At 36.5% G+C, this 254,755-nt stretch overlaps 2 protein-coding genes and 1 long non-coding RNA gene across 6 annotated transcripts; 2 read left to right on the forward strand and 1 right to left on the reverse strand.

Moving 5' to 3' along the window:
* Positions 1 to 8,943: 8,943 nt before the first annotated feature.
* LOC138707406 (dual specificity protein phosphatase CDC14AB-like) lies at positions 8,944 to 149,618 on the reverse strand. Of its 2 annotated transcripts, XM_069836788.1 has the most exons (13): positions 148,854 to 149,618; positions 126,761 to 126,933; positions 106,712 to 106,804; positions 69,093 to 69,172; positions 64,651 to 64,780; positions 56,598 to 56,685; positions 55,946 to 56,176; positions 46,809 to 46,947; positions 42,592 to 42,871; positions 38,905 to 39,029; positions 34,772 to 34,969; positions 20,511 to 20,714; positions 8,944 to 11,576 (listed from the first exon to the last, which is right to left on the reverse strand). In XM_069836788.1, exons 1-13 carry the CDS (start codon positions 148,900 to 148,902, stop codon positions 11,528 to 11,530), a joined length of 1,839 nt encoding a protein of 612 aa, XP_069692889.1. In that variant the 5' UTR covers positions 148,903 to 149,618; the 3' UTR covers positions 8,944 to 11,527. The 2 variants fall into 2 exon arrangements, with proteins under 2 accessions (XP_069692889.1, XP_069692890.1); XM_069836789.1 differs by lacking the exon at positions 20,511 to 20,714 and having other exon boundaries at positions 148,854 to 149,614.
* A 10,084-nt stretch (positions 149,619 to 159,702) lies between these two features.
* Positions 159,703 to 235,178, forward strand: LOC138707407 (deubiquitinating protein VCPIP1-like). 3 transcript variants are annotated; one of them, XM_069836790.1, is made up of 17 exons: positions 159,703 to 159,839; positions 173,922 to 174,186; positions 178,716 to 178,831; positions 186,447 to 186,596; positions 189,158 to 189,305; positions 192,031 to 192,232; positions 193,559 to 193,690; positions 195,407 to 195,511; positions 199,337 to 199,468; positions 204,883 to 205,097; positions 211,002 to 211,091; positions 221,000 to 221,085; positions 223,929 to 224,073; positions 225,266 to 225,398; positions 226,700 to 226,821; positions 230,713 to 231,453; positions 232,735 to 235,178. In XM_069836790.1, the coding sequence occupies exons 2-17, from the start codon at positions 173,962 to 173,964 to the stop codon at positions 232,927 to 232,929; spliced, it is 2,937 nt and encodes a 978-aa protein (XP_069692891.1). In that variant the 5' UTR covers positions 159,703 to 159,839; positions 173,922 to 173,961; the 3' UTR covers positions 232,930 to 235,178. The 3 variants fall into 3 exon arrangements, with proteins under 3 accessions (XP_069692891.1, XP_069692893.1, XP_069692892.1); XM_069836791.1 differs by having other exon boundaries at positions 159,729 to 159,807; XM_069836792.1 differs by lacking the exon at positions 211,002 to 211,091.
* A 6,970-nt stretch (positions 235,179 to 242,148) lies between these two features.
* Positions 242,149 to 254,078, forward strand: LOC138707408 (uncharacterized). Its single transcript, XR_011334226.1, has 3 exons — positions 242,149 to 242,370; positions 246,163 to 246,244; positions 253,754 to 254,078. It is a non-coding gene; the product is annotated as an uncharacterized lncRNA (long non-coding RNA).
* The last annotated feature ends 677 nt before the right edge of the window (positions 254,079 to 254,755 follow it).

Here is a 254,755-nt window from a genome sequence, read left to right on the forward strand (position 1 = left end):
TTATATGTTTTCTACATAGAAATAATTCAATATTATTTTAAAATAATCGTCCATTATTATGCAAGTTATATTTCACTGTTACTAATAAATTAATATGCCACATAATAAATCACCTACACACAAAGGTGGGTAAAATGAAACAAGTGGACTATGATCTGCACCAAAATGAAGTAATACAAGTGTTTGAGGATGTTTCTCCGAAATTTTAATTCTGGTAGAATTTGTTTATTATATTATTATTATTATTATTATTATTATTATTATTATTCGGTCTATTATATGACAGTGATAATTAATAAAGAATGATACAATAACATACTGTAATTACTCGAATATAATACGCCATTGAATATAAAACCCAACCCAATTTTTTTATCCTAATATCCAGGAAATAATTACTGCCAAATATACTGCTTAAAACAACTCAAGATTAAAATCACATTATCACGACAGGTTATAAAGGCACCCTTACCTCTAGCTATACATCTTATTCATCCTCACTTGTAGTATCAGAACTGGAACTTCCAGTCAACAAGTCTGGATTGATGTCAGAACACTGACAATGACTAACGTCATGCCACTCTTTCATCATTATTAATAAATTCGTTTGGTTCATTTAAAGACGTGCTATTGTTAAAAGTTGTACAATTAAAATCTCAGGGTAAAAGAAAAGTGTTGATGAGCCATTACAGCAGTTGAAAACAATACTAGTACTAATAATGTTTATTGTCAAAAATGTAAATGAAATTAATGAATGAAAAGTGCACAAAAGACGAGAAAACATAAACCTGCAATGCTCATTTCCATCAGCAGCTTCCCCTCATATCCTGTAGTATAAATAGAGGGTTAATTTAAATTTGTTCGAGTCTGGGTGTTTGCAGTCAAATATAATACGTTGTACCCCAGTTTTCAAGGCGACATTTTGGAAAAAAAAAAAAATAAATAAAAAAAAAAAGAGTGTATTATAATCGCGTAAATACGGTAACATTTTTTCACTTGATGGTCAGAATAAGTAGAAGAACCATTCTGTAGCACAGCTTTATAAGTGGGGAATTAATACTACAACAAAATTCACACATTCAGTATTGCCAAACTTTCAGGTACAGTATTGTATATAGATTATTCATCACACATGTTCTGTTAACATTCACTCATGTTATAATTCTTGTTAATATTCTGTAAAATAATGAAATTATTATCAACTTTCTCCACTCAAAATCATCCTGCCTCCTTGGCAGAAAATAGCACTGTTACACCAGCTACAAACAAGTCATCCAAGCACCTCACCCATACCCAGATCATGGTCCTGCACTCAATCATTTAAAACTTTCTGTTATCAATCTGTTCTCTGCCTTGGACCATGAGCAGCATTAGGTGTGTTACACAATTTATACATTAGTTCATATACATAAGTTTACATCATTCATCATATTACATATTTATATGCATCTATGTATGTATAGTTTATAAAGAATCAACATTTCTTTAAAATTTATTTTGTCTAATTTACAACAAGGTATTATAAAGTAAAATAATAAGTAAAATTTTACTAAGAGAATAGTGTAGGTGAGATATGCTTGAGAGATCACTCAAGCATTAGTACTGTTAAAATACAAAAATAGTCATGATTTCAAACTAGACTTTTTAAGTTAAAAGGACACCCTTTGAGAAACAGCATGTAAAAGAACATAGCCCAGATATGGAATAATTTCCTATATGCCAAATGAGATATGAGCAGTGACAATCACTTGTGCTCAGGGAGCATTCCACAAAATTTTAAGAGATTTTATTAATTAACACAATAAAAAGTAAAAAGAAAAACACAGATATTACAGTAATTGAAACTATTTTATATTTTCTCTCTAAACAATGTTTTTAACTGATTTTTTAAAATAAGGAACATTAGTGAATTGAATGTTTGGTAATTTAACTGCTATCTTACTATAGAGCCTTGGGCAGAAGTTGCTACTGTGATTATAAGCTACAGTTGTGGTACATTTAGATTCTGTCAAGCATATGCTGTCTGATCTTTTAGTTTTATATTTATGTAAATACAAATTAAATATATTTCGGTTTTTATGAACGAAATTCAATAAGATATTGTCATAAATTTGATGGTATTAAAAGCATAACCCCATCCTATAATACCATATTGTAATATAGCTTGTACTAATGCGAGGTAAATCAGTCGTAAAGTGTGGATAGTCAAATAATTTCGTAGGATAATAAAATAGTGAATTATTTTTTTTAATTTGCTTCAAAGAAAATGAACATGTTTACGCCAATGTAAGTGTTGGTCGATTATTATTTCCAGATACTTAACTTGAAGAGATTAATTTAGAATAGGACAGTTGCAATTATTGAAAGAACAATTGGATGTATGAATTTCTAAATTCAAGAGCGAATTAGGAGATTTCATACCAATAGATGTTAACAAAAATGGAACAACGTTAGTTTTAATACAATTTAAGACAAGTAGGTTGGAATCAAGCCAATTTTTAAACCAATATTCAACAAAATTATATCACGCGGTACAGTATTAACATTAATACACTTATTAACAATAAACATTCGGCTCCTCTTCTTCAATAGCAGTAAACTTACTTCATGACCAAATAATTGAGTTGAACACCCTAATATCCTCTCTTTCTTGTTTCCTGTAAAATATTGAAAACTTCCTTCAGTGCTATGCATGTCTGAAGCTCAGAAAGGTGTTTAGAGTGCAACATAAGTGTAGTTTGGACAATATCCATTGCTGTTGAACACGTTATTTCGCGTTTGGAATTTGTTTCTACTTTCCTCAGTCTTCAGGTGAACAAAAAGGAAAGTGACGAGAAGAGATTCCTGCATGTTGGGGTGCCACAACCTGACTGATGGAAGTTGATACAGACGCCATATCCATAACGATAGTACTGTTCGCGCAACTTATCTGGGCAGCTAAAAGAGCGGGACGCGGGGTGTAGCGGGGTTGCTTCTAGCGGTAGCGGGGCAGGAGAGGGAAGGATGTTCTATGAAGCCGGTAAAATACATTTGCTTGCTTAGAGTGATCTGTACTTACAGTAATTTTGCGTTCTGTGAAGACATATTTATGCAATGACCGGTAGTAATACGAGATGCAACAAGATTATATGCGCCTTCTAGACTCGAGATTGCTGGTTCGATCCCGGCCGAGGTCGATGGCATTTAAGTGTGTGTAAATGCGACAAGCTCATGTCATAGATTTACTGGCATGTAAAAGGACTCCTGCAGGACAAAATTCGGGCACATCGGCGATGCTGATATAACCTCTGCAGTTGCGAGCATCGTTAAATAAACCATAATTTAATTTTAATATAGCGTACACAGTAAGGAGAGGGAGATAATAAGGTCAGTGGTTGTTTGTTGCGATCAAGAGGCAAAAGAGAAATGTCTTTCTTACTTACTTACGACTTTTAAGAAACCCGAAGGTTCATTGCCGCCCTCACATAAGCCCGCCATAGGTCCCTATCCTGAGAAAGATTAATCCAGTCTCTACAGTAATCATATCCCACCTCCTTCAAATCCATTTTAATATTACCCTCCCATCAATGTCTCGGCTTCCCCAAAGGTATTTTCCCTCCAGCATCCCAACTAACAGTCTATATATATTTCTGGATTCGCCCATATGTGCTACATGCCCTACCCACCTCAAACGTTTGGATTTAATGTTTCTAATTATGCCAGGTGAAGAATAAAATGCGTCCAGTTCTGCGTTGTGTAACTTTCTCTACTCTCCTGTAACTTCACCCCTGTTAGCCCCAAATATTTTCCTAAGCACCTTATTCTCAAACACCCTTAACCTCTGTTTCTCTCTCAAAGTGAGAGTCCAAGTTTCACAACCATACAGAACAACCGATACTGTTTTATATACTGTATTCCGACTTTCAGTTTTTTGAGAGCTAACTGGATGACAAAAGCTTCTCAACCTAATAATAGCAGGCACTTCCCCTATTTATTCTGGTTTTAATTTCCTCCGAGTGTCATTTAACGTATCTCTTTATTTGCTTCAAGTGTTTTCCCTAATAATTTATGGATTTTATAATACGTCTAGAAGACACCAGCAGTGATGACTATGATGATGATGATGATGATGATGATGATGATGATGGTGATAATGAAGAAGGGAGGAGGAGGAGGAGGAAGAGGAGGAAGAAGAATAAGAAGAAGAAGAAGAAGAAGAATATTGATAATGACTGTATGTGAAAGTGAACTTTTTGGAAACCCAACAACACAGACCTGTGCTTCTAGTTAAAGACTTCATGCATCTCTTACCATCAGTAGCTCACGGCCAGATACGAATATTGTAATAATTGGAGTTGTGATCATACTGTATAGCACACAGAAGAAGAAAAATATAATTTATTTATGTTTGTTATTTTGTGAAACCATATACTTTCACCTACCATATCCAATAGAATGCACTGAAATTAAATACCGAATGATGTTTTTGTAACTGTATGTACAACTGCTGCAGCGACGGTCAGGAGCCAGCAGATAGCTACAGGGCAACGAGAGACACTAGGGAACCCAGGTGCCTAGATAAGTTGCACGGACAATATAATATCGTTCTGAATTAAGGGAAAAGAAGTTCGCGGGTGTAGCTGCAGTTTGAACTTTCTTCATTGCCGGTGAAAAATTTATTTCACAAAGTCTTCAGGTGACCAAAAAAGAAAGGGACAAGAAGACTTTACCTGCTGGCTGGTGTTGTCATAAATGGCTAAGTCAACTTAAATTAATCTATTTTAGCTCATGGAAGTTGGGATAGATACCTATTGCATAGGCTTGCCAACCATCCCGTATTTCCTGGGACAGTCCCAATTTCGACCATTGCATCCCACATCCCGAAATAATTTGCACATGCATCAAAATGTCCCAATTTCATGGCATATTAGACATTTACAGCTGATTTTCGTTCCTATTATATTGTTGGATTTAGTCTGGATCGCACAATCTCATACAGGCATGCTTCCATTATGTGACGAAATGGAGAAATGACTGTAGTATGAATGTTCAAAACAAAAATTTAATTCTCGTTAATGTGTCAACAGTAACGGGTGCAATGATCATAATACACAAGTTAGGGCAGGTTTGATCACAACCTATAGGTACTTACTGAATATCTATCCTCTGAGCTCATCTTATGCACTTTGACCTTAGTTCGCATCATTCAGTATTATGTCCACTTTGTTCCACTTGATGTGTCATTCATTGGTTTCGGTGGAAAAATGGAGAAAAAAAAATACGACCACTTCTACGATAGACATAGATATCAACAGGGTCAACAACAAAGACTTGCCAAATACCGCAGGCCCTCAAGTGTGATAAGATCTGATAGCTCTGGTGATAAATCACGTAAATGTCTCTCGCCCGTGTGCACCATTCTCGATTAAAATTTGACCATGGTTAAGTCGGCACTTGACCATCTTCAACGCCAATTTGCGGAGTATCAATCTCGATCAAAGTTAAACGAGTTGATGATGATCAAATTTGATCACGGGTGTGGGACCAATTATCTTGAATTGAACATGGTCAAGTCGAGAAAACCAAAATGGCGGCACGATTTGACGTACTTGATGGAATTGAAGATGAAATGATGTATCTTGAACACGCAAATCACTGCGGAAGTAACAGATTTGGTGTTATTGTGGAAAGAGTAAGTTTGTAGATGAATAATAAAAATGTTCTTTTTTCTCAAAATAGACTAATGTTTTATATATGTTTCTGCTTTGGAAGATCGGGACTTCACTTGAGGACAAAATTTTGTTAACATAATAATAAAGTAGTTATTCTATGCCGGTAATAATATAGCAAAACTAAACGACCATTTTGTAGAATGCGAGATTATCACTTATTAGCTATAGATTTCCCGTTTGAAATTATTAGGACCTACATGACGTTTTGGACAATTAGGCTTTTACGCTTGAATTAAGAGAAATTACACGGATACCTTCCTTTCCCTCTTACTCCAAAATTCCAACCTTGTGAACACAAAATAAATGGATAAATTTCAGAACAAGGATACTTTCCTTTCCCTCTTACTCCAAAATTCCAACCTTGTGCACACAAAATAAATTGGCACTAAAAACTTCCTTTTCGTATGCATGATGATGCGTATTCGACATTCACAGACGAATTTTTTTTTTTTTAAATAATTGTTAGCGAGGTATCCGTATACTGAAATTTTCCCAAATAAATTATTGACACTGAAATGTGTCTTTTCATAAGCAAGATGATGAGCATTCGACAAACACATACAAATCTGCTTTTTTAGTAGCCTATTTCAAGATAATTGTCAGTGAGGTATCCGTATACTGAAATTTTCCCAATTATTATCAATAATATGAAATAACCACTGTATAAATTACGTTACAAATTATGTGGAATTATGTAAACACGTATAACTCATGTGAATTGTGAGGTTAAATCCAACCAGGTAGCCTGCTTTTCTCTTAGAGAACTTCAGTCAGTACTTTTATTCTGTAATATGGATGCATAATTGCTGACGAGTTCTAAAGGAATTCCCACTTCGAACTGTGAGAAGTTCGGTGCTCTTTTCTTTTTTTCTTCCATGATTATTGAAACTTGTTATTTGAAAACTGGGAGGATGTTTGAAAGCAGTCCGACAAACAAAAACGAAGCGATAATTGACAGAGTGCGTTCGTTCGCTGTTTTATACGCGGTTACCTAGCGCTCAGATGATTCTTCTTAAGCGAGCGTACCGTCAGCTGACGGTACTGAGTTGATCGAGGGAAAATGTCGGTGCACCGCATCTTTAACTTGATCATTGTCAAGAATTAACCATGTTTCCGTGATTGCTGATAAATGGGCTAGATGATCGAGAATGGTGCACACGGCCATCTGTGTTTTCCAAGAAGAGTGGTTGGAATCTTTTGTGTAGGTAGGTTAGGTTAGGTTAGGTTAGGTTAGGTTAGTTTGGGTTAGTTCTGGTTATGTTAAGTTTGTTTAGTTTATATTAGGTTATTAATTATATCAAAATGATGATTCCTAGTTTCCAACGAATTAACATATCTTTTTCAACTTGTTTTGTGGTCATTTTGGTAAGTTTTTGTAATTTTTTTTACATATAAAATGAGGTGTATAAATACATTTGCAATACAAAACATAGGTGGTTCCCATTTAAAAACCGAAAGTTGACTAATATCTAGAAAACTATTTCATGTACAAAAAATACATTACTTAGATCAGATGTCCCCTCCGATGTAATTTAACTTGTAATTGTCAGTATAACTTTTGTGTATATATAAAAGTAGGCTACTATTGTTGAATATGTGGATTGATAGGTGGAAACAATTAGTGCAATAAAATTGTCAGTAATGTTTGTGTCCCTAATTTTTACATACAGAAGTTGGCAAGCCTACTATTGCATGGTACTGCATGAATAAGGGATAAATAAATTAGTGGATTTTTTTTAGAACAGGATTGGTTTTTTCCATTTCCGGCAAAGAATTGATTTCATGGCTCTTATATTCTTCAGATAAACAAGAAAGCAGGAGATGAGAAGAGTTGCCTGGTCAGTCAAGTGTAATTTTGCCACCTGTATGATTTAAGAAACTTTTCTTGTCCCTTTCTTTTCTGTTCACCTAAAGCTGAAGGTGGAACCAAATTCTGAAACGTTGAATATTGTTTCATCTCTTCTGAATAACACAACATTGCTTTTTCAGGTCACAATTGTACTGACACATTGTCACCTCTTCAGCTTCAAGATATTTTATACAAAAGAATAAAAAATTCCAAGAGAGTCAATGAATTCAATGTAGATTTCAACTGATGGTTAATATTTTCAATGGTAAAATAAAATATTACTCACAAGACATATAAAAACTCACAAAGTAACTGGATTAATAATTATATCCCCAAGTGTATAATTGTGAAGTTTTAACGATTTAATGAAAATAATGTTCTTGTATTTAAAAAATAAGGAATATATCCTTTTATGTGCTTTTGATAACTACAAAAGCACTAGAATTATTTATATCTTAAATAAAAATGCTACTTATATTTAAACATTACTTATATTTCACGTTGTGGAATTTGGTTCCACTTTGGAGACATATCTGAAAAGTGCAAAAAATAATGTATAATTCATATTTTAAACCAGTATTGACATATGCAGCAGAAACTTGGACTATGACAAAAAAAAAAAAAAACAGAGCAGAATTCAGGTGACAGAGAAAAAATTTCTTAGAAGTAGAGTACAGAAAACCTGAAGAAGCAGAGTTAAAAATTACGATATAAGAAATACTTTGGGAACTGCAAAATTGCAAGATATATATTGGAGATATATTAGGTCGTTTGCGCATGTTATGAGGATAAGTAAAGAGAAATTACCAAAGAAAGACCTTAAGCAATAAAATTGTGGTTCATGTATCATATTGAATTACAAATGTGTTTATGTCTAATTCGCAAAATGTTTCTGGCCCCTAATACAGTGCTGCTTAGCAATGAAAGAAGTAAATCAGTGACTCTCCTTAAGAGACAGAAGTCAATGAAGTAATCCAAAAGTGTTCCCTTTTTCGATGGCATCATTCATTCATTCATTCATTTATTCAGTGTTCTGCCCAAGGGCAGGTCTTTCACTGCAAACCCAGCTTTCTCCAATCTTTCCTATTTTCTGTCTTCCTCTTAGTCTCCACATATGAACATATATCTTAATGTCGTTTATCATTTGATATCTTCTTCTGCTCCGAACTCTTCTCCCGTTCAACATTCCTTCCAGTGTATCCTTCAGTAGGTAGTTTCTTCTCGGCCAGTGACCCAACCAATTCCTTTTCCTCTTCCTGATCAGTTTCAGCATCATTCTTTCTTCACCCACTCTTTCCAACACGGTTTCATTTCTTTCTGTCTGTCCATTCTTCTCCATATCCACATTTCAAATGCTTCTATTTGCTTCTCTTCACTTCGTCGTAATGTCTTTGTTACTGTCTCAATGGCATCATCATCATAAATGACTCGACAGCCCAGTGTGGGTCCTGGCCTTCCCCAGAATCTTCTTCTATTCCTCCCTATTAAGAGTCTTGTCCTCCCAGTTCCTTTCTCTAATCAGTTTAATGTCTTGGCAGATACTGTCTTCCCATTTCAATCGAGGCCTTCCAACTCTTCTTGCCCTCTGGTTTTGTTCTAAAAATTCTTCCTGTAATTCTGTCATTATTCATTCGTATTATGTGCCCTGCCCATTTTAGTCTATTAAGTTTAATGAACTTAACTATAACTGGCCCCTTGTACAACTGATATAATTAAAAACTGTACCACCTTCTCCATTGATCTTCTTCCACAGCCCCAAAAAGCATCTAGGAATTCTTCTCTCAAACATACCCAGTCTTCCTTCATCAGAGCTAGTAAAAGTCCAGGTTTCAGAGGCATATGCCACCAATGGTCTTATAAGTGATTTGTAAATTTATAATTTAGTATTTCTTGAAATTAAGTGTGATTACAATTGTTTCCTGAGTCCAAAGAAACATTTAATTGCAAGAGGATCCTTTGTTTAACCTCAATACTAGTGTTTTTCGGTGGAATGTCATTCTTAAACCGAACCACATTGTTCATCATTAAATCATAATTAAATTACTGAAATCATTTTAACAGTCGACATTCCATATAATGTACCGGTATGTTCTTTTGCAGGCCGTTGTAATTCAACTTAAAACTTAATTTAACAATGGTACCGTAGTCAGGTTCTTCAATTCAAATGGACTACCAAAACCATATCGTGATGTGTAATTTTTATTCCATTCGATCTTGTACCATCTGAGAATTGAATACCTTCATACACATGATTATATGGCAATGAATTATAGGAAATAAATACATTAAATCTGTGTACTTCATTCGTAATATTTACGGTATGTTTTATGTATAAGAAATGTTATCAAATGAAATACGTTCTATACAACAGACGATATTTTATGAAATTAAAATACTGTAAAACTATATACACTTTAAGGTGTAGTGTGCTTTATGCACATCATATTTCTTCAAGACATACAATGATGTACTACAAAGGTTCAGATGTAATTCACTAAAAAAACATGGACGATTTACACAATATTCCGACCAGAATGAAGGTACCATATATTCATAACAGTCCCTCCCACATGAATATAATATTGCACTCAGAAGTTTACCTCAGTATTATTTCACTGGATTTGGAGATCCTACTTCAAAATAAAGACGTCAAAATGGTCTGCTTGTGCAATGTTATATTTTGGTAATTTTCTATATTCTATATATTAAACTTTCGAAGTTTGCAACAGTCATTCTAATACCAATTACTACTGGTAAGAGAAACAAATCACTTTCAATCTACAACACACGTCATATGACAGTTTAAACTTTGTACTTTGCCATGCAAGTATGTATTAAACAATCACATAACCCAAAGTGAAATAAAGCTACATTTACAGATGGCACAAAATGAATGGCAAGTTTTCAGAAAGATCTCCAATTTCTCTACATTCTTTTCTCTCCCCGTATCTCTCTCTTCTACCTCTTCCTTTGTGGCCACACCCATGTTTTAATAGCAAATGTTATAGAACATTTAAACATATCATGTCTCCTTAAAACCATAAAAAGAATTCATTTAAAGTATTAAAGAAATATGTGATATATCGGTATTTACTATAGGCTACTCTGCCTGTCGCAGTCCCATTTTTGCTAACCTGTTCAGACTTGTCACTCTGGAAATAGCATTTCCATTTTTAACATGAAACAGAGCTCTTGCTCGAGTGGAAACTTCCAATCAGATATTAAACATTTTCCCTGGTGTCAAGAATAAGAGGCTAGGCATAAAATGAGTTTTAGACAATAACTATGTAATTCAAATATAACTATAAAACTAATCAGAGTCTTTTTCCAAGGAAGTCTTTCTCCTAAGAACCTTAGAGTTGAGAACAGTCGTTCTCTTAATGCTAGTGATGGTAGTTCTCTTTACCATCCTATGTTTAAATATATTAGTGCCAGTTTCCAAGTCTTTGTGCATTAATTTCTCTCGTAACCTAAGCTTAGGCAAAACCAATTTCTTGCCTAAAGGTTCTAGGCTCTCCTCTATCATTGTATCTGGATTAGATACAATGGCAGAGAAAGTCTGCAACGAAGAGTCTGAGAACTTACTGGACGGGAATGGGGACGGTGACAGGGTGACCACGGAGGTGTCTTCCATTGCTGACTCACCCTTTGGACGACAAATAGCCTTGGATAAACGGGGCGATTGCTTCTCCCGGCTGCTGCTGAGAGCGCGTTTTCCCCTTATGCGATCGTCCTTCTTGCATTCAGATGATGTTGGGATGCTCCCTCGGGCTGGAGCGGCAGTGGTAGATGGTGATCTATGTCGCCGTCCCCCCACCGTTACATTGGAACTTGTCTTCACCTCTTCCACAGCAGAGTCTTGTTTGCGTAAACCATTACTCCTTCTTGGACGAGGACAGCTCCTGCTGCGGAAATCATTCTTCACAAGAACTGGTGCTTGATTCGCAATGGATGGTAATTTGGTTAGTCATCTGATAAAAGCTGTTTTATAACTCCGGGAGGAAGAGGTTCGAGCACTGTAAAGGAACATAAAGGTGAAATAAGTTGAAATATTCAGAGTAAATGAAGAGTGAGAACACCGTTTAGTAGGAAAACCACAGATATTCCAAACTACGACCAACAGCATGCTACATAGAACGAGCAAAAGCATGTAAGGGTCATTGATACTCAAAGTTAGTTGGCTTTAGCAAACCAAATGTTCTTATTACAGAGCAAAAGTGCATGCCTTTTAGTCAGAGCACAAGCACGGACGCACTTGCTCACTCACTCACTCACTTGTAAGTATGTATGGTAAGTTAATTAAATCAGCTAAAACTGAAACTAAATAATTATCACACGAAAACATTATTAACAACCACAAAGAAACACACATGGATGAAGATAATTTGAGATCCATTACGTATTTAACCAACATACCACTCTACAATTAAAATGACAAAAATATTTGCCACAGCATACCATTACATCATAAAATTAATGTAATATTGTACAAGTCATATCATGTAATTGTTGTTATTTATCATAATCTTAAAACAGAGTCCAAAACAATGAAATTAAGATAAGGTGAAGATAATGGGATAGGACTGGTAGTACTCGGAGAAAACACGCACCACAGTTATTTTCAAAAGACAAAAATTTACAGAAAAGTGAACAATTTTCAGTGCTCACATCTGACATTATACAAAATAGTTCTTTTCAATTGTGAGGGTTCTCTGTCCTAGCATTCTCAATGGTTATTGCAGAGCTGTGTGGTCGACCCTCACTTTCCTGTGCACGTGCTTTTCACTGATGAAGCCTGTTTCACTAGAGATGGGATGCTTAATATTCGGAATAGTCATATGGGCCGATGCACTACAGGTGTGAGGAGTTGCAGTGAACATGTGGGTGTGCACAGTCAATGATTATATAACAGGCCCATATCTTCTTTTCTCCCACACCACTTAATTGCAGCAGTGTACTGTTTTTTTGAGAGACAACCCCCTAAATTACTGAAACATGTTCCACTTGATGTTTGTAAACACACGTGGGTTCAATATGACAGGGCCCCAGCTCATTTTACATATCCTGCTCGTGAATAACTTAATTAGACATTCCCTGAAAAATGGGTAGGAACAGGAGGTCCTGTTTTTTGGGCAACTCATTTGCCCGATCTGCCCCACTTGATTTTTTTCTTTTGCGGGGATGTAAAGACTTGTCTACTAGAAACCTGTAGATAATGAAGTGGACTTCCTGGCAAGAATCCTAGCTGCCTGTGACATCGTTAGAATGACGCCAGGAATATTAGACTGAATACGACAGAGCTCATTGCGACATTGTCATGTCTGCACTCAAGCTGGAGAGGGGGGGGCACCAGCTGAAACAACTGTCGTAAATGTAGCCTTCGTAGCTTGAAGATAACGTAGGTAATGTAATTAAATCTACAAAGATCTTCAAGTTTCCTTATTTCACTTTAACAGGCATCCCAAAATAGTTTCGGTTTATAACTTTCCACTGAAATTTCTCATCTCAAATTGATGCTTTTGTCCTTCCTCATCATTACTGAAAGCTCCTACATCACCACGGAAACACCCTTTACATCCCACTATGCTGACAACATAGGCCTAGTATTTATCTCAGAAAATGGCAAGCTGCAAAAACTTTTATACCAATTTCCCATGAGCTGTGGAAAATATGGACTGAAGACTTCTTATAAGAAAACAAAAACAATGGCAATAAGTAAATGACCTTTATGGTAAAACCTGGAACTGGATAATAAAATAACAGAACAAGTGATGACTTTCCACGCACAAGAATAATTCCAAGTGCAGAAACACTACAAAATGAAACAAAAAACAGATCCTAAAGCAGATAAAGTCTCTGTTACTTAAATAACACGATCTGGAGAAACTAGTACTTACACCAAGAGCTAAATGTGAGAATATATAAAAATCATAATTAAGCTTATCCTCAACTCACGCATTAGAAACAAAAGCTGACTCATCCAAGACTAAAGAAGTTTTTGAAACAAGAGAGATGAAAATGTTAAGACAAATAAGTTGCGACACGAATAGGTCATGTAAGAAATCAATCACTAAGAAGGCAGTGGAGCACACTCATACTAAAAATAGTAAACTGACACACACACACAAACACAAAAAAACCACACACACGCATGCACGCACACACAAGGACGAGTGAAATGGTCATGTATAAAATCAAGAATGGACGAATGTGAGAATTATAATAGATGGAGGCCCTATGAAAAGAGGAGCCATGAAATCCCCCTCAAAAAAGGTGGAACAACTGTATTTCGAAAGAAAAAAAAAAACAAAACAAAAACAAATGTTCATATCCTAACATATGAGGAAGAATTACTTCTAATGGCCACTGAAAATTTAGTATTAACCACCGCACATAAAAATACGCATTAGGAAGGTGGATCTTACTGTTGACTAATGGTCGTCAGTTGTACACTACATTATGAACCAGTAAAGCAAAATTCTAAATGAGAAAGGTGAATATATCTGAAGTCTCATTATAAACTACAAGACTAGACGGCATTTCGGAAGGCGGTCAGCTGCTACATGCGCCGCAGCATTTCTGGCATGTGATGTCACAAACTTGTACAGTAGAACCAATCAGAATCAGTCTATAACAAGTACTTCCAGAGTTCGTTTGTTCACATGTACATTGAATAAGTAAAACTAACATTTACTGTGTATGTGTAAGATAAATAAATGGAAGAAGAGACTGTAAAAAGACAAATATTGCACAGGCAGGCACGGAAAATAGTGTTTAAGGTGTATAATCATTTTAAAAACATTGACGAGCAGAATGCTGCTGGCCATCTTGATGCTGGCTGCAACAATGCCAACGTGCAAGAAACAACTGTAGAAGCATGTGGTGTGGATTGAGAAACGTGCAAAGAATATTGTTAGTGAAGGAAAGAGGGTTTGGTGTCAAGCTTACAGTAATCAATGGCTAAGGACATTATTGTCTTTTGATAATTTAAATTCTCTCCTGTGCTATTTGTATTGCACATGCTCGTGAAGTACGCTGTGGCAATGTTGTACGCTGGCTTGCCCTGTCTATCTGTCTCTCTCGACACAAACGCTAGCAGACTACCGCCTTCTGAATTGCCATCGACTCTAATATACTTACTTCTAGATGCAGATTTTAGCAAACAGGAAAATAATATTAGAAAACATTGCAATATATGCCACTTTATCTTATGTAAATATGTAAAATTAAACACATATACAGTATCTAATTAAATTGTACAAGGTTTAAATAAAGTCAAATCTTACTTTTCGGATTGTGTGCAATAAAAATCAAATTGTTTAATTTACTGATGTTCGAGAAAAACAAATTTAAAAAATGTAATATCATCTGCAATATGATGTACAAAGCGTGTGCGCACATGCACATGCGCATGCACACACGGCGTCACTGATGACTCATCTTACAGGAAATGTGGGGTGGATGTTGAGTTATCACCAGGGTTCAGAATTTCAGAATTTTTTTAAGGACCATGTTAGCCTTTCTGTATAAGAAAAATAGCCTCTTTATATATATATATATATATATATATATAGATAAAGCGTCGTAAAATAACCCAATAAAAAAAAAATTTATATATATATAAATTATAACACACAATTCCTTATTACACAAAATAATGGAAAACAGGACAACTCCTCTTTTACCGATCAGTGAACTGAAATATAGCCTATTACACTTTTTTAAACTAAATATGTTGATTACAATATAGGACAAGTAACATTTTCAAATTTTCTGGCGCTAATCTTTTTCTATTGTCTGTCAACAATGCTTTGTATGCTGAAAATATCCTTTCAACAGCCCAGAATGTCGTGGAAGCAAACTTCATCATTACCATAGATGTTAGAACCCAACAGACTCTCAATTTAAATGAAAAATAAAAGGGGACAAAAATTAAATTGCTTTGAAAATAATTGTAGATATAAGTAAAATCTCATGATCAGCATAAATACTGAATGATTGGAAGAGAAAAGTTCAATTGTGGACTGGGACTTAAACTCAGGTCTGTCAGGTTTAAGTGCTGGTATTTTAACCATAGAGCTATCCAGGTTTAACTCCCAGTCCAGGAATTTTCTCTCTCAATTATTGAAACTAGTCAAGAGAAGGCTTAGTCTGAAAGCTAATATTTACTTAATTATTTATTGCATAGTCTACTTACTTTCTTTTGACAAGTCTGACAGAAGATTTTTTCACCATCTGTTGTGAAATTAGAATCATCACCTATCCATTTCTGACGTAAATTTGCCTGTGATTCTGCAAATTTCGGCATGTCTAAACTATAAATGTGCCAAGATGTAACAACTTAATCAAACGAACATCACCTGTGAAATGACAGTGAAGAACTAAATGAATAATTTTATTGTACAAGTGTAGCTTGATTCCAGATTATGTTTGATGCAACAATGTATATGTTACTTACTTACAAATGGTTTTTAGAGAACCCAGAGGTTCATTGCCACAGTCACATAAGTCCACCATGGGAGCAAGATTAATCCAGTCCCTACCATCATATCCCACCTCATTCAAATCCATTTTAATATTATCCTCACATCTACATCTTGGCAATATAAGTAAAAATCAAGGTTTTCATTTTCTAAAATGTTAATTTTATTTTGCCTATTTTTATTTTTTTCATTTTTATTGCCTATTTCTCACATTTAAAATGCTTTTCTTGCCTGCTATTTTTGCCAAAATAAATGCCTGAACTCCAGGGCTCTATGAAGTTTGACGTATGATCCTAATAGTGCTGTTAATTCTTACTGCATGCAATCATTGCACATCCTTGACCCCCGAGGTCTTTAATTTCAGCATGGTACCATACATAATGGACGGAAGTTTCATGTAGACCTATATTAATGTAACAGCTGAATTTGTGTCAAAATACTTAACCATGTTGCAGAATGTGTGGTACCGATATGCTGCCTATCAAGTCGTACTGTCTTTCCAACTCCTGCATATGAAGTTCAATGAAACAAATGAAGTCCCCTCTTTAGTGTAAACACTTTATTTCATTCTCCTGTTTATAGTAATGGTTACTTGTGAGTTAGTTTCTCCTTGAAACACATCATTTTCTTGGTTACAAATTCGGTTTTAAAAACAGTTCTGATCAAGCACGTACTTTAAACTTATCAATTTATTTCTATCTGCTAAAACAAGATTCCCATATCACTACTAAAATTTCTTCAAGCTTAATCTCATCATAACTAGATTTAGGCACATGAGTTTCTTATTTGCTGTATATGATATCAACTGATTCAGTTACGAAAGCCAGCTATAACGGCTGGGGGGATCATCATGCTAACCACTTGATGCCTCCATTCTAGTTGGATAGTCGTCCACCTCTGTTTCAGCATGTGGACATGAGGCTAGCAGCTGGATGGTTGGTCTAGGCTCTTAAAGGGCTGAAGTGTCAAGGATTATTATTATTATTATTATTATTATTATTATTATTATTATTATTAATAATAATAATAATATCAACTGAACTACAAGTTTTAACCCTATGTTCATGAAAGTGTAGGAAAACAATGTTCTTAATGATGAAATCAGTAAGAACTTACAATTTCTGACTACAGAAATGCACACCTAAAATAAAGCACGAACTCCAATAACAAAATAATTAATATCAATAATCTGAATCAGGCACCAGAAATGACTGAGGTTGACAATGCTAATGTTATGTGTGTAACAACTGAGAAAAGTCCCCATGTCTGGTAAATTGGGACAAATTTACTAGAAGTTAGCCTGCTTCTTCCTCTACAGATGTTAATTATCGCTGATTTGCGTATGTATAGCCGCATGGAAAGTGTTCATGTGTTACAGACGCAGAAGTGAGGGCAGTTAATTGCTACATGCATTGTAGACTCGTGGACATTTATGAAAATTATGTGATGTTAGTGCAGATGACTCGGACATGGTGTCAAATGTATACTGAAAAATGAACAAACACCTGTGACAATTTTGAGCTGGTAGTTCTATGACTACCGATAATGATGTGAGAACTAAAGCAGTCAATGAAGTCAAGAAAGAAGACAGAGCAATTAAAGTAGCCAAAACAGTCAACATGTCAATTCTGTCTGGTTACTCAATCATCCATAACACTCTGGGCTACCATAAAGTTATGTTACATTGGATTCCACAGAAAGCCACTCCTGAACATCGAACCAAGCAAACGAGTGAAGTCTTCAACATCTAATGGAAATGTCTTTCCCCATTGTGTCATGATGGTTGATGAGAGTTTGGTGCACCATTACACAATCTCAGTCTCCCATCAAAGAAAAGTTCACACTGACTCACTCCATGGAAAAAAATCATGATTGTTGTTTCGTGGCACGTCAAAGGCATTTCTTCTTCTTGATGTTGTGGAAGAAAGATCAGTGATAAATCCCACAGAATATTAAGAATTTCAAAGCGCATGAACTCTTCACCACAGGTGATATGCAGAGAAGTAGTTTAACAATGTATGTAATATTCACTACAAAACTATCATATGCAAATAAGTTTTTGTCAATTCATCAGCCCTGCGATACTTAAGCTGTGTGCCCACTTACGTGAGGCGAAGCAACGTGATGCGACAAGAATTTCTTCCGTCAGGGAAACTTACATGTATTCATATGGAAGCCCGCCTACTGGAGCGGCACAAGGCAAGGTGAAGCTAAGATTGTCGCTGGACACATCTAAGGAGCAACCAGGCAATATCACTTCCCGTCACCTCACTGCAATGTGCAGGGGTAGGAGAAGTGAAGACACAAATTTTCATCCTCATCACGATTTGGACACTTTTGAGTCTTCATCAGGTGACCTCCTTCTACATTGTCGCTCGGTATCCTCGTTATTTCATGCATTAATTTATTGTTATTTAGTATGTAATACACATGCAAACTGTGTCCGGCCTGGAAGATCATACATTCACTGCATAGTGTGCCAGCTCTACATCATGTGTTCACATTGTGAGGGGATACACTTCCCATATATATCAGACTTAAATTGATCGAGAAATGTTCTTGAGTTTTTTACAAGCAATATTGAATATCGAATACTGTCTAAATAACGTTAATACACCTGCTTGAACCTGTCCTATAGGACAAATATTTAGAAACCATTGGTTAAGTAGTTATATTTTCCTGTTTGAACTTGATCTAAAATATTTTTTATAACCTATCTGTGACCAAAATACATTTTATGACCCATCTTAGGACTATACATTATTACGGTCTCATACTAAAATAATGTGCATGAGGAGGACGTTTATAGCAGTGCCATAAAGGAATCCCTTATTACTGTGACAATTTTGCAACAGGCAATTGTTCATCACTACAGACCTTGTATTATATCTCTGCCTCTGTGCAATCACGTCTGCGATATTGAGAAGGAAGATAACGGAAATTCGAAATGCTTTTTAATACTCTCATGCCCATGACTAAGATAAGCTATTTGAAATTTGCGGGTGAGTGACTGGTAGAGATATAATAAAAGAACTGTAACAATCAAGAGTTTGTGGTTGGTGAAGAGTCTTGTAAACACATCTATTATAAAAGTTTCAATTTTTCTTGGTTTTGTTGGTCTTAAAACGTTTACAATAGATTAGACGTGCTTTCCTCTTGTCAAGAAATACATTTCTACAGCATTTCAACATTGAGTAAAAAGGGGTTTAAATTTGACCCTCATGCACTAAAATACAACTCCAAGGGGAAATGTATTTATAATATGATACAATTTTTTAACAATACCCCCAATCACATATTAACAGACTGATCAGCCTTACAGTCTTTAAAGGCAACAATTTTGATCAATTTCACTATGCTGCCATCTAAGAATTCACTGCAGAAGAATTCACGTTATAACTCTCATTTGAATTGCATGGAGCAAATGTACTTCCATCTAGGGGTCATTCCCAATCGACAGTGGTGATCCTGGTAGTTGTTCTCTTTACATGTTACTGTTTTTAACAAGGGGATGGTTAATCTGATCAGGGACAATAATGATTTGAGATGTTTGTCCTTGTAAAAAATATGTTCTTTTTAACAAACTAAATTGCTGTGAGAGTTATTAGAACTCTTTATTTGTGTGGATGCACCTGTTTCACGAGGGCATGGCTTCACCTAGTGTCGACTTGCCGCGCTCCAGTGGGCGGACAACCCAAAAATGAATCTTCTCTTAGCTTCACTTCACCTCACCGAAGTGGGTGCCAAGCTTTACTTACTGTACACTCTTCATAAGAAGTCAAGTAGCTAGCAGTTTTCTTGCTTAAATGCAGACGTTCATAATGTGATCATTATATTAAATCATCTTTTTATCAATTTCAATTTTCTTCTTTGTTATTACATCCTATATTTCGCTATATATTCTGTTCTGCTAATAAACAGAGGTAATACATTTGCTTAACTTCACAAGTATCCACCCTGAGTTCATTTAATACACATGGAAGTAAATTTCAGTCAACGAATTCATAGACAGAAAAAAATAACACCTTAATAAAGCAGTAAATAGAAATTAACACTTGTGAAACGATTTAAATAAAAATAATAATGCATTATTATCATACTTCAATAAAGATACCACAGTGTAACCATTTACTCACATTTGAAGGAAAGTGGTCAAATGTTTTGTGACATGTAGTAATGTATGTAACATGTAGGCTACGTTTCTGGCGATTTAGTGCATTAATGCACAGAACACAATATTAGAATTATTATTTTCATAACTCACATTTTACTGGCTGCAAGAATATAAAAAGAATTTCTTGGATTCGTTTCCTTAAATATAATCAACACCAGTACTCTCATGCAAAGCAACATTCAGAACGACCAAGCACGTGCAGTAAGGTTTTGAATATGAAGGTAGACACCATATCCTTACAAGCCTACCTCACATAATCACAGAGAAGTGCAGGGAGAACGAAATGAACTTACTGGCGAACAGTATGATATCTGGTGACTCTGTCTGCACTGCGCAATGTCATCCCCAAACCAGATGATGAGGAAGGGCTACTTGAGGTTGCGGGCGTAGCTTTCACCGTAGCACGGGTAACTGGTCTTGTGGGATGGGTTAGGTTAACTTTGCTGATGTTAAGTGAACGATTTGATCCATACATTGAGTTTAGAAGCCAGGTATTTCTAAGAAAGAGAGAGAGAAAGAGAAAGGCACTGAAGGAACGATTCATTTGTTTCATTAATAGGAACAGAGAAATAAGGCTATATGCACAGCATACACACATCACTGTTCCATCCTTTTCCATAGATATCTGTATCACTTCGGAGTACACATGGATAGAGGAACTATGACTAAATGCTGAATGCACGAATTCTCTTACATTACATATATTAATAAAAGTAACCATTAGGAAAGATCCTCGATCACTTTACAGACGAGTTAACCACTGATGTTGAGAGTAAGGTGAAGCATCTGTAAGATGAAATTTACAGGAGCTACGAAGATAGAGCTCTCGAAGTCGGCATTCGAAGGAGATGTAATAAGCACCAAGCCCCAGTTGTCTCTGTGAAAAATTCGGCACTCAGTTTTATAGAAGGCTAAATGGTTGGGTCCTAGAGTGACGAAAGAAAAATTAAACTTCCAGCTAGGATTAAATCTCAGGCTGAGTGGGACATTAATTACAGAATGTATGTATGTCTCCATAATTTAGCACAAAGTAGTTAACTTTATTCATTTCCAGCACATAATAAATTAGTGCTCCCCACTTGGCTGAAATTTTGTCTCCTTGTGTGCGTCATATTTCTGTTAGTCAAAAGTGTTTCAATTGCATGGGAGGAAGGTTACAGCCTCCCACATTTGTTATAAATTACCGTATATACGTGAATACTCCGCGCCATCGAATAATCTGTGCATCCTAATTTTAAGAGAGAAAGTTGAAAAAGTGGGAAAATCTGAAAGAATAGAACACAGAAACTCCATCCACTATCTCCTCAACTAGGAAGTAGGGGTTTAGGGTGGGTTGACACTTAGCAGAAAAAAAGGAACTGAAAACGTCATCTAGGAAGCAAAAATAGGATTCCGTTCTGTGTCTCCCTTCTTCTCTCCTCTCTCTCCATCTCACAGTGGGATTAGATCCGTCGAAGTTCCCTATCGAACACACGCAGTGGGTAACGAGTAACATTTTAGATCGCACATCCATGGCAGCAAATGCTGAAAAGGGAAAAATGGACCCACTTATGTTCAATGGGGAGATAACGTCTGTGAGTGAGGCGAATTTGGGTCTCCAACAGTTACTTTTACAGGTGAGTGTTGTGTTATGCTAAGTACGGTCATTTTAAATTTGTTATTGATGTAATTGTTACCATGTAAGGGCTGTCGAATGCACACCTAATTTTTTCGGAAGTGAAATAGTTAATACATGTAATTTTTACCACGTGAGTGTCGATTGCACATTTAATTTTGGCGGAATTGAGCTACTTAATATGTGTAATTTTTACCACGCGAGTGTCGAATGCACAGCGAATTTTGCTGGGCATTAAGTTTGTTAGAGTGAGCCGCCAGGGCGGAGGGTAGACAGAGAGAGCAGCTGTGAGAGTGGGGATAAGTTTCGCTACCACTGTTCTGTTCTTTCAGATTTAGCCAAAAAGTGTTTGAGGCGAAGCTGTACCAACCTTATTTCAAATAATGCGCGCACTCCAGTTTTGTCTCGCTAAATTCCGAAAAGAATATGCGTGGAGTATTTGCATATATACAGTATTATGTACTGATCATCTCAAATTGATTGATTCATTCTTTATTTTCCTGCAGATTATATTTTCAGGGATGATCAAATTTATAATGTAATTGTCACTGCACATGCCTTTATTATAATATTTTTCATAGTAAGAGAATACCGGTACAATTCTAATTGGTGGTTTTGGTCATTGATTAGTTCCTGGGTAATATTATTAGTCTCTTGCTCTTAAGTTTAGTAACAGGTTTCCTGTCTCAAATTCTCTAAACTAGCTAGTCAAACGTCCCAATTTAGGACACTCAGAACTTGCTCTCATTCTCTCCCACCAGTGTTCCGTCAATAAGGTACCAAAACACAGCTGTTTTCATGGATATGAAAGCATTGTTAGCTAGTACAATTAGCAGTGCTTTGTTAGATGGCATTTCACACAATTTGATCAAGTAGCTTCAACAAACTGTATAGACAGATTCCTGAAGGCAGATCAGGCCACATAGTTTAATCCTGGCGAATATATTTTTATGTGGGTTGCAAGGAGTAGAGAAGTGCATGCCATAATTTCTCCTACTCAAACGCCATCCTCACCTTTCCGTGGTGCAACCTGTTTTTAACAAACGAGGCTCTAGGAACTGAGTCACAGCAGTATAATTGTTCCATCAACAATGGAGGCAATGTCATTTCAGCACGCTGACCTGCCATGGCATGTATAAGCATCCCCTAAATGGTGAAGAGAGGCTATGACTGGTGGAAATGTCTGACAATCCTCACAGCTAAGCCATATGGATCCGCTAACCAACGGCAGGTGTGGTCCTCCAAACAGTCAGGGGGTTGCGTGTAGGTAATATTATCGCCGTAACATTAAAATATGGTGCCTACATTAAAATGGTTATACATTTTACTGCATCACTTTTCTACATTGGACAGCATGGCTTAATTTCCAAGAACTCAGCATTGGTTAAGAACATATTTTTATGTATGATAACCTATGTGCATCTCTGTATGTAGATATCTTTTCATGTCACGTATGTTTCAATGACATTTACTGCGCAATATCAGAGATAAATGATCGCAGCCATTAACACTGACATTTGCATTCGCAAACTTAGACCCCATCAATCACGTGAAGTTCCAATTTGTATTTGTTAATATTTTCCTGAACTAGATTAAACAAAACTAATGCATCTTCTCATAGAACAGCATCTTTGAAAAGTGACAGACGAAACAATTCTGCTTTAAACTTTTCAAGAAATACGTCACCATGTTATAACCTTCAACAAAGTACCGAAATTATATTTACTTGAAATACTGTCAAAGAGCGTGTAGAATCTTTATATAAAATATTACCTGATTGGGTTTTTCCGAGGTTTCCCCAACCAAAAGGCAAATGCCGGGTAATATTTTGGTGAATCCTTGTACCTCACCTCATCTCACTACATCTCGCCAAAATATTGTAAAAAATTGCACAAAATTGTAAAAATTGTAGAAAATTACTAAATTGTAAAACTGTAAAAATTTGTAAAAATTGTAATTGTAATATTGTAAAATTTTGACTTCTTCCACATCTTAAAGCTTCATTGCTCATGTAAGATCTATGGAATAAAATAAATGTATGAATTAAGTTATGTGCCGTAATAGTGGAGATAATGAAATACTTCTTTCTGTGCAAACTGAACTTCAAGCTGTACCAAGTTCCATCATACTGGTACAAAATCACTGTGCAACAGATTTAATAATATTCTGAAATGTAAATATCAAAGTGTAGTAAATTACTAACATTTATAGTCCTACAACAATGTTCCTGAAGGTGTTAATGCAAAGTCTGATACAACAAGAGTTGTCTGTCAAAGTGCCTAAGGTAGTTTATAGCTAAAACTATTTCACAATATATCGAACTTCATTGTTTCTAAAAACTAAAAACTGAACATATTTTCGTAATATGTGCCTCACAATGAGTCACAATCATACTGAATACACTCCATGTCACACAGGAATAATAGAAATGTTAATTTTTCACTCAGTCATGACACTGTTTCTGTAATATTTATAATTGTGGGTGTAAAGGGGCCAGTAAACAAACACTGCACCCACATACGATGTAATCATGAAATCGTTGACATATCAGCAGACTCTGCAATTCAGGATTGTTTATTTATGGATACTATCTAGTTTTGATCATCTGATATTATCCACTGTTCAAAATGCCAATATATCAGTCTTTTACAGTGTGGCAGAAGCAATGGCCTCATTTCACTAGCCTGTTACAAGCAGGAATTCAGTGGAATGAAGGTGTATCTAAGTGCATATTTTGCATCCCTCTTATTATTACAGAGATGATAAGAACGCACAAGCACACTGGATATCTTTACTTCACACCCAAACCTCATATCGTTTATATTCACACACAAATAATGTTGCTTCTGCTTGCAGAATGTCATAAAATCTGATTGTTCATAGTGTTTTGGTAGTACTGTAGTAATTTTATAGACAATCTATACAAAATGTATAATGATCTTCAAAACGAATGTCGTGAAATCTGAACAATCCGAATTACTTAGTGATTCTGAGTGACACGCTCAACTGAAATTTCTTATATTCAGCTTCTACACTATTCATGGATAATATCTGCCACACGTATCTGAGACATTCCACTTCACAATGACAGTTGAATCTTTTATTCTCGAGCACATTGGATTGTGGTTAACCAAATTAAGTTGAAACATCCAAACATGCTTTTTTAATTTTACGAGAGCAGTATTTGCATCAGTATGCCACTCCTTAGGCATGGTAGGCCATGACAAAGGCATTCCCCATAATCGACCAACATTCAAACCATCGATCACATTCCTGGGTTCCAAACTCAGTTCTTCCTCAATACCATCTAAGCTGTGGTGTTGACTTCAAAATATTTTTTCAGAAGCAAGATAGATGTAAACTTTATAACCTACATATGACAATAAAATCATGCATAAAGATATTGTGACAGCGACGTGAGATTCGAACTCACGACCAGCGTCCCGCAAGAAAGCAGATCGCGCGGAGCACTTTGGGATGGTGCGATGCGAAGAGGGGAAAGGGCCAACGCGGCGAGAGAGTGGAGAGAGAGTGCGCGCGCATCTGGTGCTGGTAGAGAGGAGAGGGCTCGGGATTTTTCTGGAGTGCCATCTCTAGAGACGCGTGGAACCTTCGAGGCTACGTCGCTGTGGTTATAAATTACGGACGCGAAGGAACGACAGCAGTTTTCCAGAGTTTTCAGTTGATTAGTCAGCCAGTCAGTGAGAAAGCCAGAGCAAGCAAGCCAGTCTTGTGTACCGGAGTTCGACTCGAGTGTGCGTCCGCATCTGCGTCAGCATCCGAAGGCCTGAGTTCAAGTGCAGTGGACCGCAGTTGGAGGGACCTGAGTTCGAGTGCAGTGGACCGCAGTTGGAGGGACCCGAGTTCGAGTACAGTGAACTGTCTCTGAAGGTCTGTGGTTCGAGATACTGTGAACTCGAGTGACTGAGATAGAAGAACTGTGAACTGAGAACTGGTAGTTCTGATTTGTAAATAGTGCTTTGTAAATATTAGTTAAGAGTAACAGTTCATTGTTGTGCGTAATAGTCCAAGTAAATTGTCATTGTCGTCGGTGGAGTGCTATAACGAATACTGTGTTGAGTGAAGATCCAATTGTTGACGAGAGCGTTTAAGGTGAATTGTAGAAAGGAATTACTGTTGTGACGAATAAATTACATTGTTGTTACTAATAAAATTCACAATATACTGGTACCTATTATAACGAAAAATCGAAGAGAAATTCGCTGCATTCTACCCATTCAAGCTCCATATGGCTCATGGATAACAGTAAGAACTAACAAAAATATTTAAAGAGAACTTTACTGAAATTAATATATATATATATATATATTTACACATTAATGGGAGAAAAGTACAATGATAAAAAATTGCATCACAATAAGTTCTCTAAAGCTATGTCCGCTTCCTTTGTTGACTTCTTGATATGAAATCATCTGCCATCTGCTTCAGATCTAGCACCTTACTAGACTCCTTCTGGAAATCCAGAATGCTCATAGAACATTATCTCAGCTGCCTTATGATTGAACACAAGTACGTTCAGTTTTTAAGACATGACAAAAACCTCTTCTGCTGTTGATATTGACACAGGAAGTTGCTTGAAGTTTTCTGACAATGCTCTCTATGTTTCCAAGAACTTTTCCTTATTCTGTAGCATATGATGAATTCCTCATCATTTTCTAAGAATTGTACAATTAATTCCTTGTTTGCATCATTTCCAAGTAGAAAATATTCAACTTTCAGCAGGGATCTGAAAGAATCGGTTTCAAATTGCAAAACAAAACAATTGACAATCCTATCTATGATTTCAAAGAACAAATTCCTGTGCCTTTCCTCCACTGAATCAAATTGTTCTGCTGAACTGTCTTCAGAGTCATTTCATTTAGAAATCTTTCTTCTCCTGGGCCACATGAGTAAATGAACTTTTGCAGGCTTGTTTTCTCCATAACTGAATGCTTTCAGGGTCATGAACATTCTATGAGCTTTTTTTTTTTTTGCAGAGCACAATTCACAGAATATATCTGGCCAAATAGTTTGACAAGAACAGTAAGAGTAAAGAAATAATCAAAGGAAAGCATTAGTCTTAAAATATGACAGCTTTAAATGCCGATTCAGTTGAACCACTTTCTGAAATATACATAAAAAAAACTCCACTAAAAGATTGTATAATTTGAAAGGATAGACGGAAGTAACACACGTATATCCGGTTGCCTATCTTTCAGGACAATGGTCGGAGATGAGATGGTCCTTTGTTTTGTTTGTTTTGTTTTGAATATTTTCGTTTGCACTCCATTATGCACACAAGCAATATTGGCTGCTCCATCAAAACATTTATTTCTAAAATTTGTGCTGGACAAACCAAGCGAGCAAGTATGTCACATGTAATACATATAATATATGAGGGATTCACAACCAGAGTGGACCAAGTCCTTCTGGAATAATTTTGAGAAATTGAGTCTTAAAGTTCCTGGCTCATGCTTAGAAACCTTAACCTTCCATAAGAAATGCTGTCCTCTGTGGAGTAACAAATGAGTTATGGACTTGGTTTGTTATAGCAATGAATAAATCTAAGTTTTCTTCATCTGAGATTGTATTAATCCACAAACTGACTACTAGTGGACTTGGTCCACTCTGGTTGTGAGCCGCCCATATATATACCACCTTCAGAGTGAAATGTACAAGAAAAGTAAGCATCTTTTACATGGATTCGCAGCTCGTTTTACGTATTGTTATGTATGGACGCACAAGAACACAATGATAAAACTTTCGACAGTGAAATGTATCATGGATTAAGTCTATACACTACTGCTGTCCACCACTGTGGAGTAATGGCTACATGCCTGACCATGAAACAAGTGGGCTCGGCTTCAAGTCCTGGTTGGAACAAGTTACCTGGTTGAGGTTTTTTCAGGGGTTTTCCCTCAACCAATTGAAGCAGAATTGCTGGGCAACTTTTGGTGCTGGACCCTGGACTCATTTCGCTGGCAATATCACCTTCATCTCATTCAGGTGCTATATAACCTTAGCAGCTGATAAAGCTTCGTAAAATAACCAATTGAAAAACACTGTTGCTTGGTTTATCAGCTACAGCACTAGCCACACACAACTATATTTAGATCTATATCGTAATATATTTACGTCAGATATGTAGCTGTAGTTCTGTAGTGTATTTATGCAAACATAACACAACAGAATTGAAGAGCAGGATCAATATTGCTGTTTGTAAATGATAAGTGTTCAGATGAAATTAATTTGTGCAATGTAACTTAATTAGGTGGAAAATTTCATTGGTTTGTAGTTTTTATATTATATGCCCAAGTTACACATGCAGATTAAACAAATTCTAGTCAGAAGAATAATTTAAATCTCTACTCATTTTAGTATATTCTCACAAGAAACACACACAGTATTCAAATCAATTTTACTAGCCATTATCAAATAACGTAATTTTTCACACTGCTTTTAAATCACACCTCTGCTAATTTCAAGGGAAAAGGAAAACCTTTTATTCTGCAGTAATGCATGTTTCACACCATAGGCAAACACTTCCATGCATTCAACCCAAAGACTGCTATACTGTCATTGTTCAATGCTCATACAATAAAACTAGTTATGTGAAACACCTCAGTGAAGTACTGTATCTCCATATTACGTATATAGGTACTATTCAAACAACTTTTTTCCAAACCTGTTAAATTTTATTTTATTTTATTACATATTGCTGAATTCGCCAGTCTGACCAGGTTTCGTGCTATTAGAAAGAAACATAATTTTTTATAGCTCTGCAACTTATAAAAAAATCTGCGCAAATTTTGTGACGTTATGGCATGCATGCATAGTAGAGGAGGTAAGACCTCTCCTGTGACCTTATCATGCACAGTGGCTATATCATCAGTGAGTATGGGGAGAATAAGGTTTTAGTCTGAATTGAATTTACTTATTGGTAGATTCATCTAATATTAACCACATCCAAACAAATTTTGTTTCTGATCTCCCATCCTTTTCCTTATCGCAGAGCTTACATGCCAGGTCTCACCTCTCGATCTGTACCTAGTGTTAGAGATAAGTTTCACAGAAGACGCATTACTTTAAGTATTGTGTGCGAACATGTACAGTTTACACGTATGAGTTTGTCCTGTGTTCATTGAGAAACCAGGCACGAAATAGTTTATAATGTTCTGAAGCATTTGAAGGACAATAACGAAGAATTTACCTCAAATAAAATGTTACAGAGTCAATCAATGAAGCACAATTTAGTGAAAATACTAAGTATTGGAATGATCACTGGCCAACAGCAGGGAGGTGTGTTCTTTAAAGTCCAATGAGTGACTGACGAATTTATTGAGAGAGCAGTGGAAAGAAAATTCATCATCTTTATACCCTAAAAACAATATTCCCACAAATTGAAAGCAAAATACAATTTTATATAAAAATTAAATTCTAGAATGCAGTAAAGAATTTGTCAGGAAACTTACCACAAATTTAGGTTTCAAATGGAGGAAATGCAGGAGGGGAATGATTTACAGAATAAATGAATCAGAAAAAATTCACTAGGTGAGTCTAAATACAAACTTCTGTTGTGGCGTGTAACAATAGCTACCATTTCAATCATATGTTAATCGACATTTGTCAGTGAAAAATATCAATGAATAGTTTGGGGAAAACACACATATTGAGGAAAATATGGTAAAGGCAGACCTATGACAGGTACAATTAGTGAATAGGAGGTATTGAATGGTAAAAATTATAATACAAATTATTTTTACGGAACCTGGAGATTCATTGTGACCCTCACATAAGCTCGCCATCCTGAGCAACATTAATCCAGTCCATAGCATCATATCCCCCTTCCTCAAATCCATTTTAATATTATCCTCCCATCTATGTCTCACCCTCCCCAAAGGTCTTTTTCCCTCAGGTCTTCCAACTAACACTCTATATGCATTTCTGGATTCATCCATACATGCTGCATGCCCTGTCTACCTCAAACGACTGAATTTAATGTTCCTAAGTATGTCATTTGAAGAATACAATGCATGCAGTCCTGAGTTGTGTAACTTTCTCCATTCTCCTGTGACTTCATCCCTCTTAGCCCCAAATATTTTCCTAAGCACCTTATTTTCGAACATCCTTAACCTCTGTTCCCCTCTCAAAGTGAGAGTCCAAGTTTCAAACCATACAGAACAATCGGTAATATAATTATTTTATAAATTCTAACTTTCAGCTTTTTTGAGAGCAGACTGAATGACAAAAGCTTCTCAATCGAATAATAACAGGCATTTCCCAAATTTATTCTGCATTTAATTTCCTCTCAAGTGTAATTTATATTTGTTACTCCAAAGTACTTTAATTTTTCCACTTTTTCAAAGGATAAATTTCCAATTTTTATATTTCTATTTCGTACTATTTTCTGGTCACGAGACTTAATCATATACCTCGTCTTTTTTTTTTTTTCGAGGTTTATTTCCAAACCTATCTCCTTACTTGCTTCAAGTAAAATTTCCGTGTTTTCTCTAATAATTTGTAGATTTTCTCCAATATATTCAAGTCAAGCTGCTGATATAACCTATTCAATTCCAAACCCTCTCTGTTTTCCTAGAATTTGCTAATGGCACATTCTAGAGCAAAGTTAAAAAGTAAAGGTGATTGTGCATCTCTTTGCTTTAGCCCACAGTAAACTGAAAAAGCATCAGACAGAAACTGGCAAATTAATCAGAAATTTATTAATGTCAATAAAGATAATTATAATGTTAATGCATATGAATGACAGAACTGCTGTGACCACAATGAAGAGGAATTTTGATGGAAGTCCAATGCCTTGTGTAATTAAAGCAACAGCGATTCTACAGACAAAACAAGCTCTCTTATTCTGTTACTGTCAACTGCTCTTGTCGTCTTCTTCTATCACGTGGCTGTAACTGCCTACATAGGTAGAAAGATTTTGCTTTTAAGTTCAAGTGCTATAATATTGTATAAATCAAAGAATCCTCTAGATATAAGCAATTTTATTAAAAGTTATAAAATTCAAATAATAAACATTACTAACGATTTTCGTCATACTATAATAAAGCATACTTTATTCTTAGTTTTACTAGGTGATGAAGTGACCATTATTCAGTTATTTTTACATGCAGAACAATGCTGTTACTACTCATAAGAAATAATATTTCATTTTCTAATTCGTTTCGATTATGTTGTTTCTTGTTTTGACTGTATTCTGGAGGCTATTTTTCAAGTATGGCACTAAAACTATTAACAATCATAAATTACAATGCTTATATTATCTAACTACAAATTATCCAACATAATTCAGCATTCATATATCTGACGCTCTACACCATGTTACTTCCCTCCTCCCCCCAAAAAAGTTTATTCAACATATTGACTATTACTTCTGTATTTGACTAACTAAAACTTTTCAAAGACCTCAGTTTTCAAATGTCCTGAGATAACATTTTTTGTTATGGCTTATTACTGATAGTGTGTCATATGTCTCTATTTTAATTTCATCCAAACGGTATTGAAACAGAGTTCGTCCTGACAAAGTGGACACTAACAATGAAACGAGTTTGGTGATACATTTTCATAATGCTAATTACCATATTCCAACAAAGTACATCCACGGTGACTTACACTTAATCTGAACAGGCAGACAGGCAGGGAGAGAGCAGACAGACACAATGATAGGCAGGCAACAGGGAGACAGACATAGAGGCACGCAAGCAGGCAAGTAGTCAAGCAGACAGACAGACAGACGCTTCTTTCGTCAAAATGAATACTGTATTCATAATATTCCTACAAACTATTCCGGCATTATAAGGTCAAGGTAAGTGAAGTGATGAGTACAACTGCATACGAATTGCTAAAATGTAAGGTAATTTATAAATTGTATGAAAACAGTTTAATATAGACGAGGATTTAACATGGGAAATCAATTATTTTTAATATTATTTTCCATGTATACTTCTCAGGAAAATTTTAGAAGGAAATGTTTTAAGAAAGTAAAAATACATCAAAATGCACTGAAAACTATTTTATTTTCTTAACAGGTTCAGAGCAATTAATTAAATACAATTCTAAAATTTAACTTCATTTGTTTCTTGTACATTCAATTATTGCTTCTTATTTCTGTTCTATTTAACATCGAGTTTCATGAGGCCATGGCAGAAATAACAAAGTTAAGTAATATTAAATAATGCATGCTCTCAGAACTCTTATTTCTAGTTAGCAAACATAAGGAGAGCATTTTACAGTCTAGGTTACTCCTTGACTGCAGAAGATGGCTTGATTGAGAATTTATTTTAATCATTAATATTCTTCAATGTTTCGGTTTTATTGGACCATTATTTCTCATTCACAATGCTTTCATTTATTTCATGCCATTAATTTTAATTAATGTTAATTAATATCACTAATTTTAAGTAACAGTGTGCTATATCTAGGGACCTGAAAAATCCGCAAATTTTTAAATTTTGGGATAGAAAGTACTTTTCTTCATCTGTAAGGTGATTTAGCATGATTTTCTATCAGAATTGAAAGTGCGAAAAATATGAATTCCCTATCAAATAGCGACATCACAAGAAAAATGCTATTTAATAGCGATTTATCAGTAAAATCGCTATTTTTCAAACAAAAACAGCATTATATATATATACAAAAAATTAAAGACACTTTTTAAATACTCAAAATATGTCGATCGATTATCTATCTACCCATTATTGTCCACTCGATTCGATAAATATCATATATTGATAATGAAGGTCAGATGATTAATATACATATTGTAAGTTCTATGTTCGATATGGGCTTGGCTAAAATGCATCACTTCAGTTTACTCGGCCATTTGCTTTTGAGATCACAGCAGAATTGTATAGTTGTTCTAGTTATACTGGCAGAGTTGGTTGAATTTGTGAGACACGTGCTCCTCCGTAAAATGGGCGAACAACTGTAACTGCTCATGAAAGAGTGCAGCATTATTCCATTCATAGACTCTATTTCAGATGCTAAGACAGTCTTTTGTAAATTCTGCAATTGCCACGTTGGAGATTAAAGCATTTTTAGAATGTTGTTTGCAAGTATTGTGGACACCAACAAACAATGTCGACAGTGAATGTGCTTTATCACAGTATGATGCTGTTGTTTCAGACAGACAATGTAATTTGAAGGATGAAAACGCTGAACTGTTCACAATGTTATCTTTTCAAAAATGAAAAGTAGATTGCACAAAGTTTCCTTTGGAAAAAAATAGATGCTAACTTAGAGAAAAAGTAGATGCTAATTTTGATGAAAATAGATGCTAAAAATTTAGGTCCCTAGATATCTACCATGGTCCCATGTAAAAGTGTGAAACTCGATGTTAAATGCAAGAGAAATAAAAACAATTGACTATAGAAGAAACAAATGTAAAACGTTAAATGAAGTAAATGAACAGATTAGATTACGCTTTGGATATTGCACCATGTCCTGAAACTCAACTCTTTCAAATTTTCCGAAGTACATGCATGTTCCATCATCGGGGCAGATAAGTAAGACCTGGCATAATGAGCCCAGCAGAGTAGGCGATGATGGAACCTGTAAGTAGTTCAGTAACACTGGAAATGTTCAGTTCCAGGACACTGTGGAATACCCAAAAGCCTAATATTTTAATCATATTCAGCGTGAAAGTCTTAAAATGCATATAAAAGCAAATTAAGTTACATTTTAGGGCTTTATTTAATTAATTTATTTGAACTTATTATGAAAATAATAATTGTTAGTGCAGTTCCAAGTATTTTTATTCCATTATCATTTTTCCTTATAAAATTTTTCTGTGAAACACAAAGGGAAAGTAGCATTTAAATTTAATTGGTTTCCCATGTTATATCCCTATGTGTTACACACAGTATAATAAAACTGTAATTGTTTATTGCACTCTATAGGTAGTGTAAACTAAATATTTTTTCTCTCGTTAATAAGCCAATCTCTCGAAGCAAAACAGAAATAAATAGGTATATCCTCGTCCTGCATATTAATTTAGAAATTATGTTTTCCTCACTATGTTCCACATGATGCAAGTCTGACTAAATTGCTGGGAAATATTATGTAGGAACATAAATGTGCAAAAAAAGAAAGCATAAATAATGAATATTACAGACTATGTGCAAAAAGAGTTTAGAGTATAAAGAGCCTATGTTACTCTTCCTCAAAAAGAAAAATAACCGGGAACCAGACAATCTCCAACCCTCTACAACATCTGCTATTGCCAAATAAAGAAGACGCTGCCTGCCTCCTAACAAACATAACCAAATAGATAAATAAGCTCGACCAGTATAAAGAACTAATTGTTGAACTTGTGAGTGGTAGGTGAGGGGAAACACAGGGCACAACAAGTATTGGGTTTCAGTGAAAATTTAAGTCCCATGAAGAGTGCTAGTAAAATTGGTTTGTAATACTTTCTACATTCTCAGATTTAAAGCAGCAATGTGATTAGTTACACTATTTTCCTTATAATAAAACTGGAATATAATGTGTACGAAACTGGATATTAGTAACTGTATTTTCACAGAAGATATGTTTCATTTAGCAAAATACGTACATATAAATTTGAAAAATGTGAAACAGTGAGATTTTACACACCCTTTGTGGGAATCTGATACAGAAAGAAATGAAATTCTATTCCTTCTGTATTTTCTGTCAGAGAAAGTTAGGTTCAGAATAATCATATTAGCAGGCACAAAGGTATGTTAGTTCTTTTTAAATTTACACACATGCACACTAAATCACCGATATATTTAGAGTAATTTTCTATTGCTCTCATCAGAGAGTTTCAGACTCCATTCCCAAATCCAAAATAATTAATCAATTACAAGATGGGTGGAAGTGAAGTAAGCAAACTATATCACATAAATATTTCCTGCCTTCATATTCAACAATGGGTGAAACATACTAGAGTCGCATACATACCTCTTTGTCATGGCAGTGGTAGTACGCGAAATCCTCTTGGTGGAGACAGTCTCTTTGTCCTTGTTGTGGGCAGCCACAATAGTGCTGCTCACTTTTGCTGCCTTCAAAGGTGATAGAATTGTGTGAGGCATCTGTTGCTGCTGTCCACTTCTAAATGGCTGTGACTTTGCTCTTGTGTGTGGTCTGCCATCTTCCAAACTGCAATCATATTCGCTTCTTTGTAATGGCCCTTCCCTTATCAGTGCAATACATCTCAATTCTGCTTACTAATTTACATTGTTACGTTTGGAGCCTTTCAATATCAGTATGTCATACACATGGTGCCAGATAAGCTCACGAAATCACCTGAAGAAAATGGTGAAACAAACTAAACCATGTAAGGAGAAAGGCTCTGTACCATACTTTCATCAATACATATTTCCTCATGGTAACCGAGCACAGGATGAAACTTTATGTCTCTTCTGAAACTCTCTCAATTCTCAGCATAATAATATGACATGATTGCATATATTTCTCATAACTTGATAAATGATTGGAATGACCTACCTGCAGCGGTCTTTGAGGGCTGTCCTTCCTTAAGGAGTTTCAAGAATAATTAAAAAGTTGTGTATCAAGTGCAAAGTAAAATTAAGGTGACATTTAACATTTAATTTTTTAAGGTGACATGTATTTATTTAGCCTGACGAGTTACTTCCTTGGTTTGAATTGTAAATTATTTAAAAATAGCGTGTAAGAGGGCCTTAGACTAGAAACGTTTAGTTTGAATGTAGTCCTGTTTATAAGTACAGTATGCATAAGGGTGTAATTATTTGACTTATTTGAACTGATGTATCAGTGAAGTGAGGTGAGTCAGTGGAGTTATGGTTTTACAGTGCAGTGAATAGTTACGATCAGTGATAATTTATAGCGTCAATGAAATGTGTTCTACAGTGTCAGTGAAATGTGTTATAGTGTGTCAGTGAATTGTGTCCTAAAGTGTCAGTGAAATGCGTCATAGTGCCACTACAGTGAGTGAGATGAGAATAAAGTGAAAGACTATTGAAACTTATGTAGGGCCTATACATAATAATGTAGGTTGTAGTGTAAAATTAGGTATTTTATTTACAGTAGCGTGCAAATTAATCCGAACAACGTAATTACTTATGCAAAAACACTCAAACGGGATAAAAAAAGGATCTAAGACATACCTCAGTAATCTATGTGGCCTCCCTTGTTACTAATAACAGCTCTGAGACGATTTGGCATGGATTCCACTAATTTCCCACAAATATTCTTCATTTCTTCATCGCGAAACCATACACCAACGAGGGCAGAAATCATCTTCTCATTTGTAGAACAATCCATTTTTTGCATTCTTCTTTTGCAAATTGACCACAAGTTCTCAATGGGATTGATGTCGGGTGAGTTGCCTGGCCAGGGGAGTACCTGAATATTCTTCTTGTTGAAGAATTCTGTAGTTTTTCGAGACGTGCCAGGTCTTGTTGGAACATACCTCTGCCATCCGGAAACGATTTTTGCAGCTGGGGTACGATTCTGGTTTCCAATAAGTGAATATATTTGCCAGAATTCATCATTCCCTTGATAGGTATTAATGCTCCAGGCCCTTCATGTGTAAAACAACCCCAAAAACATTACTTTAGGGGAGTATTTGGGTGCTTGTTGGAGATGAGCTGCTGTTACTTTTTCGGATCCTTTCCGTACGTAAGAAACACGGTGGCCGTGGACCTCGAAATGAGACTCATCGGAAAAAAGTACATTCTTCCAGTCATTCACTGTCCAGTGTTGATGTAATTTTGCCCACATTAAGCGTTTTTTGCACATAACAGGGGTTAGCAGTTGCTTCTTAATAGGCTTACGAGCCCTTCGTCCAGCTTCCAAAAGCCTACGCCGCACTGTTGTGACGTGAATATTCGCCCCAGTGGTAGCCATTAACTCGCGGGTTAAGTCGACAGCAGTTAGTCTAGGATTTAATTTACTTTTCCTGACAATTAAACGATCATCTGCAGGTGAAGTCTTCCTTTTCCGGCCACAGTTTTCTTTTTTCTGGGGTGTGATGGATCCAGTCTCCCTGTATCGTTTTATGATCGAATTAACAGTAGCGAAACCGATGTGACATTCTGCAGCAATTTGCCTCTGTGTCATAGAAAAATGCTCTGCTAATGTTATAATTTTAGACCGTTTTCGTGGAGTTGTATCCATTTGTGAAGACAACAGAATGTACACAGGATTGCAGTATTAAAGTCTTCAACACAACTGAAATGCTTATAAGTACAAAACGACAGGCAAAATATCACATATTATAAAAAAAATAATAACGACAGACCTTCAACAATGGAATTACACGTACAGTACTACAGATGTCAATTAAAGCGGTATGAGCAGCTGTGAGGCCAACAATGACAGAAAATGTAAAAATATGTCGTGTTCGGATTCATTTGCACGCTACTGTATGTGTTATTATTATTGTGTTAAATTATATTGTGTATTCTTATTGTATTGTGTATAAAATTGTATTGTGTATTGTGTAATTGTATTGTGTATTGTAAATTTATTGCGTATTGCTTATCATTTTTTTGTGTATTGTTTATATTGTGTATACCACTGCCACGGGGTGCTTGCCCACTTGCAGTGTAAATAAATAAATACATACATACATACATACATATAACTAAAATCCAGTCATTTGATAAAGACATGTTCAAAAGCACTCTTTACTGATAAAGCAGTGAACTTTAACTTGAGACCAACAAGCTGTAAACACTAACAAGTTCATCATTTTTGGTGTAATGTAACTGAATAATGTGAGTCACATACTGAATGACAACTAAAATGTAACTTCAAAACGTACTGCACCACAGTCTGGAGTGATGATGTACTATATTAACTAAGTTTTGGAGTCCACCACTGCGGAGAAACTGTTAGCATGTCTGACTATGGAAAGTGGACCTGGTAACCTAGTTGAGGTTTTTTTTTTTCCAGGGTTCGCCCTCCACCCATTAAGAGCAAATGTTGGATAACATTCGGTGCTGAAAGTTCATCTCTTCCAGACACTTCAGAGAGACAGCCACTTTAAATATCTAACAGTACCGGTAATTTATAGCAGTGTATTAACATGAAGTTTTATAAGAATACCAACAAAAATGCCGTGAAACTTTAGAGCCGTTAAGAGAGGATTGTGTTCAGGATGCTATGAAAAAAAAATAAATAAGAAGTTTTTTTAATGGCACAAGTTTTCCAAATACTGGTAAGAAAATATTAACGATGTTAGAAGTAAATAGTCAAAAGCACACATGGCAGATGAGAATGTGAACGGAGTGGAGACTTATGTTCAATCAAACGATTAAATATGCGACTAGCAGTTGAAGAACGAAATATGACCAGGAAAGAACTGAGAGAGATTTACACAGAAAAATAGAGAATGGGAAAATGTTCTGCAAAGGTCGTGCAACACTTTAAGTTGCAACTTATCTTTTGGAAAATTACTAAAGACGGAATTTCGGATACAGATATAAAATCGCGTACAGAATGGCCATGAAAAATTGTGGGATCTCTAAATTCAATCTTGCAGGTCAAAAATATTTGTAGAAAACGAAAATCCATATACGCAAGCACTGAACAAGGCTGTTCTATGTTATAACAGTGAAGTATTGACACTGAATGCTGATTGAAAGGAAGACTATTGGAACTGGAAATGGATTATTTAAGAAGTAGAAGTGTGTCACGACTATAAGGGATAAGGAATGAAGAAATAAGGAGACCAACGAATACTGAAGATGAAATAATTCTTCTCAGTTCTCAGCCAAGTGAATTGGATTGTTGCTTCCAAGCTCTGCCATCTTCTTCAGGGAAGAATTATTCCTATCTAATGCTGGGAAAGCCTCAAGAATACTGAAGAGATTGTAACTCATCATATAGAGAAAAAGGAACTGAGCTTGTTTGGGCACCTTATGAGAATGGAACAACATCGATGACCAGTGGATTCCGGATGACAGACCAAGGAGAACATGGTTTGAGAGCATCAGAAGGGCTATCAATCTTCATGTTCTAGATATACACACATATTATTATTAAAGTAAATCTAAGTGTCTTGTACTTCAAAGACAATAATGATACCGTGTGCAGATGTTACTTACTGCAAGGCCCCTGTTGTTACGGATCTTGTATGTCTTCTCAGTGCCTTGATTTGATTCAATTTGTCTCCTTGTGTCATAATGGCAATACTTCTCTTCGACTCCTCAGTATTTTGGTTAGCAGCATCCTGTATGCAAGATACATGCAAAATGTTATTATTACATATTACACAATCAAATCTTTTTTTTTCTCACAGATAAGATGGGAATATTTGTGTTAATGACTTAGCATACAGCGGTATTATAAGGGAAGGATATGACTGCTCAGAAAACTGCATCTAAACATATGCAATGAATTACTGTTGAAAGATATACAAGGTCTAATGACTCCTACATGCCTTCGACACTTGTGTCAACAATTCCAATTGAGAAATTTCACGCGCGCACGCACGCACACGCACACACGCGCGCGCACGCACACACGCATTAATGTTCCAGTGGATTATAGCTAAAATATCGCCTCGTACACCATGCATAATAAAACTGTTGAATATAAACAAAACTATTTTCCCTGTTCCCTTATCATCACTATCAAATTAATATAGAGAGTATCAATCTAACGTAGTGCATATGCACTGCAGCTTTCATATGCATAGCAATGGTACACCTACTGGCAATGCAACACACAGAGTTGATGCTGGTCGTATGTACTCACCCAATGCTCAACTGCCCGCAATTCTTATCTATACATTTATGGAATCTGCTCATTATGTCCTCCATTTTCTCAAGTTCCCATCGAGAATTAGGCTGAAGGGTATTATGCTTCAGATGATCTAAGGTTTGTGGGTTTATCCTGTACACTTTTATTTTTCAATTATCCCCAAATATAAAAATCACAGTGTGTGAAGCCGATGAATGAGGGACCATAGATTAACATTAATGACATTTGATTATTTTCTTGAAGGGAAATGTAACCTGTCTGAGTGGTGGCAGAATTCTGTTGAAAGAATGCGTAATTTTGTCTCTTTGTCCTGTCCGAGAATATGAGATAGATAACATATGCACTTCTAAACCCCACGCCTCTGCAGTCAGATTCTTTGTTTGTGAGAAACTGACACGCACTGCATCATAAGCTAGTCCTTTAGAAAAATTATATACAGGAAATACCATACTCCTAGCTTGTGAGTGTAGGACTATTCTTTTTTGTATAACAGATGAAACACCAGAGCCAATTGCAATCCCTTCAAGAGACATTGTTATGGTAAGTTACACATCACACAAGAGAAAACAGTCCACATCTGAATTTGAAAGTAAACAGAATCTATCTTCGTTTACAGAGAGGGACTTCAGAGCAAAATATGTTCTATGCTGTAGGTTGGATATCTCTGTTCAGTCTTAAAGCATTAACACGGGAACCAGTTGACATACAATTGCCATTCTTGTACAGTTGATTTCAGTATGTGTAGCTCTATCGAATGGCACAGCTTAAAATTCATTCCTAGCCATAAGTATTGTGCGCGCAAGAAAGAAACTAATACGCGATGCTTCAGTGAGACTTCACGACAACTTACCTAGGCAACACCGCTTCACTGTCACTGGCTAGTCGACATAGACCAGCCTGAACTAGCTCCGCCTTATATGCCTTCTTATTCTGAAAGCGCTCTAGTGCCAATCTTACATGCAATCAATATGAAATAATTACGATAATGCTCAAGAATTAGGATCACACATTTATCTACCATACACATTTTACGTCAGGCAAAAAAAGCATGCTACCCTCCAGAGGACAGTATTTCGGTCACAGAAGTAACTGCAGAAAATAAATTACAGTCAATACTGGACCAAATGAAAATAAATTAACTTTTTAAAGTGGGGTTGTGATGGACTTTTAAGGAGGAATAATTCTCAGACGAATATTTATTTATTATATCTTTTGTACCTTTACAGATGTATGTTGTATGTTGATAGAAAAGTAATTGTGTGTATTTATTTTCTGTCTACCCAATTAGTATGTACAGTATGCTGCTGCTGCTGCTGCTACTGCTACTGCTGCTGCTACTACCACTATTATTATTATTATTATTATTATTATTATTAAAAAATGTTACTTATGAGTATAATTTCACTGCGTTACAAATTACAGCTAACATTATTTGTATATTTCCCTACTGCTGTACAATAATATCATTTTATATATTTTTATTATGTTCCAAAGTGTGATGTATTGTGAAAATGTTAAAGATTTTAGATGTTAGGCATATATGCAAATGAAAATAAAGTAAGTTCTTTTATATCTGTTGAGGCAACGATTAAAATGTGTACGTGACAGTATTATAATTGTCTGAAAATTATCCTTCCAACAAATAATGCCAAATAATTATTTCTGGTTAAAAAAGTAATAACATTATTTTCAAACCACTGAACATTACCTACAATAATTTTTCTTTCTTAATTGGCCAATTTAAAAATATTCTATGCCAACTCTATAATGTAACATAATTTTCTATAATCCGTAGAGGCTCGAACCGACATCATTGCGAGTTCAGAAACCTCGAGCATCTGAAATTGTAGTCAAATGATACAGTAAGGATAATATCATATTATTGTAACGTAAAATATTACTACATGTGCTTATAGAAGCGACAAATATTTTTGGCCAGCTAGAGTGGCGAAATTTCACACTGTGCGGCAGCTGAATTGCAGCAAGAGGTGACAGACCAGTAGTGGGTGATTTCATAATCAGAGTGCACGGTGTATCACAGTAGCAACGCCCAAGAAAATCGAGCCTTTTTGGGAGAGGTACATAACTCTTTCTGATGCCAAGCACAGTTACGTGAAAATCATAGGAGCCTACAAAAAACGTAGTTTCGTTATTTCCAAGAAAGGCATCTTGTGTGTACCTAATAAGACTGGCAAAGCTCGGATGGGATTAATTCCAGAGTGGAAAAAGCAAGCAAATCCACCCCGACACAAGTCACCACACCCCATGAGATGATACAAATTCAGTCCATTCGAACTTCACCATTCTTATTAAGTACACAGAAGATGCCTTTCTTGGAAATAACGAAACCTCGTTTATTGCAGGCTTCTTTTATTTTCACTTAACTGTACCTGGCATTGGGAAGGGTCGTAATGTACCCCTCCCAAAAAGGCTCGATTTTCTTGGGAATTTCTGCTGTTAGTCGCTGTGCACTCTGATTATGAGATCACTCACTACTGGCCTGTCACCTCATGCCACAGTTCAGCTGTCGTGTGACTCCTGACACACATGATGTCATTCAAATTCGTTATCAGAGATCGGAAACAACCTTGTATGTCGTAGTTTGACCTTCATGCACTATGAACAAACTAGTACTGAGAAACACCATACACCACCCACAATGCACAGGAGATAATTGGTACTTATGTGCATGTTTCCTTCCTTTATGATCAAGTAATAAGTCTTGGTTGTGAAAACACGAACAAAAATGGCGTAAGATATTAGCTCAAGGGAGAAAAAAGAAAAAAAAGGAGATGATAATGTGTGAAAAAGAGTTTGGATTTTTCAACTATGTGTTGAGATTTATTATTCCGAAGTTTCCGAACTACTTACAATTTCCATAAGGAGGATTATAAAAATTAAATTTTAGTAGTTATAGAAGTTAAAGTTTTAAGCTATTATAATTACAAATAATGTTAATGCGATGCACAAATGGTGAAATTCAATGGATAAAGCAATCCAGCTGTCCATGCAAAATTCGTTCAACTCACCTCTATCAACTCCATTTTCCTCCTACACCTTCTTTCGTTCTTATTTTCATCTTCTTGGTCATCGAGTTTCATTGTGTCTACTTTTTGTAATATCCTGGAAACATTGTCTGGAGTCTTTGTATCTTTTTTCACTACTTTACCATTTTGAGTGTTTAATTCGAAACTCAGGGACTTGCTCTTGAGACTATATATGCCATATGCGTGTTTTGGGTAAACATTTGTGTTCTCGTTGTTTTGTGAGCGGTGTAAATCACCTTGCAACCACATGTAAGATTGTTTTCTGGAAAAAAGAATTATACAAGGATAGAATTATTATTAGGCATATAAGATGATATTTTAAAATAAATATTCGCAATTCTTATTATATTATTCGATCCAGTGCTGTGGATTGAATTCGGCTTAGCTCAGTGGTCAGAGCGCTTGGTACATATAACCAAGGACCCGGGTTCGATCCCCGGTGGCGGAGCGAATTTTTCTCCTCAAATATTAATTGTCAACATTACAGAGATTATTCTGTAGGACAAATTAATAAATCCATAATATTCTCATAGCTAGCAGTGCATCATAACTACGGATTCCCAGCCAAATAAGTCACTCAACTGAGTTCGCTCCTAGTATAATGGCAGTTGACACTAGACATACGTCAACATATATGCCTAACTTGGAGTCAGGCCACAAAGGGAAACAATGAAGGAGGAAGGTTCGATCCAGGGCTGTGGATTGAATTCGGCGAAGCTCAGTGGTCAGAGTGCTTGGTACATAGAACCAAGGACCCGGGTTCGATCCCCGGTGCCAGAGCGAATTTTTCTCCTCTAATATTAAATATTAATTTTTATATATGTCTTCAAAATATATCTGCCTTAAATTTTCGGTTAGACTGATTCATACATGTGTTCTGATTTTACATTACGAATACCATCTTTGTATTATGCAAGAATTATGATTATCTGTTACATATTCACAACAAAGAACACTATGCAACATGTTTATCTGGTTACTGTATACTAGTGTGTTCATATGTTTTATTATTGTTGCACTGTAATACAGTTCATAACAATACAGGAGTACTGTATAACGCTTTTGGATAACAGAAATGGAAAACATAAATATTGTATTCCCATTGCAATGTGTTTTATGTATCTTTCTACCTCAGGGGAAGGGGAGAGTTAAAAAGAAGACTAGAAATAGACTATGAATTGTATGCATCTTCTAGCAGGACAAAGTTTATAATAGTACATTATGCAACGAGCCTATAATGAAGGTAATTAAGAAGTGAGTATGGACATTTATGAAACGAGCGCGAGTTTCATAATTTTCATACGAGCTTCTTAATTACCATTATAGGCGAGTTTCATACGACTTTTTATGCTCGACCATATTTCTAACTTTATATTATTAATTTTATTGTATCTGACCTGGAGCAATGTCCCGTATGTTGTGAGTTGTGTGCAGACGCGAAAGTATTGATTTTTTCCGAGGAACAGATGTGCACATTGACCTTGCTAGGCCATAAGAACCTACAGAGATAACATTGAAATAAAATTAGACATTGAAAAACGAGATGACAAATTGAATTTATTTGAATATTATTTACAATTAACGCTAATTATTATAGTAACAGAACATAACCTTCTGCGACAGTATTGGATTTCCAGCCTCCGTGACTTTTCGCTAATTCTCTTTCGATTGCATATCCGAGAATAATCGATACTTGCGGTTTTATAACGGTAGAAAGCTGACCTGTCATTGGCTGAACAGTTGTAACCTGAGTCGTCATTGGCTGAAAGACCTGACCTTTAATGAGTAGGTGTACTTTAATGACATGCATTAAAGGTCTGCTACCAGGTGTATAATTACTACATTTCGGCATGGTCGAGCATAAACACTTATATAGGCCTACCTCCACTTTCAATTCCGTGAATTTGCAAATCTTTGTCTGCAGGTTAAGTAGCCTTTAGATTTCCTCTCCTTTTCACTAATTCGCGTTTACGGATTTCATCCATTTTGAATTGCATGCATTACAAGTGTTAAGAATGCTGATCATTATGATAGGACTGCGAAAGTAGACTGCAGGTTGCTAAACTTTGAGCTAACAGTGAAGAACACGGACGTGCTATAGGAGTAAATCTCGCATTTGTATACATAGTAAGCAGTGAAGCTTGCGTTATTTTTAACAACAATGTGCTTATTAGAATAGCAGTTATGTATGAACATATAATCATGATTCATGAATAATACATTGTGTGAAATAGTTTTCAATACTCCATTATTTTCAATATGTGAGATAATGCCTGGTTCTCGGAGTTGTTGCACTCCCATCTGATGACATGGAACACTAAATGATGTCACTGTTTATTCTTCACCCAGAACACCACAAATATTACAAGTTTTTATACAACTATTTTTTATTTTACACTCTATGCATGTCTACAACTTAACAAAAACAATTATTAAACATTAAAAAAAAAGAAAAGAAAATTTTACATGTTAAAAACTTTAATATAATAAATGTTAATCTACAAATATTAATTGTGGGATGTAAGTAAATAATGGGTCAAGTGCCAAAAAGTTGAAATTTGAGTTAGTGATGAAATTAGTGTTATAAACACCATCACCATTAACACTTATATTCTCATCTAAGCATCAGACCAGAGGCAAAATACAGTAGTTGTTGAAAAATTCACAAAATAGTGCATGAGTCATTCACCAGTGTTCATGGTCCAATAATGAGCCAACCACCAAAATATAATTTCTGACTATTTCTCACGAATTAATGTGAACAGCTTGTCAGATGAAATGGCTGTATTGTGTACTTGCGATTCGTGCCATTGGAAGTAAACAGAACCTAATACTATGAAACTGACAGGGACGGGGGAGGGGGGGGGAATGGAGAAAGAGGTAAAGGTGGTGCTCAAAACGAGAGGACAAAACTAAGTACGAAGCAAGAAAAGAATATCAAACATTAACACAGTTCATGAACAGTGGTGCAATTATCTATGAGGAATGACGAGAAAATAAGAAAAACATAGGAAGTATACAGATGAAGACGAAAAGTTGGTTGTTGATCATATTAACACAGGGCTGGGCAGCAAGAGCGGATTCTACGCTCTCACGGGGAGCCATATGATTTTTCTTCATCCCCTTTCTTCCCCGCCGAATACCACGCAGCGTTGATTCAGTCACAGATGAATATTAAGCATCCCCATTTAGAGCTGGCTCTGCTCCCAATGCCCAGCCCTGTATTAGCAGCATACCAAGCCAAAAGAGCCACTATTCGAGAGAAAAATCGGCTGAAAAAATACTTTACTGAAGACCTGTCCATTCATAGTTTATTTAAGGAATTTCAGGAACTACATACATACTGTAAAATTACATATCTCTTCTATAATCAAGTCTTACCATGAAAAATTCCCACATTTAAATTTTACTATCTGAGAAGTAAATGTTCAACAAGTGATCCTACAGCTAAAGTAAGGAGTTATCTTAATAGTATAGAGAATGAAGTCCAACTAGAAAAACACCACCGATAAGCTAAGAAAACCATGGATTCCATAAAGACTGACACTATCAAGTCACAAGAGCCAAACTCAGAAGTCTGTACAGCTGCAATGGATTTACAAAAAGTGATTAAAGCAAGGTAATATTTATGGCAGCTCTCTAATTTTGATTTTTGTATTCATATTGGTGGGGTAACCAAACTGGGTAGACCTACATGTCTCTCTGGTATGAAGCCCTATGTGGTAGGAATGGGAACGAAATTATTTCCTGCACGTCAGGGTGTAAAGACTGAAGAAAAGAGAGGGGACTTAACTAAAACAATCCCCCTATTAAAAGAAGAAAGTAAAACCTAGTGAAGTAAAGTAAAAAACCATATCGTGGCAATTGAATAATTTTTTTGTTTTGTTAATGCCATTGGACATGCACTGTTACATTATATTATTTTCAATTTTGTATTTTATTTGTAACTAAAGTTACATAGTTACAGTAACAATATATACGTAACACAAAGCCCAGTCAATATTCTTTCTGCTTTTCTAGACTGGATTACATAATTGTTTTTTTAAATTTTGTTTCTGGCGCTTGTCCCGTTATTTATTTACATGCCTCAATTATCGTATTTGTGAATAATGCAATATAACCATTTCTCCATTGATATAAATATAATTTTGATAAATATGAAGCACTTAGCTGCAACTAATTTTAAGTGATTTACTCACTCTTCAAGCCACTGTTGCTGATGTCCAATAATTGATCCTGGACGACACATCCTGATCCAGGCAATTGTCTCGTGAGCAGAGAAGTGATAATGTTTCATTATGTAGCATCCAATTAGAGATCCGGTTCGACCAAGTCCAGCTGTAAAAATGAAAATAAAATGATTACATGTTCTTTTCTTTTTTAACAGAGAAGGGGTCCAAAAGCTTCAACTGACTGCAGCCTGAGGCTTATTGTGCATACACTCCTGTTCTGTGAATGATTTTGTCGCTGAACAGTCGCGTTCTTGAACAGCAGCACACAAATTAATCTGAATGTGACAATTTTCAGCATTTTCTTTCATTGTTGGTCTACCATCTGCACATTCCTGCTTAACTGAGTTCTGTAATATCACAACCTTTAATTGCTGAAGGTCTGAGGTTTATATTTCTTGCAATGTGTTAATTATTTCTTCTCACTTTCATCCCAAAAGTTTTTTAGTTGTATTGAAGTCTTATTACTGCATTGCTATGTTCGTTCCGACGTCTTCTGAAATACAATCACGAAAATGCTCTAAAATTGTAACTTTAGCTACCCAGAACTTCACGAACGTGAAGTGGATAAAATTAGATCCCTCACTATCACAGTGAGTCGATGAGCAAGACAAACTGCCGTACATATAAGTGAAACCCAATACTTTCCAAAATCCCATTGAAAAAGAAGCAGGTCTGTATGCAAACTCCGCTGCCTCAGTACTGCTAGCTCGTGATTTAAGATACTCAAAAGATGTGTCTACTGAGATGATATTGGTTTATTTTTCTGCTCTTTCCTTTTGTCAGTGACACCAAACTTTCTAAATAATCAGTTAGTTTTCAGACGTTTTCATGTGAAATGGATGGTTTTGCGATGTCTTTTGATTTTAACAGTCCTGATTTCCATTCTGTGGTATATTTATTGAATAACAGTTTTGCTACTTTAACACTTGAACCAAAAGATCACGTTAAAAAATAAAATAAGCAAACCCAGTTTAAATTTGTACCAGAATGATGGAAAATCTATTCGTAAATTTATAAAGAAACCACAAAATTATTGAACCCACTGTTGTCCATCTGTGCCAGTTACTTCTGCTTCTAATGAGTGTGCAATGAGTGTTCCAGAAAGGGTGAAAATATACTTAAGGAACTATAATGTGACAAACAAAAGACTGCCGAATCTAAGCATGCTCTCTATAGAAAAAGAACTATTCTGAAACTTTACCAGACTGTCAGAATTCAAAGACAGGGTAATAGACACCTTCGCAAAAACGAAGGATAAGACGCATCAAACTTATTTACAAGACAGTTAAATAAGGTGAGATGTCAAAATTCATACATCACGATTTTATTACTGAGCTTCCTTTTGCTAAAATACTTCCTTAGAATCTGTGTACCAAAGTAAATTAATGGAATTACATTGTCAGTACCAAAATAAAAATTATAATATAGGCCTATAATACGCAGCAGCAGCAGCAGCAGTAGTAGTAGTAAAGCCTTTATTAATGATAACTGCACCATAAGCTATAACATATTCAAATTTTAGAAAGGCATGTTATATGAATTCCGATACGCTAAGATAAAGGAATTAAATTAATATTATATATTTCGCGGGCTCAGAATGACAAGGTTCTATCTGACATTTTTAGCAAAATTGAGATTTCTGTTTCATTGAATTCTGCTACTTCACAGTTATCTACCATATAAATTATATGTTGATGTCTCAATTATTGTTTGTGATAAAGTTAGTTTGAAAAGGTTTTTATCTGCATTGATTTTATTAACATCAAACTTTTAAAATGCTCTCCTGTAAAATTTACTAAACACTACATAGAAACTTGTCATTCTGAACCCTCGATTTGCTGTCTTAGATAGCTCATCAAATGCTAAGTGAAAATTTATTCACTAAGTTAGGATAACTTGTAGGACACAGTTAAATCGATGAACGTTTTCGGCAATAATTTGCCATCTTCAGATCATTGAGATGTGAATATTACAATGCATGAACACTTTACAAGTTTAGAGTATGAACAATGTCAAGATTAAAATCAGTTAATATATGAAATAGTTAAAATATATATAATAACACTAGTCTGCGATGAAATTCCTGCCTCCAAAGTTTTAACGTTTTTAGGGTATTTTTAGCATGCTGAAATCAAATTCAAGGCCAAAAAGTTCCTATCACGTACCATTTTTTTGTTATTTTTATTTTCTTATAATATATTACGACAATTTATAGCATAATTATTTAAAATGTAATACTTTAACATATGTAGGTTTAGTATGTTAGGATATGAAAACCAAATGTATTCAACATATTTTTAAGGTGTTTATATTGAAAACCAAGGACACTGGATGTTTCTTAGCAGATAGGAGGTGCAAGCACATAAGGAAGTTAGGGCGAAATAACGTGCAGCCTTGTCATTATTTTTATTTGTGGAAGATAGAAATGTCAGCCACTCCTTGGTGAGAGACTGAACTCAACTCGTGTAGTTTCTCTCACATTTCATTGGTGAGAGACTGAACTCAACTCGTGTAGTTTCTCTCACATTTCATTAGTCTGCGTTTCATCTGGAAACGAAACGAAATCAGTTTGCAGTTTTATTGTGGAGTAGAATGTTGAAAGTTTTTAGTTCAATAAGAAAGTATTTACCATGTTGCATCGAGAATGTCTAAATAATCCAGACCACTTTTGTTATATAACTTATGTAGGAGATACACATTGCCTAAGCAGAGGTGTTTTATTACAGATTTTGTGAAAAAGTCATACCATGCCTATTTTGGAATCAAACTTGGAGACCAAAGTAAAGCTTGGGCACCACACAAAGTATATAGAGTATGCACTGAAGAATTTCGTCATTTGATCAATTGGAGAAGACAGTTGCTATCTTTTGGAGTACCTATGGTTTGGAGAGAGCAGTCGAACCATAGTAATGACTGCTACTTCTGTTCGTGTGATGTGAAGGGGTACGATTCTAAACATAAAAATCAAATCATGTATTCAGTTGTTCGGTCAGCCATTTTACCCGTGCCTAATGTACCAATCCCTGTGCGACCAGAAAATCTTAAACAAACATCATTCTATTGGTACTGACAACGTGAAATAGGTTTTATATACTTTTTCTCCGAAGATGATAATCTTGTATATTGCAGTAATGTGAAAGAATTTATGCTAAAACTTGGACTTCCAAACTATGACCTAAGTGAATGGAGACTGTTCATTGATGCTTCCAAGCGAAGTTTAAAGGATTTCCTCCTTCATAACGGAAACATTTTTGATTCAGTGCCCGTTGCCTATTCAGTGATCCTAAAAAAATCATACACAAATTTGCAACTACTGTTGTTGCGACTAGACTATAAGAACACTAGTGGCAAGTTTGTGATGATTACAAAGTTCTTACTATATTCCTGGGTCAACAATCTGGTTTTACCAAATTTCCATGCATTTTTTGCCTATAGGATAGTAGGGTATGAGTTGATCACTGGACTATGAAAGACTGGCCACCTCGAAAAAATTTGGAAGTCGGTTGTAAGAATGTTGTGCGTCAAAGCCTCGTGAGTTCTTCTAAAGTTGTGCTGCCATCTCTCCACATCAAGCGTGGCTTAATGAAACGGCTTGTAAAAGCTTTAAATAAGGAAGGAGGCTGTTTTAAGTACATGTCTCGTGCAGCATTTAAAAACAGTATGAATGAAAAGGAGAAATCAGCATGGATTTTTTTTGTGAAGTTGTTTTAAAATTTCTTGGCAACAAGGATCCTAATTACCGAAACATTGTGGCTAACATGCTTGAAGCATACAAGGAATTTGGTTGTAACGTGAGTATCAAAATTTTCTGTTTTCTCAGTTAGATTATTTCGCCGAAAATCTAGGATTTTTCAGCTAAGAGCAAGATGAACGATTTCACAAGGATCTGCAGGAGTTCGAAAGAAGGTACCAGTATGCTTGGTGATTATTGTTGGATGTTAAAGCGTGAAATACCTGAAGAGAAACATAAAAGAAAGAGGAACAGGAGGACTTTCTCAACTAAGAAGCAAGTGGTGTAATTTTTTGTGTGATACATTGTGCTAATTTATACATCCAATAGTGAAGTAAACAAGACAAAACAAAGCAAAAACACTCTAGTGACATGTATGAACAACCATACACATAATTTCAGCAAGTTGTGTCTTTTAAATATTGCTTTTGAATTTGAAATAAAAAAGTGAAATGAAAAAGTTGGTGATGAAATTCACGTAATTATAAAATACATTTAAAGTGATTTTGCAAACAAACCTGACGTGATAGAAGCAAACGGATTGAAAATTCGGATTCAGCACATCGACATTATATAAAATCACATTACTTAGTTTAGGCAACAAACACAAAGTTGAAATTCGCAGGCTAGTGTAATTTGTGCTAATTACTAAGTCATTTAAAATGTAACAATAAAACAATGGAGAAAATTAATGTGTGATATCAAAACTGGTATTGTTTTTAGCTGTTTTCATGGTACTATTTGTTGATTTTTGTGACTAAAGTTAGTGGCAAATTCTTCCATTAGGAAGATCATTGCATGTTGTGTGGTTAAACCACGCCATATGTAACTGAATATATTCAAACGAAAAGAATCAAACAAAAGGAATTAGTATTGTGTTTAACTATGACCAATAGTTAATGCTGTTTCAAAAAAAAAAAATTTTTTAGTATATACCAAATTTACGTATTATGTTGAAAGCTATGTAAATATTCAAACGAAAGGAATGAAACAAAGAGAAATAATTATTGTGTTTAACTATAACAAGTGGTCAATGCATTTTCATAAGAATTTTTTGTATGCAGAACTTACATATTATGTTGGAAGCTGCATGGTTATGTCTTGGAGTGAAGTGAAGCGGCTGGACTGAAGGACACAAGCATGCTTACAATCTGCATATGAAGATGTTACGTCAGGTGGGAGCGGTTGAGTGGAGTGAAGTGAGGTGGAGTGGGGTTTGGAAGGCACAGATTATAGAGGGTTATAATTGTTGATAAATTTAAATAAATTAAACAAAGGATTATGTATGTTAGGAAGTTGTTCATTGAGAATTTCCTGGATTAAATTCTTTTGCGATGAAATACTCTTCAGTGGTTTCTATTTTTGAAGTTATTTAAAGTTTGTATTATAGTTAGGGCGTCATTAATGTTTGAGTTCATGGCCTGCTTCAATAAGATAGAGGGCAAATTTTAACTTATTGCGATTATATTTAAAATCGGATTTATGTTCATTATATCGGGTGTAGAAATTTCTTTGAGTTTGTCCTACATATTTCATGAGGCAATTTTTGCAGTTTAATTTATATATTCCACTTTTGGAAAATTTATCGGAATTATTAGGTGAGTTGGTAATATTATTTAACATATTATTTGTCTTTAGGGCTATTTGAATGTTCTGGTTTTTGAGAAAGTTAATTTTATTTGAAATTCTGCCATAATATGTCATACTATGCCAGCTTTTATCGTTCTTTGGGTTTATATCAGGGGTTAATGTAGAAAAATCATTTTTCTTAGTTAATTTCATTTTCCTTTTTCTAAAAATGTTTTCTATTGTTGATTTGGTATGACCATTTTCCGTGGCTAATTTTAATATGTACTGATATTCTTTGTTAAAATTTGATTTAATCAGGGGAATACTTAATAATCTATCAATTAAAAAACGGAATTTACTGTTTTTGTGTGTTGCAGGGTGGACGGAAGAGCTGTGTATAATATGGTTGGTGTTAGTAGGTTTTCGATAAATATCAAAGGTTAGTTTTGGTTGCTTTATGGTGATTTTTATATCAAGGAAATTTATAGAATTATTTATACTGTCTTCAGATGTAAATTTCATTTTAGGATGCAACTGTTTAAAATCATAAGCTATGGATTCAGTGTCTGAGGTAGTACTTTCATACAATATGAGAGTATCATCAATGTATCTATTATATGAAACAATATTATATTTATGGGATAGGTTTGTGATATGCTTGCTTTCTAGATTTTGTACGAAAATCTCGGCTAACAGACCAGACAATGGGTCTCCCACGGCTAGATCTTGTTGCTGCAAATAGAATTTATTATTAAATTGAAAGTAATTTTGAATAAGTGAAGTTTGTAGTAAGTTAACAACTTCTTTAGAGACCTACTGTACCAACCACCTATTAATGTAATGTCTATAGCTGCCTCTCTCTCTCCGGCTTTGCTACAGCAAGGACACGATATACTCATTCCACTCCTGATAAGAATTTTCCGATCCTACCTATCTACAGGTTCGTTTACTCTAATTTGCAACAGGTTAGATTGGTATTCATTCCCAAGCCTGGTAGAAATGCCTACCCTGTACCAAAGGATTATCAACCTATCAGCCTGACCTCTTTCCTTTTGAAAGTTTTGGAAGAGTTGGTAGATAACTGTATTAGGAACCATAGCTCTGGCATACAGAGCACCAGGGAGACAAATCTGTTGAGACAGTGCTTCATGGTGCTGGATCAGGGAGAGGTGGCTATGTCTGTCTTCTCGGACATAGAAGAGGGCCTCCAACTTTACGTCTCATGGCTCCATCTATGAAGGACTTACTAGATATGGGGTCAACCAAACGGTGATCCAATGGATTATGGCTTCTCTAGAGCACCACCGAGCAATAGTCTCACTTAATCAGTGTCCACTGATCTTTACTGTGCCCAGGGGATTCCCTCAGGGGGCAGTTTTATCTCCACTTCTATGTTGCCTGGTAGTTGATGAACTGCTTTTCAGGCTCAATGAAAGTGGAGTGTATGCCCAAGGCTATGCAGATGATATATGCATTATGGTCATGGGCAAATTTCCTGACAGTGTAGGGACTTGTTCAAACTTCCCTTAAGACTGTGGACAGTTAGGTCGCGAGGTGAAACTGTTGTCAATCCTGACAAGACTTGCTTTTAAAAGGTTTGTTCGAGCCCCTCTTCTTTGGAAAGTAGTTGCATCGCTCCATGTCAGTCAAGTACCTTGAAGTTATTCTGGATTTTCGGCTGACTTGGAGACAGTATACTGAATACAAGGTGACTAAAGCCTGCAATTCTTTGTGGGACTGTCAAAGAGCCTTTGGTAAGAGTCAAGGACTAGGGCCCAAAGTGGTCTGTTGGATCTGTATCTCTATCATTATGCCTTTCTATCACCTTTGCATCTTTAGTTTGGTGGCCTGGTGTGTTGACAAAAATAAGCTAAATAAAATCCAACACTTGGCATGTTTGGGAACAACAGGGGCGACATGCACTACTCTACTTGTGCTCTTGAGATGCTACTGGGCCTCTCTCCTCTGGACTTGATAATTCAGAAAGAGGCCAGAGTGGCTGCTCATCGACTCTGGGGTTTGGGCTGCTAGTCTCTGCATTCGGCAGTCCTCACAAGACTTCAGAAGTCACAGCCAGTTCTTGCGATGGAATGTGACTTTATGGGGCCTAAATATAATTTTGAGCCATTATATGCGGTTGTTTTTCCACCCAGGGAGGAATGAACTCGTGACACAAGGGCTCTTAACCACGTCAAGGAGTTGGTCTGGTATACAGACTAATTAGGGGACAAGGGCTGACTTCATGGGCCCAAGACGAAGGTATCTGATTCTCTCTGTTGCTACACTATGGTGTTTCAGGCCGAAATATTTGCTATTTTGTTCTGTGCATATCATTTATTATAGAAATGTCTTAGCTTAAGGGCCAAATTTGTATCAGCTCTGATAGCCAACAGCTTTAAAGACATTAAATGCTGTCCAAACAGTGTCCAAATTGGTATGGCAATACCAGAGAACACTGAACTTTCTCTGTTCCTGATGCCCTGTAATGCTACGTTGGGTACAAGGACATCCTGGGATAAGAGATAATGAAATTGTCGATAGATTGGCGAGGGAGGGCTAGGCAAATACCTTTATGAGGCCGTAACCTGTCCTTGTTATCACTCCACGGGGGCCAGATGGGAAATAACGCAATGGTGATTCACCAGCATGGCACACTATGGAGAAATCTCACGACCACTAGGCGAGCACAAACATTGATAGAGTGTCCTACTGGAAAAACCGGTAGGATACTCTTATCCTTGAACCGTGCACAGTTTAGAGGTATAGTGGGTCTATTAACAGGACACAACACCTGCTTGGACTGACTATAGACCCGACATGCAGAAGTGCAGAAGAGAAGTGGAATCTTTTTTCCACATATTATACGATTGTGAACCTTTGTTCACAATCAGATATGTCCTCTTGGGCTAGGATAGGCTGGAACCGGAGGATATAAGCAAAGCAGACTCAAGAGCAATCCTGGCTTTCTAGGCTTCGGGACTTGGGTAAACTTTACAGTTATCTGGAGCACAAAAAGCCCATTTAATTGCCCTACGTTCACGAGACCGAAAGGGCCCGACCCATTTCAATTCATTCATTCATTGCCCGCAAGCTTGGGTGAAGAACAAAGGAGGTGTCAAACGATGATTGGCAAAGTCCAAGATTAACCTTAGTTGCCATGAAAAACCATAATCCACGTGGCTAGCGAGCTGTTAGAAGTCGAAAGAAACGTTAATTGTACTATAATAGTGAATTCTGACATTCACGTAATATGGCAGTACTTAAAAAAAAAAAACTTAAAACTAAGGGAAAGCATCAAGGCCAAACTTTTTAAATGAGCCCTGTAGATCTTGAAATATAGTTTCCAAGGCTGATGCACACCCTTGTTAGAGATCCTTTCCCCATTGTAAATGTCGGAATAGACCATTTGCTGCTATCTATACCATAAGTTAGAAGATAGAGGAATTTCTCAAGAAAACAAAGGAGGAAAAGTATAAGATTCCTAGTGAGTTCTAAATACTGGATCCAAATCAACAGTTGTGACATGAGGTGGTGACATGACTAGCAATTTATACTTACCACAATTAGCTGTGTACAAGAGCAGATTTTCCGAACACAAACGAAGAGTGTGTGAGTGAGTGAGTGAGTGAGTGAGTGAGCGAGCGTGTGTAAATTGTATGGAGAATTGTGCTGACAGTAAAATGAAATGCATCCTGTCATTTAATTTACGAGAGACGACCTATGTTTACATTTAAAATGTATTTTTCAAGATCTAATATAAGCAGTAGCAGCAGCAGCAGAGGTTAGTGCACACTAATGACCTTACCTTTGCAATGAACTGCAACAGCTCCAGTAGCACTCTCAGCGATGGCAAGGAACTGCTTCATGATGGGATCACTAGGAGTGCTACCATCTATGAAAAACAAATCTCTATGATCAAATCCAGCCTCTGTGAACCTATTTGCATCGTATATCTTTTTGTTAAGTCGGATAACTGTTGTAACATCATTCCTTCTGAAGTATGCAAAATATGATTCCGGTGCATGCAAGGGATAACCTGAAAGCAACACAAACACATCACTGTTATCACCATAATCATCGCCACTACCATGAAATACATCCAATCTTGAACATTTTAGCTTAAAATAAAGTTTATTCTTGAAATGACAAAAATGAGTGTTAGCTATTAGATTTGGAATTTTATTTCCAACATTTGGACAAAAGTATCATAATAAATGGACGACGAAAAGAAGGATAACAAGGAAAGAATTTTAAATAAGTATTTCTTATTGCTTCAGAGAAAATAATTTGTTACTGTAGACAAATATTTAGAAGATTGTTCTTAGCCAGTAGAGCATGTTACTCAGTTTTTAATGGACAATTGGCGAATATGAAGCTTGTTATATATGCGTGAAAAATAGAAATTGCATACTAAATTAATTGTACTTAATATAAAACCATTCACGTACAGTACGTACCATTTTCTATTTTACTTTTTGCGTGAGGTCCACAGAATGCTAGGAACTTCTGTGGCACAATCCAATTCAGGTCACCGTTTTCCACTCTCTGAAGCACAAAGAAATTCCAATGATTTAAGTACAGTATGATATTCACTGATATGATACAGTAGAACCTTTATTAGTGATAATAGAGAAGGTGGACTGAATGGTTAATTGGGAAAATGGGATTATCCATGAGATTTTCATAAACTGAGTGCATAGGCATTTACAGTTTCGTAATTCTAAGATCCTGCTATACTGCAACCACTGGCATCTTCATACTACACAATACAATATTATGCTGGTTATAAATAATGGGAAAACTTCGGTATACGGTTACTTCACTGCCAACAATTATCTTAAAATACTAAAAAGAGCAGATTTGTCCGTGTTTGTCGAATGTGCATCATCATGCTTATGAAAAGGCACTCTTCAGTGCCAATAATTTATTTTATCCATGTTGGTTTGATAATGGATAGTTACTGTACCCATCGTCATATCACCATGGTAATAGCATTCATTACCCCACTGAGTGCGATATGAAAATGATTACCACACTGTTCATATCCCACTAGTTGCATAAATAACTATTGTGTGCACAAGGTTGGAATTTTGGGAGAAGAGGGAAAGGAAGGTAACCATGTTCTGAAGTTTATCCTACATAATAAACAAAATTAAATACCTACAGTAATACGTTGCACTTTAACGTTATTTTTTATTAAATCGCTCACATTTGTAACACCAAACTCGTATTCTGATGCACAATGACACTTCTTTTTTTTTTCATAACACAACATGTTTTCTTTTGAGATCCCTGGAAGATATTTTACATAGAAAATGTACAGTACGACAACTCGAACAATAGGATGACTGAATGATGTACGGGTTTACAATTTTATTGTGTGGAAGTTCATGGGGTCATTTCTTTCAAGGCAGGTAATGAATATTTCACAAGCTGGGAAAATCACCCCATTCCACAAGTAACCATTTTTGATGCCAGCTGCGGCAGCATTCCTACTACATAGTGTGTAAGAGTAAAGGCTGGTAATAACAATAACTCTTTCTAGAAAAAAAAAATAACATAACATAGGGTACTTAAATTTTTTCTACGCCAAAAAGAAAGCAAGTGAAGAATTGCCAGACAATTCACTGATCATTTAATAGGGTAATGGACAATCAGAGTTCTACTGTATTAGTTTAGTTACAAAGCTTTAATTCAGTGTCACCAAATTATTATTTCATTTAATGTAGGTCCATTAAGTACAGTAGAACTGCATACAATTTCATCATGTACTTCCATTCCTTCTCTAAAATACAGGAATAAAGTCATATAATGCTGAATGACAGCAAAACTAAGCTACATAAAGTTAGAAATAAGGGGAACGAAAACAACACAACTTAAAAATTTACCTAAAATATGGAACATTTAAAAAATTTCTCAAGCCAGTATCGACGCACATGCATGACACACAACTATGTTCAAACCTAGTAAAACTCAAATAAAGGTTTGGGTGGAAAATAACGTTATTTCGACCTGATTTTTTTGGGTTACTCTCATTTACGCTGCTGAAATTCAACCAATTGCTCCAAAAATCATCACTACCACATTCGTTTACCATGGATTGACCAATGGCAATCAATGCCAAAAGCAGCAAAGAGATCTTCAATTCTGGGACATTAATCTTAGAGGGGAATACGTGAAGCTAATGATTAAGAATCAAAGTAACAACTGTTGAGGGGAGGGAGAAGGAGTGACATCGTCTGGCTGCCACGACTTTTTTTATTTTAAGCAGAACAAAATTTAAAGACTTTCTGTGAAATTATTTTCTTTTGTTTAAGATTACCTTGGCACCTAGTTACAATGCTTAGTATTTTTATGAATATGCATTTCCTTTCTTTTTTCTCCTTTTGCTAAGCCAGAAACATAACTTTTATAATTTACATACTCAGCAATAAAGAAACATATTTTAGTGTGTACTTTTGGTCGATGTCATTTTACATATTTTGCTTTGTTTTTAGTTCTCTTATAATGCCATTCACTCTGTGTATTTTTTACGTCTGATCAATTTTTAGTACCGTAATTTCACACAACTATGGTCCAATATCTCATCACTTTTTAGATTTCTCAATGTAATTTACAAAATAAAACTATTAGATGAATTTTTTTGTTGATATCAACTTTAGAAAGGTCAGGAATTAATATCAAACACTTTTGTTATTCGAAATGTAGTTGGTATATGGAACATCTTTTCATAAACTGTGGACTATAGTTGTGTTATGAAGTCACAACTATAGTCCATTGAATATATGCTAATATAAATCGCTCATGGACTACAGTTGAGAGGATGTTTTGCAACTGTGTCATACAGCAGTCAATAATTTTTAATATAAAATACAGATTTTGCAGAAGACAGTGAGAAAAATTATTTATTTCTTAATTTTAACATAACTGCTGTTTCTTTAAGAAAAATACAATGGAATATCCATCTTCACTTTCACGGTAGAACTCTCTACTGCCTTCCCCTTGCAATAAGCTTTGTTTCTGCTTGAGCAAATTGCAATTTTGGAGGTAGATGGTAATGAAAAATTTTCAATATCTTCTGCTGAAATACTTTTACCTGACTCAACACCAAGTTTCTTCTTTCTCCTCTTTATGGATGTTCCTTGTTCTATTGCTTGATTCGTTGTCATTTCTATATATTTTATGAATTGTCTGAAACAGCATTCCCTTCTGGGTTTCTGACGTTAGGATCAGAACATGATGGCACACTTTCTAGAACTTCAACTGCACAAAGAGGAAAGATTCCAACGTTCCTAAATCAAACTTGCAAATTTGCTTGTGATATCAGAATACAGTAACTTTATTCCAGAGCTTATTTAACAATGGAGGAAATACATTTTTGGAATCTGTTGGCATGCTTCTTCCATCTGGTGTCCCTTTTCATCAAGTATTTGCTGCCAATGGTATTTCAATTTCGAAAACAAGTTCTGTTTAGTGGCTGCATCAGATCGGTCACATTTGGAGACTGCAAAACCTGTGATAATTCATTCTTGCGACGTTCTGAAAAGCATTTTGGCCAACGTCTTCCAGGTAGATTCTTAGTGAATGCTGGTACTTTGCGGTCTTGGCTATCCAGGTACATTTTCACATTACACCTGAAGTAGAATAAAGTTATCAGAAATCCAAGATTGGAATGGATATAGCATGTTCGACGAATGCTTTTTTTTCTGAAGACAAGAAGAACCATTGTCAATCAGGTGAGTTTAGTTTATTTTCATGCAGTGCTCTCGATTTAGGTATTATAGAACTACAAGGTATTTTGTACTTTTCTGCGGCTTCCCGCTGCGTCAGTACCTTGTTGGTGATATCTTTTATACAAAGATCCATTCTTCTGTCATCATATGGCTTATAGGAACTTCCTGCCAAATTTCTACGAAAAATTTTATTACGTGGCACTACCAAAAGCTATAAAAACATTCTGTAATGTGAGAACCGAAACCAGAAGTCTGGACACAACTATGGTCCACAAAAATGATAGGACCATAGTTGAACTCCAAGTATCATTTTTTATTATTCTTCCAATAAATATGAAAATACATATGCAACTGTAAAAATATTCATTAAATGTATGTAAATACTAAATTACCTGTCATATAGACCATCAAGAACACAGAAATCCTTGTTGTGGTAACTGATGGCAAAGAAAGTTTCCAGTGGACGAGGTAACATGCAAAACCTAACTCCAATTGACAGTTGACTAGCGACGAAACATGGCAGACAGGATGAGTTTCATAACCCTCACAATATTACTATATCTATGCTCTATGCTTTAGTATTTAAATAGTCACTAACTGTCACTAGGAACTGAGATATCACTGTTTTCGTGAGCGCGTGTGTTTGGGCCATAGTTGCGGCTTAGGACCATAGTTGTGTGAAATTACGGTATTGTCTGTAAAATTTTTAGATATTTTCAGTTATGTTATTTTGTTTAAGAGTTATTAACATAGGAGTTTCAAATTGTTAATGATAACATTGCTAGTTTCATTAGTTTCACTTTGCATTGTTCTAGAACTCAATTCTCCCCATAAAAATTACACTTGTCCTGATCATTAACACTAGAGAGTCCGGAATTTCAATCATTTCAAATTTCACCTCATTAACTAACACTTCAGATAGCAACATCCACAATTCAATCGTTTAACAAACAATCTAGATTTATTTAATTAACGGTATGAATCTATCTCATGTTTTAATCAGGCATTATGCCAAAAAGTAGAGCCAATGCCACATTAAAACTGAAGCAATATCTATCACAAGTATGATCAAGTAGTCATTGGTAAAGACAGGATCATTTTCTTATATTGTTGTGATGAAAGAATTCTGTAGACACTTCAGCATACATTGTTTCTGAAGAATTTTAGATAAGGGCGCAAATAGCCAGAGTACCTGACACGTCCTTTTTAAATCCCACTAACTAATTTCAGTATACAACGAAATTCATGCGGAATCTATTTGAACAGTCTTCATCGCATCACTCGCAGTTTCACAAAGAACACATTTCCGTGTGCACTCATTCCTCTCAGAATTAAGTAAAGGCAATAGTAAATTGAGACAAAGCACTATAGAAAACTGTGACCAGACGCCACCATCATACCATACAATTATGAGAACCTATACTATTCTAAAACAATCTGTGAAATTCGGTGAAGGTTACTGGAGAAAAAAAAATTAATGGACGAAATCAAATGAACAGTTGGACAGCCACGTGGCTTCTAAAGGACTAAAGGGGTGGTGACAATGGGCCAGGAGAATGCTTTTTCATACATTAAGAATTTCTGAAGAAAGTGGATTACACTTCAAACTGCGAACTATTTGAGGGAGAAATACACCTCACAGAGAGAATACACTTAACACGACGTCACATTCTTCTGCTTGTAACAGAAGTGGTGAATACCCACGTTTCATTGAAGATACTTTATTCCAAAATGTTTCATGTGATAAGCCTTGCACATGCCTGTCACCTAGTCTGTTAGGAAATGATAAGCCAATCATCCAGCATGCGCATGGTGCAACCTGATGGAATTATAGTTTTTCAACAGGACAATTCCTCCATCCACACACCTTTGTTGTATCAGGGATAGTTCCAGACTCATGAACATGATATTGCACTCATCCCTTGGATTCCAAAAAGATCTGATCTCAATCTGTCCGAAAATGTTTGGGCTGAGGTTCAGGGTACGGTGAATGATATCCTGCATAATACAAGAGCCCAGACATCACAACAGTTATGGGAAATACTACAGAATTCTTGGGATAATGTCACGTCTGAACGCTATACAAGGGGTTGGTGATTTTTAGGACAATAAGAATGGATAACATTATATGATATGATGACAACTGGAGTGGCTATTGATTAGATTAATCAAAACACATTAAAAAGGAAAACAGTATTTCATTTATTTGCTACTATTATTCATTACAAAAATTGCCCTTTATTAACACTTAAATTGGTGAAAATTCAATTTTTAAATAAATGTCACAAATCCTGTTGGAGTGCAAAGATAACACATAATGAAATTGATCTGTAACATACTATAATTTGATTTTACTTGAAATTAAACATTTTCTCCGTTTCATTATATAAAATACACACATAAATATGTTTTGCATGTTCTAAATCAGCATTTTTTTACTATTCAGTCAGTGTTTGTTGTTTACAAGCCAATACCATGTTTGGTGTTTAAAGCACGGACATTTGCAATTTTCTATATACTTGCAAATCTAGTCTTTCAGGTGAAGCTCCCTGTAAAGCAGATTTGAATAATTTCAAGGGAAAAATTGTTCCGGGGCCGGATATCGATCCCGGGACCTCTGGTTGAACATACCAGTGCTCTACCACTGAGCTACCCGGGAACTCCACCCGACACCATCTCAACTTTTTCCTTTATATCCACACAACTCGCGGGGGCTGACGAAACGCCAGAGACCCACAACGAGTGCACACAATCTCTGTGTGACTTGGAATTGTGGTTTTCTGTTAACGTACACAGTAACGTATATATTATGAAAATCTAGTCTTTCAGGTGAAGCTCCCTGTAAAGCAGATTTGAATAATTTCAAGGGAAAAATTGTTCCGGGGCCGGGTCACACAGAGATTGTGTGCACTCGTGGGTCTCTGGCGTTTCGTCAGCCCACGCGAGTTGTGTGGATATAAAGGGAAAAGTTGAGACTGTGTCGGGTGGAGTTCCCGGGTAGCTCAGTGGTAGAGCACTGGTACGTTCAACCAGAGGTCCCGGGATCGATACCCGGCCCCGGAACAATTTTTCCCTTGAAATTATTGAAATTATTCTATATACTTTGTTTATTTTTAGTTTGTTACATCCACATTTTCGTTCATTACTATATGAGAGAAATATGGAAACTTTTTTGTATGTGTGCAAAATGTAAATTAAACTGCTGTATCCTATGGGATACAAATAACAATTGAGGTTTAAGTTATAGACATAATTACCCATAAAAATTTGTCTTAATAAAATTATTTACCCCATTTTTTTGGAATATTAATCAGTTTAATTATTAATGTAATTAACATAGTGTTATTACTATGACAACAGCCAAAGGAAAATAGTTATAGGTGGATCATAACGCAAAAAAATCTTGAGGAGAGGAGCTATACAATATGCCGTGTTTATTTACATAGACCACTGGATTCTCTTTTAGCTTTAGAATCAACTTAGTTCAAACTTTCTGTTATGAGGAAGGGTGGTTTGTTACCTGCGGGGAGGCTAGCTGTCACCTACACTACTATCTTGGAGTGAGTACAAATACCAACTTACAAACGAGGAAAACTGTACAGTATATCGGACAAAAGTTTTGCGAGCCAATGTACCTGATTTGCTCACTGGGTCGTTTTCGACCCAACCTGTATCTGTGTCCATACATTGAAAAAGGCTAAAACACCATTTGGCATTAATTTTGGTATAAGAGCTTACAAATATTCGGTTTTTGTCAAATTTTTACCAGAAAAAAGTTTTGGGCATAAAATGGGTTAAACATGTGCTTCCAAAAGAATTCAATGAAAGTTTAAATTAAATCTACACAAATATCCATACGGAGGGAAATATGCTGATAATAGAATGAGTACATGTATGGCTGAGCAAAGGGCACTCAAATATTTGTTTCTGTAGGCCTACCTAATATTTTTCTTCCCTACAGACTTGTGAAAAATAAAGTAAATGTATATTCATATTGTAGTGAGGAAGGAATTGTGCCAAGTCCGTTATACAATACTCCTTCATAGGACCTCCAAACATACACTTACGATCGCCATGGAAGTCAGCTCCAAAACAGATATACAATGCTGACCTCCATTAATCCAATAATTTGCAATAGTAATTAAATTAAGAACCTAATTCCAAGAATTTAATATTGAGTAGCAATTGGAATACTAGTCTTATTGACTAAGACAAAAAATTTGAATTTTACTCCATTTGAAGCACCCTTACAATAATCAGAAATTGATGCTATTCGATGTAAACTAACAACTGAAGAGATGTTTGAGGACACACGCACAGTAAGCGCACTCGAAAAATGTGGCCTATTTCCCTTCATTTCTGCCACAAGGAAAATAATGGCAGCATTTTATTTCCAAATCGAACAGAATATTTTCCCTTTTCATATATTCATTATGTAGTACAAAATCTACTTTAAATATGTGATAAAATAAGGATACGGTACCTAGTGTCAGAATCTTCAGATTTTTTTCTTAATGTTAACTGCTTTGTTTCTATCATAATAAACTGGATGTTGATTTTTAAATTGCCACTACCCAATTAGGAAGTGAATGGTAGTATTTCAGCTGTACTAACAATAACTTGAAAATAATGTAGTAGTGGAGCTTCATGCAGTAAAAATAAACATAAAAAAATCGTATTTAATATACAACATGCATTGAAGCCAATTTAGAAATGAACCATTCTAAATGATAAAAAAAAATATAGGCTTACAAAAGCGTTACAAGATGTGTCTTACCTCATAGTACTCATACTCATCCACATCAAAATCCTCGAAGTTAAAAAAACCCAGATTTAGAGCTTTATGTACCGCATGAAGGCAGTCCATTAGTGTAATGTGATACACTGACATTCCAAAAGAAGCATCCCTGAAATAAACAAACTTTCACATCAATACATTCAATAATGTACAGACCGTTTAAAAATTATACATTCTATGCAACATACATGAGTGAATGCACATTATCTGAGAACAAGTGTTGTCTAAATTTCACGATTATATATATTAACCAATGTAAATTGTCGACTACTCACGCAGATTTAAATATGTTTTCACAAAAATTGTGAGCGACATACGAGACACAAAGTACATATGTTATTTTCTCATGCGGATTATAAAGAAAGATTACTGCAAACAAAATATTAGGGATTTTGGCGTATGGTGTTACAGAGCATTCAGAGTTTAGAAAATACCTTTAGGTATGGTGTATAGGCATCCTATTAGCGGACATCTTCCGCTCTGTAATATAACTAAAATAATTATTTAGATATTTTTAACGTATATAAAATAACAGAACTAATCTAAATACTGTAACTAAGTATTTCTTCAAATGTTATTAATCTGTAACCAGTTATTTGCATTTCATCACTTGCTCTATTACTTTAATATATAATCTAAATTTTCTTTTATACTATTAAATGCTTTTGTTTTTGTTTATCGAGATTTTCATGTTATATTTGCTTGTTATCTATTGTTGAGTAGTATTGGATTATAACTGTTTAAGTTTAAATTACCATTATTATATATATTACTACTGTTATCATTATTCTCTACTCTGTAATTACATTGTTGAGTGGATGAAATAAATAAATAAATAAATAAATAAATAAATATTATGCTTTGTATTATTTATAAATAGAATTATATATTTGTTTATCTGTATTTCCAAATAATCGAATAAATGAAATAAATACATATACGCCTATATACCAAAAATGTATTTTCTAAACTCCGATCGTACTCATAATCACGAATAAGGAGTGAATATATGTACTATGTACATATTAATGTGTGCGTGTGTGAGAGAGGGAAGGGAGGGGAAGGGGGAGTGGGAAAGGGGGGGAGAGAGAGAGAGCATGCATACGTGTGAGTGTGTGTAGTACAATTTAGAGGAATCCTGTACCCTGGCTGCTATTCCATCCCTGGAAACAATAGGTTGACTTAAACTAGATAAAAGAAGAAATTTACATTCACTTCTCCTTCTCTTCGAAACCTTGAACTCTTCTATTCCTTTGTACCCGTCATCTCGCTTCACTTACCTTTCTTCTCACCATAATCTGAACACAACGCTCTCACCATGAAACAATACTAAGAAGTAACAATACCATTCCATCGCACCTCCTCATACTTACCCCTTCACAATAGCACTGCCAAGACTCTGGAATTCGCTACCTGCTAGGAGCAGGGACTGTCGAAATAAAATTGAATTCAAACGCAAACTTACTAGGCACTTGGTTAGTAATTGAGACTCATTCAGACATGGCTTCTTGTAAATATTTCTCTTATTCTAGCATAAAATATTTAAATATCTGGTAATTTCATCACTAAATAATTTTATTATTCTAGGTTAAATTTGTACTACAGTAAAAAAAAAAAAAATTTTTTTGTTCTTAACTACTACAATAAAGTGTTTAGCCTTTATTAATCAGGTAATATATTCATACTTAGATTTTTATTGTAAATGTAATTGTAAATTTAATATTAATTGTAATTATAACTGTAATAAATTATTGTATTCTTCATATTGTAGCTGTAATCCTCTGGTACGGGGGAAAAGAAGGCCTGATGGCCTTATCTCTACCAGGTTAAATAAATACTATTACTACTAAAATTCCAATGAGAGTGAAATAAAATTCCAATAAATTGTTAAAAAAAAAAATACGCATATGAAATCAGTGGTTTCTTTTCTTCCTTCACTGCATCATCTTTCTTTTGCCGTGCTTACAATATTCAGTGTTTGTGCACTAATCAAAGTCAGTAATGGTCATTATGGCTTAAAAAACTTTTCGTAGTATAGGAATGCTGCAATAGTAAGTAACGCTATTAATTCAAATAAATTTTATCACACTGACTTTCTAAGTAATTATGTCGAATTCTTCTTCTTCTTCTTCCATCCCTTATGCTGTCAAGCATCGGGATAACCTTGGTCTATCCATCTCTGCCACTCCTGTCTATTATTACTCAATCTCTTCATTTCTCCCATTGTCTTCCTGCTTTTCTGTCCAATTCTCTCAATTCTATCCTCCCATGTTATACCGTACATGGTTTTCCTCTTCCATATCTTCCTTCCACTCGCATTTCAAAAACCTGTTTTGCTTTCCTTTCCTCTCCCATTCTTTTAACATGGCCATACCACTTCAATTGGCATTCCTCCATTACCATGTTCATAGCTTCTCGGATTCTTCTGATTTTTCCTACTACTCTCCTTACACATATAATTCCCATAGCAGTAATCTTACTCATGTGTTTGTCTTGTAATGCAAGGCTCTCCATACCATACGCCGTAATCAGAGCCATTATCGAGTTGTAAATCTGCCTTTTTGTTTTGTTGCTGATCTTTGACTTTCCTATGAAAGTATCATTCATTTGGTAGTAGGCTGAAACTGCTTTCTTAGTTCTATTTAAAACTTCTTGTTCAATTTTCCCATCACTACTTATAATAGTACCGGGATATTCAAAAGTTTCTACTTTCTCTAGAGGCATTACATCACAGACCATATTCAATTCTTCTTCCTTTCTATCCTGCTTTGATACCTACATTACTTTACTTTTATCTATGTTCACTACCATGCCTTTCCTCTTCAATTCTCCATTCTATTCCAATATCGCATACTGAAGTCTCTCTGGTGTATCCGCTATTAACATGATGTCATCTGCATATAACAGTAAGATATACTGGTCTCATTCTCCTCATACCCAACTCCGTTCTCTGGGTTCGTCGTTTGTTATTTCATCAAAAAATATATTGAAAAGCAATGGGCTGAGGCTATCCCCTTGTTTAATTCCTTTCTCCATTGAAAATTCTCCGGACATTTCACCATTCATTTGAACTATTCCCACCGGTTGCTTATAGACATTCTTCACCGCATTCAGTAGTCTCATTGGAACTCCCTTTGTCATTAATGCTTCCCACACATGTTGTCCTGGAACAGAGTCAAATGCAGCTTTCAAATCGAGAAATGCTAGATATAGATCCTTATTCTTAGCTATGCTTTTCTCCATCATTGTTCTTATGGTGTAGATGTGATCCTGTGTCTGCCTTCCTGGTCGAAACCCACCTGATCCTCTTCCATGTCTTCTTCTACCACTCTTCTGAGTCGCCTCTCCAACACACGAGTATACACTTTGTATACTGTGGATGAGAGACAGTTGGCCCTGTAATTATTATAGTCACAGCTGCTCCCTTTCTTCCATTCCTCTGGAATTCTATTCTCCTCCCATACTTTCTGGAACAGCTTAGTAAGTTGCTTCACCATACCTAATTAGCTCCGGGTTATCCCATCAAGACCAGCTGATTTTCCCATCTTAACTCGATCAATTGCTATTTCTACTTCAATTAGTTCTATATCTCCTTCAATATCTAGATTTTGCACATCTTCATATGGTCCTCTTCTTCTTGTCCCACTTCAGTTTCTTGGAACTTTTCTTCATAGTATCTTCTCCACGCTTCTAGCACTGCTCCCTTCTCTGATATAGGATTATTTTCATCCTTGATTGTTCTTGTCTGCTTTCCATATTTCCCTCTTAGCTACCTTTAATATTTTCCAGAAGTTTCTTGTGTTCTCTCTAGTTTCATTTTCAATCATATTTCCAAACTGTTTCCAAGATTTCCTTTTTGCTTCGTTCACTACACATTTTACTTCATTTCTTCTTATCAGGTATTCTCTTCTGTCTTCTTCTGCTTGAGTACTAATATATCTTTTCCATGCATCCTTCTTGTTTTTCACCTTCTCCTTCACTTCCTCATTCCACCAGCTTGTTCTTTTCCTCCTTGTATCCACTATTGCTTTCCCACACACTTCTTCTACCACTCTTCTGAGTCGCCTCTCCAACACACGAGTAGTAACACTGATTTCATTGATATCCTCATCCTCAAATCCTTTTCCTTGCATCCTCGTCATCACCACCTCTGCATATTGGGTCTTTTTACCTTCACTCTGAAAATTCCTTCCAACTTAATCATCTCAAACTTCTTGTTTTTGGGTTTAATTGACCTCTCAAACCTAGTATAACCATTTAATGACGAATTCATTATATTCGGGGGGGGGGGGGGAGAACCCCTGATTATATTAGATGGATGCATTTAAAATGCATTTTCACATTAACATCAATGCACTAAGTACTGAACACTAGACACGTATCCCTACGACCATAATTTCGAGTTAGATACTAATAATTACCTGAAGGGAAGAAAAGGTGGGTTTGTGCCCCCTATCAATGGCCGGTATGCTTCTTCTGGAGTCTTCTTTAGGTAAATTATCTGTAAATAATTATTCTGAATTATTATAAAAATCGGTTTACAATAAGTTATAAGCATTAACTGTAAAACTTTTTATCTTAATGTTAACAAAGAATATTTTATCCATAGCCCTATAGTATGTAATGACACGTAATTTCGTTAAATTCGTAGAGTATGAGCACATTATTGTGTTTTATGCATTTTCTTGTATAAAATGGAAACAACAACAATAATAATAATAATAATAATAATAATAATAATAACAACAACAATAATAATGGAGAGGAGATGGTGCGTGGCTCGATCCGAAAAGGAGGAATTCTTTCTCTCCCATCTAAAGGTGCATCTACACAGTTCAACTTTTCTTTCAACTTTACGCATTCTAGCAATGCACCAAGTAGACACAAAATCTTCATGCATCTTAATTGAAAGATGCGTCTTAAACCTGATTTTTTCAATATTCTTCCCCCATTGCATGCGTACGTGTATGGAAAATTGGAGCGTGTAGATGCAGCTTAACAGATGCTACACTCTTGCAACATAATTAGATATGGACTTGTCCATGAGAAATTGTCCAAAATATTTAAACCTAACCTAAAAATGATTCTAATTAAACTTAATTTAACTTTAAGAATATAGACAAATATTTCTGGTGGTGTATTCAGTAACTGCATATGAATTTTCAAGAATTCAATTCATTCGTAACTTCTGTAACCATACCAAGGAAAACAACAGCAAGGTCACATCACTGATACTTTTGGTAGGCAATTTTGTTTGAATTCTTGTATATTTTCAACAAGTAATAATTCAGTGAAGTAGAAGAATAAATAATGTTTCACTCCATATTAATGTAGTTTACTGTGAGAGAACAATAAAATACAATCATGTTGTTTGTTTAAATGTTCCAAATTTTGTCATACCACTTTCATGTATACAAAATCATATTTATTTTAATACATCAAATATTCATTATATGAGGTCTCGCTATCCTCACTGAATATTAACACGACTACTATGAAGTAGTCAAAGTGTATTATCACCATTAATCGAGAAAAATTCGTTCCATCACCGGGAATCGAACCCGGGACCTCTCAGCGCGCAGAGCTGAGAGGTCCCGGGTTCGATTCCCGGTCCCGGAACGAATTTTTCTCGATTAATAATCATATTTAATGCATTACATATAACATTAACTGTGCAGAACATGAATTATATGTACAATAAAGTATAATGATTACTATAGTATAATAGATGAACTTTGGAATGTGGATATGGAGAAGGATGGAGCATGTGAAATGGACATTTAGAATAAGAAACAAAGCTGTGTTGGAAAGAGTGGGTAAAGAAAGAATGATGCTGAAACTGATCAGAAAAGGAATTGGCTGAGTCACTGGTAGAGAAGAAACTGCCTTCTGAAGGATGCACTGGAAGGAATAGTGAATGGAGAAGAGTTCGGGGCAGAAGAAGATATCAGATGACAGACAACATTAAGATATATGGATCATATGAAGCGACAAAGAGGAAGGCAGAAAATAGGAAAACTGGAGAATTCTGGGTTTTCAGTGAAAGATCTGTCCTTGGGCAGAATACTATGAATGAATGAATAGATGGAAAAGCCCATATATCGACAAAGAAAAAAAATATGTTAAAACGACTATTACACTTTTACTACGCCATACTACTTTTGAACAATAAAACGGTACGAAAGGACGTGTTTCAACCAATCAAGGACGTGTTTCAACCAATCACGACTGTGTATCACTACAATTTTATCACTTCCCTAGCATTTGTTTGATTTTACAACTTCCCTAGCATTTGTCTCTTTGTTTGCTAACATTTCAAAATGCAAATTCTTTACGATACTATAAAACATGCTTTTCGATCGTCATTTGTTTACCGCATAGTCAACTGAAAATGGCGGCTCCGTTCAAAGTTTTGGTGAAGCTAACATTGGTGAAATAGAACTATAGTAAGTCAATTAATATTTTATTGTATTAGAGTGCTTTATGTCTTCTAATCTTTATATACTTTCTTCTAATCGTGTAATAGTCAATTAAATCCCACTCGAGTTTTGATTTTCTCTAGATAAATCAAAATCTCTAGCGACATTACTGTTGATAAATTATCATCTCATGCTCAAGTTCTAAAATTGTTGTCATATTCCTTTCTAGCGTCTCAAGGAAAACTACTGTATTGACAGCGATGGTGCAAAATGTTATTTCGAAATTTAGACTGAAGGATGGAACCAGAGTTGGGAAGTTACGCATCAAAAATTAATTTTTATACAACACGCAATATACGCATAAAATGCGTAATTTATATCGTAAATGTAAAAATTATAATACATTTAAAACTTGATTTAATTCATTAAATAAACACTGTGTTAAATTAAACAAATCTGGCTTATTCAGGTATAGCACCCTTTAAAGCTGACTTGAATAATCTCAAGGGAAAAATTGTTCTACGTCCGGGCATCGAACCTGGGACCTTTGACTGAGCGCGCCAACGCTTTACCGACTGAGCTACCCAGCAACTTGAAGTTTTTCAGTGGACTTCATTGTAACTAGTTCCAAAATGGTCAGGTGTACAAAGCAGCACGGATTTTTTTTTTGCCAGGAAATAAATTTCACTGATCACTTGAAATTAAATACCCATTTACTAAAGCAAATATTGTGGGAGAAGTATAAAATGTGAAATGCTTCAAAAATACACATTTAACTTACTCTGTGGACTAGCAGGTATATTTATGTTTATACATCCATCATATTTTGTTGTCAAATTGTTACTTATAGTTCTATATTTTAAAACTATAAATTAATTTTTAATGAAGTTATAAATCAACCAATATTTTACTGCTTCTGGACGAAGTCGCGGGTTTATAACAGCCTACATTAATAAGCAGTAATGTACTGATTCACATGTTAGTTCTTACTACTATCATGGGCAATAAAATCATCGTCGACTTGTAATTTATGACGGTGTTGATTGAAGGCATTTAGACTCCCACTTTGACTTCCAAAATTTCTGGTCACTCTAAGACTTTATCTGAATTGTTTTACGGAAAATACAGTTTACCTTCAATTATGATTATAAAGAACATTTCTCTCGCTAATAGAAAACAGCTTTAAACAGTCCCCCCCCATTGATCATAATGAATAAGTTAACAGTACCGGTATGTCCAAAAATCTCCTTGTTCAAAACAATTATTTATGCCAAAATATTTCCCGAATAGAAAAACCCTTCGAATGAAAATAATGTTTCAAAAGTGTAAGTAATTCAGAAGTAATTCAACGGGAAGTTAGTTACTTGAAAATTACCTCATTTACGTACAGAAACAGTGCAGGACCTAATATCATTTGTAATTTGCTTTGACTGAAATGGCAATAAAGCTGTGTCACAGTTAGGGTCGAATTTAAGGTGAATCACGAAGACTGGAAATGCGTTAGTATGCATAGCTAACAGTTAAATTAGGTATTTAAATGGTTCCTAACTGTTAATACGCACCTTCATAGTAGCGATAAAGCACGAAATCCTGGCTTTTTCGCGATTTTTTTTTTCACGAAATATTTTTTTATGTATTTGTGAATTCGGCGAATTTTGACGTTTTAAAGACATTTTGTACAAGACAACTGCATTTCAGCTACAGAGATGATCACCTACTTTCAGAGTCTATCTTAAGCTCTTACCTACAAAGTAGATTCAAAGTAAATTGAGCTCTGTCGAGTACAGTTGGTGGAAAGGCCAGTGTTGAAACGCACTTTGATAACCATAAAAAAACTGACACCAGAGACCAAAGTTGGTGTAATAAAGCGATTCGAAGCTCTAGGCGTAACATATAGGCTACAGCAAAACTGACGACATACTACTACCCTGCGCATAAAGCTTCTAAATCACTTTCAACTTCATTTCATTTGTCTCAGCTAGAAATTGCCAAGATTGACTGTTCTCATGCTGAGATAATTAAAAATGTTCCCATCCTAGAATCAGTAAACAAAAGGATTCCTTAAAATTCTATTTCCAACTTCAGACTGAAGTGAAATCTTTTTCTGGTGAAATCACTTGCTTTTGATGTGCTTAAGGAAATGTTAGAGGATCACAATCTTATAACTTTGAAATGTCTCCAAGCATTTCATATCTCAGTTTCAAATGTAGAATGGGAAAGGGTACTTTATTCATTTTCTGATACAGTATATTTTCAGGTAACAGAACCAAACTTCTCTTAGAGGATCTGGAGACAATGCTCTTTCTCTGTTTAAGCAAGAATATACTGAGTAGAACTTAATTAAATAAATTTGTGTCAACAAATTTTATTGAGTGTGGAACATGCATGTAGTTTTATTTATTTATTTTTATTATTATTATTATTATTATTATTATTATTATTATTATTATTATTAACTTTCTGAACCATTTTTAGATTTTTCTTGTAAAAATGAGTGTTTAAATTGTGTTTTGAAAGATATTCCTAATATATCAGACTTAAATGTGTTTCTGATAGGCCTAATTTCAAGTAAATATGCCAAAAATTAAATTTATCGATTACGAATAGTTTCAGGTACTGAGAAGTAAAATGTTATTTTAACCACACTTTTTTTTTCTACCACTTTAATCCCGTACAAACAGATTCTTATACGGATACTTCACTTTTTGTTTACCGATTATTCGTGTCTCTTACACAAAACAGAAAAGACTACTGAGAAATTATTTTCGAATATTTACCTTCAAAACATGTTTAAGTAATGGAAATTATATTTCGAAAATTCTAGTTGACATTCGACATATGAAGCTACGTGGACTGTAGCAGTAACCGCGGAAAAAGTGAAGCTTTCAATACCAATACTATTAAACAAATCGGGAAGAAAATTCAACAGTATGTAAACAGGAAAGTGGCCGTCACAGTTCATGAACAATAGGAGGAACTGCAGGCAGGCCGCGACCTCGTTCAAACTCACATCTGCGCCTATCTGACACTTCATATTTAAAGTCTACAATTATATTGCACAAGACCAACAAGATCTGATAGGCCTGCAAACAATACAGTACATGTGTTGTGAAATAATCGGTACTCTCGATAGGTCTACATATTTCAGATCTTCCTTGATAATATCCTAGATCATATATAGATAGATAGGTCCGTCGGCCTTGTAGGTTTTGAAGTTAACAACTTTTGTCAGGTTTACTACGCTGCCATCTAGTTGTTACATAAGGAGTCACGTCATACTTCCCATTTGAATTGCATTAGCAGCTGTACTGCCATCTCGTGTTAGTTTACGGCGGACGGGTGGCGATACTGGCGGTTGTTCTCTTCAAAGTGCAAACGATTTTAACATAGCGATGACCTATCTGTTACATATATGATCTAGGATAATATGCAAATCGTAAGAAGTAATCTTTAACTTTCACGGTAATGGCTTCAAACACCAAAAATCTTCAACATAATCTCAAACTTGGTAGCTTTGCTGCTGTCCGTAACGCCGTTCTTGAAATTCTCTGCGCACATGGTCACCACACAGCTTTAAGTCACTTTCTACTAGTAGCTTCGTACATCACTGGTGAATGTGAGATTACTGTTTCTTAATTCTGTTGGCAGTCTAGTTTTGCCTGAAACAGCGGCAATACCACACATTATGTCTTGACACTTTCCAAACATTTCTTCCACGGGAAATACGCAGTTACTAAGTTCCTACAAACTGGTTTAAGGAATAACTTGCTTTCAATTACCTGACGATTCGCTCTTGTACGACGATCTCTGTCATATTCTTGTAGAACAGAACAATGCAATCGTTATTTGCATGAAATAAGTGGAAGAGGCTTCAGAACGCATTTCAGCCATTATTTACTCACATAAATTTCACCTTACCGGATGATGTTGCAGTTGGAATATTCACTACGAAAGGCAAACATAAAAAAAAAAATACCACAATAATAGTTCAAAGCATCGTTACTGATCTTTTATTATATCTGTCACTGTGCAAGGTCACAGTTTACAGTGAGGCGGGGAAAGCGATGGCAGAGAGTCGTATTGCTTTTTAATGCTCTGTCGCCCAAGACCAAAATAACGGCCACTCTCCGGCAGACATACAATAAATGATCTGTAGAAAACATCTACATTATTATTACAACTTCTATCTGACCTAACATGCGTGGATGATTGTTGTCTCTAAAATGACTATGACGATTTTAATAAATCTTGTAATATAAACCTGCATCATATGCGGAGACTAAGAGGAAGACAGAAAATAGGAAAGATTGGAGAATGGAGGGTTTGCAGTGAAAGACCTGCTATTTGGCAGAACACATTATGTACATGTATGTATAGCTGCATCACCGTCATTAAATTTCGGCATAGCAGCAGTACGAATTTGCTCATCGGTTTCATTTTCTGGATTGCAACGAAGACGCGAGAAACACCTGTAGTCAATTAATGGAAAAGTTTTCTATGATTTTCAAATAAAACACAGGCAGTACGACTGTTACAAAGAAACAAATAACAACTTAAATTAATTCAATCCTGAGATTTTTAACAGTAGACAAATTCCTTATTTCTTTCCTTTGATACACACACCTGTGGTTTGTAGTGTAGACTTCTTGCCACACACTATCTATATGGCCTAACAAAAAATGTCAGTTTTCAATGAAAGTAATCGATTACAAACCGTTGGATGTGTTACTGTATTGCTAGCTGGTGAGTAAACAAACGGGAGCCACCACTAACTTAATTTCCCGTTAGTTGAACCCATGTCTTCTGCATGGAAAGCGAAATAATTTTGCAATCAATAGTTGTACTCCATTAGTTTGTCACAGACCAACCATATACCGTACTGCACAAGACAGAGCAGACCTTCCGATTCAAGTCCTCGAGAGGGTAGAGGGAAAACCGGGCTCTAACAAGTCCTCTACGTTTCCAAGCTCGTGCTGCAATATCGCGAGTGGGATGAAAACTGAGAAACGTGAGGGGGAAGAGAACCTGCATCCCTGCAAGGTCGCATGACGTAATCGACTAATCCGACATTTAAACTACCAATGGAGAAAACAATAGACGCACCCGATGTTGCAGCACCACTTATGAAGGATGACACAATGAATATCCGGAACTAAACCGAAGCTTTTACCGGTAATCTCTTAATAAACCTTTAATTGCAAATTTGTTCAATCTACATTTACGGCTCTATGCGATGCTATGTTTCCGTGAATTTACAACGGTCACAACCTCATTTCAGTATTTGAAAGAAGAAAGGCTGAGAGAAGAACACAATGATAATGATAATAATGATGATGATGATACTAATAATAATAATAATAATAATAATACTGTAAAAATAAGGTAATTTAGGCTAATATATCCTGTTATACACATAAACATTAAAAATGTTTAAAAAATTGAAACTATTACCCCATTTTGCTTAATTACCTCATGAGTGATGACCAGGCTTCGGCCTAGGGACACAGAGTAACCAGTAAATATGAGGTTTAGAGTGCATGGAGTATAAATGACGTCATGATCCGTATGGAGGGGTGACTGTAACAGCACAGGTGGGTCCGTAATGTGCACTACTGTTGTGTGTACTGCTGCTTGGCTGCGGTACGTGTAACAGGCTTCGGCGTAGGGACACCTGATTGAAGGTTACAACTCACGTTAATACTTTAATGGTAGACATTTATTGTCTACACTAGGAATGTACTGTATATACTGCATCTGTACAGGGTGAAATATATTTTGTGACGGACTGTTTACATGTTGAGATACGAAGTAACGGCGCGCTCCATCTCCCACTCCACTCGACCAATACAACACTATCGTTCGTGCGTTCTGAACTTCATGCGTTTCTGTGCCCAGGACCGAAGCCTGGTGATGACTTATTGGTGTCACTTATGAAGTTGAGACCTGTCTTCGGTCTTCGGACAGTTGACTAAACAACAACTTTTGTTAACGAGAATTGCTAAATACTTCCTTAATCTATTCTTAAATTCGTTTTGTGCCTTACAGTCTCTGTAGATAAATGCAAAGTAGAGATAGTCACAGTGAAAGAAGATGAGTATGAGGATGCTCAATGGAAGTATATAATAATACTGAGTGCTCCGATCGTGTGTCTAACTTATAGTGAGTGATACATTTTTAAAATGCGAGTGGAGAAATGCATTATATGAAAGTGGAGGTAAATATAGTAGATTTTTCTACGATCTTCCAGACGAAGCCAAAACAACATTTCGAGGGATGGTGTTATGTGACCATCTCGGCGAATACTGCAGACGAAACGGACGCACATATTATAAACACGTGCAGGCTCTACGCCAAGGGAATGTTTAATTGCGATTAAAAATTAATTTTATGAAATTGTACACGTAAAGTTTCTGTTAACTGAATTCAAGAACCATTATAACGGGTCTCCACTACATTGCTCAGTGATGGCGTAGTCGAACGATGAATCCGACTCTCACAATTTGGACTGCCGTCATCACTACTACACAGATGCTTATCTTTTATATTTACAGTTTCTACAATTCGAGTACTTTTTGTATTGCTTGCTCATTCTTTGGATTCCACGGATGCAAGGAGATGATCATGAACTAACAATAAAATAATGAAAAAAAACAAAGCGGTAGTGGTATAGTTCGAGGTAAGGCGTGGAAGTCATTGTTGGCGCGTGGGAGGCAAGAAGGTAAAACTCCCATGCTTTCTGGACCTCGGCACTAGGTGATGTCAGCACTACTTGTATTGTACTACAGTTTTTTCCTCCGAAAATTTCAGGTCAATTTCAAAGGAGGCTGAGTAGACGGAACATTCCACTTCGGTCTCGGATCGAACCCGTGTTCATTCAGTTGCTTTTAGAACAGACTCGATATACAGTTCGAGGTAATATTCTGAAATTTGCCTGGAGAATAAATGAAAATCATAGCAGGCCATCTGTCTGCAAAGCCGGTCTCGAAATGCAAATCCGAAGCTTCTGAATGCCGATCCGCCTAATTGTATCACTGTACCTACTTCATAAATTTAAGTACAGTTAAGAGATAGCTTCGGAATTTTGTGGAAATCATGACTGCGGGCTTCAGTATTAGTGTTCTGCAATGTTCGAACATGAGAGAGACATTACAAATTTCGTCTTCTTTCATACGAAAAACTAACAGAAATTTGTGTGCTAAAATTCTTAAGTAGTTAAAACGTGAAGGGATGTGAGTGTAGGACAGCGAATATTTTTATAACAAAGTGGAACAAATACGACAGGCCTCCTCCTGCAGAGCGAACATCGGCGAATATCGAACTTCGCCATACTCGACAAACGTGAACCGAACATAGCGCCTGTAATGCACAACGCTATTCATTACCGCCTAAACCAGAGTCTAGAAGAGCATGAATGTGCACACACCAGCCATGTTTGTTACACCAACAAATTTTAAAATAAGATGAGAAACCAGAAAGGTCGCGTTGGTGGACACTAAAAATCAAGGCGTTTATCACGACATTGTCTTAGAAAATGGATATCGTTGTCATAGGTTTATTGCAACTTCGCAGAAGTAAGTAATGCAATATTTTCGTAGAAAATGTTCTCATCCTAAGACCTTTAGGACACAAACCTTAAGTCAATAGTTTTGATGAATTATTACGTTTCGAATACGAAATTGTGTCAAGATAACACACAGTTATACCCATGAAGTACGCAGATGTATTTTACTGAATAGCAATTAAGGTTTTACAATTACCACCTTCTTCTTGTGTCTTAATTTGTAAGTCCATTCCAATTTGAAAAGACCTCTCTTTCCATCTCTTAGCTCTTATGTCACACAGCCCGTCCTTCAATTCAATACGTTTACTTAAAAAGTCAACAACTTCCCGTTTTTCGGTACTACTGCAATCAGTTCCGTGCGGCATCGAAAGCTTTTAGTTCGCGCTCATCAGTGGACATTGCTGTGCTAACGCCCAACACGAATTCAATATCCGTGTAGAATGGCTCTTAGGCGGAGATCCGCCGTCGTACTGACCACACGCCATGGGAGTGCCCTCTGCACTGGATTCCGGCTTTTGTGAAGTGGTTTTATGGACGAGATGGGTAGTGGAGTACGGCGTTGATACCTAAAGGAATGAAAAATATTCACTCAATTTTTCGTGCATGTCTTCTGCTAGCGGTAAGACGGTGCAGCAAAATTTATCTCGCTTTGTTTATCATTTAGCTTGTTTAATTATTACCGCTATTAAAGTTAGTAGTTATTCAAACAGTTTATAATACTCGTACTTCAAATATACCATTAACAATCTAATGCACTGAAAAAGCTTTGATTATCCGCCATTAATCAGCCCACATGGCAGCAATGTGGCTAAGTGATAATGATAACTCATTGCTTATAGTTTAGTCGTCTCGAAGAAAATAAAGAATTACTATATTGACTGGCTGAAGAAAGTTCTAAAAACTTTAAAGCGTAAAATCTGGTATCTTATGAAAACACATTAGTGGACATGAATGCTGAAAATTCATCAACTCATGACGAAATCCTAAATGGTAAAGTAGCCTACTTAAGATGATTAAAATAAGCAGACAAAATACATTAAAATGTAACAAATATTGCAGCTAATTAACATTTAGCTTAATATTTCAAAATATATCAGAAAACGTAATACAGTAGTACATTTTTTTTTTATTCTTCACATTGTCAAAACTCTGTCTCCTATCGGACAAAACTGCATTCATATTACAGAAACAGTAACTGATATGATCAAAGCATGTTTGAAGCAAACTTTGATAGAGAAATGTCAGTATCAATGAAAGCCATGCACAAATCTATTTAAGGGTTTTTTTTTAAAGAACCGTAGTCCAAAAAATACAAATTTGAGATATTAAGTACGAGGTGAGCGTATTGTAGCGGCCATCTACTGAATTAGTTGTTAGGGGGAAAAACACCATAGGCCTATGTTACATGAGTGGAAATATTCAGTGGTTTTCATAAAACAACCATAGTCCAGACTTCTTTTTTGTGAAAACAGACACTGTCCAGCCAGGACGATGGTGGCATTTACATTTATCCCATTCGTATAATCTCGAAACATTTATCCACATAATTTTAAACTGTAGTAGATTGGCAGTACTGCTTCTTACGTATGCGGCAAAAACCATCTCAGAGAAAAAAACTTTAGCACGTGAATTTTTGTATTAGTTATGGAGCCATCTTTCGGTGCAGAAGTAACCCCATAGAAGAAATGTAAGCAACGAAAGAAGAACAAACATGATACAATAAATAAAAAGAAGATTAAAGGAGAGGCATACTTCAGCCACAAAGGAGTATTTTGTTTCTTAAAACAACCTTTGTCCACGTTACCTACATTTACACATGTATTTCTATGAAGCAATGTAAGTTATAAATGTACATCAGCTTTCACAAGTTTCTACAACACCTTAAGAAATGAAATGATAACTTTTATACTTGAAGTGTCAACTTCACCCATGCCAGATAGTTTTTTTGTTTCTCCTGAAAATGTATGTTTTTTGACTATGGTTGCTTTTCCAAAAAACTCTTCAATTAGAAATACAACTGACAGGCAGCTGTGGCAACTGTTAAAAAAGGATATCTACCAGAATATACATATCCTTAAAAGCCCTGGGTTTAAATTTTGCAACTATCAATAAATATGCCATTGAAATATTAGAGGATTAAGTTAACGTTCTCAATCACTACTTATACTTTAAAAGTAATGACAAATTGTTTAAAAATTCAATTATAAATTCAATTTGTAGGCCTATACAGAAATGTATGTCTTCTGGATCTTTTGGTCACCCATGCTCTTCTAGGGGCAGATGATTTGTTTTCAATTAATCTCACTACTGCTTCCTTTTCTTAAGAGTTTCAGACCAATGCAGATTTGTCCATGGTAGCCGATGTATTGAGTAATATTTATTTTCATGATTATAGTTACATAACAAAGCTTAGATCTACATAAAAAGAACCACTCTATTAAATTGAAAATACCAGTACTGTATTTGTAAGGGGCCTACATCGGCAAAACTTTGCAAACATAACTAATATATCCGACGCCATCAAGAATTTTGGATGGTTCATTCTCATCCACTCCACAAGGACGTTTCTCCTACTCTACTGCTAGTAATGAAAACATTTCACTCAACAGTACAAGAACGAAGTAACTGAGATCCTCAAAATTATTTTAAACAGGTACTACATAACTCAAGACTCCTCGTCCAAGAGTGGCGCAGATTTCACTCAGGGAAAGTATCCGATATTTTACTCTCCAATACTACGCAGACTTCTGGCATGTTCTTCCCTCTTAAAGCCAACCCAACGATATAGTGACAGCCCTGGGAGCTGTTGTAATTGAAAAATTCGCGACGACACGTACAAATAATTCCGTATCTAATAATTAATTTCTCCGAACATAGTTCGCAGCTCATTCACCTTATCACTCTCTCGTGTAACAAACAACACTTAAAAATCATAGAATAGAATTAGAGTATTTCCTTAATAAAATAAGATTATTTTTTTCTGGAAGTTGTTACTTCATGTACCTGATTCCCAAATAAATTTTCTCGCCGATACTGAATATGAACAAATCAGTTCAATAGTTTGTAGGAAATAAACTCTGTATACAGAAAGACGGTCACCTTAATGAAAACCATTTATTTAAAGTTAACGACGATTCTGAAAACGCTTATTCTGCAAAAATGTTGATATATATATATCCTCTGATTGAGGTTCTGGCTAATATGTAGAGCTGTCAAAAAAATAAAGTGGCCGCACTCGTGAACAGCGAATATTTTCTAAGTCCACTTCGGGTCACGGCGATGTTACAGGATGCATGTGCTTGTAGAAGCAGTTCCGGAACTATAGAATTATTCCATAGCTGCGTCTCGTAGACCAGCGGTAGAGTGCTCGCTTAATTATACGAAAGTTTTTTTAAGTCCGGGCCTTGTTCAAGTTTCCATTTCATTTTTTAATCGTTCTTTAGCGGTATAAATAATATTCAAGTTATCATTTATATTGTGTTATCGTTCTTTAGCGATATAAATAATATTCAAGTTATCATTTGTATTCTGTTATCGTTCTTTAGCGATATAAAAATATTCAAATTATCATTTGTATTCTGTTATCGTTCTTTAGCGATATAAAAATATTCGAATTATCATTTGTATTCTGTTATAGTTCTTTTTACGATATATAATATGTTATTTGCATTATTATCGTTCTTTAGCGATATAAATAATATTAAAGTTCACATTTTTATTCTGTTATCGTTCTTTAGCAATATAAATAATATTCAAGTTATCACTTATATTCGGTTACCGTTCTTTAGCGATATTACTTAATACAAATGGCTTTTAAGGAACCCGCAGGTTCATTCCCGTCCTCACATAAGCCCGCCGTCGGTCCCCATCTCGTACAAGATTAATCCAGTCTCTATCATCATATCCCACCTCCCTCAAATCCATCTTAATATTATCCTCCCATCTACGTCTCGGCCTCCTCAAAGGACTTTTTCACTCCGGCCTCCCAACTAACACTCCATATGCATTTCTAGATTCGCTCATATGTGCTACATGCCCTGCCCATCTCATACGTCTGGATTTAATGTTCCTAATTATGTCAGGTGAAAAATACAATGCGTGCAGTTCTGCGTTGTGTAACTTTCTCAATTCTCCTGTAACTTCATCCCTTTTAGCTCCAAATATTTTCCTAAGAACCTTATTATCAAACACCCTTAATCTCTGTTCCTCTCAAAGTGAGAGTCCAAGTTTTACAACCATACAGAACAACTGGTACTATAACCGTTTTATAAATTCTAACTTTCAGATTTTTTGACAGCAGACTAGATGCTTCTCAACCGAATAATAACAGGCATTTCCCATATTTATTCTGAGTTTAATTTCCTCCAGAGTGTCATTTATATTTGTTACTGTTGCTCCAAAATATTTGAATTTTTCCATCTCTTCGAAAGATAAATCTCCAATTTTTATATTTCCATTTCGTAGAATATTCTGGTCACGAGACATAATCATATATGCCTACTTCGTCTTTTCGGGGTTTACTTCCAAACCTATCGCTTTACTTGCTTCAAGTAAAATTTCCGCGTTTTCCCTAATTGTTTCTGAATTTTTCTCCTAACATATTCAAATCATCCGCATAGGCAAGAAGCTGATGTAACCCGTTCAATTCAAAACCTTCTGTGTTATCCTGAACTTTCCTAATGGCATATTCTAGAGCGAAGTTAAAAAGTAAAGGTGATAGGGCATCTCCTTGCTTTAACACGCAGTGAACTGGAAAAACATCAGACAGAAGCTGGCCAATACGGGCTCTGCTGTAAGGTTCATTGAGCGATATAAATAACATAAATGTAATATTAGGTTTGGAACAATACAATTGCATAATACTAGTGTTAGTTTTTTCTTTTTACATTATTACATTATACTATATTGAAACAAAATAAAATGTAAAGGAGTGACGAGGAATTGAACCTGAAACGTTGACATCTAAATTCAGACGTTCTTCCGACTGAGCTACGAGGACGCAAGTGTAGACACATTTACGAAAAATTGGCCCAATCCCCCTCCAAGAATTTCTGAGGATTTGCAGAAGCTCGTCCAGGTTGCGGGGGGCAAAGGCTAATTGGGATTTCCCGGTCTCTGGTGGGGTCAAAAATCCTGATAGAGCTAATACTTAACCCTTGCGGTGAATTTCGGTGAAGTCCGGAGGGCTCAATTAGTCAAATCCACTCTCTTCGCCTTCACGCTTGGGCCCCTAGGATCTATTAAGATGCGAAAGAGACAGTAGTGTGCGGAAAGCAACGGGAAGTTACCGCATTTATCCTTCCAAGAAAAACTGCAAACATGAGCAAAGGAAGCTCTGGAAAAAGAACTAAGGAAGAGGCTGGTGAAGTGCTTTGTGTGGAGTGTGACATTGTATTGGAAAGAAACATGGACATTATGAAGAAATGAAAAGGAACGAACAGAAGCATTTTAAATGTGGATGTGGAGAAGAATGGAGCGTGTGAAGTGGACAGACAGAATAAGAAATGAAGTTGTGTTGGAAAAAGTGGGTGAAGAAAGAATGATGCTGAAACTGATTAGAAAGAGAAAAGGAATTGGCTGGGTCACTGGTTGGGAAGAAACTGCCTACTGAGGATGCACTGGAAGGAATGGTGACCGAGAGAAGAGTTCGGGGGAGAAGAAGATATCAAATAATAGACATTAAGATATGTGAATCATATGCGGAGGCTAAGAGGAAGGCAGAAAATAGGAAAGATTTGTGAATGCTGGGTTTGCAGTGAAAGACCTGTCCATGGGCAGAACACTATGTATGTATGTATATCCAGGATGCCTGGAATGTCGTGGCTGAGAACAGTCGCTATTTTAAAAAACTAGTCGATTCCATGCCCACTCGACTGGAAGATGTGAACGAGATGTGGGGAAGATAGACTAAATATTGAATCGTGGCTTTTTGTTTTGTTTTTTGAACGCTTAATTGTTTGAATGCTCTAATGCAGACGCCAGTAAGTTTTTTTTGTTTATGCCACGAAAGATATTTTTGTTGAGAATAAAATATTTTTTTCTTTCCATTTGCAACCATAATGCCGCAATATATAATGATGAAGTCATGGCATAATACATTCATGAACCTGATGTTAATTACTAAAATAATCATAAAAGAGACAGGAGCAATTATGTATTTTTTCTTTCTCTCTCTTAAAAATAAAAGAAAAAATAACATAAAAAGCATTAGGTTGTGTTCGAACGCAAGACCTCACAAAATACCAGGCCGGAACGCTACCATTACGCTATAAAGTAACACACACAATACTTTACTTATAATAACTGTAGATATCAGGCAACGTGGTCCAACAACATGTAACATCGCCTGTCTCCGAATTGTAGCAAAGGTACCCGAAGGGAACTTTGATTCTAGAGAGCGACCACTTTTTCTTTTGACAACTGTACATCTATTATCAGGCAGTACATCTCATTTGACGATATGTCAGAGGAAGAACAATTGTTTGTATGCATCTAAGTCTGTCTAGTGTAATATGTAACTAGTCGGCGATGTATGCAATGGAAGAGGAAAGGAACTGGCCACTCTACCACATTATCTCCTTGCCTAGTTCCTTCATAAGTGTTGGCTTGTTGGTATCACTTTTGAGGTTCAGACCTGTCTTCGGACAGTTAACTAAACATGTGTGTGTGTGTGTGTGTGTGTGTGTGTGTGTGTGTGTGTAATGCGGTATCACAATACATTCTCCAATGACAAAGTAAAAGCATAGATCAGAGCAGACCTGAAGCATTTTACACTGTATCTAACAAGCAAGACACTAGTAGGTGTGGTAGCAATAATCGTCGTACCTGTGTATTGGCAGAAAAACGGTGTTTATAGTTGATCGCATTCAAATTAAGAAGTGACCCGGAAATGAGCCAGCTGTGAGTTGAGAGTTGCAGATTACGGTAGTCTGTCAGGCAGCCAGCCAGCGAGCCTACTTGAGAGGCTAGAGCAGGTCAACGACCGAAACCACTAGACTGGTTCAACCACTTTCTTGATTCTCAGTTCTCATTACATTCGAGAAACAAATAAGCCACGCCCACATAATTACAATTGTAAATAACTGAACTAAATTCTCACTCCGTATTTCTCGAAACCAACAAGATTTTGTCAAAGTGATTCTCTTCTTAACAGACCTAAACTACAATCGTGTTCAGATTGCAGAATTTCTATTTTTCATTGGCCTGCTCAGACCACTATTCGTTTCCAATCAATATTTTATGCACAAAAATCCGACTTTGACGATGATTTCATTCATTATAATCATTATTCGACAAATGTGGAAGGTTCTCAATGGATATTGTTATATAGTTTTCGAGAGGAAAGAAAAGATCAGACCTGGGAATGTGGTGTGGTGTAGAGGGTGAAAGTATCAGAAAATTCGTCCTGCGTTTGAGCGTATATTCCTCAATTATCATCATCATCATCATCATCATCTAATTGTCATTTCTACATACTTACTGTTGTAGTTTTCTGTAAGTTTTTACTGTGTGAGCATAACACTACGTTATTGTTGGTTGTGTTCTAGCGTTCATGAATTCTTATTCTCATGTCAGAGATTCACAAAAAAGGGTATACAGTTCGTAATATGGAAACGCAGTCATTAGTGAAGTTACTGAACTCTGCAATCGAATAAGAGACGAAAATGTGTTGCTTATCCTAATTCATAAGGCAACGGAGAAAGCAACCAAATATTGCACAAAAGACTATAGGCTACTATTAACAACACCAGAAAAGAAAGCCGGGATTATCCTAATGGCGAAATGCTTTCGTCTCGGGAAGAAGAGGACCCGATCAGAGGAGCCAAAGTGTCCATCGATGACTTCGATTGCCACGTTATAATTAATTCTATCTAGAAATTTTTATATCTATGAGAACACAGTACCATTGTGCCGGAAACTATCATCAATTTTCAAAGAAAGGTAGATAAATATTTTATAAAATGTATTTTAAACAGTTGTTAGATCTGATTTTTTCATAGCGCCTTTTCTTTTTTTACAAATTACCATCGGTATGAATTATGGAGAAGCTGTGAAATTAAGATTGTGAAATGACAGTACCGAGAAAAGGAATCCCACTTGGACTCGCGGGATTTCAACTTGGGACTCAAATTTTAAATCATTTTCAAATCATGGCACAACTTGTGATTTTAAAGAGAATATTTTGTAAATAAATAATCAGTACTAAAAATAGTGTTTAAAATTTCTACGCATAAGCAATGTCCGAAAAATTACTTAAAAACGCAAAATAATAATAATAAAAATAAAATAAAAATAATAATAATAATAATAATAATAATAATAATAATAATAATAAAAAAATCATTTTCTATGAACACCGAAAGATAGAATTAGTATTTATTTAATAGTCAAAATGATGGATTAAATCCATTTCCGATTCTGTAAGGTTACCGGGGTCCACCGCTGTGGAGTAACGCTGACCGTGAAACGAGTGGGCTGTGGTTCAATTCCTGGTTCGGACAAGTTACCTGGTTGGGGGTTTTCCGGGGTAGTCCCTCAACCAATTGAAGCATTATTGCTAGGTAATTTTCGGCGTTGGATCTCGGACTCATTTTGCCATCATTAATTCACACACAGGTGACGTATTTCAAAGTTTTGAAGAAAACTGTATGGAGCTTGTTTCACTATCAACAAGGGGATGCGATGGCATTCCTGAAAAATCTGAGTATAAACATAAATTAAATTGTGGAAGTTGTTCAGTTGCTAATATATTCTTAACATATTTTGTGCCAATTCAGTTGTATTATTTTTTTAATCTGATAAAAATTGAAAGAAATATAATTTGCCATAATCCTAGGCCATCCTCTCCGAGATACGGGAGACCAATTCGGTTGCAGTTTATTCACGAAACGAGATATAATTTAAATCAGAAAAAGAATATGCAGTGAATAAAATTGGAAGTGTGAAGCAAACAACAGTTTGAGTAAATGAAAAAAACAACTAAAATAAACCACAAACTCTTATTTATCATGATAGATGATAAAGTTCGTAAAGCCATCACATCTACATTTTCATCCCAAAGGTGTTTGTTATATGTAATATCTCGAACATTTAAGGAGATAGATGAGATCCCAAAATTGAATATCGATAGAGTTTGTCCTCTCAACTTTGTACTCCTGGATAAGGATTTTCGAATGTCAAATACAGGGGTGGGGAAGAGCTGCTCACGACGCACACTTGCATTTCCTTCTGCTCTTCTGCAGTTCGCTACCTACACTGCCAGACTCGGAGTGAACAGTGCTGGATCGCCTGCAATGTGAGTCCACGCAGGAACCCTGTGTCTAATTCTGAATTGCAAGAGAAATATTTTTGTGTGCCAGAAGACGGAAATGGGCGTTGTTTAGTGTGTGAAACAATAAATTATTATTAAGTACTCATCACTTTATAACGTGAAAATACATTTTACGAACGTGCATATAGGCCTATAGGATTATGGTACCGACAAATTATCGGGGGGGGGGGGTCTGAGGAAAAAATGACTATGGCAGTGGCGGCTAGTGGCTGAAAATGAGAGTGTGATACAATATGGGAAATTCACTTTAAAAAGTCGTTAAATTTGGTTGATCTGCTCACTAGTGGAGTAGTGTGAAGTCCAAGCTGCAAAAGCTGTCAATCAGTTTCGCCAACACATAAATTGTATCCCTGTCAGTCTAACACCTGGAAATCCGTCAAAATCCGTCACAATTAAAAAAATTAAGACCCACTCGATATATCTATATACAAATGGAAGCAAATATTAACGCAACTTCCTTACCAATCTTGATTAAAATAATAATAATAATAATTCATCCGCATCACCTGCCTCTATTTCTGCAGTTGATGTGCTGGGTTGGTCTACTAACTGCTAACTTTCGGCGCTGGACTCTGGACTCAATTTCGCTGTCATTATCACCTTCATCTAATTCAGACGCTAGATAAATAAAACAGTTGATAAAGCGTCGTAAAGTATCCAAATGTTTAAAAATACTCAGAGACGTCATTTCGGTTGAGACAACTGTCCCTCCAGGAGTTTAAAACTAAAAATTTATAATTGAAACTTGAGTAGTACTACTAAAGGAAAAAAGTGTAACAACTGTACGTTTTATACTATCATATTAAACTTTTATAATAGCTTAAGAAATAAAAAGGGAGCTAGTTAATGACTTTGCTCAAATGAAACAAAAGCGTTACCTGTGCTGCAATATTGGTTGTAACCTGTTGTAAATAAAAGTACAATTTTTTTCTATCAATTGAAATTAAAATTTCTCTATCAGTAAAACTGAGGGTTCATTTGTTCTCACCTACGTCATATTAACAGCAGTGCAGGTAAATTACTTATCGTATAAGTAGAATAATTTAAAACTGCACCTGTGGAAAGTTGAAATGTACTGTAAAGTAGTGCAAACTTGAACGTAAAACAATTAAAAATCCATCATATCTGCCCTGCGGTTTAAAACAATAAAAAATACTTAAGAAATGGAGAGAAAAATGATTTTTAAAAATATGTCGAGTGCATATTATATCTCGGTTTAAATTTTTTTAATGGTCAAGTTTACCCTAGTTTACGGTATAAAAAATAGTTAATTTCAGAGAAAACAGGGGGAGAGTACGCCACGCGATACACTCTATAAGGTCCTCCCTAAAAACCTGCCGCCTGAAACGACGCCCCTGTCAATACTGCACACTGTAACCAAATCGACATTCGTACAATTCTTTCGATAGAATTTTTTCATCCATCTTTTGTTCGGTGAGTAAATGTTATTAATGTTTCAAAATTACCGCCAAGTACAAAATCTTTAGTGCAGGCAGACATCAGATGAGTGCCAGCAATAACATCGTGTTGCTACAAACTTCATCTGAAACACTATATACCGTACCTTAGGTTCTTTTCGGACACATTAAAATGGACCCCATGACTTCCTGAGCACATATTTTCTTTCATTTTATTAAGCCGGTTATTTTTTATTTGGTTATTTAAAGACACTGTATCAACTACTGGGTTATTCAGCTTCGATGGAATTAGTGATAGCGAGAAGATATTTGGCGAGCCGAGGCAGATAATTCGCCATAGATTACCTAACATTCGCCTTACGTTTGGGAAAACCTCAGAAAAAATCCAACCAGATAATCAGTCCAAGCGGGAATCGAATCCACACTCGAGCGCAACTCCAAATCAGCAGGCAAACGCGCTACTGCCTGAGCTACGTCGGTGGCTAAGTCGGTATCAAATAAGAGAACTATGATATTTAGAGTCAACAGAATTGGTGATATCTGGCAAGATGATGCCAGGAAATTGCAATGAAAACACCACTTTTCTGCTATTTCGGAACAAATATTAACTTCAGTACTGCAGTTTCTCAGATTTTGCACTCCATAATTCGTTTTGCGGATATGTAATGTTTGAGAAATGCAATGCAATCTTCTAGGTTTCCTGATTTTTTGGTGAATACAATCTGTGTGTTTGGTATGTCTGATTATTTCATTGAAGTCTATTGAGGCCCAATTTATGATGGATGAGTACGAAGTAGTTTAAGTTATTCAATAATAGTTAAAGAAAAAAAGCTGTGAACCGTATTATACCCGAAAACATGGTAAAAAGGATTGAATCGTTGCGGTTACATGCAGATAACACTATTTGCTTATTATACGTACAATGGTAATCGATTATTCACTTGCAAGTACATTACGCAACATGCTAAGCTGGGTGGCAGCAAAGAGTAAGAACTATGCTTCTAAATGTGCACAACCTTTCAAAAGAAGATATTAGAATAATAATTGTGACACCCGAACAGAGGCATAATTATATAACCAAAGTGAAGGACACTGACAAAAGCATGTGGGATGCAGATGGTCTCGACCGTGTAGTCACATAGATGATATATCCTGCAGTGACGTGGGTGTCTTGAAACATAATAGGAGAGTATGATGTTAAAGATTTATGTTATCACTCCTTGTGAGTGAATTAACTACTCTTACTTTCTCACCGAGAAAGTATTTTCATGCTGCTTCAAAATAGACATGAATGTTTTCTCGAAATCACACGTTTTCAGCATCTATTATGCTGAAAAAAAAACTAGTTTTGCTCATGTCATAAGCCTATCTACTTTTTCTCCTTCTGCGTAAAGGTATTTCTCCTGAACATTTCATAGACCTTCGTTCATACTTCGTACCTACGAATGATGCTCATGAAATATAACTTTTAGATAAATATTAACCGAGTGGGCTAGCGGAGTGCTAGAGGGCTAGCCTTGGATTCGGGAAGTCCTTCCCTTAATCCTTTCATATATGTGAGTGGATGGTGTGCGGTGTCTTAAATGTTTGTGTTGTATCGGAGGAGGCCCTGGCATTGAGCTCACCCCTCATCCGGGGAAGCCTTCCATGTCCTTGTGTGGTCAAAAGAGTATGTACACTTAGCGGCAAAAAGAATGGGCCGACTCTTGGTCGATATAAATGATAAGTTCTATCGCGCGGTTCACTCGTGTAAACGTAACCCACTGCAAGGCATTGCTGTGGTATCTCTTCATTGAAAGTCGTCCGTCTATAATGTAGTAAACCTTGCGAGCTGTGTGTGGCCCAGTGGTAGGATGTTTTACATTCGTACCAGAGGTTGTGAGTTCGCCTCCCGATATAGTAAAATTATTTTTTTTATTTTAGTTTTTAATTAATTTATTAGTTTAAATGTGAAATGACATTTGTTCATAAACTTCGTTACGCCTGCCTTGTAAAAATATTATTGACCATCATTTATGGACTATTAATAGACGAGACCCGGCCTGTATAAACAAAAATACTTGTTTCACATCCTAAAAAACCGGACGCATATCAAACATAAATAAATAATTAAACAAGAAAAACTATTTGTCAATATATTAACAAAAAAAAGGCCTGTGGTGGGGAAACCACTACGTCAACAACTGCTCTCATTCTGCGCAGCCTGGAGTCCACAAGATTAAGGAACAGGTTAAATTCATGGCCACCTCCCACGCATCTAGAACTCTGTCCTACAATTCGACAGCTGTCCGAACGGGTGGTTGTTCTGCCCAATTACAGCGTAGGATCCGTTTGACTGTATCCTAAAAATTTTCAATCGGATTCATATCTGATGATATTCGACCGTCTCCTCGTAAACCATATTTGAATTCGGTTGGTGGTGTGTACCAGGTGATTATCCTGCTGGAAGAAAAGTGTTCCTTCTGAATATCGTTCTCGGGCAGAAGGGATCATTATATTTGCCTAAATGTGTTCGTAGACTTCTGCCGTAAACCGACAGTGGATGCGTTCCAGAAGTCCTGCCCCATCGTATGACCTCTACTCCTAACATGCGACGCTTACGCGACCCAACCTGTTACGTCGCCCCACGAAGCGTTCATGGTATCTGTGGCCATCCATAAGATAAACTAGAGCAGGACTATCGTTGCAACTGGAGGCAATTATCTCGTCGGAGAAAATGACATTTCTCCAATCGAAGTCCTGTCGGAGAGTAGCATACGCTAGAAGGTCCACGCATGCTCTATCGTCAAATTTTCTCTTCTCACAGTTCGACGACACCGTATGCCACGCACTCTAAAACGTCTCCTCACGGTGTGTGGGAAACCTGGAAAGTTGGACGCCATCTTGAGTTGAAAGGCAGTTCTAAAGGGGTGATTCTGAACGTCTCTCAATAGCATGGCGTCCTCTTCCCTTGTAGAGATGCGCGGCCGACCAGAAATGGAATAATTCACAACTTCACCATTTTCAATAAAAAAAATTTAGCCCACAGCTTAGCAGTTCACAATGGGACTCCAATCTCTCTGGCCGCCATCGATGCAGAATAACCTACGCGAAGCAGGGTCTTGTTGATGCAGTTGTCTCTCTGCCATCTTCAAGCGTAATGATGAGACAACGTTTTATGAACAGACAGGAGTATTGCTTGAAAGAGAGAGGGAGGTTTATTATTTATTAGAGTTTGGGCATATTCTAAGAGATGTCGAGACATAAATATAGCATTGCGAGACATATATTATATCAAATTTGTAATTAAAAAAAAAAGAAGAAGATTGGGAGAGATTCGAATCTTGAGCTACTACTATCTATTCGTTCAGTACACCAATGCCATAACGACTTACGCTACTGTGACTGTTAATATCGTTTCGGCATAATACGTGCCTTTCCTTTTCATATTCGCTTCGGGTGATTTTGTATTTATCAATTTTATTATTATTTCACTCTTCAGATTCCCTGATATATCTAGAATTAACTCTCTATTCGATTTTATAACATATTTTAGATTCTTAAACAAAATACGGCAAATTTAAATGGTTTAATTATGTGTTACCTGGTGGACTACGGCTTTGACGAGACGAGCATGCGCAATGTTACTTACCTGGAACTTCAGAAATTGTCGGCGGCACATTCTTTTTGCCGTTAAGTGTACTTGATCCAATAGATAGACTAAGACTAATACCTCTCCCGGAAGGTCGCGGCCCTGTAAGGCCAGTGTGGCGTGGGTAGTATAAATGAACCTAAAAGGGAGGGGTTAAACTGAGAGAAAGAAAGAAAGAAAGAAAGAAAGAAAGAAAGAAAGAAAGAAAGAAAGAAAGAAAGAAAGAAAGAAAAATATTAATGGAGATTTATTTAAAATCAACAAACACATAACACTTCAGTCCAGAATAAAGTCAACATATTACTTTTTGTACCATGCAGAATAAATCTGCAAACGTGATGGTGTGCTTCTTGTTAGTATCATCAGAAAAAAGTTCAATAAATAAAACAATTCCATACATAATTATTAAATTTATACTTTCGTTGTGATTTTATTCCAAATTTTGACCCTGGAAGTAACAACACTTACAGCAGAAAAAAAGACAGTACTGAGAGCTCTCTGAAAGAATTTGCCATTCTATTTTTAACCATGTGTTAAATATGGGTGAACCATTAAATATTTTTAATTGAAAGGAAACAATGTTAATAAATCACTAATATACTGTAACGTTCATATCACTTTTAAATTATGATTTTCCTATATACACAAATAATACTAAAAATCATTACAGTATACCAATGAATACTACATGTACATTTGCGTAAAATTATCTACTTTCACGATACAAATTTTGAATTAAATGAAACTTATTCCTTTTGGGGTTATGGAAAATGCGATTTGTATGTAATGCCGTAAACGAAAGTTCGTATTTTTATGTGAGAGCATATTAACTCATTTTCTTATATATGTCTCTTAAAGAATAACCATTAAAGAAAATATATAAATGATAATATTCGCAAATTCGACTATCGGGGATCGAATAAATATAAAACATATTACAAAGAAAGTGTCGCATTAGGAACACCTCACCTCTCTGCAACAAGCCGAGACTTGCACTGCGAGCCGGAGGCCTTTCGTATCAGCTATGCCGGCCTGCATAACTTGACCTGTGTGCTGATTTTGTGCAAGACAGATATAAGGAACTTCATTTCCGGGCATGAAATATTTTATTTCTGTACACTTGTATGCCTTGGGGCAAAAAGCCGACAGCTGTATTAATTAGTCCTAAAAGTTTGCTATATTTTTAGTTTTCATTTTATTTGTGGGGAAATAATTCAAAAACGAATTAAATCGGCTGTGTCCTAATTTTACACAACAATGAATATGTTTTACAAATCTCTATGGTCGGGAAGATAAGAGCTTGAAATGAGGTATTGTTGAAATTTCAATTTTAAAGAGTTCGGCAGCTACAGCTGCATAACGAATGTTATTTGCTTCATATACGGTAAATTTGGTGAATTTTTGCAAGAAAACTGTTAGACCTAGGGATGTCACATTTCTCTATTCTAATTCTACAGGGACATCATTTTATTTTTACTAACATTTTTAATATTAACCTGGCTATATCTTTGGATTAAAGGTCTAGAACCGTAAACTCCGCTTGCTCCCCCTTCCAAGACTGGAGTTCGATGATACTGGCGTAAAATACACATCACTTTACTACGTATAGGAGGGAAGAAAAGTAGTTCATCCATTTATGTAAACTAGGAAATATCGCAATTTTGAGTTTGATAATTTTCATTAGGTTTCTGTTTATCAAAATACAGTAGGCCTACTGTATTAACACTTAGTATTTTTACTCACGAATTGAGCTATCCATTCGGACGTATTCATTATGCAGTGTATATTGTACGGTCTACAGCACATTAGCGTACAATATAGAGAATGAATTTAAATTGAAAAATAGTCATAATATGGATATTTAAACACATTTTTGAAAATGGTGGCCGTTCATTTCGATACAGGCTTCAGCTCTTTTGTGCATATTATCGCACTATAGGCTATTGTACCTAATTCCAATTACCAGTCTCGTCCTTCGTACGAGTAACTCATGTTGAAATAATTCTACACCTAGTTTATAAAAGAATATCTTACGTACTGTAAATTTAATCTTCACTTCTGCCCGATCCGAAAAGATAAAATTACTCAGTCATGCTATCTACTGTCCGTTCAAATGGTTTTGTCGCAGAGTCGTAGAAAAGGAGGGAAATCACGTGTCAGTTAATTACTTAACGAGGCCCTTTTATTTAAGTGGTTTTAAACAGTTGTATAATATTACGTAGACGTCCAATTCCTAACAGAAATTAATGTTTTCAGAAAAGAGCTAAGACAGCCCAGCTACTAGACTTTACAAAGGGACGAACAGAAGCAGGTGGGGGAAACCGGGATGCGACGTAGGCTAACGGACGACAGTACCTATGCGAAAATGTGATTCAATATGGAAAGCTCTTCCGTCACTGGAAAACGCGAACATATTTCTGCAACGTGCTATACTCACTAACTCAGTATTGCATACGCGGCCTCGGTTCTGTGTGGAGAACGGTTGGAAGTTTACTAGTAGAAGGGGTGGGAGTGAAGTACATTCAAAAACTCAGGTACAATAAAAATTGAAGTAGAAATAAAATGATGTCCCTTTATAAAAAATATAATGAACATTAAAAGCTGTTTGCTAAATTTTCTCATTTTCCGTCCGATTTCTCATGGACTCGTCCCTATAACTTTGCCGACACCTGTGTGAACGTACAGACGAGTTCTGGCTTTTGCCATACGGCAATGCCAACTGGCACAACGGCCTCGGTGTGGACACTTTACGATTGTTCGCTTAGTTCCCGTACGCTAGCGAGTCGATACTACAGTACACCATGCACTCGCAAGAGGAAAAAAGTTCCGACTATACAATGAGCATGCACGGAACAAATAGAACAGCTACCGTATTATTAACAAACGGAATTAAAATAGTGATATGATAATGATGGTGATGATGATGATGATAATAATAATAAGAATAATAATAATAATAATCATCATCATCAGTCATCACAAATGTGTCATTTACTGATGAAGCAGTATTCATGAGAGAAAGTGAATCTACCTATCATAATGACCATAAATGGGTAAACATCAATCCTCATGCTTTCCGCGAAACTATCTTTCAGATTAAGTGGTCCATCAATGTTTGTGACGGATTCGTTGAATAACAGATAAAAAAATTGTCCAGTTAGTTTGAATAAAACTAAAGTGAAGCCATGTAAGGATGTATATTTTATATACACTTCAAGAAGCCATTACACATGCTTTTTTCTCAAGTAAAGCGGACATAAACCACTCCAAAACAATGACTAATATAATATTAACGATGGCAATAACAGTACTACTGATTTCTGGGACGAATGTAGATCCGGTGAACAAAATCGCCATTGTGCTGTCACTAATTCCATTAAATTCTTTGAAACTCCTCAAAGACTGAACTATTTCCAGCAACCAATACTCTGCCGCTGAAGAGAAGTTGTCTTCATAATGCTCTACCCGATTCACCCACAATATTTTTCACATCACCCAATTAAGTAGTGGCCGTTCACATCTCACCTTTAACGTTGTGCAAACAGGAACCAACGTAGGCAGGGAAATTCTGATAGTAGAAGTGGAGAGCGTTGCAACACTTCTGCGCTGACTTGGAAATCAATACGTCACGCAGAACGGCAATCAACATTCATTACGGAAACATTGCAAATAAGAAGAATCCAGGCTTCGGATTCATTGGCCAGTAGACAACAGTCAATTCAGTGTAAAACGCGTTGTTTCCTAATAAAATTCTTTCTTTCGACACTCATCGTGTGAAAATGTTATTTTCAACTAATCCTACTTTCGATCAAGATTATATGTCGCTGGATCATGTGATTCCGGTGGAAATGTGCAATAACTTCTTCACATATAGCAAAAGACAAACCGAAATGTGCAAGAAATATTGTCGAAGGACTTTCCACGTCGGTGACGAAAATGTTGTTTGAGACAAGTTGAGAGAGAAAAATTTGTACAGAGCCAGAAACAACAGTTGGGCCAATTGAATTTTCCAAGTTCCACTTATAACATACTGCGCATGTTCAGTGCTTAGTGGCCCTGATTTTGTTTTTTGATCTCTACGTGTTCGCATGAAGTTCAGTCTTGTAAAGAAATTATACTTCTCAGAATAGAAACATTTCCACAAAGCAAGAGAAATTTACGCTCATTCATTTCTGTGAACTGTGGACCAGAAACAAATTCCCGAGGGATGGGATGTTTCTATCTACCAGCAAGTCGAAGCTTGTTTTATTTTATTATATTCCTGCGTTATTGTTCTTCACTACTGCACACTCCAAACAAACATAATGAACAATTTCATAATGCTACAATCAGCAGTATGTACGGATTGTTTTAGTCAGTTATTTAACGGTGCTGTATCAACTATTCGGTTTATAGCGTCGATGGAATTGGTGATAGCGAGACAAGGCCGAGAATTCGCCATAGATTACCTGACATTCGCCTTATAGTTGGGTAAAACCTCGGAAAAACTCAACCCGGTAATTAGTCCAAGAGGCAATCCAATCCATGCCTGAGCGAAACTCCGGATCGGAAGGCAAGCGCATCACCCGACTAAGCTACGCCGGTAACTATGGATTGTTCAGAACGTGATATTACCCTAATAACGTCGAACAGCGTCTAACTTTCTTTAGTTTACCGTCACTCCATAAATTGTCAACAAAACTGTCGACTGGGCGCATAAAATGTCGAAAATACTCACTTGTGTGTTACGTATGAAACGAAGTCGACTGAAACTATTAATGCAAATGTTAATAAATGACAATTTTCATTCTTCACACAAAAACAAACGATTTTATTGCAAGTGTATTATTAACGGATGAACTGACTCTTATAAACACCATTAAAAATCCGTCCAATATTTACAACAAAATGCTTTATACAGACGGTTTGATAATAACCACTCTTTTCGGCGTGAGGGATGCTAAAATCCTGTATTTCCGTAAAGATCTATGTATAGACTTCGTACAGTGCAAGGGTTCGGTTCGGAGGAAGGATGCGCTCACGCTCGATGTGCAGGAAAGTGTCATGCATTCGGTTCAAGTTTCTCAACCGTGACAAGAACCGAAGTTTGCTTTGAAGAAGCAGATATGTTCAGCTCGCTTAAGTTCGCTGGCCTCTGCTACCCTCCCGACCCAACCCTTCATGCTTTTAGCTGTTTAAGGATTTTATAACAAATCTTGTCAAGTTTTATTTAGATGCAAGGACAGATAATTTGTATTACAAAAATGATTAAACATCCACAGAAAAATACATACAGTCTTAGAAAAAAGTTTTGTCGCACAGATACTTTACAAGTCCCAGAAAGGATGCAATGCATATGATCAGAGGACGAGCGACCTGGTTCACGAGAAAACGACTAGTTGAGGTAATAAAATTAGGTTTGTTTCGTTGTATGCCTGATCACGCGCACTGCGTCCTGCACTGCACGTATTTGTACGACAAAACTTTTTTCTAAGTCTGTATAGCCACCTGGTTTCGCGGCCAGACTCGCTAACCGTTACTCCACAGGTGTGGACGATAGCGTATTGTATACCTGCCGCCGCGAGAATGAATATTGATGCAGCCGAGCGTAACTAGAATGTACGACTGCACTGTAGAAAAGGTGGATGGGGTAAGAAGGGATACGATAGCAGTCGCTCTGAGGAGCTACAGTTCTGCAGGTCTGGTTTAATCATATTAATAGCAAGAAAAATTACCTATATTCATTACTGTGCGTAACTTCCCAAGATATGTTCCTCACATCCTTATATAGGTACAGCGCAGGGAGAGGAGGAACTAAGGAAAAAGCACCGAACATATGTAAAGAAGAGAAAAGATTCAACAAACGCAAAGAGAGCTTCGGTTCTACAGAGACTCGGCAAACATGAACCGAACATAAGGCCTCTGAACGGTTTTCAACGGACTCGGTCATTTCAGTTTACATGATTCACTTTTAAGTACTGTTGGATGCCTAAGGAGTAGGGCGAAGTTTGCAGTATCTTGATATCCCCTGCACGACACCAGTGCAGGCTTTAGCATCTTTGGCAAACCTAACCTGTTGCTGTTCTGTCATGCTTCTCCCCCACATGTGACAGCCATTAGGTTGCATCTATTTTCGGCATTTTCTTTCAAATTTCTCCAATGTTACTTCAATAGAACGGCAAAAATCAGAGTGATACAAGTGGCCAACATACATACTTTTTCAGTCCCAATTTTCTTTGCTAAGGATGCGTTTCGGAGTACCATTTAAATGTTTCTCCTCCTATTAACTTTGACTTGAAAGTAAAATATGTGACGATATGAAACAGGCAGTTAGCAGGCGGCACGGCTACCAGAGTGCATATTTATCAGAAAGATGCGGCGGTTTTTCGTAACGGAGTTCTCGGTTTGGGCTTTTATTTATGTAGGGACAGATTTTGTCTACTATTATTCAACAATATTTCAATCGATTGACATTTTGGCGACACCCCCATACCTCGGTAATATTCAACAGGAGAAATGATTAAAATGTCGTTGCGTCCTTCCTACAGGAGAACGGTTGCGATCGTGCTTCGTGGCTGCGCTAAGGGATGGGGTTCTTCGCATCCCGACTGGATGATTCTTGATTATATTTTTTCCAGATTTACCACCAACTGTCTGACGAATCAATCAATGGCTATCCCTCGGTATCATCTCATCAAATAGCCTTCTCCTATCATCAATTTAACCGACACTATATGGCGGTAAATTTAAGGTGAGCAGATTTTCAAGTCCCAAAATCAGGACACCTCGCGAAGTGTTATAGTGAATGAATTGTAAACGTTTTATGTAAATTTACGTGAAAAATATAAATACCCAATAAATATGGCGATAAAAATAACATGTAATAGATGAATAAAATAACATAAAAACACAAAAATGATATATTACACAAATTAAATCGGTGAATGTGTTGAATAGATTGTTTCAGAAGGGAGTCAGTTGATCTGTTGTGTGCTTAAGATTCTCATTATAAATTCCGTCTGGTCTGGTTGCTTTCTTGTCTTTCTTCTTGAGGATGGCTGCTCTTACTTCCACTATGCTTTATCAGCTCTTCGTCGTCCTACTCTGGCTCTTTGATTTGGCATGCGTTGGTTAGGTTTCCTCTGTTGAAGAGAAGTGTTTTCCCAAGATTCCATTGGGATATCTGTGGCAGTGCTGGTTAACTTTCTTCCAAGGGCAAGAAAAGGCTCTATTAGCGCCTCTTGAGCTTAGTCTTTTCTTTGTTCTTCTATAAAATTAGCAGTTTTATATGCTTCCCTTTTCTCTGCATAAAGATTTAGATTTGTCTGTATTTTGTGCAAGAGTTTGATCGCTTCTCTTCTCTGTTTCAAGCACTGAGCATCAAACCAAGGTTTGGCTGTCGTTTGCCTCTGAGGGATGAGTGACCATTATACATAGTTTTCTATTCTTTTCAGAGCGGTATCTTGGGTCCTTTTTAATGATGGCTTAAGCTTCGTCAATTGCTTGTTTTCTGGTTTCCAGCTGTGTTCCCTCCAGTTTTCTTTAGACTGTAGGGAACTTCACTTCTCCTTTATTAGTGTAACTGCTAATTCTACTGGTAGATGTTTGCTTAGAACGGCGATTGGTGAGGAAGGGAGTACTTGTATCTATGAGTCTTATGAAAATGCAATCTTGTAGTGTGAGGCTACTATGCCACATGGAATAAAAATGTCAGTCACTTAGCTAATTACATGGCTCATAATATCTCAGTTCAATCTCAGCGCCTTGCCCTCCCAATGAATTGAATATGAGTTGTAGCCAATTTTGAAGCGAATGAAATATAATAGTAACAAAAGCGATGACAACTGACTATATTGCCAACTTTAGAGTTCATGCCTTAAAAAACATCTAAATCGGGACAAATAACATCTAGGCAAAATCCGGGAGAGGTTCTAAATTCGTAACTGTCTCGCAAAAATCGGTACGGATTGTCACCTTAGGTAAATTTGATACTGCATCGTTAAATAGCCTATTTTAAAGTAGTCAAGCATTCAATAATAGATATATCATTAATGCAACCACCATAGCCCGTGATTAAATTCGCATGTATTAAAGCAAGAAGCACATGACAATACTGGAAAGGAATAGGCTGGTAGCGAAGAAAATCTATTTGTCTAATCAATTTAGCTCTAACAGAACCATGTAAAAGTGAGTTTCTTTTGCATACACTAGACACATGTTTATTTTCAGCGTAACCGCAGTCGAACGTTACGTCTAAACTTTCCGACAAAAAGAGTCTTTCGTGTGACTGAATGGGATGCAAACATTATAAACAATAGTGAACAATTTTAATGTCATAAGTTTATGCTCAAAATTTCAACAGAATACACTTCTTCCGCCTCCAGACGGCAAAGGCATATACGATGAGTTTAATAGAAATGTATATGGTGTCGCCAATACCGCACTTGTATAGATTGCATAACACACGCCGATTACGTCGAACGTGAACGTCAAGGATAACACGAGAAATCTCCCGAGAAGATTGCATCGGCGCCAGGCTGTCTAACGGCATTCTTACAGCTTTCAAGACACTAGTAATGCAATGCCACAAAAATATGTTATATTGACTATTACACTTTCACTACGTCATACTATTTTTGACCAATAAAACGGCACGAAAGGACGTCTTTCAACCAATCATGGCTGCTTATCGCACAATTTTATCGTTTACCTAGCATTTGTTTTCTTGTTTGCAACATTTCAAACTGCAAATCTTTATGCTGCTATAAAACATGTTCTGCGATCGTCATTTGTTTCCCGCATCGATAGTCAACTGAAAATGGCGGCTCCGTTCAAATGTTTTGGTGAAAGTAATATTAGTGAAATAAAATTTTAGTAAGTCAATTAATATCTATTTTATTGTATTAGAGTACTTTATTTCTTCTAATCTTTATATACTTTCTTCTAATCGTGTAATAGTCAATTAAGTCCCACTCGAGTTTTGATTTTCTCTAGATAAATCAAAACCTCTAGTGAGATTACTGTTAACAAATTTGTTTTATAGTTATTCGTGTAAAAGCGATAACATATTATATCTTCTCTCTGTCCAATTAGTAACAAAAATTATTGTGATGCAGAAAATCTGAGCCTCGAGAATTTGGCTAACGAGTTTTGATAGCAAGTTCAAAACATTTCTTTGGTAATTAATATTTCCACCATGCTTCATTTAAATTCTCCCTTAGGATTTCATACTGGCGCGGCAACTGTTTAAACGATCAATTTGTCAGTTCTCTGCGTCTCACAGTGTGTAATTTAGAGTCTAGCCGGCCAAAATTTATTTCTATAAAACTAATCGCTCAATTTTAATAAAATTTGGTATGTACCTTCAATTATTGAAGTGAATAAGTAATAATGAAAATGAAAATAGCAAGTAATTTTACTGAAAATAAAATTAGTAATATTGTAAAAAAATTATATTTGAGTGAAAAAACGAATTAATGTTCATAATGTGGAATGCGCTTAAATTGAAACAGAAAGACGAAATATTGCTACATATCATACTCGTTCAGACGTCAGCTGCATTGCCATCAGAATCTGTATCTTCACTGTTAGTTTCTCCTTCTGCAGCACCGAGTATAGGAGGCTCAGAGAGTAACTTCTCTTGAAATCGACCGCGATTTTCTCGCATTAATTTCCTTGAGCTGGAGATGTTAGGGTCCGAAGAAATAAGTAGCCTGAGCAAAAGGTCGGTATGTGTCTTTTCTTGTTGTTTTTCTTCAGAAGACTTCTCTGAAAAGTCTACTATCTATTGTCTGCAATTATCTTAGCTTTATTTTTCGCATTAAATAATATGGTGCATATAAATTAACTATGCCTGGGCCTACTACAAGATTTTGCATTTTCCCTTAATTCGTTATATTGGTAAGAGGTCAACTGTAACTCAATAATCGAAGTGAGATCCTTATTAGGTGATATTGTTGGTCGTTCCCGCAAAACCAATTTTCACATTTGTAGTGACGCAAGTGAAAGCTCTCTCCAGAATATTCGCAGAATGTCTCAAACTCATCTGGGCAGAAGAAAGCTTTCTTTGGCGACTTCTCTCCGTTTTGATCTTTAGCTCAGTTCTCCGAAAAGTTTACGTGCACGTCCTCGAATGCTTGTACTGGGAGACTCAAATTGGAATTGTTTTGAACCCTAGATGACATCTTGTACCCTAGATGTTGCATCTTGTTTCAAACATAGCACATTCTATTTTAAGAAATTTTTCTCATTTCTGCTGTATTTTTCCCATTGTAATCGAATTTTCGAAAACAGACATTTAATTAATTTCTTTATTGACTGTAAAATGCCTTCAGAGCAATCTTTGAGACAAAAATGTTCAATTACATGATTGAGAATTTCGCTTTTTCCTCGCTCTTGCTCCGAACCTCGAAAACAGCTCTCCGGGTTACGGAGCGCACGGTGTCTGAAAGTAATTAATGGCTACTCTGTACGTGTCAGAAAAAAAATCACTACGTCTTACTCAGAAAAGCATAAAGAACATCTCTACACAATTTTATCGAGGTGATAGAAGGCTACACCTTTTAAAATTCAACTCAAAATAATGTAGTAAGGTAGATTTTGAACTCTCTGCACATATTTATTTAGACAATTCTAGACAGTAGGCCCTAAGATAATGATTTTTAGCAAAAGAATCAGTTTATTTGTAAGTACAGTATAAACCTTCTTATAATATATCCAAACTGTGTATTAGGGAAAAATACTATATTAACTTCCTCACTTTGCATCAGCCAAATACAAACTGCGCGCCTGCCTCTGCAACGCAAATGGTCTTATCCAGGGGCGTAGCGTGCATGGATGCAGGTGATTTGTCGCATCTCCTATAAATGCCTATACTTGTTTTTTTGAAAGATAGGACATGACAGGAGCGTTGCGATCGGAAAAACAACTGAATGTCACATAGCGTGGTAGGCCTGTTGCTATGGTAACAACGCTCGAGTTGCCAAACTTATAGTTCACACGTGGCGAGTGCTTAATAGCTCTCTTGGCGACATTTATTGTGCACACAATGTTAGCATTGGTACGTTTCGTCTTTGATTCTCTATCGATTTTTGTATTGTTTTCTTACCTTCGCGTCAATTGTCAATGAATGTTTTAACGTCAGCCATCTTAACGACAATTGCTATCCTCCATCAGCTGGCAGCGTGGTAGTCCATATTGGCAACATGGCACTGTAGTTCCAAGCTCGGCCGCTTAACCGTCATGTCCCATCTTTCAAAAAAACATGTATAGAAACTGGGTTTATGTTTGAAAAGCGCTTTTTTTTCTTTTGGTGTTCTGCGTGTATTTAAAATAAAAATACCTACCAGTACCACACTAAAAATGGAAAAAATACCAGAAAAATGCTCTTACAAACATTTGTATGGAAAGTTCGTTCCATATTGGTCTTGGAAAGAGAGACAAGACAGTTTTATCTGATTTCCTGCAACAGAAGTTTCTTTGGAAAAATCCATCTAGCATAAAAGAGATGATAGGTTGTACAGTTCAGGCGAGAGTTTACAAGTTAGTTTTCGCGTTAATGCACCCCCGTTATGCGAAATGAAACTGATCATTCAGGCAATCGATCATTTTCACTGATAGAATTTGAGTATTCAGTTCAGTAGCACTCATTGTCAGCACCAGTTCTTTGTACATGAATTTCACCTAAAATGGAATATTTACAAAAATTTAAATTATTAATTGTTAATTTTGTATAAACTCTTAAAATTCCTAAACTGAATTTTGTAAAGTCCTAAATCTCTTTTCTAGCACTTAGAATTCTGTTCCCAATTTATCACACAATGGTCATTCACAGACAAAGAAATAGTAATACAGCACGTCGACAGGGAAGAAACGGTGGAATAGAGATGAATCAGAACCGAGGTGTCAGACAAAATCTATTCTATGCCACAAGAAATGGCTATCAAGAAGTTTGAATTCAACGAGATCTTTTTGGAACACAACAGAATGTCTATAAATTCGTTACCTTATTAACCGAATTTCCGATCGAAACGAACATTTCAAGATTAAGAGAGCGCTCAATAATTTCTTCACTAACTGTACAAAACTTACAAAGTTATTATTGCTTCCCGTGCCTTCAATAGGCTTCACGGATGCAGCGAGTCAAGAGAAGTGCGGCATTGTGTAGTGCAGTCAAGCTATGAAGGCGGTCAATTTTAATGACTCTCGGACATATATTATTTGTTCCCGGATCTCCCAGTTTTTAAGCGTAAAGAAATACATTCCCATATACGTACGATATAAAAGACATCATCTTAGTCCAAACTCTTTCCTTAATCTCAGACTTTAAACGCTAAGTAAAATAATGCATGATCACAACGAGGCAAGTAATAAGATAATAATCTAACGTCTTCACAAATTGAATAACAAATTCATTTTCAAATGTGTTAATATACGCTAAAGAACTATTTTCCACACATTTAAATAATATTCGCTCGAGGAAACACAAGTTATAGTAGTGCAGTAAAGAACTGTGATTTAATAGTACATTATGCAACGAGCCTATAATGGTAGTAATTAAGAGGCGAGGATGTTTACGCAAGCGAGTTTCATAATTTTCATACGAGCGTCTTAATTACCATTATAGGCAAGTTTCATACGACTTTTTATGCTCAACCATATTTCTAACTTGAAATTATTCATAAATATTCATGTTATTGTTATGTGAGTGAGTGCAATAGCCTACCTCATGAATTGTGAGATGTGCGCAGACGCGAAAGTATTGATTTTTTTCCGGGAAACGAACGTCGACGACCTTGATATAATCTAGAGAGTAAGATAAACATGTCTTGATATAAACTTGAAATTGAATTAGACATTGAAAAACGAGATGACAAATTGAATTTATTTGAGTATTATTTACAATTAACGCTAATTATTATAGTAAAAGAACATAACCTTCTGCGACAGTATTGGATTTCCAGCCTCCGTGACCTTTCCATAGTTGTCTTTCGATTGCATATCCGAGAATAATCGAAAACCTGAACTTTAATGAATAGGTATACTTTGATGACATGCATTAAAGGACTGCTACCAGGTGTATAATTACTACATTTCGGCATGGTCGAGCATAAAAACATTATAGACTTAAGTTTTTTGATGTTCTCGATTAGTTTGCCTAACATTGCCTCATAAAACTCGTAGAATTCAACATCACCAAGCTCAGTACAATTTTTAAAGCGAGTAAAAATAATTATATAATTTCGCCCTAAGAATGACATAAATTTCACGAAGCACAATTTTAAACAAAATTAAACATGTATCAATTGCTTATAAAACCTAGTAGTTACTAAATTATGAAACAATACAGAAGTGTATCACAATTTCGTAAAAGTTTTCAGGACTATTTACAATGAAGAAAAAGTTTCCACAATAATTTATTTCAATTCATTACTTTAAAAAATGTTTTGAAGTACTTAGTAAGTGAGTTGTATTTTCTGAGTTTCACACGCGACGTGAAGTTCAATTCGATCAGAAAATTTCCTGTCTATTTTATTTTATGTACGCGTACGCGCTCTATGTTCGACGAAGGCTTATTTTAAAGCACACTTGCAGGAAATCTTTGTTCTCGGATTTTCACTATACGACTATTAAACACTCAAACATTATCCTAAGATGAAAAAATATGACGAAGTGACGTAAAAAGTTTTACTATGAACTCACCACATAGGATGCTATCAAAAATGCAGCATTAACTCTCTTCTGGGCATCCATAGTTGTATAATGTACAATCTTCTTTTTGGCCAATGAGAATGACTGCAAGAAAAACAAAGCATTCATTAGAGACCTATGAATTGCAATTATCAGAAACGCTGCGAAAATTCTGATTTCACAAACATTCCGAATCAAGAACTGAAGACCTCCCTCAAAGAACAGCTTTTGCATATGATATACAACGTTCTTTGAGGGATGTCTTCAATTCTAGACTACGTAATACCCTCTCAGATGACGATAATGTCACGACTGCTGAAAAACTATCAACTAATGAAAAGACCGAGGATTTGCATGAAAATGAATGTTTTTGTTGGTATGTCGCATTTAAGAAATACTCGTATATCATTGCATTTCGAACGAAAATAATCGAACAAGACCAGTTTTATATGGCATATTGAACATATTCCAACAGTTTTGGTGAAAATGCGTATTTTAATTTAATATTGCACATAATTGCCTTTTTGTCATTTTTCACGTTTCCCACACACACACTGATGATGAATCTTCAGAAAGTTCTTGAAGTGAGAGCGATGATTGTCACAACCACGTTCAACGGATCGTCAAACATTCCAATGTGCTCGATTGTTTATGCACTTGGATTGAGCGAGCCCCAAAGAAGAGGAGGAGGAGGAGGAGGAGGAGGAGGAAGAAGACGACGACGAGGAGGAGAAGCAAAAGAAACAGCTAATTCACAGTTCGGAAACGGATGACTATATATAATCGGCTCTTAAGTTCCAGCGAATACTTATACAGGGGCTGGAATTCCTAGTAGCACACTATTCGTTCCTGCTTATGAGGAGTCATCAAGACAAATAAATATATATATATATATATATATATATATATATATATATATATACTTACTATTTTAAATATATTTTTTTAAATATTAATGTACTGTATTTATGTTTTAGAAACAAAATTTGCCACTTTTCACAAAAAAATATTATCTCAGGAACCAGTTGTCTTAGAAGGCTGTGATTTTGTTTTGTAGTAACTAAGAATTGTAAAGTTGGCCGACAAATAAGTACCAAATGTCAATTATGTATGTATCTATGCGGTGCATATTAAATGCAAATTTTGGAAAAAAAAAAAATTGGACTTGAAGGGTTTTTGCAACGAGGTCTTCAATTGCTCCGTTCGTGGCTTCAATAGACACGAGGAAGTATTCTTACAGTATAAGATACGTGACAAATCTTGCAGAAACACAATACTTCTCTACAAGAACGAACAACAGAACTGAAACGTGGAAAGAGTTACAATTTACAAATGCTGGGTCTTAATAACATAAACAACATTCTACATTTCAAACACTAACAGTACTGTTGTGTTTAGGTAGCTTGGCCGGTGTTATGCGCGAACATTTGAGTAGAAGTGATGTCGAGTGAGTCAGTTTCTCAGCACATTCAGTGGAGCAGGAGGAGGAGGAGAACTTCTTCATGCATGCTGACGTAAGTTATAGTTATGTTGAAAAACAATGGTCACGTACATCCACCACAATTTTTCCATTCTCTTTTCACTCTTCCACTCACAATAAAATAAACTACAATGTCATTATTGGTTCCACTATGGTACTAATGTTTTCGCAATAGTTAGTATACAACGCACTTGCACAAGGAAAAGAAGTCAATTCTATGGGCCCTTACACACAAGCGACTTTTAGCCGCCAAGGTCGACTAAAAGCAGTCGACCTTAGCGGCTTTCGCGGGGATGCAGCGGTAATGTATTTAATTTAAACGCCGCCGGTTGCTTTACACACGAGCGCTGACCCCGACGGCAGACCGACTGCAGCTACTGTCATCCAGTCGGTCCCTGCGACCGGCGCGGCGGCAGCGTTTTCTGCTTACACACGGACGACTTGTATGTATGTATGTATGTATGTATGTATGTATGTATGTATGTATGTATGCATGTATTCACACTGCAAATGGGCATATACCCGGTGGCAGTGGTAACTAATTACACTCAATAATGACAATTAATAATAAACACAACTAATAAAAACATTACTAATTAATAATAATAATAATAATGAGCATCCTAAATTAAATGAAGCACGATCACTTAAAATAACATTTAAAGTAAATCCAATTTGTATCTTAACTCTAAGTTCGAACTAAGACCCATGAGTGTGATACGTTCATACCTGCTCGTAAAAAAGGCAATGAAATTGCCCATACTGCGCTCATTGAATAAGAATCCGATATATCGAATATTTTATATGTTCAACACGCCTTTTTCTAGGCCGGAGAAGAAATAAAAGTAGTTCTACCTCGACGTGCATTATTATAATGCGAGTAAATATTGACACAACTTTAGCAGTTCGACTGCCGTCGGAAGCGACGACACACAACGCCCGTATCGACTGCAGAGTCGCTCATGTCGACTGCTTCTGCCGTCGAAGAACCGCTCATGTCGGCGGCAGACCGACTGCAAAAAAAAAAAAACGACTGCTTTCGCAGTCGATCTTGGCGGCTAAAAGTCGCTCGTGTTTAAGGGCCCAGAAGGAGCTTTAAAGCGACTAACACATACACCACTTTTTCCTTATCAGTATCAAATTGACTTGCCTAGTTTACTGTGCAGAATGTTATGACCAGGCTTCTGTTCTGGGCACAAAACGCTGAAGTTCAGAGCGCACGAACGATAGTGTTGTGTTGGTCGAGTGGACTGGGAGATGGAGCGCGCCGTTACTTCGTGTCTCAACGTATAAACAGTCCGTCATAGTACGGCACAAAATATATTTCACCCTGTGCAGTATATACAGTACATTCCTAGTGTAGACAATAAATGTCTACCATTAAAGTATTAACGTGAGTTGTTACCTTCAATCAGGTGTCCCTACGCCGAAGCCTGTTACACGTACCGCAGCCAAGCAGCAATACACACAACGGTAATGCACATTACGGACCCACCTGTGCTGTTGCAGTCACCCCACACGGGTCATGACGTCATTTATACTCCGTGTACTCTAAACCTCATACTGGTTACTCTGTATCCCTAGGCCGAAGCCTGGTTATGACAGGCCAAGCTATCTAAACAACAGTAATTCAATGTGGCCCAGCTATTATTAAACTATTTACGATCAAGAATACAATATCTCGCTCATCAAAGTGTGTTTTATGTTTTTGAGAAGAACAGTACAAGACAACAGGATGCAAGTCACGTCTAAAGGTCTGCGTGCTTTAAGTGGAGGTCAGTGGGACGTGCTGAATCTTTCCAGCGTCTGAAAATCCTACTAATCAATTGGTGATCTGAAAACAATTTAAAGAAGGCCTCATTTCCGACTCTTACTTATCAATGTCACAGTTTGTTATTCTGCTCTCTGAAACAATTACAACTCTGAAGATTAGACAAACACGTGACGAATCACAAGCTACTTGGAGTCAGCACAGGAAAAGAATGGAGATACAAGATGCGTTACTGCCGCAGAAGAAAGAATGAAAAAGAAAAGTCTGAACTCGTTTCACAAGCCTCAACAGTAAAATCCTGAACATTAGTAACGTTCGATATGAAATCCCAATGTCTTCAACAAAGCAACAAATATATATCTTAATTAATCGAATCTAAAATACTGATTTCCGTAAATGAAAACACTTTATTACATTACATACTGAAACGTACAATTTGCAAATGAAGTCAGATATCTTCTTGTTCTTCATTACAAGTGTCTTTTATGTATTAGTAAAATGCAGAAAGTGAAAATGAAGTGTCACCTCACTTAGCACGACATGCTACAGTGACTCAACTTAATATTCGGCCACATCTGTTATTTTAGTTTCAACAATTTTATTTAAACATTTTAAGAAGAAATAATTTATTTTTGTACATAAAACAAACAGATTTAAACTTCAAAAGAGAAAAAAGAAAAATAGCTTTTAAACATAGGAATTAGATATTAACAAAAATAAAACACTCTTTATTACGTAAACATAAACAAATTTAGGCAAATATAAAAAATCACTTTAATATCCGGTCATAAACAGACACATAAGTATGTACTTCTCAATAAACAAAAAAAAAAAAAAAAAAAAAAAACATTAATACTTTGTTGGGTATCCATTTTGTTGAATGACTTGCTGCAATAACCTGGGCAAGTATTTTCTTCATGTAGTCGGGACTTAATTGATTCCATTCCTTTTTCAATCTTCTTTGTAATTCTGTTCGAGCGTGGTGCCGACCACACCACCTCATTCTAGTGCGGGGTCCTACCTCCATGCCCCCAAGTGTCTTCATGGCATGCGAAGGGCCTGTCTTTACCCTATCTTATATTGCGACGAGATTTGTTTTCCTGCGACTGACAAGGTTCTAAATGCAAATTCCTTCATCTTATAAACAGACAATGCTTAAAGAAATACACCCCATAACTCTACATATATTAATAGAATGGAATTTGAAAATAAATGCCAAAGTAGAGTAAAAATATAGGCCTACATAAATAACCAAGATAAACTTATAAGCTTTGAGGCAGATTTTCTCAAAACAAGCAGATGGTCAGCTGGAATCTTGTTACTCAATCTTATCAGAAAAATTTCCCTCAAGCTGTCAAATGACTGAACAGTTAAGTCGGAAGTATTTCCAAAACCTATCTGGAGTTTCTCATAAGTCCGAAAACGATGTACGGAATCTACTTTTATAAGTCTTAAATCAGTGAATTGATGTATCCAATATCGTCTGTTTTGTTTCAAAATATGTTTTTGTACACAATGTAAGCAAACATTACACGTTTCCTTTTATGCACATCCATCTCCGATGGCGGCAGAATGCGTACTCGAGTCATTTCACGGAATAGTGTGCAATGAGTTTCGCGATGCCTGTCCAGCCACGCAGCGGTACCGTACATTTAAACAACGGATGTTTGCATCGGGCATTAACGACCCCTTTCAGACAAAATGAAGGCATGGCAATAGTTACAAGAGATGGCTAAACCGAATTATTCTGGCAAATCCTGCTACAGAGTTGTTTCGTGCAACACCAGACGAAAGCATCTGTCCAGAATGGAAGGCAAGTTCCATTTGGTGTGAAAATATCGGCTGACTGAGCTACGGTGTGTCCACAAATGAAGTATAGTATATTTAACTTACACAAACTCGTTATTAACCTCTGCTTGAACGTAAGTGATATGCGTTTTCAGATATACAAATTTGGTTTGACTTGGTTCTCCCTTTCCCCCGCTACGTCCCAATGCAGTGTTTCCTTCTACCGGTAGGCGGGTGCAGTGGGAAGTAGTCACGCCAACACCTTAAAAATAAGGTTGGCAGAACTCACAGCATAAAGGCAACGTAATTCGTCCGTAATTCCTGCAAATACGTATGCGAATTACTCAGGGATTAGGCGTACTGTATAGCCTACTGGTGCTGACGACATTTAAGAAATTATCAAACACCAATACCACAAGTGTTTTCAAAAGCGAACATAATATTAACGCGTGTTCCGCAAATTAATTCACTAGGCCTAACATACCTAGTGATCGCTGGATTTGTATCTGGAATGCAAAAAGCATTCATTTCCAGAGCTAAACTTTTTGGGTGCTATTCATAGACATTTCGCTAGCATAAGACTTACATCCCCTGCCATCCGTTTCTGACCTGCAGTCAAAAGTCTGCAAGAGGTCCTTCAAGTGAGAAAAATGAACTCTTGTATTTTAAGAAAATGTGTTTTGACATTATACACATTGCAATTGTAATAGATGAGCAATGAAATGAATCCTACAGATTCAAAATCCCCTACATCCACTTTCACAAATTGAATTTTGACAGTAACTGGTTGCAAATAGAGGAAATTTTCAACCTAACAGTGACTTTTAACAAAACCTTTGCTTTAAATTTAGTGACTTATTTAATTCAAACTCTATATAAATCATTCGAATTCTTAGCGAGCACATGTGGGCATAAATCAATTATGAACAAAATGGTCTTTAGAGTGTTTTGAATCTAGAGGATTCAAAATAGAGCTTACAAAACAATAACCTTTAGAGTTTTTCAGTTTATACTCGTATATGTATTTATGTACCAGTACTTGTTTCTTTCTTCCAATGCTTCGTAACAAATTCAAGTACACTAAATACTGTTTTCCCTTAGAAGAATATACTACATTATTTAACATGAAGTACTGTTTATTGCTGATAATTATTACTTTGCATGACGTATATCAGGCAATTATTAATTTTCTAATTCGTATGATTATAATTTCCCTACAACTACAATATCTTACTTAGTGTAACACTTTCTACAGGGACATCATTTTATTTGTACTAACATTTCTAATATTAACCTGGCTATATCTTTGGTTGAGAACAGGAAACACCGTTTGCTACCCCCTTCCATGACTGGAGTTCGATGATACTGGCGTAAAATACAAATAAATCACTTTACTAGGTACAGGAGGGAAGAAAAGTAGTTAATTTACTTTACTAGGTACAGGAGGGAAGAAAAGTAGTTAATTTACGTAAACTAGGAAATATCGCGATTTTGAGTTTGATAATTTTCATTATAGGCTTTTGTTTAATCAAAATACAGTACTGTATTAACAATAAGTGTTTTTACTCGCCAACTGAGTTGTCCATCCGGACGTATTCATTGTGCAGTGTATATTATACTGTCTACATCACATTAGCGTACAATATAGAGAATGAAGTTAAATTGCAAAATAATCATAATGTGGATATTTAAACACATTTTTGAAAATGGTGGCAGTTCATTTCGATACAGGCTTCAGTTCCTTTGTGCATATTACCGCACTATAGATTATTGTACCTAATTCCTATTATCAGTTTCGTCCTTCGAACTAGTAACTCATGTTGAAATAATTCTGTACCTAGTCTATAAAAAAGTATATTACATACTGTAAATTCAATCTTCACTTCTGCTCGACCCGAAAAGATAAAATTACTCAGACATGCTATCTACTGTCCATCCAAGTGGTTATGTAGCAGGGTCGTAGAAAGGGGAGAAATCACCCGACAGTTAATTACTTAACGAGGCCCTTTTATTTAAGTTATTTTAAACAGTCGTATAATATTACGTAGACGTCCAATTCCTAACAGAAATTAATGTTTTCAGAAAAGAGCTAAGATAGCCCAGCCACTAACATTTACTGAGGGGCGAGCAGAAGCGAGTGGAGGAAACCGGGATGCGACGTAGGCAAACAGACGACAGTACCTATGCGAAAATATGATTCAATATTGAAAGCTCTTTCGTCACTGGAAAACGCGAAAATATTTCTGGAACGTACTATACTCACTAACTCAGTACTGCTTACTATGGCCGCATACGCGGTGTTGGTTCTGTGTGGAGAACGGTTGGAAGTTTACTAGTAGAGGGGTTGGGAGTGAGTACATTAAAAAATTCAGGTACAATAAAAATTGAAGTAAAAATAAAATGATGACCTTGTACATTCCAGCCTGACCACTGAGTAGTTGCACTGTCATAATTATGCTGTCTTTTTACAGCTGATCACGCGGCGAATCAAATGATAAGTTGCCGTGCTGATTTCGTGACACCAATGGTTTAGTGTTTAGCTACACTATAATACATACATACACCTGTGGAGTAACGGTTAGCGCGTCTCATCGTGAAACCAGGTGATTCAGGTTCGAATGGCGGTCAGGGCAAGTTACCTGGTTGAGGTTTTTTCCGGGGTTTTGCCTCAAACCAATATGAGCAAATGCTGGGTTACTATCGGTGCTGACTCGCTTCACCGGCATTATAACCTTCATTTCATTCAGATGCTAAATAACCTGAGATGTTGATACAGTGTCGTAAAATAACCTACTGAAAATACAAACATATTAGAAAATGGCCCGTCGACATCGAACTTTACTTGTGACATATGCAAACGTAAGTCGTCGTGTTGTCAAATACAATTTTCCATTTGAAGATCAAGCGGTAAAAACGCTTCATGCCCACTTTGGGTGCAAATGAGCTGATGCTGCTAAAGCTTACCATGAACACCGTCACGTGCCTGAAGCACGAAACGACCCAAGTCGTACGAAAGGTCGCTTTGAAAATTGGCTTTGGGAAAAGAATGTTTCATGCCTGCGTATACTGCAGTTATCAGCTATCGCAACACCAGTCATGTGACATGGAGGGTTCTTCCCGCTTTGTATTCATTTGTCATGGAGTTTTACACTGACCTTAAGTCTTTCACAGTTTGCAATATAACCAGCAGTCATTTGTAAACACACAATTTCTGTACCAGATTTCCCGCTGAGAAAGTCGTCCGTCATCGTATCAGCATAAAAAAATCTACTCGCAATCCACTGAAAATGGATACAGCTTCTGTACTAAATAACATCTTTGCGTTCTAATACACTAGTTCAATACTGCAATAGTATTTCCTGCTATAGTCCTGTCACTTTTATTTCCGGCAGCCAATCGCGTTGTAGGTCGACTACATTTAAACGTGTTCGTCTTGCCATTCGCTGCTGATGACGTTATGTACTTCCTAGGGCTCGATAAATACTTAATATAATCTCCCGCCACATTTTTTCTTTCTCGTTGGCGTTCGCAGGAAGCACACGAGGACATTATTTGCAGCTCATTAGCTCAAATAGAGTGCGTTTGATTTATTATCATAGGAACTACGACATGATAATGTTTAACGGTGCGGCAAATAGAGTCCTCGTCTGGTAGCTCGGCATCGAAAGAACAAAAATGGCGAATGATACTACGTACCTAAACTTTATAGAGCCTTCACTTGCTAAGGCGTAAGCGAAGAGGAGTCATGCCGGAAATAACAGCGACACGACTATAATAGAATAAATACAAGGAGCTCTGGATTTAAAGTATATTTAAAGGAATTTCTTTGGCTGAAAAGTACAATTATCAGACCACGTGTTTGGAAAAAAAAACCGTGTCCCACGTTTTCCTTGAAAATGTAGTTATTCAGTTGCTGAAGTGTATATCATGGTAATTACATAGACCTATAGACTAGCCGGCATTTCGGAAGGCGGTCGGCTGTTACATGCGCCGTAGCATTTCTGACGTCATTTCTGGTATGTGACGTCACAAGCTTGTACAGTAGAACCAATCGGAATCAGTCTGTAACAAGTACTTCCCGAGTTCGTTTGTTCACGTGTTAATGTTTCAATACATTGAATAAGTAAAACTAACAGTTACTGTGTGTGTGTAAGATAAATAAATGGAAGAAGAGACTGTGAAAAGACAAGTACTGCACAGGCAGGCGCGGAAAATAGTGTTTAAGGTATATAATTATTTTAAAAACTTTTACGAGCAGAACGCTGCCGGCCATTTTGATGCTGGCTGCAACGTTGCCAACGCGCAAGAAACGACTGCACAAGCGTATGGTGTGGGATTGAGAACCGTGCAAAGAATATTGTTAGTGAAGGAAAGAAGATTCCTTTGGTGTCATGCTTACAGTAATCAACGGCTAAGGTCATTATTGTCTTTTGATAGTTTAAATTCTCTCCTGTGCTATTTGTATTGCACGTGCGCGTGAAGTACGACGTGGCAATGTTATACGCTGTCTTGCTCTCTCTATCTGTCTCTCTCGACGCAAAAGCTAGCAGACGATCGCCTTCCGAATTGCCGTCGACTCTAGTAACTGATTGGTTTCAAGAGCATACCCTCTGACAATTGATTGTCATGCTATAACGTCGTGCCATCGTAACTATAACTAAAGCCAGTGACACTCGTCTATGAATCGGAACAGAACTGGTAGATTGAGAACATTCATTTCTTGTGCGTGTGTATGTGTGCGTATGTGTGTGTGTGTGTGTGTGTGAGAGAGAGAGAGAGAGAGAGAGAGAGAGAGAGAAAATAAAAAATATGGGTAAATGTGTAAAACCTGTTGTGTCATACGCAATGCTGCTACATAGTTAACGCAGATTTTAGCATTGCATACTTATATCCGCCTCTTATTATTTTCCTTGTTGTACACACCCGTACTATTCCCACAATATGTAAAATATTTCAGCTACGTAAGATTTCCTTAGGGATGGTCAAGTAAGTATGCTACAGAGCGACTTAAAAGTTACCGGAATTCTCTCCGAGTCACGAGATTGCTTTTCGACGGGAGGCACGTTGATTTGCTTGCAACCTGGCAAAGGACACTGTTTAAATTTTTTCTGGCAGTTTAAATTGCCAATCTCAGCCAGTTCCTTGAACTGTACTGGGAAATACGTATTTTAACCATGGTTACGTAAACATTACAGAACCGCATCCGGTGAATTTCAATGTTGTGAAGGCCATAACTCGGAAATGAAGCATTTCCGGACACATGTTGTAATGAACTATTTTGATTATCTACATGTGGGAAATACATACCTGAAATTATGCCCCGTATTTTTAAACACCCTGTATATATAATTATATAGCATTTCGTTCAGTTTTAGTAAATTTCAATATTGTTGGTAGTCTTGTAGATGGATGCGTTTTCTGTCATCATACCGACTTCTACCATGGCTGATCGCACACATAAGGACGTAAGCACAGGGAAATCACTCCTTACTCTTGTTAATCCTTCAGGTTACTCCATTTCCCTGCCTGCAAGGAGGATCAGCGTCACTACTGGGTGTTCAGTTCAAAGTGTGTCATGGCTCGCTGTATGCCGTCATGTGGCTAGCCGATGAGCCTAGAGAATTCAATCTTCCTACACTTCCGCAGAGGTGTATAACCTATGAGGTAGAGAAGTTGCCTAGCAAGTACGGCGTTCATTCTGAAAAGAGTACGTACCGATGCGTACGGTAACGCCGGTTGTGGCAGGAATGTGAACTGTTTGGAAATACGTACTGTCGGGATATGGGGAGAGTGTTAAGACGATTACTTACGTATTTGTTGACATTAACTTCGACGGTCAACATGGACACGGAGCATTTGATTTGTGTTGTGGAATGTTACCGTACGCAACCGATGATAACAAATACCCTGCGTACGACTTTCCGGCGCAAAACACAGTTCGAAAGAGGTTATGGTAGCACACAGACCGTACAGACCGCCATCTGTTGCTACGACGTTCAAGTTATACCGTACACGTTCTCAAGTTCAGATTGAAGAACGCCTTAAATAATAGGCAACTTCTCTAACATATAAGCTGAAACTCGCTTCAAATCGGTGACCCAACAACAGTGACGTCATGACACACTTTGAAATGAACACCCAGTATAATATCTATAGTCAACAGGTGGTGCAATTATCGAGGAAGGGGTTGAACACCGTCGTCTAGGTTCCGTGAGAAGACGTATGTCCACTTCTTAGCAGAATGCAGCTCTGGTTGCAGAAGTAGTCAGGAATCTTCAACAGTCTACTTTTGAATTAGAACTAATTCCCGTTTTCCTTAGATCTTGCCGAACAGCTCTGCGGCATTTAAAAGATGCAGGAATTTCGCTCGCATAGCAGCAAAGATAGAACACCTAACAGACGATCATAGCTATTTCGTCTCGCGCTTGCAGAGGAAAATGCCAATCGCAACTGGAACAGAGTCATATTCTTAGATGAAGTGGAATTTTCTTCTACACGCCGGAGGAAAGTGATCGTCTACAGTCCACGTGGAGCCCGATAATACGAAAGATACGTGGTTAGGCAATTTCGCAGAGGCCGTGTATCTGTGTCTTGTTGGGGCTGGATGTCTATTGATGGTCTGGGTATTTTGAAAATGTAGTATGGGGAGAGGTGAAAACAGAAGTGGAGTCGAATTCACCTTCATATCAACGAAGGACAAAGGACTCCTTTTGGGCTCAAATTCAACACGTCGTCGGTACTGCAGAAATTTGTTTTCATTCATACCTCGAAGGTTGACTGAAGTAATTAGGGCTGAGGGGTCACATAGTTAGTTATTTGCTGGTTCTGAAACTTCGTCCAATTGTATTAAATTTTCTAGTGGTAAGGTATTACTCTGACAGTGTGGTAAAAATGCACAGACAGCAATCGCTGCTTCTATTTCAGTTACACTCTTTTTAATAAATAATAGTTTCAAAAGTCTGACACAGTTTGGCGTTTTGTAAGAGAATGTCAGATATTCTAGTAACAATGCCTTAGTGACAAGCAAATGGAAACTAAAAATCGATACATACACACACCTTTCTACTAAATAATGCCAAAATTATGTAATCAGAAACTGTCAAAAAAAAAAATAAAACTTAGCTCTATATTATGTGAAATGTGGGAGCGGAAAAACATATCACACTTCCAGTAAACTAATGTCATATGTCGACAATCACATATTTCTTTCGTAAATTATTTCCAAACCGTTTTACTGGCACGAGGTTTGAAATTCTAATAATAAAACAATATATTATCAAAGGTTTTGGTACCTATTTACTAAAATATTTTTACAGCAATATTTCATTAGGAAATAGCGTATTTTACAAATCGCAATTTTCGAATTATGATACTATTTTACTGGGAGTGCGATATGTAATTTGTGATGTAAGTAGACTTGACCAGTCTCGGACTCGCTGTAACTTGGGCGGAAGATCGTCCTTTGCTGGTAATTAACTTTACTTCTACTTGCGTCCCTTGTAAAATAAATATTTAGCTTCAGTTTTCTAGAGGAACCAACAAGTTTTCTCAAGAATTCTCCGAATGCGTCAAAAGGCAATAAATAATGTGCTCAGATGATCTTCCTGGTCCAGCGGTGTGGAGTAACGGTTAGCATGCCTGACCGTGAAACGAGCGGGTCCTGGTTAAAATCCTGGTTGGGACAAGTTAGCAGGTTGAAGTTTTTCCGGAGTTTTCCCTCAACCCATTAAGAGCAAGTACTGGGTAACTTTCGTCGTTGGACGCTGGACTCATTTCGCTGGCATCAATTTCATCTCATTCAGACGCTAGATAGCCATAGCAGTTGATAAAGCGTCGTAAAATAACCAATTAAAAAAGATCATCCTGCAATAAATCGAAAACAAGCAAGCTACAGCGATGCGTGAGTAAACAAAGCCCAGCGAGTTCAATGCTGTCCTCTGGAAGTCAATTCATTTTTAGGGGATTTCTCGGATTGACATAATGCACATTGCAGGACTCCCGTGACGTGGAGTCAGCCTGCCGACAAACTTCCAGCTATGAAACAGAAAAAACGCTCCGCGGTTATTGATAGTGGTTGTTTTGCTCAGATGTTCCACATTTCACGAAAACAATTATGATGTCAGAATGTACCGTTTCTGACCTGCTTACGTTGCATTACTGCTACATTATCTTCCTGAATACTGACCAGTGCACCATGCATACGTTTAACCTTGGCACGGCTGAGGCATTGAATTCTGGGTGAGTTTGTTACTGCAACAAAGAATATGAAGCAACTTTCCTGCTTCACGTTTCAATCAACATATTCGCCTCTCCCACACACGAGAGGTTGCTCTGTTCTACATTAAGCAGTGCCAAGTTCATTTCAGTCTGATAATACTGTACGTATTGTCGGGCCATCGGATCTATGCACCTTCAGCGCTGTCGTCGTTTTTGAAAAAGTTAACGCCTTTATTCATTCCATTCCACCAGCTTTCCTCCCACCACGTCAAACAGCCGGCCACGAACCTTGCCAAATAGGGATGTTGCCAAACTTCCGTCAAACAATGTCATGTCTCTTGAATATTGCTTATTAATAATGTAAGGTTAATTATTACTTATTCATAATCTAATTTAAGTAAGTGTAATAACATTGATAAACATCTACGACTATTTGGAGATAATTATACGATTACAGTGGATATTTGTCGGTTAGATGGAAATTACGTGATGGGAATCTATTTCGTTTTTAATGAGAAATGTTTTCGTTATAAATACTTCTCCTTCACTTCATTATCTTATTTTGTTACGTTTGGAACGTGATCTTGAAGTCCTAATAAAATTATAAAATTGTAGGAATGAATGAACACACAGTCATGTATCCTCTTTCTTTCTCATCCGGGCTAGGGACCGGCTATGGCGAAGTTACTACATGCTACGATCTTATTTACATACTATATAATATAACATACTGATAATGTGTAGGAGTTCTAATTTATGCTTATGAAAATAATTTACATATTTACAAAAGACCAATACCTGTATTATGCATGAAATTACAGAGGGTATATCCCGGACATATCTGAATCTGAATCACTACTATTGCTGCTGCTGCTGTCTTCACTCAACTTGATAAAATATCTAGCTACTTCCTCTTCTATTAGGCCTAATCCGTAACCTTCCTCTTCCATCTCGGAAATTCATTGCTTCTCTCGCAACCATTAATAATTTCTTCAAAGTCGGAACTTCTTTCTGCATGGTATAAAATTCTTTTATCTTTCTTCTTAAAATACATCGGTCCATATCATCTGCAAGAATTAAAGGTTCCCGTGGTCTGTTCTTCCCTGGAGATTCTAGCTTTTCATCTCGTGCACAGACTCCCTCTCTCCTGATTTTTTTATTAGGCGCTCTGACCTGCCTATATAAATTATAAATTACATGAAAATATTGTATTACATTAGTATTAGCTAAGTAAGTAATTTTAATACGTAATCAATTGAAATAAAATAAGCCTCACCTGTGATCGCAACAGCTCTTTTCGTTGGCTGATTTATAGGAAACAGATATTGACCTGTTCGTTCTTTTCATCGAAAAATGCTATTGCTTGCTTAATAATATTTTTTCACCACTCCGTGCTACAGTATTCATGTTGAGTTGACAACACTGGACTGCAAGTGCAAATAAACTGTCCCGCAGAAGGCTCAAAATTCTGGGTAGTAGGGGGACAGAAAGGGAGAGAGATAGAAAAGAGAGAGATAGGAATGCAGGGAGAGAAATGAATTACCGAGGCTGAGAAGGAATTAGGGTTCAGTTCGGATATCTTACGGGGGCACAGATCCGATGGTCCGACAATACTAGTAGGAACCAAAGACGTTATATAGTATAATAGACCCACAGAGCGCTGGTGTCCTCTCCAAGTTGAAACCAGTCTGCGCACGTTTACGCCGCCATGTTACTGGTAGGAACAGAGAGGTAAACACGATAGTGTCATGGTCGTCCTTTGTTTTGTCTCGGGTGTTTTTAGTGAACATTGTGAAAGTAATGTAAATTGCTGTGATAATGGTATGAATTTTTGTTTTGTAATTATTATTATAGTTGATATGAAGTCATATGCTTTGTAAATAGTGTAAAACGGTGATTTCCTGTGCGGCGTATAAGTGAAATAACACGTGGCTTAGAGGGTCAGGAGTTTCTTTTCACAAGTATACACGATTTAAAATAATAAAATTAAATTCTGGAGGCTACATTGAAACTGAAACATGTACATCTTAGATATCACAGTTGAAAAAGTGTATAATAGACAACAATCTGTCTTTGCAGGTTCTCTTTGAAGAAGCCCGAGCTACTTTCTAAGTGGCTTGTTGCTATAATAAGAGACAAATTTGTGACTTCACATTATGTAAAACTATGTTCGTCTCATTTTAAAGATAAAGATTTTTGGAAAAGTAACGGCAATAGAATTTTGAAAGATGATGTACCACTCCTGTTTAATTTTCTAAGCCATTTGAGAAAGGTACGATATAATATTATCTCTCTTGTTACAATATCATTAAAAATCAATCAGTAGTTATGACAATAAAGAATACATAATTGTTAGTACAGGTATATCAGACTGTAGAGAAATCCCACTGGGTGAATTATTTAGACTTACACGTCAGATATTAAACACAATTAGTGGAAAGATAACTTTTTGCTTTTATTATGTCAATTAATTTATCTCCAAGATAATAAACTTTCATTCAAAATCCATATATGGATAAATAAATATACAAATAATAAATAAATAAATAAATAAATAATAAGTAAATAAATAAGCTAAGCCTTCTTTGTGAACTTATGGTTCAGAATTCACCTATAAATAACCCTTTCATATTTTTCCGGATATATCTTATTAAAATAGCAAGGAATGTCATCTTATTCATAATAGGCCCTACATATGTGCATAAAAGTTATGTACCATCACTCCGCAAGCAATGATAATATATACATATATATATATTTATTTATTTATTTAAAATAACAATATACAGTACAGTATGTAAGGAAATCCATTCATAAAAAAGTATGTCGTTATTTTATTTTGGATAAAGTGATTATGTTTAGTATTTAGGTCTTCACGTTACCTATTATTTGCAAATGTATTAGGTACCGGTACTTTTTTATAATTGATAGCATTCTCTTCATTAATTGAAGAATGAATTCATTGTAGTTTGGCTACCTTTGCGCATTATATTTAGCCAGATTACTTATGTCCTGTGATCTAGAAGTATTGGTAATATAATTTTCAATTCTCTAAAACAGGTCTATACTGATTATCATATATTTATTTCACTTAAGAATTTGATTATAATAATAACTTGTGTAATCAAGTTGCATATATTTATGTTTTGTGATCTAAGAGCAAAGTATGTTTATATAATTTTGAATTCTCTGAAACCTAACAATATGCCGATTATCGTAAAATTATACATTCTATAATGCGTACTGTGTAGGTTTATTTGTGGATGTGTGAGCATGTTTTCTATAAATTTCTGCGTACGTATTTTCTTTTCTTTAATCTTCTGACGCATATCAATGAAATTTTCAACATGTTTATTTCGTCCTAATTTTACGTTAAACGTCGAAAATTGCTATAATCTGTCAATTTTAGATCTCACAGCGTTAAATTGCGTGATTTACGTACTGCCTCTTATGCATCTGCTCTCCATCAACATGGCGGCAAGCGCAGCGTTCAATTTGCCCCGGTTTCCTTCTTTCTGCGCAGCCGAGATTGTAGGGGCTTGGTAGGAACCTCTTCATGTCACTATACACCCAACATCATAAGCAAGAAACAATGACATTATGTTTATCAGACGTTATAAGTTCAGCAATTGAATCGTGATTTAAGTTAAGAGCTCGTTGATTCTTAAAATTTGAATTTAAGATTCATGTACAGTGTTTATAGACGTGCTGGACGACGTCAAGTCAAGTGAGACTCCGTAATTACTCGTACAACGCTACACAACCTTCCATGAGCAAAGCCAAAATATCCCGACTGGACGCGGAGTTGTCACGTCTTGCCGTTAAAAATAAACGCCAAGAAGATAAAGAAACAGGACTAGACATGTAATCCTATTTACTGTATAAGATTCATAATCTAATCTAAGCCACATGCTATGCTGTTCCAAAAAATTGCGCCCTTTTCCTTGCCTCACATCAAATGTTCGTACTCCTTCCCCAATCTCATTCTGTAAAAAAAATACAATACGCGAAACTATAATGTGTTTACATTGATCGCTTGGTTAAATTTTGGTAATGAAGAAAATATGAGCTATTTTTAAATATTTTTTTTTATATTCAATATTTTAATGTGCTTAGATCTTCCTGGTCCAGCGCCCTGGAGTAACGGTTAGCATGCCTGACCGTGAAGCGAGCGGACCCGAGTTCAAATCCTGGTTGGGACAGGTTACCTGGTTGAGGTTTTCCCGGGGTTTTCCCTCAACACAATTAAGAGAAAATGCTGGGTAACTTTCGACGCTGGACCCTGGATTCGTTTCGCTGGCATTCTCACCTTCTCATACAGACGCTAGATAACCTTAGCAGTTGATGAAACGTCGTAAAACAACCAATTAAAAATAATAACCTTCTATAATTAACTTAACACACTTAAAGTGTTGCTGAGTTCCTAAACAAAATTATTACTATAACAACGCACAAATTAAACTTCAACACTGTTTTAATTGGTACTTGTGCCGCTCTATTAACTACTAGATTATTTAGCGTCGATGAAATTGGTAGCGAAACGGTATTTGGCAAAATGAGGCAGAGGTTTCGATGAATTACCTAACATTCGCATTACGGTTGGGAAACCTGAAGAAAAAAAAAACAATGACGTAAAGCGGGAATCGAATCCACGCCAGAGCGCAGCTCCGGATCAAGAGAAAAACCGCGACTATCGAATGAGTTATACCGGTGGCTGTCAACATTGCTGCATTATGCTACAATACTAAGTATTTCCCTTCTTCACACGACTCATGAGTCCTCGTATTATGAATACTTAGTATGCAGTATTGAGCGATCTCTGCCACAGGAGAATTCTAATAGTACAATCGATATGTCTGCAACCTGATGTGTCGTTTCACTTACATGATAAAGAAACTCTCTTTGACCACACAAAGCAAAAAGTATGCTTTCATACTGGCCGATACAAGAATTTGTGTAATCTCCACCGCATGCTTTCTAATTAAAAGCATCAAGTCAGATGGTTGTGAAACTCAACCTCTGTTCAGTATCTTGGCAGTTACAAGAAACCACATTCACTAAATTTAATATTTCAAAGATTGTCTATTTCTCTCCCACACCTTACAGAAATAATACATCTTGTACTACACCTTGCATCATTATGTTGAACAGACTCCATAACGTCCGCTGAGAATCTTAATAGCTCCACATCTCGTGCAATGAAGGCCAAGAACACTTTTCACATCTCTTTCTTCTGCTTCGAGAATTTGAATAACTGATAATTACTTCCAACTAGTTGTCTATACTGCCCAAACCTCCATTATAAATTATCACTTGAAAAATTTTCTGGTAATAAAGATACATTAAGCTGGCTAAGGGCATAAACAAATTGCAAATATCCAATATCAAGCTGCGTGACAGATAATTATCTTTAGCAATTGCCGCCGTGTAAGCCAGGAGAGGAAGTCTTGTACGTCATATAATATAGTTCAGTGCGTTTCGAAGCAAGCAAGAGATCGTTTAGTATTAATATCATAACACAGCATTAATATTATCTTCACGACATGTGCTGTACCTGTACATTCATATTTATGAAGCTCCGAAAGTGTAATTCCATAAAAAACATTACTTACAAGAGACACTTTCTGACTCCGTAAGTATTTTGATAGTGTCTTGTGGCTTAACTTTGGAGCTCCCTTTACGAAAAATAAACTCTTTTGTGCGCAGGACTGTAATGTTTGAATATGCTGCTTCAATAGTTTCGTTGAAATCTTTCTTGCTGCTGTCAATAAATTAATCATTGCAGACAGCACTGAAGATCGGTCCAAGAAAGAACGTAAAATACATCTTGGAGGGGTTCTTTAGGTTAATGCATTTGTTCCTATTTTTCTTAACATGTAACGGGGCAGATGTTCTGAAGAGCTTCAAAGTAGCAGGCCTATTTAAATTCGAATCTCTGGCTTTGTAACTTAGTCACTTTCCCCTACATTGCCACAATTAGATTTCGTTTCTTAAAAAGTCGATAGTGACACATGTAACGGGAGTGCCAACAGTTTTAGTAACGTGATTGCGTTTAACTAATCGGAGAAATGAGCGGATATATGTAGAGGTTTGCAAGTATATTTTGTGCTGTCTCAACACATGCAACATTACTAGAGTCCAAGGCATTAATCACCTATTTAACCGCTGCTTATGCTGAGCATAATATGAGGCCACATCGAGTCACGTTGCACATCCGAAGTGGAAGTGGAATATTAGGTGTTATTGATCTTTCTTACTTACTTACAAATGTCTTTTAAAGAACCCGGAGGTTCATTACTGCCCACCATTGGTCCCTATCCGAGCAACATTAATCCAGTCCCTACTATCATGCCCCCCTGCTGCGGTCGTACCAAAGAATCAGTCTTATTCCGAAGTTTATTTTGGGGTTTCGTAACAAACTGTTTCTTTACGGTGATTGATTGTTAGCCCTTCGTTCAACCCCCAGGCTGGAGGACCAAATTTATCTAAATTATTAAACTCTTCCATGGATATTTAACAATTTTTTTGGAGGCATAAAAATCAGCGAGTGTTTGTATTTCGTCACGGTGGCTCACCATGCAGCTCCCTGCTTTTTATGTTCACGAGGGAAAATTCTTGCGAATGTTACAAATATGCTGCAGAAGACGAAAATGTAGATGTATGTGGAAAATAAAACCATGCTTCATAAACTCAAAAACTGATAATTGGTATAGATAATGAATGTATAAGCACATAGTAATACTCTCCACGAAAATGTATGCAAATGCGTGAACTTTCGGATACTATCACGGTTTACTGTACCTACCTTCAGTTTCTTGTTGAGTTTCTGGCAATACCTATAAAGCATTGCCAAATTAAGTGGCCCAAAATCTGCGTAGAAGTTTTCGTACACTAATTCATCGTCTATGCTGAAATAATGTGTGTTTGCAGTTGACTTTGGCTTCACGGTTGTTCTCAGGGTTACGAAGTACAGTCGATCTGAAACAGAAAGATCAATCAATGCGATAGTACAATTATTCCTGATTATTCAGACTATCGTTTGGAACGTGTTCCAAACAGAGTCATAGATACTCTTCCATACTGGCTCACGCATATTGTAAATCGAAATTCACTGTAAAATCGGTCACAAATATGTTTTCTCGGAATTCTATACCTCCGCTATCATTTCCTCACTTCATTAACTAACCACGATACAGACGATGCGTGAGTAAATCACATTGCCCTTGTGAACGGGTTAGGTAACTGAAGTCAGGGGTCACTAACTTTTTGACAACGACGTCGAACTCATTTCGCTATTAGTCAGTCTTTGCAAGAGTAAAATAAAACTATCTAAACGTTACATTTATTAAAATACTTCTTCGGATGCCATTCATCCATCATTCCTTAGCTCTTCCCAGTCTTCTGTTGTCATCTGCTTCTCACTCCGCTTTTTATATTACAACACTCGTCATTTTCTCTCATCTATAATATATTTTTCACATCTATATATTTCCTGTAATTTTTGCATTTCTAACTTTATCCCTGCCTGACTTTCGAGAGGCCTTCATCTAAAAATCCATTTTTATTGCTAGTAAATTTTCACACACATATACTCCTGAGTTAATCCTTGAATGCACACTCCAGGCATGTCAATCAAAAGTGCGTGTGGAGTTTAAACAAGCATGAATTTTGAGTATGCATTTCAGATGTGAACAAGACAAAATCGGAATTGATGCGTGATTTTACAGAATTCTATCAAAAGAAATGTTTATGGAAAGTGAAATCTCCAGCTTATGTAAAAAAAAACTTACGAAATGAAGCATGCCAGAAATTTAAGCTCATTCAACAGAGACTTTTCCAACTCCAAACAAAGAATTTGTGACTAAGAAAATGAACACAATAAGGTGATATGTATTTCCGAAAAAAAAAATAATAATAATTGAACAGTCTAAAAGGTGTGGTTCTGGAGTTGTCAGTATTTACAAGTCATCACTGTGGTACTTAAATGTGCTCTTATACCTAAGCAACTAGGAAACGCCAAGAACAAGCGTTATCAAAATACACTGTGTCCCAAACATTATGGTGAGTTTTCAGAAGATTGTATTTTGAATGAATAGTTAGAAATGTAATATTGGTACCAGATGAAAATAAAACTCTCAAAGTTTTTCGTCTGTAAGTTTAAGGCACTGAAGGAAACAAAAGACGGTAACAATCTAACAAATGCAATAATTTTCATTGTTATTACTCGACCGAGGCGATTGGAGCCGCGGCATAATGTGAACTATCGCGATGACGCCATACGAACGCAGGGACAGTACTAGTGACGCTCTTGGCTGCAGGATCCACTGGCCTTGGTCGAGTAATACAATTAATTATACGAGGTGGATTCAAGTATGTTCACAAAATGTTTTCATCGTTAAAGTTGAGTTACTCGTGAGTTTTGAAATTTAATTAAAATATGAAAAGATATTTAATTAAAATATTGAGACACTTAATTGAAATATTAAAATTAATTTAATTAAACTATTAAAAGAAATTTAATTAAATATATTTTTAAAATGAACCAGAATGGAGAATGATTTAAAGAGCCCTAGATGTTGTGCTTGCGAATGCAAACGTCAAAAACTGATAGCTCTGGAGGAGAGAACAGAAAAAAGACATACGTATGTCGATGAGAAACTAAAGTCTGCGTACAAAAAAAATAGGTGAATCGGAAAAACTACTCAGAGAGATGGCATTGGAAAGTACTCTGTTATTTAGCAGTTTTCTACTAATTGATGAGAATATCTTGAACTCGAAAACACGATATAAAACTATATTATTATGCTGTAAAATTAATAAATTCATATTTGCAAACAATCATTTTACTTTAATAGTGCGCTTTAATACTATATTGTAATATAGTTTAATGAGTCTAATCGCCCCCCAATAACATATTTCCGTACGTTTAATTTTCATCAATTTTTTTCTAGGTTAGGCCTAAGGTACAAAAACGAAACAATGCCAACTTTTATTAATCTTTTTAGCAAACAGGTATACATCACTATTTACAAAGTAAGGCTTTACAGATTGATAGTTTTGTCTACATATTTAATATGTTACCAAATAAAATACAATAATCAAACAGTTTTTCACAATAATTAAATTCTTACCTACAACCAAGAACTAGGTAACTAAATTTTTACAAGCCACCGGCGTAGCTCTGTTGGCTAAGGCATTTGCCTGCCGATCCGGAGTTGCGCTCGGGCACGGGTTCAATTCCCGCTTGGGTTTTTTCTGAGGTTTCCCCCGATCGTAAGGCAAATGCCAGGTAATCTATGGCGAATCCTCGGTCTCATCTCGCCAAATATCATCTATCACCAATTTCATCAACGCTAAATAACCTCGTAGTTGATACATCGTCGTTAAATAATCAAGTAAAAATTTTTTTCACACTGGAAAGAAAAAAAATAGTTCTTACATTCGATATGGTTACAATAGAATACAAAGTAACTTTTCTATACTTTCTCGCAAAATATTACATCTTCCCTCAGCACTGTTTTGTACGATGAAAAACCAATAAAGTTGACAAAAGATGAGAAATTAGTTAAAGGCAAAATTTATGGGCGAAACCCGTTTAAAACATTTATTTATTTATTTAAGTAGATATGACAACATTAAAAACATTTGCATCGGATTCAAAAGGAGCAAGAAGGAAATAGGAACTACTTATTTTGTTTTGGCTTCTCGAATTCATTGATGCTACAAGTTCAATTAATCTAAAGGGGAACTTGGAGATTTCTCTTACCCCTGGGAATCCCGGAATGTTGATGTAACGCAGGCATGTAAAGTTACAAACTGTCGTCCATCAGAGTGCACTTTGCGACAGCTGTGGTTTCAGTGAACGTAAGACAAACCCTCACTCAGGTATGTACGTTGTACAGGGAATAAGTTACTTCAGCAATGTAAAGTTATTACTAGGCTATACAAACTGTCCGGGAAGACCCCGTACCCCTTTGTTATATTTTGTTCGTGCTGTTTCAGTTGTGATATTGGTATCCCTGCTTTGAAGATCACCGAGAGAACTGTCAGCAGTTCAGTTGTGAAGCCATGGCTGATGTGAGCGGACACTTTTACACTATTCAGGAACGATTATTCTAGTGGCGTGTGCGTGTGTGTGGGTGCATGAAAGACTACACTCTGAGCAAACAATGACACAGAACCCACCTCGTAAAGCAGCCCTGCTTGCATTTGCTTCAAGTAGCGTAGTGTGCCGCCTTCGCTCAGCCAATCGAGCAGACTCCAACTGAATCGATTCGCAAAAGAGCAGTTGAACTACATGTATCGCGTTCAACAATGCATCACCGCATGAAAAAAGAATTGGGTGTGAAACCATTTAGACTGACTTTTCTGAATGAATTATCTGACAACATGGAGCAGCGAATTGCAGCCTGCCGTGCTTTGTTGGCACAATTTCGAAGTGCTCTGTCTCGCACAAGAGTATTATTTTCTGAAGAATGTGCGATATATCACAGTTTTCATAGGAAATGTTATGTTTTATTTAACGACGCTCGCAACTGCAGAGGTTATATCAGCGTCGCCGGATGTGCCGGAATTTTGTCCCGCAGGAGTTCTTTTACATGCCAGTAAATCTGACATGAGCCTGTCTCATTTAAGCACACTTAAATGTCATCGATCTGGCCCGGGATCGAACCCGCAACCTTGGGCATAGAAGGCCAGCGCTATACCAACTCGCCAACCAGGTCGACGTTTTCATAGGAGGAATGTGGTTTTCTGGTCTAAAGGCCCATTCACAACGAAAATTAAACATAACGTAAGCGTTAACTTAAAAATGTAAACGTTACGGTAAAATCAAAAAGTCATAGCATCATTCACGATGGGAACATAAACATAACCGCAAAGATACTTAGTAACCATGGAAACATAACAACGACGTCATTTCCTCACATTTTGTCGTATACTTCAGCGCCCCACGATTGTGTACTGTTTGCAAATCACGTAAGCATAAGCATGAAAGTTTGGAGTTAGCAAACTTTCATGTTAACGTCTAACAGCAATGTTAATGTCAGCGTTTATGTGAATCATTGTCAATGATCCCATTTGGTAACGTGGCCGCAAACTTCTGTGTTTATGTTACGGCTATGTTTAATTTTCATTAGGGAAATCCTCAATTTGTGCAGGAGTTGTAAACTGTAAAGGCTCATTCACAATGAAAATTGTATAACGTAAGCGATGAAAGAGTGATGGAACGAAGAAAAATTCTCTCCGGCACCGGGATTTAAACCCGGGTTTTCAGCTCTACGTGCTGATGCTTTATCCACTAAGCCACACCGGATACCCATCCGGTGTCGGACAGAATCGTCTCAGTTTAAGTTCCAACTCTTGGGTTCCCTCTAGTGGCCGTCCTCTGCACTACGTCACAGATGTCTATGAACGTAGGACTGAAGTCCACACATGTGCTGAGGTGCACTCGTTCAAATCCCGGTGCCGGAAAGAATTTTTCTCCGTTCCATTACTCTTTCATCATTTGATGACGCAGATTATCTGCATGGAAATATCATATGTACTTCGGTACATTAAAATAATATATAACGTAAGCGTTAACTGAAGAATATAAACGTTACGGTAAAATCAAGAAGTCATACCACCATTCACGATGGGAACATAAACATGACAGGAAACATACTTGGTAACCATGAAAACATAACAACGAAGCCATTTCCTCATATTCTGTCGTATACTTCAGCGCTCCACGACTGTGTTCTGTTTGAAAATCACTTAAGCATGAGCATGAAAGTTTGGAGTTTGCAAACTTTCATGTTAACGTTTTACGGTAATGTTTATGTCAATGCTTATGTGAATCATTGTGAATGATCCCATTTGGTAGCCTGGGCGCAAACTTCTGTGTTTACGTTACGATTATGATTAATTTTCATTGTGAATGGGCCTTAAAGGAACCCGTCTCATGTCATGATATGACATCATAATACCTGTTCAGACCGTATTTTTTTTTAAGGATACATGAATGGACATTCTTATTTGCACATGCTGCAAACGTGCTGCTACCTCAGCTGAAAGAGAGGGTTCGATTCCCGCTTGTTTTATTTGGTTGCGGCTTTTCCAAGGTTTTCCAAACGGTAAGGAGAATGTCAGGTAATGTATGACCAATCCTCGGCCTCATCTCGCCAAATACCATCTCACTAACCAATCTCATCGACGCTAAATAACCTAGTATTTAATACAGCGTCGTTAAATAACCAACTAAAAAATTTAATAAACTTGATGTACACTTAGCGGCAAAAAGAATGGGCCGGCCGACAATTTCTAAGTTCCAGAGACATAACATTGCGCATGCTCGTCTCGTCAAAGCTATAGTACACCAGGTAACACATAATTAAACCATTTAAATTTGCTGTATTTTGTTTAAGAGTCTGAAATATGTAATAAAATCGAATGGCGGGTTGATTCTAGATACATCAGGCCTCTTGAAGAGTGAAATAATAATAAAATTGATAAATACAAAATCAACCGGAGTGAATATGAACAGGAACACCACGTATTATGCCGAACCGATACTAACACTCACAGTAGCGTAAGTCCTTATGGCATTGGTATATTGAACAAGTTGGTAGTAGTAGCTCAATGTTCGAATCTCCCCAATCTTCTTTTTTTTTATTACAAATTTGCCATCATATGTGTCTCGCAAAGCTATAATTATGTGGCGATATCTCTTACAATATGCCCAAACTCTAATAAATAATAAACCTCTCTCTCTTTTTCAAGCAATACTGCTATCTGTTAATACAACGTTCTGTCTCGTCATTACGCTTGAAGATTGCACAGAAACAATAACTCATTGCCCTGGTTCGCATAGGTTATTCTGCGTATGCTAATCTCCGACAGGACTTCGATTGGAGAAATGTCATTTCTCCGACGAGATAATTGTCTCCAACAGCAACGATAGTACTGCCCTAGTTTATTGTATGAATGGCCACCGATGCGATGAACCCTTCGTGAGACGAATTATTAACAAGTCGGGTTGCGTGAGAGTCGCGTGTTGGGGGTGGATGTCATACGATGGGGCAGGACTTCTGGAATGCATCCACGGGCGGTTTACGGCAGAAGTCTACGAACACATTTTGACAAATGTAATGATCCCTTCCGCCCGAAAACCGCCCGAAAACGATATCCAGAAGGAACACTTTTCTTCCAGCAGGATAATCATCCGATACACACCGCCAACCGGATTCAAAGATGATTTACGAGAAGGCGTGATGTCGACCCAGTCGACTGGCCTCCAAATTCACCAGATATGAATCCGATTCAAAATTTGTGGGCTGCAGTCAAAAGGATCCTACGCTCTAACTGTGCAGAACAACCACCCGTTCGGACACCTGAGGACTTATGGGACAGAGTTCTAGGTGCGTGGGAGGAGATGGCCAAGAATTTAGACCTGTTCCATAATCTTGTGGACTCCATGCCACGCAGAATGAGGGCAGTTGTTGACGCAGGTGGTTTGTGGACGAGATACTAGTCCCCACCACAGGCCTTGTTTTGTTAATATATTAAAAAATTGTTTGTTTTTGTCAATTTAATTATTTATTTGTGTTTGATATGCGTCCGGTTTTTTAGGATGTGAAACAAGTATTTTTGTTTATACAGGCCAGGTCTCACCTATTAATAGCCCATAGGTGAAGGGCAATAATACTTTTACAAGGCAGGCATAACGAAGTTTAACAAATGTCATTTCACATTTAAACTAATCAATTAACTTAGCATTTCTATCGACCAAGAGTCGGCCCATTCTTTTCGACGCTAAGTGTACTCGATATGTCCGGACCTTGAGAGTTCTCTCCAATACTTCATTCAATGGAACCAAATGTACACCACATTTTGCGTCATCATACATGTGAATCTGCAAACAATTTCCTCCGTCTGAATGAACATTTTTTCTTCTACTACATACACCAAGATAAAAAAAAAATATGACCACTAATACATAAAACGTCAAATCGACCAGTGTCTGGCCTTCTATGTCCAAGGTTGCGGGTTCGATCCCGGGTCAGGTAGATGGTATTTAAGTGTGCTTAAATGCGACAGGCTCATGTCAGTACATTTACCGGCATGTAAAATAACTAATGCGGGACAAAATTCCTGCACACCGCCAACGCTGATATAACTTCGGCAGTTGCGAGCGTCGTTAAATAAAATATAACATTTAACATTTCCATCAGTGCAAAAATTACCTCGTAATATTAACAGCACTCAAAACATTCGCAAAACGACTTGGAGACGAGAGAAACTCCGAGGGCATGTAACAAGTGGTGCTAACTTACAACAGTGAACGAGGGAAATACTTTGAAATCACCCTGGCATACCGGCCGGGACTTAAGAAGTTCCAAAAATTCACGACTGTCAATATCCAGATTATGGACACTTGGCAGGAACCTCTTCTCCTTAGAGAAACAACATATGAAGCACAATGTGGCTCTGGCCTTGTTTTTTCGAGGGTCAGACCTGATATGGATTCTTGGCCCATTGTACTCGATTGCGACGGTTGTGGAAGTCCGAACAGCTGGCCTTGATAGCATTCATGAATACTATGCTAACAGGTACGCCATCCTGCCTCAGCCCTGATACAGCCAGGTCCCATTCACAGACCAGTGTCTGATAAGCCCTAGCCGAAAATTTCACCGTAACTTATTTTAACTATTGCACATTATAGCCTAGATGAAATGAGCGGGAGCACACACCTGTGGAGTAACGGTAAGTGCGTCTGGCCGCGAAACCAGGTGGCCCGGGTTCGATTCCCGGTAGAGGCAAGTTACCTGGTTGAGGTTTTTCCGGTGTTTTCCCTCAATCCAATATGAGCAAATGCTGAGTAACTATCGGTGCTGGACCCCGGACTCATTTCACCGGTATTATCACCTTCACATCATTCAGACGCTAAATAACCTAAGACGTCGATAAAGGGTTGTAAAATAACCTACTAAAAATGAGTGGGATGTGGAGTGTGTTGGAATGAAAGCGGGAAACGGGAATACAAGGGAAAAACACCCAGAAATATCTGCTTTGTCCATTTCCATCACGATTCGCAGGGTTCGATCCCGAGCAACGTGGATGAAAGACCAGCGCGCTATTGCTTGAAACACAGACGTGACAAGCAAAATGTTTAATTTGGATAGGAATTCTGTCACATATGGATCATCAATCGCTTTCACCCTACAAGTTTATTACTCGTTGGTGGTCTGAAAAGGTGACTTTTATGACCTCTTAAATCAAATTCATATTCATAAATGTTCAATACATATCTTAGCATAACAATTCATTATGAAAATTTGTTTTCATTCAAATTGTTTCTTTTTCTTTTTTTTTCTTTTTTTTCAAAATAAACCACTTTCTTTGCTCGACAGTGTATTTACATTCTCTACAGATTTTACAAATCTCTCCCCCCTACCCGCAGTTTTTGTGTAAGTCGGTTAAAGGGGAATTTAAGCAGAATAAAAACGAGAAATAGATTTTACCAAACGATAAAGACATGTCGACAGAATAAGGACCCTTAAACTTTTCGTGACTCCTCTCTTCTCCCAATTCACAATTTGAAATTAAAATAAAAAGTTAATCGAGGAAAACTCAGCACTGATATGTGTACTGGTTCCGTCATACCAAGGCTGCTATTACACTATCAAAGTTCTTTGACAAAGAATAAGATAAAATATTTTATCAAAGATCTTTGATAAAAGATAGGATCTGGGATATAATACACTACATACAATCTTTTATAAAATATTTTATCAAAGATAACATAAAATTAGGAACAAAAGCTCACCTAACACTTTTTCCACAATAGTTAACACGTGTTCCGAGGATTTGTTGATACTAATATTTATGCGTAAAGTTTATGATTTCTTCATACTAATATTTACGCGTTAAGTTTTACCATTAATGAAGAACAGTATTATGCTTGTTTAGCTACAATTGATTCAATTATTACATAAGCATTTTACTGGAGAAAAAAAAAACAGAAAAAGAAACGCCTGTGGGTTAAACCGTGGATTGCAAAACGTGATAAGAGAGGTAGGCTATCCATCAGAACTTACTGAAAGAGCTACAATGCGAGGACTTGAAAAGTTATACAAATTATTATAAAATATTACTATATAATATAAATATTATATTATACAAATTATTTATTTACAACGTTTGATTTCCTTCACACTCCGATATCAGAATTTTTGTGGTAGCAACAGTCCAGTTATATTTGTGTTTTAAAAAGATGCACTAACATTTTATAAAAGATCTTTTAGCAAAGAAACTTTTACAAAAGAAAATCCATTACACTGTCATATATTTTATAAAAGGTCTTTGTCAAAGAACTTCGATAGTGAAATAGCAACCTAAATGCTAATTTATTTGCACTGACCATTCATTCAATTTCATAGAATGCTAGAAGTGTTTATAAAGTGATCATATTGCTTAGTTGAGTGTGCTTACTTTACAGTGTCTATTGTAAACAACATGATGGCATGTGTGAGATCCTATAGTTTTATATGTTTTTGTGTAATGTCTGTTAAATATTATGTTATTTTAAATTGTATAATTTATTTTGTGACGGACAAGGTCATAGCTTGATTGTCTGAAGTCCCGCTATTTGTCCGAGAATATGTCATTTTTATTTACCGGTATTAAACTTAATGCCCACATACTTGGACTTTGTATAAGACTATTGGTCTCCTAACTTTCCGATTTAATTCACCTTCAGATTTGTATTCACAGTTGTTCATATCGCCCCACTAATAACTGTGGTAATAGTTCGTCGTACTATTGTTCTTCAAATATAAAATACAAGCTGGGGAAAAATTAATGGAAAGGAGAACTTAGCCTGATTTATCATTGTAAGTAAGGACTGGAACAAATTGAACAGGTATGCGTGCTTTATGCAATAACAATAATAATAATAATAATAATAATAATAATAATAATATAAAATATGTATACATACCTCTACAAATAAGTTAATGGTGGCCCTATAACTACTTCATACGCCTATTCTTAATAACTTACTTACAAATGGCTTTTAAGGAACCCGCAGGTTCATTGTCGCCCTCACATAAGCCGCCATCGGTCCCTATCCTGTGCAAGATTAATCCAGTCTCTATCATCATATCCTACTTCCCTCAAATCCATTTTAATATTATCCTTCCATCTACGTCTCGGGATTCCCAAAGGTCTTATTCCCCCCGACCCCCCAACTAACGCTCTATATGCATTTCTGGATTCGACCATACCTGCTAAATGCCCTGTCCATCTTAAACGTCTGGATTTAATGTTCCTAATTATGTCAGGTGAAGAATACAATGCGTGCAGTTCTGGGTTGAGTAACTTTCTCCATTCTCCTGTAACTTCATCCCTCTTAGCCCAAATATTTTCCTAAGAACCTTATTTTCAAACACCCTTAATCTCTGTTTCTCTCTCAAAGTGAGAGTCCAAGTTTCACAACCATACAGAACCGGTAATATAACTGTTTTATAAATTCTGACTTTCAGATTTTTTAACAGCAGACTAGATGACAAAAGCTTCTCAAACGAATAATAAATAACACGCAAGTCCCATAGGCCTATTTATTCTGCGTTTAATTTCCTCCCGAGTGTCATTTACATTTGTTACTGTTGCTCCACGATATTTGAATTTTTCAACCTCTTCGAAGGATAAATCTCAAATTTCTATGTTTCCATTTCGTACAATATTCTGGTCACGAGACATAATCATATACTTTGTCTTTTCGGGATTTACTTCCAAACCTATCGCTTTACTTGCTTCAAGTAAAATTCCTGTGTTTTATCTAATCGCCTGTGAATTTTCTCCTAACATATTCACGTCATCCGCATAGATTCTTAGGCTGGTATTCATAGTCGACACTTTATATCACCACTTTGCAAAGTGACACTTTTGACGAAAGTGGCTCTTTCATATTAGTGGTATTCATAGACGACTGAAGAAGTGCACTTCACAAAGTGTCACTTTACGCCAGCAAAGTGTAGAGTTACAATTTGGTTGGTAACAGAAGTCCCACAATGCCTTTCAAAACAAGTGAACAAACAATATCAAATTAATGACGTATAACCTACAAATTACAATGCTTGTGATTTGAATTGGGAGCCTAATTGATCGCGCGAGAAAGAAAACATATATTTAAAGTTGTTTTATTCCAGTTTCTAGTTTTGTTGACGATAGTTTAGATTATTTCAGTCAGTTCAGATATATAACACTTTATTAAATAGTGATACTGCTGGTGAAATTAGGTTAGGTTTTGTACAGTACATAGCTGATCCATTAATTTATATAGTTAGATTAGGTTCTGTACACATCTTGTTCATTGATTTATGTCGCTAAGTTTAATTTTGTATGTATCCATTCCACTGATTTATATAGTTTGGTTAGATTTTGTACATATATTCTATTAGTTTATATAGTTAGGTTAAGTTGGATTGAGTAGGTAACGGGGGGGGGTGTATATATATATATATATATATATATATATATATATATATATATATATATATACATACAGTAGAGTGCAAATTAATCCGAAGAACGTAATTACTTATGCAAAAACACTCAAACGGGATAAAAAAAAGGATCTAAGACATACCTCAGTAATCTATGTGGCCTCCCTTGTTCCTAATAACAGCTCTGAGACGATTTGGCATGGATTCCACTAATTTTCCACAAATATTCTTCATTTCTTCATCGCGAAACCATACACCAATGAGGGCAGAAATCATCTTCTCTTTTGTAGAACAATCCATTTTTTGCATTCTTCTTTTGCAAATTGACCACAAGTTCTCAATGGGGTTGATGTCGGGTGAGTTGCCTGGCCAGGGGAGTACCTGAATATTCTTCTTGTTGAAGAATTCTGTAGCTTTTCGAGACGTATGGCATGGTGCCAGGTCTTGTTGGAACACACCTCTGCCATCCAGAAATGATTTTTGCAGCTGGGGTACGATTCTGGTTTCCAATAAGTGAATATATTTGTCAGAATTCATCATTCCCTTGATAGGTATTAATGCTCCAGGCCCTTCATGTGTAAAACAACCCCAAAACATTACTTTGGGGGGGGGGGGTATTTGGGTGCTTGTTGGAGATGAGCTGCTGTTACTTTTTCGGATCCTTTCCGTACGTAAGAAACACGGTGGCCGTGGACCTCGAAATGAGACTCATCGGAAAAAAGTACATTCTTCCAGTCATTCACTGTCCAGTGTTGATGTAATTTTGCCCACATTAAGCGTTTTTTGCACATAACAGGGGTTAGCAGTTGCTTCTTAATAGGCTTACGAGCCCTTCGTCCAGCTTCCAAAAGCCTACGCCGCACTGTTGTGACGTGAATATTCGCCCCAGTGGTCGCCATTAACTCGCGGGTTAAGTCGACAGCAGTTAGTCTAGATTTAATTTACTTTTCCTGACAATTAAACGATCATCTGCAGGTGAAATCTTCCTTTTCCGGCCACAGTTTCCTTTTTTCTGGGGTGTGATGGATCCAGTCTCCCTGTATCGTTTTATGATCGAATTAACAGTAGCCAAACCGATGTGACATTCTGCAGCAATTTGCCTCTGTGTCATAGAAGAATGCTCTGCTAATGTTATAGTTTTAGACCGTTTTCGTGGACTTGTATCCATATGTGAAGACGACAGAATGTACACAGGATTGCAGTATTAAGTCTTCAACACAAATGAAATGCTTATAAGTACAAAACGACAGGCAAAATGTCACATATTATAAAAAAAATAACGACAGACCTTCAACAATGGAATTACACGTACTACAGATGTCAATTAAAGCTGTATGAGCAGCTGTGAGGCCAACAATGACAGAAAATGTAAAAATATGTCGTGTTCGGATTAATTTGCACGCTACTGTATATATATATATCGTTAAGTTAGGTTTTATACATATCTCCTTCATTGATATAGCGTGTTATTTCCTTTATTTTCATTTTTGTCTTTTTCGTGAATAGTGATTAGAAGTAAAAAAAGAATGAAACAAACACATTACTACTGCTATTATTATTATTATTATTATTATTATTATTATTATTATTATTATTATTATTACTATTACCATTTTCTCTCTCTCGTTTCCATTATTGCCTGCTCTTCAGGAATATTTTGAATGCCAAATGTTTCTACAATGCATAACAAAATGGGCCTAATAGTATGAGATCTCTTTTCATGGTGAGGTTATGACTGCACATGAACTAGAGACAGTAGATGTATTCTTACCGGCGTGAAAATATATATTACCGGTATCAAAACAGTAATGATTATATCAACATCAAGATAAATCTTATCTCAAAATACAGGTAGTCTACAAAAATCAAAATCATTTTAAACGCAATGTAATTATGGAATCTGCTTAGAAGGCAGGCACGTGAGGTCTCTCAATGCTAATTTAAGATAGTTATGCCTACATTAGATTGTAGTTTAATATTATCATCTAAGCTAAAAAATTCGTTTCAATAATAAAAAAATAGTTTATATAGGCATATCTACCTACATATCACTTCATCGAATTGAGGTTATAAATATACGAATGTTACTACAGAAATATCTGAACTATAATATTATATATATTAATGTATGGTACCTATCTGTAGCATAGAATTTTAATGCAGTCAATAACTGTATTACTGGAGGCGCTGGCAAACCTCTATTATTCGTTTTTGTCAACCATTCATCGAAAATATAAGCAATCTCAGTAAGTTTCTTTATCAGATTGGAACTGTTTTTTAAATTCTATATCATTATAAAATTCCACGGGATTGTCTTTAGGCCTATCTCTAATGTAGCGCTTTTGTACGTTGTCCACATTGTGCCATCTCTTCCGCACGTTCTAATAATCGACAACTTCCAAGACGTCCGCCATTTTTCTACAAAGTGTCACTTTCGGCTCAAAGTGTGGTCGGAACTACACTTTCATCCAAAGTGTTCCTTTGCACCAAAGTGTCGACTGTGCAACGGAAAAGTGATACTTTGCGTCTTCCAAAGGACACTTTAATCGAAAGTGTCGACTATGAATACCAGCCTTAATAACTCATTGAATCTAAAATATTTTTCATTATCCTACTTAGTCATTATTGTAACATCTGCGTCTCGTAGAGTAGCGGTAGTGTGTTCGCTTAATGATTCGAAGGTTACGAGTTTGAGCCTTGTTCAATTTATCACTTTATTTTATTATCGTTCGTTAGCGATATAAAAAATATTCAAGTTATTATTTGTATTCTGTTATCGTTCTTTAGCGATATACATAATAGGCCTATTCAAGGTATCATTTATTTTTTTTTATTTTATTGGGTTATTTTACGACGCTGTATCAACATCTTGGTTATTTAGCGTCTGAATGAGATAAGGTGATAATGCCGGTGAAATGAGTCCGGGGTCCAGCACCTAAAGTTACCCAGCATTTACTCGCATTGGGTTGAGGGAAAACCCCGGAAAAAACCTCAACCAGGTAACTTGTCCCGACCGGGAATCGAACCCGGGCCACCTGGTTTCGCAGCCAGACGCGCTGACCGTTACTCCACAGGTGTGGACAGTTATCATTTATATAATGCTATTGTTCTTTAGTGATATAAATAAAATTGAAATCCTCATTTATATTCTGTTACAGTTCTTTAGCATATAAATAATATTCAAGTTATTATTTATATTGTCATCGTTCTTTAGCGATATAAATAATAGAAATTTAATGTTAGGTTATGAACAATAGTCCTACTGCTGCATAATGCAAGCGTAATTTTTTTCTTCTTATATTATTACATTATAATATCCTGTAACACAAAATCGAAATGAGTGACGAGGATTTGAATCTGAGACGTTCACATCTAAATTCTGACGTTCTTCCGACTTAGCTACGGGGGCACAAGTGAAAGAGCATATGCGGAAAAATTGGTCCAATCCCCCTCCAAGACGTCCTTATGATCTGTAAAAGCTCGTCCAGGATGCCTGGGATGTTGTGACTGAGAACAGTCGCTATTTGAAGAGACTAGTCAATTCTATGTCCACTCGACAGCAAGATATGATCGAGATGGAAGGAAGATGGACTAAATACTGAATCGTGGATTTTTGTTTTGGTTTTTTTTGTTTTGTTTTGTTTTGTTTTGTTTTGTTTTTTTTTTTTTTTTTGAACTTTTAACTGTTTGAATTTCCTACGGCAGACGCCAGTAAGTTTGTTTTATTTATGCCACGAAAGATAATTTTGTTGAGAATAAAATCTTTCTTTCTTTCCATTTTCAGTCATAATGTCATAATAAATAATGTTAAAGTCACGGCAAATGGCATTCATGAACCTGATGTTAATTGCTAAAACAGTCATAAAAAAGACAGGAGCAATTATATTCTCTTTCCCTCTAAAAAAAACATAAAAAGCACTAGATTGCGTTCGAACGCACGACCTCATGAATACCAGCCCGGAACGCTACCACTACGCTATAATAGTAACATGCAGGACACTTCAATTATAACTGTAGATATCAGGCCACGTGGTCCAACATATAAGATCGCCCGTCTCCGAATTGTAGCCAAAATACCTCAAGGGAACTTAGTTTCTAGAAAGCGGTCACTTTTTCTTTTGACAGCTGTACAGTCTTAGAAAAAAGTTTCGTCGCACATATACTTTATAAGTTCAAAAACGGAGGCAGTGCGCATGATCAGACATACAACGAAAGAAAATTAATGTTATTACCTCAACTAGTCCTCTTGTGAACCAGGTCGCACGTCCTCTGATCATGCGCACTGCCTCATTTCTGGGACTTAACGAAGTATTTGTGCGACAAAACTTTTTTCCAAGACTGTACATTGAAAAAACACGCACGCTCGCAAACACACATAAACAATTATCTAAATCAAGAATAAATACTTGAAGTCACATTACTAATTACGCTTAGACGTAAAGACTTCCAATAACGACAAAAATTTCAACTGAATTTGAGGATAAACTTTAGTGACACAAGTACACACACTTTAATTTTGTTCGTGTGTCACGCATTTTTTTCTTGTAGAATTTGTACATAAACCGAAATGTTGCCCATATAAGAAGTTGATTATTACGTGATGTGTCTCACTTTTCCATTTATGAAACATTAAAAAATGAAGTGGTTTTGAAATATATAAACAAATGTTTATTTGAGCATGACACGAACTCTCAACCTTTCTTTGTAATGACGGTAATCAAGCATGAAATAATCACTGTGTTACGGTTTCTATGCAGTATAATTATTAGCAAAGTTCAGCACTTCATTAACTGAATTTAACGTACAGAAGTAATGACTTATTTGACTTAAATTTGCATTCAAATAAAAAAATTTCGCGCTCTTAAACCATACACTTCTTTATGCTTTTTCTCCCACATAATTTAAGCTTTGTTACGCAATCAGTGTTGTCAGATTTAAAAAATTCGGATCATAACGAAAAAAATGGCATATAATATACAGAGATTCGTCAGATTTTTCTTTTTCGTGGAAATGGCGCATTTTCATGAAATGAACCTGCATTCTTTTAAACTCCACATTATCTTGTTTTTTGCTTGTAAATTGAGTTAATCTGCTTTATGTCTACGTTTGCATAGATCAACTCATTGAATTGTTTATGCTCGTAAACTGAATCAATCTGCTTGCCATGTATTGCATAATTTTGTATAGCTCAACTGATGAACTGTTTAGGGTCGTAAATTAAATTGATTTGCTCGCTATAGGCTTATTATATATATTTTTGTTTAGTTCAATTGCTTGCTACGCATTGTATATTCTTTTGTATAGTTCAAGTAATGTATTATTGTATATTCTTGTAGTCACTGGCGTAGCTCAGCAGTCTCACTTGCCTGCTGGTCTGAGCTGCACTCAGGCTTTGGTTAGATTCCCGTTTGGGTCGATTATCTGGTCAGGGTTTTACCGAGGTTTTCTCCAAACGTAAGGTAAATGTCAGGTAGGCTAATCTATGGCGAATCATTGACCTCACCTCACCTTAAAGCTTCAATTATAATTTAAGTTCTATGGAATACAGTAAATGAAATTCCCTTTTCACCTCCACTGTCATAAATATTTTCTTCTTTAATTGTAATACTGGCACTGTCCAAAAAATGTTTTTTTCAAGAATGATTGGATCCCTTGTTTTTTTTATTAAGTTTACATTAATTTTATCTTTTGAATGATATACTACTGCTTAGCGCCCCTTAATAGATACACAAAAACTCTCTACAAATTTTGCAATAAGCTCTCAAATCGACAGGTCCCTTACACAACAAATTAATAATTCAATGAAGAGTTCAACCATTGGTCATTAAACTTAGTTTTCTTTGAATTCATAATTATTACTGTTTACACAAATTAAACCTAGAACAAACAGAACTGAATTAAAAGATGCGAATGTCAGTAGTCAAATTAGTGAAACAAAAGAAAATTAGAATGTCGCCCTTTAAGACAGTTTCTTCTAGCTGCTAAGAACTAACGGACAATACAATATAGGCCTTACAATTCATTAACAGCTCTAGGCAACTACAGTATTGGAACATTAAACATAACAGCAAATAAATGGAATGTTTACCGACAGAATACTGATAAATTCCAGCTGACAGCAGTAAACGGATACTTTTCTTCATGAATCTTCATTATTCATCTTACTTACAGTTGCGCAATTTTTAAAGCACTGCACATCAAAATCCCTGACTTTTCTGCAAACAAGAACCAATTTCCCAGTCTTTTAACATACTTCAAATAATTTCCCTAAGTGATTTACTGTAACAAATAATTTCCGACTTTCTCTCACTTTCCAGGTCTGTGTGAACCCATAGCACCTGAAAAGGGACATTTCGAGAAGCTTCTACAAACTGCAACTTACTCGCTTACTCGGTACTGGTACTGTTTTTGATTTTGTGACCCAGTAGTGTGGAAAAATGTAATTGTACTGTAGCAGTATTACACCTTGGTACTGATGGAACCTGTAAGTATTCCATATGTTTACTGGACAATATTTTGATTCTGGTTTATCATACTGAAAAGAAAACACAGCAATCGCAACCTTATCAAGAAGCCTTCCTGGGCTCAGTATGAAGGTCAGCATTCACATAAATGAAAACATGAACACACTTCTCCTGCAGCTAGGACTCTCTTTCGAACAGGGGCAGTGGCATTTCCCCTAAGGTTCTAGCCATGCGTGCGTGCGTGCGTGCGTGTGTGTGTGTGTTACTCGAAAAGAATATCATATAAAAATGCGTCCTATTCTCAATATTTTCTAACTCCTAATTTTCGATTACTACACACACCTAAACTGGGCTCTAACCTTAGAGGAAATACCACTGCCCCTCTTCGGGTGCGCGCCCTCATTTTATTTTCTTATTGAGTGTGTACTTATTTCTTTTTCCTTCCTTTCCCCTTTTTGTTCTCTTTATCAGCCGATAAATTTTATTATCATAGCCTTTTTATCGTGAATTTTATTTAATTTTCGTATTTATTTTCTTTTTTAGTATTATTTTATTACATTTCCTTTTGATATATTCTTCCTTACGTGTTTCCATATTAACCATTTGTACTAAATGAGTTGCTTTCACTATATTCCAATGTATTTTACTTTCTTTTTTTTTTCTATTATGGTATTATTTTCATGTTGTTTAGTGTCGATTTTATTATGCTATTATTATTATTTTTTTTTAATATGTTAATATTCTGTTCTTTAACTTTTTGTTAAATTTTAACTGCTTGTATACTTTGTGACCTGGTAGAGTTTAAGAGAAGGCCCTATGGCCTTAACTCTGCCAGTATAAATAAAGAATTATTATTATTATTATTATTATTATTATTATTACTACTACTTATTGTAACATTTTTAACACACACAAGATACAGTCCTTCTAATAACGTATCATATCACATTGTCTTATCACAGAAATGTGTGTACAAAACTCTCTCCATTAAAAGTACGCTCACCAACTTCTCTCCAACTGTTACACTTCGGAAATAAGTACATAGAATTAGCTTAAATCACTGGAAGTTAAACCAAAGTATATTATCCTGAAATATTTTACATTCCTCCTAGGACACCTGTACTCTAATAAAACAATTCTGTCAGGGGAAATGTATTTTTAGTAAAACATAGTTCCAGTTATCTCTACCCTGCAGCCAGGAATAATGTTCAATCCTAGCGGGAATTACCACCATAATATAATTATTACAGTAATTAAAATCTTAATCTTAACATTACAACTAAGCAACGTTGCTTAAGCGTGAATGGCTCACATTGTTTTCGGCAGCTAAAAAACCGCGACCTCTCTCAACTAAGTCATGAAAATGGACATAAATTGCTGCGGATTGTTGAGCATGGACTCACTTCCTCGGAGCCTCATGTTCTCCTGACTCTTATTCTAGACACTGAAATTAATTTGACTGAAGAAATTATTCTACTAAAACAGAATATAATTTGCGCCAATGCCCAATTTTCAAAATAATAAAATTATGATTTTCATTGATAACAATTTGAAGAAAAACTAGTATACACAAAAGTATTGGAAACACTGTGTGAAATGTAACTTAAAATGAAGTACAGGCCTATGTTACAGTGAGGCATAATTATTACAGTTTAAGCTTGGGTATTTCTCCAGAAAATCTACACCAAAAAAGCCACATCTTACTTCCCCCTCTATTAATGTCCAATATAATGATTATGGTCCATTTCTCTAGTACTGCGACCAGGAACTCTGAAGTGTGATATTGGTGACAAGTATGAACGAGGATGCTCCAACAGTGCATTTGTTTATACAAGTATCAAGCAATTTTTAGGTTCAAAGTATTCGTGGTTGCTAACTAAAACAACGTATTTATCACTACATACGTGTCACACAAGCCAGTGGAGTAAAAGTGGGTACTCAAAAATGAATTTGCTTCCTATAGTGTAGCTTTTCTGGGGGAATACCAATACTGGGTTTTCTATAGCACGAAATACTGAAGGTTTTTTGACGAAAATTTTTCAAAGGAAAGGTGGTTTGGCATATGGAGATTTCATATAGGACGTCAGTTGACTTGAAAACATATTAGAAAATAGGTAAAAACTGGAAAGAATTTAGGCCTATTGTTGTAGTTAACCTAAAAGTGATTTAACACGTCAAATAAAGAGAACGCTAATGGAGCTAAATGATAGCTGCGAGCAGTATGGAATGAAGATAAATGCCAACAAGACGAAGACCACGGTCATAGGAAGAAAAGTAAAGAGGGTAAATTTGCGAATTCTAAATGAGGCAGTAGAGCAAGTGGACAGCTTCAAATACTTAGGATGTAATACAAGCTGTAACACGAGCTGCTGCCATGAAGTCAAAAGGAGAATAGTAAAGGCAAAGAAAGCTTTTAATAGGAAAAGGAACATCATCTGCGGACCTCTGGAGAAAGAACTAAGGAAAAATCTAGTGAATTGCTTTGTATGGAGTGTAGCATTGTATGGGGCAGAAACATGAACATTACTGTACGACGAAGTGAAGAGCATCAACTAGAAGCATTTTTAATGTGGATATGGAGAAGAATGGAGTGTGTGAAGTAGACAGGCAGAATAAGAAACGAAGTTGTGTTGCAAAGATCTGGTGAAGAAAGAATAGTATACCTTCCATAAACTGATTGAACGGAAATGCGCGTTTCGTATTAATTTTGAAATGTTTCATTCATTCATAGTGTTCTGTCCAAGGACAGGTATTTCACTGCAAACCCAGCATTCTCCAGTCTTTAGTATTTTCTGCCATCCTCTTAGTATCTGCGTATGATCTACATATCTTAATGTCGTCTATCATCTGATATCTTCTGCCCCCGAACTCTTCTCCCGTTCACCATTCCTTCCAGTGCATCCTTCAGAAGACAGTTCCTTCTCGGGCGCGCTTCCGAACAGGGGCAGCGGTATTTCCTCTAAGGTTACAGCCCAGTTTAGGTGTGTGTATTAATCGAAAATTTGGGGCTAGAAAATATTGAGAATAGGACGCATGTTTATATGACATTTTTTTTTTTCGATTACTACTGTATATACAGTCGACCTGGTTGGCGAGTTGGTATAGCGCTGGCCTTCTATGCCCAAGGTTGAAGGTTCGATCCCGGGCCAGGTCGATGGCATTTTAGTGTGCTTAAATGCGACAAGCTCATGTCAGTAGATTTACTGGCATGTAAAAGAACTCCTGCGGGACAAAATTCCGGCACATCCGGCGACGCTGATATAACCTCTGCAGTTGCGAGCGTCGTTAAAATAAAAACATAACATTGATTACTACACACACACACCTAAACTGGGCTCTGCTGCCCCTGTTCGGAAGCGCGCTATTTGAAAACTAACAGACAATAAAAACAGAAATGGTCTCTTTTTTTTTGGTTCTTTCAAAAGTTAATCAAACGAAAAGGACGAAATGATTCCTGCAAAGAAACTCTTCTTTTACAATAAGTTTTGTAAGTCCATGTTCAATATTTTGTGAAGAAATGCTTTAATATGTAACAAATGATTGGGACACATCCTTCTAAATTCAAACAGCATAATACAAAGAAAATGAGTATGCGTAAAACGATTCCCATGACGAGAACAGTGATAAACACGTAGGCTATATACACATATGCAATTTGGTAGGCTTTTTATATTTTGGAGTTGTGTAACAAAAAAAAAACGAGTTCCAAACAAATATGGGAGCCCAATTACTTTCCTTCTTATTTATCAGTAACGTGTATAGTAGCATATCAGTAAAGAGAGATGGGGGAAATTTCAGTATACGGATACCTCACTCACAACAATTATCTTAAAATACTAAAAAGATCAGGATGGATATAATAAAATCAAAAAATTACAGGTTGCATAATTTGAAAGGTACCATAAAAAATTAATATAATTTTGTAGAATACTTGCAACCACCTTACCTTTAACATATTCAGAAGCACAAACCAAAACTTCATTGCCTTCATCCATGATAGAACCGTGTATTTCACTTTCAATAAAATGTTACTTTGAACCCTATATGACTTCCTAAAAACACATAATTCATACGACACCTTCTTCCAGAGATACGTACAAAGCTTCTCACTACTGAATACGTTATCACACGAAGATCCATGTAATAAAAAAACCAACAATTAAAGTCAGTAAAGTTCATTACATAACCACAAACGATATATCAGGCCCTTAAATTACCGCTCATTTCAATAAACCTCTAAAAATTTTCGGGCCATTTTCAGTCTTTTGTGAACTGTATACAGATGAAACCATTTTCACAGAGTCAAACCATTAACTAGACAGAAAAAAGAATAGCAAAAAACGTTCACTGCTAAAATAATTCACAAACTTCCCACAGTTTTGCAATGTCCTGCAGTTTGACAATAATTCGGATTTGCCGGGAGATGAGAGGTAGGCGTACGGTATTATCAGTTCTTGCAAAGAACGAGGCCTGAACGTACGTTCCGAATTAGCAAGTTAATACAGTACTGTCACGTATATTGACCCATATTTCGTCTTTACACAACAACTCGTTCAAACAGCAGGTATATTAACAAAGTACTATCGTAATACCTTCCAACAACATTTACTTAAGGACCTCAAATCTCAACTGCCATGTCTTTTTCAATGTATACAAAAATCACGTGGGATCTAGCAAACCAATCATACGCGAAGAGACTAACGGACTTCTCCATGCAGCTAAATGACCCGCCCTCTGTTATTAACATACTCATCGGAAATGTAGGTTAGCATAGACATAATAAATGCTTTTTACTATACAAAATACCGCAAGTGCCAAATAAATTATTTTCATGCTACATAAATTATCTTTTTTATAATAATGATGCGTAAATTCACTACAATTTCATTCTACAAACAGATGTGGACGACACCTTTCGGCCACAAGCAATATTAACTATTTAGAGCACAAGAACATCGATTCTTTGAGAAGTTTCATAGCAACTAGTACCAACTTTCGGCACCAGTTGGAAAATTCTGTCATCTCACCAGAATACGTTATAGACGAGAGGTGTTATACATTATATATTTTACTGTGTCGCAATTTATTTTTATATACGCTACAAAACCATGAAAACTACATTCTTAATGACAGAAGGTTGTAAAACAGCAACGGTTTTGTGGGTAAAACTAGCCCAAGAGTTGCTTAATGCAACAACATGCAAGAGGATTCTCTGATTATATAGTTTGTTTCTACCAACGAGTTAGAAAGTCTCTTTCTATCTCGTTGGTTTCTACTAGAGATGGGAAAAGTTGTTATTTTCTCGTAACAGTTCCAACTGTTCCAGTTCCACGAAAATACAGGGATCCAAATAACAGTTCCAAAATAACAGTACCGCCATATATTACTGTATATAGCCTACGCAGAAATTAGCTCCACAGCACCGGTTCGAATCTCTCTCCTCCAGTGTTTCTACAAAATTTATTTATTTTAAAACCCTTTAGTCAAGTAGTTTATGCAAACATTTGTGAAAAAAAGGCAAAAGTATAAGTCGAGTTCCATGAGAAAGTCCAGAAGTCATACTGACAGTATTGACACCACGAAACCAGTTACGTTATATTTATGCACGACGTCAGTTCAGAATTAAAAGTTAGTATTGATTTTGTCCGTGAATATTGTTAAAAGTAGCCAGATCTAGTGACAAAGTCGCTAAATTGACAACACTGCAGCAGCGGTTGTCATAATGTAGTTCAATACACGGCCGACTTGATGCTAGCTTCGCTGCCCCTTTGAAAGCGAAGGGAGCATCACGTCGGCCGTGTTCCATAACATCGAGTATATTGTAACATGTAACAGCTATTATAACGTCTTTGGTATTTCGTACTAGCTCAGAGCAACACTATTATTTTGGAACATGGTGTTCCAAGGTGCTGTTACTTTTTGGAACAGTTCCAAGCAAGGAACGGTTCCAAAATAACTGTTACGTTATTTTTTCCCCACCTCTAGTTTTTACAGAATCTAAAGCAGTTTCCCACAGCAATGAGCATGCGCACATTCACTTTATCTTGCAGCGATAACTTCAAACTCTACTTGCTGATTAAAGTCTGCCGTTCTTGCAGCATATCAAACGATCAGTACGTCACCAAACCACCACAGTGTAGTATATACAGTCACGAAGCTCAATACTTAAGAAATATGCAGCCTGAGATAGTTGCTAACCACCAGGATCGCTACTATCGCCTCATCACAGACACTTCCCAGCAGACGATAAAATGTATTGTACTTTCGATATCGTGTTCTTTTGAAAAAATTAACACCTTCCTTCCACTATTGAAATATGAAATACTTAAGGTTTATGTATTATTTTCATAAGGTATATATTGTTTTCCTCGTTTTAACCGTGACAACGCTTTTTAGTTCTTTTAAGCACTCTGGTTATTGTACTGTGTTCATGTTTAGTGAATGATTTTAGATAAGGGCCCAAATAGCAATAGTAGCTGACGCGCCCTTTTTTTTAAACCCCACTAAAGTATATATTATATTTTATAAACTCATCTTCTTGGATCTTTCGGAAGAAGGAAAACTCTGACCTCTTTTTCTTACAATTTATAGTACTACAAACGTCTCCTTGTCCCATATTATTATTCAAATTATTGTGTTTTAGCCATTTACAGTTATTACAACCGATAACGAACATTTCACAGTTTACACAACTTTTCACAACAATGCGAAATACGGCACAGTCAATGCCTTTTCGGTCTAGATCAGGGGCCCGTTTCTCAAAACTCATGGACTAGTAATACTAGTCTCTACAGTAGTAATATTAGTTTATTTTACAAGTCTGTGTTCCTAGAAACTACAAGAGTAAAGTAGTAGTTACCAGTTCACAGACTAGTAATATTGATCGATTTCACCAGTTCATAAATGATCCTGTTTCTCAAAATGCTAATCTAGTTGATTATACTAATATTCAACAGGAATATTCCTACACGACTCTAAAGACAGGTGATTTCTATATTAACATTTACCAGTGGAATCTTTCTCAAATAATCAAAACAAAATATTGTAGTTATTTTTTAAATATATGTGATTTAGTGATTCCGATTGAAGTAGTAAAGAAGTTGTTGTGAGAAGAGCTAAAATTATATCGAGAAAGAACAATTATTATTCATTTCAGGGAGCATTGTTTAAATATAATGAACGGTTTAAATAAAGTGCTGAAAAGCTTGGAGAGTTGTTAAATAAAGAGGGGCCTGTCATAACAAGACAAACAAATAGAAGTCATGCATTATCAGCAAAGCTTCAAATACAAATTGCTCAACAAATCGGGATGGTGATTATTTTCCAATGCCATCTGCCCTAGACCAGCAACACTTGCAGAATTTTTTTCCTAATAATCTAATACCAATTCATCAACTGCAGTAATTTTTGCTGGTTTTCCTTCTCCATGCCAGTTCTTCTGGCATTGTCAACTTTAGCCTATAAATTAAACATAAAACTACACTAATTTATGAATAGATCAAACGTAAAACTGAAGAAAAAAAAATTAGCGAATTTTTCAAGTCATAAGCGACATTCATGTCGACAGTAGACCCACTAGCTACATAATGTGTTCATATTATGATACTGTGAACTTGAATTGGTACTTATCAAAGTTGCTTTCTTAATGTTGGGTCAGTAAGTGTCCCTAACGTATGCATAATCTTTGTTCTGAGGTATCAGTTCCATAGCCTAACACATTACGAAATTTTTTGTCCATTCGTTTATTTTATCATTTTTTGTTATTATGCTTGGAAAAGCACCGAAGGATATATCCTTTGAGTCATTAATCATATTGAGTATAGTTAATTTGCTTTCAATTAATGGAATTTCAAGAGAAGAGAGAAGTAAGAACCAAAACACAAACAACTTAGCCTTCTAACCTCAAATAACAATACCTACCAATGACTATAAACAAATGTACTCAATCAGCTGACTAGTGAAAGAGATAATGTGACTAGTGAAAAATTGTCACAAGTTACTAGACTGGTAAAATAATTTGAGAAACAGAATCTACTAGAACTGGTGAAATATACTCTGGTAACTAGTAACTGTTGAACTACTAAACTAGTATTTTTGAGAAACAGGCCCCTGGGGCCCCTGGGGAAAAAATCTGCATGTGTTGCTGGGGCCCATTGGTAGGTATTGTTATTTGAGGTTAGGAGGCTAAGTTGTTTGTGTTTTGGTTCTTACTTCGCTCTTCTCTTGAAATTCCATCAATTGAAAGCAAATTAACTATACTCAATATGATTAATGACTCAAAGGATATATCATTCGGTGCGTTTTCAAGCATAATAACAAAAATGATAAAGTACACGACTGGACAAAAAAATTTGTAATAAGTGAGGCTATGGAACTGATACTTCAGAACAAAGATTATGCATACGTTAGGGACACTTACTGGCCCAACATTAAGAAAGCAACTTTGACGAGTACCAATTCAAGTTCACAGTATCATAATACGAACACATTATGTAGCAAGTGATTCTACTGGCGACATGGATGCCACTTATGACGTGAAAAAATCGATATTTTTTTTCAGTTTTACGTTTGATCTATTCATAAATTAGTGTAGTTTTGTATTTAATTTGTAGGCTAAAGTTGACAATGTCAGAAGAACTGGCAGTGGAGGAGGAAAGCCAGCAAAAATTACTGCAGTTGATGAATTGGTATTAGATTATTAGGAAAAAAATCTGCATGTGTTGCTGGTCTAGGGCAGAAAAACCAGATGGCATTGGAAAATAATCAACATCCCGATTTGTAGAGCAATTTGTATTTGAAACTTTGCTGATAATGCATGACTTCTATCTGTTTGTCTTGTTATGGCAGGTCCCACTATATTTAACAACTCTCCAAGCTTTTGAGCACTTTATTTAAACCGTTCATTATATTTAAACAATGCTCCCGTAAAGGAATAATAATTGTTCTTTCTCGATATAGTTTTAGCTCTTCTCACAACAACTTCTTTACTACTTCAATCGAAATCACTAAACCACATTTATCAAAAAAATAACTACAATATTTTGTTTTGATTATCTGAGAAAGATTGCCACTGGTAACTGATAATATAGAAATCACCTGTCTTTAGAGTCGTGTAGGAATATTCCTGTTAAATATTAGTATAATCAACTAGATTAGCATTTTGAGAAACAGAATCACTTTTGAACTGGTGAAATCGACCAATATTACTAGTCTGTGAACTGGTAACTACTACTTTACTCTTGTAGTTTCTAGAAACACAGACTTGTAAAATAAACTAATATTACTACTGTACAGACTAATATTACTAGTCCGTGAGTTTTGATAAACAGGCCCCAGGCCGTAATATATGTTCGGGGTTTTCTCTTTCAGAGTATGGAGCTCAGTGAAATATTATATTGTGACTTGATTGAGTACCTTTGCTAAGTTTTATTTAGTGTAATGTGTCCATAAGTTCCCTTTACTTCTTGTTGCATAATATGTTGCAGAAATAATCACAAAACTGTGTTATTTTAATTTGAAGAGAATTTTACATCCATGTTGAATCTTTCGTGCACTTCTTTTAACACTTGAATATAAATAATTGATTAAATGGCGATCTTACTCGTGTTAATTGTGTAAGCATGTGCGCACATGCTTACACAGTTAACACGAGTAAGATCGCCATTTAATCAATTTAGAATTTTACGTGTTAACATAATCTGTTCGCATCAACATTTTAATTTTAGAATCGAAGCTATTTTGAGGTTTAATAAAAAAGTATTTATATTGTGATTTTAATTTTGCACATCTACCTTCCTTAATTGTAGACAGAAAATTTACCATACCACTCCTATGAAATTAGTGTACGTACGATTGTGTTACTTCGCCTCTTAGGTAGTAGATAAATACAATAATTCAGTACTCAATTGTAGTATTAAAATACAGACAAATTGAATGTGCGAGATATCATACATGATATTATGCGTAATTATAATGTATAATTCCGAATTTAGGAATATAAAATAAATATAGTAAACATAACCTATAATTTTCATATGAGTGGCAGGGCATTGGAGACCACTAAAATTAGACAGAAAGGAGCAACTGGGACAGAAAACATAGCATTTAATTTCAACATATCTAAATATCCGTGCGGTGCAACTGAAAATTATTGAATCGTGCATAAATGAATGTACAAGAATTTCGCAATATGTAATCGAAATGAAGGCAGATATTACACATACGAACAACGTAATTTTCACACAAAAAATAATATTACACCTTAACTCGCAAGTGAATTATGTCTGAAGTGTTTCATAATCATTGTTTTAAATATTATTAATGCAATTACACTACATTTTAGAGAATTATATATTACTCTTTATGCATTCCAACTATACTTGTTTTTTTTAAAGATGGGACATGACAGTTCAGCGGTCGAGCTTGGAACTACAGTGCTATGTTGCCAATATGGACTACCACACTGACAGCAGATGGAAGCTAGCAATTGTCGTTAAGATGGTTGACGTTAAAACATTCATTGACAATTGACGCGAAGGTAAGAAAACAATATAAAAGTCAACAGAGAATCAAAGAAGAAATGTGCCAATGCTAACATTGTGTGCACAATAAATATCGCCAAGAGAGCTATTAAGCACTTGCCACGTGGAAATTGTAAGTTTGGCAACTCAACCGTTGTTACCATAGCAACAGGCCTACCACGCTATGTGACATTCAGTTGTTTTTCCCATCGAAACGCTCCTGCCATGTCCCATATTAAAAAATAAAAGTTATAATTTATATGGTTGAAATGCCGCACTGTGGTCCGAATCGCTAAAAAGCCGGACAAAAGTCATTTTTCGAACTTCATATTAAAAACACAAAATTACCTCAGTAATAATCCTCAATAGTCATTCCAATAAGACCAAGTGTTCAAGTGTTTTTCGAAGATTACTTCAAAGGTTCTGGTCAATACTTACGGGCAAAAGTGACACAAATCTTTCCTGATTAATTCTGCATTTTTATAAGTGATTTCTGAACATTGTGTTTGACTTAACAATACAAAGTAAAATGCTAAGTATATTTTTTGTGAATGTGTTATGGTCTTATGTATTAGTAACAATTACAGTTTTCAGTATTTTTTGTTTCTAAGTACTGATAATACGAGGCTCCAGAAAGTAAGTTTCCCGATTTTTCCCCCTTGAAAGTAAACGTAATTAGCCGTGTCAATTGCGCATGCGTAACAGATCTATGACGTATCAATCATATGCCAGCCGGACAGGTCCCGCCTGGTGCCAGTAGCGTGGCAGCAGTGGTCCGAAATGGAAGCTCTTATTCCTTCTCCCGCCGCCATTTTCCGCAGATATCGCGACCCTTGTTGCATGCTGTTCAAAAAAGCGTGTGCCAGGTGGGTGTCGAAAAACCTGACACCCGAACACAAAATGCAACGTTTAGGAGCAGCACTGACATTTCTGCAATGGTATCACGATGACGGCGACGAGTTCCTCGACAGGATCGTCACGGGCAATGAGACTTGGATTTCTCAATTCACCCCGGAAACCAAGCAGCAGTCAATGCATTGGCGGCAAAGTGGATCTCCGGTCAGGACAAAATTAAAACAGACGCTGTCGGTACGGAGAGTAATGTGCAGGTGTTCTGGGACAGGAAGCGCATTCTGCTCATTGACGTCCTTCCAAGAGGTGAAACAGTGAACGCTGACCGTTACTGTGAAACATTGCGAAAATTGCGACGTGCCATTCAAAACAAGAGGCGTGGAATGCTTACTGCAGGTGTTGTGCTCCTCCATGACAATGCTCGTCCACATACGGCTCGGCGCACAGCAGCTGTTTTGACGGAATTTGGCTGGGAGTTGTTTCATCAACCACCCTACAGTCCTGATCTTGCTCCCAGCGATTTTCACGTTTTCTTGCACCTCAAGAAATTCCTATCTTCCGGTGAGCGTTTTGGCAACGACGAAGAGCTGAAGACGTCTGTCACACGCTGGTTCTATTCACAGGCGGCAGAGTTCTACGACAGAGGGATACAAAAGTTGATCCCACGATACGACAAGTGTCTCAATTCTGATGGTGGCTATGTTGAAAAATAGCTGAAACATTGCTGTACCTGTTGCCAATAAATGTTTTCCTGAAAGTGTGTGTTCTTTTTTTTAATAGGGAAACTTACTTTCTGGATGCGCCTCGTAGATCAAGTTTTTATTGCTCGTGTTTTGGGAAAAAAAAACAAAATTGTTTTAGAGTTAAAAAAAATGAGCAGAAATTTACACCGTGAAACTTACATATGTATATTGGTAGACATTTTTAAGTTTGTCACTGAAGGTTTAATCTGCAACACTGCGAATTATGACCTCTAAATCATATCTATGCGCCTGGTCCGTCAACACGTGTCGCGCCATACGCAATTACCGAGAGTTATGTTTGATTATTTAAAGACTGATGAGTGATTTGTTGGAAGTAAACAACAAAGGCCCTTAATTTTTTCCATATCCAGAGGACTTTTGTTTGTTTCAGGTCATTGTATAATGTGTGCATAATGTAGTTTTTGTAAAAACGAATTTACGTGTAAGTTGCGAAGAAAATTACGAGAAAATTAAACAAAAGAGTAATAAAACATGAAGAATATGTTGTACAATATATAAAGAACAAATGTGAATTAAATTTGGACAGTAATGGCACAAAGTCACTAGAAAGTGTAATAAGACTGTGTTTTTTCTTCAATATTCTCACCGTTAGAACAAAATTTAGTCACCGCAGCGAAACACGTATCTTCGTAAAAATTGAGACTGATTATAACAAGAAATTTAGTTACCATTTACAGACATTTATTCTACTTCTTATTCTTATACTTCTGAAAAGTGTTATCAATGATAGTAAGTTTGAAATTTTTCAAAATGTCAGTACTGTATGCCACCCAAGTACATACAATTCTTGTTCATGGATCTTTAATTATGCAGGTAATTCACTTATTTTATCGGCAGCAGAATTATTAGAAGATGCCATTGAGTCTAGAAACTAGCCTAAGATGTGACAAAATTTCGAGAAATTTTATTCGAAGAATTTCAAAACGCGATGACAATTTAGACCACTTTGGCAGGTTAATGTTGACTTCTGACCCATTCATTTCCAGTTTGAATAAACTACCAAAGGAAAATAAAAATTAAATATATCTTCGGAAGTGCTTGGTCTTTTGGTAATATCCTGAGGAGAGAAGGGGGAAGAAGACGACGAATTTGAAACATCAGCTTGCGGGGATGAGTGACAGGCTGGAAATTAAAGTTCCTCTTGAAATTCTTTACTTCCTAACGTAAGAATATTTTGTCTTCCCTTTTTAAATTCAAATCACTCTTGGTGTTTGAATTGCGACTTTCAAGCAGTTCTGTATTTCAACTTGTCTGTATTTACAACAGTGAAGCTACTCGGTTCATTCAAGGCACACTTCTCAGATGCAAATGCTCAACAATCTTCGTAAGTAGCAAAATGTATACTTTATTTCTGCTTAGCCATAAATTGCATAACAAAATGTATCAAAGTGTAGATATTCTAATATAATATAGCACAATAATGTAATGTAATTTACAAGTGTGCAAGTTCATACAAGTTATATTACCAGTAGTATTAAATGGTACGTAACATTTTGGATACCCCTACAAAACTACGAAAATATTGACGGATTATTTATGTTATTAAATGAAAGAATGTACTCACCCAGAAAAATACAATCCTTAATTGAATTTTGATTATAACTTACATAGGTTACATATAAACTTATGGATTACAAAACTTATGTAACTTTTCAATCCTTATATTAGGGGTTGTTGATGAAATCGTGTACATAATATGGCTATAATTATTGCATTTATCGATTTTTGCAATAAAATAATAGGAGTGTGATAAAAATACCTAATTTGGCACTTATTGCTGAACGCATAATTATCTCATCCCTCAAGAGGGGTAGTTATTCATTTCCAAATGTCATTAAAATTTATAAATGTTAGATACATATTATTAGTAATAAGTGTACCAAATTACAAGTTAATATGACCACTAGAAAAGGAGTTATTACTTTCGTCCGGGTTTTAAGTGATTCGGACCACTGTGCGCCGCCCTTCGTGATCCAGTTAAGCGAGTTACATGGTCTGCCTTTTAGCTCCTGTCCAAAGTTTCATAAAATCTGTTAAATAGAAGTCATTAATTTTGTCCAAATAGTTTAATACACTCCTCATAAAGGAGTTGTTTCTCTCATACAAGCTTAATCAAGAATGCCACCAGTAACATCATAAATATCTGTTAGACAGGAGACAAGTTATTAATTTTGTTTAAATGCATCCTCTATAATGGGGTAGTATCTTTTATACAATCGTGATCAAAGTTTGTTAAAAATATATATACAGTCTATTTTATCTGTAAATTCTGTTCAAAGTTACAAACAAATCTGTTGGATGCGAGGGAACGTTATTAATTTTGTATAAATGGACTCTCTGTAAAGGGTTAGTTCCTCTTGTACAAACGTAACCAGAGTTTTTAAACAATAAATATACGCTCTCTGTAATTTCTGTACATAGTTTCATAAAAATCTGTTGGATACGAGAGAAGTTATTAATTTTGTGCCTCTATATTTGGGTTCTGCCCACTGTGCGTCGCTAGGTAGACTTTGACCACGGTCGACCGTGCTTGATTGCATAAATATGAAGTGTCTCTAAAAGATTACTTTCAAATCAATGTATTGTTCCTAGCTCACATGAAAGGACGCGTGTGATTGGTGAGTATTTCTAATGTTATGGATTGTGGAGCAATGAGAATATTCCTTTATTGTGTTTTATGTTTACAAATTCAGTGCCGATAACGTTGTCGTCAGGGAAGAAGTAATGTTGAATGTGCTGAAATTAATGGATCTTTTAACTAAATGTTAGTGTCATTATAATAAAGTGTGCGTGTGGGTAAGTAAGAAGTTGAGATTGATGTAGGAAATTAATATAATTTAATATAAGTATATTTACAGTTATATCCATATCTTTTCGGCATCGTTGACAACTATTCCACGTAAGACGCCTGACAGATCTGTCACACCATGTTTTCTTTCTCGTGGTCTTTATTACTAGGCAGCGTTTCTAGTAGATTTTAAAGCTTCCTTTATTGCAAGTATTGATGTGGCGTTAGGTGTATAGAGGTATAATCTTATGACTATATTTATGGTTCTTTGTCAAGTAATATTTATTGATTTTCTTTTTATAATCGGCTTGGTGAGTAGATAAACGTTCGCGTAAGTAGCGATTTATACGTAAGTGTATACTGTTCATCAAAATATGATTGCAATACTAATTGGTTTATTTTAACATACAGTACTAATTGGTTTATTTTAACGTAAGTTGGAGGAATATAATAGTCAGATATCATACAGAAGTTTTTCTGTAAAAAAAAAAGTTTCCTTTGTTGTGAAAAATTCTACCTTTGTGAGGTTAGGTATAGTTTGTTTGTGGGTCGATTTCTGTGTGTACGTATGTGGATGCATTCGGGAGTTGACCGATCAACCTTCACAACATTCATTCTGTAAATATGTTTTCTTTTCTGCATTTTATGCCTTGTCGGATAGGTGCATCAACGGCTCATATACGTCACTGTGTTATTCTGAGTTAACACACATACAGTATATGGATAATGTCATGCTAACATGCAGGCAATCTTGGGTTAAACGAGCGTTGAGCGACTTCCGCCGATTTTGGAATAGACACCGACGCACTGGTTAGGTTAGGTTAGGTTAGGCTAGGCTAGGCTAGGCTAGGCTAGGCTAGGCTAGGCTAGGCTAGGCTAGGCTTTAATAGGCCTTTATTATCCCGTCAAGATGAAGGTGAAAGCGATTGAGTGTGATTTTTTGTTTTCTATGTTGGCAGTTCAAGTGCTTCGGTGTCTATTCCAAAATCGGCGGAAGTCGCTCAACGCTCGTTTCACCATACATGCGATAGGTCCAGGACGAATTACTAGGGAAATTGTCAAGTTTTCCTAGTACTGCAACCTGGACATCTCGAGTGTTAGGTGCAGATCTCACATTTTATCTCTGCCGGTCAGTGGTCATTTAATTTTACCTTACAACATGGGCATCAGTGTATTAAAAAGCATTACGGTCCTTTTGCCATCTCCTCGCCTCCTCAACGCAAATGTGACGTTGGACAGAGGCAGAGATAAACTAGAAGATCTGTATGAGTGTTAGCATTAGAAGTAGATAAGTATCAAAAAGTGTTTTTGTTGAATGTATTTGTGGCTGCGAACTAAAACTAGTATTTATCACTATGTACATCTCCCAGAAATCTGTGAAAAAAAATAAGAAAATTATGCTTTCTTCGGTGTAGCTTTTCTGAAGAAATACTTCTGCGTTTAATAATCTGCAGTATTCAAGCTGTAGCCATTATTTGTGTAACTACTGTGATGTACCCTATGCGCTTTGAAGATCTGTAGAGAATAAACATATTTTTAGTAAATCAGAGTAGTTAACATTTTACTGAGGGTTTAATAAGCATTGTAAAGTGGTTAGTTCAGCTTCATGAGAGTATAATGAAGCCTAATACTTATAAAACGTACATGTGAATCGTCGCGTGAAAGCTTTAATACGTCTTAAATTGACATGGAAAGGGTGAACCTAAAAATCTCCTTTTTACTGCTTCTTTAAACAAACCAGCAGTTTCACACACGTACAACTTGCAGTTTTGACAGCATAATAGTTGTCAGACTACAATTGTGGTGGGTCTGCGGCTGGGTCTCAAATTTACGACCTCTGCATTCTCTTGAAAATGGCTGACCGAGCTTGCCGATCAGTCTTCAGTTGTGAAGAAGGCAGGCGGAAGATGATTTGCTCGAGTGCGTGCAGTGGAGAATTTTAATTGATCAGTTGAAACATTTACTCGGTTGATCACAAGTCCTCAAGGTTGTTGCACTACAATTTCATCACCTTTTAATGCCTGATACCCAAAACAGCCTACCGAAGAAGGTTACCACTTGTTTTTATATTAGATATCACAATAAGCAGGAAGTATTTAAACATTTAAATAAGGAAACATAATTTAAAAAAAAACACACAATTCTTTAAATGAAATAAGACTTATGCCTATATTATCACTAATGTTATTCAGCATCCGTCTTGTCGAACTCATTATAGGCTATTGGTGATGAAATGTTTAATGTAGCTTAGTAAATACTTGATTGCATAAAAATAACAGAGATTTTGTGATTTATCTCAAATTTCTTGAAAAACACACACAATCTATTTCAGTCGGAGCATTTAATAAAAGTAAACCAAATCTACATGTTCACTTTGCTTAACATTTTTACAATAATGTATATTAAGAGATGCTTAATTGCAGACAGTGATCGATGTTAGAGTTACTTAAAGGTAAGGTGGATGCAGATTCTGTTATTCCAGATTCAACCATGTCACGAAATATCAAGGATGGAGCAAACAAAATTAGTGCTGAAGTTATTCCAAAATTAAAATAATCAATGGAAAAATCGCCATTTGGTTTTAAAATTAATAACTTTTGTTCAATCTTAACTAGAATTTCCTTCTTGGTTTCTTTAATGTATTTACTTTTGTCCTGTGTTATTACGAATGCAACACTGTTACAGAATATTATAAATTCACTGTTCCGTTCAAGTATAGGATAAAGACTAACATATTTTTATCTTTTTTTTTTTTTTTTTTTTTAGTGCAGCTTATAAGTTACTTCATATTTATATTCTTATAGACAATATACATTGTTAAAATTTTATTTTATTTTTATTTCATTGATTTATTAATTTATTATTGTTTAAATAATTCATTGTAATTTTTATTCAATCTAATAGTTTGTATAAGTAGTAGGTTCACTGATCAGATGATAGGACATCAGGCAGTTTAACATTTCCATAGCGCATACTGTAAACACATTGGTCACAAGCAGTTTTCAGTCTATTATACCCTTTAAAAAATAGAGATGCCTGACGGTCGACTGTAATGCTTCATTGGGTGTTTGCTTTCTGTGGAGTCAGGACATCTGCTGCATATTGTATGGAGTGAGCGACCGACCGTGCATGTCTCATGACTCTCGATCAGTCATTCTTAATGAAATGCAGAACTCTACTCCCGAGTGTGGGACTCGCATTTAAACGGGAAATGTGTGAACCAATGAAGGAGATCTCATCAGGCTGGGCATATTAATTTTTACCTGCAAAAACGCGACATAGAGACCAATGCTAACTGAACAACTTTGAAAATAATTGCAATGGGAAAATTTGTTTCAAATTTATTAAGCAATGTAAAAAAGACAGGAGATTTATTGCATTGTTGCACCTGTTATCAGGATGCTCAGGAACTCTTACAAAATACTCAAAACACTCATAGGCCTATGTATTCTTTGACTGTATGAGAAAGTCTACAAACATAAAATTACATTGGTTGCAGAAACTGTAGCTATTCTCTTCTGTACAAACTCCTGCAAGGCTTGTGTTCCTTTGGAAGATTTAAAGAAAAAGGCAGAAATGCCAGTTAGTGTTAAAAATGCAGTCCCTGATTATTGATAAGCTCTGTTGTAAAGCAAGTCTTTGGGTATGATGCAAGAACTTTTGTTTTTAAGTCACTCACATGACCGCTTATCATAAGTTTGTCCTATTAATTTATCTCAAATTTCAAAGTCATTAATCACATACTGTATTCTATGTGAGATATTTTATCCATCAGCACTAACCTCTGTAAACCCTAAAAATTTTTCACGTATTTTGTTTTCTTTTACATCTCTCAGAACTCTTGATATTTGTGATTTATGCAGAATATCGGATGTTTCATCAAATATTACTGAAAAAAATATAGTCAAATTAATTTCATCTCTTATTTCATCTTTGATGACATTAGAAAAACTTTTCTAATATTTTATATACCGTAGTAGCAGAAGTTCCTCTAAGAATTGTGGATGAATTTAGTTGGATTTCTAAAACTAGATCATATGGTTCGTACTTTTTCATCACATAAAGAAATTCCAAGAAATTTCCTCTGTTCAAAGAACATGATGACTTATGGTCACTGAATGGAAGTTTCTGATTGGCTAAACAACACACTGCATCAATTATCCATAATGATATTTCTCTTTTCTTTCTGACCAGGTCATTGTGCCTGTTGATGTAACTTCAACTGTGCTGGTTGTCAAGTAACAGATCAGCTCACTGTTTTCCGAAAAATTTTAGCTGTAAAAACACTGGACATGTGTTTTCGATGTAGAATGCTTTTGTTGTGCACTGGATAAATTAATAATTTTTTCAAGGAAAAATTGTCCCGGGGCCGGGTATCGATCCCGGGACCCTTCGCTTAGCACATGAATGCTCTCTCGACTGAGCTACCCCAGGAACTATACACGACACAGTCACAATTTTTCCCTTATATCCACACAACTCAAATGGGCTGACAAGATGCCAGAACCCAACTTTGAGTGCACACAATACTGTGTGACTTAAATTGTGTGAATAGTTCCTAGGGTAGCTCAGTCAGGAGAGCGTTCGTGCACTAAGCGAAGGGTCCCGGGATCGATACCCAGCCCCGGAACAATTTTTCCTTGAAATTATTCAAACCTGCTTTACAGGGAGCTACTATCTGAAAGCAAGATTTGCACTGTATAAACGGTGTAAGTCTTCAAAATCTTGTTTATTCCAAACTTTAATTTCGTTGGGAAACAAAGAAACATGACCAACAAAACAATTTGCTTGAAGTTTTACATCTTGTCAACCACTGCATCTTATTTTGTTGGGAAATACAAAAATGCCACATTATTGCTTATTTTTCTCTTTGTGATGGATTTATAACTTGGATAATGGTGGAACAGGTTGATCTACTCTAATTACGTGTGTCTAATTTCTGGTGAAGCAGATGCAACAAAAATTGTTCTTCCAGCAGTTTCTTTATACAGTAGTAAATTTTTTGTCATAGTGCTCATTAAACTGTAATATTACCATATTGTAAATTTATTCCAACTCAACAATGTAACTTTTATTCAAAGCAACAATAATTATCACTCTCTACAACAATGGGATTTGCTCGCCACACAGTAACTCAGTATTCGTTAGTGCACTCCACTGACGACAATGACAATTTACTTGGACTATTACGAACAACAATGAACTATTAATCTTAACTAATATTCACAAAGCACTATTTACAACACAGAACGGTCAGTTCTCAGTTCACAGCTTGTTTGTCTTGCCTAGTTCTTCTAGCTCAGTCACTCGGGTTCACAGAATCTCGAACCACAGACCTTCAGAGATGATCCGCTGAACTTCGAACTCAGGTCCCCCAACTGCGGTCCACTGCACTCGAACTCCGGGCTTCAGGCTCCACAGTTACGGACACAACTCAAGTCGCACTCTGGTCTCGAAGCTGGCTTCACTGCTACACAAGACTGGCTTACTGACTGACTGAACTAATCATGAATCACACACTGTCCGAGTTCACTCGCGTTTCTTCTTTTATAACCACAGCGACGTAGCCTGGAAAGTTCGAGTTCGCGATTTTTCGACGCGCGTCCAGATAGCACTCCAGAGAAAGCACTCGAACAATCCGGACCCCTCCTCTCCACCGTGAACACTCTTTCCCCTTTCTTCTCTCCGCAAGCACCAGATGCGCGCGCAACCCGCCCAAAACACGGCCGACTTAGCCTCTCCTCCGTCGGTCGTGAGATCGAATCTCACGTTGTCGTCACATTGCTCCTTCCTTAGGACTGCTCGTCTCGGGCAGTCCCTTGGTAGGCTGCAAATCGGTCCAGATGCACCACCATCATCTTCCCTCGGGGTTGTCGCTGGATGCGGTACACCACGTCGTTGATCCGGGTCACCACGCAGTATGGTCCATCCCAGGCATGCTGCAGCTTCGGTGATTTTCCCTTGGTCCTGGTAGGTCGATACAGCCACACCAAGTCGCCCTCCTGGAATCCTGCAGAGTTGGCTAATCTGTCGTAGCGCACTTTCATCCTGTCGCTGGCCATCTTGAGGTGCTCTCTGACCAGTTGGTGGACTCCATTCAACTTCTCAGTGAATTCTGCCGCATAGTTAGTCGCTGGTTGGTCGGCGCTGGGTGGCGTGCCAAACAGCAGATCGCAGGGCAGGCGCAGCTCTCTCCCAAAGACCATGTTTGCCGGTGTCATCCCTGTTGTATCGTGGACCGAAGCTCTGTAGGCCAAGAGGAACAGTGGAACTCTGGCATCCCAGTCTCGCTGATGGTTGGACACCACCTTCCGCAGATGCTCCTCCACAGTTTTGATGTATCGTTCCACCATACCGTCGGACTGTGGATGGAGGGGAGTGGTCCTGGTTTTATGCACCCCCAGATGCTCGAGCAATTCTCCCATCAGGTTGGATTCGAAGTTGCGCTCCTAATCACTATGCAATTCCTGGGACACCCCGAATCGGCAGATGAAGTTGTCAAGCAGCGCCTCTTGGTTGGGAATCGCGTACACTGGCCGTTTTGTGAAGTAATCCATGGCGACTAGCAGGTAGCGGTTCCCAAGATCCGTGACCGGGAACGGTCCAGCAACGTCGATGGCGATCCTCTCAAAAGGAGCTCCCACGTTGTACTGCTGCATGGCTCCCCTGCTGCGTGTCCTTGGTCCGCAACTGGCTGCACAGGTGTCGCATCTTCGGCACCACTGTTCTGTGTCGGTTCTCTGATGCAGCCAGTAGAACCTCTGCCTTAGCTTGTCCAGCATCTTGTTGGCTCCCAGGTGGCCTCCAGTCACTCCAGCATGAGTCTCCTCCAACACTTCCTTCACCTTGCTCCTGGGCAGGACAAGTTGTTCTGTGCGGGTCCTTCCATCGGCCGACTCCCAAATCCTCTTCAGGATACCGTCCTTTATAGTGAAGGATTCCCACTGGGCCCAGTAGCTCTTGTAAGTGGTGCTACGGTTGGCGATATCAGCCCATACTGTTCTCCGGCCGGACTCCACATCACGCAGTAACTGTCCAATATTTGGGTCCTCCAGCTGCTCCCTCCTTATGGCAGCGTTATCCCATCCTGGGCTCGGCTGGGCGGCAATTGCTCGGACTGCGTGGGCGCCATCTCGCTCTTCTACTTTCAGGCAGTGTTTGCAGCCATCCGGGCACGGGCGTCGTGATAAGGCATCAGCGTTGGAATGTTTCTTCCCTTGGCGGTGTTCAGAGGTGAAGTTGTACTCTTGCAGACGTTGAACCCAACGGGCAGTCTGCCCTTCCAGATTCTTGAAGCCTAATAGCCAGGTGAGTGCAGAATGGTCTGTCCTCAGATGGAATTCCTGGCCATACAAATATTTGTGGAAATGCTTCAGGGCTTCCACAATGGCAAGAAGTTCTCTACGCGTCACACAGTAGTTTCTCTCAGCCTTGGATAGTGTTCAGCTGAAGTAGGCAATCACCCTCTCTTGCCCGTCCTGTTCCTGAGAGAGTACTCCACCGATGCCTACGTTGCTAGCGTCCGTGTCGAGTGTGAACTTCCTTCCAGGGATGGGATATCCCAGTACAGGAGCAGTGCAGAGCGCCTCTTTCAGCGACTGGAAAGATGACTCCACCTCGTCCGTCCACTGGAACTGTCGTTTCTCCTCGGTCAGCTTGGTTAGAGGCTTAGCGATGTTGGCGTACCCAGCTACGAACTTTCTGTAATAAGTGCAGAGGCCGAGAATGCGGCGCAACTCCTGCTTGTCCCTCGGTCTCGGCCATCCTCTGACAGCTTGTAGCTTCTCCGGGTCTGTGGCCACTCCATTGGTCCCTAATATGTGCCCCAAGTAGCTGACCTTCTTCTGGAACATATGACATTTCTTCGGGTTCAACTTCAGCCTGGCTTGTCTCAATCTCTCGAACACTTTCCTCAGGTTCGACAGCTGTTCGCCGAAAGTCTTGCCGACCACGATGACGTCATCAAGTTACAGCAAACAGATGTCGTATGTCAGGCCTCTCATTATGGACTCCATTAGTCTCTGGAATGTAGCCGGGGCGTTGCAGAGGCTGAACGGCATAACGGTGAACTGCCATAGTCCCTGGCCTGTAGAGAATGCCGTTTTCTCCTTGTCCTCAGGATGTAGCACCACCTGCCAGTATCCTGACTTGAGATCCAAAGTCGAGAACCACTCTGCTCCTGCTAGGGTGTCCAAGGTGTCGTCAATTCGTGGAAGGGGAAAGCAGTCCTTCGTGGTGACGTCATTCAGTCTTCTATAGTCCACGCAGAAACGCAGGTCCCCATTCTTCTTCTTCACCAGCACCACAGGTGATGACCAAGGGCTGTCGGATTCCTCGATGACCCCTCCTGCTTTCATGCCCTCCAGTTGGCTGTCAATCTCCCTCTGTTTAGCTAGAGGGACGCGTCGAGGAGGTTGTCTGATTGGGCGAGCATTTCCGGTGTCGATGCCGTGCTGAACTTTCTCCGTTCTCCCGTAGTCATTTTCAGACAGATCGAACACGTCTTGAAATTCTGTCAGTAGATCGTGGACTTGTCTTCTTTCTCCTTTGCTTAAATTCTCCGCCAATTCTCGAGCCAGCTCTTTCAGTGATGGGTCTAGATCTGGACGTGGTCGGTGACACTCCTCGTTATCTGCCAGAGACGTCACAAACACCACCGGCTCGACGCTACCTAGTACAGTTCCACTAGGAACCTCCTTGTCCCAATTGGTGACATTCAGGACCCTCACCGGTACCACCTTCTGATTCGGGAGTAGGGATCTGGCCACATAAACCCAATCTATCGGAGTTGTTTGCGAATTGAGGAGCAGGTTTCCCTTAGGTTGTCCGTCCAGTCTTGCCGTCACCACCATCTCGCAGCCTGCCAGGATTGTCACATGATTCTCCAAGGTGAGTCTGCTGGCCATGGGTTGGTCTTCGACGTCCCTCAGGAACACTTCATCCTGGCCAAAACGGAAGATACGGCGCCGGACGTCCACCGTTGCATCGAAGATCCGCATGGCGTCGAGTCCCAGGATGACGTCTTCAGTGATGTTGGCGACGAACACCCACATCTCCAATCTCCTCTCTCCCAATGTCAGATCCAGGAAAACCTCTTTTTGGATGGGCAGATTCTCGCCTGAGGCAGTACGTAGCTCATACCGGCGCAGCGGCGTCCTCCCAGGTAGGCCACGCACGACTTCCGGTCTGGCGATGGTGAGCGACGCCCCGGTGTCTACCAGTACTCTGCATGGGCGGCCTCTTATCCATCCGTCAGCAATCAGCCCATCGTCGCATCTTCTGTTAACCGTCTTCAAGATCAGCCGAGGGGATGGTGATGACGGCGCCGACGTGCCCCTCGTCGCATCGGCCCCTTTTAGTTTTCCTGTTTGTGACCAGATCGGTCACAGTCCCTCCTCAAGTGCCCAGGTTCGCCGCAGGACCAGCAGGTAGGCACTCCTCGTCTTCGTCGCTCTGGTGATTTCGGTTGACGTTCCTCGACGTCGGCCGCCGCGACGCTCCTAATCCGGTGCGATGCCGAGACGTTTGCCGTCAACTTGGCTGCCTCCATCCTGAGGGCCACCGCCAGAGCTGCGTTGATGGTGCGATGCTCTGCCAAGAGTAGCTGTTGTCTTATTTCGGGGTCTCGAACTCCGCTGCCGAAGGTGTAGGCCGCCTCTCCAGCGATGAAATCATTAGGTAGGCCCCTGAGGGCCTTATGGGCTAGTTGTTCCACCACCATCGCAATTTCTTGTAGGGACCCGCCTGACTGTTGGACCCTCGTTTTTAGTTGGGTCCTAAATGCTGCCGCAAGTTGATGGTCACCATAACGTCCCTCCAGGGCCGCCATTATCTCAGCGGCTGTCCCATCTTCTGGAACGCTGTGAAGAATCTCCGACGCCTGTCCCTGAAGCGCAGCCAGCAGCTGAGTGGTTTTCTCTGCTGGCGTCCACCCATTGTGCTCTGCGATGGCCTCGAACTGGCGACGGAATATCGCCCAAGACGTCGTACCGTCGAACTTCGGCGTCTTGACGTTGTAATGTCTGGCTGAAGGCGATGGTTCCGCAGGGCCACTATATGAGGTCCTCAATTCTGTCGCCGATCTTTCCACGGCCTGTTGAACTTCCTCGGCAATTATCTTTTCCTGTTCTCTAGTCTGGCGATCCACCAACGCGAGTATGTGCTTGTTTTCTTCAGCATGTCGGTCCATTAATGCGAGTATGTGCTTGTTTTCCTCAGCATTTCTATCCAGCAACTCACTCGTCTGCTCTTGACGGTGCTCGAGAGCGCGAATTTTGCAGTCAAAATGGTCTACATCCTGTCTCAACTCGGCTACTGTCTCGTTTATAGTTGTAAAATTCTGGTTTAGTTTATCCAAATCGGCCTTAAGTTCGTCTTTCACGATGGCGACAATTCCATCTTCGTGGGCCGAAACGCTTTCAATTTGCGTAGTGACGTCATCTTTCACTCCGCTTATGTAACTTTTCATCTCCGTTTTCACTTCACTTATGTCACTTTTCATCTCCGTTTTCACTTCACTTATATCGTTCTTCACCTCACTGATATCGTTCTTCATTTCTGCTTTTACTGCACTTAAGTCGTTTTTCAGTTCCGCGATGGCTTGCAGGATCAGCTGTAGGTTCTCCATTGTCGATAATGTCCCGATTCTGACACCAGTGTAAATTTATTCCAACTCAACAATGTAACTTTTATTCAAAGCAACAATAATTATCACTCTCTACAATTTAATTTCACTCCCGTCAACAATGGGATTTGCTCTCCATACAGTAACTCAGTATTCGTTAATGCACTCCACTGACGACAATGACAATTTACTTGGACTATTACGAACAACAATGAACTGTTAATCTTAACTAATATTCACAAAGCACTATTTACAACACAGACCGGTCAGTTCTCAGTTCACAGCTCGTTTGTCTTGGCTAGTTCTTCTAGCTCAGTCACTCGCGTTCACAAAATCTCGAACCACAGACCTTCAGAGACGATCCGCTGAACTTCGAACTCAGGTCCCCCAACTGCGGTCCACTGCACTTGAACTCCGGGCTTCAGGCTCCACAGTTACGGACACAACTCAAGTCGCGCTCTGGTCTCGAAGCTGGCTTCACTGCTACACAAGACTGGCTTACTGACTGACTGAACTAATCATGAATCACACACTGTCCGAGTTCACTCGCGTTTCTTCTTTTATAACCACAGCGACGTAGCCTGGAAAGTTCGAGTTCGCGATTTTTCGACGCGCGTCCAGATAGCACTCCAGAGAAAGCACTCGAACAAACCGGACCCCTCCTCTCCGCCGCGACCACTCTTTCCCCTTTCTTCTCTCCGCAAGCACCAGATGCGCGCGCAACCCGCCAAAAACACGGCCGACTTAGCCTCTCCTCCGTCGGTCGTGAGATCGAATCTCACGTTGTCGTCACAATATTAAAAAGTGTTGGATACGCATTATTGAACACTACTTTGCCAGCCTGTCACCATATACTAGTCCGTCTGACATTTGATTGGCTGTCAGCTGAGCAGTCTTAATACATAACACCCTTACAGGTTAAAATGCATTCAATCCCATTCTATAACTACTAGCACATGCAGGTAAGACTACTCTCGGCTCCACAAGTAAAGAACCCTGGCCTCACACCACTTCTGCACAGATGACAGTGATTGACAGGCCAGTTAGGGGAAGCTGTTGCCACGTTTGCTCTTGGCTGGACTCTTAAATGTATTTTCTTTTGCAACTGGTTGCATTCTTTCAAAAATGGAAAATTCACAACACAGCATTCTCGGCAGTCTCCTGGCAGTATCTTTGTCCACAGTTTCACTAATTGGGGGAGCGTGTCAGTTAGATTTATGGCTTCCTGAACCCAACCCTGCAATGAAGGTTCTTTACTTGTGAAACCAAGAGTATCACATTGAGGTGTTCTTTGGAAAGAAAGAACAGCCTGTCCACTTTATGGTGAATTGCAGGATTTATCAGCTTGCTCTCACCAAGTTACCAACAACACGCTAATCCCTTATCAACAACACGCTAATCCCTTATTCATCTGTCGTAAAAAATCTTGGCTTCTTTTTTGATAATAATCTAAGTTGGAATTTTCAAGTTAAAGAAACGATAAAAAAAATCTGTTCCTCCATTCACTGTTTGAGTCGTTTGAGAAACTTCTTGCCCCAGCAACTAAAACTTACCCTAGTGCAAACCCTAGTAACGCCGCACTTCGATTATTGTGACGTTTTGTTAAGTGACCTAAGTTCTGAATTGTCAGTCAAGTTACAGCGAGCTCAGAATATGTGCGTCAGATACGTGTGCAACATCCGACGGTATGATCACATATCACCGTCCTTCGCAAGTCTCTCGTGGCTCCGACTTAAAGAACGTAGAACTTTACACTCTTTGTCTTTACTCTTTCGAATTCTGCACACTTCAACACCAAATTACCTTCTGTCTCGTTTCTCTTATCTATACTCTAACCACGACGTAAATACCAGATCACTTATCTGTGGCACGCTAAGTATACCTCTTCATAGAACATCTTGTTATTCATCATCTTTTACAATATCCACCTCGCGTCAATGGAATTCCTTGTCACAAAGTATTAGGGGCTGCAAGACAATAAACACCTTTAAGAACAGCTTAAAAGATAACCTTATTAGCATTTCACTCCAATCATACTGATTTAAACTATCACTGACTACATTGTTACTTTTTTCTTTAGACATCATCCTGATTGTGCTGTATTTTAATTGTCTCGTAATAATCTCTTTCTATTATCTAATATTATTTGAAATATATTAACATTCTATGTATTTTAGTTTAATTCTGCTACACAGTTTATTTCAGTGTTTAATTAATAGTTCATAGTATTTTGTTGTTTAATTTGTAAATAACTTTTGTATACATGTAACTCTCATCTAAATCAAATTGTTGGATTCTTTGTAAGTTCATGCATATGTATATACACTTTTTGCTGGTTGAGTGGAAGAGAAGGCCTTACGGCCTTAACTCTGCCAGCTAAAATAAATCATTATTATTATTATTATTATTATTATTATTATTATTATTATTATTATTATTATTATTATTATTATTATTATTATAAGTTACAGAGATTGGTATTGTTCCTACGCCCCCCTCAGTAACCCAATTGCCTACACCCTCTTGCCTCTAAAGCTGGTAACATTCAAGAGTATTGAAATATTGAAACTAAGAGGATTAAAGTATTCCATTTTTACTGGGTATGCACCATACACCAAGTACATCCCTAAATGTTTCCTCCTGCTAAAATCATTAATTAAAATAAGAAATGATAAGTAAACAAATTGAATTTAACTGAGAGATAGAAATATTTTTCCACAAAATCTGTCCAATGAGAGGTGATTTCTTTGATGTGGACTAACAGAGATCAAAGATGTAAATTCTTTTCTCATATATATTTGCGAACATACTAGAATGTAGGCAGTAGCAAAACATAACATTATTTAGGGCCAAATTAAAGAAGTAGCCTACCTAATTTCTCACGCCTTCTATTCTGTAGGTGAATTCATGACATTCAACAGTGCTTCATGAATATTTCTGTGTTTGATTAAGTATTGATACTAAAACTTTGTGTTGTACTAGTAGACTATATTGTAAAATTCTTCTGTATATATTTCAACTAGACTCTGACTTTAATTAAGACTTTATAGTACTATTAAGATATTTTTTGTTTGACTTGTTCCATATTTTAGCTGTGAAACAATGTACGAATACCATAGAATGTAAATAAATACAATACAATACAAAGGCATAATACAAAAATACTGTCTTTGAAATTAGATGCATGTAACTGACTGACTTAGACAACATAGGCCTATATGACTGGCTATAACAGAGTATTGATGACTGTAACTTTAATACATACAATACTATCTGGAACATATTACACCAAGTTGGCATTTGACTGCTGCATTGCTATGTGAAACAGAAGATGTTTATTTTATATAAGGTGGATACTTGGAAGGGGTGTAGATAGTAGAAGTGTAAGAGGCTAATGTAGACAATACCAGTGTTACTGTATATATGGAGGTCATACTGTGTAGCAAGTATTTCTTTTTGTTTGCAGTACATTTGGCGTATCAGCTGTTCTTTAAGAGAAATTAAAAATGCTACCGGTGTATATTGGAACATGTCCAGATGAAGGGTGCAATGCAGTGATATTCTTCCCTTCGAAGGATAAAGTAATGGAATGTCGCGGATGTGGGCAGAGGCATTCTGGACGGAATGTTAAACACTTGAAACCTATGCATGACCATTCTCTTGGAGTAAAAACTGTGCTAAGATGTATAATTATGGCCACAAGCGGCTGTCTGAAGAAAACCGCTGAGAATGTAAGTTCTTTCTCTTAATATAGGCCTACAATGAGTAGTTTTCATAATTAGCTTGTTTACACATTGTATTTGAATAAAAAGTTATTGAAACTGTGGTCTGTTGATAGATTTCAAACTATATGATATGATATGATATATATCAACATGCTCATGAACCATATTCATGAAAGTGTGTGTTAAAATACACTTACCAATTAAGTATCGTGTATTTGTTTATAGGAATGTTTTTTGTTTGTAAGAGAAACTTGGTAAAAATGTTGCCCAGTTACCTGTTCATGAGGAAAATTGGGTATGGTATGAAAATGGGGAGGGAGACAATAGAACTCCCGTAATTTTTCAGTCTTTTCATTGGAAGGGAGAGAAAGATATTAAAGTAAGAGTGAAAAGTTCCCTACCTTGTTTGGTGTCGCACCTTAATCTTTCAGTCTTCAGCCAATGAGCAATCTAAGTCAGTGAGGTCATCTGAGCAGTAATAAAGGAAACTTCATTTGCATTAAATATGAACAGATATTCAGCACAACTTGTACATAATGGCTATTGTGACGGTATTGCCACATATCTTTGTAAACGCCTCAGATTTTCAAGTTTTATCTCTGTACTACAAATGCTCAATATGAACCTTGTTCAAGACAGTACTCCAGTCTGTCGAGACTCGTGCCAGCATGTCACTCTGCTGTTCATAATCTCAGGTCATTGAGGTCCTGTGACATGGGGGTGACATACACGAAGTCCTTGGTATACTCCCACACAAAGAAGTTCCAGGGTATTATTTATTTATCGTACAACATATTGTATTACATGGTGTAATATGGCATGCTTTGGTTATCCTATTGGCAATTATAAGTATTTTCCTTAATTACTGTATGTACAGTGCAATAGTCAATGTTGAAAAGTTTGTAGTTTTCGGTAACAAAAATGTTGATATGATCAAGGAAATTAAACATAAATATACTATGTCATATGATACAAGACTCGCATGATTTGATATCAACTTATACACTAACACACCAATTACAGAAACACTAATTATATTGGAACAAAATGTTAAAGAAAAATAATACTGGAACTAGTAAATTTTACAGTAATAATCACTAAACAAAACTATTTCCCACTCCATAACAAATAATATACATAAACAGGTCCACCAATGGCATCACTATTATCAGTATATAAGCGGAGATATTCATATATAACTTAGAACAAACACAAATATTAAACAATGAAAAGTATAAATATGCAGCAGAATTACAAATTAGTACAGATATGTGGATTACATTTTAGTAAAGTATTATATAAATGGTAATACTAGCCTAAGTATGATAAAAAAAATATTCCATCAGTACATGAACAATATACATCCCATATTAAAGTAGGTACTCATTAGAAATAGAAATTGAGTACAGTATTCAGTTTTAGGTATTATAATGGCAAAAACTGATAAGTAATCACAAATACAAAAAGAGAAAAAGTAATTACATCACAGTAGTCAACAATAAAACCTACTAAGAACAATAACAAATATACGAACATGCAAGAAGACACAAACAATACATATTTCATTCATAATTAACTGTATTTCACAATACATTCCTTGAACTCATAATAAACAAGGCAGCTCCACTAACACCAACCACCATACCCATATACTTCCACATACATAACACAGTGATACCTAGCATACAGGAATAGCATCATTCACATCGCTAACCAGTTTCATTTTATAATTTTTTGAAATCTATTACTTTCACGAACTGATGGAACTCTTTTATGTATTTTGCTGCTTGTTAACTGGCCAGGCTCCTCCTCTCCTGATGATGGCGTGCCTCAGTGTATTTCTGCCTCGGTCTAACTTTGTGCATTCCAGGATAAGATGATCCCCTGTTTGCACTTTTCCATTGCAGGGATATGCTTGAGCCTCCTGTATTTTGCATCTTTAATAGTACGCCCTCAGTTTTCCATGGCCTGTCAGCATTGTTGTTAGATTTGGAGATGCTGGTAGGTTTATTGCCAATCTGTGTGTCATGGTAGGGAAATAGTTTTTCGTTTTAGCTCCTTTGGAAGTTGCTTGCCATTCACTTTGCCAGATAGACTTGCTTTCTACCCTCGGTGCACTGATGATCATGCTTCTTGGTATCTTCGAGTACCGGTAACTCACTTTTTATGTAGACCTAACTGCTTCTTTAGCTAGATGATCGGCTAGTTCATTTCCAGTGTTGCTTGCGTGAGCCTTTACCCAGCTTATGTCTACTCTACATCCTTTATTTGCAAAAGTTGGCAATTTGGCTCTTGTCTCCTCTATGAGGTATTATTGTTGTTTTTTTTTTTTTTTGTTTTAGAGAGAATCCTGCTGTCTGTGTATATAGGTTGTTTCCTGTATCTTGTGATTGTTCAACTTTCTTCAGGGACTTCAGAATTGCTAATTGCTCGAGGTGTCATTGGCGATAGTGGAGGCTAGAGAAATGTTGATGAATCATCTTCTGCACTGCTGATCCAATGTTCTGGTAGGGTGTTATTCAGGTATCGGCGAACATCCAAGTAAAATTGAGAATGAGTGTCATCCTGCTGAAAGACTACACCAGGCAGATATTTTTCCGTATCCATTTGTATGTGTCCCATATCCATATCCTCTTCCAAAGTCTGTAGATGACCTGGACTTTTTCCAGGACATAATCAGCCACTGGTTACAAATTGCCTTACTCAAAATTGTACTGTCACAATAGCCCCCTTTTGTGTGAATTCCATGATACAAAATGCCTTCTCTTCAATGTCGCCATCTTGTGTACCACATCACTATTCCTCTGGTGATGATGACATGAATTAGCAAATACACACAATAACTTGAGATCTGTCGCCTTCATTATTTTTAATAATTTGACCATTTACTATTGTCACTTGTGCTACAAGTCTTTAATTTTGCAGTATCCTTTTTGAATCACTGTTGGCATTTTATGTTAAAATGGCATTCTAGACCACTCATCTCACTGTGGAATTAGTTCTGAGGTGAAAAAAAATTTTGTGATGCTGGCAACACACTTCCTTCTAGTTCTAAAGTCAAGCAAATAGAGATCTCCATCCCCAGCATGCCTTTTCAGAGTGCTAGCAGCGGAGATTCTTTTTTTTTTTTTTTTTTATTTTTTTTTGTAATTAGTGTCTGTGTGTATCCATTTTCCTTACCCTAAGAAGTTACTGTACTTCATGGCATATACAACAACATACTTTTTTCTTTCAACATGGGTCTGAAATATAGAATGTGTCTTATATGCTGATACTGAGTTTGTGAATGGGCAAAGCTTTATGGGATAATGTGAGACAGTGGCTAAATCATTTAAGAAGTGTGGCATTAATAATGCACTGGATGGTACAGAGGAAAATTTGTTGTATAAGGACTCTGATTTTGATTTAGAAGAGGTTTCAGACAATTCTTAAAGGCGTGGAGATGAGTTTCTGAGTTTTGGTTAAGAATATTAAAGTAATAGTAAAGTTAGATCAGGTATTTTATGAAAGTAGACTAGTGCTGCGCACGATTAGGTAGTCTCCAGAGTGATTATTTGAGCGTTTGCAATCGGAGACCTCCGGTTACCTCCATTTGATGCTGCAACAACTTTCCTATGGACAAGACAGCCGGTTGTGTATGTGCTGTGGCACAGAGGTGCACTTTCCGCCGAGTATTCCTTAAATCATATCATGTAGCTCGAATCTGCTAACATCCGCATATTGTTTTTACTAAGTGTGTAATTTTTCGTTTATTCTCTAATTTCTCTCTCTCTCTCTCTCTCTCTCTCTGCTTAAAGTGCTACTTTAGCCGACATTTTTTTTCTACATTTGAAATTCATAGCAGTCTGGAAGGGCACATTAGTTTAATGTTCATCATCATCATCATCATCATGATAGCAGGGATTAGACAACAGTGTCTGTTCCATCTTCACAATGTTCAACTCCATCTTTTCTTTGGATGCCCAAAATTCCTCCTATCTATAGGTTGATACACAGATACTAGGGCTGGAATTCTTTCATCGTTCATTTGATTTAAATGTATTCTTCAGTTTTCTTTATATTCTTCTATTTTTTCGTTTAAACTGTATACATTAAGCTCTTCTCGTATATCATGTTTTAAACAAATAGCTTTAATAATTATGTTTAAAACTTGTTTTAATCAAAGGATATTGTTTTAAACAATTTTGAATACTTTGTTTAAAACTTTTTGTTTTAACTGTGCCAACCCTGATGGCACTTCAACATTTTGACATAGTGTCGTCACAAAACCCCTCCTCTCCTACCTCCCACCACACACACACATGCACACGCATGCACACACACACACACACACACACACACACACACAGACACATGCATGTGCACACACACGCACTCACCCACTCACTCATCACACACAGGCAGGGAGGTGAGAAGGGAGGGAGAGGGGGATATATATATATATATATATATATATATTACGTTTATAGTTTGCTAAGAGTTCTGTTTTTAGTAGTTTTAATTCTTGTTTCATGAAGTTTCTTAATCTTTTATAGGTAAAAGTGAATGGATTGTCACACTTTCATTGTAAACTTCTGTCTCCATTGCTCAATAATTATGGCATGGACAAAGTTACGAATCGGGCAAAGTTACTCTCAGAGTTGACCAACATGTAAGTGAAATATTTATTTTGTATATGTTTGAATGTTTGTTTTAAGTTAGTAGCTGTAATTAATTTCGTCCTGTATGGCCATTCTGTTGCTTGTAGCTCTAACTCTTGGCATTGCAAGAGAAATTTGTCAATAAAGTTATGAGATGAAAAATAATACGCATTCTTATCTATAAAAAGCTTCTAGTCAAATAACCATTGAGATCTATAAGTATTTCGATTTTGATATCCATAACAAATAAAAATTTGAGTCTCCTCTTTTGTTATGACAGAATAAGCAAAAGGAGCAAAAGGTATTACTGACAGAGTTTTTGGTTGATATGCGTGAGGCGAAAGTCTGTTTATTTCGACTGTAAGAAAACACAAAATCATAATTTTCATTTGCAAACAGATTATTTATTAAAAACTAAAATTATTGTTCTAGTGTAAGTGAGAGCGGAAATAATGGTGAACTCTTTACAAGAGGTGTAGAGTGGACTTCTTCCATTGCTAGTAATGAGAAAGAAAATAACATTTGGGAGATGGGATCTATATATGTTTTCAGGTGATAAAAATGGGATGAGAAGAGGTTCCTCCTCTTCGGAGTCATTACAAACAGCTAGGATCTTTGTAGCAGATTTAGATACGTTATGCTAGAGAATAATCTTCACACATCATATTTTGTCCATGATTTAAGTTATTTAGCCCACACCAAACACTTATTTTTCATTGCTAATCTGAGATATCGTTTGGTTTCTCCAATGGATGACAAGCTTTAAAACCAAACTCATAAAAATGATTGTGAGCAACTGTGGGATTTGGCTGAACACCAGCACCGTTAATGATTATTATTAAATCTTTTGTCATACTTTCTGCTGAACAAAACAAATTTATGTAACATTCTGCCCACTCGAGGTAAAGTTTTTCTACTACTTTTGCATTTGTTATGCTTTGTAGGTGCCACTGGATCCTCTAATAATTATGTCATCTTTTTTTATTGTGTCAAAATACTGAGGGGAAATTAAAAAATCTCAATTTCTCCTCTCTTTTTCTTCAACTTGGGATCCAATTTTCCCCATTTTCCTGGTCAAATGATGTGTCAATTCATAGAAATATATAGTACATAATATGATGCTAGAACAATACTATTTGCACTGTTAAATTCGCACTATAACATATTGCGTCACATAGAAATTATGTTGATTGAATACCACAGACACCATTTAACAGCAACTTATGTACTTGACTTAATATCTGTCATTGATAATTTTAACAGTTGTATAATGTTAATATATCTTCTTCTTCGCTTCATGGATTAGGCGAGCCGACTGTTCCGAATTCACAATGATTCCCTTCCTAGGTCTTCCCACATCTCTTAGTCCTCTTGGTTTACATTGATATGCTATCTTGGGCAATCTTGTTTCTTCCATTCTCTGAACATGCCGTTCCCAATTGATGCGGTGTTGTTGAATTTTATCATTTACTGCATATATTTTCAATTCTCTCCTAATTTCTTCATTTCTTATGTGGTCTAATTTTGTGCATCCTTTGGTCTTTCTTAGAAAGTTCATTTCTACACTTTGCATTCTACTCAAACTCTTCTTATTTATTACCCAAGACTTGCTACCATATAGAAGCTCCAGTACCGCCATTGTTTTTTTATAAAATTTCATTCTTGTATCCTTCCTTGTTTTCTGTCTTTCTATGAATGGTGCCACATATTATTTGTAATTTTGTTAATTTGTTATCAGTATCATTTTCCGTTTCATATCCAGAATTCAGTTCACAACCTAGATAATTAAAATTAGTACTTGTGATAGAGGTTTATTTTCTAATATTATTTTCCACCTTATGGGCGATTTTCCTAAAAAAGCCATTATTTTTGTTTTCTCTGTAGAAATTTTAAAATCATACTCTTTACTTTTTTCATTTAAACAATGTAGAGAGAATTGTAAGTCATTTTCTGTGGTTTGCATTGTAACAGCATCACCAGCATACAGTAAAATGTTAAAATTTGTTGTATTATTTTATTTAATCTTATTCCCTTCGTAATAATTTTTCTCCAGTTTTGCACTAGGTCGTTAATATGTATATTTAAAAGAGTGGGCGACATGCTACACCCTTGTCGAACACCTGTGTTTGTTAAAATTTTTTCTGTTCTTTTCTGTCCTGTGTTGATTATGATTTTAGATTTGTGGTATATGCTTTTTACTACTTGTATTAAGTGCTGTGGATATCCTTGTCCTTCCATTATGAGCCATAATTTGCTTCTATTTAATTTATCAAATGCTTTCTCGAAATCAACGAAAGCAATATGTGTTTCTAAATTGTATTCTTTCCTTTTCTCAAACAATTGTTTTAAAATGAATACATTATCTGTTGTGGATCATCCTATTCTGAAACCATTTTGCTCTTCTCCTAGGAGTACTTCAGCTATTACTTTAAGACTTTTGTTTATAATTCTGGCATATATTTTATATGTAGTATTGAGAAGGCTAATTCCTCTATAATTTTTTGCATTCTTTTCTATCGCCTTTATACAAAAGTAATGTTACTTCTGCTACTTTCCATTCTTCTGGAATTTCATAAGTTTGCCAACATTGGTTTAGTAGATGTAGTATTCTAAAATGTAGGAATGCACCAACATATTTAAAAGTTCAATGTTTATTTTGTCTGGACATGTTGCTTTTCTATTCTTTGATTCTTTTAATGCTTGTTGTAGTTCTTGAATCGTAATCATGTCTACATTTTGGATATTTTTGTCTTCCTTTCTTGCCATTTCATCTTCATCTTCTTGAAACCATAATTCCTTATGTTTTATCCATTCTTTTTCTTGAATGTTGTTTATCTTTGCTGTATCTTTTTCATTTTTATTCAGGTGTTTCATTACTTTATATGCAAATGTCTGTCTCCCATGGACATCGTCTTCTATGTTACTTATAAATTTTTCCCATGATTTATTATGTGCTTCTCTATCTGCTTAGCTTTGTTTCTTTTTTCTTTATACGATTTTTCAGATTCTTCTGTTTTCTGTTGTATCCAGCTTAAGTATGCATTTTGTTTTTCTTTAATTGTCTTCTCTACTTTTTCATCTCATATTCTGAAACCTGTCTTGCTTCTTATTTTCTTCTTTTTCCCAATTGCTTCTGAAGCTGCCTTTTCAGTGCGTGTTTTAATGTTGTTATATTCTATTTCTAGGTTGTCATTAGTGGGCGTGTTTTTTTAAGTATTCTATTAGTCTATTTTGATATATATATTTTATGCTCTCTTCCTTCAATAAATATACTTTATACACTTCTTCAGGAGTTGTCATTTTGTTACTTTTTATTTTTTTCCATTTTGTCCATAGTACGAATTTGGCCATCAGTAAATAATGATCTGAGTTGATGTCGCATCCTCTGTAAACCTGTACATCTTTAAGTTGTGGTTTCATTTTCTCATTTATCAGAACATAATCTATAATAGATTTGAAACCTCTTGCACTCCAAGTGTATTTAAAAATATCCCTTTTCCTGAAAAATGTGTTTGCTATTTTAAGACAATTATTTGTGGTAAATAGTCTTAAGATCTCTTCTATTTGAGTTTGTGGTTTCCTCCAAATTCTCCTACTATTTTTGGTATTGGTGTTTTCCCGACTCTTGCATTAAAATCTCCAGTTATTATAACATGATCATTCCTGTTAATTTTCTCAAAAATAGTTTGTAGTTGTTCATAAAATATTTCTGTTTCTTCATTTCTACCTTCTTTGGGAGCGTAGACTCCTACAATTGTTAAATAACCTCTGTTCATTTTTAATCTTACAGATACTATTCTTTCATTCATAAATGCATATGGTTCAGTTTTTGATTTCCATTCATTGTTTATTAATATTGATATGCCACTTTTGGCTCTAATATTCTGTCCTACACCACTATAAATCGTTGTGTAATATTCTGATTCCTTTGTCCCTTTTAATTTCTTTTTAGTTTCTGATATAACCACTATACAGTAGCATGCAAATTCGAACAACATAATTACTTATGCAAAAACACTCAAACGGGATAAAAAAGGATCTAAGACATACCTCAGTAATCTATGTGGCCTCCCTTGTTCCTAATAACAGCTCTGAGACGATTTGGCATGGATTCCACTAATTTTCCTCAAATATTCTTCATTTCTTCATCGCAAAACCATACACCAATGAGGGCAGAAATCATTTTCTCCTTTGTAGAACAATCAATTTTTTGCATTCTTCTTTTGCAAATTGACCACAAGTTCTCAATGGGGTTGATGTCGGGTGAGTTGCCTGGCCAGGGGAGTACCTGAATATTCTTCTTGTTGAAGAATTCTGTAGTTTTTCGAGACGTATGGCATGGTGCCAGGTCTTGTTGGAACACACCTCTGCCATCTGGAAATGATTTTTGCAGCTGGGGTACGATTCTGGTTTCCAATAAGTGAATATATTTGTCAGAATTCATCATTCCCTTGATAGATATTAATGCTCTAGGCCCTTCATGTGTAAAACAACCCCAAAACATTACTTTAGGGGGGGTATTTGGGTGCTTGTTGGAGATGAGCTGCTGTTACTTTTTCGGATCCTTTCCGTACGTAAGAAACATGGTGGCCGTGGACCTCGAAATGAGACTCATCGGAAAAAAGTACATTCTTCCAGTCATTCACTGTCCAATGTTGATGTAATTTTGCCCACATTAAGCGTTTTTTGCACATAACAGGGGTTAGCAGTTGCTTCTTAATAGGCTTACGAGCCCTTCGTCCAGCTTCCAAAAGCCTATGCCGCACTGTTGTGACGTGAATATTCGCCCCAGTGCACAGTGGGCCAGAATCGACTCAAAATGGGACAAAATTATTTTATGTTCCTATTGTTTTCTTGGATGCATAAAATCAATAGTTATTCAATAGTTTTCATTTTTTGTTTAAGTTAAAAGCACTTTCACAACATAATAGTTTTTTTATTCAATATCTGATGCCTCATCATTACATTTTCATTAATGACATTTTCTTCATGAATGACACTTTCTTCTTCTTCCTCACTAGAGTCTTTCAATAGCTGTAATCCTTTCTTCCACAAGGGAATTTTGTGTTTTTATGTGATGTTCTGATATTTGAAATGAGAGGATCGGAAGATATGAGAAGGTTGTTGACTAAATCTGTCATTGTGTTTTTACGAGAACTTTTCCTTGTGTGGGGCTCTCGATATATTATTTTAATATCTTTATTATGAGCCTCCTCAGATAACTGTGCAATTGGAAGCAGAGCTGAGTTAATAATCTGAGACCCATGGATGAGAATTTTGTTTATGCTAGTTGGGAGGTTAAACTAGGGAAACTTCTGAATGAACAATTTTGCATTTTCTAGCGCATATTGATTGAGAGAATCAATTTTAATATCTCTTCCATTAGAAATTACTCCAAGAACAACTGCGAAACTTAGAATTAAGTTTTTTTCTATCCTGGTTATGGATATGTTAATTCGGGATTTGAGAAGAATCTTCTAGGAGTATTCCCGTTGTTTGAGGTTCCATACTCTCCTGATTTAGGTTTGTCCACAAGAAGTCCCATCTCATTTGGAAACCGACTCTGAATTTCTTCCTTTCTCCTTTTCATAAATTCGTCTGGCTGTATGATCTAACAGACGCTGTAACTTCACTTCTGCACTTATTTCTGTCAGAGTAATATCACATGGATAGCAATGCAGCTTTGCTTCTCGAACTTCATTGAACGCTGGATATAAATCTAAATTTCTACATTTTGCTTGTAGTCTCAATAAAGTGTACTGGTACTTAGGTAATTTCGTATCCATTATCAGGGCTAAAACGTCATCACCACTATATTTTGCAACATTTTTGCAGGAACTACTATGCTCGTTATGTGCAGTTGGAATTTTTGCCGCACGGGTTTGTGTACTTACAGCATTTTCCATTAGTTTAGCTGGTTATTTTTACCAGAAGCCTTCAGAATTACCTGAGTAGCAAGAACAAGCGCAGCAGGATCAGCAGCTTCTCTGAGATGTTCAGTTTTCCTCCTCTTGGTTTTCTGAGATGATTCAGAGAACAATTTTCTTGGATGATCAGAATGACTATACAACTATGAACATCCAGCCACATGTTCAGCATGAAATTTATTACATGGGAGCAGCTTAAATTCTTGATCCAATGAACTGCCATATTTTTCTTCCTATTTATTTTTCATTCTGTATTAATTCTGCTATCTTTTATTCAATTACTGCAGAATGAACTATTTTTTTTCTTTAGTTCTGAAGAAAAATCTTGTTGACAATTTTCACGTAATCCTAATTATGAAATAACAAACTCATGAACAGCTGTCTTATCATTATTATTTTGTAGCAAGGCTTCCATGATTTCACAGTGTAAAAAAACAACGGTCATCTGGAATAGTAATGAATAATACTGTACGTAGGTATCTGAATTTTCGCACATTAAACAGAAAAGTGCAAGTAGCTGCAGCTGAATATGACTTTTCTGCAATTTATAGGGTCTGTTTAAACCATTGACACAAAAGTTTTCATAACATCGAGTGACACGCACTTTATAACCCTCTTTAAATATTGAAAACTAAAATATATTAGCTTAAATTGCATCCCTCCGAGTTATTACAAATATTTACACTCTATATAAACCAATTGAAAATTACATGTATTCCTAATAAAACCTACCCTTTGTTCTAACAATCTCAGCCATTGTTATTTCTTTATTCATGAATGTGACCACGTAACACACACCACTGTCTCGAGCGCATGGCCTAGGACTGACTGGTGCGCTATCGCCTGGTTACAGTAGCTCTCTTTCAAGGCTGTAGCCACAGCTGTTAAAACATATCATCGATGATGCATCATGAGTTTAGTGCTCACCACCACCTCTACTATGTGTATATACTGTCAAAAGTATTGTAAAAAAAATTCATTTTTTCAATTTTGTCCCATTTTTTACTCACTCTGGCCCACTGTGCAGTGGTAGCCATTAACTCGTGGGTTAAGTCGACAGCAGTTAGTCTAGGATTTAATTTACTTTTCCTGACAATTAAACGATCATCTGCAGGTGAAGTCTTCCTTTTCCGGCCACAGTTTCCTTTTTTCTGGGGTGTGATGGATCAGTCTCCCTGTATCGTTTTATGATCGAATTAACAGTAGCCAAACCGATGTGACATTCTGCAGCAATTTGCCTCTGTGTCATAGAAGAATGCTCTGCTAATGTTATAATTTTAGACCGTTTTCGTGGAGTTGTATCCATTTGTGAAGATGATAGAATGTACACAGGATTGCAATATTAAGTCTTCAACACAACTGAAATGCTTATAAGTACAAAACAACAGGCAAAATGTCACATATTATAAAAAAAAATAATGACATCCTATGAGCGCAACAAACTGGGTATTTTATAAAGGCGTTATATATTAAATGTGCAGGGACCGGACAAGAAAAACGTATTACACGGGATAGCGTAATAAGTGGTCGCGTCTTATCGAGGTTTCACTGTAATAATTTTATTGAAAACATACAATTGAAGTTTTCCAGCAATTTAGGTAACAAAATTCTGCTCTTTGTTATCTTACAGAAATGAATTTTAACAACAATATTTTATATTGAATACAGCTCCAGGAACATTTTCTTCTTGCTATTTCAGGTCCAGCTTTGATTGTGGTGTTTTGGGTGATCGCTGCTTCTTAATTGATCATCACCACTTGAACGTTGTTGGATATGGTCGTGACAACAGTGGTAGTGCCCGATATTTGTCAGATACCTTACAAAACATCAGAGAAGCAAACGAGAATAAGTAAGTACATCTTAATCTGGAATATTGATATAACTTGCTTAGTGCTAGTGAATTCTCTGAAGAAGAAATGGAAATCAGTGTCTTTGGAAGTGAAGCAGTGGTAACGCTTTTCTATGGCTTGAAAGAAATTCTGTTTGTGTTCATCATGCCAAATGTTGTTGTTATTTAGTCAACTGTCCGAAGGCAGATCTGAACCTCACAAGTGATACCAAAAAGCACCACTTATGAGGCAACTAGGCCAGGAGATAATGGGGTAAAGTGGCCAGTTCCTTTCCCCCTCCATTGGATACATCGCCAATTAGCTATATGTTACACTAATCAGACCGTGCCAAATGATACACCTTTATTTCTTATGCTTAATATGAAGATGTCAGTGGAACTTCAGCACCATATTCGACCACATTGACAGATGGAAAATGTTCTGTTACTGCATGATCATGTATAGGGACTGGATTTTCAGGTTTTTAAGAAGTCAATTTTAGGTTATTGGAATAAGTGAAATAGTTTTTTTTATGTTTTTGTCCAAACTGTGAAAGGAGTTGCAAAAATTGCCTGATTGTTAAAATTGTTCACTTACATTCAATTTTAAATAACGTAACTTTTCCTTCGGTGATTAAGATGGAATCATTTCCAATCCACTGTTGTAATAAATGTGATTTCCCTTGTTCTGGCATAGCTTAACAAAGCACAAAATATAAAAATTCAGTGTTAACACCAGAACAAGGCAGACTGCACAGAGACCTCAGAAAAGTTCACAGCTTGTACCCGCATGCAAGATCACAGTCTTCTATCAGAGAACATGCACAAAAACTTAACGACTTTCAACAATGCGACTTTTCACAGTTAATTCGCATCAAGAGAAAGTTCAGTCACTTCATACCCTTCTACTGACATGTCATGTTTGCCATCATTGGAAATTCCAAAATACATACAGTCCCAATCAGTGCTCTTGAGAGGATGAAACCTCTGAAGAATGGTCTGCTATACAAAGGAAGGCAAAATTCCCTGTTAACCATTTTATCCAAAACAACAAAAGACTGAAGAGGTAAAGCCCACATATTTCTGAATATGTTTATGTAAAATGCAGTAAATATAGAAAAATACATATTAATTATGATTTAGGTTTTCTCTAGTTCTTAAGGTCCAATTTAGGTTTTTTTTGGGGGTGGGGGGGTTCAGCAGAATATACATATATGACTCTTATGACCATGATTCGAAAAATTATCTAAGAAATTATGAGTTAAGAAGTAAGAAAAAAGTAGGTAAAACCTATAAATCCGGTCCCTAATCATGTATGAACACATTTCAGGCAGCAGAACGTGGAGACAGTGAACAAATTGGAGTGGAAAGTGTTACCACTTCCATGTTTTAAATTTATTTTACGACGTTTTATCAACTGTAGTGTTTATCTAGCATCTGAGTGAAATGAAGGTGATAATGCCAACGAAATGAGTTCAGGGGCCGGTGCCAAAAGTTACCCAGCATTTGCTCTTAATGGGTTGAGGAAAGGCCCCAGAAAAAAACCTCAACCAGGATAACTTGTCCCAACCAGGATTTGAACCGAGGTCTGCTCGTTTCACGGTCAGATATGCTAACCATTGCTACACATCGGTGAGCTGATTTCCATCTTAAAGCACTTATCTGGCAGTATCAGATTGTTGTCTGTTTGATAGAAACAAGTACAACATTTGAGAATGAAAGTTTGAAAATGACGACTCCTTTGTGTGTACTTTAAAATATTGGTTACCAGTGTAGGTTCTCAATTCTACCATGCGAGCAATGTATGTTCTTGTTTAAGGTTATAAAAGCTCTTGAGAGTGATGAGAATTAGTGATACGTAAGTAATATAACTTTGTTCCTGGAAGATGTAGTTACATACTATATAATAAATAAATAAATAACGAAGCTGTAGAATGAAGACTTATTTCTAAGTGTGGTGTATTACTTTTCAGAGTGACCCTCGTATATTTTAATTAAAATTGTGCCCAAGTTTGGCTCTGGTTTCAAATGTTTGCAGTGGTTTAGGCATTATTTTCTAATTGAAAGCTTTAGCCTAAGTACTTAGCATTTAGTTTGAATTTCTTGTATGTTAAGAGGATGGCGTATTCATGTAACCTTCTGGAAAGAGGTACAGAAGGTAAGAACCTGCAAAACCAGGTGGCCCGGGTTTGAATCCTGGTCGGGGCAAGTTACCTGATTGATGTTTTTTCTGGAATTTTCCCCAACCCAACATGAGCAAATGCTGGGTAAGTATCAGTGGGTGCTGGACCCCAGACTCATTTCACCGGCATTATCGCCTTCATTTCATTCTGGTGGTAAATAACCTGAGATGCTGATACAGTGTCATAAAATAACCTACTTAAAAAATAACTTATTTAATTTGTTGAAATTAATAATACTGAATATGCACTGACAATTGTTTATCATGGGTAAGTTTAATGCAGATTTGGACAAAGTGAAGATAGGTGTTCCACATGCGTTAATATGAGGAAAAAAACAAAATGTATTACAGATTTACGTTTGACAGTTTTTAAAATATTAATTGTATTTACTTTTTGTAGGGAAGTACTCGTCCCTTTACATTCAGATGCTGATGGCCATTGCCTTGTGCATGCCATTTCTCGTGCCCTTACAGGCCGAGAACTGTTCTGGTTTCCATTGAGATCACATCTGAAGAGACACCTGATTGAAAACTTGGATCTGTATAAGGTACATTTGATTTTTATATTGTCTTGTACATTTATTTTGCAGCAATGAGCTTGTATTCTTTCCTTGATACAGTTGACCATCACATTTAAATTCCCACATTGTAGTATTTTCTGACCTTACAATGTTTTTTTTTTTTCCCAGTCCCTTCGAACTTCATATTTCTACATTGTAATCTTTAACCTGCTTTTATATTCACAAATTTTCCAATTTTAAATTATCTGCAATTTACACTAATTCAGGACTTCAAAAAATGCAAGAGCATAAGCATAAAATTGCTTAGAACTGTGATATAAATTAAGGAGTCAGTGCATTTAACTGTTGTTGTGAAACCCTCCGCATAAATATTATGCCAGTTGTATTTTTCAATATTTGTTTACTCCCTAATGCACATACTAACCAGGAAACAACTAAGAGTCATATCATTGACATAAAATTTAGTTCTTTTTCTGTGTTAATGACTGTAGTCATGAGATATATTTTGGATGAAGTTTATTCGAATTTTCACTTAATTTTCCTAGATTGTGTGTGCATGCATGCATGTATACTCTCATGTGCCTATGAAGAAGAAGCACGTGCCTAATCATAACTCCAGGGTCCAGTTTGATAAACAGATTTTAAAAAGGCACTAACACATTGTTTTTTAACATATGCTAAAATGTTTGGAATTATGTTAAGATTTTTCATGCATTTAAGTTCCTCTAATAATTTCCATATGGATGTTAGATAACATTTTGTTAACTCTCGCGAAAATTGGGAATAGTATGAATCAGGGAGGCCATGTCAGAACATAAGCTTTTCTGAACACATTTCATCCAAGGAAAATATTGCAGTATTAAGAGCTCTTTGACAATTATTATTTTGTTATTGAAACTGACAAAATGAAAAGAAGTAGAGGATTCAGTTTTACTAATATAGAAGTTTTTGTTAGTGGAATTGGTGACCAAATATAATTTGGAATGCAGGAAAGTAGATGGAATGAAAATGAAAATCTAGGATGACATGATGGTGCAGATCAGTAATGAATTTAATTGCCCTGTGGAGATTACCACAAGCACTTAAGCAATGCAACATTTTGCGACTGTTCTGATGATTACATAGCTTACTCTTATTCTCACTATAGAATTAGAAAATTTTTATATGGTCCTAATCAGAGTTCCTTGAGATATTCTAACTCTACATGAAAAGAAGTAAGTAGCACAAAATTTTAGTGTAATTAATTTTTGTAGCATGGAAAAGAGAGGCATATTTCCGTTGTATATTCTAACCTCTTGCGAATTTCGTTTACTATTTTGAAAACTGTTTTCGAGAATGTGTACCTCAGTAAAAATTCATCCTGAAGCAAATGTTTGAAATCATTAATTCATACACACCTCTCTTGAAGACATACATTTAAAAGGCCTAAAAACAGCATAATTTGCACCAGCTATAGTTGAGACTTTTACAGTTTTGTTAAGTTTTGACACAGGAAATTCTGATGTTAACTTGACAAACAATTTAACAAATTCTTGAAGTTAACTTTTCGTGAAAGAGTTTTTTTGTTACACTTACTGTTAAATCAATTTAATATTTTGTTAAGTTATAACATCTGTTGGCAAAACTGGCCCAAAGACACATTTAGTAGGAAGATAATAAACTGATTATATGAACCACTTTGTTTCCTTTTGCATTTTATATTCTGTATGGTGTTATCTTACATTTAATGTAATACTCTTGTAAATTTATACATGAACATATAATTTTAAGTTGGCTATGACTGTTATCATCATGTTATTGGTGTATTAACTTCATTGTTGCTGGTATCGGAGAGCATTGTAAAGTCTTGCAAATTTACGAGTCATTCATTGTTTGGAATTTAAGACGGGTACAGAGCCTTCAAATAGACGTTCGTCCATGAGTGTGACCTTACATGATGGCTGGAAGCATGCTATTTTACCAGCTGAGTCAGATATTCATAGCCCCTTAAGCGAAGCACACAGATTTCTCATGCAAATTATAGTTAAAATAACCAATTACCTTTGTCACAGAAAATGTTGGAAATGATTTCCTCGTGTTGCCACACATTTCTCACAACTATCAATTTTTCCAACGTATGTGAGTTATTCCAGTTCAGTCATACACTTCATTTTCTAAGTTCCTTCATAAATAGAAATTGCATATGATAAGATCTGTGGATTACGCTATTAGCCCTATAATTCTGCATTCGCTGCACACCATACACCAATATTTTTTGGTCATGCAATGGCATTTTCTGTACAAGATCAGGGTTTCCTGCAATCCAGTATCTGTTTTGTGGTAGTACAAGTTCATTTCCAATATCTTCTATGACAAAGGTAGGTGGTTATTGTAATCTATGTGATTGACTTGAGGGGCTATGAATATCCGAGTCTGCAGGCAAACAGCATGCTTCCAGCCACCATGCGCGCGCACGCGCGCACACACACACACACACACACTCACTCACTCACTCACTCTCTCTCTCTCTCTCCCTCTCTCCCTCTCTCTCTCCCTCCTCCCCTCCCCTCTCCCCCCCCCCCGGTTAGAATGCTCTGAATAATAATAATAATTCATAATGTTTGAGATCATTCCATCATTTTTTTCCAGGCTTAATAATTTTTGTTCAGGTTTCTATGTAGTGATAATACTAATGAGAAACCACACATACAATACCTGTTCAAACAAAAATTTTAATAATATGTACCTAATTGTAAAATTTGTTCACAATCAGCGTACGTTCCGAGATTTTATAAATGTCACAGAGTGGGATCTGATAATTGACGAATGTGACCCTCATTACGTGCCAGAAGATGAAAGATATGAAACGATTGGCCTACGTAATATGCACGTATTTGGACTCGCCAATGTGCTTAAGAGACCCATTATCCTGTTGGACTCGCTGGTTGGCATGCACTGCTTTGCCGATTATTCAGGTAGGAATGATTTCTTAGCTCAAATTGATTAACATCATTCACTCTTTATGTATTCACTTCTAAAGTTTCAAGATTGCTGAGGTTATGTAACATGCTCAGACTGTTATTGTTTAAATTTAGATTTACTTTTTCGTCCCTTCATTTCTTGGATGTCGGAAATATGTGCACTACAGTAAAACATTTGTGGGGTGTGAAGGAAAAAATAAGTGGGAAATACGTATAACTCAAAATTACAATTAATAACATCTGAAATAGTCCACTGCTGACTGTGAAATGACCGGACCTGGGTTCAAATCCTGGTTGGGACAAGTTACCTGGTTGAGATTTTTTTCCTGCATTTTCCTTCAACCCATTAAGTACAAATGCTGGGTAACTTCCGGCATTGGATCCTGGACTCAATTTGCTGGCATTATTACCATCTCATTGAGATGCTAGATAACCATAGCAGTTGATAAAGCGTCATAAAATGACCAACTAAATAATCTGAAATAGTATTTGAAGACTATATGGGTAGAGTATGTCAAGTCAATTTTGTGAAATTTTCACATGAGAAATTTGTAATTTCACAGTTAAGTCTTCTTGAGCTATTAAGGTATTATGCACGACTTTTCTTCTGTAGTTACTTATATTGAAGAAACTTTTTCATGTAGCATCTTGAGCTTAATTTGCACGCTATTACAATTATTAATTTTTATGTTATCATAGTCATCTTCCTTTCATGGAATTAAGGCCAACCAGCCTGTTCCGCTCTCATGCCATCTCTTTTTTTGTAATTATAATTTTATTTATATTGATGGGCTGAAGAAAACTATGTACAGTATTAAAAAAGTTTTGTCGCACATACTTTATAAGTCCCAGAAAGGAGGCAGTGCACATGATCAGAGGATGAGCGACCTGGTTCACAAGAGAACGACTAGTTGAGGTAATGAAATTAGTTTTATTTTGCTGTATGTCTGATCATGCGCAATGCTTCCTTTCTGGGACTTAAAGTATCTGTGAGACAAAATTTTTTTCTAAGACTGTACATAATTGGAAAACCATCCTAATAATAAATAATTACGTTTGGTATATTAAGTTTACTTACATTTTTTTTAAATTGGTGACTTCAGAATTATTTATAAAAAAAGCCTTAGTTGACTAATTATCAACATACTTTCACATTCACAGGAACATTGTTTCTATAACAAATTTACCAAATCTTAAGTGATAAAAATGTGTAATCGATATGTATGTTTATAAAATATGTGACACTATGTAAAGCTGATACACATTTTTTTGAACAAGATTAATCTGCTCAAATGTTACCTACGTATCTGTTAATTACAGCTGTATTCTTGCCAGCCCTCGTGAATCCTCAAGACTGTAGATCCAAGACTGGTGTACTTAATCCCCCACTCTGTCTTGCTTGGAGTAGCAGTGCAAGAAATCATTTTATCCCTCTTGTGGGGATCAAGGGAGGTGAGTTAAGAAGCTATCAGTTCCCTCTTTGTGACTGTTCACCCATTGTGTAATAAAGGAGCATTAAATAATCAGTCATTATTTCATATATGGTGACAAGGGGTGAAAGCGGTAGAGAAATAAGAAAACTAGAATGTACCACTGTTGTCAATTGCAATGACAAGATTGTGTATTTTTGCTTAATTACTGCATAAAATATATTACATAATAATTATGTCGTCTGTATGATACAACTTGCTTTGAGTTCTCTTAAATAGTACTACTTCTAATAAAATTCTTCATTGAAGTACAAGACCATTACTGGCTGTGTTTTCTAATATGGGAAAAGATGATGATGATGATGATGATGATGATATGCAGTTGGAAGGTGATAGGGAAGGAGTAGTACCTGTTCTTGCCACCGAGCACAGCTAAGCAGTAAATAAGGTAAAATTAAACAATATAGAAATGTGGGATGTAATAATGAGAATGAAGTCAGCAATCTGTTGATTTGGTTAAACACCGTAAATAGCATATAAAGGCATCACATACTTTCTTAACCTATGTATGAAATGATGTGGTCAGCACTACATTCCAGCCAGTTTTTTTAATCCTGAAAAGAATCAGTACTCAATTTGACAAGAGGCTGAGTGCACTTCAGAGCTGTTCTGGAAGTTACTAGGGTGAGAAAATCTCATCATCACCTGCATTCGAATCTGGGACCTTGCTTTTGATATTTGATTTTAGGTAATTTTTTTGCAGATAGGCCTGTGGAGAATTTTGTTTGCTGCAGTATTGTCTGTATTGCTTTTTTTTTCTGGCGATTTTTGTTACATGGTGTCACTAAAACAAAACTGATTTTGACAAGGTAGAGTAATGATATTGTGCAGTGTGTCCGCATAAACATTCCGGGGTTATAAACTGCTATAATTCTGTCACTAGGGGTGCTATTCATAGACATTTCGCAGCACGCGCTACGAGCATACTAAGCTAGCCCTGGCTATCCACTGGTTACTTGTACAGAATTCAAATCATATCCTATCGCTAACACTGGTTTATGAATACGAAAAATGCTGATCATCCACCGGAAACCTGCGCTAAAAATGTCTATGAATACGGCCCTATGTGTTTTACGAAATTCATACCGGTGTCATTAGAAAGAACAGCTCAAAGAATTTCAGGAAATGTGTAATTGATAATATTTGTCTGAAACAACAGATGGCAACAAAAGAAGAAAGAAAAAAAACTCAGTTTCCACTATTTCGCTTGTCATTAAGGCATTGTTGGATATAAGCAAATTGTGTTAAATGATTTGAATGTTAAATTTTCAAGTCTGTGTGAATTCTGCGGCATTTAGAGGGTTATTTAGGTTATGGCGAATCCACAGGAACGTAGTTGGTGTGTATTGGAATATCATAGTACTCAGAGTGTAATAAGAGACAGCGTGCTTTCAGACAGAATTTTCATCATGAGGCACCTACCGACAAAACGATTCTGAAATGGTATAGAGATTTTGTAGAGCATGAATGCATATGTGATAAAAGGAAAGGCCATTCAGGGAAATGACCTGTCAGTGTGGAAACTGTAGAGCAGGTGTGCGACATTGAAAAATTGGATGATAGTCGTGTTTTCTTATGATAGCCACTTTGAAGTGTGTGATCTCTTTTCCTTTTGTATGCAAAGGAAAATCCATGAAAATATAATTTACTGTGGTAAGTTTTTTTTTTTTCTTTTCAGAAAAACTGCCTGTAATTCCACGTGCTCTTCTGCCTAATGTGTGGGGTGTCGAAGAAAACTTGGACAAATACGTAGAGTTTGATAGTGATGGTTGTGTTGCCATAGGTAATGTACATAATTGGAATTAGAACTCCTGCTGAGTCTCATTCCACCATTGTGTTTCATTGAAGGGCTTGTTAAATAAAGATATCTGATTAAATATAGGAATTTACTGAAATACTGAAAATTGTGCTAAATAAATAAAAATAACGTTTTTTCTTAAATCATAGAGTTTTTATGCAGTAAATTCTCAATTATCATTAATTCTTCTACAAGAAAGTAACGCTAATTTTTCTAAGTTTATATATTTTTATTATTTTTATCGGATGCTGTAATCATACACAAAATTTTGCACACAGAGATTATATCTATAATTCATTTCATATCTCATAATCACTAACATCATTTTATTTTATTTAACTTTTAAAGAAGGAACACCTGTAGATCTGTTTACTGTTTTCACATTCCTAGCACTTTTATTGAAGCCATTTTGCATAAAGTAAAACTCGCACTCTAGCTGTAAACAGTCAGTGATAGTTATCATTCAGTCTTTAGTAATGAATGCTCACAGTCCAGGCTCGGTACATGACATCTTTATAGAACACTGGCACAGGTGGGCATTTAAGATTGTTAGAATGTTAGTCATTTTCCTGGAAGTAAGACTGCCACTCTAGCTGTAAACAGTCCGTGATACCTGCGATTCAGTCTTCAGTATTCAATTGTAAAGACAGAAAAATCTGGCACATGATTGGGCATTTAAGATTGTGAGAATGTTAGTAATTCAGGAAAAATGTACCAGTAAAGCTCGATTCAACGATTTTGGCTCTTGTTCTTGCTCGTTTGGTAGTGAGCGAGCTTTGTGTTGCGTCATAAAGAAATTTAATCACAGACGTACATAGGAGAGAAGAGGAATAAAGAAAACAATATCTGTGCTTGTAGCTGAGGAACACTCCACGTCAAGAGAGTTATGTTGTCATGACATTGTTCAGTCAACACACGTATTGGTTAGTAACAGGATGTGTGGATGTGTGTACCGCGACATGATAAGAAGGAAGTATTAGAGCTTAACGACTGTGCGACCCAGCCCATCGGTAGTGATGAGTAACTCTCTCTTAGTCCATCTACTTACTTTTTGCAAGGGTCGAAATCTCTGAATCAAGCTGTACATGATTCAGCAAAAAAGGTTACCAAATTTTCGATGATAAACGAATTTAATGGTATTAAACAGTGAACAGTTATTGCAAATATTATCGAAGACAGTGATAATACTGGCCTCTGAAAATTCTGTTGTTTTAATAATTTTAGTCGTTTCCGAACAATAAAGATGTCCTGATCTTAAAAATGGGACTCCTTTCACTCTATGATAATTATTATACTGTTTAATATTTTGTGAATAGATACTATGAATTCTGTATTGGTTACATTAGGATAGCATGCTATCACATTGTATCTAGAATCCTTTCATGCACTCAGTGTTCTTTCACTGCAAACCCTGCTTTCTCCAATCTTTCCTATTTTCTGCCTTCCTCTTTGTCTCCTCATATGATCCATATATAGAATTTTTTAATACCTCTAAATATATTATTTACAATAGGAGACTTACATTTCATCTGATGACATACCTAAACCATTTCTGGACTCTTATGTTCATACTTCTGATGCTGATCATTTGGTTTGTTGTGAGAATCACTAGCACTTTTGTTGTATACCAAGCTTGCATTTGAACTTTCTCTTAAGATGAAAAATGTACTGGACCAGCAAGGGTGTTATGCCGAATTTCCATTGTCAAAGAGGGTAACCTTAGTCCCAAGAAGAAAAAATATATAAATAAAAAAGCGTAAAATATGAATATTTGATTAATTCACTGAAATGTCTATTGTCCCTATTGCACTGAAAGAAATTGTAACTTCAACTTTTGTTCTCCATCACTTGATCACCTGCTTAAATTTACTGATATTCTATCTGGTAGGTTCACAATAGTTGGACATTTTGTAACTCTCAGGTTGCCAAAATTTCATATAATAGTCAGGTGGCGCAAACTAATCTAAATTAAATTAGCGCATTTTATTCAGATGTCATATTTAATGTGTATTTTATATTGCGATTATAATATAACATAATATGTTACAAAAAAAAACACTGGCCTCAAAAATAACTTTTTTTTTTCTTTCACAAGAACTAAATTAACTGAATCTAAGTTTCTTTGTCATGTTGATTTCAAATATGTTTTCAGATTTGCTTCATCATTCAGGGTTTTTTTGTGAAGCACATTAAATTTTTTTTATAGAATTAGTTTTTAAATAACACTAAATGATAAATATACACCTGATTTGAACTTAGCTCAAAACTTTTATATGATGATTTTCGGGGATATTTTGCCTTTGAGATATCTCTAATTTTGTGGTAACAGAGCATGCAGAATGATTTCAACAAAAAAAAAAAAAAAAAAAACGCGCACATGCGCACACACACACACACTCACACGATAAGGCTCATATAGGGATACAAGGGAACGACATGGTGACAAACTGGCAAAAAGGGCAACAGTACTAGAAGAGTTGGAGTGCCACAAAAAGGTCCCAAAAAGTACCATCCGGAAAATATTATGATAGGAAAGTATAGCAAAATGGGAAAATGAATGAAGAAATACCATGAAAGGAGAAGAAACCAGACAATATTTTCCTACAGTCGCACAAAGACAAACTAAGGATAACACTGACACCAAACCTCACTACAATGTTAACAGGACATGGAAGACTAAGAGCATACTACCAACGATTCCACAGCACTGAAGACTCGACCTGTCCCTGTAGAGGAGGGGAGCAAACAGTTAATCACATTTTATATGAATGTAACAAACTCGATGAGGAGAGGAAGAAACTAAGAAGAAATGTAATTCGAAAGGGAGGAATGTAGTTTGCAAATAAAATGCAACTGATAGTAAAGTTTATGAATGAATATTGAAAATTTATTAATACTATTGATTTAGAGAATTTATAAGGTTATAATGTTATGTGTCGAGATATGTTACAAAACTATTACATCTTAAACATTTTATATGATGTTTTGAAGTGATACGCTTCATTGCCATTGGTCATGATGCTTCTATCTTGTGTGTTGCAATCGGTGTCTTCTGTGGGTGGAGGTGAATGAGTGTGGAAGTGGGTGAAAGAAGATGTGACGACATATCAATTGAAATTTAATGATGGATTAAGTATGAATTGTCTGTGTGTTGTATGTTTATAAATCTCTTAATAGCTACTTATTTATTTTTATTATTTTAGTATGTGCTGTTGTTGACTATAGTGATATATTTGTAAAAACATTATTCTCTCTTCGCCTTTGTTTCTTTATAGTCATTTTTGTTACTGGAGAGAGGGGGAGAGAGAGAGAGAGAGCGAGAGAGGGAGTGAGTGTGTGTGCATGCGTATGCGTGTGCGTGTGTCCGCCCCCTGATGCACCGGTACTGCTTCTTCTCAGGCCAGTGGCTCCTAAATACCCTTTGCGCGTGTACTGATCAGCAACCTCAAGTTTCACTGTTAAAAACGTAGTGTTACACACAGTCATTGAGCTATCTCGCGTATCTTGAGAGCCTCACAAACAAAAATAAATAAACAAAACTTTCTATACATTTACATTATTTCAGTTTCGTCAATACTGTCGCATATGTAGCACTCACTAAACTTCCATTTACACCATACCTTGCAAACACCACTGTATTCACTCTGCACAAATTCCGGGTTAAATACAGACTTGACACCCACAAAAGCAATTCAACTCAACGCTATTTTTGTGTGTGTGTGTGTGTGTGCGTGCGTGCGTGCGTGTTTTTTTTTTTAAATACATATGCGCTTGATGTTGTAATTGATAGACCTGTTTCTCTGTCTTAAGGTGGCAGCCGAATTATACAAGAAAGTTACATCAAGAAGTTAGCAGGTGCTATGGATGAGCTGTTTCTTGAGAAGTATGGCGTACATCCTTCAGTGGTTTGTGATAACTACTTATGCCAGCAGAAGTTACCAGGTAAGTAACATTGACCTTGAACATTTTTTTTAATATTTATATAGAAGTTGTTAAAATGATTTGCAATTGATTTTGGGTTTTCTACTTTACATTCATTGATTTTAATAGAAGAAATATTTTCATTCTTTGAATATCAACTCATTTTATATTTTTTGATTCAGATGCATTCTCTTTGCCTCTTTCATAACTTTTGACAAAATTTTACAGTAGTCGTTATAATAGATATGAACATGAGGATCATCACTATTCCTTCTCATTAAGTATAGATTCCTTTTTGTAATACATGATATTTTAATTTCCTGAGTTATCCACATGCTTTTACTTTTAAATTTCTTCACCACCTTGAACAGAAAACATTAATTGAAATAATTCGTAATTGTAGTGAAAAATGCATTAAATTTACTATTAATATGAGTGGTACCAGTACTATATAGAGTGTTAGTTGGGAGGCCGGAGGGAAAAAGACCTTTGGGGAGGCCGAGACGTAGATGGGAGGATAATATTAAAATGGATTTGAGAGAGGTGGGATATGATTGTAGAGACTGGATTAATCTTGCTCAGGGTAAGGAATGATGGCGGGCTAATGTGAGGGTGGCAGTGAACCTCCAGGTTCTTTAAAAGCTATAAGTAAGTAAGGTACTGGTACTATATACATTTTCCCCAGATTCATTTTGTAGATATGCATTTAAATGATGAAGACATTCAACATTTATAATCCTTTTTTATTTATTTTTTTTTTAACACTGGAATTTTTCACTCACATCGAAAACACTTAGAATTTGTGCATCAGTGATCAGACAGGCCATTGATTAAAGGTTCTGTTGAATAGGAATTCAATGTACTTTTATCTATAAATATATTATCAATGAATATAGTACAGTATAATCCCGATTATTCGTCAACCTATTAACCGATTGTTGGATTGACCTGTTTAATTTCTCTGCAAAACGTCTTTTAGAAATGCCAAAAGAATACATGTTGTGCTAAGTATCGAAGTGCATATAATTGAGTGGTTTTGGAGGAGGAACTGTGGTTCATCTCACATCGGAATACGAGATTGGAGTTAAAGCTGTGCGAGATTTAATAAAAACAAGGATAAAGTGTATAAGTTGCTTCAATCTATAACATGAGACCTATACTTTTCCTTTCTTTCCACAGAAACCCATCATAGGAAGTTTTCTTGACCCTTGGAAACCCGTCATTAATTCATTCATTCATAGTGTTGTCACTGCAAACCCAGCATTCTCCAGTCTTTCCTATTTTCTGCCTTCCTCTTATCTCTGCATATGATCCATATTTAATGCCTTCTAGTATTTGATATCTTCTTCTGCCCCAAAATCTTCTTCCGTTCACCATTCCTTCCAGTGAATCCTTCAGTAGGCAGTTTCTTCTCAGTCAGTGATCCAGCCAATTCCTTTTCCTCTTCCTGATCAGTTTCAGCATTATTCTTTCTTCACCCACTCTTTCCAACAGAGCTATTATACTTAAAAGTTCTGATCCAGTTCCTAATGCGTTAAAACACTTGACCACGGAGAAAATTATGAAACTGAATTATGCAACACTTAATTTATGAAAGTCTTCTATGATACGGATTATCCGATTTTTTCGATTAACCATTCAGCCCACCCCCTTCATTACCACGGATAATTGAGGTTCTGCTGTACTTCCCGCTTGTATTGTGATTGGGAAACTTACTGTGTGACTAAGATTATAAGTTTCAAGAAGTGATTTTAGTTTGCTTTTAGATAAGGTTTCTGATGGATAATCTATGTTTATGTCACCACAGATTAGTTCATGGAGGTTGCGTCTTTTTAGTCATCCAGAACACACAAGCCATTCGTGCCTTATTGTGATGTTAAAACTCAAGCCTTCAGGTTTGTTCCAGCACAGTTTAGAATCGATTCTGCTCATGCGCATTAGCTCAATGTGCATTACAACAAGACTTGAACTGATTCTGAACTCAGTTTCCTATTCCATCATGCTTTGGAGAACAGTCTTTGCAACAAATGAAATTGGTTGTCGATTAACTGGGAATGGGAATTTCGAAATGCTGACGCAAGTGCAAATGGCTTAATTTGAGTTTGAGGTTAAAATGCTTTGAGATTGGGCAGGTTGAAGTTAAAAAATAGTCGATCATAGTGATATATTTTATGACGAATTAAGTTCGGAAGATGAATATAATTTTAATATAAGAAGAAACTCCGAAGACTATGAAAGAATGGTTCAAGAAGTGCTCCAACAACGTAAAATCCCGAACTAGTTCTCAGAATGTACTCAATTAGCATATGTTTCGAAAGATGTTCGATATTAGTTCGTAACGCGTTCTGAATTGCTTGCTGATACAAATCTGTAGTTAGTTTTGGTAAGTTAAATATTACATGCCGCCATACAAAATATTATAGCCACAAAGAAGATGAGACGTATGATCTAAGTCACATAAAAAGTATTATATTTTCTATTATTTTAACATAAGTTACACAGAGTAAACCGTAATTGTCATTAATTTGAAGAACTTATTCTTTGATATACTTCAAACAAAAAAATTTGATACAATTTTACTCGTTTTTGCTTTCTTTTCGAGATAAAAATATTTAACCTGAAACATTTCATAACGTGTTTTGATAAAAACATTGATTTAATTCCCAATATGCGCAGTCAGTTTAAGAGAGCATTGTATTAGTACAATAAATTATTGAAAGAGTTTTATTTTTGCCTCTTAAATGTGCAGAAATTTGATCCGAACAAATGTAACATTTTAAAATTCTTTTGCAGAATGAGAAGTTACATTTGTTTGGATCAAATTTCTGCACATTTAAAGGGAAAAACAAATTCTTTCCAGAATTTATTATCGTAACACACTGCTCTATTAAATTGACTTTGCGTATTGGGAATTAAATCAATGGCTTTTCCAAAACACACAATGAAATGTTTCATGAAAACTATTTAGCTCTAAAATGAAACAAAAATGAGCAAAAATTGTATTTCGTTTTTAGTTTGAAATATTTCAAAGAATATATATTCATATATAGTGTTCTGCCAAATGGCAGGTCTTTCATTGCAAACTCAGCATTCACCAATCATTTCTAGTTTGTGCCTTCCACTTAGTCTCCGCTTATTATCCATATATCTTAATGTCGTCTATCATCTGATTTCTTCTGCCCCAAACTCTTCTCCCTTTCACCATTCCTTCCATTGCATCCTTCAGAAGGCAGTTTCTTCTCAACCAGTGACCTAATTAATTCCTTTTTCTCTTCCTGATTAGTTTCAGCATAATTCTTTCTTTACCCACTCTTTCCAACATAGCTTCATTTTCTTATTCTGTTTGCCCATTTCACACGCTCCATCCTTCTCCATATCCACATTTCAAATGCTTCTAGTCGTTTCTATTCACTTCGTCGTAATGTCCATGTTTCTGCTCCAGACAATGTCACACTCCACACAAAGCACTTCACTAATCTCTTCCTTAGGTATTTTTCCAGAGGTCTGCAGAAGATGCTCCTTAACTTCCTTTGCCATTGCTATCCTCCTTTTGACTTCTGGCAGCAGCTCATGTTACTGCTTATAGTACAGCCCAAGTATTTGAAGCTGTCCACTTGCTCTACTTCCTCATTTAGTACTCGCACGTTTACCTTCTTTATTTTCTTCCGACAACAAATGTCTTCGTCTTGTTTGCATATTTATCTTCACCCCATACTGCTCACAGCTGTCATTTATCTCCAGTAGTGTATCCCTTAGCATATTCTTCTCTGTTGCTAACAACGCCATATGATTAGTAAATCTTATCCACTTCATTGTTCTTCCTCTACTAACATCCCTCCGATGTTCTGAAAACATTTCTTCACTAAATCCTCCAAGTAGATGTTGATCTCATAAAATTGCCCCCTGAAATTAATGACATTACTTACGGTTCATTCTTACTTACTTACTGGCTTTTAAGGAACCCGGAGGTTCATTGCCACCCTCACATAAGCCCGCCATTGGTCCCTATCCTGAGCAAGATTAATCCAGTCTCTATTATCATATCTCACCTCCCTCAAATCCATTTTAATATTATCTTCCCATCTACGTCTCGGCCTCCCTAAAGGTCTTTTTCCCTCCGGTCTCCCAACTAACACTTATTTGCATTTCTGGATTCGCCCATACGTGCTACATGCCCTGCCCATCTCAAACGTCTGGATTTAATGTTCCTAATTATGTCAGGTGAAGAATACAATGCGTGCAGTTCTGCGTTGTGTAACTTTCTCCATACTCCTGTAACTTCATCCCTCTTAGCCCCAAATATTTTCCTAAGCACCTTATTCTCAAACACCCTTAACCTATGTTCCTCTCTCAAAGTGAGAGTCCAAGTTTCACAACCATAAAGAACAACCGGTAATATAACTGTTTTATAAATTCTAACTTTCAGATTTTTTGACAGCAGACTGGATGATAAAAGTTTCTCAACCGAATAATAACAGGCATTTCCCATATTTGTTCTGTGTTTAATTTCTTCCCGAGTATCATTTATATTTGTTACTGTTGCTCCCAGATATTTGAATTTTTCCACTTCTTCAAAAGATAAATTTCCAATTTTTATATTTCCATTTTGTACAATATTCTCGTCACGAGACATAATCATATACTTTGTCTTTTCAGGATTTACTTCCAAACCTATCGCTTTACTTGCTTCAAGTAAAATTTCCGTGTTTTCCCTAATCGTTTGTGGATTTTCTCCTAACATATTCACGTCATCCGCATAGACAAGCAGCTGATGTAACCCGTTCAATTCCAAACCCTCTCTGTTATCTTGGACTTTCCTAATGGCATATTCTAGAGCAAAGTTAAAAAGTAAAGGAGATAGTGCATCTCCTTGCTTCAGCCCACAGTGAATTGGAAACGCATCTGACAGAAACTGACCTATACGAACTCTGGTGTACGTTTCACTGAGACACATTTTAATTAATCGAACTAGTTTCTTGGGAATACCAAATTCCATAAGAATATATAAAACTTCTCTCTTAACCGAGTCATATGCCTTTTTGAAATCTATGAATAACTGATGCACTGTACCCTTATACTCCCATTTTTTCTCCACCACCCCTCATCGGCTGTCCGCGACTGCTTATTCAATATATTCGCAGCTACCCTCCATATCTGGAGGCCGTCTCCTCGATCCGCAACCTGAGGACGCGCCATGCCGTGGTGATAGGGACCCACAATACATGGCGGTTCATTCTATATTTATTAAAGTTTTATGTACAAGAAGGAGGAGGAAATGGTTATGAATGGCACTGTGTGAGACAGTTGTAGCTGAGTCCACACAATCTGTATTGAAGTGAAGATGTTGCGAAGTTGTGGAATATTGTGACCTCTAGCTCACACGATACACAAAATGAGAGAAAGTTTCTTTCTTATATGAAAACATTTGTTTGCAGCTCCCGGCCCTAAAGGATTAGCCATCTTTACTTCTGACACCCAGAGAATTGTCCAGGAGAGGCGAATGTATCGTTGCTTGTCATGTAGTGGTTTATGCATGTCACGACTGTCACCTGAATGGCTTCGCCCAGGAAACAACGGGTTGCTGTACAGCTTGGCCCTGCAACAGCATGGTCGACTTGAGGAGAACAAGATATACAACTTCTCGTCATATGTAAGTATTAGATAATGGTGAATATCAGAAACTGTACTTGCAGATATACACTGAAATAATCTCAACCGTTATACAGTATATGGATTAGTTGAAGTTGTGTGACAGCTCGGCTGTATTCGGATTGAAGTATCAGTCAGTTCTTTACAGATAGACCTTTTAGTCAGTTACAACCTCGTCTTCAGACAGCTGTCACTTTCCTGGAGCTGGTGGTGGTCAGAGTGACTGTGGGATAGGTTTTGGTTTATTCTGTCATACTTGTTCCACAATTCCTCCATACCAACTCCTAATCACCTTTGTGTTTGTCAGTTTATAAAATACATGTGTATGTTCAATTGCTCTCCTGTAACTTCCTGGATTACTGCAGTTGCTTATAATTTGACACTGCATCATGTTGAATGAAATGATATAGATTAATTCTGACAAAATTAAAACAACAGAATAAATGATTGAAATTCTGAAAAATTGAAAGGGGTATTGTAGTTTTTCAATTTTATTTGTGAAAGGGTAATTGCTTGGTCAAAGGTGGTGGACATTTAAGTAGATGAGAAAGTAGACCCAACCAATACAGAATGCGAATTCATGTATGGTAATGCCACATTACAATAGTCTTATGAATCCCAGCAACTTCGTGTATTATTAAATTTGCTATATTTACACGTGGATGTTGTCTTCATAAGAGAGTTATGGAAATCGTATAAAAGTGTAAGGTAATATATTTTGAATGTATATTTTGACAACTGCTACACCATATTCTTTAATCTTGACGTTATATACGAAGGTGGTCATTTAAAGCAGTGACTTTGCTAAGTGTACTTAACATTTACCTAATTATTTATAGTTTAAGCTTTGCAGGAAAGCAGACTGATTCCTATGCAGAATTCTGCTTTTCCATTGATTGTTCTGTATATGAAAGTGACGAAATGTTGAAAATTTGTATTGTAATATTTCAATACGAACTGTCTGCTAGTGATATGATTTCTCTACTGTGCTGTGTAACAGAAATATTATACATGAATTCAACTTCACATAGCCTGTAGTACATGCAAGACAGAAACTGTTGGGACATAACTGTTTTGTCAACTGTCCGAAGACAGGTTGGAACCTCATAAGTGACACTAATAAGGCATCACTCATGAGGCAACAAAGCCAGGAGGTAATGGGGTATGGGTTAAGACATTATTATTATTATTATTATTATTATTATTATTATTATTATTATTATTATTATTATTATTATTATTTCACTTACACCAAAGACAGTGTTATTTTCATGGATCTAGAGCATATCTTGATCTTCATTTATGGTTAGTGGTTGGTTTCCAATGGTGAGCACTAAACAACCAAGTCATTGAGACTTCACAGCTGGTTATGGTTTCATTGATTCCATTTTTTCAACTTGTATGCCTTTTATATGTCAGTTGATATCAGTACACAGAGAAAATTATAGGACCAGCAAGATTATGAACTTAATATTCCCACTCTTTCTCCTCAATGTTCGTAATCATTCATTTTTCATCTCTTATCAAGACTTTATAATACAAACACGACATGACTGGACATACGTCTATAATTATATTATTAACCTAGTTGATTTTAGGCCTGGTTGTCACATTAACTCCTGCTCTGAATCTCATAAAAGTATTTTGGTCTACTTGGAGTTCTTTGAGAATAATTACGTGGAGACATTTTCCTTCAATTCTCCATTGTATGGGGATTTGTTACATACACTTCTGTTTCAAATTATCCCAGAAATAGTTATATTGTGTTTTTAGATGTTAATTATTGCATATGATGGTTGTCTTGAATGATATTTTGGTTTGTCTTCCAATCTGCGTCATGTCACTTTCAGTGTCTGTACAATTGGAGCACAGAAGTTACTAAATCGTTTCTTGTTCAGAAAGGACTGAGTAAGCAAATCTATTTCAGTGACAAAAATTTGGACACCTAGATGCTTTCAACAAGAATTTCTGTGTTTCTAGCTAAAACGCAAGAAAATCAGAGATGAAATGCCCATTCGCGAAAATATCTATACATAATGTATCACCAAAGTTATTTCAACTGACAGTAAAATTACATCAAAGATTTTACATGGACAGTATGCAACAACAGACTAACCAGCAAATTCTCTGTTTAGAGATATTGCGGTATTTAGTTGAATTTAATTATAAATTCATACTATCAATTTCGTTCAAATTGAACTGATTTTGAGCATTGAAGAAAATAATTTCAATAACAAAGTAATAATTATGATGTAAATTTTGCAATAACAAATTGAGTGTCGATCTGTTGTCACAGAATCCAAAATGGAGGAAAGGCAAGTGAACAAGGACTAAACTCAGTATTGAGAATGGAAAACAAGAAACCATGTGTTCAGGTATTTATTTTAGATAATATCGACTACTTGCCTGCAGCTGACACCAAAACCTTATTTTTTACAAAATTGCTGGCTGGTTTGTTGTTGCACAACTTCGTCCATATGCTCTCATGATTGACAGAAATTACAATAGAACTAGCTGCCCTCGTTCATCTCACAACAAAGAAGGCAGTTAATCTGTCTTTAATACATGGAGCCAATAACATTACTTCCTTACTCAGTAAAACTACACTTAGAGTTTTTCTGCCTAAAAATTCGTTACATTCGGCCAGGATTATACTTGTGCACCTCGGTTCCATAGACATTTACAGTAACAACTAGAATGTTGATACTGTTACTACTGTAACTATAACCATTTTTGGCTTGGCTTGGGCTGATTTTCGAGGGCCAACCCAGACGGATACTTGCATTTAGGCTTACATTGACCCATTATGTGCGATGATTTTCCAAGTTGAACAGGTGGCTTGGATCGCATTTGTAAATCAATGCTGACAGATAGACCATCCTGTCACTGCCCTGACAGTGTCAGGTTCCATCGCCATATGAGTACATGATGAATTCCAGGCCCCAGAGCACCCAGATTTTCCTATATTAGTACTACCCCGAAAACTTAACACAGCCTATTTTTAGATGAAATGAGGGGACAGTAGTGTGTGTTGGCAAATGGGAGTACCCTGAGAAAACTCCCTGCAAATTCCATCATTTCCTGGCCAGGGATTGAACTCAGGTAGCCAGGAAGGGAAAATGCACAGACGCAGCTATTGTTACCATGCTCTAACCACCACTTTTTCAACACTCTTGCCACCACTGCTGCTTCTTTTGCTACCTTACTATCTTTAATTTTGCCTGAGTTGATATGGCAATGAGTGAGGCTGAAGGGAGGAACTAGCCCACATGCATTGACGTCATATTATGGGTCCATTGTGCTATATTCAAATATTGACATGCATTAAATGTTGCTTGCCATATGATAGACATGAAAGCAGAGTGTTATGCACAGTGGCACATTGCATTCTGAACAGTAGTATCACCTCTCACGTCGATTTTTTTTTTTTTTTTTTTTTTGCATCCCTTACACTCCTACACATGAAACAACTGGTTGGATTGTTGTTCTTCGGAGTCTGTGGAATAATTTTAGAAAAATGTCTATCTTCAAGTCAAAGTGAGTACACTTGGGGTGTATTTTTCGAATATCTTGCAGATTACCACCATTCGATAGTCCAGGAGTGTCTTCCTGCCTCCAGATTTCGTATATAAAATGTAGGAATTTCACATGGCCAACTCAAGAAGATGAAAGAAGATCTTCTTGTAATATCGCTTCCCTTTCTTTCACGGGACTGGATAAGCTGCCAAGTGCTGGTCTACCCTGTTGACTCCCTCCATTGTGTTGTTATAGTCTATCGCCATTTTCAGCTTTAAATTATCCTTGATGACGACCATCTCAGCACTGTGTACTGTGTTAAGAAGCACCACATCTTTTTTTCCTTCCACCTGAAGACAATGTACTTGCCCCTTCAGAAGACCACAGTTTCGCCCTTCTTCAGCTTTCTTGTCTTCAATCGTGGTAGCATATCTTTCCTGCTCATTCTCACAGTCCTGTAAGTGTCTGTAGTGTGAAATGAACATGTTGGGTAACTGGGGTGACGTGTAAAATTTATCTGTTATAAGACAATAGCCATGACCAAGTAAAAGCTTCATGTGTGTCCTGACTACTTGACTAGATATTGGAAGATCCTTGTAGTCGTTATCAAGAATGGTTCTTTTCCAGTGTAAATTATCTTAGATTCAAAGAGCATGTATGTTTTTACCCCAAACCTGGCTAGTTTTAGTGGTATAATACTGCACCCACCCTGGTTTTCCTTTATAAAGCAAAAGGCTCTCGTTGATAGTGACATCTCTATCCAGGATGTATAACTTCTTGAATTTGTCTTCAAAATTCCGAAAAATAGGCCAAACTTTATTCAATTCTGAATTTTGGTGAATTTCCTGATCGTAGTCCTCATTGGCGAAGTGCAGGAATTTTTTTAATAAATCACCTATATGAGAGTGTATGTAGCGATCATTGGATCTTTGGACCAGTACATCTGTTCTTCAGATTGTGAATAATGCTCTGCAGTATCACTATGCCAAAGTATACGTATTTCAGAATATATAGTGGGCTGCCACGAATTATTTTCAGCATTCTGTAGACACTGAATGGCATGTCAATTCGACTCCTTGACTATGATGTTGATGAGGTCATTATCAAAGAATAATTAAAAAAATTAAGAAATACCATTATCAGAGACAATGTTAAAGTTCAGGGAAGAAGCAGCTGTGAACGGGAACTTCAGAGGTGCAGAAGAAATAGTGTTGGATTTCTTCTCTTCGACGTATTGTCGAGCAGACACAACATCAACAGAATAATCTGAATCTCTAATTTCGTTTGTAACTTCGTCTTCTGAAACCGATGCTTCACTGTCTGAATCTGCTACAGGAATATATTCATCATCAGAACTGTCAGAATCACTAACACAATCCATCTTCATACAAAACAGCACAACAAAACACTAAACACAAACAGAAACTGCCAAAACTAACTAGCATCTACTGTGTGTGAATGCTGTACGAGCATAGAATTCCATTCGTAAAGAAAAGTACAAAACACTCCACCAGATGTAATAGTAACACTAATTTCTGTAGCCATCTAGTGAGGAAAAAGTTAACTAAAGATAGAAACATATAAACTTGGGCTAATAATCCTTGGCAGCGAAAATTGGTCTCACAGGAATTAACTAGGGTTAATAACTTTCGGCAGCAGTTAGCAACCCAAGTTAACTCGGGTTAATTAAGGAAGAGGTTAAAGGCCCATTCACAATGAAAATTAAACATAACCGTAACATAAACACAGAAGTTTGCACCCAGGCTACCAGGCTTTCACAATGATTCACATAAGCATTGACATAAACATTACCGTAAGACATTAACATGAAAGTTTGCAAACTCCAAACTTTCATGCTTATGCTTACATGATTTGCAGACAGAACACAATCGTGGAGCCCTGAAGTATACGACAGAATATGAGGAAATGGCGTCCATGGTTACCAAGTATGTTTGCTGTTATGTTTATGTTCCCATCGTGAATGATGGTATGACTTCTTGATTTTACTGTAACGTTAAGTTAACACTTATGATATGTTTAATTTTCATTGTGAATGAGCCTTAACAGTGATTACCAACCAGTGATGTAGTATGAAATAAACACTTTTTCTCTTCCTACAAATGTGTATGGATAATGAATATTTTAAATTGAATTCAACTGCATGGAAACACACTAAATAATGGGATAAATGTGAATAAGGATATATAAATGTCACAAAGTGTAACTTTGTTGTTACACAAATTGTAACTTAATTGGTAAACTTCACTAAAACCAACCTAGATACAACAAATGCTCATCATTGAACAACACTAATCTCGTACATCATTGAGAAATTCTGAAATGTGTCCATTTGACGATGGTACACTGACACTGTGGGCATAACTTTCAGCATATGTCAACTGAGAAGTGGCAAGAATTATCAAGTGTTGGTGAGAAAGCAGAGCTGTTAAACGTTGTAGGATTACCAGATTATATTAACGTGAGTAGTAACATTATAAAGACCTGACCGTCCACATGATTCTTGTAAGTAATTATGATATCATCAAATATTGATTTGAGAATATCACAAGTTGGACTTACAGACGGTTTTTTACTTTTACTTTGTTTTGATCCTTGAACCATTTGACTTCTATATGAAATGCTGTGTAAAAATCTATCATTGTTGTAGCTTGACTTTGTACAAAAATGAAGCGAAATTTAATGTTACTCTTTGAATTATATTTTGCGGTTTTTACAATTGACCAGTGATGCGATATCTATTGCTTTCAATTAAAATTGACAACAGAAGTGTCATAAAATGAGTGCTTGTAAACATGTAATGCCTCAACTACACGTAAAATATTTCGTATATTTTTACAACGCATTTTAATTTTGTGTCATAAGGTGTAGAATTGTGTCGCTTTAAATCCGTGTTAACATACTAAACCACTGCACTTAAAAGTCCTGTATATGATTTGCACACAACTAACCACTATCAAATATTATATTACCATTTCTTCACACTATCTTTCAAATGAGTTCTATTCATTGAAGTAGCAAGTAACTTCATCTTCCGTACCGTTTCCTTCAGTATAGATTTTTTTTTTATGCTTATTGCTTTATGAGAAATAATTTTTGTCTAACAACTACTAAAATAGAACCTCAATTATCTATTATACAGGATGTATCAAAATTGATAGTCCAAACTAAAATGGTTGAAAGTACATGATAGTAAAAGCAAAAAAGAGCTCAGTAAACATGAGTCTGCAAATGTCTCATTTGCGAGATAGTTACGATTGTATGGTTACGATCCACCACTGACTCAGTGGTTTGTAAACGTCGTACACTTTTCTCCTTGTGCACTAGAAGCTATTCGAGGTTTGCTCTTTCTTTATAAAACTGAACATTGCTGAGTGGTGAAATTGTAATCAAACCATATTGTATATACTGTCAGTTATGATGTACTTTAGTCAACATGGAACAACTTCACAGCAATGAAGAGTATGCAGATATGCATTTCATGCATGGTAGCGCTAACGGCAAAGCATGGGAGGCTAATGTGCTTGTACCAAGAAGCTTACCCTGATCAAAGACACCCCAAAAGTAGCATATTCACACAGGTACATCAGCGCCTCAAAGAAAATAGGATCTTGGCACATAGTAGGGGAGCAGGCCGGTCTGCAAGCATTACGCCTGATCTGAGGATATGGTGTTGGATGCAGTAGTACACTAGCCACACAAGTGCCTGTATTAAGGTACAGTAGTGTATGGAGAATTTTAAAGTGCAGTTCACTATACCCTTACCACCTGCAATAGGGTAAACTGGGGTCTGTTGGACAGTCGGGCATGTTGGACACTCTGTACTTTAACGTGTTACCTTGCCACTTGTGGGCACCACATTCTGCTAGAAGTCAATGACAGAAGTAGCCACGAGTGTCCAACATGCCCGACTGTCCAACAGACCCTAGTTTACCCTATATACAATGTCTCAGTGCTCTGGACTTCATTCCTGGAGTGACTTTTAGTCAGTGTATGCAATAACAGGCTGTAGTCAATCCTCGTTTTGAAAGTAATATTTTATTTACTGACAAAGTGGGATTTACTCGAGATAGTATTTTTAATTATCATAATTCTCATTTTTGGAGTGAAGTAAACCCACATGCTGTTCATGAGCCACCACATCAGCAATGTTCTCGTTGAATGTATAGTTAGAAATACTAGGTGTTTGTCTCATTGGGCCACACATTATTCCACGCAAACTCAATGGATGGAGGTACTGTCTGGCTGTGTACAGAAGGCTGAGGTAGTCGCTTGGTGGAGGTAACGAAGGCAAGTGGGGAGACACTCTAGCTCGGTCTTCCGTATGCTGCAGCATCATCATCATCCAGAATTGCTTGAGGACGTTCCTCTTCAGCAGTGTTGGAGTATGTGGTGCACCGGCACATTTTGCTGCTATTGTGAGACTACATCTAATGTGCAGTTACAGTCAAAGATAAGTCAAAACGGATCTGTGCCTTGGCTTCCAAGATTACCTGATTTAAATCTTTCGTATTCTTGTGTCTGGGGTCACTTCGAAAGCATAGTGTACAGCACTCCCATTAACACAGTTGAAGAACTGGAGCAAAGAATTGTACATGCTTGTCAAGAATTCCGAAATGATCTGGAAATCTTTGGAAGAATACGAAACTCAATGTAGGGACAAATGCAAGGACAACATTTTGAACACCTCCTTTAACAGGAAAGAATGTACAGTAATTGTAAATGTACTACAGCAGTATATAATAATAATAATAATAATAATAATAATAATAATAATAATAATAATAATAATAATGGTTTATTTAACCTGGCAGAGTTAAGGCTATACGGTCTTCTCTAACACTCAACCAGGAGTAAAACTGCATTACAAAAAACACTACAAATTTACAAAGTACACTACAATTTTACACACAAAGCTGAATAAGATAATAATAATGTATTGTAAACAACAAGTAAGTAGAAATCAGTCATAAATATAACATACAGAAAGAAAGGAAAAAGCATAATAAAATGTGAACAGCAGGTCAAAATAAATGAGACAAAGTATAAAAAATAAGACAATTATTGATGATGATAATAATAATAATAATAATAATAATAATAATAATAATGATAATAGTAGTAATAATGATAATAATAATAATAATAATAATAATAATAATAATAATAATAATAATAGTAGTAGTAGTAATAAAATTGTGAAGTACAAAGCATACAATGAATACAATATTTTTAGGTGCAAACTTACTTACTGGCTTTTAAGGAACCCAGAGGTTCATTGCCGCCTTCACATAAGCCTGCCATTGGTCCCTATCCTGAGCAAGATTAATCCAGTCTCTATCATCATATCCCACCTCCCTCAAGTCCATTTTAATATTATCTTCCCATCTACGTCTCAGCCTCCCCAAAGATCTTTTCCCTCCGGCCTCCCAACTAACACTCTATATGCATTTCTGGATTCGCCCATATGTGCTACATGCCCTGCCCATCTCAAACGTCTGGATTTAGTGTTCCTAATTATGTCAGGTGAAGAATACAATGCGTGCAGACAACACGTAATCTCCTATTTGTGTTATGCCGTTCCCATCTAACCTAACCTCCTGTACTCCCACAAAGTCTATTCCATATCTAGCTAGTTCTTTTGCTACTAATGTTACCCTTCCTGTTCTATATAGACCTGTAACATTCCAAGTAACAATTCTAAAAAACTTATTCCTTTGCTGTGGTCGTGCCAGAGAATCACTCCCATTCCGAGGCTTATTTGAAGGTTTCGTAACAATCTGTTTTTTTACGGTGATGGGTTGTTAGCCTTTCGCCCAACCCCCAAGCTGGAGGACCACCCCTCATTGGCTGTCTGCGACTGCTTATTCAATATATGAGCTGTTCAGAGCAGAAGTGTAAGTCAAAAATGGGTAATGAGGGTTAAAGTAAACATTCTGTAACATATAGAGCAAAGTAGCAATTAATATTCAATTTATTTAAACTATTAGTATTCGGTGGATAGCAAGAAGAACATATTAAATGCTACTTTGCACTGTATTTTACAGAATTTTTACTTTAAACCTCATTACCCAATTTTGACTTACACCACTTTTGCTCTGAACGGCTCATATTCACAGCTACCCTCCATATCTGGAGGCCGTCTCCTCGATCTGTAACCTGAGGTGATAGGGACCCACAATACATGGATTTTTAGGTACACACAGTAAGGAAAATTATGATTATATATAGCTCAAGTTATCACATATAGATATACTATTTATTGGGAAATATGAAAACAAAAAGACAAAATTAGTTAAATGTCACTAGAACATAAAAGAATGTGAATACGTGGAAACATGCAATACAACACTTATCATAATAGTAAGTTAGTTTGGCAACTCGTCATATTTCTTGTTAACATTAGTAGAATAGTAATATCTTCAAGCAACAGTATTTCTAGCAAGATGTATAATAAAGTTGAATTTGTTTTTATTTGGTGCTAACTCGGACTATGACATCCAGTGTACGAAGTGAAAAGTACACGATGTGCCCATGTGTACAAACAATGACGTCAGTGAGTGATGGCTCATAAATATACACTCTCAAGTGCCTCGTTTGCGGACCCATATCTACTGAGCAGTTCTGTTAATTGTCTATTTTCTTGAACTGTTATTCATAAATTTAATATTGCGTAGTATGTACCGATTTTAGATGGATTCTCATTTCCTGGATTGCACAAAAGTCACTTTGTAATCTGAAAAGGAAGTCATTTAACTTCATATATTGGATAGTTTAGGTAAAGATATGTAAATAATTTTACATGAAATGTTAAATGTACCGATGTATTGTAATATCTGATATTGCTTCTTTATTTACGAAAATATGCATTTGAAATTTGTGTGTTCTAGAATTTGCTTTATGGTTCATCCACTCGTAACAAATGTGCTTACAATGAATTATTTATTCACTTCCAAACAAGATCTAATGCGACCTGCAGCATTTTGGAACTAAGAAAATTTGCATTGGAAAATAGAAATAATTGTATATCCTATGTAATAATTGATTTATTTGGCGAGGGGGTTGTCGGAGTATTTGGATTAAGACCCTATTTTGTTTTCTTTTCTTTTTTTATTTAAAATAAATATAACTAATTTTTAATAAAAAATATTTTATTTAGTGTATATAATTTCCAGATAAATTGACTCAGATTGTAGACACTGTGAAGGAAATCGAACACTTCAGGGAATTTGCTGTACACAGATTGCCAAAAATAACTTTTTTCCATACTAGAAATACTAAAAATGCGCATTTCTTTTGAAATCTCGGAATTGGACTTTTTGGAGCATCAGAATATTTTCTTTTCTATTTGATATAATGAAAAATTAAAAAAATAAAGTGATAAAAATCACGTAATTTTTGTTGGTATTTAATTGAAATGGATAATGGAGGTTCATCTAGAGTTAGACGTCAATTTGAGTATGTAAAAATGAGAAAAAGTATTTGTTCTCCTTTCGTAATATTTTTTTTTTTTTTTTTTTTTTTTTTAAGCAAGATATTGAGTAGTTACCATGGAACTTTCAATCTCACTTTAGTATCTGTTTTATTTTCCATCTCCTCCCATTATTAATTTATATTGAAGTAAATGAGATCAGAATTTTGTATTTGCCAAACGTGCTGATTTAAGACTTGGGATAGTCATGCCTTAGGATCAACAGAGAGATGGGCTATCATTATGCGACATGTGTATATAGATGAAGATGAAGTCAACAAGTATTTCAAAATAGTGAATGCACTTTTTTGGTGTTTGGTTTAAATACCGAAATATATGCGACTACCCAGTCATGATGAAAACCTGAAATTGCATATCGTGATTATTCAAAGAAATTGTGCAGTGTGGATTCAAAAATGTGTCCATTATCTGTTAAAGAAGTGTGCTGTCGTTTAGTGCTTTAAACATCGTAGTATGAATATGAATAAAATAAATTCAGGATTGACAGTTCCATGTACGTGCACATAACAGGGACATATTGTGGACAGTCACATAGCACAAAAAGCCTCTCTCATTTCATTGTACTGTTATGGAAACTGTATGAAACGGTAGCAAAAATAAGTTTTTTCCCAGCTTTTTGGGGTTGCTAAGCATGGTTCTCATTATCTCAACTTTCATTTTCTTGTGTGTACTTCATTTGTTTCTTTCATTTATACAATTTTTGTTGAGTGCTTGTTAATTTGTAATTGATTGAAACTTTGATATTTTCCCACACCACACACAGAATTGATGTCTGATTTGAGTTTCATTATCTCATGGTCAGATGGAAGTGAGAAATGGAATAATTTTACAAATATACACACCACACATATTAAATATTAACTATTTCTTATGGTACATATTTTTTTATTACTTAATCATGTATTGCAGTGAGCCATGGTATGTATACCGGTACTTAAACTTTACTTGGTCCACATAAAATAATAATTTTTATTACATTTTAATTTTTTTCCCATGGAACACAATCGTAATTTAACGAGCATTATCGTAAAAGACGAGCATTTTCCCTGGACCAGAAATGCATATTTGTTTCCTCTGTTTCTTAAAATAATATTGATGTACCATGTTAATTGTCATTTGTTTTTATTTACATAAAAATGATGCATAATTTGGCCAACACAAAATTATCCTCGTACAAAATCCATGCTATATTAGCATTGGTTTGAAATGATTTATTAAAGAATCTATTGAAGACAAATTATTTATAAATATGTTAAATGAATTATCCTTGCACACAAAACAGTTGCTCCCTGTACCAAATGATCATAATTTAATTATTTGATACAGTAGCAATTAAACATGTTCTTTCACTAAATCTATGCTCGCTGGACCAAAATGATAGTACTTTAATTATTTAACTAGAGTTTCAATTAAGAAACATGTTAAATGATTTATTTAGGAATAATAAATATTACTTCCACGTGTTAATTTGAACTAGGTAAAAAAATATCTTAGTTGACTAGTTCAAATTAACATGTGAAAGTTATATATATTTCTTATTCCTAAGTGATATAGTGTTAAAGGTTGTGCAATTAAGATTTATAAAATGATTTATCTTTGTACCAAAAGCAGATAATTCCTGGATTAAATGATCGTATTTTAAATATGTACAGTAATTACTTCATAGTTTCATGTGGTATTGTATGACGTTATTATGACTGAGATACTTATTATTTATTACTTTTATCTTTAACAGTAGGTCATAACTGACTGCGTGTATTAGGACTCGCACTCAAGGGAGTGGAGATCGGGGTTTTGGATGGAACAAAAGCCACAAGTTGTGCTAAAGATGTTGCTTTGCTAGTTATCCAGTATATGTAGTTTTGTGCACTATATGAAACTGTTGCCTATTACCTTCTAACTGATAACATTGGTGTGTTATAATTTTGAGCGCGCCCGCGTGCGCATCCCTGTCATAATTATATTACTTTTTTTGTTTTTCTTTTTCTTTTTCTTTTTCTTTTGACATCTCAAAGAGGTAGAAAAGAGAGAGGATAAAATAGACCAAGAATACTTACTTTAAGGAAGAAATGTAAAACAATGGACGAATAAATTTCTATTGTTCTGGCTGGTAATTCTTATTTTTATTTTGAATATCCCAAATGCAAATGAAATGATGATAAAACTTATATTATTATTAAGTTTGTGTATTGAACTGCATCTCTTTTTTTCATTAAAAAGAGCAGCATTATATTAATTTGCAAGGACAATTTAATAAAGAAGGAAAAAGAAGTGGAAGTACTAAACAGTTCAGAAGAAATGGAAGAAAAACTCATTAATAGTTGGGAAATCTCGCATGTTTTTGAGCGAGATGCTGTGTGTCATATTTACTTTTGTCACCAGAGAAAAGGATATAAATATTGCAATTGTTAAATCCATGCTTGGTGTAAAATGTGGAACTCTTTAATGACAGTCCATCTTCCATTTAGACTTCCCTGAAAGATCTGTACTTGAGTATGAATAACTGAATGACTAGCAGCTGTCCATGGAATGTAAGGACATTACAGAACGGTGTACAGACTTTTCTTGACAGGCGTAAAATAGAAACCAAGCAAATTATATGGATTGATGTAGCATTACTCATGCACTCATAGATTAGAAAAAGGCTGACATTGCCAATGCAGAATGAAGAAAGGAATGATTGGTTGTCATTTATGATGGTAATGCAGAAGTCTTTGCCTACAGTACAAAATTTTAGATGCAAAAATACTAGTTCATTAAGAAACATTGAAGTGTTCCCACATTTGACAAAGCTCCTCATATTTGCATAGATTCAAGATCTTACAATCCAGAGCCATAGTGAATGTTTCTAATTCACACTGCAGCAACACTGCATCCCTGGTCCACCTACCTGCTGAAGTAAAGTTATTTATTCAGACAGAAAAAAATTATGGAAAAATTATGGTTTATTTAATGATGCTCGCAACTGCAGAGATTACATCAGCATCACCGGTGTGCCAGAATTTTTGTCCCACAGGAGTTCTATTACATGCCACTAAATCTAGTGACATGAGCCTGTCGCCACTTAAATGCCATCGACCTGGGCCGGGATCGAACCCGCAACCTCGGCCACAGAAGGCCAGCACTATACCAACTCTACCACCCAGGGCGACATTCAGATAGATTTGGTACACTTGATAATGGTGTGTTTAGACGACGATTTTAGTATTGCTTGTCCTGAGGGTACAGGCATTGCCCATATGAATGATGACTGCACTTAAGTGGATATATTGGCTTAGTCTCAACTTTCATGCCTTGTCGTTGACTGATGGCCAGAAAGTTACCAGTGATAAGCTTGCAAGGAAGCGTGAAACAATATGTTTAACTAAATTTTATACTGTCTGGCCAACAGCTCTACAATTCTGAAAGCAGGAGAAGGGAGGGGTAGATTCTCAGTCCCATTAACTGGGGTAGGGGTGACTGTAGTATCTGTGTAAAAATACTTGTCTCAACCAATAGGCCAGTGTGCTATATATATATATATATATATATATATATATATATATATATATATATATGTATTTACATTTTTCTCTGTTCTCGTGTTTTAATTAATTGTGACTAAATTATTATATAAAAATAGCATGTTATATTGAAAGTTTTTTTGTTAAAATAGCGCGAAAAGGAGAATAAAGTTATCGATTTGGAAGCCAGTGAAATTATCAGTTCCGGGGTTAGGAAGCGTAACAATGAAATTATAAATAATGATCATTCATTTCCCATAAATTATACAAGGACAGCATTGTATTGCAATAAACCGGATTGTACAACAAAAATTATATGCAAGGAGAATAAATTATGATGAGTAAGTTCTTCTAATGAACATCTGTCGATTGCTGGAAAGAAACGCAAAACTAGACCACCTCAAACTACGATGCAAGGAGATGACTTTGATCAATGCATCATTCGCAGGATTATACACGACATCTACAGTGAGTACTTACAAGAGAAGAAGGTTCCAACTGTGCCGAAACTGTTGCCCATTATTCGACAGAAAATACACTTTCCATGGGGTAAGTCATCTCTCCAAACTCAAGTGAAGAGGATGGGATTTAAATGGAAAAAGTGTCGAAGTTAATGTAAAGTGTTACTTGGAAATCTGATATTTTGAGTTGGTGTTCAGTAATATTACAAAATGTGCAATATCATCCATAATGAAAGACGACTGGAAATACTGCTGTGACCACGTGAAAAAACTGGAGGAGTCTTGCTGGGAAACAGAAGATTGCATTGTGTTATTGAGAGCATTATAATTTCTGAGTACAGTTTCGGCATTGATAGTGACAGTGGGAGTAGCAATAATAGTGATGAGAGTGATAATTCTGTTACATGGAACGATCAGACTACATCTCAGACCTGACAACACTACTTTCACCCTGAGCAATAGCTGAGTAACGTTTTCAACTTGGGTAGTAGCATGCGTAACATAGCTCTGTCCTTATTTCACTAGTAGACAGTTGTCGCATTCCAGCCAGGGACACAGAGGTGATGGCTACACAGTACATTTTCGCAGAAAAGCACACTGCCTTGATACAGTAGTAACTGTACCTTCATGTCTTCAAAATTACATTTAAACGAAATAAATGCTCTGAGAAAATCCTGCAGTGTGTGTTATAAGATGGGGCATATCTTGTAGCATATTCAGTTTGGTAGCCATTAGTTATCTCTGCAGCAACAGCATAAATTGCATAATCTTTCTGCACAGATTTACCATTTTTTGAGTTGTTTAATAGTTATGAACCAAGATGGATCTTCAGTGACCAAGACGAGAGTTGATTCAGTTTTGATATGGAAGATTAGTGTCAATAAGACACTAATTGTATGTTGTCATTTTTCAGGAAGTGTCCTGCACATATGACGCCAAGAAGGACATGCTGATTCTGCACAAACAGAGTCCACTAGAAAAATGCGCCTTCTGCATGGAGTAAGTTATCAGATATAACCTTTTTAATTCTTCTCCTTCTGCCTCTGCTCTGCTTTTCCTCATTCTCCTACTTCATTTACAGTCCTTACAATATCCGAGTAGCCATTTTAATTTGCGAATATTTATTACCTTTAATGTAATATTTCAGATTAATTAGAATTTAGTTCCCTTCAAACTCTTATTTTAACCGTAACGAAATTACAAGACAATTTTCCTCTATAAAGGAGGTAATCATATGAGAACATAACATCTTTGTATCTCCAGGGTTTTAACGAGAACTTAAAGGGTATATTTTAATTATATTTTGTGGGTGCATAGTATCATCCAAGGAAATGTCGATACTGCACAGTTCGTAACTAAAATTACCCAATGTGCCACATAGTCAACATAGGATTCAGTGTTATGTAAAAGTATTGAATCTGTGATAGTGACAGGTAATTTTTATAGTTACATATCCTATTATCAAATATTTAATTTACTTACACAACGCAATAAACGTTAATATTTGTATATATTTGTCACTGTACTTACCGGTCGTAAATGCTATATAGATAATTTGTTAAATTATACATCCATCATGTGCAGTAATTGGCTTGAGAAACCATTATGAATAAAAACAGTCATTTATTTGGAAGGCTGACAATAGGATTCTTACATATGTGTCAATTTAAAAAATCTGGTTGAACCATAGTTTCACGAGGGAGCCTTTTCATGAGCTTTGTTTTGTGACATAATTTTAAACAAAATATTACTCCTCAACTGATGTGAATAATGTTGTACTAATACTGTATTTTATACTCATCGGTTTCTAATGTTTGCTCCCCAAAACAAACAAACATACAACGATGTGGGACTCTGCATTTATAATAAGAACAGATTCAATACTTATACCAAGTATTTTGTATGTGAAGTAACTTCAAACTCGGTAAAAATCGTATTTAAAAAAATAAAACATGTTGGCCACATGAACCTCAATTAATAGCAACTATAAATGAAATCTATTAGTAAGCATCTCACACTTTTCCATATTAGAGAGAAGGGATCACATTAGGAGTTTCCGATAATTCACTTCAACACAGTTTATTGCTCCTTGGTCCATAGACTGTGAAACACCGATGGTGTTAGGAGGAAAGCACACTAGGTGCAACATTTGAAAATTGAATATGTGGATGGCATGTTGCATTGTCCAAGAAGAGAAGAACATGACGATTCTGTTGTTTCATTCTTGCGTTAAATGCTCGCAGCCACTCTTCCATGATTTCAGAAGTCATCCAGGCCTTCTTATTTGATCTCCATTTCACAGGAAGTTCCTTTACATCAATGTTCTTGAAACACCAAGGTTTCAGTGCTTTGCCTATTACGAGTGGTTTTTCCATTTCTCCTGTCATGAAACCATAAAGAAAAACTGTCAACCTTTCTTTACACATCTTTCCCCCTGAACACTTTCGACCCTTTAAGCACAGGGTATTGCTTGGTACAGCCTGAAAAATAAACCAGTTTCATCTCCATTAGCAATATTCTTAGGTTCGTAGCCTTCTATGATGGTTGATAATTTTTCCCCATTCAGCTATTGTTTGTTCGTTCACATCACCACACTTCATTGAAAACAATTTCATGTCTATTCCTGAAAATTTCCAGCAATCCATTGGAGGCTTTGAATTCAGTGTTTCCTAATGTTTTTGCCACTTCTCTTGCTTGTTCTTGAATCATAGGCCCCGATATGTTTAAGTTTTTAGCTCAAACACTAGCAAACCAGTCCCACACTATCTTATTTATGTCTTAATTTCCAGTTTTTCGTAATTTTCTTTTCACTGAGCCGCTACTGCCATTTAACCGCTGATCTCGTATTACTGATTTTCCTTTTAAAATTTCGTACACTTGTGTTTTACCAACTTTGAATATAGACACAATATCTTTAACAGATAACTTATCTTTTTCTATTGCCTCAATAACTTTCACTTTAGTTTTAAGGTCAATAGCAACTCTCTTCTGTAATGCCATGGTGGAAATGAAATCTTGTGTAGGCAACTGCGGAATGTGACTGCCTGCACTGTGAATAGCATACTACCTGCGTGTCCCGATAGCCATCCTCAGTCGTGCAGTGTACAGTACATTCCAAAAGTTCATGAAAACTCTGTACAGTATACTGCAGGAAAATAATAATTCAGCCATTAATTTTGTATGTTAAACTTATTGTATTTTCCATTAAAATAGTTTATTTTCATTCCGTAGTCTGTGTTACACAGTTTCTGCTGTATAGAGGAAATTTTTAGGCCTAAAACCGTCAAAAATCAAGGGACCACAAAATATTTCTGTAGTGGACAAGTTTCTGTTGTGTCAAGAGTCCGCTATAGACTGTTTTTACTGTACAATTTAGTTCTTTTGTTCCATTATTTTGCTAAATAATTTTGTATGAAATACCACACATCTTACTGTATTTGATGACTAGGGCTATGAAAAGGGAGCAGTTAAAGCTAGTGATGGGACCGAGTATAGCTGCAATGGGTGGAATGGAGTGAATTTCCCCTAAAACTTGACGTAAGCAGCGGTACAGACTGTATGCTGTTTACATAAGTTGTAGAGGAAATTCACTCCATTCCACTTGCCACAGCTATACTCGGTCCCATCACTAGCTTTAATTGCTCCCTTTTCATAGCCCTATTGAAGACCTTACGTGTGTTAAATACTATAGTTAGCTTACAAAGCATACAATAAATACTCTATAACTTTTCAAATTTTTGGACAAAAACAGATTAAAAGAGAAGTGTGCTTGCGTGTGTGCGCGTTTATATATATATAGAAATTCACGAAATTGGTCGTCATTTGAATGTGTTCTTTTGTAGGACAAAGCTAAGGTTGGTGTACACAGATGGGTCCCTTGCTTACGAAAATGGAGATATTGTATCTTCACGGTCCCTCTCAGACCATTGCCAATGTGGTTTCAAGCACTGGTGGGCAGGGAAGGTATATGACAATCCTCCAGATATGGTGAGACATGCATATTGATATTTTTAGTAGGTGTGAATGTTGTAATGTTTTTGTTTTCGTGTGTTACGCTTAAATGAGATAATTGCAGTTTTCTTTGTTTAATATTTCATTTACTCAAAACATTTTTTCTTGATGTTGAAAAATAAAGTATTTTAGCATTGCATGATTTTACTAAGTTAAGAGTAAAGCATTTTAACATTGCATCATTTTACTAAGTTAAGAGTTTAATTGGTTGAAACATAACATTTTTTTTTTTTTTTTTTTTTTTTTTTTTTGTTTTTTAATTGTTGAAAAGCAAAAGAGCGATAGTTAATTATAAATTAAATGTATGTAAGATTTTATTGATTCCTTTCCCTCAAACTGATTCACTATCATATTATAAGTGGAATGGGCAAGGGGGGGAATATTCTAAAGGGGAAAGCAAGAAAAAATCGAGAGAAGAGAAAGAAATATAGATATATTCCGGTATAAACACTTCACTTACACATTTGTAGGTTAAAACGTACTCTTAGTACAGAATCAAAATGTCCATACAAACATGTCTCACAGTTTAATATTTATTGAGTCAACAATTTCAATTTTTGAGAAACAGACATCATTATATATTTGTATATAAGGACTTGAGTAATGACACTCCAGTTCTGCTACATGTCATCTCCACCTCAAACGTCTGGATTTAATATTCCTAATGATGTTAGGTGAAGAATGCAATGTGTGCAGTTCTGCATTGTGTAACTTTTCTCAGTTCATATTGTTGTTTAGTCAACTGTCCAAAGACAGGTCTGAACCTCACAAGTGATACCAACAAGGCATGCACCACTTATGAGGCAACTAGGCCAGGAGATAATGGAGTAGGATGGCCAGTTCCCATACATTGCCGATTAGTCAGTTCATATTGCCTTATTAAATAACTGGTTGAAAATAGGTTTCTTACATTAACCCCGACCAATATCCAGCCGTTAGATCCGAGGTTCAGACAGAATCAGTTTGGGAGTACTGAAGAAGAAAAAGTCGTTAGTGAGTAAATCAAGTATTGTAAAGTGAATGCTTTGTTTTCAGTTCTAGTACTTGAGTATTGTAATAGATGTTAGATTGGAAGAAATTGTGTTCTTAGTACAACTCTATTTTCTAGTGTGTTTCTCTTGAATGAGAAAACTGTTGCTTTTGTTAATTTTACATGTTTTCCATCCAGATTCCCATCGTGATGAAGTGGCGTGGACGAGAAGTCACGGAAGTTGTGCCATGGTTCCAGTATGAGACTGATCCCAATCTGAACAGCAACGCTTATCAGGTTGCTTCATACGCTGTTCACAAACACTTTCCAGGTAGTACTAACATGCGAAACTTGTTAAATTTTACTTATTTTCTAATGTTGCTCACTCTAACAATGATTGTGTTCAGAAGTAAAATTTTCAGCATTCCATATCCCAGAACTTAATATCGTACCTATTGGTCCTGAGATGTAGTTGTTAAGTTCTAGGAGACAGTGGAATATCCAAATGTCTGCTTCTGTGTTAGTTCTATTTTCTCTCTTGATCAGTCAATCTTTTCTTATTACGAGGAAACTCCAACATATTTATTTTCGTTCAAAGCAACTGTTCATGGTAATAGAATTGTAGTAGATTTATGGTTTAAAATTTAATTAATTTCAATTTTTTCCCTGAATTTATGCAGCTTTACTTGAAGTTCAATGAATTCTTTCAAATGTCTTATTTCCGATGTGTTCAATTTGATGCAAATCAAAAAATGAAAAAATTGGACAATTTAATTGGTGCTAAGAGATAAAATTAGAAAGTAAAAGCAATTTATTAATTTCATTGTGTATAGCAATGTGTAATCAAATATACATTGTATTGTTTGTCAGTATAATCACCTTGCTTTCCAACCTATGTTGTGTAATGCTCGACAAATCATTCGAATTTGTCTGTGAAGAAAATTTGCTTTTGCGTTTGAAGCACCAAATCATCCTGACATTACCACCCTCACACATAACACATAAAATTTAAATTTTACTTACTTACAAAATAGACAGATCCTCTTGATGAAATGAAATTTGTGTCCCTGTGGCGCCTAACAGTTTAAATACTCAGTTTACAAAAACAATGTACATGAATTAACTAAATGGCTTTATGGGACTCAAGCTGAAGTATGGTAAAACATTTGGAATGGTTTTTTGTCATATACCACACAATTGTACCATTGTGATCATGCAGACAGCAGGAGAAATGGCTACATCTGTGTCATTATTTAGTGTACTGTACAACATAAAAGAGTGACGCAATTTGTGTATTTTTATTAATACACAAATTTAAGACTACCGCCTTTTTTAAAACGAAAAGAATTGGAAAGAAATGTGGTAGGTATGGTAATATTTTTGCTGCAGGTTTTGAGAAGTTGGTACATACACTTGAACATTCAAGCTGATGTGGGAAGGATATGGGTATCATTGAAAAATTTTAATATTTAAATAAACTTTTATTAATTTACCAGATCTGGGAAACATTTATTTAACATCGTAATTGCAATACAGCATTAAAACTGCCTCCAAAAACGTAATGTGAAATAAAAAATTCAACCATTCATATTGTTCATTGAGCTTTGAAATGCTTTTGGTTTTGATTCTTAGGTGAATTTGGGATAGAACAACTTATCCAGAAAGTGGTTACACAAATTTTGGACTTCTCAAAATGCTTGGACATGGCAAAAAAAAATACAGGTGCCAACACAGTTCCTGTGCCTCCTTTGAAGGTAGGAATAGTAGCTGCTAGATTAAACAGTCATAGGTTTGGTTTCCTTTGAAATGTCTTGTCAATGCATTATTATTATTATTATTATTATTATTATTATTATTATTATTATTGTTGTTGTTGTTGTTGTTGTTGTTGTTATTATTATTATTATTATTATTATTATTATTATTATTATTATTATTATTATTATTATTATTATTGCTGCTGTTCCATTATATATTTATTTTACTGTCTTATATTATAATATTTCATTTCATTTTCATTCAGTGTCCTTCCCAAGGGCAGGTCTTTCACTGCAAACCCAGCTTTCTCAAGCTTTCCTATTTTCTGCCTTCCTCTTTGTCTCCTCATGTGATCCATATATAACTTAATGTCGTCTATCATCTGATATCTTCTTCTGCCCCAAACTCTTCTCCAATTCACCATTCCTTCCAGTGCACCCTTCAGTAGACAGTTTCTTCTCAGCCAGTGACCCAACCAATTCCCTTTCCTCTATATTCGTAATTTTCTCCCCAGCAACTTTCCTGCATCTCGTGTGTCTCAGTGGCTTGTCTGTGGACATCTTTACATTTTATCAATGGTGAATTTAGTTTAATTTATAAGATTGACGATACAATGCAGTGGAGTGGGCAAATTTTGGGGGTTAATTGCTTTTGAAGTGTGAAATGAAATGCTGTTAAATTTAGAACACACAAATTTATTTCGTATTTACTAGAGTGTTCAAATTTTTGTAAACATATGAAAATCTTAAGTAACTTATGTCGTAACACGAAAAGCCGTTATCACACTTTATGCATAGGTGTTGAATGTGTTCAGATCTTAATAGTGCCAATACATTTGCCTTTCTGAAGTAGAGAAAATTTGCTTTATTTGTTTCAGTAGATGCATAAATTTAGTCTTTTAGGTAAATGTACAGTAGGATTGACATTCAAAATGAAACAGAACTACATAAACATTTAAGAAATATGAAGGAAGGATCAAATTAAAATTGCTGCTGCTGCTGCTGTTGTTGTTGTTATTATTATTATTATTATTATTATTATTATTATTATTATTATTATTATTATTATTAATAATTTCGTTTTCCTCTTGTTACACTTACGATCTTTGTGTTCTACCTTATTATCATTGCTAAAACAACAACTGTCACGAAACTAACCTGTAGCATTAACGACTATTTCTTTTGTTGAATGCATTTGCTTGCCATGATCATCAGCTTGTAATTAAATGAACATTATTTCTGTGTTTTTACTGATGGAATTGCTACCAAATGAGCTTTATTGTATTGTTTACCTCTTTGCATTCTCCAGTTGCTGAGAGTGGATCAATGCAATAAACCTAACATAATGACTTGTTTCTCCATGACTTTGGTCTCTCGTGTCTGATTAACTGTGTGCAGGATGAGTCAGAAATATGGCTACACATATGATTGCTTCGTGTGATGACATTATTATGTCTATGGGAAATGAGACATTACCATTGGAAAAGACATTTCTTCAAATTAAAGATCAATACACATTAGTACCAACCAGTTGCTTTATTGCCTCAAACTACTCTCCTTTCACATCCAGGCATAGTCGGCAACTCTTTGGAAAGTCGTTAATTGATTTATGATATGTGCTCACTGTAATGGGACGAATTTCTTCCTGAATTACTGTTTGAGCATGTCAATGTCTCGTGGTTTCCAAGCGTAAATTTTCTTCAGACTATTTCATTTATATGACGTCATTCCATTTTCGACCAATGAAGTGTAATGAAATTTTGAATTCCAACCAATCACAGTCAGACTTTGCGATAATTTCTGCAGCTAGATTTATCGCTATCAATTTATCGCATGGTCCTTCTTTTGTTTAGTCATCGCCAACTGTTTCCCCGTAAATTGATGCATACATACATTAAGATGCAACTACACGGTTAGACTTTTCTTTCAACTTTAAAGCAATGAATGCAAGATTACATTTAATATTAATTAATATATTTACGCAGTGAAGACCACGTTCAAAACGGCGCACCATGTAGGTAGACACAAAATCTTTATGCATCTTAATTGAACGTACATTTTAAATTTGATTCTTTCAATATTCTTCCCAGATTGCACGCATATGTGATTGGAATATTGAACTGTATAGATGCAGCTTTAGTTCCGTTACACACTACAGCGAGAATGCGTTTGTCGAGTTATAAAAAATGCTTTCGTGTAGCACTCATTGTAAGTAACGGTCGAAACAAGGCACAGCTGACATTGGTCCTGCTTCCACAGGTAGGCCTAACGTAACCTATAAAATTGTAGTGTATAACATTTGTATTAAAATTAAACAATTAATAGACGTTCAAATTTATGTAACATCACTGCATGTCAAACTCAAAGACCTTGCATAGTAATAATGTCTTTGATCAAACTGCCTTTCGTATGGCATAATAAAATTCGTGTTTTAATTAGGCCTATCTATACAGAGATGGCTTAACTGTGTAGCAACATGTCTCGCTGTGAATACATAAGCATTGGTATATAGCTGCCCCCACTGTTACTGTTAAATTAAATTATGATTTCAGCAGATAATGAAAATGTATTTGTTATAATAATAAGAGAAAAGTGCAGTACATGTAATTAACATTGTTAAACCTGTATTTCGCTTTTCGCAATTGGCATTACTTAATAATAACATCGAATTTCTTTATTGCAATAATCGATATTCATCTACGGGTATTTCAACTTCACAATGTCTGAATAGGTTAAGTATTCGTTAATATACAATTATTAACATTTTGTGATCGAATTTTAGGGATATATTATTTAAATTTTTATTTTATTCACGAAATAGTCCTAATAAATGTCACTCGAGGTCTGAGATTTCCCAGATAAATTCACTCGCTTCGCTCGTGGATTTATCGGGAGATCTCAGACCTCTCGTGACATTACTACAGATAATCCCACAAACAATAGTTGCAGGCTGTTAACTCAGGGGAGCGGGCTGGCCATTCTGTCATTCCTTTCCTTCCCAACCACCTGTTGGCAATTCGCGATTCAAAATTTCTCTTGTCACAATAGCATCATGAGTGGTTGCACCGTCCTGTTGGAATAAGCAATGCTCGTGTTCATCACTTTGCATCACTGGCACCTCAAGTTCATGAAGAATTTCACAATACTGAACAGCATTGACATTCTTTTCCAAGATTCGCATTCCTAACAATCCTTCCTGTCCAATTATTACCCAAACTGTGACTGATCCACATTTTGAATATGTTTCTTAAATAACTCGAGGATTCTCTTTATCATAACAACGATTTAACACTTCTGTTCACGTGGAACACAGCTTCATCAGAAAAGTGCAATTTGTGGAACCAAAGTTCGTCATTTTCATATTCCCTTGAAACAAATTCACACAGTTCCAACTACCTGTCAGATTCATCCTCTTTCAGTCATTTGACACGAATTGGTTTGAATGGAGACACACTGGACTGACCGATATCAGGTTCACATGCCTCTTGGCAAGTGGATTTCTGTGGACTGCTGGCAAATGTTTCCACAATTCTTGCTTATTTTGCTGCATTGGTGCTAGTTGTTTTCTTTTCTGGATGCTTCCTGTTGTCAGCAATCATTTTCTTCAGTTTCTCAGTCTGTTTTGAAATTCGTCTCGTCAGTCTCGTTGCAACTGTAACTTCCTGCTGCATGTTGGCTAATGACATAAGCTCAGGAATATGACTCTTACCTGAAATGAACAAATGAAGTTTCAAGTTTCATATATCATTCACCATTTTCCTCTCTGCAGTAACATATTACATTTCCTTTAAACATGTAGCCATATTTCTGACTCACTCTGTGGTACTGATTTTCTGACGTTGAAACCAAATAGTCCCTATACATTAAGCACGAACTCTTCAATTTCAGGTTTACCATGATGATGAGGAATCTCCAACAAAGCCACGTATGACACCGTCTCACTTGGCACAGGAGAATAATGAGCCATCAGTGAGAACCTCGTCTGAAGGACCTGTGGCAGTGCAATTGCATGGCAAGAGAGACCAAAGCAAAAGAATGGCTGCAATGAGCATCAAAGATTCTCAGTCTTCCAAAGACAGTTCCACCGACAAATTACATGCGAGTCCTCCAAATGATAGTCAGGAAATGAAAGAGGAAGGGGCTGCTATGCCTATTGAGAAAACAGATGAGGAAGAGGGTGCTATGCATATTGAGAAAACAAAAGAGGAAGAGGCTGCTATGCTGCAGAAAGTGCAGACTGATCTCGAAGAACAGCAACTGCAGTACAAACTGAGGAAGGACTTTGATTATCAAACACAGATAAAGAAAAGAGCTCTACAGTTAGCCTTGCAAGCTCAGAATTACGAAGTCTCTGAAAAGTATGATCCTTCAAGGAACGATGTATGGGGTTATGGACACTACACTGTCCCTTTTTTCCAGGAGAGGGATTCTTCCAAAGATTTGGGCAGGGCTAAGGGTCAGATGGTTTTCGAACCTATGGAGGAAGATAGTTTTGTGCCAGATCCGTTTGGAGCATCCACCTCCAAAGAAGATTCCTTCCAGTTTCCAGTGGACATGTCGAAACAGTCCTCTACAGTTCGAATGGGTCCAGGTTACTCGGTCTTGGCACCTCCTCAACATGTTGAACCAGTAAGTGAACTACACGTATAACATAAATTAACATTAAGAAGTAGAGCTCAAATGATATCAGCTTCACATGCGGTTTAAAGATTTACATTTATATTTAAATTAATTGGATTATGACTGCTTTGAGAAGGCAGGAATGAGCATGGTGATAACTGTTTTTGGGATGTAAGAATGTATGGCAGCTTTTATAATTTTGCATTATGGGCAGATGCAGGAGCCTGGGGAGAAAGGTAGCTCGGCGAAGTTGAGGTCAGAGCAGCGGGAAGCAGAAGAAGGCGACTCCAACAGAGACATTGGCGTCGGTAATTTGGGTTGGGAAAAATTTAAAGGGAAGGAAGTAGGTCCGTGGCCCATTTCTTTTAGGTCTCATCCGGACATTTGTCTTCATGCCTGAGGAAAACCACGGGCAGGATGAGTTTTCGTACTGACGACTAGCCAATTGGCTTACTGTGTGACTGGAATTGTGGGGAGCGAGGTCATATCAGCTCTAGAAGGGTAAAAGGATAAATACAAAAATTCACGATTCCCAACATAAACACAGATACAGAAATTTACTCTACGTAAAATCATTCTTAAAGTAGACAGGTGGCTCTGTGTTACACAGAGGGTTCAGTCATTTGATTTTGTGTTATTTTATTAGCCTGACAGTTGTCTATTTGAGCGTGGTCAGGGATATTGTCGTTCCATGCTACTACATGGAAGATACTTTTAGGCCATTTATGTTTATCAAGAGCAGGGTTATAATTCTTTAAGCTAGAGATTAGAATGTTGTTACTAACTTAACTTTTATTGTAAGTCCGAAATGCTGAGTTGCTTATGAACTCCGTAACAGTCCAAATTTTTAGGTCTCTATGAATTAGTCCCACATGTGTTACGTAAGGTAGTCCCAATATTAATCGCAAAATGTTGTTTTAGAAAACTTGAGTTTTAGACAGGTATTGCTTGGGAGCATGCCCCCATATGGGACAGGCATAAGTCAAGATTGGTGTAATAAGGCTTTTAAATAAAATTGTGCCTGTCTTTAAATTTAAATTATGGCTCCTATTGAGAATAGGGTACAGTTGCACCATACTAGCGTGGGCTTGTCGTAGTTCATCGTTAATGTGAGGGGAGAAATTCAGTCTTCTGCCAAGCATGACTCCCAGGTATTTCACTGAAGTCTTCCACTTGATTGATGATTCGTGTGTGTGAATTTGTCTGTAATTATTACGTCGTAGAAATTTCGCGGACATCTTTTTCAGTGACCAAGGGCGTACTCTGATATTTCGTTTAATGTGATTTCAGGACATGAACACAGTCCAGAATCTCTGGTCCCAAAAGACTGATGGGTTGGATACAACCAAGAGACTGAGTGCATTTCCACTTGTTGCTGCAGAGTCTCCAGGCAGCTCTAGTGCAGAGAGACAAGATGAAACAGCATGTGATAAAGATGACACTAAAATGGATGAGGGAGAGACAGAAGTGGAAAAGAAAAGTTGAAGAGGAGAATATACTCTGAGAGATTACATTATTGTTCCTTTTATTACAATGACTGGCGCTGCTGCTGTTGGTCCATGTCCAGAGGTAGTAATGCACAGCATTTGTTGTTTTTGACAGTATGCGCCAAATTGTATTAATTATTTTTGGATAAAAAAATTGAGATTTTTTCTACTCCCTACATGCTTTTCACTTTTCTTTTTCTTCCTCATGCAGGAATTTCCTTTGTATGCAAAAGTGAGCATGTAATTTGAAGAATGCTCAGGGTTGTCTTATTTTATTTTAGACTTAACAGACAGAAGTTCTAAAAAAAAAAAAAATGTTCGGCAGTTTATCATTTCATACACACTATGATATCAACTTACCTCATTTGGTGTAATTGATACACAATTGTATTATCGATCTCATAGGATTTTTATTTCAGGAAAGAGCATATACAGCTCAGTTGCTATATCTGTGTGAGTCATGTCCATTAAAAAAAAAGACAAACTAACCACATAGATTATCTGCGCAGATATAATTATCTGACCATTGCTTGTTGATAGATCTGATAAATTGGAGTGGACCCTTATTTCATCTACGAATTCCAAACCTGGTCTAATTTTTTTTTTATACAATAAAAGCTAAATGTCAGTTTCAAGATGTAAGTTACCACTAAAGTTTAAGAGAAATTTCGAAAGAATTAACTTCAAGAATGTTATATGAAGTATTACTATTGAAGAAAACTGTACACTCGATCAAACCTGCTAATTAGTGAGACAGTTGTATTGTTTTGGAAGACCTGTGAGCTACCAGATTCTTACACATTTTTGCAATTTGAATCAATGAAGGATTTCTCTCTAATAGTTTTGCACAGAGATTTCCCATAAACTAACTTTCTAAAATTGCAGCAGTTTTTTACCTTATGCAATGAACATTACACTCGGAAGATTCTTAAATGTACTTTAGAATGTGTAACAGAGTGCAGATAACCACAAAACTGTTGGTTTGTAAGTCGCAGTCATGCATTCCAGCTTTGTGGACATACAAGGTCACTTCTGCCTCACAGTTGCAAGAATATTCTAGGATGAATCTATATTATTTATTTATTTTCACTCCATTACCTTATATTTCGTGCAGTATTACTAAGATTTGTAATTAACTATTTGAATTCTCGTGTCAAAAGTTTTGAACTTTATGAATTGTATTTCTTTTCATTTTAAAATGATGATTATGTTTAAATTGTTACAATGTATTGTAAGTTGGGAATTTATGAAGGGAATGCTTCTGGCTGTGTAAAATTACATATTGAGCATTTAATTTTTACTACTTTCAACTCATTGTCTCTAATGTGAATGCCTTTTATTGCCTGTATTTTTTAAAACTCATCTTAAAGTATTTTAGTCGATTGTGGAGTATGATTCTCATTCAGATACTACTTCACTTGCACTCTCTTTTCTCTCCACTGCACCTTTATTTGAAAGCTTGAACTTGATCATTTTGACCATAGATTCGAGTTGACCTTTGCTTTTTGTGCTATTCCAGTAGTTAGTGTAATACTTTTATTAAGACAAAGGGAGTTTTTATTCTTTCCTTCTGAGTGTAAAGTTTATTTACCCATTATGTAAGATTGCATACTCGATATTTAATTCTGAAAAGCAGCACAAAGTTCTTTTTAATATTGCTGCCCTTTGTGTCACTCCAGCTTGGGAACAACATAGCAGACCTCATAACAGAAAATTTTGAGTTCTGATCATTTTTTTTAACAACTTGTAATAGAGGTAAAACCTTCAAAATATGATTAGTCAGGTTGGATAACAAGTTCTGTGACACATAATTCATTATTATCAGTTTCTCCCTCCCCTTCTCTCTGAGCAGTGATGCAATGTGGTGGAGTGGCTTTTGGCATTAGTTGGGTACATAGCTCAATTCGATCTGGTTTCCCTGTACATCAGTGTCATATTCACAGTGGTTTTGTCTTTACCGTAGTAGTTTTAGATGTTAGGTAACATGTCATGATGTGATAGATCAGATCCTGCCCTACTGCCACATCTGATTCTGTTGGCCACCTTTTACTAAAGATTCGTTGTTTGAAAAAGATTACTGTACGAGGAACACTTTGCTCAGGTTGAAGCTGTTTTATGTAACAGAACTGGGGAGGGGTAAAAACGAGGTGCTAATTTCAACTGTGATTCTTGTACAAATAATGTTATATTCATAAAAGTACTTTCGTATGTTAATCCTAAGGTAAATAAAATGCCTGTTTTACAACATTTTCGTGACTTGTTTATTATTGAACCTACATCTATTAAAAAAAAATATGAAAGTGAGTAACTTAAATTGAAATCTGGTGTTCTGCAGTCAATGTGGTGGTACATCATATTAATGAATGTATGAATTATCCACAAAGATTATATTTCAGCATTGTATTACTATAAAAAAAAAACACTGAACTCATTCTGGTAAGAAGTTTCAATCCTGTGAAAGAATATTTCAGTATTTTTTTTAACAAACACTACAGCAGTCTGAAAATGCCTCTCATGTTCCTTCAAAATGACCAATATAATAAAAAAAAATTGAGCCAACTATTACTGTTACTCGTGTTAATGTTAAAATAATAGACAGCCAATCGAACACTTTCTGCACAAGCAATAGTCATATTCATTTGTAATTTTGAAGTGTGTATCATTTGTTGAATTATTATCCTGTTTCTTGATTGCTATTTCTATTTGAGCTTCTAATCTTTAATCAACTATAATGCATTTTTAGATTGCCTGGTTAATATTTCCATTATGAAATGGACTAAAATCTTAATGAATCATGCAAGTGCAAGGCAATGTCACTGTCTGTGTGTATGTCTGTGATAAGGTAGTCCGTAACTGTTCAGTCAATAATAACAGTGCACAGTTGTTTCCAGATGTGTAGACCGAAGAGCAGTAGCATAAGAAAAAGATTAATGCCCGGATGTGTAATTGGTTTGTTATGTTGCAGAGTCTGTTTTAAGTGTTAAATCATTAAATTCTTATAAATCTCTGCATTTATGTCTAACTTTGGAACAGCGCAAATACAGGATTACATATAGTGGTGATACAAAAGAATCTAAAAACTTTTACATCAAAAATGTCTTCCCATGGAATGTTAACAATCACATATCAAGGCTAAAAATTTTTGAACAAGACTAACGCCGAAAATTCAAAGAAATACATAAATAATTAGTTGCAATAAAATGTAGAAACAATTGGACTGATTAATATCTTGCAATACAAGAAAACCTTATGCCAATTGTAACTTACTAGAGCTGCATAAGAAAAATGTTTTAGATGAGAATATGCTTTCAATGACATTGCTGAAAAATTTAAATTGAAATTAATTCAAGAAAAATTTTTAATTGTGATTGATGAGTCCACATTCATTTCAAGTCAATATCTCTTTATTGTGTATCAAAGAACTGTTATTAGTTCACAAGATGCTACAGTTTTCTTAGATGTGGAGTTAACTGACAGAAATCTTAATTTATAACCTATTGCAATTTTAGAAAGTCAATGTACTGGTATGGAATGAAAGAAAATTATCTATGCAAAAATTTTGTGTTCAACATTTGATTGCTTGGAATTAAGTCAGGTGTTACCGAACAACTACATGATAGATTTCGTGATACAATTATTTGGCATTGTTTAAGTCCTAGGATTGACTTGCTTTACATGATCAGAATCCTTGTACACATCTCTAATTCTTATAGAAGAAATATATTCCTTATACAATCAGTTGTTGAAGAATTGGAGAGAACTTTTGCTCGAAATTGGGAGTACAAATAAAATTAAAAAGATTTTATGTGTAAGATGTGTTGGAATCCCTCGTATCTGGCAAATATGGGACAAAGGTAGTGCCAGATAATTTTTTCTCTGTTAATTGGAAAATAATTTTATGCTCGACTATGCCGAAATGTAGTAATTATACACCTGGTAGCAGACCTTTAATGCATGTCATTAAAGTACACCTACTCATTAAAGGTCAGGTCTTTCAGCCAATGACGACTCAGGTTACAATTGTTCAGCCAATGACAGGTCAGCTTTCTACCATTATAAAACCGCAAGTATCGATTATTCTCGGATATGCAATCAAAAGAGAATTAGCGAAAAGTCACCGAGGCTGGAAATCCAATACTGTCGCAGAAGGTTATGTTCTGTTACTATAATAATTAGCGTTAATTGTAAATAATATTCAAATAAATTCAATTTGTCATCTCGTTTTTCAACGTCGAATTCAATAATCAAAGTTATACCAAGTTTAACGGATTACACAAGGTCAATGACATTATTGTTCCTCGGAAAAAATCAATACTTTCGCGTCTGCGCACATCTCACAACATACGGGACATTGCTCCAGGTCAGCTACAATAAAATTAATAATATCAAGTTAGAAATATGGTCGAGCATAAAAAGTCGTATGAAACTCTCCTATAATGGTAATTAAGAAGCTCGTATGAAAATTATGAAACTCGCTTGCGCTCGTTTCATAAATATCCATACTCACTTCTTAATTACCTTCATTATAGGCTCGTTGCATAATGTACTATTATAAGTTATTTAAAGGCTATTCATACACTCATGTAAAGGGGCACAATTTTGCAACTGCTGTTTATAATCCTGCCTAGATTGCTAACTAGCAGTCTTTGAAGTTTTAGGGACTGAGGCCAAGAATTACATGCTCTGCCATTTGCCGAACAGGCAAGAAAGTAGCTAATAACTGTTTGTGGATTCCAAAGTGGCATATGATACCGACATTTTTAAGCTAACACCATATGTAGGTATACTGAAAATATATATAGCATATAAGTATATAACAGATATCTGTGCAGAAAAAATGTTCTTGCCTGCTTTAAAAATGGCGGATTATAGTCTTACGCGAAGTTCGGAATTTAGATGACTGTTCCTTTGTTTTGTTTGTGCGCACATTGGTAATACTTCGCGACATTTTGTCTTTATTCCATGCCAACTGTATGTTGATGGCACAGGATATCAATTCACCAGATATACCAACAGCAAACACACACTATGAATGAAATATGGCACTTTCTAGAGATAACATTTGTGAGTAGATTGGCTGTATAGCCCCAGGGAATATTTTTAATGATAGGGCGCACTTTTAGAAAATCCGCAAACTACAGGATGAACCAGCCAGGGCTACACTCATAACCGCACTCACGGCAGTTGATTTATACAGTGCATTTGTAGCTCGGCCGGACCGTTCCGCAGCGGCATTGGATTGGGTGAAGATTGGCGCACCTGCCACAGAGTAGTGCTGTACTACCGCTGACGCGCCAGTCAGTCGAGTTGGATCTGTCGTGAGGGAAAGACGTCTGTGCTCGTGTTGTGAGTAAAATTGTGTTGTCTCGTGGTGATAAAGTGTCTATTAATAATGGTTGAGTACACTTTAGAACAACGTATTTTTCTCTATGATGCATATGTGAAATACTTTTCTGCAAGAAGGTGTCGAAGAGAATTTGAACATTGGTTTGCAGGTGTTCGAATTCCTAGCAGGTCAACTATTCACGATCTTGTCAATAAAGTCAGATGTACAGGATCTTTTTTGAACAAGAAACATGTTCAACAACGCCGTGTACTGACAGAAGAGAAGCTTAATGAAGTAGGGGTCCAGTTAGAGCACTCACCCCGCAAATCACTGCGATGTTTAGCACAAGAGGTTAACATTTCCAATACGTCAGCTTTTGTGGCAACAAAACTTCTGAAACTTAAGCCATACAGGGTAACTGTAGTTCATGCTTTACAACCACAAGATCCTGTAAGTAGGGTTAATTATTGCAATTGGTTTGTGCAGTCCGTTCATAATGGCGATGTGGACCCACTTTTAACGTTCTTCACTGATGAAGGGTGGTTTCATCTTCACGGTTACGTTTCTACTCAGAACAATAGATACTGGGCTACCGAAAATCCCCATACTATTCTTGAAGTTCCTCACCACACTGCAAAGGTTGGGATTTGGTGTGCAGTGAGTGCGAGTAGAATTATTGGTCCCATATTTTTTGACACAACAATTGATTCACACGTTTATGTAAGTTCAATTTTAAATAATTTTTTTCTGCAAGTAACAAGAAATGAACGATTGAGTGGCTGGTTTCAGCAGGATTCAGCTACAGCGCACACCGCTGCGAATTCTGTGCATGAATTGCGAAGTGTGTTTGGTGACAGAATAATTAATCGAGGATTGTGGCCACCTCGTTCCCCTGACCCATCTCCATGCGATTTTTATTTATGGGGAACGTTAAAGAATAACGTGTGCGCATCAAATCCGCACACGTTACAAGAATTGAAGGACAACATCACGAGAGAAATACAGGCAATCAGTCAACATGAACTTTTGCGAGTGGACCAGAATTGTTTTCGGAGGTATAGGAAATGTGTTCGAGTTGAAGGTCATCACTTTCAACATCTGTTGTGATGCAGGTAAGCCTAATGTTAGTAGAGTAGTTAGTGTTCCGTACCCATGACTTGCCGGTCGTTTACGTGTAACTGTGGCGGCAGCCGCGCCAGTGTTTACCCAGTCCAAGGCCGCCGCAGAATGGTCCGGCCGAGCTACGAACGCACTGCACATAATGACGCTACCATATGCAGAGGATTCGTTGCGCGCTTTTGCAGTTAGTATTGTGTAATGATGTATTTATCGAATTCACAATTTATGTTCGAAATGACGTCCCTGTGATATCTGGCACACTGCACATCTCCTGAAGACATGTCCAGCAACTTGCCACAGTTCGTTCTCCGAAATGGCTCGAATTTCATGCTGGATATTTTGTTTCGGTTCCTCGAGTGAATGTGGGTTATTCGCGTAAACTTTACTTTTCAGTGTGCCCTATAAATAAAAATCGCAGGGATTTAAATCTGGCGATCGAGCTGGTATGACTTACCACTCTGTCATCAACTCATCAAACACTTCCTGAATGGCGGTCATTGACACATGAGCAGTGAGAGTTGTGGCATAATCCTGCATGAAATAACTGTACAACTTTTCGTCCTCACTCGACTAGTTAAAAAATGGACGGAGTATGAACTGTGTACATCTTTGTGCGTTGACTGTTTCCTCAAAGAAAATGGGACCAATCAGTCTTCGTCCACTCATTGCACACCATAGGTACCCCAATTTTTATGTCATATAGCAGTTGTTCGTGATTTTCACTGTCCCAGAAACTATTGTTTTGAGTGTTCACGTCTAACCACTGAGGTGGAATCATGCTTCGTCATTATAAAAAATTAAGGTGGGGTCAGGTAGTCCATCATACACTAACTGTTGGAACCACATGAAAAACCTAAGTCTGCTCTGATAATTGGGTTCCGTTAACCTCTGAACTACACGAATTTTGTAAAGTTTTAATATTAATTGTTTTGTACCTCTTATTACTGAAGACTGTGACACCCCTACCTGCTGAGCTACACAGTGGAGTGATGTTGTAGGACTTCTCTCTAGTCGGTGGCCAATTTCATCTAACATCTCCTCGGTGAGAACACACTTCACACATGTCCGTTTCTTATCCAATACTGATCCAGGTGTACGAAATTTCTTCACCAAATTGTAAATCCATTGGGAGACCAGAGGGAAAAAGACCTATGGGGATGGGAGGATAATATTAAAATGGATTTGAGGGAGATGGGATATGATGATAGAGACTGGATTAATCTTGCTCATGATAGGGAACGATGGCTGGCTTATGTGAGGGTGGCAACGAACCTCCAGGTGCTCTTAAAGCCATAAGTAAGGGCGTACTTTTTATTAGTAAATTTCGTACGGAAGTAGCAGGAGATAGTTGCCGTGTCCAGGACTCAAGTGCTGGTGCACTGGTCTTTCATCTAGGTTCGATTCCCGGCGAAATCGTAATGGAATTTGTGATATGGGGCTTATCAGGCTACTCGTCCACGAAGCAGGACCTGACTTTATTAGGGGTGAGGCAGGATGGCCCACTTGTTAGCATCGGATTCATGAATGTCATCCAGGCTACCTGTCGTATTTGAACAATCATAGCATAATTAGGGCTCACAATGGACCAATTTGTGTTTAACAAACATTATCATGGGGGCAGACATAAACTTATTTTTTTCTTCCAAAATGTTAATAATGTCAAAACAAGTGCTTGTACAAGTTTTGGCCACTGTAGCACAATTACGAGGGCAGTAAAAAATTAAGTTTCCCTTGGGCCGTTTACAGAAAGAAAACAATTTTATTGGAAAGGATACAGCAATCATTTTAGCTATTTTTCAACATATTCCCCATTGGAATTGAGACATTGTCATATCATGGGATCAACAATATTTAATGAAGGATGAATTGGTCAAGGAGGTCCAGTAACATGGCCTCCCTCATCACCTGATTTTAAGCCTTTGAATTTTTGTGTATGGAGACATTTAAATGATCTTGGTGTATGCCCATCGACATCGTACAAACATTACAGGGGCGTATGTACAATGCATCTAGCAAATCTGAGAGCAGCCAGTTGTGTCTGCAAGAATATGTGAGTCTCTGAGACTTAAGACTCAAGGATGTGTGACAATGTCTGGTAACCACATAGAGCAGCGGTCATCAAAACACTGCACGCTCGGGCTAACGTGTCTTACCCGCGGACAAGACACAGCCCTAGCGTGAAATCGTCGCTGCTGGCGGGTAAGTTGTCTCTCTATCCCTTGTGCACGACGGAGCAGAGTTCCTTACCCTCCATGCACTCTACCCATTTCAGCGAGTGCTGACGACCACTGACATTGAGTATCTCCTATAGTGGCTGCTTAACAGATGAGTAAAGTATGCCACAATACGATGTGGCCGATATATCAACATATATTTATTTCCGGACCTTTTTTACTAATACTCCTTGGTGTGCAAATATGCTATACTTTTATTTAAACTTTCTTTACGTATACAAGCACTTCGTGGCTTAGAAATGATCTCTTTTCATTAGGTGACTAAAGAGTCTGGAAGTGGACGGTCTGAGATATTGTAAACGTGCTTTTCATCAATAATTATCGATGTCGAACTTTCCAGCGTGACGATATGTTTGTGTTTGTGCTCTTCGTACAAAGAGAAAGCTTCTTCTTCTTCTTCTTCTTCTTCTTCTTCTTCTTCTTCTTCTTCTTCTTCTTCTTCACTATCAGGGATTAAGGCTTGCAGCCTGTTCTATCTTCACTCCAGCCATCTTTTACACATACTACATACATACATAAACATATAGTACTAAAACATAAACCGGGCGGAAGACAAAGAGAAAGCGAAAATTGAAATTCGACATTCAAACTTACTCGTTTAATGACATGTTGGCAGTTTTAACGTAAAAGTAAGACGTCATCAAGGCCTTGTCGACAGACCATTATCGTTAAAGGTCGGAGATATATAAGGTAGCTTTCTTAAGACATGTGACTCCGTTATCAGTATCCTGGATGCCGCCAGACTTGCCGCACCGTCAAGGTTAGTAAAAGCCAAGCCATGCAACTGAATATTTACGTTGACAAACGGTAACGGTAGCCTACTCCACGAGACGTGGAAATTGTATTTTAAAAATCATTGAGTTGAAATTATTGTTGTGAGTATGTGAAATATCTCACGTTCCTGTTGCGACGCCGATTGTACTGTACACTATGCAAAGATGAAAGAATCTTCTCAATCATGGTAAGTCTCATGCTGTTTTCATTGAGTCTGAATGCTCGAGCGCTGGTAAACAAAACCTTTGCTGCCAGGGTGAAAGACGCTGTAAATAGACAGCCGATTATTAAACGTAGATCAATGTCTATCATCAATGAGGATATTCATTTTACTAGGTAACACACAGTTGTCTTCGGTGGCCTAACGGTTACCATGTCAGCCGCTGAATCTGAGATTCGGGGGGTTCTTACCCGGCCGAGGATGATGGATTTTAAAGGACGATAAAATTTTAGCTTGGTTTTCATCGAGAGCGAAGTAAATCTGGGAGAAACGTGTCATATATTTGCGACACGTAAAAAAAAAACCTGTTTCTGCTAAAGGCTTCCAGGCAAAATTTGTCTTCCATTTCGGCGTTTACCAACTTCTGCACTTGAAATCTATGTTAAATTATTACCGTACCACTTCTACTACCTTGGCCGTCGTAAAATTTCGGACTATTTTCGTTGAAAGTTGGGCTTGTGAGGAAATGTTTTTGCCGTGTCCGTGGCTCAAGGCTAGCGCGCTCGTCTTCTACCCATGGTGCCCGGGTTCGAATTTGTGCTTGACAAAACAGAGATTTCATAGAGAATTTCTCGGGGTACCGGTATTCCCGTGCCACTCTTTCATTCCACCAATAATCTCTAGACTTTAATGTTCCGGGGCTCCAAGGCCTGAGAATTTGTCTGGGATGACGCAGGATGGTTCGCATGTCAGCATCGGATTCATGAATGCAACCTGGTCATCGTGCCATCGGAGTAGTTCAAGCGGTAGACAAGTTTTCCTGCCGTTCCGGAGCTTTGCTCGAGCGTGGATTTAGATTTTTCCGAGGTTTTCTCCAACTATAAGGCGAATGTCAGGCAATGACATGACGAATCCTCGGCCTCATCTCGCCAAATACCATCTTGCTATTACTACTTCCATCGGTGTTAAATGAAACTAATATCTGATAAAGCATCGCTGAATAACTGGCTAAAACAATGACCGCAGTAATCTTGGCAGTCCAGTTTCAACACAAAGCAATATTAAATTTAGTGGAACAAGCTCTGTGACTGACCGGAAAAGAAAAGGTCGCCGAGGTCTGCTAGGGAATTTGCGTCTAAATGATTGTCTTGTTCTGTCATACAACTTTCTGCACTTCGCCCATTGTGTATTACATAGACCTGGTAATTTGAAAGAAAGTTGCCAGTTGGCGGCCCGAGCTCCATGCAATCGCTGACATTCCCCTCCATGAAATCGCAGCGGTCTTCCCGGCTGCAGTCAGTTATGACTAGGAACGAGAATTCCACGCAGATGCATGTTTTTATAGAAACATACTGTAGGACATAGGTCAAACTTAGTACTTACCCATTTCATTACTTCCCGGTTCTAAATATGTGTACTTTTTCCGTGCATATTAGCATGTTTTGGCCTTTTTGGTGATAAAAACATGCATAATGCATATTTAAGCAATTTTTAGCTTAATCATGCATATAATAGACATTATAATCAGTTTAAATACATGTTTTAATGGTTTTGAGTGGACACCTCAGTTTCTCGATTCTTATGGCCCTTATTTTAGCTTCAGAAATCAGGATTGAAGAAGGAAAAGAAAAAAAAAACTAAATAACAGAAAAAGGTTCATTCAAGTTTGTACTCATAACTTCTTGCAATGTAGAGAGATCATTCTCTGCCGATATTGACTGACAAGCGCAGAAACCTCACAGAAACCGATTTGGAAATGTTAGTTGTTAACTGTGCAAAAAAAAAGTGCAATGAAGTGAAATAAGAAATTTGGAACAAAAATGAAAGAGCATATTTCAATGTATTTTTCACTTGATCGTGCATGTTTCATAGTTTGATAGTGCATGAATGCAAGCATATTTTGGGATTTTATGGTGCATGAAATTCTCGTTTCTAGTTATGACTTAAGAGGTTTCGTCGGAGTATGACAGTTGTGTTGTGAAGTCTTGAGTGAGATTTCATCAGAGTGTACAGTAGTTTTGTCCAATAACGAGATATCCACTGCGTCGTCGTATATTCACTTTGAAGGTGTACTTATATCGAATGTAAGCTTACAGTAAGTGCATGGGTGCATTTCCTAGCCCAGCTTTCGAAAACCCAGCCGTAATAAGTTTTATAGGATCTTTATTTGAAATCTAAACACTCATTGTAATCCGATTCCAGATTGAACAGACGGAATTATTCATAGTTTTCATTGTTATAGTAGATAGAATAAACTGTCCAGTGATACTGTGGAGTTAGTATGATCGAAATATATATATATATATATATATATATATATATATATATATATATATATATATATATATACCCATGTAGAATTATTTACTAATTCAGCCAAAGTTCTAATCCCATTCGGACTGAAACAGATATTAAAGAGTGCGACTGTGCGACTTACTGTTAAAGGATTACAATTTTATTTGTAGTTGTAAACTCATTTGAGGTAATTTTTTAGAGGGAGGCTCGAATAGTTTTCCTTGCGTCGTCTTTTCACATATTTATAAAATTCCCCCCACCCGTTTTGTTCACCTTTGAAAAGTTTATTTAGGTAATTTTCCTGCGCTATCTTCTTCACATTAAGCAGTTCTTTCTATAGTTGTGTGAATTTTGTTTGTTTTACAACGCTTTCCTTGCGCTAGCTGTAGGATTTCCTTAGTTTTCTTTTCAGTTTCCGTATGTATTTATTATAATATTTCGGATCGGGATTATTTGATAAACGTTTAACCGGGATAAAATTCGGTATTCCTGTTGATATAATCTGCTTGAACTCCAGCCAGCATTCTTCTACACTACTGCCCTTTACTAACCATAATGAGTACGTTTCTCTAAGATAAGTTTGGAAGCCTTCTCCGTCCACTTTGTCATATTGCAAGATATGTTTTTTCATTGTTTCGCTTTGCTTGTACTTAGCATTCCATAATATTTCAAGAATTACAGCGTCGTGGTCATTAATACTTGGAATCACTTCAATACCTGCGACTATTTCTGAAAGTATTGGTGACATTTTAAACATTTTTTCACTAAACTTAAGAGGAAAATGCATGTATTGAATTAAAAGAGATACAAAATTACATTTTTTACTCTCAATGTTCTCTTGAAGCAAGAAAGAAAATCCAGTGGTGCATTTTGCGACTTCTACATAAAAGTAAAAGACCCCGGTTAGCTCATCTACCGTACCTGTCAATTATTAACAGCTATTTAATCTTAGCTTTCTTGTCGTAAATATTCTGAAACGAATCTGAGATTTAAGAGTATTCCTCATTAAAGTACAAAAGTAATAATTGCATCGTAAACAAGCCAAGCCATGATAAAAAGTAAAAATGGTATATTTCTTCTAATTAGGCAAATGAAAGTGTTCATAAAGTCTCATAAACACGAAAGAAACAGGTAAATTCCAAGCCCCAAAAGAAAACAGATACCGTAACATGCAATATGATCAGATATATTTAAATTTAAGGTTTTATTCTCCACATTGTTACGTGAGAAAGATATGCTAATACTCCGTAAAATGGTCGGAATTTTCTTTATGCCTGTCTCTCTTACGTTAGTAAACACGCTGTAGTGGTCTTCCTATTACAGATGGCGCCAGGTTACGCAGCTCTCTGCATCATAGCAAGCTGCATCTGTTGGACGAGCGCCTGCAATACTCCATTCCCGATTAGTAAGTATCAGTAGTGATACACAGAATTATTGAATCAGATTAGAGTCATTAAGGGTATACGAGCTTAAACATGGTTGATGGCCTTCCTCTCGTTCTCATTTTTGATCTTGTTGTTATCCCCGTCGTGATTCAACTCCCTTTTATTTTAGTTGATGTCATTCCTCTTGTCCTTATTGTTTTTGTTGCTATTCCTGTTCTGATTCATCTTGGTGTCCTTCCCCCACTCTCATTCTTGTTCTTGTTATTCTTCCAGTTATTTTTTTATATTTATATTGTTGATTGATTTCTTTTTTGCTTTTCTTAATTATTCATCATTCTTCATTTTTTATATACACTTTTAACACTTATATATCACTGATTAAATTTCCAACTTCTTTAATGTGTTAATATTTAGGATTTACCTTGCTTCACTAGTTTCGAAGTCTTGTGCTTCATTATCCAAAGCCTAGTGGAGATCCCGCGCTATCTTCTAGTTTCCTCAACTCTTTGGGTTTTCTATTCTGGTGAGGTGTGTTCATGATTGTGTCGAAAAGAGTGCTTGTTTTGAAATTGAGTTGTGTGTTCAGAACGTGACGTGGGTGTGTTTTTGTATGTTTATATATTTCATATTGTTCTAGGGTGTCAAGTTTCTCTCTCTTTTTTTTTTTTGGCTAGATTCATGTCGTTGTCTACGTTGCTGTAGCTGTGGTTGGAATTTGTGATATGTTCTGCGTAGATTGAATTGTTGTGTAGTTTTGTTATGGCTGTGTAATTCTTAATTATCCATTTCTTGTTCTTCTGTTATTTGACATTTCTCTCCTTTCTATTCTTTGTGATTAATATTTCTGATAGTGACACTATATAGTATGTACTGGTAGTGGTACTGAACGTTAAATTTAAAAGTCACGAGGTCATTACTCTTATCGAAGCAGATTTGTTTATGGTTGAGAAATGCTTACCTTCCATACCTTGTGCGACTATCTTATCACGGTAATGTGTTGTTTCCTACCATTGGCCTTTGTCACATATTCTGGAACCGGATTTTGTATTATCCAACATTGACTTGTGATAATTGTTTGCCTTTTTATATTTCCTGAAACCGGATTCTACGCCAATTAATCAGTTCTTTTTTAACTCTACTGCATGTAGGTAGCCTACATTCACAAGGAATATTTGTTGTCTGGTCAAGAAGCAACTGTATTTCGGACAATAATAAAAGATACAGTTGCTGCAAAAACAAAACATGGCATTTTCAAATAATCTAGAAATCTTGACGCAGGAAGCTGTTTGTATATTTAAACATTCATTTAACGTCGCGTTGTTTGTGTCAGGAAATAATAAGTGCCATGTAAGAGCGATGGCACATTAGAATTACAAATAATACGTAGTTAGAATATTTCATGTACTATCTTATTTTAACTTGGATTTAATTCATAACTGTCGGGATTGATCTCTTTGAGATTCCGCTCGACTCTGCGTCTACAGTATAGTGACACCAGAGAAACATGCAGTGTGATGTATAGAATCCGGATTTCCTGCACTATCAAATCTTTAAACATGCATGCATTCATCCACTATAACAAACATGCACAATGAAGCGAAAACTCAGTTAAAATGAGCACTATTAAAATTAAGTTTTACATTATGTTAATTTTTATTTTCTTTAGACACAATGTAATACTCTCTCTGATTGAGATTCTAGCTGATATGTACAGTGCATATCACTTGTTATGTGTCAAAGTAAAAACAATTCTTTCTATACACCTGAAGTCTGATTAGTGTAATATGTTACTAGTCAACAATGTATGCAATGGAGGGGCAAAGGAACTGGCCACTCGCCCCATTATCTCTTGGCTTAGTTGTCTAATGAGAGGTGCCTTATTGACTTCTCTTATAAGGTTCAAACCTGTCTTCGGACAGTTGACTAAACGACAACAAAACAATGTAATATAACTACAGTACCGGTAATAATTTATCCAAATTTTCTTCACTTCAGCACAGGCATTTATCTAACAGCACATTCTTGAATACAGAAAATGATTTTTGTATATCACAGGTGCATACTTAAGCGAAGAAATTTGGAACAAATTGTGGCCGAATTCTAAATCTTTTGCATTTCAGCATGACCATGACCCCACTGGGAATCGAACCCGCGACTTTCAGGTTTGCAGCGTTACGCCTTAAACGCGATGTTACCTCGCACCCCGAAATACACAAGTTCTTAAGTCTTTCTTACAACAGTCACAATAAACCACATCATCGTTCATCTTAGGAATATCTTTCCTCACTCTTTAGACAGAAGATAGGCCTACCTCTTCTTGGAGTTCTAACAGAAGCCATAACAACACTTCACAATTCGACACAAAAACTATACTGTATTGCAGTTTGCAAACATGCTGCTTCTGCCTTCCTTTCTTTCAATACTTCGGCCTCAGACTTGTGACGAGCGAGAATTGGGAGTTGGAAATTCCAGTGTAAGAAAAGGAGAGAATTTAATGGAAAACCCAAAGACGCTACTGTAGTCAGGTAGGATTTCACGAAACCACAGACTAATAGCATTTTTTTCTCAATACACAAATAACTTGGAAATACCAGATTGTACGAAGCAATATTAATAACAGAAACTACATGCACTATTATGCAAGTTAACATAATATATGCACTGAGGTCAGAAAAATGATATAATATTATGTAGGCTAATATAAAAGTCTAAATATGTGCTTTTAAATCTAAAATCTTCAAAATATGCATTATGTATGAATTTACTCTAAGAAAAGGCAAAAATATGCAAACATGCAAGGAAAAAGGCATAAAACGAATATTTACAAAGTCTGAAAAGTGTAACTAGCTCAGGGGCGTCGTCAGCTTCCAAGCTGGGGGAAGGGAGCTTAAAATGTTATAGAGTTTATAGGGAAAGAAGCAGACATAATAAACTAGAAACATTTGTATTAATAAGGAAATAATTTATATTTAATCAATTTTTGTTTTATTAATAGAAGAGGAAATACAAAACAATATGAAACCATGAAAAATTCACAATATGGAAGAGTTGCAAATAATTGATCATTATTGAAAAACTAATTTTCTTGAGTTCATGGCAAATTTTTCAACTACTATAATCATTTAATTCGAGAAAAACTCGTTCCGGCACCGGGAATCGAACTCGGGACCTCTCAGCTCTGCGCGCTGAGTGCTCTTTCCAACTGAGCTATGCTGGGACACGATCCACGGTGCCGGCCGAACTTCTCTCGTTGTAATGTATTCAATGAGGTTGGCGAGACCTCATATATAATGAATATGTGATGTATTTTCAACTACTGTTTGAATAAAGTATTAATTGTCAGACAAAAATGTTCTATGTACACTTATCATATCCAGTCCGATTGACCGATCCTCTCTCATTGTGCTTCATAGCCATGTCTTCATCCTTCGCTGACTGCTGATAGATCGCAAATTCCTCGGCCAATCAGGAAACGTGGGAGGCCTACATCACACACGCCATACACGTTTCTAGAAGGATTCCATATGCCTCATTTATGGACCGGCTTTCCAGAGTATTCCGCAATTTAATCATATATTCCAGCAGTACAGCATTCTTTACTTCTTCAATATGATAAATAAATTTTTAGTTATAAACACCTCTTTTTTCGCATGGAAATCCGGGCTCTAGTCAGTGGCGGCTCCTGCATATTTCTTAAGAGGAGGAAAGAAGTTAACAGCACGAAATGACACCTTCTTGAATGAAACATGCTACAAATTAGCCTACATGCATACATGTAAGACCAGGTAGTGTTGGGGTTGGCCTTCCCTTCTGTATAGCAATAATCTGTTCTTGTAAACTGAGTTTCCTAAATTGTCCAAAATATATTATGTTTTCACTTCCATTCATTGTTGAATAATTGCGCAAATTAACAATTACAAGGAAATTCACAACCTCGTAGCATTTTTTGAGCATACTACAGCATCACACGTGTTGGAAGAGACTAGCTACTAACTCGTAACCGGAACCGTTTTACGGAAATGGAAATGGGAATGGGAAATAATCTGAGGAAAGCGAGAACACTGCACACACCCACGTGGTCTGTGTTGCCACATCTACATCTTACAAGTTCAGCATCACATGCTTTTGAAGAATGTCAGTTCTTGTAAAGTCATACTATCATTATTGCTCAAAGCTGCTGGTGGCCGATTAATTTTTTATGTTAAAAATGATGTAGTTTGGAGTACCTACTTTCAGTTTCAAATATATTTGTACAAAACTGACAACTTGGTTGTTGCCTTGTCTAGTAAACAATGAATAGAAGTGAATTTCAGGGGCCAACTACATAGAACTACTTCCTCTTTGTTTTACATAAACCCGACTTTAACTTTCAAATATCCACGAAAGTTTCAAACCATGAATAGTAGCCTATATAAAGTGCAATGAATAATATTTTTTATTTTTAATTAAAAGAAAGTTTACATGGTGTCTTTCATAGCGTTGCGTTAAAACTGTTTTTGTTATGTCTCCTCCTAGATGTGTTATAGTCCGGTTGAATGCAGCATCGTTAGGTGGCAGCGGTAGCGAGCTTGCTGCATGACCAGTCGGTTTCTATTTCCCGCCCATGACCGATTCAGAGGAGGATTTCCTCCCTCGCCGTTCATTTACTTGCTTTAAAACTCTGCTTCTTTCTCTGGCTGCTAGTGCGCTGTTGTCTATGTGTGTTAAATGCAGTAGAGGAGGAATGGAGTGCCTTTCCTCCACACAGACAATCTCGCATCCTTCTCATAGTTTTCTACAGCACATGAGCGCGCGTCGTTTAAAACTTGATCAACCGAGTTTTTCTTATAACTGTGAACTTAAAAATTATCGAATCTTCCTCGAATTTCAAGGCACATATTTTATTTGGTATTCACTTTCAAAATAATAAAATGTGAGGAGGACGTTCCTCCCTTCCCTCCCCCGAGGAACCGCCACTGGCTCTAGTGATGTCTTTTACCACAGGAAAAGTTTGACGAAGTCCTTTCTAGTAATGCGTATTGTCTAACCTACTGAAGCCCTAAGACAAATGGAAGGCTGAGCCCTAAATGAAATGGGTCACGGAACTATGGAAGTCTCTCCTTTCCTAGCAAATTTCGGCATTTTCCAAATTAAACCTTCTGTCATGAAAGTCTAGGTTTTCTCATGTTTCCTTCAGTAGGCCTACTCTGGGAGAGGACTGTGGCGCCCCCTCTCCCTTCTCGCTGTGCAGGCGATACTGATCTGTTGCTGTTCTGTCGTGCTTCTTCCCACTTTATGTGGTGGCTATTAGGTTGCGTCCATTTTCGGCTTTTCCCTTCAAAATTCTTTGACGTTGCTTCATATGGAACGGCGAAATTTGGAGTGAGACAAGTGGTAAACAGGCTTGGAGCTCAAATAAACATTTGTTCTCAGTCCCAATTTCCCCTGCAAGGATGAGCTTTCGCGTAAATTGTAAATGCTTCCCTTCCCATTCATTCATTCATTCATTCATTCATTCATTCATTCATTCATTCATTCATTCACTCACTCACTCACTCACTCACTCACTCACTCACTCACTCACTCACTCACTCACTCACTCACTCACTCAAGCAGAATAGGATACACATTAACGAGGAATTTTTTTTTCTTAAATATATGTCGTAAGTTAAATAATGAAATGAAACTCTCTAATATGTTTCTCGGGATATCAGCCGAGTTAGGATTTTGGAATGCTCGTCAGACAAACGAAAAAATGGAGACATTCAAATTATAGCTAGGTAAGAGTCGGTCGGGCGTCTTCTATCACCCAAAAGCAGCTCCTAAACATATTAAAACATTTACATTTTAATCCATAGCATGTCTTCTGAGTTAGTACGATTATAGATTAGTATGGATTGATGAAGAGAAAGGAAAAGTCGGTAATGGAAATTTAGGTACCGGCACATCACAGCATCAGGACCTAGCCTCAGATGTTATGTCGTTCAGAGATGCATAGATTATAAAAAGTGTAATGTATAGATATCTTAAAGTGTGTCAATTGAAATTGCCCCAGATCATAACTGAACCTCTGCCAGCCAGAACAATACGTAATTATTATGATAATTTACATAAATTGGCGCAAATTTCACCAGATATGCACCCTGTCGACTGCTATAAATTACTGAGAACTGAATTCGTCGGGCCAGTAGACACGTTGTCAGTCATCCAAAGTCCAATGCCATTGTTCTTTTGCACACTTATTAAGCACACTCACCGAATATTTAATTTAAAGCATTTCACCGATCTGATTGTTCAGAATACGTCAACAGTATTTTGCTTCATCGTAGATTTATCATTCTTGGTGATCTATTGGTCGTCATGCTAGCCATTGGATCAAAGGTTCAAACTTAATCGAAATCAATGCATTTTAAATGGAGATAAAATTTTCAGCATAACTTACGTCGGGAAGTACGTAAACCTGATGTTGCAATATCTTATATTTACGGTACGTAAGAGAATCCTGTACTTGATATAGGATTCCAAGAGAATTTGTAAGCTATGACACTGAATATCCTATACAGTTCAAGGCCTACTACTATTAACAGAACCCTCATTTTAGAAGTCAGGTTCAGAACCACATACGTTAAGAGTATTAAATCTCCCACAGGCAAAGAAGGAACTTGTGACAGCTCCGAAACGTACAGTAGGCCTATATTATTTTTGAACTCCCTTCCGCTCTCCGGATCCCTCAGTCATTGGGAATTGGATACATCACTCACATTTCTAGCGCCACACATGAAGTGGAAACGACTAACTTCCGCGCTTATCTGTCTGCCGTTCACACCCACCATCTAGCAATTCTCCATCGGGGTAGGTAAGGGACAATGCTGTTAGTTGCAACGTCGCGCTCTGGCCCTGTACCTTCCATGTGCTTTAATGAAACGTCAGAATTGGAATCTTTCTCCGCAACCACTATAGGCCTAGACTTTCACTAAATAAGCATGAAATTTCTGTTGCAGACACATTAGCTTTATGCTGAAGACTTCGGTACCGGTACTCAAGTTTAAGATAGCTGAAATTTCCCATCAGATTAGAGGGAAGATACAATCATCACAAATTCTGCGCCTGCTGTTGTCTAATATTGCCATTTGATATTAGATCATTGATCCTTTTTGCAGAATTTCTGTGACACCCAAGTTTCCTCCCTTTAAAGAAATATTATTCCTTTGAAACTTTCTTCTTAAATTTAATCTTTGCTAGGTACAGTAGTTAACTGCAGGAAATGTCTTGAAAGAAATAAATAGGTTGTGTCTACGTGATTTCCTTTAGAGCCTTCCTTCAGTTTTCTTTTCATTTCCACGTTAGTTGCGCAAAATGAGTATTATTTTATATAGTATCGTGCCAGTTAATTTACAAAACCATAGGAAGATTCCTTCATGGTCAATTTTTATTGCTGATCCCACTGTAGACATGTCACTCTAATAGTTATGTAGCATTATTGAAATTATATATTGTAGAGGGGAAATGGATTATCTGATAACGATAACAATGTTCGTGTCTTGTTGCAGAGACGGGAGATATATGTGGCTGGGATGGACCCAGACCATTCCCTGGTTACGGAACGCCACACCCGATATGCTATTGTGTTGACCGAGTGATTGAGAAGTGCCTCGTCGAAGACTTCCCTACACAAGGAGCTCGAAGACTCACTTCTTAGAGAGGAAATTGCGATTCCTACAAAACTGTTTACAGAAATGTTAAGACCTTCAGATTGAAAAACCATCTAACTGTACAATCGCAAACAAAAGACTGAGAAGACTGTATTCCTCTGAAGTAAAAATTTGTGTCAATTTTCTTAGAATTACCTATAATAAATGATCAAGTATGTAAATATTTATATAAATAGTGTTACATGTGACGTGTAATTTGTTCCTTGGTCATTTACCACATCACTCTGAATGCTTCTAAATTAAGCGGCACAGTATTTGGCTTTCAGTCGCCAGTCTCTCGGCTGGCAGTTCCTCGACAAGAAGATGGAGTTTAATTGCTGGCATATTCCGTGGAATGTGTGGTAAATCGTATCATCCAGTTCCCGAACACATGATGTGAACCATTCTTTGGCAGGTTCTTGAAAATCGACTCACATTTTAGCACTGCTTCAGAATCGAAAGCCCTGGAGCTTTGCCTTTAGTGACGGGAATAAAAAAAAGTCACAGGGAGCGAGATCGGGCTATAAGGCGGATGTGATACACAGGTTATGTTGAATTTAATGACAAGAAATTGCATGAATTGATTCGCTATGTGAAGTAGTGCATTTTCATGATGCATCTCCAACTATCCCGATGAAGTTGTGGTCGTTTCTTTGCAATGTGCTTCCTTAGTGTCGCCAATACTGACGTGTAGTATGCTCGTGTAACAGTAGTGTGAGAGGGAACTGCATGCTGGTAAATCATTTTACGGTCATAAAACGTTATCACTATCACATTCCTTGCCGATGAAACAACTTTTGCCTTTTCTTGGTGTTGGCGAACATGGCGATTTCCATGCTGTGCTGGCTTGTTTTCCATAAT

The sequence above is a fragment of the Periplaneta americana genome, chromosome 10 (assembly GCF_040183065.1).
Source record: "Periplaneta americana isolate PAMFEO1 chromosome 10, P.americana_PAMFEO1_priV1, whole genome shotgun sequence".
Lineage (NCBI taxonomy): Eukaryota > Metazoa > Arthropoda > Insecta > Blattodea > Blattidae > Periplaneta > Periplaneta americana.

Excerpts from the sequence above, each read along its gene's own strand:
- LOC138707406 (XM_069836788.1), bottom strand. The coding sequence starts at position 148,902 with ATGGATGAAGGCAATGAAGTTTTGGTTTGTGCTTCTGAATATGTTAAA. Across the intron at positions 46,948-55,945 it reads TGTTGCAGTTCATTGCAAAG|CTGGACTTGGTCGAACCGGA; the intron begins GTAAGGTCATTA and ends TCATTTTTACAG. Across the intron at positions 42,872-46,808 it reads CAGCAACAGTGGCTTGAAGA|AAAACAATCTTACATGTGGT; the intron begins GTGAGTAAATCA and ends TCTTTTTTCCAG.
- LOC138707407 (XM_069836790.1), top strand. The coding sequence starts at position 173,962 with ATGCTACCGGTGTATATTGGAACATGTCCAGATGAAGGGTGCAATGCA. Across the intron at positions 192,233-193,558 it reads CTGCTTTGCCGATTATTCAG|CTGTATTCTTGCCAGCCCTC; the intron begins GTAGGAATGATT and ends TGTTAATTACAG. Across the intron at positions 224,074-225,265 it reads ATGACAATCCTCCAGATATG|ATTCCCATCGTGATGAAGTG; the intron begins GTGAGACATGCA and ends TTTTCCATCCAG.